General features: G+C 49.1%; 3 protein-coding genes across 4 annotated transcripts; all 3 read left to right on the forward strand.

The window, feature by feature from the left end:
* The first annotated feature begins 11,488 nt into the window (after positions 1-11,488).
* Positions 11,489-13,831, forward strand: CCL24 (C-C motif chemokine ligand 24). Its single transcript, XM_045786272.2, has 3 exons — positions 11,489-11,648; positions 11,888-12,005; positions 12,744-13,831. Exons 1-3 carry the CDS (start codon positions 11,576-11,578, stop codon positions 12,910-12,912), a joined length of 360 nt encoding a protein of 119 aa, XP_045642228.1. The 5' UTR covers positions 11,489-11,575; the 3' UTR covers positions 12,913-13,831.
* A 12,900-nt stretch (positions 13,832-26,731) lies between these two features.
* CCL26 (C-C motif chemokine ligand 26) lies at positions 26,732-30,541 on the forward strand. The gene is made up of 3 exons (XM_045786271.2): positions 26,732-26,927; positions 27,018-27,132; positions 30,064-30,541. Exons 1-3 carry the CDS (start codon positions 26,855-26,857, stop codon positions 30,152-30,154), a joined length of 279 nt encoding a protein of 92 aa, XP_045642227.1. The 5' UTR covers positions 26,732-26,854; the 3' UTR covers positions 30,155-30,541.
* Positions 30,542-63,550: 33,009 nt separating this feature from the next.
* Positions 63,551-207,394, forward strand: HIP1 (huntingtin interacting protein 1). Of its 2 annotated transcripts, none has more exons than XM_045786219.2 (32): positions 63,551-63,743; positions 161,828-161,891; positions 165,051-165,193; positions 165,452-165,508; positions 172,175-172,255; positions 175,802-175,878; positions 176,297-176,358; positions 180,351-180,491; positions 182,658-182,715; positions 185,578-185,653; positions 185,766-185,906; positions 186,460-186,557; positions 186,921-186,993; positions 187,670-187,853; positions 188,384-188,472; positions 189,034-189,150; positions 190,546-190,647; positions 190,885-191,028; positions 191,473-191,608; positions 193,386-193,472; positions 193,665-193,772; positions 193,872-194,005; positions 198,650-198,760; positions 199,543-199,601; positions 199,992-200,085; positions 201,215-201,315; positions 201,582-201,687; positions 202,877-203,000; positions 203,432-203,493; positions 205,979-206,087; positions 206,800-206,881; positions 207,186-207,394. In XM_045786219.2, the coding sequence occupies exons 1-31, from the start codon at positions 63,624-63,626 to the stop codon at positions 206,850-206,852; spliced, it is 3,111 nt and encodes a 1,036-aa protein (XP_045642175.2). In that variant the 5' UTR covers positions 63,551-63,623; the 3' UTR covers positions 206,853-206,881; positions 207,186-207,394. The 2 variants fall into 2 exon arrangements, with proteins under 2 accessions (XP_045642175.2, XP_045642176.2); XM_045786220.2 differs by lacking the exon at positions 63,551-63,743 and adding an exon at positions 130,499-130,640.
* Positions 207,395-217,210: the final 9,816 nt, after the last annotated feature.

Raw genomic sequence — 217,210 nt, forward strand, 5'->3', positions numbered from 1 at the left:
CTACTGTTCCTGTTAAGTTGAGCTCTTTCAAGCCCTACCATGAGGAGACCAAAGGGCAAGTTGCTTCATAGCTGCCACCCATCTCCCCCTGCCCCGCTCAAGGGCCACACCCCTTCCAGCACCAGGCTTAGGGTGTGTAAGGGAGAAGTCCATCCTGGCAATGGACTCGCCATACTTTCCTGGTGGGGACGGCCCCCCACCTCCTGCATCTGCATGTGTTAAAGTCTGCCTCTTGCTATGAAGCCAACTTCTCAAAGGTCCTTGTGAACCGTGGGCTCCTGAATTTCCAAGACGATCAAAGGTAAGATGTGCAGTTTCCCTTCCTTGCCTGGGAAGCCCCTCTTCTCCTCCCGCTCTCCTTGCCAGTCCAGATCTGATAAATGAGGAAAAACACTTCTGCACTTGGTGCGGAGGCTGTCGCTTTGTTATCTCTAGGGAAGTGGCTCCTAGGACCATCCCCCTATTCCCAGTCCTCTGTGACTGTATGTGTGTTTGATGGTGAGGGGGAAGGTACCACAGGTAGCAGGGTCACCCCCAGCCTGCCTTCCTGATCCCCTGTGCTCCCCACCCCTGTGCTCATCTGTCCTTCCGTCATTTCTACTGCTTCAAACCCCAGGCACTCTGTCCGTCTTCAGCCACCTTTGGTTAGGAAGTTGGGGCAGGGATCCAGGAGGGAGTGATGGAGGCTGAGCAAATGGGGTGGCAGGGAGGGTCGACAGGAAGGTGTTTGAGAGCTACTAAGGAAAGGGACTCTGCCTATTGGAAACAGCACCACACAGCATCCTGGGCCCACCTGGTGCTGTGGCAAAGGTACAGGTTCTTTACCAGGAAGACGTAGGACCAGCCCTGCTGCATTATGGCTTTGGGGTCTTGAGAAAGTCATGTAGCCTCTCTGAGGCTCAGTTTCTTCCCTGTGAAATGGGGACCCTAAGAGGATCAGGTAAGAATTCAAAGGAGCCAAGTGGGTCTTCAAGGAAATAACTGAAGGGATTCAGGTCTGGTCTGGTGGCAACCTGTCATCAGAAGGAAGGCCTGGGATAGAGTCCCTCGTGGAGGCTCAAGAACGCCATCCTCCTGCTGCCATCCTGGGAGATGGGCTTTCACGTCTCCATTTTATAGCAAATGGGCTGTGCTTCTGAGAGGTTCAACACCTTGCCTGGGGCCACCAAGAAAGCAAGTAGCAGCAGGGAACCAACCCAGGAACGTCTGCCTCTAGGGTTGTGCCATTTTCAAGGCTCTACACTGTCTGTGCCTGGGGCTTGGGCCAGGCGGGGGCATTTGACCTGTGCGATCTCTCTGAGCGTGCCACATCCTCGAAGGCTCTACTAGAACCACTGGGACTCTGAATCCCACAGCCCCAAATAGCTTTCACCCAGACCTGCTCTCCCTGGTGGATTCTGCTCTTCCTCGAATGGCCCCATCCCCACCAGGCACCCAAGTTTGCAACCTGAGTGGTATCCTGACCACCTCCTTCTCCTTCCTCAACCACCTGGGCACCAAATTTTGTCGAATCCACTTTCTGAGTAGTTCTCAATACCGTCCCCTTCCTTCTAACCCCACTGGCTCCCCCTCTCCCCCCTGCATTCCTCCCATAGCTTTCACAACAGTCTCCCTACACTGGCTGCCTACAGCCAGAGTGATTTCTGCAAAACTCCAGACTTGACCAAGTCACCTCTCCTCTTTGACCTTATACCTGTGGCCTGCAGGGTCTGGAACACCCCTCTCTACCAGGTCTCCACTGCTACCCTCCTAGGCCTTCCCACCTCAATCAGCCTTACTCAGCTCAGGAGGCATCTTTTCCAGAATGTTCTTCTGCTGTCTAATGTGGCCAGGTATACCTGCTCCTTGTCAGTAGCTACCACCTATACCATAATTGCCTTTGTCTCTCACAGCCCAGGGTGAGTACCTCGAGGACAGCCCCTGTATATAATTCCCCTCATGTCCCTGGGGTGAGCAAGGCACTTGGCGTATAGTAGCATCCAATGAGTATGTGGGTGGGTGGATGACTGGTTTGATTACGTTTAATTAGTAGGTATATATGAGGGATTTCTTATCCCTGCCAAGAAATACGTTTGCCTCTCAACAAAGGGGCCATTATTTAGAAGGTAATTGTCTATGATCTGTATCAGACTAGCAGGGTGAGGAAGGAGACATTTTTTCAACCCCTTAAAACCCAGCCTGAGGGGCGCCTGGGTGGCTCAGTCAGTTAAGTGTTAAACTCTTGATTTCTCAGGATTGTGAGGTCGAGCCCTGCATCAGGCTCCATGTTCAACCCACAGTCTGCTTATCCTTCTCCCTCTCCCTCTGCTTCTCCCCCACTCCTCCTCCCTGCCACCACTCTCTCCCTCTCTCAAATAAATAACTAAACAAAATCTTAAAAAAAAAACAACCCATCCTGAAACAGCTATCTGTCACCCAGCCCCAGGTCTCAAGAAAAAGACAACCCCAATATTGCTGGATATATAGTCCAAGTCATTTTCCTTCTTCATTAAAGTCCATTCAAGAGCAAGCAGAGCCAGAGTGCCTTGAAAATCCAATTTTAGGGGTCCAGAAAGGCCCCACTGACCCCAAATATGTGCTCCTCTGCTGTCTAATGCCTGAAATGAGCCTAATTCCTCTACCTTATCTGATTCCCACTGGATGGTGAAGACTTGAAGGTTCACCATGCTTTGAAGTTTACTGAAATCTCTCACATCCATAATTTCTTTGGATTTTCACGACCCCATGAGCCTACACCCCACCCCATTTCATTTCAGAGATGAGGAAATCCAAGCTTGGGAGAAGTGAGTGATTTGCTCAAGTTCATCTAGCTGGTTTGTAGTACGTCTGGGACTAGAACATTCCAACATACCACAGCTGTTCCTTTCCTTGACCCTCAGTCCAGTTTCGAACCTTATTAGAAAACTCACATGAGGCTTTTTTAGTTTTGTTTTAATGTCCTCCAGGTTTCTTCACTATTGAGTTACTCATTTTCTGTTCATAATTAGCTAGAATTTGTGGGGAACACGTTGAGACAAAGGAAATACCCAGTTTCCCATCACACTTTCACCTTTGAGTTTTAGCGTCCTTGGATGATTTTCTAGCTCTACCACTTCTCGGTTTATTAGTTGGCATATTGCTACAAATGGACTTCCCCTGTGTTGCTCTGCTGGGGTTGCTGTAAGGAAGTAACACTGCCTGAGGCTGGGGGAAGGGGGAGCTTAAACAAAAGGAATGTACTATCTCAGTCTGGAGGCTAGAAGCCCAAGATCAAGGTGTGGCTCTTCCTCAGGGCTGTGAGGGAAGGCTCTGCTCCAGGCCTCTCTCCTTGGCTTGTGAATGGCCATCTTCTCCTCGTGGGTCTTCACAAAATCTTCCCTCCATGCGTGTCAGTAGCTATATCCAGATTTCTCCCTTTTTATTTGGGACACCATTGTGGATTAGGGCCCACCCTACTGACCCCATTGTAACTTGGTTATCTCTACAAAGACCCTGTCTCCAAACAGGATCACATTCTAGAATGTGGTTAGGACTCCCATGTACATTCTTCTTGGTGGGAGGTAGGGCAGGGGTGGGGGTCACAATTCAACCCAAAACATTTATTTGTGGATTCTTATTTTCTTCAATCCATCACTATCACTATTATTGGCCGAATTGTCCCAGATTTGGCCGGTGTGAGCCCTTGCAAGCTGCCTCATGTCCTTTTGACATATCCCCATGATTCGTTGAGCATTTTGTTACTGTCTGCCAAAAAGATGTTCCAGGCTCTATTTTCTCTGCCCCAGGATTAGAATCAGCTGCTTTTTCAAGAAGTAATGTTTTTGCTAGGTTTGCTCATTGCTACTGGTATGTCATTGTTTCTAAATGATTGTATATATATATATATATATATATATATATATATATATATATATATAATCACTGATACCTCTGTTTCCATTCCAACATCCTTGGGTTCATTCTCTCCTTCCCCCTTTCCATATTTTCAATGCCCTTCCCCAGTAGCAAGAAACCTAGCTCCCATTGTCCTTATTTGCAGAGACCTAGAATGCAAGAAGCCTGTTCTTTTTAAACCGTTGTCAGTCACTTATCTGTGGCGTGAATGCTTTTTTATTGCCTTTCTATAAAATACTAGGTTCACATAACAAGGGACAGAGGGAGTAAGGAGGTGCTGGGGACTGAGGAGGATCCTCAGGAAAGAGAAAAAGAGAGAGTGAGGGGGACCTAAAACTTCCATTCTATGAAGACAGCCATGGAACCCATGGAAGAAAGACTTCTCTTCTGCCTGCTTGCCAGGAAGTGTGTGCAGGGTAGGAGAAGGACTGGGGGAAAACCCACTGTCCCCACTTGCCTCTGCCCTCTCGGGTTCAATTTGGTAAGTCAGACTATTGGATCAAAGTCAGCCCACGGGAGGGAGGCAGTGAGGTCTCTGAGAGTGAGTGCGGCCTCAGGAAAGCCATGAGGCCCCCGCCATTTGAGCAAAAATTTGGAAGTTTCCTCAGCTTCTGCTATCTACTTTTTTCTTTAGTTCTTTATTGAGATAAAAATCTATATAACATAAAATTCATTGTTTTAATGCCTTTAACAATTTATTTGTTTGTTTATTTATTTATTTATTTATTTATTTATTTATTTATTTATTTATTTATGTGAGAGAGCAGGCAAGCAGGATGAGGAGAAGAGGGGGAGGGAGAGGAAGAAGGATTGAGAGAATCTCAAGCAGACTCCTAGCTGAGGGCGGAGCCCGATGCGGAGCTCGATCTTGCGACCCTGAGATCACGATGAAATCAAGAGTCGCACGCTTAACCGACTGAGCCACCCAGGTGCCCCAATGCCTTTAAAGTGTACAGTTGAGGGGCGCCTGGGTGGCGCAGTCGTTAAGCATCTGCCTTCGGCTCAGGGCGTGATCCCCACGTTCCAGGATCGAGTCCCACATCGGGCTCCTCCGCTGGGAGCCTGCCTATTCCTCTCCCACTCCCCCTGCTGTGTTCCCTCTCTCTCTGGCTGTCTGTCTGTCACATAAATAAATAAAATCTTTAAAAAAAAAGAGTGTACAGTTGAATGGCACAATTGATACAACCCTCTCCACTATTTAATTCTAGAACATTTCTATCACCCCAAAAAAGAAATCTCATCTCTCTCAACTCCCTCTTCCTAGCCCCCCAGCACCCACTAATCTCCTTTACATCTCTATGGAATTCTCACTCTAAGCACTTCTTGTAAATGGAACCCTACACTCTATGACCTTTTGAGTCTGACTTCTGTCACTTACAAAGAATGTAACCGTACACTTCATTCCTTTTTACAGCTGAATAAAATTCCACTGTATAGCTAGGCTGTTTTTGTTTATACGTTCATCATCTGATGAACATCAGACTGTTAACAGTTTTTTGGCTACTACAGAAATTGCTGCTGCGAACGTTCGTTGGCAAGTTTTGGCGTGAACATGTTTGCAGCTCTCCAGAGTCTGTACCTTGGAGTTGAATTGTTGCATCATTTTGTAACCCTATGTTTGACTTTTTGAGGAACTGTCACACTTTTCCACAGTGGTTACACAATCTTACATTCCCAGGAACAATGTATGAGAGTTCCTATTTCTCTACCAACACTTATTTTGCTTTTTTTTTTTTTTCCCATAGCCATCCGTGTGAAGTTCTATCTCACTGTGCTTGTGATTTGAATTTCCCTAAAGACTAATGTCGAGTTATCTTTTCATGTACTTATTGGTCATCCATATATTTTCTTTGGAGAAATATCTAGTCAAATTCTTTGCTTATTCTAAAATTGGATTATTTGTCTTTTCACAAGTGAAGTTCTAAGAATTTTCTGCAGCATCTGTCTGGATACTGGAATTATCAGATGACTTCCAAATATTTTCTCATGCTACGTGAGTTGACTTTTCACCTTCTTGATAGTATCTTTTGATTCACAAAGTTTTTTTTTTTGTTGGAGATTTTATTTATTTATTTGAGAGAGAGAGAGAAAGCAAGAGTGAGAGAGGGTACAAACAGGGGAAAGGGCAGTGGGGAGCGGGAGAAGCAGGCTCCCTGCTCAGCAGGGAACCCGATGCTATGGGATGTGGGGGCTGGATCCCAGGAACCCGAGATCATGGCCTGAGCTGAGGGTAGACGCTTAACTGACTGAGCCACCCAGGCGCCCCAATTCCGTTTTTAGTTTTAGTAAAGTCCAACTGATTTTTTGTGTTTGCTTGTGCTCTTGGTATCATATCAAAGAAACTGTTACTTAATCCAAGGTCATGAAGATTTATACTTATGTTTCCTTCTAAAAGTTCTATAGTTTTAACTCTTACGTTTATGTTAATTTTCATATATGATGTGAGGGAGGGGATCCAGCTTCATTCTTTTGCATGTGGATATCCAGTTGTCCCAGCACCATTTGTTGAAAAGATTATCCTTTCCCATCGAATGCTGTCTTAACATCCTTATCAAAAATCAAATCACTGTAAAGGTGAGGGTTTATTTCTGAGCTCTAAACTCCATTGATCTGTATGTCTATCCTTATGCCCGTACCGAAACCATCTTGATTTCTTTAGTTTGTAATAACCTGTGAAAGTGGGAAGTGTTAGCCCTATAACTTTATTCTTCTTTTTCAAAATTATTCTGACCATTCTGGGTTCCTCGAATTTCCGTATGAATTTTAGGATCAGCTTGCCCATCTTCCTTCTCTTTCTTAGCCTTTCACTCCCTCACTACTCTCATATTTTTTTTAAAGATTTTATTTATTTATTTGACAGAGATAGAGACAGCCAGCGAGAGAGGGAACACAAGCAGGGGGAGTGGGAGAGGAAGAAGCAGGCTCATAGCGGAAGAGCCTGATGTGGGGCTCGATCCCATAACGCCGGGATCACGCCCTGAGCTGAAGGCAGACGCTTAACCGCTGTGCCACCCAGGCACCCCACTACTCTCATATTTTTAACACCCTATATGGTAGCTCAGGTTTCACCTGCAAAGCAAAAGTGGAATCAACGGTTGTGTGACCATGAGCGAGTTCCTTCACCTCTCTGTACAATATTATAATACCTACAGTACAGGGTCATTAGTGTAAAGATTAGATTAAATGCAGTAATATATTAAAGCTCACGGAAGAGCCCGTGGATTATTTAGTCATCTCATTGGCTTGTGAACAAGTTGTTGTAATAAAAATAAGAATGGCCACCTTTTGGGGGGGGGCACTTGATCTATGCTGGACTGGGAGCTAAGCACTTGGCATGAATTATCATGTTCGGTCCTCATAAAAACCCATGAGATGAATATTGTTATTTCCCTTTTTATAGATAACGACATGAACAGTAAGGCACAGAGGAATTAAGTAACGCTCGCAATGCAGTTAAAGAGCTGAGCAAAGATTTCCATCCTGGCAGGTGACACTCAAATCCAGAGGGTGGTCCTCCTGGGCCATGGCTACTGGGTTTAGGGAGAGGCTTAAAAAGGTGGGTTCTGGGGGCGCCTGGGTGGCACAGCGGTTAAGCGTCTGCCTTCGGCTCAGGGCGTGATCCTGGCGTTATGGGATCGAGCCCCACATCAGGCTCCTCCACTATGAGCCTGCTTCTTCCTCTCCCACTCCCCCTGCTTGTGTTCCCTCTCTCGCTGGCTGTCTCTATCTCTGTCAGATAAATAAATAAAATCTTTAAAAAAAAAAGTGGGTTCTGGGCTGATGTCCAAGAAGTGGGTCTTAGGAAACCTGCAGGTGCTTGTCACCTACCACCTGGAATACAGCAGGGGCACCTCAGATTCTGCTACTTCCAGTAGATCTAACAGGTGGAGTGGAGCCAAATTAACCTCTCCTGGCTCCTGCCCCAGTCCCTCATCATCCCTCCCTTGGACAGCTTCAATAACCCCCAGCCAGCCTCGCTGCCCCAGTCCCTTCCTACCACACCCACCAGTGGATCCAATCATGTCACTAGACCACAGATCTGACCTCTCTTAACTCTGCATGTCCCAAAGCATGGGTGGCCCTGCTGCCGCCAGGATCAAGGCTGAGCTCCCAAGTGGGACACACTGCATGTTGAGTTCAGACAGACCACAGTTCAAAATGCCGGCCCTACCCTTATCTGACCACGAAGGCTCAGTTGCCTTGGGGATGAAGTGTGGATTTCCAAGAAGAGGGATCCGAAGCCCTTAGCAAGTTCATAGGCACACTGAGCTCTGCCCCTCTGCTGCCCTCCTGCCCGATCCAACCCACCCTACCCTCACAACCGTCTACTTTTGCACCATTTAGGGCCATCGGGGCCAACTGTGCCTTTCTGGGACATGTCTTCGAGTATTTGAAGTCATTTCTTGTCCAAGCTAACAGCCCACTTCTTCCAGTCGTTTCTCACTGGAATGTGTCTTGGAGTCCCCTCACCCCCTTGGCTACTGTCCATTGGCTGCTTTGGGTTTGGTGTGACATCATTGTCCTTGGGGCAACTCACCCAGGAGAGGCAACCAGGGCAGCCGCCCTTGCTGCCGTTCCGGGCAGGACCACTGCTCCCTGCTCACTGCCAGGCACGGCTCTGCTTTCCTCCCCTGTTCCACTCCTCCCAGCTGCCCACTTAGCCTCCAACCTCCTCCTCCCTCCTCAACTTATATCACTCAATCTTATATCACTACCATAAATGTAAAACCCCTTATCATAGAGGGTCACCATAATAAGACATATTTAAATTAAAGTAAAATATGCCCGTTTCTGTATCACATGGTAATGTGGCTGCCACACTAGCGGAAACGCAGATCCGGCCACATCCCACTTTTCAGATGGAGAAACCATGGTGGGCAAGGGGCAGAGTCTGAGCTGGAGCCCGGGGTTCAGAGCACTTCACAGGGCCCCCCTTCTTTCTCCTTTTTCCTCTTCACCTCCTTCCCCCAAGTCTGCTCTGTCTGTCCTGCTGCTGTCTGGCCCTCCTCTTCCCGTCTCCCTCTCCCTCCCCCTTCTCCTCTCCTTTCTCCCTTCCTCTCCTCCCCCACCTCTTCTTTCTATTTGAATCCCCCCTTTCTATTCTGCTTCTCTTTTGCTTTCACCCAAGACTTGGCTTTTTTTTTTAAAGGGCTTTGGGGGGAAAAATAGGGCATCTGGGTAGCTCAGTCAGTTAAGTGTCCAACTCTTGATTTCAGCTGAGGTCATGATTTCAGGGTCATGGGATAGAGCCCTGCGTGGGCTCCAAGCTCAGCAGGAAGTTGGCTTGAGGTTCTCTCCTTCTCCCTCTGCGCCTCCACCACCCAGCATGCTCGTGCTCTCTGTGAAAGAAAGAAGAAAGAAAGAAAGAAAGAAAGAAAGAAAGAAAGAAAGAAAGAAAGAAGAAAGAAAGAAGAAAAAAGAAAAGAAAAGAAAGAAGGGGCCTTGATCTCTAAAGGATGTTCCTAACCGGAGGGAAACACCCCACCCAAACCCTCCCACCCAATGACCTTCTGCCATGCCACTCACTTGGTTGCAACATGAGGACAGCACAGGCTTCCTCCCCTGTTCAGCCCTGTCCTTGTTCTTCTCCTGCATACTGCTTCTGCCTGATGTCTTCCTGCTCCTGCTGCACTCTGTCCCAGCACCCCCTGCGTCAAAAAGTCCCAACTGGATTGTTGAGAAGCACACCTTCAAACGGATGTCCTAAGATGGAATCACGGGAAGTCCCTGCGTGTAGAAAGGGCATCTCCTTTAATGTCCCCCATACTCTGCCAGGTGAGGGTGGTCACAGCTGGCTGCTGAGAGGAAGGTGCAAAGCTGGTGAAGAGTTGAGTGGGACACTTCAGTATTTTCCACTCCCTGAAGATGGGCAATGAAGAGAGCAGGTGCCGCTGGCCTCGCCCCCATCAGAGGACCTGCCTACTGCTCCCCCGTGTCCACGCCGATCCCAGTCATGCTGGGCAGAGATCACATGGGAGTCCTTGGTCCAGAGGAGAGCGACTCAGAGTTGGTCCATCATATATTCATTCTACAAATACTGGCCATGTGATAGGTGATCTGCTTGGGAACTGGTGGGCGTGGAAATGGGACATCGATCTGGGTGTTCACGGTCCCATGGGAGACACAGACACACAACTGGCTGTCATCTGGGTGACGTGTGACACTGTGCTCCTCCATGGGTGTGTTGCTGTGTGCCCTGGGTGGCCAGAGCAGGGAAGCCAGTGAAAGCCGAGGATTTATTTCCAAGAGAAGTGGAATGGAGAACATTGGAGGGAGGGGCTGGGAATGCAAGCAGCAATGACAAAGGTCCAAATATGGGGTCCCAGCCTGGGATCCTGGAACGGGGGGCAGAGTGAAGTGGGTGCCATATTCCTCTCTGTCTGTCAAGGTCACCTCAGTCCCTAAGAACAGCACTGCTCATTATGACCTACAAAGCCCTCCTGTGGCTACCAGTTTCCTGACTGTCCAAACCTCAGCACAGCCGTCAGCATCAAGTGCATCCCCCATTTTCCTGCCAGCAGAGCTGGCCAGTTCCTTCAATGTTCCCCCCTTCCCACCTACACCCCTTGTCTCGGGTTGGGAGCCTCAGAACTGACCCTGGAAGAAGGATTCACGGGCAAGTGCTTCATTAGGCAATGCTTCTAGGGGAAATCAACAGGGCAGAGAGGAAGCAGGATCCGAAGGGAAGGGGGTCAGTGGAGGGAAACTGGCTTGACCCGGTCGGGATCTCAGGAAGCAGTGTAGGTCATGCTGCATCTGGAGTCTGTGTCCCTCCAGCAGACCTATGCCAAGGGCTGCCCCGAGGATGTAGGTTTCTAGGTACTTCCCAACTTTCACAGAGCCTGCCGCGGCTAGGCGGCTCCGGCAGCTCGGGCCCTAGAAATGCAAGGCCACCAAAAGCGAGTGTGTGTGACCAAGGTGAAGGGGTGCAAGGGCATATGAACAAGGAGAGCATCTGTTCTGCTCCATGTCCACTCGGTCAGCACCTGTAATGGCTTATTACACACACTTGCTCGCCTATCTGTCTCCCCACCGGAAGCCTGGCACAGACCACAGAGCCTAATAAGAGCTGGTGAACGTCAACTCAGGGGAATGCACCTGGGGGGCTCGGTCCGCTGAGCATCCGGCTCTTGGTTTCGGCTCAGGTCATGATCTCAGCGTCTTGAGATCGAGCCCCGCATCGGGCTTCCCGCTGGGTGTGGAAGCTGTTTGAGATTCTCTCTTTCCCTCTCTCTCTGCCCACCCCCGAAAGACCTGGTGAATGAATGAATGAATGAATGAAAGAAAGAACATAGGGTGACTTTACCCATTTTCAGCTGAAGAAACTAGAGCTCAGGTAAGGGAGTGACTTATCCAGGATCACACAGGGAACGAACCGCACGCCAAGAATCCTCATCAGCCTTCTGACTACATCCAAAGCTTCTGCACTTCAGTTGGGTGGGGCAGCCCTCTCCTCCCCCAGCCTTTGTTAGAATACACCACATAACCCCTGACTCAGCTAGGCAACAACTTCCCCTTGGCAGAATTCATAGGCCTCGAGGAGCTCAAGGCAGGCTGGAGGGGGTGGGGGGAGGCCCTATCAGAGCGTGTCTCCTCCCAACTGCCCTTATAAGAGGCAGAGGGAGGTTGGGGTGGTCTGAAAGGAACCTGGCCCTCTCCTCCTGCAACCCCAGCTCTAGGTCCTGAACTCCATCTCCAGGATATGGCAGGCCTTGCGACCCTTGGGGCTAGCCTCCTGCTCCTGACCCTGTGTGCCCACCACCTTGACCCTGCAGGTAAGACCTCCAACCTCAGCCCAGCACTCTCAGGCGGGACAGTCATGCCAAGAGCACTGCGGGGACGGCACAGCGGAGCGGGGAGGACTAACCAGGCTGGGTCTGGAGGGGAATCCTGAGGAGCAGCTGTGCAGGGACTGGGCTGGACATGTTAGTGTAGGGGACGTGCTCCATCCCCAAAGCCCAGGGTCTCGGGCAGGCTGGGAAAGAACACGGTTCTCCTCTCTCCCGTCTTTTAGGCTCTGTGTCCATCCCCTCTTCCTGCTGCATGTCCTTCATTTCCAAGACAGTTCCCGAGAAGCGAGTGGCTAGCTACCAGCTGTCCAGTGCGAGCGTCTGCCCTATGGCAGGAGTGATGTGAGTATCTCCCTCTCCCTGGACGCCTGGCAGGAAGGGGCAAGGACAGATGAGCCTCCAGTCTCATTACATATGCTAGGCACTGTTTGGGGACGTATAACATGATCTTAACTAACCCCCCAGACCATTGTGTGAGCGATAGGATTATTCCCATTTGACAGAGAGCAACTGAGGCTCAAGGTCACTGGGACTCCAAATAACTTCATAGCTTCCTCTCCCACAAGGCAGCAAATGGGAGCTCACTCTGTAAGAGCGGCCTGCTGTAGAAATGTGACCTTGGTATCATGAGCTATTTTGCCTCCTGGCACTAGAGTCGGCTCCCTAGCCTGGCACCCCCTAGCTCAGAGCTGGCTTGGCAGAGGGCAGCCCACCGCCCCCTCCCTGCTGCGGCATCTATGTCACCTTTCCCTGCATGGCATGTCAACTGGAGGCATCTGCCTTTTTTCCTGGGGGGTTTCAGTGCATTTTCTCCTCTCCTCCCTGTGGGTAGAGATTGGGTCTCTCTGTTCAGATCCAGCATTACTAGAAGACAGGGCCGCCCCCCTCCCCCCAATCAGACAGGGAGGTTGCCGAGTATGCGCAGAGATGCAGACATGCGGGTGGAAGACCATGTGTCAGGACCTTGCTAGGAGGCCCCCAGGCAGCAGCTTGCAGGCCTCCACACCCACCTCCTCCTCTGGGGAAGTGGTCTGAGGTCCCTGCCACCTCTCAAGTGTGCCCTTGTCACCCTTCCCACAGCTTCACCACCAGGAAGGGCCAGAAGTTCTGTGGCGACCCCAAGCAGCCCTGGGTCCAGAAGATCACGAAGCTGGTGGATGCCAGGCGGAAGAAGGCATCCCCTACTGTCAGGGCAATGAGCACCAAAGCCCCTGTGCAGGGGAGCCCTGCCAACACCACCTCCATCTAACCACCGCCCAGCCCTCCACCTGGGGCCCGTGAACCAGCAGTGAGAGGGGGAGAGCGAATGTTCCCTGTTTCCTAACATCAGTCTATAAAACAAAACCCAAGGCAGGGGAGGCCTGCTCTGGGGGGCTGGGCAACTGCTCCAAGCGTCCTGGGTCCCTTACCTTCCCTGAGCTGGAGAAGAAGATTCTGGAAGAAAAGGGGTGGCAGCCATTTGTCCTCCTCCTGAACTGGCACTGGCCCTTCTCTGCTTCCCAGGCTCCATCAGAACCCAGGTGCATGAGGCCCAACCTCCAGACACACTCAGGTGGCACTGAAAAGCTTAGCCTATGGCTGGCTTCTGTGGGTCCTCTGGGCTTGCGGTGGGACCCTATGTGCTGTCTGCCTGTCTGTCTGGGTCTGGGCACCTGGCAAGAGCTGCAGCTCGTCATCACATTGCCGATGCCCCCAGCTTGTCCCACTTCCAGAATCCCGGATGAATAAAAATCCGAGAAAATTCAGGGCTCCGTTGCCGCATGCTGCCAGATCCCGCCCTTCCTTGCCCGAATCTCATGGGCTCTGCTTAATGAAGTTTTTAGGGACTCATTGTTTTTGGTAATGAAATGGAGCTGGAAGATCAGGATGAGGGGCCAGCCTGGATAGTTTCATTCCTTTGGGAAGATAGGGTTTGGAGGAGGCGGTCCGCTTTGTGGCCGGGCCTGCTCCGGGCTGCTTTGGGGACGAAGACCTGTGCCTTTAAGACTGGTCTTTCCCTACATTTGGGAGATGGGAAGACAGAGTGGGGGCTGGGGGGAGGAAGAGGGATTCCAGGGTTTGTTTGTTTTTTCCCTATGTATGAGATACCAGTGATGTAGATGTCATGAGCGTGGAAACACTCGCTCTTCTCAAATAACAATCCAAGTAAAATGTGATGTCCTTTTGAAGGTGATTGTGTCTTGCCTGTTCTCTTCCTGGAGAGACAGGGTTGGGGTGTGAGCAATGGAGTGTGTGGCCCAGAGAGCATCCCGAGTTACCCATCGAAGCGAATAAAGACAGCCTGAGCCCGGGGCAGCCTAGGAGAAGTCTTGGCCTGCTCTTGGGAGTCCTGTTGTGAACTTCGTAAAACATTCATGCACAGCTGGATTCAATCAAATTTTTAAAAAAATTTTCAACCAAGTGCATTATTGCACAAGGCCATGAAATGAAAAAGACGGCCTCTGGCTTCGAGAATTAGGGAGAAAAATAACACACACACACACACACACAAATCAAGAGCAGTTTAGTACCAATCCTAGCTTGTCAGCTGCATGACCTTGACATGTGTCACTTAAGTTCTCTGAGCCTCAGTTTCCCTCATCTGTAAAATGGGGACAATAAGCCCTTTCCACTTGGGGTTTTCCCTGGAAGCAGACCCCGAAACGAAGATTCGAGTGCCCAGATTATGTGCGGGAGGTACAGGGAGTAACCTCAAGAGAATGGGGAGGTGACGCAAGGCAAAGGAAGGTAGCCAGCAAGGGAGCATCATCAGTCAGAGAGCAATTAGAGCTGAACCCTCCGAAAGGTGATGTGAGACCCAGCTCTGTGGGTCACTGCCAGCTGTGGGGAGGGGGAGCAGAGCAGCTCTCCATGGCTCCAAACAAGCCTTCGGACTGCATGCAGAGCCCACCGAAGGCGTAGCCAGAGGCATTCACTGTATAGCTGCTCTCGAGGTTCTTATAACTCCACTTAGAAGCGGACCGGAGCAGCGCTCGCAGTTCAAAGGAGGGGACGTTCTGGTGTGTGTCGAGGGGCGCCTGCAGAAATCCTTAGCACAGAGTTGGCATCTGGAAGGTGACCAAGATTTCACTCTGGCGGGAAGAGCATATCTGTAGGGATGGAAGAGAGCTGGAGCATTCAGGGACGAGAGACCGAAATGCAGATAGACAATGGCCAGAACGTGGATGACAACAGAACTCTGACCCACGGTCCCGGCAGCAAGCAGCCCAGAACCATCAACACTTGGTTGGAGATGCCAGCTTCCTATTCCCCGCCCCCTTTTCCAACTCAGGACCAACCAGAGAGCCAACTATATTCCCAAATCAAACACACAAGATGTTTGTTTCTCCGTGCCAACCATCTCCAACTGAAACATGCCTGTGCTTCCCCTTTCGTCCACTCTGGGGCTCCCCCAATCCCTGGCCTGTCTGTGAGTCTCTGCCAAACACAAGCGAGAGTGGCTGCCTCTCCTGCTGTAGCAAGCTCTGAAAGAAAAACGTGTCTGTCTTCCTCTCGGTGGTCTTTGTTTATTTCCACAAGGAACTTGTATAGTCTGGCCTCACTTTGCACATCTGTAAAATGGACACAAGGGTTTTTCTCATGGTTGACTGTGAGGACTCAGTAAGGCATGGATACATGGGAACCACTTAGCTCAATGCCCGGCACATAGTAGAGGCTCAATAAATAAAGCCCAGCTGGGGGGCAGAGAGGATGACACTGGTCTTGCTGGGGTCAGGGCATCAGGCTGACACTTTTTATTTTTAACTGAAGTTTAAGTGACATTTAATACTCTGTTAGTTTCAGGTGTACATCAGAGTGATCTGATATGTTTATATATTATGGTATGGTCCCCACAGTAAGTCTAGTTACTGTCACCATACAAAGTCATTACAAGATTTTTGACTATATTCCCCCACGCTGTACGTTACATCCTCAGGACTCATTTACTCGATGGCTGGAAGTTTGTACCTCTTAGTCCCCTTCACCTCTGGCTGACACTTCCATGGCCATTCCAGCAGGCCCTATGGCCCTGCTTCCCCCCGTCTCATTTGTCTGGTGGCCTTCTTTTTTTTTTTTTTAAGATTTTATTTATTTATTTGTCAGAGAGAGAGAGAGAGCACAGGCAGGGGGAGTGGCAGACGGAGGGAGAAGCAGGCTCCCCACCAAGCAGGGAGCCCGATGTAGGACTCGATCCCAGGATCCTGGGATCATGACCTAAGCTGAAGGCAGATGCTTAACCAACTGAGCCACCCAGGTGTTCTTTGCTGGTGGCCTTTAAATGTGTCTGGAGAAAGAAGGCACTGGTCAAGATGACGGCCACTGGGCCACTTGAACTGCCCACCAGAAGTCTTGCCCTGCCTTTGTCTGGCCTTTCTCCAGAATGTGAACCATGAATGTGGATGGCCAGTTTTTGTTTTTGTTTCTGTTTTTTTTAGGATTTATTTATTTATTTGAGAGGGGGAGTGGCAGAAGAACAGAATCTTCAAGCAGACTCCCTGCTGAGCTCAGAGCCCCACGAGGGGCTTGATCCCACGACCATGAGATCATGACCTGAGCCGAAATCAAGACAGGGTCACTCAACCAGCTGAGCCCCCCATGCACTCCATTGATGGCCAGTCTTACGTGATGACATGATCCCCTCCTGCCCTGCTTCTGCACAGGCCACCAGCACAATGACACCGAGTCACCCACACTCTTTCTCAAGCTCTCTTGGGAAGGAGACATTCCAGAGCTGGAGAGTGTGCTAGGAGCTGGTCAGGGAGGACTTGGTTTCAGTTTGTGGCCATGTTAGGGCAAAGTTGACCTGCGTTTGGGAGAGCACCCCACCTCCAGCAAAACCTGTCGTATGATTCATTAAAAGTGAGTGCAGGGGCGCCTGGGTGGCTCAGTTGTTAAGCGTCTGCCTTCGGCTCAGGGTGTGATCCCAGGGTCCTGGGATCGAGCCCCACATTGGGCTCCCTGCTCTGCTGGGAGCCTGCTTCTTCCTCCCCCACTCCCCCTGCTTGTGTTCCCTCTCTCTCTGGCTGTCTCTCTCTCTGTCAAATAAATAAATAAAATCTTAAAAAAAATAGTGAGTGCTAAACTCTTTCCTCAGCACACAGCTGGTATGTCAAAAGGTTCTATCATAACCCAAGAGCGGAACAGGAAGGGAGCACTTGAGTCCTTGAGGCCAAGGGGTGGGAGAGAGAACGAGATACCTAACAGCCGTTCTCCATCCTGACTGGGCTTCGAATCAGCTGCGAACCTTTAAATACAGATTCCTGGGCCCCACCCCACACCCAGTGACTCAGACTCTTGCTGGAATGCGGCTGGGAAATCTGCAGTCTTTTAAAAAGTTGCCCACATCGGTGCACCCACTGTGGAACACAGTATGGCAGCCCCTCAAAGAATTAAAAATAGAACTTCCATATGGTCCAGCAATTTCACCTCTGGGTACTCGTCCAAAGGAAAGGAAAACACTAACTTGAAAAGATATGCACGTCCCCATGTCCACTGCAGCCCTAATCACAAGGGCCAAGATATGGACACCACTTAAGTGTCCACGGATGGATGGGTGGATAAAGAAAAGGTGATTCTATATATGCAATGGAACATACTACAGCCATAAAAAATCCCGCCGTTTGTGAAAATGTGAACGGACCTTGAGGGCCCTAGGCAAGGTGGAGCAAGTTAGGCAGGAAGAGACAAATACTGTATGATCTCCTTGATACGTGGAATCTTTTTATGTTCAATTAGGCAACACATAGTACATCATTAGATTTTGACGTAGTGTTCAACGACTCATTAGTTGTGTATAACACGCAGCGCCCATCACCACACAGGCACATGAAAAAATGTTCAGCATCACCAGCCATCAGGGAAATACAGATCAGAACCACAACGAGATACCACCTCACGCCAGTCAGAATGGCCAAAATTGACAAGACAGGAAACAAGTGTTGGTGAGGATGTGGAGAAAGGGGAGCCCTCCTACACTGCTGGTGGGAATGCAAGCTGGTGCAGCCGCTCTGCAAAACAGTCTGGAGGCTTCTCAAGACCTTAAAAATAGAGCTACCCTACGACCCAGCAATTGCGCTACCAGGTATTTACCCCAAAAATACAGACGTAGTGAAAAGAAGGGGCACCTGCACCCCAACGTTCACAGCAGCCATGTCCACAAGAGCCAAACTGTGGAATCTTTTGGGGGAAAAAATGAACTCACAGATACAAAGAATGGATGGGTGGCCACCAGAGGCAGGTGGGGCAGGCGCGGGAAATGAGTGTGGGTGATCAAAAGGTACAGACTTTCGGTTATAAGCCGAGTAAGTCCTGCGGATCCCATATACACCACGGGAACTGGAGTTAATGAGACCATATGGCATATTTGGAAGTCACTAAGGGAGTATAAAGTTCTTAGCACAAGGAAAGAATTGTAACTATGTGTCGGGACCGAGGTTAACTTATTAGCGTGATCATTTCACAATATATACATAAATGTATATACACCTAAGACTAATATGACTTTATATGGTTTCAGTTGCTTCTGCTTTTCAGGTGTCGGCTGCAGTGGAAAAATAAAGGTGGGGATGTCATTATGTCTTATATTTGTTCAAAGCCTTTGAACTTTCCGAGCTTCACCCCTGCCCTCCATCCCCTCCCCTCCTACCACTCTTTCCTCTCTACCCCGCTGAGTTTTCTTCTCTCCCAACCAGCCAGCCTTCCTACTGGGCTCAGCAAGTCTCCATGCATCTGCTGAGAGGACAGTGCTTCTCGACGGTGATGACGGCAGTCCCTGCCCGGCTGTCCCTGCCTCCAGCAGATTGGTTCCTCCGAAAAGGCAGCTTCTCCGTCTGTCTTCTGTCTTCTTCCCTAACCCCACTTCCTTCTTGGAAAGGGGAGACTGGTTTGGCAGAGGGAGATGTTTTGCCGTCGGAAGTGCTGGAATCTGCTATTCGATCTTGCGAAGCTATTTGTTCCACAGAATTCTACGGCTTTGTTTCTCTGGGTTGAACCTCTCTATTGAGAGTTATCTAACGTCCCAGAATGACAGGTCTGTCTGTTTCCAGGAAACACCTTTGTTCTGACTCCAAGATTTCCTTCTCCTGTGGGGTGGGTTCACGGGCTCAGCACACACAGGACAGCGAGAGGACCCCCTGAATGCTCAGCCTTGCGCCACCCCCCCCCCCGCCCTCCAGCTCCCCCTCCTCCTTAGCTCCCACCCAGTCCCATCTGCAGCTTTGCCGCTGCTGCTTTGCCATGGTCAGATCATGTCTTTTTGGCCTCTGTGTTTTCTGGTTCCAAGAAAAGATATCCTGTTACTGTTTTTCTCTAGAAATCACATCATTTTCCTGGCTTTCCAACTGCTGAGCAGTGAAAGCCCTACAGAATACACACGTCTGGGCAGACGCTGTGGTTATGGCCTGGTCACAAGAGCGCCCAGGAGAGGGTCACCAGGAGAAACTTCTCGTGGGCCTCAGAATGAGGAAGAGCTGCCTTCCCCAAGTAAAGCCACGTTTGCTTTGATGTTTTTAAGACACTGTGACTCATGGGACTGATTGCATTTCCCTTTTCATATCAGCTCTTTGAGAGCCGGCCGGCTCTGGCAGCCTGGACAGGTGTTGCACCTTACCTACCCAGCCATTATTTGCCCTTGGCTTTGATAGTTTCCCTTAATTGCAGGGTGGTTTTGGCTCCAGGACAGAGTCTGGAGCAAGCTAACCTTGAGTCCCTTTCTCGGGGGGGGGGGGGGGGGGCAGGGGCCAGGACCCTAAGACGCTCCAAGGCAGAAGAGGGAACAGGCGTGAGACAGACCTGCCTTTGAAACGTGGCTCTCCCCCTTGCTAGGTGTGTGACCTTGAACAAATTACCTGCCCTCTTGGAATCTCAAGTCCCCTGGATGAAGAGCGTTGGCATAATAAAACCTCCCTCACGGGACTGCTCTGGGGTTAAATGGAGTAACTGATAAGACACCAACGGAAACAGGTTTGTCTTTTCCGATTCCGGGGACCGTGTTTGTCTTTGCTTGACTTCACTCTGCGTCTATCAAACCCAAACTAGGATGGCGCCTACAGCTGCCCAGCTCTGGGAAACCCCTCCACTCACCCTGGGCCCCCTTCTGGCCTCTCTCTGATGTCCAGGACCATCAACAGAGGGTGCATTTCCGTTTCACTCAACTTTGGTCTCGTTTGTCCACCATGTATCTGCGGAGCTGCGGGCAGTACCTGGGTGCCTGGTGTAAACCCAGCAAACGCTTGTTACATAAATGGATTACAGACTCTGTGCCAAAAGCTTGTGAAGACAAGCAAGAATCCTTCCGGGCTCCTTGATGATGAGTTGCAGGGGTGAGGTAGGGGTGCAAATGGAGAGTAACCCGCACGTTGTCCTTCAAGGCTAAGTGCAAAGGTCACTTTCTTTAAAGGAAGACCCTTCTGACCCCTTGGCTGCATTCAGATTCCCTCAATGTACACTCCTGAAGCTCCGAGCTATGCTTCTCCTTCGAAGTACACGCCCCAGGTATAAATCATAATTTATTGGGTAATTGTTTTCTGCTTGAGGTCTACTCCCTCCACTAAAACATACACAGCAGGGACCACATCTGTCTCGTCTGCCTCTGGATCTCAGCATCTAGGACAGTGCGGAGAACAAAAAAAATCGCCTGTCGGGACGCCTGGGTGGCTCAGTTGGTGAACCGCCTGCCTCCAGCTCAGGTCATGATCCCAGGGGCCTGGGATCGAGTCCCCGTCGGGCTCCCTGCTCAGCAGGGAACCTGCCTCTCCCTCTGCCCCTCCCCCCTGCTGTGCGCTTTCTCTCTCTCTCTCACACACACACACTCTCTCTCTCTCGCTCATAAAAAAATAAAATCTTTTAAAAAAAATCTGTTGAATGAATGAGTCAGTGAAGAAATGAATGGAGAGAACGCACCATCCAAGAAGGGAGGCAGCCAGGTAAGCTGATGGGTGTGGGAAGTGCCATCTGCTATTCAACTCTGCGCAATGTGGAGCCAGAGGAAGGAAGGGTGGAGGAAGGCTTCCCCGAATAGGTGACACGGATCAGAGACGCGGAGGGTGAAGTCTATGCAGACACAGCATGGGGCGTTCCGCCCCCAGCAAAAGAATATTCCGTTGCAACCCTAAGTCCACATGTAGTGGGTACTGGCAGTGCCCAGCCCACATCCCCTCGGCACCCACCTTCTGTTCCCCCATTCCCTCCGTCCTCCATCCACATGTGCCTGGGGTCCTGCACCTGAGGTCCAAGTACCCAAGGTCAGTGCCCCTGGGCCGTGGAGGGTGCATGTGCCAGCTCCCAAGCTCGGCCGCGGTGACTCGGCTCGCATCTACACGTCTCCAGCGGGATCGAGCCCTGATGCCGGCAGCGGGAACCCGCTCTATAAGGCGCCCTTTCTTCACTGGCTGCTTTCCCTTCTCTGCCTGAGTCCTCTGCACCTCTGCTGGCATTTCTTGTGATCTCCAAAATACCATGTTTGCGCTCAAATCCTTGCTCAGGATCTGCTTCTGGGAGAACCCAGTCAGCTCAGGCTGCCATAACGGAATACCACAGATAGGCGTTTTTAAACAACAGACATCTATTTCTTACAGTTCTGGAGGCTGCAAGGGCCAAGATCAAGGTATCAGCGGGGCTGGTTTCTCCCAAGGCTTCTTTTCTTGGTGTGCAGGTGGCCACCTCTTCGCTGTGCCTCCAAATGGCCTTTTCTCTGTGTGCACACATCCCTGGCATCTCTCCCTCTTCTTATAAGGACCCCGATCCTATTGACTCAGGGCCCTACCCTTGACCTTAATTACCCCTTGAAAGGTCTTATCTCCAAATACAGTTACGTTGGGGATCAGGGGACACAATTCAGTCTATAATGAAGGGAACCAGGGAGAGCAACTCAGCTAAGGAAGATGGGCCTAGAGACACAAGCCAGAAGAGTGACAACAAAACAGCAGGCCTGATTCTGGAAGCGTGTCCAGAGTAGTTGGGAATGCAGATTACAGTCTACACCCTGGGAACCATGCGGAATTGACGGTTCTGAGAGAGCCATACACACATGGCCAGAGCCCAGCCACCAGGCTGGAGGGTAGGGGGCACGGGCTTCAACCATAGGGAAGAGGCTGGGGGGAACAGAGCAGGAACCAGGATTCACTAATTTATCCACCGTATCATTTCCTTCTCCTTCACTAATGTATTGAAATATCATATGCATAATCCAGAAAAGCACATAAATCCGTAGAGAACAGCTCAATGAACTGTCACGAGATGAAAAGGTACACCAGTGCCCTGACCAAGGAGCAGAGTGTATCAGCCCCCCACAGAGCTCCCCTTGGGCCTCTCTTCCCCTTGCTATTTCCCAAAGGTAACCACCATTCTGACTGCCATCATTACGGGTTTGCTCTGATGGTTGGGAACTTTATGCACATGGGATCCTGCAGTATTTTTCTTTCCTATCTGGCTTCTTCTTCTTCTTCTTTTTTTTTTTTAAAGATTTTATTTATTTATTTGACAGAGATAGAGACGGCCAGAGAGAGAGGGAACACAAGCAGGGGGAGTGGGAGAGGAAGAAGCAGGCTCATAGCGGAGGAGCCTGATGTGGGGCTCGATCCCAGAACGCCGGGATCACGCCCTGAGCCGAAGGCAGACGCTTAACCTCTGTGCCACCCAGGCGCCCCTTCCTATCTGGCTTCTTTTCCTCAACATAATACATGTAATTATAGCCCATTCTCATTGTTATACGGTGGATGATGTTAATATGCCACAATTCATTTCCATTCTACCGTTGACAGATATTTGCGTAACTTCCAGTTTGGGGTTATTATGAACAATGTCTTTTGGCAAACACACGTACACATTTCTGATCAGTATATTTATATTCCTAGGAGTGGAAGTGCCTGATCACAGAGAATATGTACATTCGACGTTAGTAAATACCGCCCATTGCTTGCCATTCCCACCGTGGTATGTTTCCGGGGGCCATGTCCTCACTGGCTCTTGGTATTTTCCATCTTCTTCACGTTAGCCATTCTGGTGGGTACGTGAGGACTACCATATTGTGGTTTAAATTTGCATTTCTCTAAGGTCTAATAGAATCAGGCCTCTCTCATTCATCATTTGGGTTTCCTCCTTCATAGAGTGTTCAAGTTTCAGGCTTTTTTTTGGAGGGGGGATGTATAGTTTCTTTTTATATTCTGAATTCTAGCCCCGGATACATGTTTTATTAGTTTCTTAGATCCTCCGTAACAAATTACCCCAAACTGGGTGGCTTAAAACAACGATGTTTGTCCTCTCGTGGTGCTGGAGGCTGGATGTCTGGAATCGAGGTGTCGGCAGGGCCGTGCTCCCTCCAAAGGCTCTAGGGAAGAATCCTTCCTCCCCTCTTCCTAGCGTGTGGTGGCTCCCGGCACTCCTTGGCGCTCCTGGCTAGTGTTTGTATCACACCAGTCTCTGCCTCTGTCCTTGCATGGCCTTCTCCCTCCCTGAGTGTCTCTGTGTCTCTTCACATGGCCTTCTTATAAGGACATCAGTCACTGGATTAAGAGCTGGAAGGGAAACAACTCTTCTGTTTTATGTCTACTCACTACAACACTCCACTCTCAAGGCTTCGCTTCCGACGCCCCATGTGGGTTTTCCTCACCCCCAGCAATTCTCGGACACCAGCTGGGCATCCTGCAATGTAACTCAATCCTGACGCTATCTACCGGGGGATTGCATCAGATCCCACAGGTGAGGGGCTCAGCCCTACCAGGCCGCCCCTCCCTGCTTCAGTGGCCAGTTCCAAGTCCAGGTCGGTCACCTGTGCTTCTGACCTGCCAGTGGTCGATTGGAGGTTCCCGTGATCCCCTCCTTAGGGTTGGTAATTTGCTGGAGCAGCTCACAGAACTCAGGAAAACTGGATTTATTCACTAGATTACCAATTTATCCTAAAGGATCAAACCCAGGAACAGCTTGATGGGAGAGATGCAGAGGGTAAGGTATGGGGAAGGGAGCTGAGCTTCCAAGCCCTCTGGGTGGGAGTGGGTGCCCCACTCTCCCAGCACCTCCCTGTGTTCACCAACCCAGAAGCCCTCTAAGCCCTGTCCTTTGGGGATTTTGGGGGGAGGCTTCATTATGTAGGCATAATTAATTAAGTCATTGGCCACTGGGGATTAATTCAACCTCCAGCCCCTCTCTCCTCCCCAGAGATTGGGGGGTGGGGCTGAAAGTTTCACTCCTCCAATCACCTGGCTGCTTCCCCTGGTAACGAGCTCCCTCCCTGTGGTTTTATCCTGGGGCTGTTCAAAAATGACCACGTTAACATCAACACAAGTGTGGTTGGAAGGGGCTGGTTATGTGTAAAAAGATGCTCCTTTCGTCTTTATTGCTCTGGAGCTATTTCAAGAACTGAGGACAAACGACCAAATATTAGAAACAAAAGATGCTCCCATTGCTCTCCCAGCTTAGAAAATTACACGGGTTTGGGGCACCTGGTGGCTCAATCGGCTGAGCAGCTGACTCTTGGTTTCAGCTTAGGTGGTGATCTCAGGGTGGTGGGATTGAATCCTGTGTCGGTCTCTGCACTCAGAGAGGAGTCTGCTTAAGACTCTCTCTCTCTCCCTCTGCCCCTCACTCTCTCTCTCTAAAATAATTTTTTAAAAAAGAAAGAAAATTACAAAGGTTTTAGGAGCTGTGTGCCAAGGGTTATAGACCAAATATGTATTTATTATAAACCACAATATCACAAGAGCCCATCCCTATCCAATATGACCTCCTCTTAACTAATTACACCTGCAAAGACCCTGTTTTCCAAAAAAGATCACATTCCAAAGTTCTGGGTTGACATGAATTTTGGGGACACACTCTTGAACCTAGTATAGACATATTGCAAAAATCTACCCAACCCCCCCCACCTTTTCACTCTCTTATTGGTGCCTTGTAATGAATAAAAGTTCCAAATTCTAACTACAGTCCAATTGATCAACCCTTTATCTGCCCCTTGTGGTTAGTGTTTATTGTGTCCCATTTATGAAACCTTTGTGTCCCCCCAGCACACTGCAGCTGCGGAAGCAGGAACTGATGTGTGAAGATGGTCAGTAGGATGGTGTGGGGCAAATTGAAGGCATGGGTGAGGAGGCTTATCCTGAAAGAGAGAAGGTTCAAGGACAAACATAATAATGGTAGCAGGTGCCATTGGGGCCCCACTCATATCCCCTTATCACTCACTTCTGTGAGTTAAAGGCTGTAATTGAGGACACCTGCCCTGCCTGAAGGCTATACCCTGATAGCAGAGCGCTCTCAACCTGCTCCTAGAACAAGACAGAGATGTGGGATGCAGCCCTCAGCCAACGACATGAAGGGAGGCGGAGGGTTAATACCCCCACTTCCTCACCCCACAATTGGGCCAACTCAGGTTAGTTCTGCACGGGTCCCCCGCGTCCCTCAGAGCTACCAAGCTTCAGCTGCCTGGGGCAGTAACCTGCTTGATCACCCACCCCCGTGTTGGTGCCCTCCCTTCCCCACCTCCTGCCCGCTCTCCCCAACTGGTGTCTTCTGGAATTAGCCCCTTCACAAATTGCTTATGCTGTGGTCCTTGTCTCAGCACCTGTTTTAGGGAAACCCAAACTAAAACAATGGTTTTCAAATCTGCCAAAACCTCCATTTGCTCACCTTCCAAAAGAAGAGAAGAGAAATCAGGCATTTTTGAACAGACTAGAAGCAATGGAAATATAGATTTCAGCTAAATTTTAAAAAGAACCTAGAAGAATTTTGTCAAAGTCAGAGCTGTCTTAGGTTGAGACAAGGTCAACAGTGAGTTCAGAACCATAGTCAGAATAGTCTGGATGACTGAGGCGTTGGGAGAGGGGGTCGGTAATGTTTTAAAGGGTCCCAGTTAGGGGCACCTGGGTGGCACAGCGGTTAAGCGTCTGCCTTCGGCTCAGGGCGTGATCCTGGCGTTCTGGGATCGAGCCCCACATCAGGCTCCTCCGCTAGGAGCCTGCTTCTTCCTCTCCTGCTCCCCCTGCTTGTGTTCCCTCTCTCGCTGGCTGTCTCTGTCAAATAAATAAATAAAATCTTTAAAAAAAATAAAATTAAAGATAAAGGGTCCCAGTTAGCTCTGAAAAATGCTATGGTTCTAGATGGCTAGTGGAATTTTTATTTTTGCCTTAAACTCAAATTTTTAAAGCCCTGGGGGCATTATCAGGGGTTAAATACAGATCTGAAAGTCCCTCTCTACCCTTCCCTAAGACTCGGCGAAATTCACTGCCCCCCTCTAGACTACGCTTTCCCCATTTTAGTCATATCTGGCTAAAATACAGATTCCTGGGTGTCTATCCCAAAAAGCCTCACCCAGGAGGTACAAAGCTGGAACAGGAAATATCCTTGTGGTTTCTTTTCTTTTCTTTTTTTTTTTTTCAGTCTCTAGGCAATTGTGATGTTCTGCCAGGTTTGGGACCCTCTAAACTAAGTGAGATAGCTCTAAGTGTCCCCAAACTGCTCTGGCACCAAGGGTCAAGTGATGTGTGGCACTGAGAAGATAGGATGGGTACATGCCACAGCATTGTTCTCGAACATTCATTGTCGAGACCAGGCTGCCCTATGCTCCTGTCCTGAAACTGCCCATGCCTCATCAAGAGATAAGCAGTGTTGGGGCACCTGGGTGGCTCGGTTGGTTGAGCATCTGACTTCAGCTCAGGTCACGATCCCAGAGTCCCAGGATTGAGCCCCAGGACTGAGCCCCTACTCACAGGGAGTCTGCTTCTCCCTCAAACCTCCCCCCCACCCTACCCCCTCTCGTGCTCTCTCTCTCACTCTCTCTCTCTCAAATAAATAAATAAAATCTTTAAAAGAGAGATAAGCAGTGTTTAAGAAGCAAAGAAAGCTTTGGTCAAGAGCCAGAAATAAATTGAGGACATCCATTGTGTTCTAAGGTATTTTAAGTCAGTTCTGGAGAACCATTATTCATTTCCTCTGCTATTGCTTTTCAAACAACAAAGCATTGGTTCGGACAAAAACACCCAGGCAGAAACTCCCAATGGTGTGCTGGCTCCTCCCCTTTCCTCAGATGACATTTCCTTTCTTTCCAATCTTCTTCCAAAGGTATCAGGTTGCGCCCCCACTATAGGGTCTAAAGAGCTGCCCTTGTTCTCAATCACAAATTTCTCTGGAATTCCCTCCAGGGACAACTTAGCCCTATTAAAGGGGGTCAGGTGGAGTCAGGAGGAATTTGGGAGAAAGCTGTGAAGGGCCCAGCTTGCAGCACCATGAAGAGCTTTCCTGTCGGCTTTCTTGTTCTCCTGATCTTCATCCTGAGTGTCCATCGTGGAATTGCCACACGTATGGAGGTGTCCCACTACCTTCCCCGGGGCAGGCTGGGAGTAGAAGCCAAGGGTCACCTCCCAGCTCCTTAATCTCCCTGTTTTTTAGGTGGCAGTGATGTGGCCAAGTTCTGCTGCTTCCAGTATAGCCGCAAGATCCTTCCCTGGAAGTGGGTGCGTTCCTATAAATTCACCAGGAACAGCTGCTCCCAGCAGGCCGTGATGTGAGTATTTCTTGTTTGGACTTTCAGGGTCCCCACCAGACATGTAAGTGCCTGGGCGCTGGCTAGACCCCCACAGCGCCAGGATGAGGCTCAGGATGGGACTCTGGTAATTTGGGTTGTCACCCTGCGTCTGCCACTAAGGAGTGTGACCCTGGAGCCTTCGTTTCCTAACTTTCATATACCATGTGCCAAACAATGTGCTAAGTGTTGGGTATAAAAGAGAGAACAGACAGCCCTTCTAGATCTTCTATCTTAGCATAAGAAAAGGCTGTTAAAGGCGTTTGCACAAAATCGATAATCACAACTGTAATGAAGAGAGAGAGGAGGAGGGAATCTGTCGTTGTGGGGGGGGGGCAGAACTTTATCTCTGCCCTCTTAGGGGCTCCAGCTGAGCCTGAGAAGGAAATGGACATAAGACAGATTAACAGGGAAAAAAAAAACAAAACAAAACAAGAAAAGGCACACAAATTTTTACACGTACATGGGAGCTCCCAGAGGAAAACGAAGACCAAAGAAGTGGCAAAACCCAAATGCTCTTATGCTAGCTTGAACAGAGAGAGTCGATTGTGGAAATGGGACTAAAATCTATGGGATAGGCTGTATGGGACAGTAAGACTCCCCTTAACAAGGTCTGTTGATAAAGAATTCTCTTGGCCTTGACTTCCTATCTCTGGCGACAGGAATATTTCTTTCCTCCTGGTACAGGAAGGATATCTTTCGCATGGGAAGTCTATCTCCTGCTTTCAGGAGAAAAAGAGGAGGTCAGAACCTTCTTGCACCTGCTGGTTTGTTTGTTTGTTTGTTTTAAGTGCTTTAGCTCAAAATAATCCTTTTGCCAAAGTGACATTTTGGGGTGGCATATTCTGCCTCCCTTCATCATAGTCACACAATGACCTAACTGGATGGGGGAGGGTCTCCCAGAGGACGAGACATGTACACTGAGACCCCCAAAGGATAAGTGGAATTGGCCTTGTTCCAAAGTGGTGAGCAGCAGGTGTGTGGGAGGAACATGTCGCTGACAGACAGGTAGACAGGAGCCAAGTCATGGCGGGCTCTTCGGTAGTGAGAGAGAGAACACAGGGCTCCTGGCAGGACTAAATGAGAGGATCACATGCGAAGTCTTTGGCAATGTGTCTGCACACCGTACAAGTTTGGCAAATGCAAATCTTTAATCTTTAAATGCAAATACACAGGGAAGGGCTGGTTGCTGCTCCCAAGGACACAGGGTTCCTGAACATCGGAGAATGGTGCAGAAGCGGGGAGAAGGGACTCCAGCGGCAGACCTGGATGTCATTGTTTTGAGACAGTTAGGAACAGGAAAGGGACACACAGGTGCCTAATTGTGGATGGGGCATACCCTGGGTCTTCTCCTTTGTGTCTTGATTTAAAGCTTTCTGGGGCTTCTAAGATGTCAACCTGTAGCACCTGGCAAAGAGCCCTGTGCTGGGCTCAAAGCGGAGGCTCTGTCACTTACAAGCTATGTGACCTTGGGCAAGTCAAGTTTCCTTATTTGTAAAGGGGAGGGGAGGGGCCAAATCAGTTATCAATCACTGCATGACAGACCACCCCAGAACTTAGTGGCTTAATACAACAACGATCACTTTCTGATCTCTGTGGGACGGGACTTTCAGCAGCGCTGGGCGGGGTGGTTCCGGCTTGGCGCCTCTCTTCGGGGCCTCTCTGTGTGGTGTCTCTGTTGGGCCAGTTTGGGCTTTTGTGCAGCGTGGTTACCTGGAGTGGTGGTCTCCCGTACAAGCTAATTCAAAGCTCCCGGATAAGTGGCCCGTGAACCAGGCCAAAGCTGCATAACCTCCTATGATCTAGCCTATGAGGTCACAGTGTCACCTCTGCCGCGATCTACTGGTCGACCAGTCCTTAAGGCTGGCCTTCATTCAAAGGGTGGGGACAGAAATCCCCATCTTTCAACGGGAGTGCTGTCAAAGAAATTTCAAAGGTTCACAGAACCCTGCCTCTCCCCCATTTTCCCATCCTTTTGGCTCTTCTCTCCAGCACGGGGCCAGCCTGAGAGCCCCGTGAATACTCTGTAGCCCTCCAGGCTAGAGCACCCCCCACCTAGGCTCTCATCACATCTGAGGCTGGAGGACACTCAGGATGTCAAACACGACCCCCCACTCCTCAGGAGTGCATAGTGTCATAAGGAATGCAAGAATCCTATATAACCAGCCGTGGCAAACAACCCATGATAATGTGGTTAAGAATCGAGCAGCGTGGGGCACCTGGGTGGTGCAGTCGTTAAGCGTCTGCCTTCGGCTCAGGGCATGATTCTGGTGTTCTGGGATCAAGCCCCACATCGGGCTCCTCCTCTGGGAGCCTGCTTCTTCCTCTCCTGCTCCCCCTGCTTGTGTTCCCTCTCTCGCTGGCTGTCTGTCACATAAATAAAATAAAATCTTTAAAAAAAAAAAAGAATCGAGCAGCATGACGGACTGCGATCTCGCGTTTTTGCTTGAAGACCTGATGTGCTATGATTCCATGAATTAAAAATACTGAAGACTTCTGGGAGTCAGGCTAATGTTCTAAAATGGATGGTGGTGGTGTTTTCATTATGTGCGGATCTACTAAAAGCCATTAAATTATAATGATATACTTTAAAAGAGTGAATTGCATGGTATGTGAATTGTATGTCCACAAAGCTTCTATGTTAAAACAAAAGAATTAAGAGGCATGGTACAGGTTACGTGCTTTGGACTAAAGGTGTTGGAAGTTATTTCCTGGGGGAGATGGGCCTGGCAGCATGGGCTCCAGTGGAAAACGGGGCAGAGGGGAAAGCAAGGACCAGAAGAGGGAGCAGAAACTGTAACAGGTGCAATAAGGCAAGGAGAGTGAGTCAAGGGGCTGACTCCCCGCCCCCCTTTCTATCTCTACAGGAGGCAAAAGTTCTCAGTATTGACTGTCAGCTCCTCTTTTCCACAGATTCACTACCAAAAAAGGCCATAAAGTCTGTGCACATCCAAAGGAAAAATGGGTGCAAAGATACATTTCTTTACTCACAGAACAGCAGTAATCGTTAACTGTTGAATTTTAAGCCCAAGGACACCTGGACCCTGCTCTTGACCCTGCTGTCCTTGGTGGAACCTGGAGACTTTCTTCAGCAGAAGGCTCGGTGGGACTGAGGAGGAAGAGAGCTTTTAAGAAAGACGTCTCCATTAAGATTTGATTTGCTCCTAAACATTCTTATTCAGTAAAACCTGAGTCTTCTTCAAAGCAAAGAAGTGGAGTCAATATTTTTGGCTGGTTCCCTGCACTAACACTGGTGTGGAATTCTTCCTTATGTTCTTGTGCCAAAAAAAAAAAAAAAAAAAAAAGCAAGGGAGAGTTTAATATATTTTGGCAAAATGTCCATCAAATGTTTTCACATTATTTAGAGAGGTAAGTTTATGTGACTTGGAAAATTAAATTCTGTGCAACCCCTCATGGCCTGTTGGTGTTGGGTGAATAAAATGCCTCTGTATCTGGAGGTGCGGTGTCTCTGTTTTCTCATAAGGTGTCAATCAATAAACATAAATACTGGGGCACCTGGGCGGCTCAGTCGGTTGAGCGTCTGACTCTTGATTTTGGCTCAGGTCATGGTCTCAGGGTCGTGAGATTGAGCCCCCCCTCCCCCGGGGCCAGGTTCCACGCTCAGTGGGGAGTCTGCTTGAGATTTTCTCTTTCCCTCTCCGTCTGCCCCGCCCCCCCAAAGATAAGATAAATAAAATCTTTGAAAAGTATATTATTTATCTACTGTCAAACTAAAAAATTAAACAACAAAGCTTAGGGAATAGCAATTGAAGTTATTTTGGAATAGCAGAGAAACTGCAAACTAGAGGGAACCATGGGCAGGTCGGGAGAACAAAGGAGAACATCCTTCTGCAGAACAAAGGAGGAAGTTGGGAAGGGTTGTTTGGAACAACCGTTCATTGGAGGAAAATGAGAGCTGGAAGTGGCTGTGGCTTCTCATTGGCTGTGATTGCCGGCGGAGAGGACATCCATCGCCCTTCTTCCCGCTGGTCTATGTGAGTGGTGGTGCATGAGCCCCCTCCCCTCATGGCTTCCCCACTCCATTATTTTAAATTTAAGTAGGCTCTCTGCCCAATGTGGGGCTTGAACTCACAACCCTGAGATTAAGACTCACTGAGCCAGCCCCGTGTCCCAGTCCCTGCTCCATATTTGATGAATGAGGTTTCCTTTATTCATTTTCACATTCCCCCCTTTTGATCAAGGTCTTTTCTTGAAATCATCGCTGTTCAAGAGTCAGACTTTCTGTATTTAGTGGGTTTGTCCCTCAGGGCCAGGAAGGACCTTTCCCAATCGTCAAGTTGCATGTCAAAGGGAAAGTGCATAGCGAAGGGAAGCCATTTAAGACCACGTTGAGCAAGGCCAGGTAAGAGAAAGAACTCTCTGGTATTTCCCATTTAAAGTCTCTTATCTTATCAAGGTTGTAAGTGCTAGAGGTCATCTTGAACCTTGAGCCAGCATCAGCCTTTGGGGTCGTCATTTCTACAAAGATTTGGTGGGCAGTGGGTACAAGGCTTAAAAATGATTGTACAAAAAAACAAAAAAAACAAGGAGCAGAAAAATAAACCCAGGGACAGCTGGGTGGCTCAGTCAGTTAAGCATCTGCCTTCTGCTCAGGTCATGATCTTGGGGTCCTGTGATTGAGCCCGGAGCTGGGCTCCCTGCTCAGCAGGGAGTCTGCTTCTTCCTCTCCCTCTGCGCCTCCCTCTGCTTGCACTCACTCTCTCTCTCTCTCTCTCTCTCCCTCCCCCAAAAAGAAATAAAACCTTTAAAAAATAATAATAAACCCAGTTTATATAATGGTCCTAAATCAGGACCCGCAAACCTGCAGGTAACCAGCTAAATAGATCAAAAGACCATCGGTTAGTTAGGCCAGGTTTTCTCCTAGCCCGAAATAAAACACTGTTCGAAATTCCAGAGATTGGGGCACCTGGGTAGCTCAGTCGGTTAAGCATCTCTTGATTTCAGCTCAGGTCATGATCTCAGGATCTGAGATCAAGCCCCCTGTCTGCTGGGTGTGGTGCATAGAGCCGGCTTGGAGGATATGTTCTCTCTCTCTCTCTCTCCCTCCCCGCCCCCCCCCCCCCCCGTGCCCTGCCTCTCCCTCCCCCATAAGCACACACACCTGCTCTCTTCCCCTCTTGCCCAGATAAATAAATAAATAAATAATTCCAGAGATATCCCCCTTAGCAATGGCCTGGGAGATACGGATGATGGTGTTATCTTTCCAGACCAACGCCAGAGTCAAAGAAAGAAAGGGAAGAAGAAAGGATTTCATGTTCAAAGTATCTTGGGCCGAAGTGTCCTACATCAATGTCAGCTGCTTCTCTTCCTAATCATTCGGTTCCAGCATTCATTCATGTAAGACCAGCTGTCAGGTGAGTTTTCTTTAGCTGTGAGATCTGTACCCAGGCTTCCGGTCCCTGCAGTGAGGAGGACCTCACATAGTCTTTTTCAAGGAAGTTTAAGGGCGGTCTTCGTTCCTAGGGATTCCAACTCAGAAGGGTGGAGTAAAATTGGAAATGTCATTTTGGACAGTCATGGCCAGATAGTTAAGGAAACTAGAAGAATTCAGGGTCCAGTCCAATTTACAGGCCTATCACAAAACCTCAGAGACCATTAACAGGATTCGAATCTAATATTGACAGAGGTACAAACATAATTTTTCTCTCTGCAATTATCCTCATGATTTTTCCCAGATAATCACAGTGAAATGGATTTGTTTGCACTCAGCTTGACCTGGTTATTTACATAAGTGTAGCAGGAATAACAATTGACCATATAAACGCTTACAAGACTGCTTTGCTGAAACTTTTAAAAAAAAGATTTTATTTATTTATGAGAGAGACAGAGAGACAACATGATCAGGGGGAGGGGTAGAGGGACAAGCAGACTCCCTGCTGAGCAGGAAGCCTGCTGCAAGGCTCAATCCCAGGACCCCGAGATCATGACCTGAGCCGAAGTCTGATGCTTAACCAACTGAGCCACCCAGGTCCCCCTGCTGAAACTTTTTTTTTTTAAAGATTTTATTTATTTATTTGACAGAGAGAGACAGCCAGCAAGAGAGGGAACACAAGCAGGAGGAGTGGGAGAGGAAGAAGCAGGCTCCCAGTGGAGAAGCCTGATGTGGGGCTCCATCCCAGAATGCCGGGATCACGCCCTGAGCCGAAGGCAGATGCCTAACGACTGCGCCACCCAGGCGCCCCTGAAACTTTTTTTTTTTAAAGATTTTATTTATTTATTTGACAGAGATAGAGACAGCCAGCAAGAGAGGGAACACAAGCAGGGGGAGTGGGAGAGGAAGAAGCAGGCTCATAGCAGAGGAGCCTGATGTGGGGCTTGATCCCATAACGCCGGGATCACGCCCTGAGCCGAAGGCAGACGCTTAACCGCTATGCCACCCAGGCACCCCCTGAAACTTTTTTATAAGGAATCTCAGATTGAACTTAAAAGCCTCAGAGGCCAGGAATTTATTGGCTCTATAGAAGTCCATTTTAATCCCTTAAAGCTGTCTGGTCATATTGGAATCTATGCACATCTCTCTTAAAAAAGACAATCCAGTTAAAGTCTTGGTAATAAAGCCAGTATTTTAAATTGTATTCTGTTTCAAGGAGAACAGATTATCATTGAACTTATGCAAATAACTAATTATATTGCCATGAGAAAACAAACTCAAGAGTTTCCAAATTCTGGGGGGATCAGGTAGGGAGAGAAAGACAAATGTTTCATCTCTGTTTACAAAGGCATATTTTAGGGGCGCCTGGGTGGCACAGCGGTTAAGCGTCTGCCTTCGGCTCAGGGCGTGATCCCGGCGTTATAGGATCGAGCCCCACATCAGGCTCTTCTGCTATGAGCCTGCTTCTTCCTCTCCCACTCCCCCTGCTTGTGTTCCCTCTCTCGCTGGCTGTCTCTCTCTCTGTCAAATAAATAAATAAAATCTTAAAAAAAAAAAACAAAGGCATATTTTACTAAATTGATATAAAACATAGCTAGCTTAAGAGGAAAGGTGTCCTTATATGTAGAAAACAAAGGTTAAAGAACCAGCAACATTTTAAAACAAAAAGACATAGAAATTCTAATCATTCTTGTCAGTTCATTTGGCCCCATGTTATTAATTTTTGCTGTTTGAATCCAGGTTTTCCATTAATTCTGGAAATTCTTACCCAATTTTATGACCTCAGTTATCAGAAATCTGTACTTTTGTTAGAGCTTTTTCCGAGAATCTCTTTGACAATGAATCACATTCGTGGGTATACTTTTGCAAAAAGCATCAGAGTAAAAACTGGAAATGACCAAAGACTTAGAAATGTCCATTATTTTTTATAATCTCTTTAAGTTTTATTTAAGTAATCTCCACACCCAACATGGGGCTCAAACTCACAACTCTGAGATCAAGAGTCTGATGCTCTTTTGACTGAGCCGGCCAGGTGCCCCTAGAAATGTCCATTATTAAAGATCTGATGAGAGTTCATTACAAGGGAATTGACAAGGAAACGTGGTTATTTCTATAACATACAACTTTTTAATATAATAACTGGAATTACGACTGGTAACATAATACCAAGACATACCAGATTTCCTGGAATTTCATGTAATTTCTAGAATATTTATATTAATAACATTCACCTATACAATTTAACCTGAGAAGGTTTATCATGACCTATTTGACAATGCTGCCCATGTAATTTAACATTATCAAGTAAGCCTGATTAGTTTAATATCTCCATTTTTAGGAGGAGTAAAACAAATCCTTTGAGATGTTCTGGAGGCACTCTAGAACATCTCAAAGTTAACTCAAGGTCGAAAAGACTATATTTAGGATTTGCTTTGGGACATTTGTCAAAAATCTCAAAAGGTTTTAAGACACTAGGTCAAATAGTGTCATAGGTCACTATAAAACAATACTTAGTTATCCATTTAACCACAGTGGCAATAGATGTTAAGGGCAAATACAGAAAGTCACACAGTTCAGGGTTCCTGGGTGGCTCAGTTGGTTAAGTGTCAGACTCTTGATTTCAGCTCAGGTCATGATATCAGGGTCTTGAGAACAAGCCCCGCATTGGGCTCTGCACTGGGCATTGAGCCTGCTTAAGATTCTCTCCCTCTGCCCCTCCCCCTGCTTATGCGTGTTCTTTTTCTCTCTCTCTCCCCCCTCTCTCAAATAAATCAATAAAATAAATCTCTCTTTTTAAAAGATTTTGTTTATTTATTTGTTTGAGAGAGAGAGCGAGCGAGCAAGCAGGGGGAGCAGCAGGCAGAGGGCGAAGCAGAAGCAGGCTCCCTGCTGAGCAAGGAGCCTGATGTGGGACTTGATCAGATCACGACCTGAGCCAAGGAGCCTGATGTGGGACTTGATCAGATCACGACCTGAGCGGAAGGCAGATGATTAACCAAACGATCCACCCACACATCCTAAAGAAAATAAATCTTAAAAAAAAAAAAAAGTCACGCAGTTCAGAGCAAAAACTTATCTTTGAATATCTAGAACACTCAGTTTACTTAAGTAATAAGAACCTGATAAAGACAGCAAACACAGGAAAATATTTTGATGAAACACAGTCTTTTTTTTTAAAGGCAGATTACTTCAAAAGGTAAAGAAAAGCTTTTTACAATATCTTATCAAAAGCAGACCAATAATCTGAGAAAAATTTGTCCTTTCTGATGATGAAAGAAAATTAAGGTTTACTTTTACATAAGTCCACTATTGATACTAAAACTTATTTTAGAAACCATTCTTATAAATGTATTTAATCTTATCTAGCTTGATCATACATCAAAGTCTTTTCCCAAGATTCCTTTTCCACAAACCTTCTACAACTTGCTATGTTTACTTTAGTTTGTCCCTTTTCTCCTTCTCTTAGAATAACCAGCTCTACTCTAAGACAGACTCACTTTTATTTCCCTCAACAAAAATGTATCTCCATACCTCATACCTCTTCTTTCTTGTTTTTAAAGATTTTATTTCTTTATATGAGAAAGAGAGAGAGAGCAGGAGTGGGGGGAGGAACAGAAGGAGCGGGACAAGCAGACTCCCTGCTGAGTAAGGAGCATGACTCAGGGCCCAATCCCAGGACCGGAGATCATGACCTGAGCCGAAACCAAGAGTTGGACACTTAACTGACTGAGCTACCCAGGCACCCCATACATTGTACCTTTTAAAGCAATAACAATAAAAATCCTGCTTTCCTGGCATACAGAGTCGTTTCCCTTATTATGTCTAGCAGTTTCATTACGTATGTTAATTAGTAACATAGTAGTTAATTCTTAACTCTTTGAAACCGAAATTTTTAGTGAAAACTAAATAAGTAATTGTGAACTATCCATTACACCGGTACTTTTTAGGTTGGCAATTTTATGAATACATTTCATAATATCTAGAGACATACATTTCTCATAGTACAAGTTTTCAATGTGGCATGAAACATATTTACCAATAGATCCAAATATCTTTAGTTTCTCTGTAATAAGCAAGAAATGGGTAAAGCTGTGTACAATTATTTGTGTTTTTCATCATTCCATCTTATTTGGAAATTATCTGGATATTCAATGAATTTAACTTAACTCATCATTTCACTTAACTTACCAAAACTTTAAGGTTTCAAGTTACCAAAAAGATTTGGGAAAAATATTTTAAAAGTTTACCTAAAAACATTTTATCCTGTGTACATCTTTTTAAAAAATTATTTAAGTATAATGGACTTACACTGTTATATTAATTTCAGGCATACAACATAATGATTCAATAATTGTATACATGAGTCAGTGCTCACCACAACAAGAGAAGCTACCATCTGTCACCATACATTATGACAATATTATTGACTATATTCCGTATGCTGTAATTTTTTTTTAAGATTTAATTTATTTATTTGACAGAGAGAGAGACAGCCAGCGAGAGAGAGAACACAAGCAGGGAGAGTGGGAGAGGAAGAAGCTGGCTCGCAGCGGAGCAGGGAGCCCAATGCGGGGCTTGACCCCAGGACCCTGGGATCACGCCCTGAGCCAAAGGCAGATGCTTAACGACTGAGCCACCCAGGCGCCCCTATGCTGTAATTTTCATCCCCATGACTTATTTATTTTATAACTGGAAGTTTGTACCTCTTACTCCCCTTTACCTGTTTTGCCCATCTCCCCTCCCGCTGTTTTGTTCTCTGTGTTTATGAGTCTGTTTCTGGTTTTGTTGGCTGGTTGGTTGGTTTTATTTTTTAGATTCTACGTATAAGTAAAGTCATATAGTATTTGTCTTTCTCTTTATCTGACTTATTTCACTTAGCATTATACCCTCCAGGTCCATTCGTGTTGTGCAAATGGCGAGATTTCATTCTTTTTTATGGCTCGGTATCGTTCCATCATGTATATACACCACATCATTATCCATTCATCTATCAATGAACACTGACATTGCTTCCATATCTTAGCTATTGTAGATAATGCTGCAATAACCATAGGGATGCATATATCTTTTCCAATTAGTGTTTTTGTTTTCCTTGGGTAAGTACCCAGAAGTGGAATTACTGAAGCATATGGTACTTCTATTTTTAGTTTTTGGAGGAAACTCCATACTGACTTTTATAGAAGCAGCAAGAATTCACATTCCACCAAGAGTGCACAAGAGTTTTCTTTCCTCCATATCCTTGCCAACATTTATTATTTCTTGTCTTTTTGATACTGGCCATTCCGATTGGCGTGAGATGATATCTCACTGTGGTTTTGATTTGTATTTCCCTGATTAGTGATGTTGAGCATCTTTTCACGTGTCTGTTGGCCATCTGTATGTCTTGTTTGGAAGAATGTTTATTCAGGTCCTCTGCCCGTTTTTAAATCAGATCATTTGTTTTTTTGTGTTGAGTTGAGTTGCAGAAGTTCTTCTTTTTTTTTTAAGGTAGGCTCCACATCCAGCGTGGGGCTCAGACTCATGACCCTGATATCAAGAGTTGTATGCTCCACTGACTGAGCCAGCCAGGTGCCCCAAGTTGTATAAATTCTCTATACATTTTGATATTAACCCCTTATAGGATATATCATTTGCAAATATCTTCTTCCACTCAGTAGATAGCCTTCTCTTTTGTTTTTTATAATTTTTTTATTTTTTTAAGGATTTTTATTTATTTATTCGACAGAGATAGAGACAGCCAGCGAGAGAGGGAACACAAGCAGGGGGAGTGGGAGAGGAAGAAGCAGGCTCATAGCAGAGGAACCTGATGTGGGGCTCGATCCCAGAACGCCGGGATCATGCCCTGAGCCGAAGGCAGACGCTTAACCGCTGTGCCACCCAGGCGCCCCAGCCTTCTCTTTTGTTGATGGTTTCTTTTGTTAATGCAAAAGCTTTTAGTTGGATGTAGCCCTGATTGTTTATTTTTGCCTTTGTTGCCTTTACTTTGATGTCAAATCCAGACACTCATCACCAAGACTGATGTCAAGGAGCTTATTGCCTATGTTTTCTTCTAGGAGTGTTATAGTTTCAGGTCTTATGTTCAAGTCTTTAATTCATCGAGTTTATTTTTGTGTCTGGTGGGAGACAGTGATCCAGATTCATCCTTTTCCATGTGTCTGTCCAGTGTTCCCAACACCATTATTTATGGAAGAGATTGTCCTTTCTCCATTGTACAGTCTTTGCTCCTTTGTCATAAATTAATTGCCCATATAAGTGTGGCTTTATTTCTTGGCCCTCTGTTCTGTTTCATTGATCTAGGTGTATGTTTTTATGCCATTATCATACTGTTTTGATTACTATAACTTTGTAATATGGTTTGAAATCAGGAAGCGTGATGCCTCCAGCTTTGTTCTTCTTTCTTAAGACTCTTTTGACTAGGGGTGCCCCGGGGCACTCAGTCGTTAAGTATCTGCCTTCAGCTCAGGTCATGGTCCCAGGGTCCTGGGATCAAACTCCACGTTGGGCTCCCTGCTCAGTGGGGAGCCTGTTTCTCCCTCTCCCTCTGCCTGCTGCCTTCCCCCTGCTTGTGCTCTCTCTCTCTGTGTCAAATAAATAAACAAAGTATTAAAAAAAAAAAGACTGCTTTGGCTGTTCAGGTCTTTTGCAATCCTATAGAAATTTTAGGATTGTTTGTTCTATTTCTGTGAAAAATGCCATTGAAATTTTGATAGGGATTGCATTGAACTATAGATTGCTTTGGGGAGTGTGGACATTTTAATGATATTAGTTCCTCCAGTTCATGAGCATAAGGTATCTTTCTATTTATTTATTTATTTATTTATTTATTTATTTATTTATTTATTTATATCTTCTTTAGTTTCTTTTGATAATGCCTTATAGTTTTCAGGATAAAGGTCTTTCACCTCCTTGGTAAATTTATTTCCAGGTATTTTATTCTTTTAGATGCAATGGTAAATGGGATTGTTTTCTTAATTTCTCTTTCTGATCATTCATTTTTAGTGTATAGAGATGCAACTCATGTTTTTATATTGATTTTGAATCCTGTACCTTTAGAATTCATGTGCTAGTTCCAACAGTTTTTTAGTGGAGACATTAGGGTTTTCCACATATAATATCACATCATTTGCAAATTATGACAGTTTTATGTCTTCCTTTTCAGTTTGGATGTATTTATTTCTTTTTCTTGCCTAATTGCTCTGGCTGGGACTTCCACTACTACGTTGAATAAAAGTGGCAAAAGCGGGTATCCTTATCTTGTTCCCAATCTTAGAGGAAAAGCTGAGTATGACGTTAGTTATGGGCTTGTCATATATGGCTTTTATTATGTTGAGGACATTCTCTTTATATTCACTTTGTTGAGATTTTTTTTTCTGCTTTTTTTTTATGCTAAGAGCTTAGATTATTGATTTGCAACTTTTTGTTTTTTTCTAATGTAAGCATTTAATGCTGTAAATTTCCCTCTTGGCACTGCGATCTCTGTCTCGCACATTTTAAAACATTGTAATTTCATTTTCACTCAGCTGAGTGAGTTTCTTTTATTTCCCTTGAGATTTCCTCTTTGACCCATGGATTGTTTTAATTCTATTATTTAGTTACCAAGTGTTTGTCCCAAGTGTCTTTATCTTTCTATTATTGATGTGTAGCTTTATTCCAGTGTGGTCAGAGAATGCAGTCTGGATGATTTCACTTCTTTCAATTTTAGGTTTGTTTTATGGCCCCAAAATATAGTGTACCTTGGCATATGCTCCTTGTGCACTTGAAAAGAATGTGTACTTGGCTATTGTTGGGTGAAATGTTCTATAAACATGAATTAGATCCTATTGGTTGATAATGTTGTTGGGTTCTGCTATATCTTTGCTGATATTCCTTTTTTTAAGATTTTATTTTTAAGTAATCTCTACACCCAATGTGGGGCTCGAACCTATAACCCTGAAATCAAGAGTCACACTCTACCAGCTGAGCCAGGCAGGGTTGTAGCAGTTGTTCTATCAGTTGTTGAAAGAGGGGTTTTGAGGTCTCTGAGTATAATTGTAGATTTGTCTATTTCTCCTTTCATTTCTTTCCATTTTTGCTTCACATATTTTGCAGCTCTGTTGCTTGGTACATGCATATTTAGGATTGCTATGTCTTCTTGGTGGATTGATTCCTTCATCATTATGTAATGTCTCTTTGTGTCCCTGGTAATTTTCTTTGCTCTGAAGTCTATTAGATATTAATATAGCCACTTATGCTTTCTTTTATTTTTAAGATTTTATTTATTTATTTGAGAGAGAAAGAGAACACAGGTAGGGAGGAGGGGCAGAGGGAGAGAGAGAAGCAGATCTCCCACTGAGCAGAGAGCCCAATGCTGGGCTTGATCCCAGGACCTTGATCACAACCCAAGCCCAAGGCAACACTTAATCAGCTGAGCCACCCAGGCATCCCTTTGCTTTCTTTTGATTAATATTTGCATGCTATATCTTTCTTCATCCTTCTACTTTTAACCTACTTATATTGTTATATTTGAAGTAAGCTTCCTTGGTCAACTAAATTTTGACAAAGCAGGAAAGAATATCCAATGGAAAAAAGACAGTCTCTTTACCAGATGCTGTTGGTTAAATTGGACAGCAACAGGCAGAAGAATGAAACTGGACCACTTTCTTATACCATACCCAAAAACAAATTCGAAGTGGATGAAAGACCTAAATATGAGACAGGAAACCATCAAAATTCTGGAGGAGAACACGGGCAACAACTTCTTTGACCTTGGCTGTAGCAACTATTTACTAGACATGTCCCCAGAAGCAACAGAAACTAAAGCAAAACTGAACAATTGAAACTTCATCAAGATAAAAACTTCTGCACAGCAAAGGAAACAATCAACAAAACTAAAAGGCAGCCTGTGGAATGGGAGAAGATACTTACAAGTGATATATATGATAGAGGGTTAGTATCTAAAATCTGTAAAGAACTTATCAAATTCAACAGCCAAAAAACAAGTAATCCAGTTAAGAAATGGGCAGAAGACATGAACAGACATCTTTCCAAAGAAGACATCCAGATGGCCAACAGACACATGAAAAGATGATCAACATCACTCAGCATCAGGGAAATGTAAATCAAAACCATAATGAGATACCACCTCACCTCTGTCAGAATACCTAAAATATACAACACAAGAAACAATAGGTGTTGGGGAAGATATGGAGAAAGGAGAACCCTCTTGCACTGTTGGTGGGAATGCAAACTGGTGCAGCCACTCTGGACAACGGTATGGAGACTCCTGAAGAAGTTAAAAATAGAACAACCCTATGGTCCAGCAATTGTACTACTAGGTATATACCCGAAGGATACAAAAATACAGATTCTAAGGAGTATATGCACCCCAATATTTATAGTAGCATTATCAACAACAGCCAAACTATGGAAGCAGCCCAAGTGTCCATCAACTGATGAATAAAGAAGATGTGGGGTGTGTGTGTGTGTGTGTGTATGTGTGTGTGTGTGTGTGTGTGTGTATATATATATATATATATAGAATATTACTCAGCCATCAGAAAGAATGAAATTTTGCCATTTGCAATGGCATGCTTAGAGCCAGAGTATACTATGCTAAGTGAAATTAGTCAGTCAGAGAAAGACAAATAGCATATGATTTCACTCATATGTGGTATTTAAAAAACAAAACAGGAGATGAACATAGGGGAAGGGGGAAAAACACAGAAACAAACCATAAGAGACTGAACAATAGAGAACAAATTGAGGGTTGATGGGGGGAGGTGGGGGGGATAGTTTAGATGGGTGAAGAGTTTTAAGGAAGGCACTGGTTATGATGAGCCCTGGGTGTCACATGTATGTGATGAATCACCAAATTCTCCTGGAACCAATATTACACTATATGTTAACTAACTAGAATTTAAAATTTTGAAGAAAAAAAAAATGAAGTGAGCTTTTTATAGATAGACAGCATATGGCTGGATCATTTTTAAAACTCTGTTCTGCCAAACTTTGTCTGGTATATTTAATCCATTTAATTAATAGTGGAGAGATGCCTTATTACTTCTGGGTAGGGGTGAAAGTCTTGGCTTCCTACATTAAAAGGATGGCTAAAGGAAGTCCTTGAAACACAAAGGAAATTATAAAAGAAGGAAGCTTGGAAATTTGTGACCCACAGTAGAAGCAAAAAATAACAGGATTGCACTAGGATGGGGTAGATCTTCAAGCGAGGGCAGAGATTGGGATATGCGCATTCTTGGGTTACTGCACTGCAATATGTCCCCAGAGATTAAGACCTTCTGGGAGTTCCCTTCCAGCCGCAAAAGAGCACATGGGGAGGGTGGAAGTTTATAAGACACTATCCGTGCATAATGCCTATTATGATTTGGCCTTAAGGAAGCCCTTATTGCTTGATGTCCAATCTTCTTAACTTCCATGATGTTTTAGATTGAGTTTCCCTAGAAACAGGACTTGAGATAAAAATGTTAGTGCATGTAATATATTTTGGTGGGGATGCCAGGAGACACCAGTAGGAAATAGGGAAGTGAGACAGGAAAGGGAAGGTGGCCAATAGGAGTGTGTTATCAGGCAAGTTGCCACTGTGGGCAACTGAGCTTCATCCTATCGGGGACCTCTGGGAAATGATGGTCAAACCCATGTCTCAGAGCTAACCTGACTCAAGGAGCAAGGGAGCAGGGGTATTGACACACCACCTCCAGTCAGTCATTGGCTGACGGTCCGGGGGAGTGATGCAGTGTCTACCGGCCGTGATTGAGGGCAGAGCAGCCACCAGAGAGAGCCTGCAAAGAGACCAGATGCTGGCAGGCTGGGATACGATGGTAAGGCCCAAGAGCATGAGTGGGGCACCAACAGCATCTGTTTCCCTGGTCGAGGCCCCAGCCTGCTTTTCCAGCTCATCACCCACCACTCACACAACCAAACACACTGGGCCACTCTGCTTTCCTGAATTGTATGAGACAACCCCTCACTCACTTCAGGCCCTCAAGTGGCCACTTCTTTCTATCTCCTAAATGTTCTTTCCTGCCCCGGAACATCCCCTCTCTATTCCCAGTCTCTCCCTGACAAAATTCTACTTGCCAAACGAGACCGCAAATGGCAAAATGCCTCTCCCATTTGATGAGAATGTTAAGGTCATATTTTCCGTGGGGTCTCGGTAATTTCCTCCATGCTCTCAACAGCAGCAGCCCTCTCCTGCCTCTGAAGGACTCCCACTGTGTTCCCCCGCGATGGTAGAGCTTGCATACAGTTATGATATAGTTGACAGTCTTGGCTCTACCAGATTGCAGGCTCCCAGAGGTCAGGGGTTAAGTCTAAATATCTTTGCACAAAGGAAGGACTCCGCAAATATGTGTGGGCTGTGTCGCCAAAGACAAAAGTTACTGGACACCCTTTGCGCAGGCTCACCTCTGAGTCAGAGTGGTGTAGGTAGAAGAAGAGCATGCAAGCCCCCAAGACCAAACCCAAGTTGATGGGTCGATCAGCAAGACAGGCCTTGATCTGTAGTTCCACGGGCTTACCAGCAGATGGCAACTGTCTCCCACCGTCTTTTAAAGACTACCTCTCCCTGAGCCCTGGCGGATTTATAGAGAAGTTCCTTCTACCTGGGAGTCTCTCTACTGAGGATGTGTCTGAGTCCAAGGTCATGTGCAAATACTCCAGGAGGAGGGCAGGGGAAAGATATGAGAAAAGGAAGACTTAGCTCAATCTTCAGAGGGTACAGTTTAAGGGCTGGGGGTGCTAGAAGGGAGGAGGGGAGCAGTGAAATCCACACAAAGCCATTAAGATCCCCTGCAAGATAAGAGACCTGCCTGAGTTTGACAGGACCCCCCCCCCCCCATGCTGGGGCCTCAGTTTCTTCGTTCATAAAACAAGGAAGTTGGAATAGACGTTCAAGTTTCCTTAAAACTCCCAAGTTCCGTCAAGGCACGAAAGCATGCTCAGAAGCAATCTGAAAGAGAGACCAGAGTACACAGATGAGGCTTCATGAGGGAGGCCAGGGGTGAGTCCAGAAAGATGGGCCGGGTTTGGGAAGGGATTACGGTGAGGTCTGTACAGTGCAACGGGACAACAGTTGTCAAAATGCCATTTATATATTGCCATCTCATTTGTCAAACACATCTAGAATATTCCTCAATCCTATGAGGTGAGTAAGACAGAATGATTCCCATTTTCAAGGAAACAGAAGTGGAGACATGAAGCAGTGGGTCGAAGGTCACGCTTCTGTGATTGGTGGACCGCGGGCTCTACCCGGTCTTTCCCGCCCCACATCCTGTGGTTTTGCCCACTTCCTTGTGTCCACTTGTACAGCAGCATGACCCCACTGGACGGCTATGAAATGGCAAATCTTGGACCTCAGACCAAAACATCGGAAAAAATGCTTTACTAATTAGGAAACAAACAGATCTCTTGGTCCCTTGAGGACAATCCTGAGCTACTTGGGAAGCATATGCTCCCAAAGTGACTTCCGGGGGCTGGTGTCCCTGCTCTGTCCCTTGGTTACTGGCTCCCAAGGGTCTCTCAGACTGGTCCCGGATGATGAGAGTCTCATGAGACACTTGCCCCTCCCCACTGACTCACTGACATCAGCAGTGAATCATCATTCTGTGGTTCCATTTGGGTAAAAAAGGAGCATATACACGTAGGTCCCTGGAGATGCATGTGGTTGATTGCCCCCAAGGAAACTTCTGGAAGGGCCTCTCGGGGCCCCTTCAGCTCTGGACCTTCCAGTACCAAAATTTCAAGCTTTAGTCCTGGTTTGAGTTGAGGTGCTCCAACTTTGGGGGCCTTGGTTTCTTTCATTCCTAATAATCCCTCTCATTTTTACATACCCTTCAGTGACGAAGTGCTCCCACATCCCTTTGCTTTTTTTCATTCCTTACAAATCCATTAGGAATTTTTTGTCTCCGGGTTAGAGATTAAACAAATCTATGGCTCCAAAAATGTAAAACTTGCTCAAGTCACAGAGCTCGATTTCAATAAATACTTGACTTGTTTATTCAGTAAGCATTTGTTATGAACCATTGGGTGGCGAGATGCGATTTGAGGTCTCAAGCCTTGTGGCACTCATGTTCTAGCAAGAAATATAGACCCAAGAATATATTATTTTTTTAAAGATTTATTTGTTTATTTGAGAGCGAGAGAGTATGTGTGCACGAGCAGGGGGAGATGCAGAAAGAGAGGGAAGATCTCAAGCAGACTCTGCACTGAGTGGGGAGCCTGAGAAGAGGCTGAAATCAAGACCTGAGCTGAAATCAGGAGTCTGACACTTAACCGACTGAGCCACCCAGACGCCCCCCCCCCAGGAATACATTCTTATGATGCAAGGTAGTAAGTATTCCAGTGGAATGCTGGGAAAGGTAAAAACAGTGGTGGGGTGATATCTAAACATCAGACCCTGCATAATGAGCTTTTTGTCACAACTTCCTTTGCCATAAGTCAGGATAAGTTAAGTTATGCTGAGGGACAAACAAGCCCGAATCTCAGTTTATGTCCTACTCATTCTACACATCCAGCCTGGGTGGGGAGGAAGCTTTGCTCATGGGGTCACTCAGGGGTCCAGGCCAACAGAGATCCCATCCCAACCGTGCCCTCGGGATTGCAGCCCCAGGGAAAACAGAGCCCTAAACCAGCAGCAACATGCTTTGGGCCCCATAGTGACACCTGTCAATCCCACTCACAACTCATCGTACCACAAAGGGGACTGGAAGTTCAGTCTTTCTGAGGCGCAGAAAGAAAAGAAGAAATATATTGGTGGGGACTAAAGTCAAGCAGGGAAAGAGATGCATTATCTAATAGGCTAACATTCTGCTTCATCAGACCCTGATTCTATGGGAACTATTTTGCAAAGCTGTAAGGTGTAGGTAACCGGTAGACATACGGCTTCTGTTCCATTCAATAAAGGTTCAATTGAACGCACGCCCTTTCCTTGTGGAAAACCCAATTTGCCTCAATTTGCATATCATTTAAATATTTCTGATCTATAAAGATGTCTGCTTTCAGATTCTCTTTTGAACCAGTCATAACATCTGCCTGGTTCCCTCATTCTGAGTAGAATAAAATCTTTTTTTAAAGATTAACATTCTTTTTTTTAAAGATTTTATTTATTTATTAGAGAGAGAGAGAGCAAGCACAAGCAGGGGGAGTGGCAGGCAGAGGGAGAAGCAGGCTCCCCAAAAATCTTTAATGTATTCATTTTTACACCTGTATGAGAGCCATGATTTTGCCTTTTTCTGAAAAACGTCTTTCAATGACATACTTCAGAGACGAGGAAAGAGATTCAGAGAGGTTAAGAAGATTGCCCAAAGTCACCCAGCTCCTGAGTGGTGGAGGTGGGAATTCTGATTCCTTCTGTGTGACCTCAGAGCCCATGCTCCTTTCACCACCAAGTTTGCAAATCCTGGGACGTGGCAGAGGGTAGGGTTCGTTCACTTTCGGGGTCCAAGCAGGCTGGGTGTTTAAGCCGGGTCTCGGAAAATAAGCCCAGCGTCTGTGTGCAGAGAAGAGCACAGAAGGGGGCCAGGAAGGGCAGGGCTGTGCCTGGGGAACACACAGCACAACAGGGGCAAAGTCGGAAGGGAGGGAAGGTGGGCAGGAAGCATGAAGACGCAAATGCCTGCACCAGGGCGTCAGGACGCCACCATCTGAGCAACGGGGGCCCTTTGTGGATGGTAAGCAGGAAAGTAGGGGCACCTGGCTGGCTCAGTCAGTTAAGCGTCTGCCTTCAGCTCAGGTCATGATCCCGGGGTCCTGGGATGGAGCCCTGCAGTGGGCTCCCTGCTTGGCGGGGAGTCTGCTTCTCCCTCTCCTTCTGTGCTCTCTCCGTCTCTCTAATAAATAAAAATCTTAAAAAAAAAAGTCTAGTGAAAAATTTAAAAGGCAAGGAGACTGCTGCACCGTCCACGGGAGAAATGCCGAGAACCTCAAGCCGGAAGGACAGGAGAGATGGGGAGCCATGAACCCAGGGCTCAAATCCAGAGACTGCTGTGCCCACTGGGGTCCTCTCCGGGGCTCGTGTGCTTGGATTCTATTCTCAAATCCTCTGCTTTTATTATGCCCCCCCAATGAATAATCTAATATGCCTTTAATACAGCCCATGTCTGATGCATGGTGAATTCTTAACACCAATATATTGGATAAAGGAAGGAAAGGATAAAGCCAGAACTCACAGCAGCGGCGCTCAGCGGACATGGAGAGGGGGTCACATCTGAGAATGCCTCCTCCCCTTTTCCTAAATAAACTTGCTCCTGCCCTTTGCCGAATCCTCGCCAACCCCCATGCCCAAATTCCAATATGCTCTGAGGTGGGATGGAAGCCGGGGGGCGGGCTGTCAGAGAACCCAGGTGAGGTTGTTTCCCAGCAGGCAAGGAACCCAGGCATATAGATGGATTTGGGGCTCAGCAGACACAGGACCCTGGAACAGAGAAGACGCTGTGGTTGAGGAGACAGGAGCAAAGGATTGGCCAGAACGGGGATGGAGCCTTAGAAACCAATCCTGATTTTTCTGTTCTCTAGCTCCCTGCTCTGCTTGTTAATGACCTTGTCTCCTCCATTATTAATCCACTGTTTCAGCTGAAGCTGAGACTCTGTGGGTCCATTAAGGCTCTCCCGGGGGAGCCAGGCTTCTACCGATGCATTAGAGTCAAGTGCATTAGAGCACAAGCAGAGAGGCACGGGGAGCTGGCTGGGCTCACTGGGGAGGAGCTAGGTTGCCGCCTTGTCCCAATCCCCCTCCTTCCTCCCAACCACCAACCCCAGCAAGATTCAAGGGGCTTGATTGAGGGCACCTCTGTGCCAAGCCGTCTCCTGGGCCTCAGTGGCCCACGCAGGCATTTCTTCCATGTGCGAAGCAGTTTTCTCCTGCGGACACCTTCTGCACACGGGATCCGCACACCCAGGCAGTGGCTGAGAGCAGGGACTCGGGCTGCCAGGGGCTTAGATCCTACAGGCACCACTCATCAATTTGGAGATCTGAGATAAGTTCCTGAACACAAACCCTCCGTTAACCCATTCCCTTTCTAGTAAAATGGACATTGTAGCACTACTGAGCTCACAACGTCGCTCTGAGGATGAAATTAGATCACACATAGAAAGCTGAGGGCCTGACCTACCATAAGCGAGTAACAAAGTCAGCTGCTGCTGCTGTTTCTCTTGTTTTTATTACCTGGGGGAGCGAGGAGGGGCAGAGGGAGAGGGAGAGAGAGAATCCCAAGCAGGCTGCATGCCCAGCGTAGAGCCCAGTGCAGGGCTCAGTCTCACAACCTGAGCTGAAGTCGAGGGGGATGCTTAACCCACTGAACCCAGTGCCCCTCGGGTTTTTATTATTGCAAAAAGAAAGTTGGACAAGGTGCCTATATGTTGTTCATTCATTCAATAAATATTGAGCACTTATTATAGGCAAAGCGCTCTTCCAGATGCCAAGAATCCAGAGGTGAGTAAGAAAAATCCCTGTCCTCAGAGATCGAGTTTGAGCAGGAGAGATAGACGATAAGCAACAAACATAATAAATAACTAGATAGTGTGTTAGAAGGTAAGGACTCTGAAAGAAATAGAACAAGGTAAGGGGGCCAGGGGGTGGTTAGAGGTGATCAGGAGAAGCCTCATTGAGCAGGTGACATTCCAGCAAAGATTTGAAGGTGGTAAGGGGATGGGCCCTGCAGGTATCTGAGGGAAGAATGTTCCAGGCAACAGCAATAGCCAGTGCAAAGGGCCTGGGGTAGAAGTGTGGTTTTTGTTAGGGGAGACAGTGTAATGAAGGAAGGATGAGTGAGGTAAAGAGGGGTGGCGGGTGGCATCAGAGTTAATGAACTACAAAGCCTGGAGGACCTTGTGGCTTAGTGTCAGGACTTTGGCTCTGAGAGAGGAATGGGGGGGGGCTGTGTAGGGTGGGGGGGGCAACGAAAAGGTGGTAGACTCAAAAGATTGCAGGCCCCAGTGAGCCAGAGGCAGGGTTCCAGAGGAGGAAGACAGAAAGACAGGAAGTGGTGGCCAGTGAGAGGCCAGCACAAAACTGGGTGATTGGTACCTATGAGGTCAAGGGTATGAGTTTGGGAATGGGTGGCTGGGATTAAGTGGAGAAGAGGGAACTGAGCCTGGGGTGTCGGGGGATCATTGATATGCCTATGGAAATCATCAGGAATCAAGACAGGAGTAGTGTTGGCCACACTGGCAGTGAGCCAGGAAGCTAACGCCGTCAGTGTTGGGAAATGTAAATTTTACTATTATTTAGGTAGAGAACAGCCAACGGGTCAGGGAAGGACGACTACTGAAAAGTTGGTTATATTCACAGATCCCACGAGAATCTGGGCCACATGGGGAAGCACTGGGGCTAGTCAGGCGGTAGAGGGAGAGGAGGAAACATGGGCTGGAACCTTTACTCTGGTTTCTGTGTAGAGGAACAGGTGAGGCAGGGCAGGCAGGCTTAGTTAGAACAATTTCAGTGGGTTCTGGGTCCTGCGGCTGCCCTTGGCCCTGGGATGATTAGGGCAGGTGGGTGGTGGTCCCAAGTGTGAGAGCCCCACAGAGGAGGTGGTTGGTTTGTATGTGGGAAAGATACAATTGTAGGTGAGTTGTTTGCTATCCCCAGGAATTAGCTAACCCGGGAAGGGGTAATCTCGCAGGGTCAGTGAGTTCCCAAGATGGAAAAACATCGGAGTGTAACAGGTGTGATTAATCTAGTCCGGAAGTAAAGGACGAGTGACAGTTACAGAGGGGGGAGGAGTGGTGAGGAGCAGTGAGGAGTGCTGGACAGTATAGCCAAAGCTTTGAAGGAAGGGGGCAGGAAGATAGTGGGGAAGCAACCCCAAGCAGCTGGGAGGACACCAGCTACAGAAGAGTTTCTAGAGCTGGGGAGAGGTAGGGCATGGGGACAAGATGGGCATGGGCGGAACTGGGTAGTGATTAGAGCTTTGGCAGGGATAAGTGTGAGCCGGGAGTCTGGACTTCTTCTCGGGGCTACTGACATAACAGAGGTAAGAGGCCCAGTGACATCAGTACTGGTGTAGTCAAGGCAGATGGTGGAGCAAGGCCAGGGTCTTACCCAGAGCATAAGGGGACCTCTACTGACCCCTGGATGGTGGGTAAGAGCCCTGGAGGGGTGTGGGCTTGGTTCCTCTGAGTGAGTCTTACTCTTAACCTCTGCCAAGGGAGAGCGGATTTACTCCTCGTGGGCTCTTTTTGGGCCCCTCTTGATGAAAGCAGATCAGGGGAGTAGGGTTTACCCCTAGAGGGCAGGGCTCCCTCCTGGCTTCTGAGGGCACTGGGGAGGCCCCCCAGGGAAGCCAAGATGGACTCCAAGACCATGGGCTCCCTCTTGACCCCAGCTGATGGAGAGTAAGAAGCCTGGAGATGGAGGTCTCGCATTCCAGGATTGATCGAAGTTTGATTCAAACTGCAACAGGCGGGCTCCCAGGTGTGCTGGATCGGAGGTCCCCCAGGTGAGGGGCATTTGTGCCCTGTTTTTCAGGAGAGTTATCGAGCTGCTCTGAGGGATGCTGCTCCCTGCTCTCTGAAGGTCAGGGATGTTCCCCTTCGCATTGAAAAGCATGTGAAGCATTTTCAAAACCATTGTCTCGGTGGTTTTCAAATCTTTTTTTTTTTTTTTAGACACGTGAATGACCTTTAATGTGCTTTAAACAAATCACTTTACAAACAGCATTAACACTATTTTTAGAACATAATTTTGGACACAGTATACAAATTAAAACAACTACTATAAAAAAACCACTATGGCATGGTCTAATCTTCCAAAAATGGACATTAGGAATGTCTGAGCAATTTATTAAGATTCTAAATATTCCTAAAAGATGCCTAGTTACATTTCCACAGCTTTGAAATTTGCACTGAGAATAGCCACTCAAAGCTGAGTTCCCTCCGTCAGTCTCCCGAGTTTTCCAATTTTCAGTCACCCAAGAACCCATCTGCATATGCAGCCTCACTCCTTAAGCGTGTGCCAAGAAATAAACCAGCAGTAAGTACTGGGCCGAGACTTTTATTTCCAGGACATGTGTGGAGAAGTCATATTTTTTAAACATTCTATTTGAAGGAGAAAAAGAAGGAAGGAAGGAAGGAAGGAAGGAAGGAAGGAAGGAAGGAAGGAAGGAAGGAAGGAAAGAAGGGAGGAAGGAAAGAAGAGGTACCAATACACATTATTCAGAGTAGAAATTTCTAGAAAAAGCAAAATTTGCACAGCAGCTGTTATGACCTTTAATGGTATTTCCTTGCATTGGAAGATATGTCCTGCCATATATCTTTGCAGGGAAAACGTCATTCAAGAGGGGCCATGCTTCATCTATCCCATGTAGCTCAAAATGGCCAAATCTGAAACTCACCAAGTCTTTCTAGAAGTGTGGAAACAGGTCCACAGAAGCTAGGTGACCTCACTTATGGCGATCAGGAGTCAGCACTTTTCCTATCTAATTCCGGGGCTGAAATACTTTCCCCTATACTTCTCTACACTTTACCGCAGGAAAACCCCACGACATCAGATGTTCCCTTGTTTTAACCAAAAAGTTTCCTTGAGGCTAGGTTACACCCAGCCCGGATTTTAGCATAAGGACCTTTTCCAGTCTTGAAGTGGTGTATTAAGTCAATCAACCCTAAGCCAAGTTCTTTAACATTTTCTCTGTTGGGATTATTTCCCAGAGCTGGCTACTCTGCCCTGGACAGACACCTGTTCTGCCTGTCCTTCCGGCTGGGAAGCCCTGAGTGTGGTTAACTGTCCTCACAGAGGTGAGTTCACAGGCTGACCTGAGCTATTGCCCTTCCCCCCCACCCCGCCCGGAAGGTGATGTGATATTGAACAGGTCTGAAAACCAGCACAGGTATAGCAGTGCTACTTGAATCGTTTGAAGTTACAAGATTCAAGTTCAGAGTAACATTGACGGAAGAGGAAACGAGGGCGTAGTGCACCTGAGCGAGTCAATCCCATTTGGTAACTGGGTGAACCAGAGATGAAGAAGCGAGGCGAAGACTGATAAGGTAAAAGAGCAATTGAGAAAAGAAAAAAAAAAAAAAAAGTCAGGCTTAACCCAAAGCTGGGATGGACTGAAATGCCTCAATTTGTATTCCTGCAAAATAATTTACACAGTGACCTGTCCTGCTTGCTCTGCCGTGTGGCCTCTGGTGTCCTTATGAGAAGTAGTGAAGGGCCGACCAATTCAGCGTTTTCGGTGGTACTTTCAAGCTCTGAAGCTCCAGCGCGCGGACAGCAGCCCTGTGATTCCATTGTCTCGTCCTTCTTGTGAACTTTTTCCACTTTCCGCGGCTTTTAGGTGATTCTTTCTCCTTGTTTTCATCCGGCAGGGCTGGTGCGCGTCGCCGCCGCCTGCCCCCCGCAGCAGCAGCGCCCCACTCCCACCCCGGCCCGGCCATCGCGACCCCCGGGACACCGCCGCCGCCCCGGGACACCGAGTCGCGTGCCGGGACGGTCCCTTTTCCAGGTTCCCGGGGGCTGTGGCGGCGGCGCTCCACCCCTCTCCCCCGCCCCGCCCCCTCAAATCTTTTTGATTGTTTTCTTTGAAATCAATTTTCAAACTGAAAATCTTACACGGAACCAACCACCGTATAAAAAAAAACAAGTAAAACTGAGATTTATGTATTATCATTTTAAATGTGTCGGTGAATTTAGTATAAAATCAATGATCTCCTGTATGTCAAAATTCGGTAGATAGCACATTTTGGTCTTTGATTTTTAAAGGATTAAAAATATATCACTGAAATGAAATTCAAAGAAGATGTAAGTTCCTGGGGCTTTCAAGGGACCCTGAATTGAAAGGGGCTGTCTTTGGGAGAGGGGAGTCAGGGAAGGGAGTGAGGGAGCCAGGGAGGAGAGTGAGGGAGTCAGGGAAGAGAGGGAGGGAAGAGTCAGGAAGGGGAGGGAATGGGGGAATCAAGGAGGGGAGGGGGAGAGTTAGGGAGGGGAGGGAGGGGGAGAATCAGGGAAGGGAGGGAAGGGGAGAGTCAGGGAGGGGAGTGGGGGAGCCAGGGAAGGGAGGGAGGGGGAGAGTCAGGAAGGGGAGGGAATGGGGGTGTGAGGGGGAGAGTCAGGAGGGGAGGGAGGGGAGTGGGGGAGGGGAAGAGAAGAGAGAAAAGGGAAGGAGAGGAGGTGGAGAAGGACAGAGTTGGGTTTTTTGGTAATTAGCCTTAGAGAGCTATTTGATAGTTTAAAACTCTACATATTGCAACTTTGATAAAAATTAAAATATATAGGGAAAAAAGAAAACAAGAATTACAGTGTTGTTTCCTTGAATCCGACAGTTTACTGAGGTAGGTATTAGTTAACAGTGGAGGAAGTTGAGGGTCAAAGAGGTTAAGTGATTAGTACTCAGTGAGCAAGTGGGTCTGGCACTTGGCCGCCGGTCGGCTCCTTGCAAAGTCTGTGCTTTCCCCGGTTGTACAGCCTCTTTGTCCCAGGAAGAAATGGCCAGCTGCCTGGTGCACTGGGCTCTGGGAAGTTTCCAGACCCAACATCTCCTCCCTTGTTGGCTCCCGATGCCTGAACCGCCTTGAAGAGAGAGCAGAACCTTCCACTCCCCTGTCTGCCTAAAGCAAGTAGGTTCTCATTTGACGCTCACTGGTCACCTCTGTGAGTTCTGCTTTCGTGTGTTAAGAATCCGAGCTCCCCTGTGCAGAAGTAGCAAACACCTGTTGCACTGGGGCCCTTTTCTCTTCCCAAAAGACAGCACCCCCTCCCGATAGGAAGGCTTAATGTGGCTGCAGGACCTACTTCCCAGGTTACTCGGCACACACGTGGCTGTTGGCAGGAGTCCTTAGTTCTTTGCCTTGGGCACTGTCCCTAGGCTGTTTGAGTGTCCCCCTGACGTGGCAGCTAACTTTCCCCCAAGTGAGCTGCAGTGCCTTCTATGTGGTGGTCTCTGATGTCACAGATTGTCACTTCTGCTTTATTCTATTCCTTAGAAGCCACTGTCATTGTGTCCCACCCACATTCAAGGAGAGGGGAATTAGGCTCCACCCTTTGAAGGGAGGAGTAGTAAAGATTTTGTCAACACCTCTTAAAATCACTTCGGGTCTCCAGGATCTTAATACTGCACTGGGACTCACCTAGGAAAGGAGAATGGGGATTCCCTCTGCTCTAGATTCTCCAAAGCTCTCTGTGGCTTTATGTCAGGGTCCTCTCCATCCCCAGGACTCAGCCCAAGGAGCCAGGATTAAGGGCCCACTTGCAGGAACCAGACACCAGACGGGTTGTCTGAGCACTCTGCTCTCCTCCTGGCTCTCCCCAAACCCCCAGTCAGAGAACTTTCTCTGATCTGGGGATGGGATAGCCTGACCCATCCTCTCTTCTTCCCAACCTATCATTTATGGCATAATTGTGCCCTCCCAGGCTTTCGAAACTCAAACCCTAGGCTTCTGTAACCCCAAGGCATATCTTCTGTGGCATATCTCCTCCCCTGAGGCAGTAAATGCCACCAAGTAAGAGGCAAAGGGGAAAGGGAATGGGTGGGGGTGGGTGACATCTGTCAAAATGCTATCCTGCCACACCCCTATTCACAGATGTCTCCCTTTTGGAGAACCTTGCTTTCGGCTTTTGCGCTGGGCAATCTCACATCCACTTTGGATGTTCCGTCAGCTCCTGCCCGGACCCCCAGTACCTGGCTTCCTCCTCTCCAGAAAGAGACACCCCCCCCCCACTTTAGAATCTCACCACCAGATGGGGAGTCTCACCCTTGAGGCAGAAGCCCTCCCCCAAACTCATCCTGGTCTGGAGGCAACCTAGGATTCTGCCACCCCTCTCTCTCCCTCATGGCCCCAACTCCACTGTGCTCACCCAGCCACCTGCCGCCCTGAAGCACCTCTATCTTCCTGTGTATCTGTTCCTCCCAGATCTCCACAAGCCCTTTACCTTCATTTTCCTCCCATGTGTGTTTTGGAGCAGTGCCATAGTGTCATAGTGACAACATCCTGGCTCATATTTGTCACCTCTGTACTCACCGCAACTGGCCATCTGTGTAGCAAAGATCTGGCACCCAGGTGGCTCAGCTGGTTAAGCGTCTGACCCTTGATTTCAGCTCAGGTCTTGATCTCAGGGTCATGAGTTCTGGCCTTTGCCTGCAGTTCCTGAGGTGTGATCTGGAAGCCCTTGCAATGTCATGCCTGGTAAGAGTGTCTTCTTTTTCCTGGGAGCCTTGGTCACACCCGACACTCTAATAATGTGACTGATCATGAGGGCTTTGGGCCACTCGGTGTTGGCTTGACACTGGGCGGGCTGGAGACTGAAGGTCAGCGACACGGGTGACCGCCATGTCTATGTGATGGAACCCCTATAAAACTCTGAACACAAGGCTTGGGGGAGCTCCTCTGGTTGGCAATATACTGAACGTGTTGTCACCCTATGTCATTCATTGCTGGGAGCAGTTCGAGCTGTGCACGACTTTACTGGGAAGGGACAGCTGAAGGCTCTGAGTGTGGAACCCTTCTGGACTCTTCCCTTGGCAGATTTTCATCTGTATCCTGTCGCCATGATAAACTGTAACCATGAGTATAATGGCTCTCAGAGAATTCCATGAGTTCTTCTAGTGAATTATCCAACTTTGGGGACCCCTGCACTTTGCAGCATCCACTCATTGACTCAAGCTCCTGTCTCAGGGGCACATGTTTCCACCTTCCAGCTTTCTTCCTAGCCTTCCTTCTCCGACCTCTCTGTTGCCTTTGATACTTTTTAAAATAGATCTTATTTTTAAGTAATCTCAAAACCCAAATGTAGGGCTTGAACTTCCAACCCCGAGATCAAGAGTCACATGCTCCATGGATTGACCCAGTCAGGTGCCCCAGCCTTTCTCCTGCCTGGGCTCTGATGACATTGCAATCTGCCGGCCTTCCTTCTGCATCTGTCTCCACTTCATGTCCTTGACCATTTCTTGTGGCTGCTTCTTGTCACCTGCCAGAGTGACAACTAAACACACTGGAGCTAAAGCTCAGACCCAGATCCCTGTCATTGCAAATCCCTATCCTCTTGCTCCTTAGGCATCCCAACCTGTGTGACTATCTTATAGCCAGGTAAACTTTAAAAATATGTACTTGGTGTGTTCTAAATATATATCCTTTGTTGGGTAAATGTTTTGCAAGTATGTTGTCCTACCATGTGGCTTGCTCCAGGTTTCTGTCTGCAGTCCCTCCTTCCCTCTCATCCAGGCACACAGTTTCCCTGTCAGCTCTAAGAGTGGGACCCCCACTTACATCTACAACTGTGACTACATCTGCAGACATAGTCCTCCTGATGTTCCAGTAGCCCAATGGACGTCTCTGTGGGGCATTTGAACCTCAGCGTGTCCACAAATGAACTCATTATCCTTCCTTAGTATTCCTCATCTTGGTCCATGGCATTATTTTATTCTGCTAGTGCAGGATGAGATGGGCTTGCCCTGCACACACTTGACCCTGATCCATCCCTGTGGTCCATCCAGTGCTGACTCCCCAGTCTGGTCTGCAGGCTGCCTGTCTGGCTTTGGCTTGGTTCCTGACTCCCTGGCTCCCTGGCTCCTGATTTGATGCAGCCCCTGGTTCCCGTGTCAGGTGCTGCCTCAGCTCCTGACTCAAACGGGATAGGTGCCCAATTCCGGCTTACCTGCCCTGATGAGGTGTGGGGCCCCCCAGACCACTCCGGGCAGGTTCCTGCTACCCCCTATTGGTTACCACCCTTCTCGCCAATGATCCCCTCCACACACGCGCGTGCGTGCGCGCGCACACACACACACACACACACACACACACACACTTAATGCTTTACATACCAGCGTGAACGTTCTGGCAAAACGTTTAGGTAAAAAGTGTAAGTGATCCCTCCATAACTAAAGGTAACTCCTGCACACCAGCTAGTAATAAGCCCAGAGTCTGTCTTAACCAGCACAAAAGCACTTCTTGGGGTGTGTTCTTGTTTCTGTGTTTATCAACTATTCTGTTTAAATTTTCTTCATTTTATTTTTTTAATTGAATGATATATAAAAGCAATCTCTCTTTACATAGAAGCCTATCTCTACCCATAACAAGTATGAGTTGTCTGGGTTATACCCTTTCATAGCCTTTTCTGTGCTCGCTTACAGACAAGAGCATATACACGGTTCTGTGAGAAATTTGCTTATTTTGGCTGAAGGAGAATCGTTCTGTACACCATACTTTGCAGACTGCTTCTTTTCCGACTGACAATTTATCACAGACATCCCCGTAATTCAGTAAACGTAGATATAACCCTGTCCTTTTTTTATGGATTCACACACACACACATACACACACACACACACAATTTTGCACAATCAAGGGGCACCTGAGTGGCACAGTTGGTTGAGTGTCTGACCCTTGGTTTTGGCACAGGTCGGGTTATCAGGGTCGTGGGATCTAACCCCGGGGTGGGACACCCCGCTCAGCATGGAGTCTGCTTGGGATTCTCTCTCCCTCTCCCCCTGCCTCTCCCCCCACCCTCACACTCTGTCTCTGCACTTTCTCTCTGTCAAATAAATAAATAAAATCCTTTTAAAAATAATTTTGCATAAGCAGGATCCTATTCTTGTTTAATCCCCCAAATATCTGGAGAAACCCTCCTACCTCTTCTCTTCTAGTACTTGCCTCTTTGGGTAGAATATGCTTTTTTTTTTTTAAACATGTAAATCCATGATCAAACAGTAAACCTTTAACCTTATTGGTACTGGGCCTCCTTCAGAGTAGGAACTCAACAAATATCTGCTGGGTGACTGAAAGCTCATTTTATTACTCTTCCTGCTTTATATTTGGGGACATTAAGTCACTTGGCCAAGAAGCCACGATTTGAACGCAGTGGAACAGGGCTCAGACTCTGAACCCTGTCACTAAATCCCCTAGTGGTCCCCTACACCGTGCTCTTGTGCCCGAGTCATCATGATCTGTGTGAACAACTTAGAACCCGAGTCACGTTAAACTTTAAAAACCTATACCTGGCAAATTCTAGGTACGGCCCCTTGTTGAGTGGATGTTTTGGAAATATCTTTTCCCCTCCTGTGACTTCCTTTTCATTTTTGTAGTGGTCTTTTGAAGGACATGAGTTTTAAATTGGGATGAAGTTCTATTTATTAATTTTTTTTCCTTTCATACTTCATGCTTTTAAGTAACCTTTGCCAAACCTAAGTTCCCTAAGATTTTTCTCTTATTTTCTTTTATAGGTTGTATAGTCTTCGTTTTTACACTTAGGTTGGTGACCCATCTTGAGTTGATGTGAAGAAAGGATTAAGGTTTCTTTTCATATTTACACATATATTTTTAAAGATAGATAGATAGATAGATAGATAGATTTATTTATTTATTTATTTATTTATTTATTTATTTATTTATTTGTGGGGAGGGGCAGGGAAAGGGAGAATCTCAAGCAGACTCTGTGCTGAGTGGGGAGCCCGTCTCGGGGCTTGATCTTGCGACCCATGAGATCACGAGCTGAGCCAAAGTCAAGAGGCAGAAACCCAAATGACTAAGCCACCCAGGCACCACAGTTTCCTTTTTAAATATTATTTTATTAGTAGTATTTTTGCATATGGCTATCCCATTGTTTAAGCACCATTTATTAAAAAGATTCTCTTTCTTTCATTGAACTGCCTTGTGCCTCTGTGGAAAATCAACTGACCATATACGTGTGGGCCTATTTCTGGACTCTTTAATCTGTTCTATTGATTGACACAGCTGCCTTTTCACCAATAGCACCCTGTTTTGATTACTGTAGCCTCATAATAGGTCTTGATCATATAATGTAAGTACTTGATGTGTGTGGTTTTTTTTTTTTTTTTAGAGTTTTTTGGATGTTCTAGTTCCTTTACCTTTCTATACAAATGTTAGAATCATCATTTAACAGTTTTTACAAGAATCTTGCTGGAAACTTGATCAGAACCGTAGTGAGTCTACAAATTCAGTCCACAGAGGAACTAGCGTCTTAACAACAATGAGGTTCAGATCCGTGGACATGGTGTATCGCTCTGTTAGTTAAGTCTTTACTTTTCCTCAGCACTGTTTTATAGTTTTCAGTGTACATGTCCTTCGCATCTTTTGTCAAGGTTATCCTTAAGTATCTCCTATTTTTTTTTTTTGCAAGATTTTATTTTCAAGTGGACTCTACACTCAAGGTGGGGCTCAAACTCACAACCCAGAGATCAAGAGTCGCTCCCTCCACTGATTGAATCTGCCAGGCACACTTATTTTTGCTGTTATTATATCCAGTATTGTTTTAAAATTTCAATTGCTTTTTTTAGGGGGGGAGGGGCAGAGGGAGAGAAAGAATCTTAAGCAGGCTCCGCACCCAGCCCAGAGCCCAACGTAGGGCTCGATCTCACAGCCCTGAAATCATGACCTGAATGGAAATCAGGAGTCGGACGCTTAACTGACTGAGCCACCCAGGCACCCCGCCCCTGATTCTTAGAGGCAGAAAGCAGATCAGTACTTGCTTAGACATAGGGTTTCAGGAGGAGGTTAAGGATGAATTACGGAGGGACCTAAGGAACACTTTGGGGGTGATAAGTATGTTCACTATCTTGATAGTGGTGATAGTTTCATGTGTCAAAACTCATCAAATTGTATACTTTAAATATATGCAGTTCAATGTATATTAATTATATCTTATTAAAACTATTAAAATGTGTACTTGGGCTCCAGGAACCTGTAGGAATAATGTGACCAGATAATAAGTATATCCTCATACCAGATAAATTTTCAGATCCAAACTAGGTATGGGGAGGGACCAGTTTCACCCGCTCTGGAGAGATAGGTAATAAGACACTTATCCCCCTATGGGTTTCCCAGAGATTAGGCTTCCATGTCCAGAAACCAGGCATCTCCAAAAGGTAGAAGACAGTAGTCCCCCCTTATCCACAGAGGATAGGTTCCTAGATCCCCAGTGGATGCCAGAAACCACTGGTAGTCCTGAACCCTACAAATACTATGTTTTTCCTCTACATACATACCTATGACAAAGTTTAGTTGATAAATAAGGCACAGTAAGAGAGTAACAAAAGTAAGACTACCACTAGAATTTTTTTTTCCTTCTTCAGTTTCATGGATACAAGACGTGTTCTTACCACTGACCTTAGAAATTTCAGCATATAATTTTTTTTTCTTTCCTTATTAAGTAGAGAGCTTTCATCTTTATAGCTACTCTTTGGCATATCCGAATTGCCAGCATCACCGTTCTTGTGCTCTGGGGCCATTATTAAGTAAAATAAGGGTTATTTGGACACAGGCACTGTGATACGATGACTAACAGGAGGGTAGCGTATACGGTGTGGGTCTGCCGGACAAAGTGGTGATTCACATCCTGGGCAAGACCAAGCAGTGGGACATGCGAGATTCCATCATACCATTCAGAACGGTGCGCAGTTTCAATTGTATGGGTTGTTTATTTCTGGAATTTTCCATGTAACGTTTCAGATTGTGGGAACTGAAACCACAAAAAGTGAAACTGCGGATAAGGGGGAGACTATTGTACATGTGGTTCCTATATTGCTAGGAGAGACGGTAAAAGCTGAAGGGACTAGTAGAGTCCTATAGTTTATATCCTGGGGGAGGGCTTCCCTCAACCCTTGGCAAAGGGTTTTCTGGCTGCAGCAAGTGGGAAGTCCTTATTTTTAACTCACTCTAAGTTTCATGAGGAAGGTTAACTCGCCTGAGTGTTTCTCCACAGGGTGCCTCCAAACCACAAATTCCTGATTCCTACTCTGGTTTATCCTAATAAGAAGTAGGCTGATCCTTTAATCCCTGTTTAAAGGGCCCTTGTTTATTGAAGCTGTAAACTCTGGGCAAAGGGTCATAAATCACTCTAGCTGGATCCAGAGTGCGAGGCGGGTGCAGTCTAAGGATGGGCACACAGAGGTAACGTCAACGTCAATCTTGTCTGTTTTCCTTGTAGGCATACTCCTGTGAGCCCCTGTGCTGGGCCAGATCCAGCCTCTACGCTTCTCTACTCTGCTCTGTGCCTGGAAGGAGAGGTGGAGGTAGTACTGATGTATCATCCTTGCCCCCTACCCCCACTCTTCCCTCTAGACTTGGCCAATGGAAGGTGCGAGTAGGAAATCAGAGGGCAGGAGGGCTAGAGACTGGTGTCTTCCAGTGACTGGTTTTCTACCTAGGACCACAGCTCTGGTCAGATGCCTCCTTTCCCAAGACTAGAGCACCCAGGTGGTTGGGTCACAGCTCCCTCCCCTTGTCCCTTCAAGTCTAGGGCTGATGACAGCTTCCCACTGTTCTCATTGCTGGGTTCTTCACCCTCCCGGGTTGATCCTCTGCTTCTAGGTCACACCACTGTATATGTTCCTTCTTCAATTCAATTAGTCCTTCGAGTGGACAATCCCTTCCCTGTTGCCGCTCTGACCCATACACCTTCATAGCCCCCAAACACAGCCCTCATCTACTGTCTCTATCTCCCAAAAGCCCCCAGTTTGCTGATACACCCACCTTGGCCTTGGCTCTCCTGCCGTTTCTCTAATTCTTCCACCCTGGGCTCCTGTTTCCACCCATCAGTTGCCCTTTGGCCAAGTCTGTGCTGACATCCCTCTGTCCAGAATGGAAGTCATCTCCTCCTCTGGAGCCAGCACTCCTACTCATTACTGTCATCACCACCTTCCCAGACACAAAGCCTCAAAAACTAGGTGACAGCTCACGTCTTCCCCAGAGACACCCAAGGGGAGTCACTCACAAAGCCTCCCATGTAAACACACTTTAAGAAAAGGGGAAACCAGAGAGCTAGCTATGCAAATGTAGCCTCAAGGCAATCATCCCTCCAATCACATTGCCACCCTTAAATCCTTCCTCTATAGAGTTTCTGACGCCACTGCTGCCTCCTTCCAAACCCCATTCCCTACATCCAAGCGTATTCCCATAACCTCCCGGAGGACAAGAACGTTTTCTTCATTCCTTTGTAGGCCCTCAGTGTCTCTCACCTACTGGGGGAGTCTCCCGATTGGTTCCCTCCCTTCCTCCTCGCCCCCATAATCTGGTCCACACAATGCACAATGCCAGCCCCCAAAAGCGCAGGTCTGAGCAAAAGCCTTCAGTGGTTCGCTAGTGCCTGCAAAGGCCCACCCCCTCATTCGCTTCTCTATCGAATGTGTGAATTTTTTTCAAAAGCTCTTAGTTAAAAAAAAAAAAAAGCCTTCCTTGACTTCGAGTTTCAAAGCATTCATCTTCAAAACCCCAACACTGGCATTTAACGGGAAACTTCTAACTTTCTCCAGCGTCTCCGCTAAGGATCGCACTTCCTTCTGCCTGCCGGTACCTCGGCTGACATCGGAGCAGGGTGGAAGGGGTGGCCCAGAGTCGCGGATAAACAGAAACAGAAACGGGTTTCTACCAACCAATACGTCCTGGCTGGTTCCAGACCCGGAGAGGTTTGGATAGGTGTTGGGAGGCTCCCACTGACCCAGCCTGGCGCCCCCGGGTCGGCGATCAAAGGGGATGGGCAGGGCTGCAGGGCAGGGTCAGGACGCAGGAGGAAGCAGAGGGAGCTGGGTGCGGGACGCTGACCCTTCCGGCGGGAACCGGGCCTGGGGGCAGCGCTTCCCGGGGCTGCGGCCGCCGAGCCGGTCCATCCCGCGCTCCCCTGTCCCGGCGCTAGCCGCGTAAACAGGCTATTCCCAGGCGGCACGGATTCCCCGCGGGAGGCCCGGCGCTCCCGCCCGAGTGACCCCCACCCACCACGCCGGGAGCTAGCAGCGCCCGCCTCGGAGAAGCGCGCGGCTCGCGGGGAAGGGGCGGGGAGGGCGGCGCGACGGGCGTCGGGGGAGGGGCGGGCGAGGGCAGGTCAGGGCAGCCCCGGCCCCGCCCTTCGTCCCGCCCCCGCCGGAGGCGGTTGGACCCGGTGACTGGCAGGCGTCCGGGCCGGTCACGGCGCGCCTCGCGGTTCCGAGCGCCCAGCTAGGCGGGGCGCGCTGAGGGGCTCCGGAGGGGGCGGGGGCGGGCGGGGAAGCCTCTGGGTGGGGCGGGGCCTCGGGAGAGTAGCAGCGCCCCCAGCCAATGGGGGGCGGAAGCTGTCCAGTTAGCGCCGGATCCCAGCGGGTAGGGCGGGGCGGGCGGCGCTGAGGGGATCCCGGGGCGGCCGAGGGCCCCTGACTCGGCTCCGCGCGGCGACATGGACCGGATGGCCAGCTCCATGAAGCAGGTGCCCAACCCCCTGCCCAAGGTGCTGAGCCGGCGCGGGGTGGGCGCGGGAATCGAGGCGGCCGAGCGGGAGAGCTTCGAGCGGACTCAGGTGAGGACCGGGGGACCCCGGGGCATGCGTGGCTGGGGCATCCCGAGCGACGCAGAGTCCGGGAGGGGCTTTGAAGGGAGTAGAGGTCTTCAGGTCCAGGGGAGGACGGAGCAAGGGGGCCGCGAGAGGGAGCATCGGGCGCGCAGGTCGAGGCGATCCTGGGGAGGTCGGGGACCCGGGGGCATCCCAGCTGGCCTGGGGAGAAGGGCAGGGCGGCTCCGAGGAGCTGGCACGATCCGTGCGGCGGAGCAGGGCAGGGGTCACAGGGGCGGTGGGAGCGGAAGGAACGGAAGAGGGGCCGAATGGAAGGGGTGCCCATAGGCAGGGGAAGCGCATTGGGGGGGGCCACTCGGAGACGCAAGTGTGGCGGCGGACAGCGGAGCGCTGGACTGGGATGTGAAGCGCGGACCCCTTTCCTCCCCTCTCGATCCCTTCTGGGTTGCACTGACATTTCCTCCACCCCTAGCACCCCCTTCCTTGTGCCTCTTGCTTGGCTCACACCACCCCCAGCTGTCGGCCTCCGAGGGCCGGGCTGAAGGGGTCTGGGCGGCGAGAAGGAATGTAGGAAATGCGACGTGTGGCCGAGCTTGGAAAATGGGGGCTGGAGGAGGGGGCCGGCCAGGGTCAGGCCTTTGGCCCGACAGCCCGCTGCTGGTCAGGAGGGGCTGCCCAGTGGTGCCCAGAGCCCTGATTTGGGGTTTTGGTTTCATCCCCCAAGATGTGCCTGACAGCTAATAGGCAGACTGCCCTATTTGTCCAGCCTGACCAGGGCTGGGGGCCAAAATTCCCCAGTGGCATCAACAAAAAGCCACAATCCATTTTTACCTCAGAGTTTGAATGCCTGGTGTATTGATTTGACTGAATAAAGCTGACATGTTTCTGGTGTTCATCAGCTCGTTTGTATGCAAAATCCATTTCAAAGGGCACAGCACTTCTTTTAATCCCAGTGCCAAAGTTGTATGGGCAGATTTGTTCTTCGCTCTTGCGCTCAGGGTGGAACCTTTGAAGATCCAGCTGGGCCTCCACTGCCAGAGGCTGGTTCCCCTGCTGTGTTCTGCTTCCCCCCCGCCCCGCCCCTCCCCTGTTCCCCAAACCACAGTACAATGTGAAGGAATGGCTTTGGGGTTTTAGGTAGAAAAGATTGTGAGGACCTTACAGAATATTCTGTGTATGGAATCTTGCAAAGAATAAAGCTTTTCACCCTGGCAAGTTCATCCTCTTCTCTTTCCAGATGCCTCTGGCCCATTGCAGGTGTGTCTGGGTGATGGAAAGTAGGGAGTGTCCCCTCCCTGGGTCATGCTACCCCAGGGAGGGATGGGAGCGATAGGAAAGACAGCAGTTCACTTCTGCCTCCCAGGGACCAGCTGGGTTTGAGACTTCTTTTCTCTGGCTTTGTGGACTGGACCCCTGAAAAGAAAGCAGCTTTCCATCTGCTTGTCCACTGTGGATGTTAACTGCCTCAACTCACTGCCTGGTCCTGAGGCTTCTTGCTCCAGGAGGGAGTGTGAATAGCCTTCTTTTTTTTTTTAATGGAAAAGGATAACAAATAGATGTTATTTCATAAGCCAGTCCGTCTGGAGTCTCAAATAAGTAAAAACTGGAGCACTAGAGGAATACGCATAGAAACTTTGACCCATTAAAGCAATGGCAATTAGGTTTGTGTCCCCTTGCTATCCAGGGACAGCCCAACAAGGAGACCCTGGGGCACTGTTTGCTGGTGTAGGTGTATTTTACATGTGGAACACTTGGGATTGGCTGCATCTGACTGAGTGGCTTGTTGCGGGGTGGGGTGGGAGTGAGGAGGAGGCAGGCTGGAGCCGGAAAAGAGAGTTTTTCTATTATTCAAACTGTAAGGGGGGGTAGGAGAGTGAAGAAAAGAGAACAATCCTAAAACTTGGCATTGGTCAATCTGCAAAAGCTCATTTTGTTTGAGGACTTCAAATGTATCCAGTGTATTATGAGATATAAAAATGAGTTAGAAAAAAATTTTAATGAGTTGAGAGACCATGAGAATCAGCCAAGGTGTAGTGATAATTGTAGCTAATTATCACGTTTGGCACTCTTCTAAGTACTTTATTGTATTACCTTCTTTAATCTCTGCAAGGACCCATGAGGTGGGTATCAGCCCCATTTTCCATGAGGACTTTGAAGCACAGAGAGGTTAAGTCACCTGCCTAAGGTCACACAGCTGGAAGTGGACCCAACCTTTAACCACTGCCTTGTGTTGTCTTTGAATACTGGGCAGAGCCCTGGCATTGGAGCTGGAAGAGGTTTGAGTTTTATAGCCAGGCACTCGGATATGCTGTGTGACCTCGGGCAAACCTTTCTAAGGCTTCCTTATTGTAAAATAAAGATGATGCTTGCCTCGAAGTTTTAGTATGGGGATTAAATGAAATCATAGGCGTGAAGGTATTTTTGTAGACTTTGGAGGACAATTTCAGTGATTCTTGCTATAATCTGGGGAGACCTAAGGAAACACAAGATGAGTAATGGTGCAGGCTGTGATGAACTCTTCAGTAGGGGGACAGAAATGTTCCTAGGTAATGTGATAATGACCAGGACCACATGTGGAAGGTCCTGGCCGTGGGTGTGGGGAGGGTTTGGGAGCCCTCGCCAGGACCTAACCACCAATGGGCATGAGATGGCACTTGCAAGGTGGAGAGGAGGGGAGGGGTGATTCCAGAAAGGGGGACGCGCAAAGGAGACATCTGGAGGTGAGTGCAGATGAGGCTCAGTGGCCCAGGTGGAGGCAGGAACAGAAATTGGCTGCTCCCACCTCTCAGCCCCCAGCACCTGCTACCTTTTACCAGTCAACCGGTCCCCTGTATTGCCCTCAATAAACTAGGAGCTTCATGGGGGCAAGATTGCTCTTGCTCTCTCACCCGTGTCCTCAGATTCCTGAGGCTTGTGTTAGTGGTGATCCTGCTGTAGATGGGGGTAGATGATGACTAGTTACTTCCGGCCGGAAGCCCTCGCCTGGGTGGGTAACTCAGCTCCTGGGTTTCTGTAATTACTTGATGCTTTTTCCGAATTGCCCCAAGTTCCCTCCTGGTCCAGCTTTGTCTCCTGCGTTCAGTTAGGATTCCTGCCCCATGCCCATCAGAGGACTCTGTTTTCTCAGCCTTCCTTCTGGTCAGGCCAGTGTCCCTGCTTGAGGGGGGACCCTGGACCCACCTGCTGCAGCCCCCATCTCCAATCTGACCCTTGCTGTGTCCCTCACCCAGCCCATCACAAGCAATCTTCAGGCTCCAGGGGAATGAAAAGTGGTTCTTGCCCTCAAAAAAGCTGCTGTAAGAAAGTTACCTTGCTGGGAGCACTTTGTAGTTTTTACAGCGTGTTTTAACTATTATTGGGGCTACACTGTGGTGTTGGGTATCACTACCCCCATTTTATGGATGAGAGCTTTGTAACTTGCCTGGGGCCACCCGTTGATGCTTGAAAAGCAGGATTCAGATCCAGGACTCCAGGTTCCAGGCCCCTTCCACCACACTGTCCTCATGTTGGCCAGGAGGGCAATTCTGGAATGAACCAGGAGGGCTGACGCTTGTAGACACACCAAATACCCTATCTATATTTATTTAGCCGGAAAATGGTTTTCTCTTTGGTTTATTTTTTTGTTACCATCCATTTAGTGAGCACATGGCGTGGAGGGGGCACAGAGATGAGTAAGATAAAGAGACCAGCCTGGAGGAGCTCATGAGTCAGCAGGGAGGTGGACCAGCCACTGCGGGGCTCTTCTACACAGAGGACAGAGGACTTACAGTGCTGACATCTCGGGAGCTGTTAGCAGTGCAGGACCTATTGAATGAGAGCTTTCATTTCAGCCAAAGCCCTGGGTAGTCCTGTGCATGTTGAAATTTGCTCTCTGGCTGGTGATTGCTAAGATCAGAGGAGAGGATGGGGCTCTGGAAATACAGAGCCTTTAGTCCCAATCTCTTTGGGTGGAGCCCGCCACAGAGAACAGGATCCTAACCAGCCCTGAGTTGGGAAGAGCCAGGAAACTTGGATTCTAGAGAAAAAGAGACAGCAACAAGTATTTATGGAGGGCCTGGTGGGCACTAGAAACATGCTGGGTGATTTATAGCCATTATCCTATTTAATAGCCGAGGTTCAGAGAGGCCAAGTGACTTGCCCAAGGTCACTCAGTGAGTAACTAGAGAAGCCAGGGCTCCGAAAATCTGATGACCAAGCCCACATCCTCTTCTCTGTGCTGAAGTCAGGGGGTGTTTCTACCATTTCGCTCATGATCGTCAGCTCAGCATTTGATTCACCTGCTGAAAAAATTGTGGGGTTGGACCTGAGGATCAGTGTTTCTCAACCCTGGCTGCTCAGGAATGGCTTCTAACACGAAAGGCGCTGTCCTCCCACCTGACCCCTGCTGGCTCCCTTAGTTCGTATTGAAAAGGTAGAAAGGATGCTAAGAGCTTTCTTTGAGCTTGTGGTTTTGTAGCCTCTGGCTTCCTCCCATTGATAATGGTGGGAACAGTTGACATTCCCTGTGTTTACTCTGTGCACGTGGTAAAGGCCTTTAATGAGCCAGACCTCTCCGTTCTTGGAACGAATTTACAAATTACAGTCCCTGTTTTACAGATGAGGAAATAAAGACTTAGACGTGTTAATAGCCAGCTCGAGGTTCTGAAGGAAGCGTCCGAGCCGGGACCCAAACTCAAGAACACCGGCCCCAGAGCTTGGCTCTGTGTTCTTGCCATTCCTGCGTCACCACCCGGCCCCCTCAGCTTTCCTCCTCCTTCCTCTAGCTAACAGTTGGGTCCCCAAGGTGCTAACCTCACCCCACTTCTCTTTTACCTTCTGTCCACTTCCTCTGTGCTCCCCGCATCTGACAGTTTCTGTTCTTGTGTCCGTGACGCCACCTCCCCACGTCTATCTCCCGACTTCCTGGCCTGTGTGACCACTTCCCGTGGGTCATTTGCCCCCCCCCCCCAAAAACCCACACATGCCCCAGACTCTACTTCGGGCCTTCCCTGCCTCTGAGCGCCAGCGTCTGGTCTCCGTCGGTCCCCATCATCTCCTCGGCATCCGGTCAGAATCCTCCCTTTCCTCTGTCCTCGCAGCCACATTGTGCTCTGTGATGTTTCACTTGTCCGTTGCTCCTTTGCTCTGTGCCGTGCCTGCGCTTAACTGTGTCGGTTGAAATCCCATCCTCCCTGCCTCCCAAATAGCCGGGGGCCACATGGCCTGTCTCTAAAGCCTAACGCTGCTTCTGGAACTCCCTCTTTTCAAGAACCTTTTGCTGGCTCCCGAGAGACCCTGCATGACGTGGCACCCAAGGGTCCCTGGTCCATCTTTTCCAGACCTTAACTTACATTGCCTCCCTCCGCTAGACAGCACCTGCAGGCTGTTTCCAGCCCTATCAGGTATTCCAGCAAGCAGGGGCCTGTAGCCACTGTATGTCTGTCCCATTCATCCAGGTCGTACTGTGGCTTCTCTCCCAGACTGAAAGCTCTTGGGGCAGGGTCTGGCTCTCGGTGCCCAGTGAGCCCTCGCAGAAGGCAGGCACCGGGCCTGTTTGCCAAATGCGTGAATGTGAGACAGCCGGTGGATCTCCGGGGAGCCTGGGAGCTGCAGGCAGGCCTCTGCTTGCAGCGTCCTTTACTTTCCCTTTGCATATTTTGGAGATTCTCCCTCTGTCTCCTGTGATTTCACCAATGACTAATTCTTGCTGAGTGCTTGCCCTGGGTGCCGGGCCTGTGTGCCCAGGGTCCCCATTTAGAGGGAGCCTGCAGAGTCTCTACAGATAGAATCGGGGCTAGTGGTCGATGATTTTGAATTTCCGTGAAGTTCAGAACACTTTATTAACATTCCCGACACCTGCTTGGGGACTTCGCAGGGCTTCTCCTGCTTCTTTCTGCTTCAGGTGGGCCTTTGTGAGCTAGAAGGTATTACCAGGAGGGGGGAGAAAGTGGCCTGGCATCCCAGGCCCCTAGATATGACCTACGGCTGTGGCCCTGGGGGCTGCTGCTGGAGTTTGCTGCAGGGCAGGGCGTAGGGGATGCTGGGATGAGTGCAGAGTAACATGAGAGCGCTCCCTGGGGAGTGAGCAAATCTGGCTCGCTACTGGATTTCTCATTTCAAAATGGGGAGGCTGGACAAGATTTCCAGCTCTCAAACCCTCGAGCTCATAAAATTCCTGTAAGCGGGGTTTCACGCTGTGGAATAAGGACACGTGTTTCATCTCAACTGCTCTCTTAAAACACTTCCACGTGCCCCCCCCTCATATGTAGACCTGGGTTCATGGGAATGGCTGGTGCCATAACTTCGGGTGGGGTGAGGAGCGTCCACGTGGCCCAGGAGAGCAGAATCCCAGCCCCACTTGGGCGCTGAAAGGGTTCCTTGGCTGACATGTCTGCAAGGCACCAAGGAGAACTGTTTTACACTCCTGGTCCACTGGTCCACTTAGTGCACACCTCGGGACAAAGCGTGGAGCAGCCCCGGGCGGGGTGCAGTGGGCCAGCGGCCAGTGCTCCTGCATCCAGAGGGTTGATGGCCTGGAGAGATGCCCACCTAGGAAAGGCAGCTTGTCAGCCCCACCTCCTGGCAGGGTGGGGGCTGCTTCCTGTTTTCCTGCCTGGGCAGGCAGGGAGGAGCCCTGTTCCTGGCTTGTGGGCAGGACAGTCCCACATTGTGCGGGGAGAGGGACAGGGGTTGAAGGTGTCCTCTGGCTCAGACAGTGGAAGGGAGGATGGGGGTTTTCTCAGATCTGAAAGGTTATGACCGCTGCCTCTATTTGCGCTGTGAGGCCTCTCAGGAAGCTGGGCTGGGCCATTCAGGAAGCCAGTGTGGCCGATTGCTTCTGATTTTAACAGATTTGCAGTTTATGAAGCACATTTGCACATAACCTCTTTTCAGCCACAGAACAACCGTGCGATAATAGCGGTCTGTTCTCAAGGATGGACACTGAGGCTCAGAGAGCGTAGGCGACTTGCCCAAGAGCACTCAGGAAGTGGCCGGGCAGAGCCTTGAACCTGGTTCCTATCTGCCTGGTTCCTATCTCAAATTGTATACTTTCCTTTTCATATCTCTCTTTAAAGCTGAAGCCTGGTCTGGGGCTGGTAACTTAGAAAAATTACAGAAGTTTTCTTTCTAAGTCTTTTCCAGTTGATTTATTTGGACTTTTGAAATTCCTCCTGGAAGTTTTTTGCAACACATAACTACCAAAGGGCCTATATCCAGAATATGTTAAAAAAACATAAACATATGCAAAGTGAAACTTCATTAGTAATCAAGAAAATGCAAATTAAAATTATAATGAGATACTACTCAATGCCCGTCAGCATGGCTGAAATAAAGATGAAAAAAAGTGCTCCTGGGTGGCTCAGCTGGTTAAACATCCGGCTCTTGGTTTCAGCTCAGGTCACGATCTCAGGGTCCTGCTCTGTGCTCAGTGAGGAAGTCTGCTTGTCCCTCTCCCTCTGCTCCTCCCTCCACTTGCACATTCTCTCTCTCTCTCTGTCTCTAAAATAAATAAATAAAATCTTAAAGAAAAAAAAAATTAAATGAAAAAAGAAGAAAAACCAACTGTGCCAAGCATCGGCAAGGATTTTAAGCGACGGAAATGCCCATGCATTGCTGATGGGGCTTTTCACTGGTGCAGCCGCATCAGACGACAGTCCTCAAATTAAAGATGTACAGACTCAGTAGGCCAGCAGTTCCCCTGTTAGCTCTATACCCAACAGCAATGCACAAAAGGTAGTTGGAGGGATATTCATCATCATCTTTTGTAATAACTCCAAACTGGAGGCAATCCAGAAGTCCCTCAGCAGTGGGTGGATAACTGCATTGTGACGTGGTCCCTCATCAGGATACTGCACAACAAGGAGAGTAAATAAACCGTAGTCACATTCGACAGCACGGATGAACCTTCCACACATATCGGTGGGCGAAAAAGAAGGCAGACACCAAAGGACACCTTCTGTGTGCTTCCATTTATTTATTTACTTAAGACTTTATTGATCTATTTGAGAGAGAGCACAAGGGTGGGGGGAGCAGCAGAGGGAGAGGGAGAAGCAGGCTCCCAGCTGAGCAGGGAGCCTGACGTGGGATTTGATCCCAGGACCCTGGGATCATGACCTGAGCCGAACGCTTAACTGACTGAGCCGCCCAGGTGCCCCTGTTTGCTGCTGTTTATATCAGGTTCACAAAACAGGCAAAGTGAAACGGGTATTAAGTGTGCTGCTTGAATGGCAAATCTGTAAAGAAGAAATAAGGGACGAGGGGCACCTGGGTGACTCAGTTGGTTGGGTGTCCGACTCTTGGTTTTGGTTCAGGTCATGATTTTGGGGTCGTGAGATCAAGCCCTGCGTTGGGCTTTATGCTGGGTGTGGAGTCCACTTGGGATTCTTTCTCCCTCTCCCTCTGCCTACCACACCCCCTTCATGCTCTCTCTCTGGAAAGGAAAGGAAAGGAAAGGAAAGAAGAGAGAAGAAAAGAAAAGAAAAGAAAAGAAAAGAAAAGAAAAAAGAAGGGGATGCTTACCATAAAAGGCCATATATAAATATTGTCCTCGGATGCAGGGAGGTTAATTGGGAGGGTGTGCAAGGAGAGCTTCTGAGGTCCCGCTGTCAGTCTGTTTATTGGCCCGGGTAGTAGTTTATGATAATTTATTAAGCTGTACATTTTTGGTTTGTGTGGTTTTCTCTATTTATATTATATTTCAAAATACAAAAGGTTAAAAAAAAAAACAACTCCTCCCAGGGAGTAATAGTGTCTTGAGGAGGCTACGAACTTGCCACTTACATATCCACCCAGCTTCTGAGGTCTTTCCCAAATACAGCCGCCCTGGTGAAAACCCTTCTGATACTGCCCTTGAGAACTGGGAAGCCTTTGATTTATGAATCATGCCGGTCCAAGCAGCCTATTCTGAGCGCTGCCGTAACCCGTACTTGTGAAGTTGGGACTTCTCGTTAGCCCACGCTAAACGTGTTGCCCTCGGCTTCCTTCGGTTTGTGTCCTGTGTCTGCCTCCCTCGGCGGCAGACGGGCCCTCAGATGCTCGCTCATCTTTTAGCAAGTTGTCCCCAGCGTCTAGCGGAGGGAATTACACCAGCTCAGGCTCAGGAGGTCTGGGAAACAGAAAATAAATTAGGTGGTGAAAAGTTCTCAAAGGAGAAAACGAGAGGAGAGTGTGTTCTAGGCTCAAAAGAAGCACGTTTGAATAAAATCGCAGATCAGCGTGGTAGGCTTCCAGAACACATGACCCCGAGCTTGGCTGGTGTTGCAAAGATCTAGATCAAGCCTCGCTCGATGAGCTACTGTGGGAACATAGGAGCTTGGGGAATGTCACCTGGGAACATGGCAGAAACGGTGACCTTCTCACAGTGGTTCTGTGAGGTCCCTGGGGCTGGCCTACAATGCAGGTTTTTAGCTTAGACAGTTGTTGTGTGTGTGTGTGTGTGTGTGTGTGTGTGAGAGAGAGAGAGAGAGAGTATGTCTTACTGCCCGTCATGTGACCCCGCTCCCATATTGGGCTGGAAGCAAATCCTTCTCTGGTTTTTCTTGGATATGTCTTAACCAATGCTATATTCTTGCCTCCTCTTTTCCATAATCCTTCAGCAAGAGATTGACAGGCATGGGCTGTGTGGTTTCTTCTCTGAGCAAGATCCAGGGAACCTTCCCTTCAAGTAACAGGTCAGCCCAGGGCTCTACCTCTCTGGGCTTGGCACACGGTAGGCATTCCAAAACTGTATGTCGAGTACCTTATTCATCTTTACAGCCTCAGGCTCCTGACTCTGCATCTGGCGCCAAGTGACTCTCGATAAGGGTTTGTAGAATGAAGGAATGATGAGTGTCAGCTATATTTGGGCCCAGCTATATTTGCTGAACTGTGAATCCTTATAAGTACACCCCGAGTCTGGGTTCATGTGAGCCTGACTGGAGCCAGCAGGAGACGGGCCCCCCGAAGAGACCAGGTCTCTGACGTAACTGTGGGTGGTTCCCGGGGACTTCCTATCGAATGTCAGCTCCCTGACTCATGCTTGGAAGTGACTTGAGATCTCCTGCTTCCCTTGAGATGCTTATTCCAGGAAGGGACCTCCCTGTACAGTCTAAGGCCATTACTGCTGATAAAAAACAAAAACAAACCCCCCAAACCCCTCAAAACCTAACACACCTAATCCTGAACCCTGTCTCCTGCCACAAACTCGCTCATTGTCCTTTGTTCTCAGTTTTCGACAATCCCAGTTTAGAAACCCTCCCCGGACCTTGAAGCTGAAATTCTCCCAGTCGTCTTTGGCATAACCTCTATCCTGCACCTGCAAGCAAGCACGGAATTCAGTTCTTCTGTCTCCTCGATTCCTTGATCGCTCTCCATATTGCTTCTACTTCTCCAGCCGTGGCTTCTGCCTTCCTTCAGGCCTTCGTCTTGAGCCTGAACTATTTACCGCATGGTGCAGCTGGCCTTCCTGCTATCCGGTCCGCCCCTCATGAGATCCACCCTCCCCTTGGCTGTCTGGTTTATTTTTATTTTTATTTTTATTTTTTTTTTTTTTTTTAAGATTTTATTTATCTATTTGACAGAGAGAGACAGCCAGCAAGAGAGGGAACACAGGCAGGGGGAGTGGGAGAGGAAGAAGCAGGCTCCCAGTGGATGAGCCTGATGTGGGGCTTGATCCCAGGACTCTGGGATCATGCCCTGAGCCGAAGGCAGACGCTTAACGACTGAGCCACCCAGGCACCCCTATTTTTATTTTTTAAAAAAGATTTTATTTATTCATTTGAGAGAGGGTTGGGGGAGACAAGCAGAGGGCTAGAGGGAGAGGGAGAAGCAGACTCCCCAGCTGAGCAGGAAGTCCGACTCGGGACTCGATCCCAGGACCGGGAGATCCTGACCGGAGCCAAAGGCTACACCCAGGCACCCAAGAGTTCTGTTTTAAAACGTGCGACTGCTGGGGTGCCTGGGTGGCACAGCGGTTGGGCGCCTGCCTTCGGCTCAGGGCATGATCTCGGCATTATGGGATCGAGCCCCACATCGGGCTCCTCCGCTGTGAGCCTGCTTCTTCCTCTCCCACTCCCCTGCTTGTGTTCCCTCTCTCGCTGGCTATCTCTGTCAAATAAATAAATAAAATCTTTAAAAAAAAATAAAATGTGTGACTGCTTGTATCACTCCAGGTGTTAAAAGCCTGTTTGTTATGCATTCCTCCACGCTGAAACTCAGGCCCCCCCCCCAAAGCTGACCTTTGCAGAGAGCTGACCTTTGTGGGCTGTCATGTCCCACAGTCTCCCTTGCAGCCCCACCCGCCCAGCTTCTCTCTCTGCCTCAGGCAGCCCACTGCTTCAGGCTTCTGTGTGTCTCCAGGGGCGCACCGTTCTTTTTAGCCTAGAGTGCCCTTCCCACTTTTCCCACTTGCTAAACTCTTCTTCATCCTTGAAGTCCTCCCCCCCCCCCCGCCCCCGCTCCGGGCAGATTTATTTGTTGGTATTTCTGTGTTGATGTGTTGATCTGGATGTCTGTTCCATGCTGGGCTGTGAGCTTCCCTACAGCTTAGCCTTCTTTGTGGGCCTCACCCCAAGCATGATGCTCAGGATCCCGTAGGCCCTCAGTAATAATAAAGGACCTGATCGTATTTGATTGTTGCTGTAACAGAAAATGTAATAGGCCTATTTCCTGCTCCGAGGCAGGTGCCCAACGCCAAGGGAAACGTACTTCATCTCCGTCACATTGGACTGAAGCGGAAGTTTTGGCTGCATTGGTAGAAAGATGTAGGTGGGCTTTAGGAGTGGAGAATTCAGTAGGAGGGACACTGTACAGAAAGAGGACTCCTCTTGCAGTCACGGTGCCCCCAGAGCCAGTGGACTGGGAGCCAGTATTCCTGATTTATGACCCCCAGGTGGGATGATGGGATGGGGTAGGCAAAATAATGCACACACAACCCCCCACCCCACGTGTCCACCTGCAAGTGTGTTTTGTTACGTGGTAAAAGGGTCTTCTCAGATGTAATTAAGGGCCTTAACATAGGGAGAGTAGCCTGGATTTTTCCCAGAGCTTCCAGTCAGGAATGCAGCCCTGCCAACACCTCGATGTTAGCCCAGTGAGACTGAGTTAGCCTTGGGACCACAGAACCATGAGCTGATAAATGGGCGTTGTTTTTACGCTGCTAAATTGGTGGTAATTTGTTACGGCAGTGATAAAAGCTAATAGGGGGTGAAAACAGGTAACTCACGCTCTGGGGCAGGAAACCTAGTGGAGCCCTTGCCTTGAGGCACAGACAGGCCACCCTTTTAAACCTGGAGCAACACTTTGCTACATCACCCGTGCTTATTGTGGCCATAGATAAAACACTGCATTTCCACACTTGGCACTTGGTCATAGAAATCCTATCCTGGAAAAACAATTCAGCAGTCTGTTCAAAACATTCTTTCCTGCTGGGCCATGGAGTTCTTTGGTGCAATTCCAAGCGTGAGGATCACAGATAGAATTTACTTAACCTTATGGTTTTTTTTTTTTTTTTTCTCAGTTAAGCCCTGTGCTGTCTATTAAAAAAGGCGGGTAGGAAATCCCTTTTTTCCCTCTAGGATCATGACGGTGTCTCTTCTCCAGAGAGCTGATTTGCAGTCAGGAAACTGAGGTGGGAATAAGTGAACAGCTGCCCTCGGGGTGTGTGCCTGCTGTGTGCTGGTCCTTCCTCAGGCTCCCCAGGGTGCTGTGCAGTGTGCCCCTATTCCTGGGCTTAGCTGCAGCGCAGCCAGGAGTGCCCAGAGCACTGAATTAAGAATTGGGGTGCCTGGACAACTCAGTCGGTTGAGCATCTGCCTTCAGTTCAGGTCACGATCCCAGAGTCTGCTCAGCGGGGAGTCTGCTTGTCCCTCTACCTCTGCCCCTCCCCCTACTCATTCTCTCTCTTTCTCTCAAATAAATAAAATCTTAAAAAAAAAAAAAAAAGAATCAGGAAGCCTTGCTTCTCCTGGCTGTGGTTCCCCCTGTTCTGCCATGGTCCCTACCCTCTGTAGGTCTTCAGTCACAGTCTGTGAAATGAGGGGGTTGGCTGGGATCACCCCAAAGGTTTAGAGAGTTGCAGTTACTAAAGCAGCAGCCCTGGGAGAGTTGACTGCCTTTTGACAACACCTGGCCCTCCTTGTTACTCCAGTTTCGCTGTCGCATTTCTCAGCTCCAGATGCTAAATTCTGTCTCGATTTCCCTCTCTGTGAGACCCTTCCTCCTGGATAACCCTGGCTGCACTTAATTTCTATGGTTAACTTTTTCTATCTTGGTCAGAGGGTCTTATGCCCCCCGCCCTCAAAGAACTGGCCTTCCACAGTCACTTACTCAGGAAAATTACCTAGTGAGAAATCTTTTGCAGTTGATCACTGCACCGTCTTCTGCCTTCTACTTAGGACCGCTAGGTACATCTGCACAGGCAGAGCACTGCAAAACTCTGCCAGTGTCTTCCGATCCCGGCCTTTCCAGGGTTAGTCCATTAGGCCTAGGTTGTAGCACATAACAAAAATAATTTTCCAGGGGTACTTGGGTGGTTCAGTCGGTTAAGTGTCCAACTCTCGATTTTGGCTCAGGTCATGATCTCAGGGTCATGGGATTAGCCCCCAGTCGGGCTTTGTGCTCAGCGGGGAGTCTGCTTGAGATCCTCTCTTTCCCTCTCCCTCTGCCCCTCCCCCTGTTTTCTCTCTCTGTCTCTAAAATAAATAAATAAATCTTGAAAAAAAATTAATTTTCCAGAAAAACTCTTTGTCACTAAATCAGAGGCCACACAGGGTGCCCAAAATGATGCCATTTTATCTCCCACCAGCCTGCTTCACGCATTGACCTTATCTCCCAGAGGTGTGGCCTCTGACCCAGTCCAGTTTCCTGGAGGAAGGTGAGAGAATTAGAAGAGAAAAATTAACTTGCCTATGGTCCATTCTGCAAGTCCTTGCCTGGCTTTGAGGCCGACAGCCTTGTGTCTGGGCCCCGGTTGTGCTCCAGGACTCTGTAGAGGTTAAGAACATGGGCTTTCGGTCTGGACAGGTCACCTGCCATCGGTTCCAGGCAGGCTGCTTTACAGAGACGCTGGCTTGTCTAGGTTGATCTGACAACGTTAAGTAGAGAGCCATTGAAAGAGTATCTACGGTAAAAGCAAAAAACAAAAAACCCCAAAACCCTACCGGACAGGCTGTTGAAAGGATTCAATGACATAATGCAAGGACAGCGCTTAGCACGTTGCCAACCTGTTAGTGAGCAAGCAGCTCGTATTAGGAATCGCTTACTAGTACTTAATAACATTTGAGTCTGGGGGTAGTGTACTAGTTGGCACAGGATAGCCCCATGGCCGTGGGATAAGTAAACGAACCGGTCTTGGCTTCCTGATTGATGATGCCCGAGTTGAGGATCATCTGTATGAGGAAGTCCCTGTGTTTTGGGGTGTGCTGTTTCTGAGGCTGGGTGCAGAATCACGGGAAGAGTCACCGGGAGATCTCAGGAGGCATTTGCCTGGACCGCGACCCAAACACTTTGGCCTGCCTTTGCACTGGGCCTGGGCTGGACTGCGTGCCTGGTTTCTTGGTTTCTGTGTTTCTGGTTCTAAGGCCCCAAGAAAGACACCATGGCACAGGGCTGGCTCAGATGACAGCGAAGATGACAGAGGACATACAGAAAGAATTGTCTAGTCCGGAAAGACAAAGGCCAAAGTGAAGACACAGATGGGAGGGCAGACACTGGGGTTTGGGTCATGGCTCTGCCCGTGACTAGTTGTATGATTTTATTTCCATGTGTGTGGACACAGTTACAAGGGTTGGACGGCGACCCAGGCTTGTCACCACCACCCAGGAGTGACCTGTCGCAGCTCTCTGCCCCTCCCCAGTCATTTCCTGCTTCCCAGAAGCAACCACTTTTTAAAAAAGATATTATTTATTTATTTTAGAGAGAGGGAGAGCGCATAAGCAGGGCGAAGAGCAGAGGGAGAGGGACAAGCAGACTCCATGCTGAGCACAGAGCCTGATGCGGGGCTCAAGCCCACAATCCGGAGATCATGACCTGAGCCGAAATCACGCGTCAGACACTTAACTGACTGAGCCACCCGGGTGCTCCCAGAAGCAACCACTTTTAATTCTTGAAACTGCTTCCATGATAGCCATTATTGTGAGCCTGCCATTGTGGAAAATTAAAGATGTAGATTTCATTTACCCGTGTGCTTCCTTCCGCCATCCCCAGGACACTGTCCCTCCTCTGTGCCCCAGGGTCTTAACTCTCTATTCACTTTCAACTTTATCATGACCCTGGAAATGCCAGGAGCTGCTGAGCCCTTAGTGTACTTAGTCTTTTCCTTTGCTGCCTAAAGTTTTGTCTTTCCTGGAGTAATGAATTGTCTTTGTTCGCTTGCTTGGGATTCTGTGTACTCAATCACTGATTTACCCACAGCTCTCCGTTAATGTGCAAATCTCCACTTACTCAGTACAGGAGGGGTTGCCTCAGTTTCCCTATCCCAGGCCAAGCGAGAAGGCGAATGAGCAGGAGATTGGAGGGAAGTCAGGGATCACAAAGGTGATGTTGACTGGTGATGATGCTTGCTGTCTGGAACTTTCTTCCCAAACGGGCGAACTGGAAAGTAATTATAGGCCCATGAAGGGATGCTTCCCTGTGCACAGTGGGGAGAGAGGCACATCTAACGCAAGACGCCGAGTCGGCTAAATCTGTTTATAGGGCCGTAAGGAGTTTGGATCAACTCATAGATGACTTAGCTCATAGGTGACTTTTTATGAAGGAAAGTCTCAGCAATTAAGGGTGTCCTATGTCATAGGGAAAACCGTGAACCTCACACACCCCTTTTCGGGGCCTCACTGGAGGCCGAACTTGGGGCCGACTGGATGGGACTGATCCGATGGCACTAATGATATTTTTATGGAAAGAGAAAAAGTTTCCTCTAGTGCCTTAGGAAGACGGTAACTATCGTAGTGATGGTGGTCACGGTGTGGACATCTCCTTCATGCCCTGCTCTGGGGATGGCTGAAAGCCCAGGGGTTTGGGAAATGCATTTATTTCCACTTACTCTTAGGGCCAGTTGAACATACCCAGAATGTCTCTTGTTATGGGAAATGGGACACAAAACCCATTTGGTAGGAGAGAGCCCTAAATGCCTGGGGTGGGCTCCCAGCCACAGAGTGAGGGCCAGGCCTGGGTCACGACCGGCTCCGAGCCTCTGAGACCCTCCCAGCCTCTGCTTCCTCATTTGCAAATGGCTTTCCGTAACAGTGCAGGCCCACAGCTCCTCATCTGCAGTTCTGAGATCCTGGAACTCTGGAAACCTAAAAGTTCGGAGTGCGGTGCCTGACCCGCCCCTGTCTGCGCCTGTTCGTAGTCTTGGTTATGTGAATGGAGGGTCATACGATAGGCTGCAAAGATATTGATCGGAGGGCGTTACCCAAACCCCGAAGTTCTAAATTCCCGGGCACACCTGACCCTAAGAGTTTGGGGTAAGGGATCGTGCCCCTGCCGTACCTACTCCATTGTGGTGTTGGAAGGGGTTGAATGGGATACCTTATGTATGAAAGATGAAGCATTGTGCCAGGCACATAGTAGGCGCTTGGTCAACGATAGCTGTTAGTACCCGTTGGTTTTAGAATCCCACTTGTAAGACGAGGTATAGATTAACCATCTAAGTCCAATTTCCTCTGATCAGTCAAGGTCATATGAATGAGTTTAAACCAGAAAGCATGGAAGTAGCAGCTTGGCATGTGGTCGAAAGACTGAGAGACAGAACTGGGTACAGATCCTGCCTTTGCTGCTTACCACCCCAGTGACCTTGGGCAAGTGCCTTAATTTATTTGCCTCGGGGTCCCCATCTGTATAATGGGAATAGTAATACCTGTCCCATGGGGTGCCTGGGTGGCTCAGTTGGTCGAGCATCCCACTCTTGATTTTGGCTCAGATCATGCTCTCAGGGTCCTGGGATCAAGCCCTGTGTGGAGCTCCATGCTCAGTGGGGGGTCTGCTTGAGATTCTCTCTCTCCCTCTTTGCCCCTCACCCCTGCACTCTGTCTTTCTCTAAAATGAATAAATAAATCTTTAGAAATAATAATAATACTTACCTCATGGGGTTGCCCTGAGTATCCAGAGAAACCCAAGAAGCCAGTATATGGGAATGAATGGCTCCTGACAGATACACTGAACGGAGCACATCACCTACGTGATTTTCTTGCCACAAGTGCGTAACCTTGGTCTAACCATGAGAAACATCAGACAAAACCAACGAGGGAGGTTCTGCCAAACACCCAACCAGTATTCTTCAAAAATGTCAAGGTCTTAAAAGACCAGGAAACACTAAGGAGCTGTCACTGACTGGAGGAGACTAAGGAAATGCGACCGTCCCAGGTGGGATTCCGAGTGGATCCTGGAACAGAAAGATGACAATAGTGGGAAAATGAGAGAAATCCAAATTAATTCCGTAGTATAGTTAATCGTGTTGCACTGAGGTGAATTTCTTCGCTTTGATGATTTTCCTACGCTTATGTAAGATGTTAGTTAATATAAGGGGAAGCTGAGCAAAGATGTCCGGGAACTCTGTCCTATTTTTGCAATTCTTCTGAAAGTCTAAAATTATCTCTAAAATGTTAAAAAAAAAAAAAAAAAGAATGGCATGCTGCTTGGCAAACCTTAGTCAGGGCTAAGTAAATGTGCATTCCCTTGCTCCCTTGGGTCATTCTGGGGACACTGGAGCCCCACACACAGAGGGACGGGACAGTGGTTTCTGAGGAGGGAAAGTGTGACGAATCCAGGCTGCATCAGGGGAGGGAGACGTTCTGGTGGCCGAGCTGTAGCAGAGCCGACTGTTCCGGGTCTTCGACAGAACTGGAGTGGGACCTCTGTACGCAGTCTGGCAGACACGCTCTGCCAGCCTCCACCTGGCGCTCTGGGCGCAAAAAAGAGTAGTTAAGCACTCTGCAGTCAGACAATAGTTTCAGCTCCAGTTTTGTTACTTATTATCTCATGGGGACCTTGGGAAAGTTACTCATCGGTGATATCACCTGAGATAATGTCCTGGCATCTGGGCTCAGTGAGTGAGTTCAAGGAGAGGGTCCGGAGCAGGAAGCCAGTGCTGGCGCTGCTTTCCTCTCCCACCGAAGCCTTCCAGATGGCACCAGCGGAAGTGCCCCCCGCCCTCCAGGTTCCCCGCAGGACTCACTTTGGGCCCTGCGAAGGGCCCTTTCTGGGGATGGCCTTTAAAGGTCCACGGTTGGTGTGTCTTCTTTGCCCCATGACCTGGAGCTCCTGTAGGCCACCCGGCTTTGCACATAGGAAAATGTACAACTGGGGTGAGTGGGTGAATGAACAAGTGAATGAGTGAGTGAGTGAATGAATGAGCGAATGAGTGAACAAATGAGTGAGTGAATAAATGAATGAGTGAATGAACAAGCGAGTAAGTGAGAGAGTGCATGAATGAATGAGTGCATGAGTGAATGAATGAGTGAGTGAATGGACACCCTTCCTGCCTCTCTGAAGGAGGGCTGTGTACCACACATGATTACTGGCTCGCACAGCTGCCCCATGTCAGGTTGTTCTCCAGAATGACTTTAGAAGTGTTCAGATTAAACACACCCTTTTATTATTTTTCTGCCCCTCTTGGGTGCCAGTCACCTATCCAGAAGAAGCAGTTCGCTCCTTTTCTTCCACTGTTTGAACATCTCAAGCCTTAAAGCTGTTCCTTAGTACTTCGGAATTCTCCAGGCCTCTCTCCTTGCTGCTGAGAACTTTTTGCCACAGGAAATCAGGCTCATTTTAAGGGCCAAACAGTCACTAAATATAGCCTCCCGGCACAGATATTTAAAGAGCTGTGTTGATGATGTTATGTCTGAACGGAGAAGAAGGGGAAGAAAATAATTTTTTTTTTCTGGAAAGAACGAAGTTACACCAGTGTTTCTGTGGGTCTGCGGGGAGCAGAGCAATGGTACGGTGTCAGCATCTTCATCTTCATTATGGGATCACCAGCTTGGGCCTCAGGATTTAGGGTTCTGGGACCAGGCAGTCATTTTTCATAATACCTTCTTATCTCTATTTAAAAATACCTTCTGTCCTGGAGAGTGGCCTTGGACAAATGTGCCCTCCCTGCCAAGCCCAGGAGAGCTGCCGTCCCCCAGTCCCAGGACCAGAAGGGGGTAGAGAGAGGGCCCACCCTGCATTGTCCTCTCCCAGACGCTGGCTGACGAGCAGCAGGTGACAAAGGCAGAAGAAGGAGTGGGGTGGGGCCCAGGGATCTTTGCCATCATGGCTTGGAGGGGGTCACTTTCATGGGGGTGGATGGCTTCCCACCGACTCCCTCTTCCGGCTTCCCACCTTGGGCTCGTTGCATGGTCAGGCTAATGTCAAGAGAGTATAAAACTTTGGGGATGCTGTTTTGGTTACTCAAATATTCCTTCTAGAATATAAATAGGGCTATTTTAGGACTTCTTCAGAACTTTCTTCGGGGCTGCATTTATTATTTCTTTGGGAGAGAAACGTCATAGCTCTTTCTGTAAGGAACTGCGGTGAACTATCTTAGTCTTTGTCTGAAGATGTCTCCATGTCACCATCTCTTTTCCCCCTCTGTCACAACCATGATTTTATTGGTACTTGTTTGCTGATCGGTATGCAAACATCGTGAGTCAATGCAGGTATTAAAAAGTCTACGCAATGTAACTGCAATGCTTTGCTTAAGAGTTACTTAACCAGGGGTGCCTGGGTGGCTCAGTCAGTGAAGGGTTTGACTCTTGGTTGTGGTCATGATCTCAGGGTTGTGGGATCGAGTCCCGTGTCGGGCACTGCACTCAGTGGGGAGTCTGCTCGAGATTCTCTCTCCATCTCCCTCTGCCCTTCCCCCTCCCCCTCCCAAACTAAATAAATAAAATCTTAAAAAAGAAAAGTTACTTAACCAGTGTTCCAGCTTATAAGTTGGAGACATTTTATCCACAAGTAGAGGACACCAGAGCTCCGAATCTTCAAATCTTTCTAGCTCTCAAGCCTTTTATGAGGAATGTCCTGATTATACAGGATGTAATACCTTACACATTATATCCACAGGCCCTTAACAGGTTTGGAGAAGTTCTGGACCTTCCTTCCCTAGCAGGGTCTTGCCACAGATAGTGTGCAATTCTGATAAGGAGATAAAAGAACACAGAGACAACGCTAGTAGGGAAAAAACCCCACAAATATGAAAGAAGGGTCATTTAAAATGACTGTCATTTGGGCTATGTGTATTTTAGAGAACTTTTTTTAATGCTCTTCACAGTCTATGGAATGTTAAGTTTACATCAAACAAAGCCTTTCTTAATCCAACATTCCACTAATTTCTGGTTTTGGTAAAGTTAACTAGCACATGATTTTATCTCTTAAAAAGTCATTTGCACTTATTTAAAGATGTATTAAAATGTGGGCTATGGTGGGATTGCCATGTTTCATTAAAAATATGTTTCCGGGGGCGCCTGGGTGGCTCAGTTGTTAAGCGTCTGCCTTCGGCTCAGGTCATGATCCCAGGGGCCTGGGATCGAGCCCCACATTGGGCTCCCTGCTCAGCGGGAAGCCTGCTTCTCCCTCTCCTACTCCCCCTGCTTGTGTTCCCTCTCTTGCTGTGTCTCTGTCAAATAAATAAAGTCTTTAAAAAAAATGTTTCCGGAATTACAGAAAACTTGCATTTCCAAAATGGTTGATGAGGCTGCTTAGAATTGTAGGAGAAAGAGTATGTAAGAACTACCGCTGAGACTGGTCTAAGACTACTTTGTCTCCCACTGCATTTGGGCCTGAAATAGCCTCAATTTTAGATTCTGGTTCTGCTGTCTTTTAGTCTCTGCTCCATGATCCTCCTCTGCCCATTTTTCTTCTGCTTCCTCTCCCCCTTTTGTTGAGACTTTTTTGCTCCAAAGATTTATTCTTTCCTATTGCCTTTTTGGCCCAAGATTGATTGATTTCTCCCTTCCCTTCCCTTCCCTTCCCTTCCCTTCCCTTCCCTTCCCTTCCCTTCCCTTCCCTTCCCTTCCCTTTCTTCATGTCCAGTGTGGAGCCAACATGGGCCTTGAACTCACAACCCTGAGATCAAGACCTGAGCTGAGATCACAAGTTAGAGTTAGACGCTTAACCGACTGAGCCACCCATATGCCCCTAGATTTCATTTTTTTCAAGGCCAAATTAGATTAGATGACTATTTGCTGATCTTCTTGGGGGGGTTTTCTTTAGTGCCGTTCAGCAGAATTGATTTTCCTTCCAGTCATCTTGGCTGCAAGCAGTAACCATGGACACAGTGGGGCAGGGGCAGTGCCAGGTGCCGGTGGTACCACGATGAGAACCTTCCAGAAGCCAGCAACCTGGACACTCCCCCTCCTGCTACCTGAGCTGCTGGGATATGAGCTGGAGGGAGACTAGCAGATGCAACAGGATTAGGATCCTGCTTCCTTCCCACCACACTGTTGGCCCTTTTCCCCCCCCTCTTTTTTAAAAATATTTCATTTATTTATTTGAGAGAGGAGCAGAGGGAGAGGGACAAGCAGACTCCATGCTGAGCACTGAACCTGACGTGGGGCTTGATCCCATGACCCTGAGATCGTGACCAGAGTCGGATGCTTAAGTGCTTAACCGACTAAGCCACCCAGGTGCCCCTGGCTTTTTTTCTTCAGCACTTTTAAGCTATTCTGTTGTCTTTAGGCACTTAATTCATCTAATTGTCAATCCCTCATGGATAATCTACCTTTCTCTCTGATAGTTTTTTTTTCTTTTCTTTTCATGTGGTGTACCATGTGCACCAGGTGATTTACTTTATTGTCTTTGGAATTTGTTTTAGCTTTCACTCTAATTTTGGAAAATTCTCAGCCATTATACCTCTGATTATTGCTTTGATTTCTTTATTCTCTCTTTTGCAACTCCTATTAAGTGTACTGTGGAACTTTTCATTTTGCCCTCCATTTTATTTTAATGACTCATATTTCTTGTGTATTTTTCTTTCTGTTTTCACTCTGAGTGCTTTCCTCAGATTCATCTTCCTATTCACGAATTCTCTCTTTAGTTGTGTCTAATCTGCTCTTTGATTTCTAGAATATCTATTTGGTTCTTTTTAAAACTCACTTGCTCTTGGGGCACCTGGGTGGCACAGCGGTTAAGCGTCTGCCTCGGCTCAGGGTGTGATCCCGGCGTTATGGGATCGAGCCCCACATCAGGCTCCTCTGCTATGAGCCTGCTTCTTCCTCTCCCACTCCCCCTGCTTGTGTTCCCTCTCTCGCTGGCTGTCTCTCTCTCTGTCAAATAAATAAATAAATAAATCTTAAAAAAAAAAACGTCACTTGCTCTTTATCTGTAATGTCTTATTTTTGCTATATGGCTTCTATTCCATCTTGTTGAATATTTTTTATTTTATTTATTTTTTTAAGATTTTATTTTGAAGCGATCTCCACAGACATCATGGGGTTTGAACTCACGCCCTCAAGATTAAGAGTCACACACTATACCAACTGAGCCAGCCAGATGACCCTTGAACATTTTAAAGTCCCTTTCAGGAGACTATTGTTTATAGTTCTGGGGTACTTCATTCTCTGTTGAATCTGCTTTTTGTATAGCATTTGATTTTCCCTGTATCTTTCGTCATTTTTGTCTGTGAGATCATCTTTGGTGGAGATTATATTCTGTGGGGTTCTGCATGTGCCTTGTATTATGGAGGTGTCCCTTGGGACAGTTATATGGTTGTCTCTGCTAGGCCCTACAGGGCTCATTGGCTCCAGGTCAAGTTTTATGTGATTTTCCAGGGCAGGGCTTTCACACTGCATAAGTAGTAGGGGAACTTGTCACACACGTGTAGTGCTGGCAGACACTCTGGCTTCTTTCTGGTCTCCCCACCAAGGGTCTGGAGCTTACAGCTTTGTCCAGGAATTCAGTTCCAGATCCCTGGTACACAAGTCAGTGGTCTCAACTTTGGTCCCTTATGGCATATATCTGGTTTGTTTATCCTGTAGCATGTGTGTTCAGGTCCCATATGCTACAATAGCTTTTTGGTCCCTGGAGATGCTTTCATGTTCAGCAACATGTTAATAATAGTTTTAAATGTTTTCCCCCCCCTACGGGCACCTGGGTGGCTCAGTCCGTTAAGCATCCGACTTTTGATCTCAGCTCAGGTTTTGATCTCAGGGTTCTGAGTTCAAGCCCGGCATAGGGCTTCATGCTGGGCATGGAGCCTACTTTAAAAAATACTTTTTTTTCCTAGCATGTTTATGTATTATGTGGGAGAGATCTTATGTATGACAATTCAGGCTGCTCTCTTTACCCAAGTGTTAGTTCCCTACTATTCATCTTCTACAAAGCAGCCAGAGAGAACTTTTAAAAAACAAACAAACCAACCATAAATCAGAGGCACCTGGCTAACTCAGTCCTTAGAGCATGTGACTCTTGATCTCAGGGTTGTGAGTTCAAGCCCCACATTGCGTGTAGAGATTACTTACTTAAGAAAGAATACAATCTTAAAAAATAAATAAAATAGGGAGACCTGGGTGGTGCAGTCAGTTAAGTGTCTGACTCTTGGTTTCAGCTCAGGTCGTGATCTCAGGGTCATGAGATCAAGCCCCACGTGGGGCTCCATGCTCTGCATGGAGTCTGCTTAAGACTCAAATAAATAATCCTTAAAAATAAAATAAATTTTAAAAACATAAATCTGATTATGTCATCACCTTGCTTAAAGCCTTCCAGTGGCTTCCTGATTGCTTAGAATAAAACCTGCCTTCATTAAGTGAACTGGAACGTCTTCTATATGCTGCCCCCCGACACCCTCACCAGCCCCATTGTGATCACTGGCCTTCAGCCTTTTGGTCTTTCTGCCTGTCTTGCTCCTGTCTTGGAAACTGCATCTGTCATATGCTCTCTGCCCAACTGCTTCCTCTTTAAAGGGGCTTCTTCTGACACCCCCCCCAAAAAGCTAAGCTACACCCCAACTCTCTATTATATTGCTTCACTGTATTTTCTTCATAGCACTTATCACTGTGTGGGATCATCCTGTCATTTTTTGGAGGAGGGGGTTATATCATCCATCTCCCTCCCCTGCCAAGGCTGGAGTGGGCCTCCATGAGCAACAGATGAATCTTGTCTTATTTACTATTGATCCTCAGCCTCCCTCACAGTGCAGTGGGACAGAAATTAACCCAGCGCTTCTCCTCTGTAGGTTAGATCACTCAAACCCCTGCCACCTCTCCAGAATTCCTACCCAGAAGGTCAGGAAAGAACCTGCTGGAGGCAGAGTCAATGATCAGTGTTCTGGTTCTGGCCACAAAGCTAATTGCCTGTGTGATCTTGGGCAAGTCACGTCACTAGTCCCAGTCTCCGCTTCCTCACCCCTGATATGAGGGCAACCATGCGTGGTAGAGTTTCTGTGAGAACATAAGTGAGTGTTCTTATGGCCTTGGGAGAGGCAGGGCAGCAATCCCTCTCAGGAGTAAAAGTATTTACGTCTCCATGAGGGGCTGGATGGGTGCTCCCCACCAGTGTCATGGAGCCCTGTGAGACTTCGCTTCCTGTGTCCTAAGCTCCTCCTCGTTGGTTTTCTTCACATGTTCTTTTGTTTCTGTTGTAGCTGTATTTTGGGTGACTGTATGGATGGTAAGCTCTATGTCAGCCCACCAACAAATATATTTTGGGGGGCTTGCTCTAAGTGTCAGGTGTAAAAACCAGATCCGGCCCTGACAGAGGCTCTTCCACATCCCGTGAGGCCAGGGGTCCTGTTGTCCTCTTTGGCTTGTTCTCCAAAGTTCTGTCGGTGTTCTGAGTTCGTGGGTTAGTTGAAATGCCTACCTGGCGAAAGCTGTGTCCTGAAAGTGTTCATCATTCAGCCTGTGAAGTTCCCTCCATGCCTGCAGTACCAGGTGCCAGGAATCAGTGGCACATCAGACTTGATTGCTGAGTTCAAGTTCCTCTTAGACCCAAGGAGGAATGGGTGGGCTGAACAGTCACTGCAGTCCACTAACCACAGAAGCAGAAGATCCGATGTGGGTGGGAGGAGCCCGGGAAGGCAGGATGAATGGCCTCAAATTGCACATTCAGGAGCTCAGGGCCACACTGTGGCTTGCAGTGATCCTAACCCTGACAGCCATGGGGAAGGGGGAGAAAGTCAGCGCAGACTGGAGCAGCCAGGAACGCCTCAGAGGACCAAGGGGTGGAGCCAAGAGGAAGGGAAGGGAAAAGTGTGAGTGAACAGGGGGTACGGCACACACAGAGGCCGCAGACTGGCGTCCTGGAGGCTGGATTCTTTCCTGGGCTTGTTTTGTTTGGCTCACACAGTGTTTTTTAAAAATTGGAACTTAATGTCTTTATATGGAGAACATACTCTCCTGCCCCCACGGTCCTCACCACTCTGAATTTTCAGCCCCGACCTGCCGAAACACATGTATGGAACCAGCCCAGACCCCTATCCTTGCCACCGAGAACTCAGGAGAATCAATGGAAAAGAGAATTAACAGGCAAGGTCAGCATCAGGAATACAAGTGTTGGGAGCAAGAGATACAAATATCAGTTGTTTATTTTCCTACGTAACAGCAGCCCAGCTTGACAAGATCTTAGAAAACAGATCCTATTGACTGAAACAGCAAGATCATAAACACAATTTTATTCAAATCTGAGCTCTCCAGGCATTCACTCAAATCATATTTATTGAGTGCCTGCTCTGCATTTTATTTTAAATTAAAATTTTTATTTTATTTTATTTTATTTTTTTTAAAGATTTTATTTATTTATTCGATAGAGATAGAGACAGCCATCGAGAGAAGGAACACAAGCAGGGGGAATGGGAGAGGAAGAAGCAGGCTCATAGTGGAGGAGCCTGATGTGGGGCTCGATCCCATAACGCGGGATCATGCCCTGAGCCGAAGGCAGACGCTTAACCGCTGTGCCACCCAGGCGCCCCTAAATTAAAATTTTTAAAATGTATATACTTTTTTATGGGGTGCCTGGGTGGCGCAGTTGTTAAGCGTCTGCCTTCGGCTCAGGGCATGATCCCGCGTTATGGGATCGAGCCCCACATCAGGCTCCTCCACTATGAGCCTGCTTCTTCCTCTCCCACTCCCCCTGCTGTGTTCCCTCTCTCGCTGGCTGTCTCTGTCAAATAAATAAATAAAATCTTTAAAAAAAATGTATGTACTTTTTGAACAGGCAAAATAAAAAAAAATTCTAATTAAAAAAAATTTTTTAAAGGAAAAAGAAAGTGAAAAGATCCCTCCCACCCTTGTCCCCCTGCTGCCTCTTTCCTGTTCAACTCCAAGAGAGAACCACTCATTTACTAATTTCTTGTTGAGTCTCTCCAAATATTTCGTGTACAAGCAAACATGAACATCCTGAAATATGACCCTCTTCCCCACTTTTTCTACAAATGATAGTTCAGAATCTTTCTTTTTCACTTAACCAGCTATTTGGGCAGTCTTTTTATACCAGCATATAAAAGGCATCCTCATTCCTTTTTACGGCCGGGTAGTAAAAAAATATTTTTTCAGATAAAACCATGGGCTCCAGAGTAAAATTGCCTGTGTTGGAAACCTGCTGTGATTTTGAACTAATGATCTTTGTGTGCCTCAGTTTTTAAGGTGGAGATGGAGAGAATAGGCACCATTCATACCATTGCAAGAATTTAGTGAGATGGTGCTTATAAAAGTGCTTAGAACAGTTGCCGAAATGGGTGTCTTGGTGAGCTTTCTCAGCTGCTTTTCTCATTCTAACAATGAGGGGTAAGGAGTGGCTTGGGGGGAATTTTAGATAGAGGGGCCCTGTTGAAAATCATAAAGTTTACTGAGAGATATAAAGCAGATAAATGAATGGAGAGACACGCTTTGTTTCTGGGTGGGAACTATGGAATTTGTAGAAATGTCCGCTCTTCCCAGTGTAATTTATACTACTCCCACGTGCAGCCGAAACCCTGGTAGAGGATTTATATGGGGACTCAGGTTTTTCTAAATTTATCTGGAAGAATATATGAGAGTGACTTAAAAACTTTGGAAAAGATTGCATCAAGGAGAAACTTGCCCTGCTAAATACTGAAACACGTTTTAATGATTGATGCAATTAATGGCTTAAGCATAAACAGATCAGTAGAATAGAATTAATAGCCCAGAAACATACTTTTATGGACATGCAAATTAATTGTATGACAGAGGGGACCTTGCAAGTCAACGGGGATGGAAAGATTCTTTTGATAAATTAGGCAGGGTTAGGCATTTGGTTAGCTGTTCATAGGGAGAGTCTCACCCCAGGCTGCATGCCTAGATAAATTCTGGATGGATTAAAACGTTAAATTTGAGAGGGGTGAAATCAAACCATTAAAAAAAAAAGCCCTTGAAGAATATAGAAGGAAGCTTTTGGGGAAGAGGAGGGCCTCTGAGTTTTAAAGCAGTCAAAAATATCACAGTGAAAGAAACATTGATTTAGGTGATCACAAAAAGTTAAGGGCTCTGTATTAGTTTCCTAGGGCTGTGTAATAAAGTACCATAAACTGGGTGGTTTGAGACAACAGAAATTTATCATCTCAATTTTCTGGAGGCTAGAATGGCAAGCTCAAGCTGTTGGCAGGGCCAGGCTCCCCCTGAAACCTACAGGGAAGAATCCTTCGTTGCTTCTTCTACTTTCCGGTGTTTGCTGGGAGACCTTGGTGTTCGTTGGCTTGTAGGTACATTATTCCCATCTCTGTCCCCGTGTTCACCTGGGGTTCTCCCTGTGTGTCTTTCTCTCTCTCTCTCTCTCTCCTTTTTTTTTTTTTTAAGATTCGTTTATTTGAGAGAGAGCGCATGTACACACGTGTGGGAGGAGGGGCAGAGTGAGAGGGAGAGAAAGAATCTCAAGCAGACTCCCTGATGAGCGTGGAGCCCAATGAGGGGCTCGATCCCAGGACCCCGAGATCATGAGCTGAGCTGAAGTCAAGAGTTGGCCACTCAGCTGACTGAGTGGAGGAGCCCCATGTGTCTCTTCTTATAAGGATACTGGTCATATTGGATTAAGGGCCCACCCTACTCCAGGGGACCACATCTCAACTAATATCTACAACAACCCTGTTTCCAAGTAAGGTCACATACTGGGGGTTAGGACTTCAGCATATCTTTTGGAGGGGACATAATCCGACCCTTAACAGGCTTCATATGTCAAAGTACTACAAAGGACTTCATCTAACGTAGCACATTGGCTACATTCCTCCATCTTCCAAGATTGGCTATAATAGTAGTAAAGAAGAATGAGAAAGACCTACAAGGACGAAGAATGGGAGAGGGTTCATTATCAAATGAGATGTTTCAACACATTTTGGAAAGAATTAAAGAGAAACTAACAGGAGGGCAGATACGCTGTGATGGGCCCAGACGAGCTTGAGCTTGGAGGTGTCATGGTGGGGGTGGTGTAGGGGAGGACCGAAATCAGGTGGAGAGGGTATCAGTCGTAAGAACTCGTCTTCCCACCCCACTGCTGCATTCCAGCAGACAGACAATTATACTGCAGCTGTGGACCAGATTAGAGAAGCAGACCCGGATGTTCTCTTAACTCAGAGGCTGTATATGGCAGAGCATGGGGTACCCCGGTGCTGAAAACAAGGTGATTAGTTTGGAACTTGCACTCCATCCAGATGAGCCAAGGATATTCACCTCCCGGGCCAGTGATCAGATGTTTTCTGGAGAAACCCAAGGCCTCAGAACAAAGCCCTTCACAGCCAGATCTCGGGAAGGCACCAGTGTGGGGCTGGCACCCTGCCCACTCTCTCAAAAATGAAATTTGCCAGCTGATGAGCTCCACCATTGGAACTTCCACACGGAAGCTCATACCAACAGCTAAACCAGGGATCAGCTGACTTATAAGGAAAGGGAAGGCTGCGTGAACAAAAGAACTAAAATAAACCATCAGGAAGAAGCTATCTGTAAGAAACAAAGACAATGCAAGTTCAGAAGAAAACTTCAGAAACTTCCAGATAGTATTCACACAGAGTTCAAGAAGTCAGTGAACTCAGTCGAATTTCATTTGAAGGTAGAGAAGATAAAGTCAAGGAAATCTGTCACAAAGTAGCAAAGAAGGACAAGGAGTTGAAAAGTACACAGGGCAGATAAGGAACATGGAGCATCCATCCAGAAGGTTCAATATAAAAATAAGAGTTCCAGAAAGAGAAACAGAGACAACAGAGAAGAGGAAGCCAAAGAAGCTGTACCAGGAACACATCTGCAGACCACAGGTACCCACCACAATAAATGACAGAAGTCACGCCAAGGGGCAGCATTGTGAAATTTTCCTTCAGTGGGGTTCATGAGGGGATTTTACAGTTTCCCAGAGAGGAACGACAGCCACCAGGCACAGGAATGGGAATTGGTTGGCATTGAACTTTTCAAGAGTGACTCCCGGACGCTAGGTGTTGTATGCCCTCAGCATTCTGGAGGAAAATGATTTTCCCGTGTGTTATTTCAAACCCAAATGACTAATAAAGTGTGAAAGCAGAACACAGATATTTCCAGATAACCAAGGATGGAAGAAAAAGATATCTCTGTGATTCCTTTTTTTTTTTTAACTTATTTTTTATTTTAGAGAGAAAAGGAGAGAGGGAGAGAGAGCGAGCATGCATGAATAGGGGGAGGGGCAGAGAGAGAGGAGACGCAGACTCCCTGCTGAGCAGGCAGCCAACACGGGGCTCGATCTCAGGACCCTAAGATCACCCTGAGCTGAGACCCAAGAGCCAGATGCTTAACTGACTGAGCCAGCCAGGCACCCCTCTGTGATTCCTTTTTATGGGAGGTGCCCTTCAGCAGAAGAAAGGTAGAAGACAGCATGAGGTATAGAGCAGCGGACACAGTGCAAATGCGCAGCCCCAAGGGGCACCTCCTGGAAACAAGGTGCCCCACACGATATCTCCCACAGTAGAGTATTTGGGAGAAGTTCAGAACATGTATGTAGAAGGTTATGCAGATAAAATAAAGGAATTATTAACTTCAAGAAAAATAAAAAATGGACCAAGAATGAAAATGTAATCATTCCCCACCTGTCTATGTGCAGAATGACATTTATACAGTCATCATTTATTTTTTTTAAAGATTTTATTTATTTATTTGACAGAGAGAGACAGCCAGTGAGAGAGGGAACACAAGCAGGGGGAATGCAAGAGGAAGAAGCAGGCTCCCAGCGGAGCAGGGAGCCCAATGTAGGGCTCGATCCCAGGACTCCAGGATCACGCCCTGAGCCGAAGGGAGACGCTTAACACTGAGCCACCCACGCGCCCCCTACAGTCATCATTTAAACACTGATTATTTCACTGAAATATTTGTATATCTGTGTTGAGCAGATGAGGAAGTAGAGATGGTTGGATATCTAAGGGAACTATGTCTTAGCTATCATGATAGGAAGTCATTAGGTAACATTTCAAATTAATAAATGAAGAAATAGTGTACATATAATAATTGAAAATATCAAGTTTATTATTAACTACCAGAAGGGAAAATAGGTAAAAAGCAAGACTGCCTTTGGGAAGTAGAATTGGAAGGGTGGAGGGGGAAACAAGTAACTGCTGGTTGTTTATTGGAAGCTGTCCTCACGGGGTGCTGTTGAGCATCTGACGCTTCATCTTGGGTCCAGACTTGATTTCAGGGTTGTGAGTTCAAGCCCTGCATCGGGCTCCATGCTGGGCATGGAGCCTACTTAAAAAAAAAAAAAAAAAAAAGTGTCCTTAGCACTTGATTTTTTAAAAATTTTCACTTCAAAAACAATTAACTGTTAAACATTTTATTTAAAAAAAATTTTTAGGGGCACCTGGGTGGGTCAGTCAGTTAAGCGTCTGCTTTCGGCTCAGGTTCAGGGTCCTGGGATCGAGCCCCACATCGGGCTCTCCACTCAGCAGACAATCTGCTTCTCCTTCTCACTCTCCCTCTGTGCTCTCTCTCTCCCTCTCCCTATCTCGCAAATAAATAAATAAAAATCTTAAAAAAAAAAAGAAAAAAGTTTTAAAGACTTATTTTACAGAGAACACACATGCAAGTGGGGGGGAGGGGGAGAGAGTCTCCCATTGAGCATGGAGCCCAACACGGGGCTCGATCCCAGGACCCCAAGACCATGACCTGAACCACCCAGGAACCCTGTCCATGAATCATTTTAAAGTGTACATTTCAGTGGCATTAAGTACGTTCAAAGTATTGTGCAACCACTATCTGTCTCTAGTTCCAAGACATTTTCTTCCTCCCCCACAAAGGAAACCCATTAAGCAGTCACATTCCTGTCTCCTTGCCCTCATCCCCAGCTCCTGGCAACCACCAGTCCAGTTTCTGTCTCTACAAATTTATCTTTCCCTATTTTGGGAGGTTTATACAGCTGGAATCATACAGCGTGAAATCTTTTGTGTTGACTTCTTTCATCTAGCGTCATGTTTTTGAGGTACGTCCATGGTGTAGCATGTGTCAGTGTTTCTTCATTCCTTTTTATGGCTGAATCCTGTTCAATCGGGTGGTTAATACCACCTTGTTTACCCATTCATTAACCAAAGGACATCTGGGTTATTTCCACATTTTGGCCATTGTGAATAGTGATGCTATGAACATTCGTGTTCAGGTATTTGTTTGAATATCCGTTTTCAGTTATTTGGGTATATACCTAGGAGTACAATTGTTGGGTTGCATGGTAATTTTGTTTAAACCTTTGAGGAATTTCCAAACTGTTTTCCACGGCAGCTGCACCATCTTCCATTCCCACCAGCTTCCCCATATCCTTGCCAACACCTGTTATTTTGTTTCTTTTCCCTTCCCTTCCCTTCCCTTCCCTTCCCTTCCCTTCCCTTCCCTTCCTCCTTCCCTTCCCTTCCCTTCCCCCTTCCCTTCCCTTCCCTTCCCTTCCCTTATTCCTTCCCTCTCCTCCCCTCCCCTCCCCTCCCCTCCCCTCCCCTCCCCTCCCCTTCCCTTCCCTTCCCTTCCCTTCCCTTCCCATAAAGGATACCCAGCCTAGTGGATGTCAAGTAGTATCTCATTGTGGTTTTTGGTTGTCATTTCCCTAATGACTAATAATGTTGAGTATCTCTTCATATGCGTATTAGCAATTTGGGTGTTTTCTTTAGAGAAATGTTTATTTATGTCCTTTACCTATTTTTCAGTTGAATTGTTTTTGTTGCTGAGTTGTAAGAGTTTTTTATATACTCTGGATACTAGGTTCCGATCAGACATATGATTTGCTAATATTTCCTCCCACTCTGTGGATTGCCTTTTCACTTTCTTGATGGCTTGATTTTTGAAACTACATTCATGTATGGTTTTGATTATCTTTATTAAAAAATTAAAATTAGTAAAAGGATAACAATTACAGCTATTGTCAGAAAGGAAATGTTTTTAGAAGTGGTAGGGTAAATATTTTATATATAAAGAACTTCTTTTTTAAAGATTTTATTCACTGATTTGAGAGAGAGAGAGAGAGCAGCCATGAGCAGGGGGGAGGGCAGAGGGAGAAGCAGAGTCTGGTCCCTGCTAAGCAGGGAGCCCAACAGGGGCTCGATCCCAGGACCCTGAGACCATCACGTGAGCCAAAGGCAGACGCTTTACCAACTGAGCTACCCAAGTGCCCCACTATATAAAGAACTTACACAAACCTCTAAGTAAAATGCTCCAGTAGATGACTGGATATGAATAGATGACCCGCAAAGGAAGGAAACAATTCATAAACACAAGAAAAACTAGTAAGTAAGAAATACAAAATAATCAAAGAAGATACTCATACGTTTCTTTCTAGTGACAAAATTGAATAATGTCAGGATGTGCAAAATCGGGCGCTCTTCTGATAAAGTACAAATTGGCCTTTTTGGAAACAGTTGGGCACAACATGTTGAGAATGTTATTTATTACTCTTTGACCTACTAATTCAACTTCTAAGAATCTGTCCTAGGAAAAGAACTTGAAATATACAAAATCCTCTTATAAACATAGATGCTTATCACAATGTTATTTAATGGTGAAAAATTGTAAACAACCTCTGCATTCAGCAGGAGGAGGAGGAGTAATTTCTGATACACCCAGTGCTCGCTTAGCACACAGTGGGCATGAAATAAATAGTTGTTGAATGGCTGACTATAGCCATAGGATGGAGTAGTATACAGTCATATAAAATTATATTTATGTTATTTTTAACAAATGAAATTCGTAAAAAGGAGAAACATGACCTTTATTTAAATGTTTATCAGGATTATGGCCACACCACCTGTGTTTTGTTTTGTTAAGATTTAAAAATCTTTCTATTGGTAAGAATAAAAATCAGACAAAAGCACAAGAAAAAGAAGGAAATAAAATGTTACCTCTGGGGGTGGAATATTAAAAAATCAAAAATAAACCATCTCCTGGGGGCACCTGGGTGGCTCAGTCAGTTAAGCATCTGCCTTCAGCTCAGGTCGTGATCTCAGGGTCCTGGGATCGAGTTCTGCGTCGGTGTCCCTGCTTAGCGGGGATTCTGCTTCTCCCTCTCCCTCTGCCCCTCCCCCAGCTTGTGCGCACACTCTGTCTCTCAAATAAATGAAAAAAATGTCAGAAAAATAATATATATACCATTTCCTTAACTCCTGCACAATTATCCAGCCTATCTCAGCACGGACCGTTTTCCCAGGACCTCATCACCTGGGTGGCAGGGATGATCAGAAAGTGGGGGCCACGGCTTCGGCTGGACCCTCCCTTTCCCCATTGGATTATTTCAGTAAAGCTTTCTACCTGCATTAGGCCTGGGGCATCTGACTCTTTGCTGGGTATGCTGGGAAATGCAAAATGGACGAAATTGATTCTCAAGCACTTCCAGGCACCCGTTTTGCACGAGGGACCAAGGATGCAAAGTTCAAGGAGCCCCTCACTCCAGGGACTTCATGTTTAAGATCAAATAAAGCCAAATACCCATCAGGGCTCCACACCATCTTCCGTACATGCGTAGCAAAGGATGATGCTATTTTCAAGTTTCCTGATGGCGCTATTGGCGCACCTGACTCAACCCACTCAGCTGACATCTCTGTACCAGGCCTAGGACCCCTGAGTGCTCATTTTGTCACCAGTCCTCACTCTGTTCTTGAGGTTTGTGGCATGGGCTTCTCATGGAAACACAGACACAGTCGTTGAACGTACTCCAAGGAGACTGCCGCCAGGTGCCAGGGCACAGCCAAAATTATATTATACATTCATATATGTGTATGGATACCTATGTTTATACATGTATGCGTATATACCTGTGTAAGTAATTGTCTATGAGTTGATATTGCCTTTATACAAAATAAAATTAAAAATTAAAAAATAAAATTCTGCTTTGCGTTTCTCTTAAGGCATTCACTCTGCTTCCTTGCTTTATTGTCTTGCTGTCTGGGTTGCCTGCAGGCTGATCCAGGAGGCTCTGCAAAGGGAGGACAAGGGTCCTGGGCGTGGCCACAGTGTGGAGCTGAGCCAGGGGACCTCGGAGGAAATGAAGGGGGCCTTGAAGAGAGCCTCTGGTCGCCTGGAAGCACTTTTCCTTGACACTCAAGTTGGGGACACCCAGGTGCCATGGGGCTACTCTGCTGCTGGCTCCCGAGGAGGCTCCAGTGATTCGAAGGTTGCAATTAGAGCCCAGAGCGGAGAGGCCCGTGATGAGCCACCTCCCACCCGCTGGTGTGGTACAGCTGTCCCCGGGAGAGGACCAAAGGCTGCCCGTGGCAGGCGGGAGGGAGGCAGCTGCTGGCGGCGGGCACGGGCCCAGGCCTGGGAGCACCAGGCGGAAGAATCGCGTGGAGGGCCTGACAGGTGGAGCTTTGTGTCCCGGCTGTCCTCATCCGGAGGGGTGGCCAAGCAGATCTCTCCTTAACCCAGCTCTCTCTCATCCGGCTGCACTTGGCTGCCTTCCAGTGACTCAGTCCTCTAGGATCTCTCCGGAGAGCCCCTCTTCCCCCAGTCCTGGAGATGCAGCACCGTGGGCTCCCCTTTGGAGCCCGGACTCCCTGGGGGCCCCTCAGTCTTGGCCACTCATGGTGAGGCTGAGGGCCTTTGGTTTATATGGTGGAGGGGGTCTCACTTTCTGATCACAGAAAGTCCTGCAAGCTCTTGCCCTGCCCGAAAGAATGAAACCCTAGACAGCACCTCCCAGGATTGTGACACAGTGGTGCGCCAGCAGTGTGGGCGGGCACCATGGTGGGTCCAGGGTGCAGGAAAGACCCCAGTTTTGCCTGCAGTTTCGTGGAAGACCCAGCAAACAGCTAGAGTGAGTGTACTAGCTGAGGGGTGAAGGCATGCTCTAGGGGCACTTGGAAGGAAGTACCGAACTCTTTCGAGGTGGGGAAGATAAACTTACAGAAGAGGTAATGCATGAGCTCTGCCTTAAAGGAGTTTTACAGCAGAGGGCAGAAGAGAAAAATAGGGAAGAAAACATACAGAAAGCCCAGGGCATGAAAGAAAGGTGAGTTTTGGGAACAACGGGAGTCTGGGGATATGGGATGCAAAGGGAGGAAGGATAGGGGAAATGAAGCTGGGAGGGACAGTTGGGCCCAGACTGTGGCCCCACTGGACACAAGCTTGGACCCTCTCTGCACTGCCCCATTTCGTAGATCTCAAGTGAGTAATGCAGACTGATGTTTGTCTCTTGGAGCTAATTCAAATCCTTCAGCCTCACTCCCAAAGTCCTTGAATTAGAATGCCCCATCCCGTCCACCATGCCCTTGCCTGACCAGCAGAGCACGAATGGATTAGCAGCAAAATCCCTCTAGGCAGCAGGCTGGGGACACATTTAGCAAGGAGGAGGTGGGGGCGTGGTCAGAAGAGTTTGCTCCTATGTGTGAGTTTTGTAGCAGGTATGTTTTGGAGTGTGTGTGTGTGTGTGTGTGTGTGTAGTGTGTGTCTAGATAGCCATTATCTATCTGTCGCTCCTTAAGCATTCCAAGGTCAAGAGGTCTGCATAAACAACTAAACTCTTCATAAACTCAACTAAACCTCCTGGGAAATAGGAATATCAATTCTCTGTGGGCTACAGTTGACTTTGCTCCTTCCTTCCTTCCTTCCTTCCTTCCTTCCTTCCTTCCTTCCTTCCTTCCTTCCTTCCTTTTCTGTAAAATGAGGATATTGACCTAGATAGCTTTCAGACCTTTTAAATTTACTAATTTGACGAGCCTTTGTTAATCGCTTGCCATGAGCAGGCATTGTGCCAGCCCTAGTGGTTCATATGGTGAGTGGACAAGACAGGACCATGTGCCACCTTCATGCACCTGGTGGTGGACAGATGTTTAAGAGGACAGGCATAATGTGGCAAAAAGAACAGCAGGTGCTATGGGGTGAATGATAGAACCACTCTAATCTGGGGATGGCAAGCAGTGAGGTTCAAGTCAACATCTGAAGGAAGAGCAGGAATTCGCTGGAGAAAGGTTAAGAAGAGCATTCCAGGCAGAGGATGCAAAAGCCAGAAGGTGGAGAAATGCTTTCATTCCAGGAATGGGGTGGATTGCCTGCAGAATGGACAAGGAAGAGATAGAGGGCTTAAGATAGGGCTAAAGAGACAGGGCCAAGACACAAGGCCCTGAGAGTGTTATATTTTATCCTATGGATAACCTTCAAAGGGTTTGAGGCAGAGAAATTATTGTATCTGCACTTCGTAAAGATCTATCTGTACTGTTGCAACCGCATAAGTATTTGAATGAGGCAGCAGGACAGGTGAAAGGGAGGCCTCGTTGTGAAGAATGAGATGGTGGGGCAAGCCATCAGGTAGGAGGACAGTGTGGTGACCACAGGGATGGAAAGAAGTGGATGGGGACATTTAAAAAACCGAGTTGCCAGCACCTGGTCATTGCAGAGATGTGAGAAGAAGCGTAGTCAAGGATTTATCTCAGGATTCTGGCTTTGGCCACAACCCAAAGCATGACGGCGTCATCAGATTGCAGGGATGGTCCGGGATGGATTTGGGACATGTTGACTCTGAGGTCACCGTGGACATTGCTAAGCAGATCTGGAAGCCAGAGAGATGGAAATTATGTTGGCGTCTGGGTGGTAATGGGAGGCATGGGAGGTGGAGGGGACCGCCAAAGGAGAGAATGCAGAGGACCAAGGGGATATGTCTGTCCCTAGGACCCCATCGTTTAACACACAGGTCAAGAAGAAGCCAGCCAGGGAAAGAAAAATGGAGAGAGAAGGGAGGGAAACCAGGAAAGTCTGGTGCCACAGAGGCCAAGGGCAGAGAGTTTCGTGCAGCTCAGAGTGCCAAGCCATGGAAAACATGACTAAAAAATACCAGCTTTCGTTAGATGGGAACTGGAACAAAAATGTCTTCTTTGGATTTTGCAAATGGAGCTTATTGTTGATCTAGCAAGAGGTAGAAGAACATAAAATGAAGACAGTCAATGAAGGCAGGTCTTTCCAGAAGTTTGACTTGGAAAAGTGGGCTGTAGTTGGAGGGGTGTGTTAGGTTGGTGAGAGACTTTTTTTTTAAGTTGGGGAACTTTATTTAGAAGCAGATGGAGGTGCCTGGGTGGCTCAGTAGGTTAAGTGTCGGCTTTCAGCTCAGGTCATGATCTCAGGGTCCTGGGATCAAGCCCCCAGGTTCCCTGCTCAGCAGGGAGTCTGCTTCTCCCTCTCCCTCTACCCCCCTCCCACCCACTGCTCATGCACGCTGTCTCTCAAATAAATAAAGTCTTTAAAAAAAATAAAAAATAAAAGCAGATGGAGATAAACTGATACAGAATGATTGGGTTACAGGACACGGGGATGTATGAGCTGGGTTCAGTCAGAGAAGCAGAACCACTTGGATTATAAGGGATCTATTATAAAGATTTGATCTTGCATAGTTGTGGGAACCTGTTACCCTGTCTATGTGACGTTGTTGTCTCTGTACCTGGTGTTAGACCTTGAAGGCCATAGGGAGGCAATTGGGAAGGGAAGAAGCATGTGAATTGGGGGGAGCAAGAAAAAGCTGGAATCTTAGAGGTTGAGCTGGAACCCACAAGGATGGACTGGAACTGTGCTGGTTTCTCACTGACTCTCTTCTTCCAACTTTGATAATGAAGTTGTCATGCAAAGTATGGGTGTTCTTTGTCACAGAGCTAAATATGCCCCTGGCCCAGGAGTTGGAGAAGCTAGAGCTAGGGGAGATGCAGGCCTGGCTCCTGCTCCATGCCAACCAGTTGACCCAGCAGACAAGTGACAGTGTATATTTCTACAACAATGCCTGGTGCTTGCACCAACTTCCTGAGCGTAGAGGAACATGGCTGCTCCTTCATGGTTGCCTTCCAAATGTTGGGCCAAGTACCTCATGATAATTTGGAACTACACAAAGAAGGGAATTCTGGGAAGGGTAGTCCAGTTTAGTTAAGCTGATAGAATACAGATCCATCTTAATGCTTAAGCAAATACTTAAACAAGTATTTATGGGGCGCCTGGGTGGCTCGGTTGTTGAGCGTCTGCCTTCGGCTCAGGGCCCGCATCAGGCTCCCTGCTCCGCTGGGAGCCTGCTTCTTCCTCTCCCACTCCCCCTGCTTGTGTTTCCTCTCTCGATGGCTGTCTCTCTCTCTCTGTCAAATAAATAAAATATTTTTTAAAAAACACAAGTATTTATGAGCAGATCCAGCACTGTTTTAGGAGCTGGGGATACAATGTAATCAGAGTTCATCTTCACAGAACTTAGGTTCCAACAGGGAAATCAGGCAATAGCAAATACGTATATGATATCATGCAAGATTGTGGTAAGTACTACTGAAAAAAAAGAGAGAGAGAGAGAAGGCTAGTGTTGGCACTGGGGGTTGGGTGAGAAGGAGGTTTTATTAGAGAGGGTGGTTGGAAAACCTGTTTGATGAAGTACTCTTTAATCACAGATGGTAATGAAGTGATGAAGCCAGCCAAGCAGAGGTCATGGGAAAGAGCCTTTTAGGCAAAGGTAAACAGTATGTGCAAAGGCCCTGAGGCAGGAACAGCCTTGTTCAAGAAACTGCAAGAATGCCAGCTACCCTGGGATGGGAGGTGGGAGGTGAAGTTGGAGAGCTAGGCAGTAGCCAGATCACGTAGAATAGCCATCATCTAACCTAGCTAGTGGTTCCCTTCAAGACCTCACTTGGAAGGCTTGTCCTTTTTTGACCTTACTTAAGCCATCCCCAGTGCTTAGAAGCCTCTCCCCCAGGACATTTGTTGAATATTTTAACATCACAGCTGCATGAGGCAATGGATAACAGTTGGGGTGGACAATAGACTAACATAGAGCTTAAAAGGAAAGGCTGAGGAGTAAGATGTCCATCGGGGGCTTTTATTTCATTTTATTTTGTTTTGTTTTTTCCACTGGGAGTTTTAAAAGCTCTGATGTTCCTATAATCCATGTACCTGTGTTGGCTGTGTGCATGTTCAGAAACGACTTGAGAAGGCAATAATCTCTCACCTCTGACTGACCTTGAAGCTTCGTGCAAGCAGGACATGAAAGTCAGGCTGAGGTATGAACTGCCTGTCTGAGTGTTGAAGGCATGCCCCAACATGCAAACAGAACCCCTCGGCAAAGGGGGAGAGATTTATTGGTTCCAGGGGGTTAAGGAAATCTCTGTCTAATCATTAGCTGGCACTGAGTTAACTGAGCAAAGGCTTCACTGATCACTCATGACCTAGAATACAGACTTTGCAGAATTACTTCAGGAAAGTCACCAAACAACCACCACGTTAAACAGCAACAACGACAAACCCTATGAAGGAGCAGAATCTGATTTCCAGAGTTGCTACATTATATTGTTTGAAATGTGCAGTTTTCAACAAAAATTATGAAATATGCAAAGAAACCATAAGAAAATATAATCCTGTATACCTGGGGGGAAAAGCAACTGATAGAAACTGTCCCCAAAGAAGCCCAGACACCCGAATTACTAGACAAATACTTTAGGTCCACTCGTTTATTTTGTTTTTGTACTTTTAAATTTTTAAAAAGATCTTATTTATTTATTTGAGAGAGAGTGAGAGAGAGAGAGAGCATGAGCAGGGGGAGGGGCAGAGGAAGAGGGATAAGCAGACTCCCACTGAGCAGGGAGCCCGACGAGGGGCTCAATCCCAGGAACCCAGGATCACGACTTGATGAAGGCAGATGCTTAAGTGACTGAGCCACCCAGGCACCCATAGGCCCACTATTTTATTTTATTTTATTTTATTTATTCATTTATTTATTTATTTTTATTCTTTTTATTATTTCTTTATTTGAGAGAGAGATAGGGTGAGCAAGAGAGAATGAGAGAGACCGAGAGTGAGAGAGAGTACACTTGGGGTTGGGGAGAGAGAGAAACAGGCTCCCCGCCGAGCAAGGAGCCCAACGCAGGGCTTGAGCCCAGGATTCTGGGATCATGACCTGAGCCGACGGCAGAGTCTAAACCAACTGAGCCACCCAGGTGCCCAGTCCGCTATTTTAAATATAGACAAAGAACTAAAGGAAACCACATTTAAATGAAAGTATGAAAATGGAGTCTCACATAGAGGCAATCGGTAGAAATTATAAAAAGGAAACCAAAAAGAAAATCATAGAATTGAAAAGTATAACTCAAACCAAAAAAATTCACAGGCAGGGCTCAACAACCAATTTGTGCAGGCTGAAGAAGGAATCCGCAAGCTTGAAGACAGATCAGTTGAGATGTTTGAAGAAATAATGACCAAAAACATGCCAGATTTGATAAAAAAAAAAAAAATAATCCGTCTCCACATCCAAGAAAGGCAACAAACTCCAAGTAGGATAAATTCAGAGATGCTCACCTGGACACACCATAACCCAAGTATCAAAAGCCAAAGACAAGGAGAGAAAGTAGCAAGAGAAAAGTGACTCGTCATATACAGGGGATCCTCAATAAGATTAACAGCTGATTTCCCATTAAAAAACAAAACACAAAAAGACAACAAGGCCAGAAGACAGTGGGAGGACATATTTAAAGTGATGAAAGGAAGGAAAAAACCTGCCAATGAAGAATTCTATGTTTGGTAAAAGTGTCCTTTAAAAATGGAAGAGAAATTAAGATATTCCTCAGCCTGATAAGGGGCATCTACAAAAAACCCACAGCTGACATCATACTTAATCATGAAAAGATTGAAAGTTTTCTTCCCTAAGGTTAAGAACAAAACAAGGATGTCTGTTCCTACCACTTCTATTCAGGATTGTGCTGGGGGTTTTCATGCGAGCAATTAGGCAAGGAAAAGAAATAAAAGCCATCCAGATTGGCAAAGAAGTGAAACTATCTCCATTGGTTGATGACATGATTATATATTTATATATCTCTCTCTAAAAATCCACCACCAACTATTAAACTAAGAAGTGAGCCAAGCAAGGTTACAGAGTACGAGATGAACACTTTAGAAGTCAGTTGTAGTTCTATATGCTAGTTATGAAAAAATCCAAAAATGAAATTAAGAATACAATTCCATTTATAATAATAAAAATTAATAAAATGCTTAGGAATAGGTTTAACCAAAGATGTGCAAGACTCATACACTGAAAACTATAAAATATTGTTGAAAGAAACTCAAGAAGACCCAAATAAAGGAGAGACATCATATGTTCAGGGGTCAGAAGACCTAACTAATATTGTTAATAAGGCAATACTCCCCAAATTGATCTATGGATTCAGTGCAATCCCTCTTAAAATTTCAACTGCCTCTTTGCAGAAATAGATAAGCTGAGACTTAAATTTACATGAAAATTCAAAGAACCCCAAACACCCAAAACAGTTTTGAAAAAGAAGGATAAAGTGGGTGGAGTCATCCTTCCCAATTTCAAAACTTACTGCAAAGCTACAGTAATCAAGATAGTGTGGTCCTGTCATAAGGATAGACATACAGGTCAGTCAGATAGAAGTGAGCTTTCAGAAAGAAATCCATATATCCTTGGTCAGTTCATTTTTTTTTAAAGATTTTATTTATTTATTTATTTGACAGAGAGACAGCCAGCGAGAGATGGAACACAAGCAGGGGGAGTGGGAGAGAAAGAAGCAGGGTCCCAGCGGAGCAGGGAGCCCGATGTAGGGCTCGATCCCAGCTCCCTGGGATCAGGCCTTGAGCCAAAGGCAGACACTCAATGACTGAGCCACCCAGGCGCCCCTGGTCAGTTCATTTTTGACTAGGGTGCCAAGACCAGTCAATGGGGAAAGAAGAGTCTATTCATCAAACGGTGCTGTACAACTGGATATCCATATGCAAAAGATGAAGTTGAACTCCTACCTCACACCATATATAAAAATGAACTGCAAAAGGATCAAAGGCCTAAATGTCAGAACTAACCCTATAAAACTCTTAGGAGGAAACATGGATGTTTGAAAGCCATCATTCCCTTGGGCCTGATGTTCCCATCTAGGAAATTGGAACTCTCGTACTTTGCTGATGGGAATGTAAAATGCTGAATTCTATGGTATTGAATTATCTCTCTATTTAAAAAAAATTATTATTCTGGCTGTATATAGGGAAGGAGCATAGTTGCCCAAGAGTGGGGGTTGGGAGATTGTGGCAGTGATGAGTTGATGGCGTTCTAAGGCCCAAGGGGATGATGTCTTTAAAAGTGGGGAAGACCTGGGACAGAACTTGTTTGGAGAGGCTGGCCTCCGTGGGAAGAGGGATACCTCCCAACATTGAGCCAAGAGAGAAGGGATGTGGGCACAGGGCTGGGCATTTTATTTTATTTTATTTTATTTTATTTTATTTTATTTTTTTAAAGATTTTATTTTATTTTATTCGACAGAGATAGAGACAGCCAGCGAGAGAGGGAACACAAGCAGGGGGAGTGGGAGAGGAAGAAGCAGGCTCCTAGTGGAGGAGCCTGATGTGGGGCTCGATCCCATAATGCCGGGATCACGCCCTGAGCCGAAGGCAGACACTTAACCGCTGTGCCACCCAGGTGCCCCGATTGGCTGGGCATTTTAGAAGTTTGGGTCTGTCTCTGGGTTTGGTCCAGAAGGGATTATGAGCGATTGTGGACAGAGGATGCCTGGAAGCCTCAAGTAGCTGTGGGCAAGCAGGGAGCATGGCCTTGGCTTCTGGGAAGATCAGGGAGCCCCGTAACAGAGTATGCAGGGCTGCTTACTGGGAAGCAGTCCTCTTGAATTGTCCCCAACACTGAGTTTTGAGTTCGAATACGGGGAAATTTGAGAAATGCATCCCATTATTATGGCTCAGTAATACCGGCTACAGACTGATTTTAATGGAATGACTGTTTTATGACATCAAAGTGACTGATTAATCAAGAACCGGCATTGTATTTTATAATCAGGGTTTAATTTTGAACAGGATGTGTGCCGATGCATGGATAAAAGGTAGAATTAATAATTCTATGAAAAGAACATGCTTTACTTGATTGACAGAAATTTTTTCATCTGCAGGGTCTCACTTGGTGTCTGTAGCAACCACGTGAAGCAAGTTTTATTATTTTCACAATCATTTTATATAAAGCAGTGGGGGCTCAGGGAGTTACTTCTCCAAGCAGCCCGAACCCAGGCCTTGGTAATCTCACGTTCTTTCCACTATTACCCCATGAATCAAGCAGGATACTTTTTTGTTTATTCAAATGCTCAGGGTGTGTTGCCAAGGTGCCTTTTTCCAGAAAGTCTATTTTTATAGAATGTCTTTGGTACTTGCCCATTCCAGTGGTTATTTTGAATGACTTTTTTTCTGTTAATAATACTAATGTTAATTATAGAAAATCTAGAAAAACATTTTTTAAAATCACCACTCAGATAACTCCTGTTAACGTTTTAATGTGTTTCTTTCCAGTGTCTGCCTATAAATATACTGCCTATAAATACACACAAAACACTCACACACAGAGTTAACCCTTGAACAACACAGGTTTCAAATGAGCAGGTTTACTTATACGTGGCTTTTTTACAGTCCTGTACCGTAAATATATTTTCTCTTCCTTATGATTTTTTAAACATTTTATTTATTTATTTGAGAGACAGAGTGTGTGCAAGCCGGGCGAGGGACAGAGGGAGAGGGAGAGAATCCCGAGCAGACTCCATGCTGAGTGAAGAGCCCGACTCGGGGCTCGATCCCAGGACCCTGAGATCATGACCTGAGCCGAAACCAGGAGTCCCACGCTCAACCATCTGATCCACCCAGGCACACCCCTTATGAGTCTTTAATAACACTTGCTTTCCTCTAGCTTACTTTGTTGTAAGAATACAGTGTGTAATATACATAACATACAAAATATGTGATAATTGATTATTTTATTATCGGTAAGGCTTCTGGTCAACAGCAGGCCATCAGCAGTTAAGTTTTGGGGGAGTCAAAAGTTATATGCGGATTTTTGATGGTGCAGGGAGTCGGCATCCCTAACCCCCTTGTTGTTCAAGGGTCAGCTGGATTTATGATCTTTGTTTTACAGAATTGTGCTCCTACTGTAAACAGTTTTGTGTCCTGCTTTTTCACGTAGTATGATGCTGTGAAAGGTAGCATAGATTAAGTGGTGAAGGTTAGTTAGGCCCTGGAGCCAGAATGCAGTGCCATTAGCTATGCGCCCTTGTGAATGCTACTTAACCTTTTTGTACCTTAGCACAAACCTTAGCACAAAATATGGTCTCTCCTGCATACTCTCCTCTGATCGCAGGTGATCTCTGATCTTGGGGTCAGGAACTGCTATGTGTCTGAAACATATCCCCCTCTCTCCCATTGGCCAGTGAGGTCCCTGCCTTCAGCCCGTCTTCCCTGTATCCTCTGATCCCTTGCCCTTGACTTTCTGCAACATCCACTCCAACCACTCAACTCCCGGGAGGCAGCCCCCTCACCTCATGGTCTTCCTAAGACAGGCTGTGACTCTACAAGCCTATCTTCAATGGGAACTTGCTGTACTATTCCTCTTACTCTATTTTTCCCGGCTATTGTTTGTGGCAGCACATTTGGCCCCACCTTTTTTGTTTGGTTTGGTTTTGTTTCAAACTGCCATATGGGGGGAAGGCTTTTTAAAGCATGCCATGAAATCTAGAAGCCGTAAAGGACAAGTTGGTCAATTTGGCTACATACAAGTTAAAAGGATTAATCCAACAAAAGACACCCTCAGCAAAGTCAGAAGACAAGAATGGCGTCCGTGTTCAGCGAAGCCTCCAACGCTGCGCGGTGGTCCTTTTGTGGCCTCCCACCTTTCTCAACAGTGACTACGGTTGTCACTGTGGTGCCCCCTTTACTGTGGATTCACTTCCCGCGGTTGCAGGTCCCTCAGTCAACTGCAGTCAGGGAGCAGATGAGCCGCCCCCCTCCCCCGCCCCGCGTGGCATCAGAAGGGCACAATGCTTACGTCATTTCATCTCGCTTCATCCCATTACGTAGGCATCTTATCATCTCACATCATCACCAGAAGAAGGGTGACTGCTGTACAATCAGATATTTCGAGAGCGAGAGAGACCACAGTCACATAACTTTTATTACGTACAGCATACTGCTATAATTGTTCTGTTACTATTAGTCGTTGTTAATCTTACTGTGCCTAATTTATAAATTAAACTTCATCACAGGTATGTGTGTATAGGGAACGACAGTCTGTATGGGATTTGGTACTATCTGGGGTTCCAGGCAGCCACTGGCAGGGGTCTTGGAACATATTCCCTGTGAGTAAAGGGGAACCACTGTGTTTCAAACCTTCCTGTTCCTCAGAGCTCCACCTCCACCCCTCCTTACTTGCTTGTCTTCTTCCCCCAGAAAACAAAGTCATCAGGTGCAAGGGCTGGTCCCCCTGCCACTGGGCCCCTAAATATATTTGAACTCAAGCCCACCTGCCTCACTTCCTGTGGTTAAAATGGAAGGTATCGCTCCTCCTGTCTGAAGCTAACACCATGTCTGTGCTTGGATCCCATTCCATCTTGCCATAGTGGGACGGCTGCCCTATTAATTACCAAGTCAGAAAACTAGAAGCAGGGCCGCCTGGCTGGCTCAGTCGGTTAAGCACCCGACTCGATTTCGGCACAGGTCGTGAGATGGAGCCCTGCATCAGGCTCCACGCTGAGCATGGGGCCTGCTTAAGATTGTCTCTCTCTCCCTCTGCCCCTCCCCTTGCGTGTTCTCTCTCTCTCTAAAGAAAAAAAGAAAAGAAAAGAAAACTAGAAGTCAACCGCCCTGCCTCTGCTCTGCTCCTACCCCCTCCAGTCCATGTCCTGCTGGGTTTCACCCCCCTCAGGGTGCCCCCTGTGTTCTCTCTTCCTGCACACACTGCTCAGGGTCAGGGCTGATCATTCCATGCCTGGGCCACTGCGGTGCCCTCCTCCCTGGTGTCCGCCCTCACCCTGGCCATCCTTGGCACTGTCCTGCGCATAGCGGTCAGTGGTATGTCTACCACTTGGACCTGGGCGTGTCCCTGCCCCACACCCTGCACTGACCACCTGCCCCTCCATCCGGCAGTCTCAGCTGCTGTGGTTTAGGGGGTAAGAGCAGTGTGGGAGGAATCTCCTGGTCAGTGAAGGACAGTCTTGATCATGCAGGGCCCTCTCCTCTATGAACCCTGTTGTCCAGCTCTCCAGATTCACCTGCCAGCCTTCCTGCATTTGACCTTATGTCCTTGTGACACCAGCCTGCCACCTACCTACCCTACTTCTTCCAAGAATACATTTACTGCCCTGCTTCACCACACTTGCTACTTCTGAGTCTTTCAAAGCTCAGCTCAGGCGCCATTGCCCCTGTGCCGCCCGGTAAGTGATATCCCCTCTCTGGGCAGTCCTAGCATCCTGCACAACCCAAGTGGTTTGTTGAGCAGTCTGGTGGTCTGGCTGCCCCCTCCACCCCCCAGGAAGCTAGTTGGGGGTTATCTGACTCTGCAGAATGTGGAGTGCATATCACCACTTGGGCCCCAGCTTTGGGTCACAGCAGCTAATTCTGGGGCAATGGGAAAGGCCCCCTCCTTCCTTTTTTTCCCCTAAGTAGGCTCCATGCCCAGCATGAAGCCCAACACGGGGCTTGAACTCAGGACCCTGAGATCAAGACCTCAGCTGAGATCAAGAGTCGGACACACTCAGGGGTGCCTGGGTGGCTCAGTTGCTTAAGCGTCTGCCTTCGGCTCAGGTCATGAGCTCAGGGTCCTGGGATTGAGCCCCGCATCAGGCTCCCTGCTCAGTGGGGAGCCTGCTTCTCCCTCTCCCTCTCTCTCAAATAAATAAATAAAATCTTAAAAAAAAAAAAAAAAGATCCGTCTGTGGTTTACCTCCACACGGCACTGTAAGTGCTTTGAGAGCAAGGGCTGCATCTTGTTCTTCATGCGACCTGGCGCGTACCTGGCACAAGCCGAACTGAAAAGAAACTTGGCAGACCACGGACGGAGTTGGATGTTTTCTTGGTCATTGTACCAGAACAGATGGACATCAAGACAGCTTATGAAATGTCATTAGGAGAAGTGTAAATTCCTGGAGTGACAGCCAGGAGTAACGGGCATGCAGGTGTCAGTTGGACAGCCGTGGCTTCGCAGCACCTCATGTGGAAAGAGATGGGGGGGATGCTGTTTGCTGCAGAAGCCTCAGTGTGGAGTGGCCGGTGTGGTGGGGCTGCAGGACGCTGCTGGGGTCTTGGCCCTGCCGTGCTTATGTCCTGGAACCTGGCCCCATTGTCCCCATTCTCTCCTGTGTCTTCAGTAATTCCCCTTCCTGTCCTTTCAGCCTGTAGACAGGTCCTTGTGTCCCCCAGCCTTAAAACCCTCTTCCTCGGGGTGCACCCCTGTTCTTGCCTTTTATGCTATCTCTCTCTCTCTTTTTTTAAAGATTTTATTTATTTATTTATTTGAGAAAGAGAGAGAGAGAGCATGCAGGTGGTCAGGGTCAGAGGGAGAGGGAAGAGCATACTCCCCGCTGAGCAGGGAGCCCAGTGCAGGACTCGATCCCAGGACCCCAGGATCTTGACCTGAGCCAAAGGCAGACACCTAACCAACTGAGCCACCCAGGCACCCTTCCTCTTACGCTCTTGAAAGAAGAGTTGATACTCACCGCCTCCCCCTCCTTGCCATCTACTCCTCATCTTGCAAAAACCCTTTTCCCACCTTCCCTTCTGGGACACCACTCTGTTTCCGTTCTTCCTTCCTCTCCCGGGTTAACTGAGCCTTACTGAAAAGATGGAGACCCTCCAGCACAAGCCTCTTCTGCATTGCTGGTTTTCTCCGACTTCGTTGGATACACCCCTTTCTCTCCCCCCATCCCCGCTCCCCTGGCTGTGGCTCACCTCACCCGTGTTCCCTTGAGCCTCATGACCCTGCCCCTCCTCAGAGACCTCGCACAAACATTCCTGTCTCTCCTGCTAGGAGCACGTGTCAATCTTCCCTATCCTTAAACACCACACTGCCTTCTGGAGATGTTTCCATCCTCTTAGGAACTCCCTATGACTTCGCCACCAGCCTCTTCCAAAGAGAGGGCCACCTCCCTGCCTCCCCCTTGCCTCCTGTCACCTGTCACTCCGTGTCACACAGTCTGACTCAGGCCTGAGTTACCCTGCTGCAGCTGCTCCCCACAGGGCACCAGACACCCAGCTGAGCCTTTCCTGCCTTCCCTGCCTCTCTCCCATCCTCGGGCGCCTCCCGGCAGAATCTGGCCAACTCCTCCTCCTTGTAGGGGGTCCAGAGTCCCCATCTTCCCGCAATGAATTCTGTGCTTTCTTGGGTCCCTGCAGTGGCTGCTCCACCCCTTCTAGACTGAGGCTTTCCCCAGGCTCTGCCCTTGGTCTTCTCTCTTCACCATTATCTATAATAACCAAGGAGGTGGGGAGAAGATGCTGAGAAGACTTTGAAGATGGGGGAGTTCTTTGTGTTGGCTTTTGTTGTTGTTGTTTCGGTAAATGGCACGAGGGATTCCTCAGGGCACAACAGAAAAGGTTGGAAGGAAATCAACAAACCACATGTAGGTTTTGCTTTTCCTGGACTTGACGCAAACATTCTCTGTCTTCGTGGTCTTCTGCTTATCATCTCGACCTGTCGTGTTCTCTCCTTGCTCTTGACCTCTGTAATGCTTCTCTTACCTATTAAATATAGCACTGCAGTCATTTTGCCAGTACTGTAGCTTATGTACTTCTGCAGTCCACTCAGGCTGTCTTGAGATCAGGCCTTGGCTTCTTTTACATCCCTGGGAGCAAATAACAGAGATTCTTGCTTATAGTGGGTACCAGTACGAACTTCCCCAGGAATGTCAGCTAATGGGATGAGCATGACTTTTAGATCATTCTGATGTTGGCCTTGCCCTTGATCCTTGCTAGTTGCATGACCTTGGGCACATGGCTTACCTCTTTTTTCTTAATGTCCTGCATCGATTTTATTTATTTTTTAATTAAAAAATTTTTTTCTTACTAAGTTTTTAATTTTAATTCCAGTGTAGTTAACATACAGTGTTTTTTCATTTGTTTGTTTTTGTTTTGTTTTTTAGAGAGAGAGAGCTCACGTGTGCACAAGTTGGGGGCGGGCAGAGGGAGAGGGAGAAAGAGAATCTTAAGCAGGCTCCATGCCCAGAGTGGAGCCCAATGCAGGGCTCGATCCGACAACCCTGAGATCATGACCTGAGCTGAAATCAAGAGTCGGTTGCTTAACTGTCTGAGCCACCCAGGTGCCCCAACACAGTGTTATATTAATTTCAAATGTACAATATAGTGATTCAACAATTCTATACTTTATTCAGTGCTCATCCTGATAAGTGTACTATTTAATCCCCTTCACCTACTTCACCCATCCCCCACCACCTCCCCTCTGGTAACCATCAGTGTGTTCTCTATAGTTAAGAGTCTGCTTCTTGGTCTCTGTCTTTCTCCTTTTCTCCTTTGCTCATTTGTTTTGTTTCTTAAAGGCCACATGAGTGAAATCATATTTGTATTTGTCTTTCTCTGACTGACTTATTTCACTTAGCATTATACTCTCCAGCTCTATCCATGTCATTGCAAATGGCAAGATTTCATTCCTTTTTATGGTTGAATACTATTCCATTTATTAGTCTTCCTTAGCTGTTCATCTCTCGATAGACACTTGGGCTGCTTCCATAATTTGGCTATTGTAAATAATGCTGCTATAAACATGGTGCGTGTATCCTTTTGAATTAGTGCTTTTGTATTTTAGGGGGTAGATACCCAGTAGTGCGATTACTGGATCATATGGTAGCTCTATTTTTAAGTTTTTGAGGAACCGCCATACTGTCTTCCACAGCGGCTGCACCAGTTTGCATTCCCACCAACAGTGCAGGAGGGTTCCTTTTTCTCCACATCCTCGCCAATACCTGTCATTTCTTGTGTTGTTAATTGTAGACATTCTAACAGGTGTGAGATGATATCTCACTGTGGTTTTGCTTTGCTACTCTCTGATGGTGAGTGATGATGTTGAGCATCTTTTCATGCATCTGTTGGCCATCTGTATGTCTTCTTTGGAGAAATGTCTGTTCATGTCTTCTGCCCATTTTTTAATAGGATGACTTGTTTTTTGGGTGTTGACATCACTTATGTTTTTAAAACTTTTTTTCTTATTGATGTGTAGTTGACATATAATGTCACATTAGTTTCAGATGTACAGGATAGTGATTGGACAGTTCTGTGCGTTACTCTGTGCTCACCACAAATGCAGTCACCATCTGTTAGCATCCATTATGACAGTGTTATTGACTATATTCCCTATGCTGTACTTTTTATCTCCATGACTTATTTATTTTATAACTGGAAGTTTGTACCTCTTAATCCCCTTTGCTTATTTCTCCCATCCCTCTATCCACCTCCCCTCGGGCAACCCCCAGTTTGTTCTCTATTCAAGCGTCTGGTTTTGCTCATTTGTTTGTTTTGTTTTGTTTTGTTTTTTAGACGCTACATATAAGTGCAATCATATGGTATTTGTCTTTCTCTGTTTGACTTACTTCACTTAGCATTATACCTTCTAGGTCCATCCATGTTGTTGCAAATGGCAAGATTTCATTCTTTTTTTTTTTTTTATGGCTGAGTAACATTGCTTACCTTTCTAATCACAGTAATTTTGAGGATAAAATATGATAATAGATGCTCAAAAGATGTGGGTCCCCTCCCTTTCTCAGATGGGAAGGAGCTGGAAGAAGTGGAGTGGGGTGGGCATCAGCAGGTGAGGACACTAGGACACCCAGTGAGACCAAAGCCAAGCATTTTGCAGGCTCAGGATCTGGGGGGGAAGCCATTTGCAAGACTGCCATAGTTTGTCATAACACAGGATCCTCCATGAATGATGTACAGTTTCAGCCCTGGGACTGGCCAGAGTCAGGAGGAGCTAGAATGTCCTACAGCAGCCTGTGAGGATATGTGGGTAATGCTTGATGTGCCCCCACCTGTAAACAACTAGCCAGTCACTAGAATATTCCTGCCCTTGGTATGGCCCCCTTTGACCTTCACACTGGTCTGCCTTAGCTTACTTTCCTGCTCCTTTTTATAGGGTTTCTCCCTGCCTCCTGCCCCCCCTTGGCCCCCTCTCCATGCATGAATATCAGTACCCCAACCCCACTGTTCTGTTTCTGACTTTTCCTCCCTCAGAGTTAGCTGCTGGGGTGGGACATTCTAGGCCCTCATCCCAAGGCTGGCAGCTCTTCAGATGGCATCACACAAAGTCGTCCTGGAGCTGGGCAGGCTGGTCCACAGCAGAAGTCTTTGAAAAGGAAGCCAGTGAGCAAATCCATTTGAAGTTGTCAAGGGGGGGTGGGGTTCCTTCGTTTGTTCTCTCTTTCTCTCTCTCTCTCTCTCTCTCTCTCTCTTTTTTTATTCTTTTCAAGTAGGCTTCATGCCCGCACAGCATGGAGCCCAACATGGGGCTTGAACTCATGAACCTGAGATCGAGACCTGAACTGAAATCATGATTTGAACATTTAACCAACTGAGCCACCCAGGCACCTCAGGATTTTATTTTTAAGTAATCTCTACACCCAGCATGGGGCTTGAACTCATGACCCTGAGATCAAGAGTGGGATGCTCCCCAACTGAGCCAGCCAGGCACCACCTTCCTTTCCTTTCCTTTCCTTTCCTTTCCTTTCCTTTCCTTTCCTTTCCTTTCCTTTCCTTTCCTTTCCTTTCCTTCCCCTTTTCTTTTTTTTCTTTTTTCTTTTCCTTCCTTCCTTCCTTCCTTCCTTCCTTCCTTCCTTCCTTCCTTTCTCTGTTAACATTTTTAGATCAACATTGTTCTTTTTAACAACTGCATAGTATTCCTTACAATTCAAATACCCTAGTTTGTTTCCTTTCTGCTGCTGTGGGACCATTTGTGTTGGCTTTGCTTTCTCCTTAGGAATGATGTTTCCAGGAATGCCCTTGAACGTGGCTCATGGGAGCATTTCTCCAGGAGAGATGCCCAGTGGCTAAAGGATATGTGTATTTACGGATACTCGAAATTGTATTGGATCCTGCCAGATGGTCCAGTTCAAAGACTAGACCGCCACAGGGAAAATATTTTCCTTTATGGTGCCATCATTTTATATCTTGCAGGAGAAGGACTTCTCATCGCTAGTTAGAAACAAATTTTTCTGTATTTTTTTTTTCTAAGCTTGTCATTTTGCTTTTTTACTGTGGGCTCCCCCCACCCCCGCCCCTGCCTGGGTGAGACCTTTTTGCATTGTGTCAATACCACCTGAATAGTCCGCATGTTTTCAGACTTGCTGTTCTATTTCACTGACCTGTATGTATGTCTACTCCTGTGCTCCTGCTATCGTGTTTTCCGTGTTTGTGCTTTAAAAAAAAAACTGTGGTAAAATAGATATAAATAAACTCTGCTATTCAAGCCATTTTGAAGCGTGCAATTCAGGGGCATTGATCACACCTACAGTGTCGTGCAGGAATCACTGCTGTTTCCACAAGTTTCCATCAGCCCAAGCAGAAACTCTGTACCCATTACTCAGTGGCTCCTTCTCACCCTCTACGCCCCGCCCCCTGGTAACATATGTAGTCTACTTTCCGTCCTTGTGAATTTCCATATTCTAGATATTTCGTGTAAGTGGACCCATGCAACTGTGTCCTTTTGTGCCTGGCTTACTTCACTTAGCATAGTGTTTTCAGGATTCATCAACACTGAATCACGTATCAGAACGTCATTTCCTGGGAGCGCCTGGGTGGCGCAGTGGGTTAAGCATCTGCCTTCGGCTTGGGTCATGATCTCGGGGTCCTGGAATCAAGCCCCATGTCTGGCTCCCTGCTCAGCGGAGAGTCTGCTTCTCCCTCTCACTCTGCTGCTCCCCCCTGCTCGTGCTCTCTCTCCCCTCTCTCTCTCAAATAAATAAGTAAATAAATAATCTTAAAAAAAAAAAAAGAACGCCATTTCCTTGTATAGCTGAATAATAGTCTGTCGTACGTACCATGTTTGCTTATCCACTCGTCCGTTGATGGATACTTGGGGTGGTTCCAGCTTTTGGCCGTTGCGAATAATGCTGCTGTGAACATTGGGACACAAGTACCTGTCCGAGTCCCTGTTTTCAATCCTCTTGTGTAGAAAACGAGGGGTAGAACTCGGGCTCCTAGGGCGATTTATGTTTAGCTTTTTTTTTTTTTAAAGATTTTATTTATTTATTTGACAGAGAGAGACACAGCCAGCAAGAGAGGGAACATAAGCAGGGGAAGTGGGAGAGGAAGAAGCAGGCTCCCAGTGGAGCAGGGAGCCCGATGCGGGGCTTGATCCCAGAGCCCTGGGATCATGCCCTGGGCTGGAAGGCAGACGCTTAACGACTGAGCTACCCGGACGCCCCTATGGTTAACTTTTTGTGAGGCCACTAAACTCTTTTCCTCAGTGGCCCCAGAGGAGATATTCCATCTCCTTCACTGCTGTTAGAGCAGCCCCCAAGACCTGCTCTTACCCCAGTTTTGCATTCACCGTCCCCCCCCCCCGCATGTTGTCCGCTTCCTGGAGCTCAGCAGAACCTGCCACATGGGGAAGGTTGGCCTGGTTGGGTGGGTCGATGGTCAGATGAACAGTAGACTTGAAGATCGAGCTTTTCCCCAACTGGGTAACAGGACAGCGAGAAGCAGTGTGTTGCTATGGAAAGAGCCTGCAGCCATATTTGGTGAACGGCCCTGGCAAGAAACACGAGCTCTGTTTCTTAGATGAGCCCTTAGTTTCTCTCTGTCCCATTCAGCTCATCTGCAAAAGGCAATCACACTCCTATTCAGTGTTGACTGACACATGAAACACGGATGTGAAAGCCCTTTGGTTGAGCCAAAGGCACCCACCCGCATTAGAGATTACAGTCCCCTGGGAGCCCCAGGACTCAGATTAACGCCAGGCACGCGGGTGAAATGATTTCTTACACGCAGGCACGCCTCCGTTCAGCTGCTAGTACTTGAGTGTCTGCCCCGTGTCCAGCACTGTTCCGGAGGCGGGATTCCGCTGCGAACAACAGACAAAAAAGCCGTGGCCTCATCAATCATCGTGGTCCAAGAACGAGTCCCAAGAGCCCTAACTCCCCATTGTTTTTGGCACCTACTCTAGACTTTTAAAAAATGCAGCAAGAAATGCTGGTGGAGACCTTGTATTTGAAGACAGTGTCTCCAGCTTTGAGGAGAAAAATGGATTTTAAAGTGAAGAACAAAGAATGGGCCGGGTACTTGGCAAGTCAAACAGCTTGGAACTCCATGAGGGGAGCCGTTTTGGGGGTTTCTGTGTGAAGGGAGGAGACAGAAGATTCTAGATCTATCCGCCCCATACACTGGTGCCCCTGCCCCCAGGAAAAATGAGAGGGCCATGGCCTCCATGCCTCTTCTTGTAGGAGCTCACAGCAAGGGAGACTGTCACCAGGCTCTGTGCAACATCTGATCTAACTGGGAACGGTGCCGGGTGACACCTTTGCCCCACTTGGCCCCCACTGGGAAACAGAAGCCTACTTGTCCAGTGTGGTCACTGGGCCCTGCTCCCCAGGACCTCCAAGGTGGCCCTAGAAGTCACGGTCACTGAGCACACATCCCGTGCCCTGAATATCAGTCATCTCACTTAATCCTGTCCACAACCCTTGGTCATCTCCGGAAGACAGGCTCAGAGAGGGTAAGGTCCTCATCTAGTTTGCACAGCTATGCATGGTCAAGCCAGAATCCTTGCTTTTACCAGGATGCTAGTGGAACCAGGCAAGAGACTCTAAAATAAAACCTGTTTTACCCATAAGGATAGGTTTATTATTTATTAATAAACTTAGCCATAAAGGGAACTTTTTGCAGCCCAGAAAATTCCATGGGCATTCATAGCTTACTAAATATTGCCTCATGTTATTTTTCATTTGATCCTTAATAACAGTCTCTCATGAGAGGGATGTTTTTCGTACCCATTTTATGGAGAGAGAAACAGAGGCTCAGAGAGTGAGATGCCTCAGGTTGCACTATGAGTGTGTGTTGCCGGGGGGGGGGGGGGCTCGATGGTTGTGGGCAACAGCTTTATTAAGTGTTTCATTGCCAATAGGATTCTCAGAACAGAGGTGACCCCAGCCCAGGGGAGGGGCAGGAATTCCCCAGCTTCATGAGGTCACAGCTGGTTTTTCCTAAACCTTTATTACTCAAATCATGGATTCTAGCAAATACAAATGACACGTATATTATTTTACATGAAATAAGCTTTGCCTCCATACTGTCGCTGTTTATTAAAAGGGTGGTGGTCACCTCTAGTATTTAGCAATGGCAGAATTTTCCCCATGCATATGCTTCAAGAGCCTCATTTGAAGTTTAGAAGAGCTACTGGCCCTGAGCTGGGCTTGGAATGAGACCAGGTTCCTGCCCTCAAAGGGTTAGCCGGCCCAAGTAATCTGACCAGAGCTAGAGACGTGCATGAAATGCTGGGGGGAGCCTAACCCTTCATAGATGTGGTGGTAAGTGTGTATGTGTGCCTCTGCTAGGGAGAGAGAAACCGAAAGGGACAGAGGCAGCCATGTAGCAGGAGGAGCCAGCTTATGCAAAGGCCCTGTGGCAGGAGTGATGTGGGATGAGGCTGGAGTGGGTGGCAGGCCCTTGAGATCTGCCCCCCTGCCTTGAAAGCTGTGGGCGGGAAGCTGAGTCTTTGAGGGGGTGACCTGCCTGTGTTCCTGAATGATCCCTGAGGTGGCTGGTGGGGAGTGTGGAGGAGAGGAGACAGCTGCCCTTGGCATCTCACCACCTAAGACTGAGATACCATGACAGAAGTGGACCCTGGTCCTAGAGTCCCTGTCGGGCCTGCTGGGGGCTCAGCCTAGGAGGACTTCAGAGGAGAAGGAACAGCCCTGAAGGAGGCAAACAGGTGGGAAAGAGTGTGCTTCACACCACTGTGACTGGGGCCAAGTGCACAAGGGTGACAGGCAGTGAGGGCTGTGGGAATTCTGACTCCTATCCTGGTGCCCCACCGCCCACCCAGGTCCTGCTGAGTCTTCTTGTAACACCTTTGTCTGTCACTTCCTGCAGGAACGTGTCCCCAGCCTCCTACCACTTCCCCTACCTGCCCTGGCCCCTCCTTGGTGTTCCCTGGACACCTGCACCATCTTCTCATGTAGGTAACCCCTACATTATCTTGAAATGATGTGGGCTTCCCGTTACATCAGTCCTTAAGCCCGCCAAGAGTGCTTATTGCCCTGTTTGCAGAGGGAGAACCTAAGTCACAGCATCCACATCTAAGCAGAGGCAGTGCCCCTTGGACAGCCGTCCTTGGGAGGCATCAGGCTGTGAATCCAAGTTCCTCTGCCTCTTCCCTACCTCAGGCCTTCTGTGGCTTTTATATCCATGCTCTATCTACCCCCAGATGATTTTTTTTTTCCAGAGAGAGAATGACAGCGCGAGTGGGAAGGGGCAGAGGGAGAGGGAGAGAGAATCTTAAGCAGGCTCCTCCCAGGCCTTCGGAATCCTGGGTGTCCTTGAAGACCCTCCCATGCTCCCTCCCACCTGCTCACAGGTGCCCCCAGCCCTGTCCTCCTATGTGAGCAGCTGCCTCCTGCCACATGGTTTTTGTACAGAGCCCATGTCCTGGCTCTTACAGAGAAATGTGTGGGATGAATAAGCATCTAAAAATAACTCAGGATCAATTTGGGGGGTGGGGGTGGAGGGCTGTGTTTTCCTTTCTCTTCCCTCTTCTCCCTCCCTCTGCCCCCAAGGCCCATAAATTGCTGCTGGTTGACAGCTGAGCCAGGCTGCTTCCTGTAAGGCTGTAATAACATGGAATTAGCCTGGCTGCCACCCCCTCCAGCACGAAAGTGCCGGCCCATGGTCACTACGCGCATCTCTGGGTTGCTACCTCCTGCCCTGGTCTATGCCTCTGGGACAGGTCTTTGCTTATTAGATAACTGGGCAGAGACAGATTCCTGGACTTGTCCTTCCGGGGAGGGGCAAGTGAGAGAGGCTGACAGCTTCTGGGCTGGCCGGTTTGAGGGTGCCCAAAATTGCTGCCTCCAGGCGGAGCCGGGCAGGCAGGGGCAGAGCGCTCTGGCAGCCCCGGCCCCCTGAGTGGAGGTTTCCAGGCTGTGTGCTGACTCAGGGACTTGGCTGAGTGGCTCCCATCTGTCTCGGTGTCTTTAGTGGGCTCCCTCACCCCCGCTGGCCACCCACAGCCTGCCTGGAGACGCTTTAAAAATCTAGCAGATCTTCGCTGCCCGGGAACCCACCAGCTAAAAGCGGCATCCTAAGACCGGGCCATTTTTCTTGGAGAGTCTATTTTGCAGGATGGATGTCAGTTCCGGGCTGTGTGCTAGGCGTCTCTGCATTGCTCAGCCATGCCTGGAGTCCCTCTTTGCCCCGTGATGTCAAATGTGCAGAGAGAGCCCACAGACACTGCGTTTAATGGTGTGGGGGGTGTGGCAGCGCAAAGAGGGAAAAGAAATCCATCCGGGGCAAGGGGTTCAGAGGTTCTCGCTTACACTGAGCCTTTGGCCAAGGAATGGAAAATTCCAGGTGAAAGCTCGGAAATTCCCAGTGTAGAAGTGCTAGGGGAAGTGCCCCGCTTCCTCCTCTCCCGTAGCCTGTGGCTTCCGCCTGGAGTGGGATGGAGGTGCCTGAGCCCTAGCCGCTGCCCTGCAGTCGTTCCCAGTCTTGACTGCACATCAGTGTCTCCTGGGGGAAGCTTTCAAATGCTGATGCCCAGGCTGTTGGCAGGCCAGTTACCTCCCACATCCCTGGGGCTAGGAACATTCAGAAAGTGCTTTTCATGACTTCATTAAGCAGCAGCTCTTATAAATATTGAAAGGATCGGTTTGAAAATTGTACTTAAGGTCCAAAAGGAATTAAAAACAAAAGTTCTGCTCAGCCCACCACCGGCAAAATGGCCCATCCTCTGCGAGCCCCACTGCCTTCACCTGAGCCTGCCCTGAGCTGGGTTCTTAACCTTGAGAACCAGCCAGCCTCCCAAAGGGCCCTCCTCGCTGTCTGGACTCACACACAGGTGACTTCCAAATCGGTGCCTCTGGGCCCCAGCTGCTCACGCTGCAGTGTGTTCTTCGCCCTCCCTCCGCACATGGCCAATCAGCAGTGCAGACTGACAACCACAGGTGTCCCCCACCGCCCTAGAAAACAGGGTCCTTGTCCTGATTCCTCCTGATTCCTCTTAACAGCAGCTGTTCCCCCTGGTGTCCAGGGTCAGATCTTCCTCTGCCCCTCCGTCATCCCTACATCCCTCTTCTCTCTGCTGTCCCCTTCCTGAAGCCATGGCCACCATCTTGGCTTCTATCTGCCCTGCTCCCTGCTGTGGCCCCTGACCACCTGCAGCTTCCAGCCTGGCTCCTCTCCGGCTGGGCATGAGAAAATCCGCAGGGACTGTAGGAGCCATCACCCTGCCCGGCCTCTGCCGCTGGACTCCCCTGGACCCGCGCCGGGTCCTCACCCAGAGCTCGCTTAGTCCTGCTTTACCTCCTGAGTCCATGCTTGGCTCTAAGTACACGGTGGCTGTCTGCCTTTCTGCTGCCTGCACGTGAGCCTGTGTTCTAGCTGGAACTCCCTCTCCCTCCCCCCGTATCTGCTCAGGGAGATGGCTCCACTTCAGCTGGATCAGGAACACAGTTGCCTTAGTCCCCTAGCCACACTTGGTCACATTGCCACCTGCTGTCCTGTCTTCCTGCATGTGCCGTGCCTGATGATCCCCAGCCTCGAGGCTCCCTTCATGGCTCCGTCTACACACCGCTCTCCTGGGACACCCCCCTGGCCTGGGGGAAGTGCCTGTCGCCCAGGCAGCAGGGACCTATAGCAGCTTGGCACTGCTCGGCCCATCTCGTCCCCCTGAATTGTTTGAGAACTCTGGGCACCCTTCTGGTTTTGTCAGTTTGGAACTGCTGTCTGCCCACTGGCTCGCCCTTGACGTGTACCCATTCCTCTGGATAGAAGCACCTTTCTGGCATGGCTGAGGCCGTGTAGCAGCTGGAGCACTAAAGGGAGCCACTGGTAGGCAGGACTAGAAAGAAAATTCTAGATTTTGAGGTCTAGATAATAAAACCGGGACTAAGTGGGTGATAAAACAGGGAGTAAGCCACGTGGGTTCATGCACATTTTGTGTCAGAGTGAGAGGGGGCACCCTGGACCTCTGGCTCTTCCTCCTAGGAGAACCCTGGCCCCTTACCTGCCTGCCCAGGAGGGTGCATTTTCAGGCACCTTCTATGGTGGGTGGCACTCCCAAGCTCCTGAGTGTGTCCCTTGGTCCTGGAGGGGGTTTGATGATTGCAGAGCACGTGACCTCTCCCAGCACTAAGTGACAATTCATGCCTCATCTCATTACTCATTTATGCTGCAGGTCCCCAGGGGCAGTTCTGACATCCCCAGCTGGTGCCCAGAGAGTGCCCTGGGGGAGACACATCCCAGCCTATGGAGGGGCTCCTATGACCTTACTCCTAGAAGGCTGATGGACTGTCCTGACGGACAGTGGACTGTGAATGGAGTTTTTGCCATGTTCAAGTTTGCCCTGGGAAGATGGGCCGTAGATACGGAGGGTGGGGGGAGTGAAGAGTCAGCAGTAGACGACCTGTAGCAGTCACATCCATGGGACTTGGGAAGTCACCAGCCTCTTTGTAGCCCAGCATCCATGTCAGGGAGGACTAAAGAGTATCTGGTCTCATGCCAGGCACACTGCAGGTGAGTTCCCTGGTCCTGCGTCCCCTGTGATGGGCAGAGCACTACACAGATGTTTCTGAGGTTTAATGCAGGCTCAACAACACACTCACTGAGATCATACTTCAGTAACGAAGTCTTTATTGAGTGGCTGCTCAGAGGCCAGGCCCTTACAGGATACTTGGTGGAATTGTGCCTACTGAGAGCTCCTAATGGGGATTTATGGAGCTTTCCACCCATGCTCCCGTTTGGACCACCTTGTGAAAATCAACACAAGGGGTTCCTGGAAAATGCATGTTGCCCACTGATCGCAAAGAGTGAGGATTCTGTATGAAATTAGAGGTCTGTTCCAAGTGGTCAAGACTTAGCGGTGGTTCCACGTGAAAGCTTTGGGCAGGAAACTGTTTAAATGGAAGCTGAACCTGTCTGTAACCTTCAGCATCCCTGGAGGAGGTGGGGATTTGAGTCTCTGTATGGCAGTTCACTCTCTTTTCCAGCACTTTATTAACCCACGGGTCCCCAGCTGTATTCTCTCCTGGTCTTCGACTTCGCCTCATCCCCCTGTGGCTCTGGGATTTTCCCCAGTCATGCCCTCAAATTTCAGGCATTGCTCCCTGCCTAAGTTGCAGTCATGTCCCTTCTACCTGGAGCCTTACAGTCCAAATATTTTGAACTATGGTTTCAGAAATTGGTATATCTGGGACAATGCCAGGTGTCTCTAATATAGAGGTCTGTTCTGTGTGTTGATGAAAACCGTCCAGGGGAGATGTTGAAACGACTTTAAGGAGTCATTTCTGAGAGCCCCCCCCCCTCCCCCGGCATAGACCCACAGCGGAGACACCTGGAACACAGCAGCACACAGGTGCAGGGTGGGGGATGGGGATTAGGGACCAAGAGGCCACAGGCAGGCCCTGCATTTGAATGACAGGTGCCCAGTGCCCAGGTTTGGGAATTTATGCAAGTCACTTCGGGGAAGGCAGGGGAATTCAGAGTACTCACAACTGATTCACAAAGCTTTAGAATGAAGAAAAGCCTGAAAATAAATATATATACTGATAATTACATAGTTTAAACTGCCTGCCAACCCGGGTAAGGGCAGGTATCCCAGGGGCAGGGCAGTGCCAGGTGTCAGGGATGCCCAGGGGAGGGGCTACCTTTGGAATATGCTGCCCGCCTTCAACCCTGGCTCCCCTGCCTATTAGCTGTGGGACCCTGGGGAAGTCACCTGACCTCTCTGGGCCTCCTTCTCTTATCTGTAAAATAAGGACAATAATAGTAACGCTTAGTATCCAGGGTTATTTGGGGACTAAAGAAATAGTACTTACAAAGTACTGGTCGTCAGGCCTGGTATGTTAAGAACTCAGTAATGTTCTCAGCTGTTATTTTTATTCACGGCATGACACACAGCACCACCACCCGCCCCGCACCCCCAGCGCCCACCTGCCCACTTGCCACGTGATCGCTCTACCTTCGGATATGCAGATACACTCCAGGCCCAGGAACACTTGTGTTTCTTGAGGGTTTTTCTCTTTTTTGAGTTTTAAGTGTGGTCAGATCCCCCCAGAGAGAGGCAGTGGAAGGTTATCCCAACTGGAATCAGAGCAACACAGTGAAAAGGCCACATTCTGCCCAAGGAGAGCCGGGTGGGAGTGCTGGCCATGGAGCCACCAGGTTGGAAGGCCGGCTGGGTCACCTGATCTGACCAAGGCTCATTTGCTGCAGCTCCCCACGGGAAGAGTAGGCGTCACTCAGCAGCAGCTGAGACTCGTGTCCTCGTGTCCTCTCCTGTTCAGCTGGGGGAGCTCAGTGGCTATAGATACAGAGGGTGTAAACCTATTCATTTTTCTCCCTGTAAACCTATTTATTTACTGTCATTTTAATCAGGATAACTACTGATACCTTTGGCTTTTTATCCTTTTTTTCTTTTGACTTAAGCATTAAAAAAATAATCATCTAGAACTTTTTAGGAGCTAGCCACCAAGTTAGAGGAAATGACTGTTTGGGGATGAGCTGGGGCCGGCCTCCCACTGCCCGGTGGGCCTTCTATGCATCAGTTTGCTTAATCTCACACCAACCCTGAAAGATTTCTATAAGCCCTATGTTTCAGGTAAGAAAACTAACAGAGAGGTTAAGGAAATTGCCCATAGCCAGAAAATAATGGAGCCAGAATTCAGCCTGAGACTGTCTGTCTCCAGAGCCTACACTTCCTTCCGTAATATCCACTGTTCTGCAAATAATAGTATTTCAGGACATCCCCCTTATAAAATACCGTAGGCAAAGCTAACGAACCCTTGGACCCTCCCTCCCCATCTCATGCCTTCCTCGGGTATCAGTGGCACACTCTTTCTTCTGCAAGACCTCACCTGCAAAACAGGTGTTGGCGTAATATCTGCTCTATCTGCCTTACCTGATGGTCTTAAGGATCCAACGAGAGAATGGACAAAAAGGCATTCTCTGAACCTCACAGCCCTCTGCAGATGCTTATTGTTAGTGGTAGCACAGTAACATACATTCTGTAAGGCTCTTTTGGAGGGAAGATTGTTTGGATGAAACCTCATTCCTGGGAATGAACGTACTCTGTGAGGTCCAGCCCTGGGCTTGGCAGCCTGGCCCATCAGTGTGGTACAGATTTGTAGGGCTAGGCTGCAGAACCACAGTTTTCCTGTAGGTGTCACCCTCTACCAGGACTCATCCACTGCACCTTTCCATGGGCCTCCTGGGGCCATTCCCTAATTTTTAGTCGTTAAAGGTGAAGCAGTGATGTGGGTATGAAATTCTGGCTGAGAGGCAGGGCAGGATGTGCCCAAGGGAGTTCACAGGTGAGCAGGGAGAGCCCAGAGCACAGACCATCCCCTCCCAAGATGATTCAGGCTATACACGGGGGCTGTCCGTTGTAGGAAGGGACTCCAGTGACCAGCTATGTCTGGATGGGTCAGGGATGGCTTCACAGAGAAGGTGACACCTGAGATGGGTCCTGAAGGATGAGAAAGAATCTTCTAAGCTGAGAAAGTGGGAAGGGCATTCCAGGAGCATCCTGAGCACATGTGAGCAATTTGATGGGCCAGGACCTCATTGATGGTGTGGGGGGAAGATGGGACAATATGAACCAGAATGGAGATGGGGCCAGGTGAGTAGGCCAAATGACCCTTAATGCCAAATGACCTATGGAGAGGTTTGGATTGTTGGTGTTTTTGTTGTTGTTGTTTTTCCCCATTTGGGGTGGGTCAGTGAGGAGCTGTGATTAGATGTGTGGAAGATTAATTAGATGGAAAGAGACCGGAGGCAGGGAGGCCAGTCAGGAGGCTGTTGTTGAAAGTCTTGGCCAGCATAGGAGCAGTCAGAATGGGAAGGGAAGACAAAGATTGGAAGCTATTTGCAAGAAAGAACTACATGGATGTGGAATCTGATTAGATAGGGTAGGAGGAGAAGGTTGTCAATGGAAGAATAAGGCTGCCTTCAAAGTTTCTAGCTTACACAACTAAGTGGAGGCAGAACCATACAGGAGACAGAAAATGTGAAAACAGTGGGAGAAGAAGAATATATCTTTAGACTCCTTGAGTGTGAGATGCCTGGGAGACTGAGACCCCACCCCCAGCACGGCCCCCAGGGTAGAGATGCTGAGTAGGCAGCTGGCTGCAGTGGCCTGGGAGCTGGTGAAGAAAGGACAGAGTAGCAGCGGAGGGCCACAGCATTCTTACTTCTGAACCTGCTATTTCTCTTTCTGTCCAGTTTACTCAAAAGAGGCTCCCCCAGCCTGAGCCAGTGGCCCATAGCCTCACTGAATGCCTTGTGCCACAACCACTCTGCAAGGGGGATCCCCAGGCAGGCCCTTCCTTCTCCCTTCTTCTCCAAGTCTGAACCTGAGAGGAGTGGTAGGAAAGGCAGGCACCCAAAGGTGTTTGTGTGCTGGGTGGGCCTGGCAGGGTGGTGGGTTAGCCAAGGTAGAAAAGCTCAACTTGTTTAAAGACAGTGTTTGCTCCTACCCTCTGTGTGTGTGTGTGTGTGTGTGCATTCATGCATATACATGCTTGCGTGTGGGTACTTATTTATTTTCCAGCCCCCTGCTCCCCCACTGGAGCAGGAGAGCCCACCTGCTTCCTGGCTGGCCTCTGCTGTCACATGAGCCGCTCCCCAGTGAGGAAGTCCACAGAGAGGGTAGCCCCAAGGCAGCCATGACACCAGCCCTCAGTGACCTTTGGGCAGCATATTAGTTTCCTGTGTTTGCTGTAACAAACGATCATAAACTCGGTGGCTAAAACAACAGAAACTTATTTTCTCCCAGGCCTGGAGACCAGAAGTCTGATACTAGTGTTCCTTGGCCAAAATCAAAGTGTTGACAGGGCCATACTCCTTCTAGAGGCCCTAGGGGAAAATCTGTTCCTTGCCTGTGCAAGCTTCAGGTGGCAGCCAGCATTTCTTAGCTTGTGGCCATATCACTCCGACCTCTAGTACGCCGTCTTACCCCTTCTGTGTGTCAAATATCCCTGATGTTAGACGGATACACATGATTGCATCTGGGGTCCACCCAGATAATCCAGGATCATCTTCCTATCTCAGAATCCTAGACTTAATCATATGTGTGTAGTCTTTGCCGCATATGGTAGTATTTATAGGTTCTAGGGATTAGGACCTTTTATCTTTGGGGGCCATCATTCAGCCTACTACAGATAGTTGGAGAAATTTCTTTCATTTGATCCTACTGCCTGTATGCAGTACGAAGCAGGTGTCCTGTCTCCATTTTATTTTTTTTAAAGATTTTATTTATTGTCAGAGAGAGAGCATGTGCGCACAAGCAGGGGGAGTGGTGGCAGAGGAAGAAGCAGGCTCCCCGCTCAGCAAGGAGCCCGATGTAGGACTTGATCCCAGGACCCTGGGGTCATGACTTGACGCAAAGGCAGATGCTTACTGACTGAGCTACCCAGGCCATCCGGGGATCCCCATTTTAAGGAGAAAATGGGCTTTGCTGGCTAGGGTGCCAAGATCTACAGACCTTGATCTGTTGATCAACCCCAGGCCTAACAGTTCACAATATTTTTTAAACATAGGAAATCTTATTAGTTGTTTTTTTTTTTTTTTTTAAGAAAGTAAATCTTGGTACATTTAATCAGGCAGCAAATAACCCCAAACTCATTTCTGCACTGGGTGACCCCTGCTGATTCACCTGGCCCTTATTTACCTTGAGGGTCAGTGTTGGCTGATGAGGATGTGATGGCAAGCTTCCTTCCTGCCTCCTGGGGACATGAGTCAATAGAAGGGACTGTGGGAGCCCATCACACGGGAGCAGACCAGGGCTGCCTCCTGAGTTCCCCAGCTGGGGCACAGTGCTACAAGAGCTGGGATTGCCAGGGGCAGCACTGGGGCAGGGCAGGACAGACTCAGGGTTAGACAGACAGAGAGACCTGGGCCCAGAGATCCCTTAGCTGAAGCTGAGGGCCCCTTAACTGAGCTCCAGAGCCAGGAAATGAAAATAACCACCACATTGAAAGCCCCATACATTCCTGTCCTTCTATTTTTATGTCTTTTATATCATGCTGTTCTCACATCCCCCTAGGAGGCAGGCAGAGAAACATTCCCTATTTCATAGACTGAGAACTCGGATTTGAAGGGGAGGGGGCCCTCCTAGTCAGACCAGCAGGCCCTGGGGCCAGGATGGGGGACTTACTAGGCTAGCACCACCTTCCTGGCCCCTTGTTGTGGGGTGGGAGGACCAGGGTTGTGGATGGGTCCCATCACCTGTTCGCTGGAAAGGGTTTTAGAAGCGGGTGCTCCGTGGTACCCTGGGAAGCTCTTTTTGGCTTGGGTTGCACTTTCCTTATTAAGGATTCTCCTTCCCCATGGTCCCTGCCAGGTGTGTGACCTGGGGCAAATCACTCCCCTGCTCTGGGCCTCAGTTTCCTCACCTGAGTATAGCAGGGTTGGTGTTGGTGGCCTCAGGTCCCAGCTGACTTGGCTTGTGCCCCAAACCTCCCCGCTCATCAGAGGATTTGAGGCAGCTCGCGTTGAAACCATGGGCTTGGGTGTCCAGGCTTTCTCTGGAGACTGCCCCAAAAGAACATTTCCCCGGAGCCCCCTTCTGCCACCAGCTGTGTCTCCTGCAGAGAGGAGTGTCCGCCTCCCATTTCTCTAAGGGCAGACGAGGCATTGAGTAAGGAGTGCAAGGTTCGGGGATTCTGGCTGGAGAGAAAGCTCTGCGCTCAGGGCAGACAGCATTGAGGAGCCAATTTCCCTCGCTCCCGGAAGGGCTGGCTCTGGCTCACTTGTGCGGGGCACAGAGCCTTCCGGGGATACCTGTTCCACTTCCTTCTATGCGCCCATCTGTTTGCAGACCCCAGACTCATCTGGGCGTCCCCTCCGGATTAGCCGCAGGAGGCAAACAACTGGCTCTGAATTCCGCCTTTGTGCAGGGAAGCCAAGTGGGGAGGGGCCGAGCGGACCCCCTGCCCCCACTGGAATGTCGGCTCGCTGCGCCCCCATCTAGCTCCTTTCAGCTGCCTCCCCCGCTCACTTCCTGAGTCCCACCGATCCCACCACCAAAACGCGCACACGCGCGCGCGCGCACACCAAACCACACTCGCACTCAAACACACACTTCCTGGCGGGCCCGGCGCCTCGCTCCCAGCTCTGCGATCCCGGCCGCCGGGGCTCCGGGAGAAGCGACCTTTTGTTATTCAAATCACACCCTCGCCGCGCGCCCGGGCCGCAGACTCCCGCGGCCCCGGGGATCCGTCCGCTGCCCGCACAGCCCTCCCCCGGGCCCCCGTGGCCTGCGCCCCCTACCGCGGCGCCTCCAGCTGATCGCGGGACTCCCGGGCCCCCAGGGTGCTTGGCCGCGCGGTCAGCCCGCGGAGCCGCGCCTCCCCCGCCCCCGGTGCGCGCTGCGGCTCCGCGCTCGGCCCCCTCCCCCTCCTCGCCTCCCCTCCCCCTTCCCTTCCTTTCTCCGGTCCAGCCTCGGTCCTGCCGCCGCCGCCGCCGCCTTCCCCGGTCCGCGGGGGCCCTGCCGGCCGCCCTCCCCGCAGCATGGCACCACCGGGGCGGAATTAGCCGGGAGCAGCATTTGGGGGAAGCGGGATCTCAAGGGGTGGGGGGGTGCCCTGCAGCCTCGGTCATGGATGTGAGCAAGATGGTAAGTGAAGAGCGGGGGCTCTGCCCTGGAGTCTCCCCTGGTCTCCGTCCTCCCCCCACCCCTTCCCTCTCTCCCTCCCAGTCGGCTTGATCCATTGAAAGTTTCTGGATTGTTGATCCTGCTCGTTGGCCCCAACTCCAGGCGTGCTGGAGGAGGGAGCCCGGCCAGGATTGTGGAGGCGGCTGGCCGACAGGGATGGGGCTCCGGGTTTCCCGCCGCGCTGCCACCAGCGCTGCCCGGGAGAGCTCACTAGACCCCAGGCAGAGGGCTGCTGAGCTCTGCTCTCAAACTGGGAAAGCAGCCTGGTAGAGGGAGGGCCGGGCTGCGGGAAGGGGGCTTGTCCTATCCACTCTAGGGCCCCGTGCTTGCATACCTAATTAAGATTTGGGGGAAGATTTTTGGACTGAGCCAGCGGGGTTGGGGGGGGAGCACAGGTGGGTGACCTGGAAGGGCAGTGAGGAGGAGCTAGGACTTTAACCATCTTAGACGGTGAGGGGGCAGGAATGGAATCCTTGGCATAGATGGGGGACATTCTAGATTTACCACTTGTAAACCCCAGCTGCTTTGGCCTGAGGACCAGCAAACACCTTTGCCTCTTAAGCATTGGACTCCCTGGGGGAGCTGATCCCTCAGGCAGGCACCCCAGCACCCCCAGGAACACAGTAGGAGCTGAATACATTGCTCATTGATTGATTGGGGTACAGCCCTCAGAGGGGGTAACAAGGTGTGGTTTGGGGGTCCCTGAGCACTTGGGGCAGGTTTTCCCAGAGGTCCCAAGTGGCTCCCCCTCTGAATGGCGATTTAAGGGTGTCTGTGACGTCACTTGGTAGTCAGGTAGGCTGACCCTGGCTTTAGACCAGAGTGCCCCCCACCCCCCACAACCCCCAGACTTACAACATTTGAGGGCCTGTGTGTCAGGCTGGAGAGGTATCTTGTGATGGTCTGTGCCAGGTTGGGGTGTGTCTTTGTGTCTGGGGGAAAAAAGAGGTCTGGGTCTGCCTATTCCTTAGGGAAGAGAAGGTACTGGAATTTCAGTTCATCCTGTACAGAATTAGGCTAGTTTCCCCCAGAGAGTGCATTTTGAAGTTACTATCTCTATGGAGAAGGCAGGTGAGTTCCGGTCCTGCCAGGCCTTTGGCATTCTGTCTTGGGTAGGGGACAGTGGGATGGGGAGCAGAGGATAGGTGAGAGTCGTCCTTTCCATGGCAGGAAACCAGTCTCATTCTGAGTGCTGCCCTGGAGCTGGGAGCTGGATGCGGGATCTCGCCAGCTCCCATCTTCATATGAGGACACATACCCATCCATGGTTGGGCAGTGCTGAGAGGCTGGACCACCATTCCCTATGTGCGTATACCACGAAAGCCTACTTTCTTTGAGCGATTATTAGAACTACCTTTCATTAAAAAAATCCTAGTTGCGGCTGTGAGGGTGGGGAGGTGGAAAATTGAGTAGCAGCCAAGTTCTTTTCTAGATGTCTTAGCAGGACCAGAGTCACCTGTCTTGCATCGTGGGCTTGAAGCTCTAATTCAGTGGCCTCCAAACCACATCACCCCCAGCTTCCTTCTGGCCCTGAGCTAAGATTCCTTCCAAAGACTGGCTTATGAGGACCAGCTTACAGAGTTAAGGGACCTGTGTCTTCAGAGGTTTGGGTCCCCTCTAACTCTACCACCTCTCTCCATCCATCTGCTCATTAACTCAATAGCGTTTATTTAATACCTGTCATGCCTATGGCAAGTGCTGTGTGAGGGACACAGAAACATAACCTATGGCCTCCCTGCTCCTCAGGGCCCTTAGCATCTGGGTGGAAGAGTCCAGAGAGAGGCAGGCCAATGCAACAGTTAGCTATCAAGGCAGGCCCAGACCAGAAGGCCCACAGCTCCAAGGGTCACAGGTGTCTGAGGAGCTGGGTGGAGGACGAAGTCTGAGGCTGACTCTTCAAGGCTGGGTGGGGTTGGCTCTGCTGAGAGCAGTGAGGGGCATGGCCTGTTGGAAGAGGTGTTGGAAGAGGAATGGGGAAGGCCATCTGGTAAGACTGGGGACCTTTGGGGCAGGTTTAGATCAGGAAATGTTGAGATCTTTGGTTGGGGCCAGATCAGAAAGGCCTTGAATGCCAGCCAGGGTGTTCTGACCTTGGGCTATAGGCACTGGGTGACCTCTGGAGAACCTGGGGCACTGGAGAAGCACATGTATTGCCTCTTTCCTCTTTTAGCTTGGGGTCCCAACAGAAGTGATATTAGGTTCTCTTTTATCACCGAGCACTCAAATGTCCAGTCCAGAAACAATTGTCCTCAGCTCTCTGTAAAGAGCACAGATCCTGGACTGTGCAGAAGAATCTGACCCACCCCTGGGGACTTGGCACCTGCTTCCCATTCCTGCCAAAGGCCAAAGTTACTTTTCTGTTCTGACCACTAAAGCCTTCTGTCTGGTTTGAAGTCTTCACTCTGGGGGCCACTGGCTCCAGGGTCGACCTCAAACCCATTATTTCAGCCACATCCTTGGCAGAGTCTGACATCAGCCTGGGGCAGGGGTGGCACTTCCTCTTGCTTAACACTGAATGCAAAAAAGCAGATTAGAGTTCACCCAATTCCCTACATGCTTTTGAGTAAGTTGGTTTTTTTTTTTTTTTTAACCTCTTAGCCTTGTCTGTAAAATGAAAATAATAATACCTGCCTTGAGCATCCTAGTGAAGATTGGAAATAATTCTTTGAAGGCATGGGCTTAGTAAGTCCTCCTTACTTGGTGGCTCTTAGGGTAATGATGATTTCCAAAGTCTCATCTAAGATGACTCTGATTCCCACTCCTACACACCCTTTCTTTTATTGTTTGTTTATTTATTTATTTAAGTAATCTATACCCCCAGCATAGGGCTCATCAAACTCAGAACCCCAAGATCAACAGTCGCATGCTCCTCCAGCTGAGCCAGCCAGATGCCCTCCCTACCCCTTGATTTGGCCTGAAGAGTTGTTTTCTTGATTGGCCTGAAGAGTTGAGTGTAGGCTGTATTTCAGTTGACGGCTCTTGGGACCAATTCTTCCACATCTACTTCTCTTTCTGAACGAAGGAACAAATGACGGGGACATTGGGTCCACCAGCTGCTGCGAGTGATGAATTTTTGATGACCTCAGATTTCTGCCCAAGGGAGGGCTTGTTTAACATGGCACTTGGGTGAAGTGTAGATGCTTTCTGGGGATTGAAAATGGAGTCTGTGCCTTTACCCAACACAGAGGATGCAGGGCCGTAATTTGGGGAACAGAGCCAATGCCATCAATTCTTACAAAAGAACATATAGTTTATGTAACGATTTATATTTGCCTGGCGCTCTACAGTTTACAAAGCCTTTTCACACCTGTTCACCTTCAGTACCACCCTGTGAGGAGGGCCGAGCAGAAATAATTAGCCACATTTTACAGATAAGAAAACTGGAGTTTAGGAGGTGAAGTCTGGATCCTACACAAGTGGTAGAATCAGGCTTTGTAGCCGGTTCTCCTGATCACCAAAATGTACGCTGTGGTGACCAAGATAAAGGGTGAGGGAAAAGATTCGGTGACCAGATTCTAGGATGGACACAAGCCAATCTAAAAAGACAGGCTGGAGTGGTAGTGGCCTTTGGCCTCTGGGCCCCATGGGGGGTGGGTTCTGCCAGTCTAGTGCAGACTAGACACCTTGTCAGTTACCTACACCTTGTCAGTTACCTACCGCTGTTTTCAAAACACAGGTTTCTTCCTGAATCTCTGCTGCTCTCCTGAGATACCCCAGCTTACACAGCAGGAAAATGAGAGGGATGGAGAAAAGGTGTTTCAGGTGTTCAGAGTAAATGATAACGATGATGGGGCCGGGACAAGCTCCTGGTCCACGTGTTGTCGCTGCTGGTGTGTGTGCATGTGTGTTTGCTGGGCTGAGGAGCAGCGTGGGGAAAGGAAGTGCTGAGCTGGGGAGATCCCTGTGCCGAATGATGCCAAGGACTCTCCTTGCAGCCCCGATAGGCTAACGGCTCCGGGGGCAGGGATGTGCCCTCCCACCTGGGGTCTGAGCTAAGTAAGCAGTGAAGGCTCAGTGAAGCCAGAGCAGCCCTTTCAGTTTTGAGTTACAAACTCAGTGTGGTGGGTTGCAGAGCATTTCAGAGTGAAATAGGTTGGAAAGCATCCAGGTGTGTTACACATAAGAAGGTAAGCATTCATTCACGATGCTGGCTTTGGAGGTATACACACATGCACACAAGTAAAGATTGGCCTTGTAAAATGTATTTTTTACTGTGGTCAGAGGCAAAAAAAGCTTTGGAGTCTGTGGCCTAGAGAATGTCCAGAGCAGAGCGAGGAGGATGTCAGTCTCGAAAGATGTGTAGTTCAGTCTGTAAAAGAGAAAACCCCAGAAGGGCCGATGGTTGACTTCGACTCACTGAGGGCCTTTGAGACAAAGAGGTGGTTCATGTGCTCTATGTGGCTCTGGAAAGTGGGATTTGTTTCAGGAGGGGCTAGATTTTGGCTGGTCAGCACTTCCCCGTATCAGAGGCATTCTATGGCAGAATCAACTCCCTGGGGAGGGAGAGAGCCTGTCCATCCATTGGAGCTGCTCAGGGACCCTGGAGGGGTCTGGCCTCCGAGTCCTTGCCAGCCTTGGAGACTGGCTCAGCATTCAGGCTGTGGGAGCCTCAGAGTCCTGTGGGTGGATGACTGTGGTCTAGCGTTGGCTGGTATCACCGGAACACTGGGGAGCAGTTCCAGGGACATACGTCCACATATCCTAGCTTTGTGCGCTCCCCACCGTGGTTCCTAAGATTCAGCAGAGCATCGTGGCTCAGACAGTCCCCGGAAGAAGGTCAGGGACTGTGGATGACACTGGCCTCAGCCAAGTGCCAGCAAGGACGGAAATCTGTTATTTGCCTCCTTCAAAAATGCTTAGGGAAAAGAATTTTGATCTATCATCACGAAGATTGTATTCTACCAGGACGAGGTTGAGTCCAACCCACACCCATATTGGATTATTGGATACTCCCCATTATGTGCAGCGCCCTGGATGTGGACATTAAGATATTAAATCCAGGGCTGAGGCTGGCCAGGTCGTAGGGAGAGACAGAGACTCCCTTGAAATGCGTTGAGTGGAATGACACATAGACACTTGCAGGTGACAGAACACTCTCACCTGGATTCTTTTCTCCCTTAAAACAGCCTCACGAAGCAGAATTTAGTGTCCTCAGAGGCGCCTCCAAGCCTCCCTGCCAGGCAGGGGCTAAGTTCAGAAGCAAATGTAGGTTTTAGGACAGTTCAGCCCGCTGTGCTCTGCCGCCCAGAGACCTGCCCATCCCTGCCTCCCCCCACCCCCCCACCTCCCCCACAACTGGGTGATTTTCTCAAAGAGCATGTCCAGGGGCTGTTTCCGCTCCACCTTTGTCTCTTTTCTTGCTGAAGAGGTCCCAGTCCAAAGCCAGACAGGCACGTGGTCTGGCAGCTGCCCCTGAGCCAAAAGATTCCAGCAACCAGACAAAATGCATGCGCCCCCAGGGCCCCAAAGAAATTAAGCACAGGTCTCTTAGGGGGGAAAAAATCCCGGTGTCACTTTCAGATTCCCTGAAGTCTTAATGAATCTTTGATCTGGAGGTGGTTTCTCTGGGCAAGTAGAAAGGGATTAGAGGGTCGGAAGCTCATTTGTAACTGTGAGTGGGAGGCTGCTGGAGTCCGAGGCACCATCCCCTGCACGTGGAGCATCAGGGAGCCGCTTCTGGGCCCTGAGGCTGCACTAGAGGCTGGACGTGGGGCTTTGGAGTCACATAGGCCAGAGGCTAAATCTTGATGCTGCATTTGCCTCTCTAGGACCAGGGACAAGTTAGTTGACCTGTCTGGGCATCACCTCCCTTGTCTCTTGGATGAATTGGTGTCTGCAGACTTAAGAGGTATTGACATGGCCTGTTTAAAGTTCTTGGCACATGGGAAGGCGTAGTAAGCCCTGCTGTAATGATTAGTCTTTTGCTTATTCCTTTAGGCAACAAATAAAATCCTAAAGCTTTAGGCAAAGGGTAGAACATTCCTTCTTTCAGAATGACCCCTCTGTGAGTACGGCCATCAGGAATGTTATAAATAAGTCCAGTACCTGCAGTAAAACACATAGAATGCATTGGAGGAACGTGCTAGCCTGCGAAAGCAGGGGGATTCATGCCCTGGCACGAGAGGAGGGGCTTCACTGAGAAAGCTGGAGAAGGTGGGGAAGGAGTCCCCCAGGGGGGCAAGGCAAGCGCGGGCGTTTCAGGCAGTGAGAGCCACCCGCACAAAAGCCGGAGGTCACGGGATGCATTCAGGAAGCACCTGCAGTTTATGCTGAAAGAGTAGGTGCAGTCCCTGTCTCAGTGGGACCAGCAAAGTTCCCAGGACGTGGGATCCAAATCCTTTGATACGTCAGTGCTTCCTGGAGGAGGAGGTATTTGAGCTGTGCGGTGAAGAAGGGGGAGCAGCCGTTTCATTGATGGAAACACCCAGCGTGCTGTAGGTGGCAAGTGAATGGATGGTGACGTCAGGAAGGACAGTGGCAGCATGCTGAGTAGGTTTGCTAGGAGCAGGGCCAGAGGAAGGAGGAACGAGGGATGAGCAGTGCCAGGTGTGGGGCCCACATCGAAATAACCGGCATCCTCTGGCAAAACCAGCGCGGTCAGAGAGGCCGTCGCCACTTGACGATCCTATCGGGACGTGCGCTTCCGGTCCCAGTGCTGGGGATGGGCCCTCCCTGGGACCAGAATGAGCGTGGGAGCCGCAAGCCTGGGTTTTTTTGAAAATGAGCGTTTCATTAACTTTCTTTCTTGACTTCTCTTTGGAGCACTCAGTTCAGCCTCGTGCTCTGAGACCTAAAATAGCATTCTCCCGCTTGGATGGGTCTCAGGCTGGATTGTTCGGAAAGTAGTCTTACCAAATCACTGCCTCCCTAGCCCTGCTGGTGCAAAGATCCTTGTCAGCGGTCTCGGTGCCGGACAGTGTCAACCAGGTTCCTGGCCCTCGTCCTTTTTCTGCTATACGTATATCAAGATTGTCCCCTGAGTCGGCACAGCCTGAGGCCCTCTGCCAGGCACTGAGAATATAAAAGAGAATGGGATAGTTTGAAGTCTCCTGTCTTCAAGGAGGTGGAGGCAATTATAATAGAGTATGATGAGTGCGATGTTAGAGATAATGGGAAGTGCATAGAAACTCGGAGGTAGAGATAATTAATTCTGCCAAGTGGCACAGGAGGTGGGCTGAGGAAGGTGACATTTCAGTTAGGCATTCATTCATTCATTTATTCAGAAAATATTTATGGAGGGGCACCTGGGTGACGCAGTTGGTTAAGCATCGTGACTCTTGGTTTCTGCTCAGGTTTTGATCTCAGGGTCTTGAGATTGTGCCCCGAGTCGGGCTCCACACTCAGCGGGGAGTCTGCTTGAGATCCTCTCCCTCTGCCTCTGCCCCTCCTGCTCGTGTATTCTCTCTCTCTCTCAAATAAATAAATCTTAAAAAAAAAAAATACCTATGGAGTTCCCTCCATGTGCCAGGTGTTGTTCTAAGCACTTGAGACACTTCATCGAACCAGAGATCCTTGCCTTGTGCTGCTGACCTCCCAGTAAATGTAAACAAAGTAAAGTGTGTCGGATGTTGGAAGGTGGTAAGTGAGCCAGGGGCAGGGAGTGGGGAACACAGACGTAGCTACAGTTGCCCTAAGGATGCCAGGGTCAGAAGCATCCTGCTCAGAAGGGGTTCTCCTTGGCTCTCGGTGGACCCTGGGACCCCTAGTCACCTTGTCTGCTTTGGCTCACTGTCCTGCTGAAACTGCATCCCCGTATGGCCGCTGGCTGATTGCTCCTGAATCATTGCCTGAATCTGACCTCAGGGCCCTCCCCCCGCGTCCCCGCCCCTCTACCTGCAGTGCGTTCGCCTTGGCATCTAGGAGTCAGCCGTACTTTATTGAGAGCACCAGAGGCTCATTGATTCCTTCCAGATTTGGAGGAAGACATCACCTCCTATGTCCAAGAAACCTTCTTGAACAGAGCCAAGTGTCAAGTGAGCAGCTCTCTGGCCGTGGTGCTGGGGGTGGATTTGGTGCCATCAGTTGTGTAGGAGGCCCTCCCAGCTGTAGTAACATCAGCTAGAATGAGGATGGGGTGACAGAATGCTCTGAGTCCTGTGGCGGGACTCCTCCCTTTGAATTTTGGGCCATTTCTGTGGGGCGGCTTCTGTCCACGTGTTGGCTTCTCAGCTCCAGAGGGGACACAGCCATGGGTGCACTGGCTCTGATGCCGTGGTGCACTTTGCATACATTTTAATATCACATAGCGATCCCTGGTCTTCAGCAGCTACAGTGAGAAAACAGGGTCACCCGTTGAAGAATGTCTAACTTACTGTTACATTTTCAGAAAAATAGGAAAAGGTGTAAAGAAATAAAGACCATCCCAAACACTACTGCTAACAAGGCTCTTTGGTATAGATCCTTACAGACTCTGTGTGTGTGTGTGTGTGTGTGTGTGCGCGCGCGTGCACCCATGCACACACGCGTGCACACCCATGGTCGTATACACACATGCCAGGTTGAGCCATACCAGAGTGCTGCTTTTTGTAAGTCAAAAGAGGCCAAATTTTCACTTGATTCAACCAGATATAAACACATACATAACAGGTACACACATATTTAAACAAAATGGGACCATACAATAACATAGGTTTGTAAACTTATTTTAGCTGTCACTGTGTCTTGGATCTAGAAACAGTGTGTCAGAGTGGTCAAGGGCACGAGTCCTGCATTCAGATTCAGTCTCCACTACTTACTCACCTGGACAGGTTACCCCTGGGCAGGTTCCTGAGGCTCCCTGTGCCAGGATTTCCCCCCTTGTATAGTGGAGATAATCACAGTGTCTTCTATATAGGGTTATGGTGAGGGCAGACGACTTAGCGTGTATGTGTGACATCATTACCATGTTTCCAGGTAAGTAGAGAGGGCGTATTGTTGCACTGTAATTAGTACCCTATTAGTAGACATTACGCTATATCCATTACCCACCGTGAAGGTGACATCCTGTACACACATCGAAGAGAAAGTGATTGTTCACCCCTTTACACTTAAAATACTTGGGCTTTAAGGTTTTAGCTTTTTTATTCTCAAGAAATGTGATTGATATATAACATTGTATAAATTCAAGGCATACAACATGTTAATTTCTCCCATTTAAGTATTATAATATAATTGCCATTGTATTGATAAAAGTTTAAGCAGGTTTTTTTTTTTTTGAAGATTTTACTTATGTATTTGGGGGGGAGGGGCAGAGGGAGAGAGAGAATCTCCAGCAGACTCTGTGCTGAGCGTGGAGCCCGACGTGGGGCTTGATCTCATGACCCTGAAATCATGATCTGAGCGAAAATCAAGAGTCAGACATTTAACCAACTGAGCCACCCAGGAGCCCCAGTAAAGGTTTTAGGGTTTAAGAATCCTTATTAATGTGTTTCTAACTGAGTGGTGGGTATGGGGGACGGTGACTTGGACTGCTGTGTATAATTCTGCGAACAGGGCTCCCTGGGCCGGCCCCCACTTCATTTGCTTTTTCACGCTCCGGAAGCATGTCCCCACTTCTGTGCCTCGATGGCTGGCCTCTCCACCCCAGCATCCCTCAGGGGGACCCCAGGCCCCTCCTCAAGGCCAGTCATCTGGTTCTGTGGTTCTTCCTGCAAGCGAGGACGCCCACACCAGCCCTGCAGTCTTGGTCAGATACCCGCCTCGGGGCCCCCCACGCTCTGCGTGCATAAGGATCTCCTCTCTAACCGACTGTGCACACGGAGCACGTACATCTGACTCATCTGTGAATTAACTTAGTACAGCACTTGACGCATAGGTGCTCAATATATGTTTGGTGGGTGAATTTCGTGAGTGGATAAAGTCACGGATGACTAAATTAATGGGGGCCAGTGGGGGCAGATCCGGAAAGCCTTGAGTGGAGCATTTTCCCATGTGCAGCAGTGAGCCCCTGGACACGCCTGGCATGGTTGGAGCTGTGCTTCAGGAAGGGGGGTCTGGCCATTTGCAGCTTCCAGGAGCTGGTGACCCAGAGGCTGGGTGGGGGTTCACGCTGCCTGGGGCCATTTGGGTGACCCTCCCCCTCTTGAACCTGGAGGTTCCTATCCCCTACTTCCCTAAGGAGGGGCTCTCCTTTACTCGAGGAAGTGAGAGTTCTTGGCTACTGGGCTTTCGGAGGAAGTCCTATCAGAGCCTCACTGATGACGAAATCCACCTCCGGAATTAGCAACCACCACCTCTTCGCTTTTGCAGAGTGCTTAGCAGCTCCTCCCCAGCTTGTTATGATTCCCTGGGTTCTGGGCCAGAGGTATCCATCAGGGCTCCTGTCTGCCAGCCAGGACATTCCGTGGCCTCCCCAGGGTGACCAGATTCTGCACTGCCCCTCCACTGTCTTCTCTTTGGCTCTGACCCAAGATCTGTGTGGCTGGGCTTTGGTTGTGTGTTGCTAAGGACTTCAGTTCCTGGGGGCTAGAGCTTGACACAGACCCGTATGTCCTCTCAGTGGAAATGAGTCTGACTTGTCCTTCCCAGGCCTGGAAGGCTAGAGCTTGGGATCAGTGGGGTTGCACCTGGAGCAAGATGTTGGCTCCAATCCTGGCTCTGCTGCTTACCAACTGGGTCATCTAGCTAGCCAGGCATCCCAGCTAGCTGGGCAAGTCACTTAACTGTTCCAACACTCAGTTTCCCCATCTCATCAGTGGAGTTAGCAGCCCTGGTGTGACCGCAGGGTTAAATGACATAAGTGCATGCAAATGAGTCTGGGATCTGTTATAGGCCTTTGGAAAGGTTAATTGAATTAGAGAATCAGAGCTTGAACCACAATGAGGTGGAGACTATTCAGTCTGCATTTTAGGTAAGGAAATTCGAGATCCAAAGGTTGTGGGGCACCGGGGGAGTGGAAGGAAGTTGAAAAAAGAATTGAGAGGGAATCTGGACGTTCTGCCTTATGCTTCCCCTGCTTCTCGCAGACTGCAGCCCCTGCCCGGCTCCCCGCAACACACGCGCATCTGCCAAAGCAAGCCCTCGTCAATTTCATGTCTCCTTCCTGAAAGGCCTCATTGAAAAAGAAGCACACAGAAGTGACCAAGTGTATCAGTATCGATTCCATGGAGGTCCAAGCAGTTTCTAAAGCTGGAAGGCAGTGGGAAGGACGGGAAGAGTTAGCAGGAGAAGCGCGGAGGGGATGGGGTGAATTGGGGGGGGGGGGGAGAGGAGGCAGAGAGGACTGCCGTCATGTCTTTCTTCAAGCTGCTGTGGACTGGGCCTTCAGTGCTGCTCTCTGGCAGGCACCTGCGTATCCCTAGTCCATGCAGCACCCCCCCCCCCCACTTTCCTAGACAACACTTCTGCCTTCTCCTTCCCCGCCCTCACTCTCAGCCCCTGACCTTGTTTCCTGTTTCAACTGTTAAAAGAGATGCAATCCTGAGAAAGCTTGCACAAGCCCCTGCCAGCCATCTGTCGACACCTGTGTCCATACTCTGTGACCTGGGCTGGTGTTCGGCAGGGTGCCCTGCTCCTGCTGTGCACTAGCCCTCTTCCCCCTTCCAGTGACATTCCATTCCCTCCCCTCCCCTCAGATCCATACAAACATGTTGTAATTTCTCCCATTTAAAACAAAGCAACGTGGACCCCGCCTCTTTCTGTCTCAGCCCCTTGCTGGCCCTCGCTGCCTCCAGCTCCCTTTCTTCCTCTCTCCGAGTCCCCCGTCAGGCTCTGCCCCCTTCCGCTCTACCCAAAAGCCCTGCTGAAGGTCACCACGATGTTCAACCCAGTGAGTCAGTTTTCAGCTCTCATCTGCTTGATCTGTTGACAGCTTCCACAACTGATGGCTCCCTGTTGAAATACATCTCCTCGTCTGGCTTCCGGGGTGCCACACTTCTGGCTTTCCTTGTAGCTGTGGGCTGTTTCTTTTCTGTTTCCACTCCTCGCTCCCCCCAACTCTTGAATGTCAGGTGTCCTCAGGCTGTCCCCAGAGGTCTATCTGCACTCACTCCTTGGTGATCGTACCCATCCTTAAATCCCATCTATGTGTGGATTGCTACCAGATCACCTGATTTAGCTCATACGTCTTCCGAATTCCAGGATTGCACCCCGCAGCCCCTCCACTGCTCAGTTAGATATCCGTTTGGTATCTGATGGGCATCTCGTTGTAACATGCCCCCAGGTCAGCTCCCGTCTGCCCCAGACCTGCTTCTCCTTTGGTTCTCTATCTTGTTGATGACAACACGGTCCCAGACACTGCTCTGGCAATTAATCATGGTGCCACCCTTGACTCCTTCCTTCCTTCGTCACACCCCACGTCCAAGTCCTCTGCAAACCACATCAGCTCTGCCTTCACAATATATCCAAATCCATCCACATCTCAGCACTTCCACCACGACCAGCCTGGTCTGGGGCCCCATCATCCCTGTCCTGAATTAATTCAGCCACATCTCAGCTGTTCTCACTGCTTCCCTGCATGTCCCCACAGTGTCAGCACAGCAGCCAGAAGGGGGTCCCCTAAAAAAGGAGTCTGATCATGTCACCCTTCGTTCAAAAACTCCTAGGGCCTCCTGTCTCCCTCAGAACAAAGGCTGGTCCTTGCATTAGCCCACATGACCCCTTGTGATTGGTTTCTCCCACCTCCTAACTCTGACCTCCACCTGGGGGCTCCAGCCACAGTTAACGTCCCTCCTGCCAGGTGGACTCTGCCTGGAACTCCTCCTGTCTCTCAGCTTGCTTCCTCATCACCCTCTGTCACCTTCCACTGCAGCCTTCCCTGGTGATCCCCATGTAAGGTTATGACACCAGCCCCATTCTTGGCCCTAAAGCACCTATCACCATCACAAACACCGTAGATTCTATTTAGTGATTCACTGTCAGTCACTCTCATTCGAATGTAAGGTCCATGAGGCAGGGGCATCCAGGTGGCTCCATTGGTTGGGCGTCCAACTCTTGATTTTTGGCTCAGGTCATGGTTGCAGGATCATGGGATCAACCCCGTGTCCCTTGGGCTCCAAGCTCAGTGGGGAGTCTGCTTGTTGCTTTCCCTCTGCCCTTCCCCCTGCTCACGCACTCTCTCAAATAAATGAATAAATAAAATCTTAAAAAAAAAAAAGAAAGACCCATGGGGCAGAGATGTGTTGGTTTTGGTGCACAGTTGTATTCCTGGAGTAGTGCCCGGCACATGATAGACCTTCAGGAAATATGTGTCAAATGAATGGGTGAATGTGTAAAGATTTTGGAGCAGTTGCTCCCTGAGTTTAGGGAAGACTGGAGATTGGGATGGTCCCTAAGAATCAGGTGAAATACAGAAAGAGGTGCCAGAAAGCTGGGCTTGGGGATCTTTGCGAAGAAAATAGATGACCATCTGGATGGGGCCGGTTCTATAGTTGGCCAGACTACAAGGGAGGAGAGCTATTTTTCCGAGCCTTATGTAACAGATGTGGTTTTGTGTAAATCACACTTCTGTAAATGGAATCCTATTTTAAATGCACTAGCAGAGATTGCTATTTAAAGGAATCTGATGCCAAATTTTTTTGTAAAATGAATAATCTCCTAATTTGTTCTGAGTGTCAATTCATATTTTCCTTCCCCCCAAAAATGTATATAGACTTAAATCAAAGTATGCTTGTCTGGGGTGAGGAAACCTACGTGTCCCATTTTTCCCGCTGTCTGTGTTATTCCCTTTCTCTTTGCCCGCATTCTTCCCCTGCTTCATTTCTGCTTCTCCTTTGGCTGAGCTGTTTTTTTTTCCTTAGACTCTGACATAGAATGTTTTTCTGTAGCATGACCAGAATGAAAGAGCACATTGAACAGTGGCCCCCTCCCAGACCAATGGATGCAGTCTGGGGGTGGAGCAGAGGAGCCCATCAGGGGTGTGTGAATGTGTACTGGGGGTTCAGGGTTAAGTTCTGAGGTGAGAGTCATGCACAGCCGAGTTAGGGACCCATTGACCAAAGAGACAACCATGTGTTATTTGCCCTTCTTGTATCTGAACTTACCCTCTACAGGACTGAGGAGGCTGGGTGAACATCCCCTTTGGGGTTTTGCCACAGTTGGCCGGTGTGAATCTGGCTGTAGACTGTTATAGGGCTGGCTGGAGTTCGGGGCTCAGGAATATCCCCTCTTGGTGCATCACCCACCCTGCTGACATCTTAGATGAGAGCAAGGTCCTGTGGCCACCCTACTTGGTGGAGTTTTGTCCCAATGCTCTCCAGAGGGTCTCTTGGCAATGAACTTGGGCTTTGAAGGCCCACCACCCCAGTTTCTGTTTCCCTTCAAACCAAAACGTGGTCTCTGAGAGAATACAGCTGTGTGTTAAGGGTTTGGTGGAAGGTGTGGCAGCATCTAAGACCACAGCCTGCTTCCCGAAAACAGTGGAAGGTTGACTCGTTTAAAGGTTCTTTGGCCTCGGGTCAGATTTCCACTCTAGGTTTTCTGACACATTTCTGCTTTTGGTTCTCATTGGACCAAGAGATCGTAACACCTGCTTGTAGGGCAGGTTTGACTTTTTATAAGACAAGACGAATCTGCCTTTGAGATAACAAATGTGTCGAGGTCAGAGCAGACGCTTAGTAAAGCAGTTGGCTTTGGCGAACTGTTCAGTTATAGCCAGCTAACTAGCAGGATGTAGAGCGTGTGCCTGACTGAGAAGGACAGGTGCAAGCCCTGCTGTGTGGCTTGACCTCTCTGAGCCCACTGGTTTATAAAATGCGCCCTGCCTCCCTTCCCCGGGTTTTCTCGGCATCGGCATCGGCATCGCATCGGGGAGACAGTGGATATGAAAGCTGTTTGAGGCTGGGAGGGACTAAAGCAAAAACTGGAAACGCTCTTGCCATTATTATTCAAGCAAACCTGGTATTTACACATTTGAATGAGCCAAACAGGGAAATTGGGAGTGTTTAAAGTTACAGAACTATTTGCTAGACTCAAATAAGAAAGCTGTCTTCGCATAGCCACCCCCTTGCGTCAGGTGGGGTTCTGTTTGTTTATAAACCGCGTTCCTGAGGATCTGCTCTCGGTTGTGTGAAGATCTGGTTGGACCCCTGAGGATCCGCTTTCGGTTGCGTGAAGATCTGGTTGGACCCCTGAGGATCTGCTCTCGGTTGTGTGAAGATCTGGTTGGACCCCAGAAGATCAGGACCACACTAGATTCTAGATTCCTCAGCTGGGAGAACGCATGAGGAGATTTCTTCCTGTGGCTTTATTTGGGACCATTTGTGGTAGAGACTGGAGGTAGGGGGCCACTTATATAGTGAAGTGGGCATGAGATGGGGGTGTGTGTGGTAGAAATAGAACCAGAAATAGAGATCTGAGGGAGAAACGGCAGACCTCGGCACATCTGGATACAGTAAGTGCTTCCTGGCTTGTTCACTGGACAGACGGAACAGGGCTCTGGAAGGACACAGAGGCGGGGATGAGTGGGTGATTCCTATGCCCAGGGACCCCCCCATCAGCCAGGCACCACTTCCTTGGGTCTTGAGATAGTGGGAGAAACGTTGCTCTGTGTTACTGAAAGAGAAGAAACAAAACCGACCTCACAGAAAGCTGGGAAGAGGTGGGGAGGGGAGAGGCGGGGGGAGGGGAGGAGAGGAAGCTGGCAGTGCTGGTGGTTTGGGGAAAGACGCAGCAGCGCAGGGTTTCCGCTCTTGCCGAGCAGCTGTCTCTCTCTGGAAGGCGAGGGGCGTCGCGAAAGGCCACTCCAGCCTGGCCCGTGAGCAGTGAATGATCAGGATACGTCTGATGGGACAGCCCAGGGCTCCACTTTGTAGGCAGACGTGCCTAGAAAGTGACCGTGACGCGTTCTCTGCGGCAACGCCCGTGAGCAGAGGCCTTGCAGTTTGGATTGCTTGGGAGATTGAACAGATGCTTCCTCTGTGAGGAGAGAAGCAGAACTCTGGCAGAGGGGTTGTGGGCCCGAAGCCACAGCCCCCTGCAGGTGGGCAGAGAGGACATGGGCCTGGAGACCCAGGGTCTCAGTACCTAGCCCTCTTGCTCTGCCTCCTAGTGCCTTCCGCAGGCCGAAGTGCCCCCTCCACCCCGAGACGGCTGGGGTGTGGAGCAAAGGAGTGGCCCTCCTCAGAAACCGGGCTGCCCAAGTCTGGCAGTGTGGGCATGGGTTCCTAGGTCAGGGGATGAAAGTATGGGTCCTATGGCAATCTGTGCCTGAGGATATGACAGGATGGCCTGGCGGAAGGGGGCTCTTGGGAAGCAGTAATTATAAATCAGGGTAGTAAGACTAGAACCACGGAGGTGACAGTAGACAGAGCGTGTTGGTTTCTTCTCCAGGTCGGCAGGGACAAGGTGGGGTCCCTTCCCTTTCTGTCATCATCCCTGTGCTGAATGGTTTGATTTGGAGCCTGTAGGTGGAAATTCTGGGGATCTTTGGGGATGCTGAGCAGTGGGGGGCTCCCAGTGTGGTGGCAGAGGAAACAAGAGTAGGAGGGGACATGCATAACAGTGAGGGGATGGGATGACCTGGGAAGGCCTCTCAGAGGATTGCAAGTGTGGGGAGGGGCATTCTAAGAAGGAGGCTGGGCTCTCACTTTGTCCCTTGGAGTAAGAAGAGCCTTGGGACTAGTAGTGAGGGGCAGACAGGAGAGGGGTCTTGTGTAGAAAGGGAAAGTGACCGTGCCAGGATTCATGAGTGTCCTGGATCATTTTCAGAGAAGAAAGGATAGGTGCAGGCACACGTTGGAGATTCTGCACGCTTGTTCAGTCCCAGACCACTGCAGGAATGCGAATATCGCAATAAAGTGGGGTCAAATGAAGTTTTTGTTTCCCAGCACATGTAAAAGTTACGTTTACGCCGTGCTGCAGTCTGCTAAGTGGGCGATAGCATTATGTCTAAAAACAAAATGTGTATGCCTTAATTAAAAATACTTTATTGTTAAAAAATGCTAACCATCATCTGAGCTTTCAGCAAGTCGTAATCACGGATCACAGATCCCCCGTAACACATAAGATAATAATGAAAAAGCTTGAAATATTGCAAGAATCACCAGAATGTGACCAGAGACACCAAGTGAGCAGATGCTTTTGGGAAAACGATGCTGATAGACTTGCTTGATGCAGGGTCGCCACAGACCCATCAATTAATTAATAAATTAAATAATTTCTTTTTTAAACCCATCAATTTCTTTTAAAAAATTGCAGTAAAGCAGTAAAGCAAAGTGCAGTAAATCGAGGCATGCCTGTAGCTGTCTCTGGCAAAAGAGGTGTTTGTTGCAGCCCCTCCACCCTCATTCTGGAAAGATCCTGTGCCTTTGTGTTCTCCTCATCCATAGGACCCTGTCTGGGGAAGGAGAACCAGCCTCGGAGCTGCCATTCCAATGGGAACACGGTGGGAGGGCCTGGAGGGGAGGCTGGTGATGAGGAACGTGCGCCCAGCCCCCCGGGCCCTGGGAAGGAGGGGTGTTCGTTTTGTCCAGACTGCCTCCCACTCTGCCTCCCATCCCCTCCTCCCTGCACAGACATCTGCCTCCATCGCTCACCCGCAGTGACTCTGGCCCTGGTCCCCAGTGATGTCATATGCAGTGGCTCATTCTCGGTCCTCACCCACCTGCCCCTGCAGCACTGTCTGAACCCACTCTCTTCACCAAGAGGGGTGACCCCCACCCCTCGATCCCCCTCCTGCCTCACTGGCTGTTTCTCTCAGTCTCCTTCCCCCGTTCCTCCATTGCTCCGTTCCTCCCAGAATCACGGGCTCAGAAGGCGTAGGGGGCCTGGAAGTCCGTCTTGTGTCAACATTCTTCTATAACAGCTAGACACCTGCAGCCCAGGCCAAGCATCAGGGCCCACCTGCCAAAGTCTCCTTGTCCACCACTTGCCGAACTTGCTTTCTTTATCTTTAAAGCCGGGTCTGCTGAAATATTATTGTTGAGGTCCAGTTCTCTGGGTTTCAACAGTCACATGCAAAGAGGCAACTTCCACACAATTGAGACTGAGGGTAGGACCGTCTGTCCTCCCCCACATTCCCTCCTGCACCTCTGTAACCTACCTCTTCCTCCACCCTCAGCCCCTGGCAACCAGTGACCTGGATTTTTTTTTTTTTTTATTCCTCTAATTCTAACTTCTCCAGAATGTCCTATAAATGCAATCATGCAGTCTGTGGCCTTTTGAGTCTGGCTTCTGTCACTTGACATCATACTTTGAAGATTCACCCATGTTGTTGGCGTTCATCAGTCGCTTGTTCCTTTCTATCTCTGAGTAGCTTCTCGTGGTGTGGCTGTAGCGCCTTGTTCATTCGTCCCCAGGTTGAAGGACGCTGGAATCGTTTCCAGTTTGGAGGGTGATGGAAACGGAACACAGCTTCTCTTAATCCCCACTGCCGGGTTGCGCCGGAGCCCTGAGGCCCCTCTACTTCCAAGGTGCTGGGGGTTGAAATATTTAAAGACCTCTGTGACCTTTCTTGCCCAACCCTGCTTCCTGCCACCCCTTGCCCTGATTTCTGTTCTCTTATCGAATCTTGTGTGGTTCTCCACCCTCGTTGGTTTGCTTTGCACACCCCCCCCCCACCATTATCAGTATTCCTCTTGGATGGGGCGCCTGGAGCAGCAAGCCAGATCTGGTGCCCCGAGGCATGTCTGGCGCATGGGGGGATAAGTCCGTACTCCCAAGTGCAGCTGAAAGCCATAAAACCAAGGACTGGCTCTTGTTCTCGATCATATAATTCTGTTGATGTAGCTCAAAATGAAATTAGCTTCTTGAATTCTATGTTGTGCTAGAGGCCACACCATACCGTTAGCGCACTTACTGGGAACTCACTAGGGACTTAACCTACCATCTGACCACGTGCAGTTGAATCACCCACGGTCACACCCTTCCGCTGTCGCCCAGACGCATTGGCAGTTGCTCCAGACATTGTCTAGCTCCGTTGCTGTGCCTTCTGCATACCCTCGCTGGTAAACATGGGGGAGGACACAGGTCTGGGTCACTGTCGGCACCCCTTACCCCAAGGTGATGGTAGCCAGTAATCAGCACCTGCAAACAGGGACAGCTACCCTCATGGCTCTTCCTCTCTGGCCCCGGGACTGGCAAGCTTTTCCTGCAAAGGGTCAGATGGTAAACGTTTTTGGATTTGTGGCCACATGCTGTTGTTTCCTCCTCCCCCTCCCTTCCTCCACTTCCTTTTAAAAATGTAAAAACCAACCTTAGCTCACAGGCCGCGCCAGCACACACACAGCCTGCAGGCCGGATTCGACTGATGGTCAGTGATTTGCAACCCTGGTCCTCTAGTTTCTTGTCCTTGTTTATGAGATGTTATAAACAACTTTGTTAAATGCCTTGATGCTGGAAATTCAGACACACACCCCATCTACTTGATTTTTCTGAAACGTGGCCCTAGAGTCTAGAAGGCACATCACCTTTGCCCGCTCCCTTCATCCTTGTGTGTTACTCATTCAAGTCAAGCTCAAGCTCCCTCAGTACCGGGGTCTCTCTGACAGTCTACTAACTCGCTTTGGGTTTTCCCTTTTATTGCTCCTTTTTGCCTCTTTCAATTCAAAGATCCTTCTGGACAGAGAAGAGAGGCAAAATAGGAGTTTCTCATCCACAGTGCACCACTGTCCGAAAGCAGTGTGCCCCTCCCTTCTTCTTCTTTTTGCTTTTTGTGTGATAAGACAGCCATTTTGGGTATCCTACACATTTTCTGGAAGCTTCATCTCATTTTGGTTTTCGCTTTCTGATAGCCACTCATCAGGCTGTGCCATTGAGACGTAGGCATAAGTAGCTTGCACACCCGTACTGGTTTCTTTTTTCATAAAGCATTGCTGAAATTGCACAGTCAGAGGAGAGGGAAGGAAAGAACGGGAAGAGGAAGGACGATGGTCCTCATCTCCCTTCAAATGGTTAACTCTTGGATGCCAAGGTCCACTTTCTTTCAGCTTGTGTTGTCCAGCAGCACCTAGGTCAGCGCCCCACACCCAGGCAGGGTGGTCCTGCTGCACGGGTTGTCCGTCCCAGTCTGTGCAGAAGGCTGGGCTTGTGGAGCTCATGGTCTTGCAGCCTAGGCTGTGGCATTCAGTCAAAGTCATGATTCCTCAGTGTTTTCCAGTTTAAAAAAAAAAATTATCTCAGGGGATGCCTCGGTGGCTCAGTCGGCGAAGCATCTGACTCTTGATTTCAGCTCAGGTCATAATCTCAGGGTTGTGAGATCGAGCCCTGCGTTGGACTCTGCGCTCCGCTGGAGTCTGCTTGAGATTCTCTCTGTCTCTCTCCCTGTCCCTCTGCCCCTTCCCCTGCGTGCGTGCGCTCTCTCTCAAATAAATTAATTAATTAAATCTTTAAAAAAATTATCTTACACGAAACCTCAGATTCACCATCTTACCGATTTAAAGTGTATAATTGAGCAGCATTTCGTGCATTCATGGTGTCATGCAACCGTCGCTATCTAAGGTCAGAACGTTTTTGTCACCCCGAAAGGAAACCCCATCCCCATCAGCCACTCCCTACCCCTCCTCCTCCGGGTGCCTGGCACCCACCATTCTTCCTCTGTCTCTTCAAATTTGACTACTCTAGGTATCTCTGATACGTAGAGTCAAACAGTATCCATCCTTTGGTGTCTGCCTAACATCACCGAGCCTAATACCCTCCAGGTTGGTCCATGTTGTGGCGGGTGGCGGGATTTCCTTCCCTTAAAAAGGCTGAAGTGAAGAGACCTTGGCTAGTTTGTCCATTGCTCCACGGAGGAACACTTGGATCGCTTCCACCAGTGTTTTCCACTGTGAGCACTAGTTTCCTCAGCCGTATCCTGGTGCCCCACCATCCTGGCCAACCCCCTCCTCCCAACACAGGTTTGTACACCTTGCCAACTACAGAAGGGATTGACATTTTTTAAACTTCTCAACTTTCTTTTTTTTTAAGATTTTATTTAGAGAGAGAGAGGGCGGGGGGGGGGTGCGGCAGAGGGAAAGAGAGAGAATCTTAAGCAGGCTCCATGCTGAACATGGAGACAGATGTGGGCCTCAATCTCACGACCTTGAGATCGTGACCTGAGCCAAAATCAAGAGTGGGACAGTTAACCGACTGAGCTGCCCAGGTGCCCTGGCAAGATTTTTTTTTTTAAAGATTTTATTTATTTATTTGACAGAGAGAGACAACCAGTGAGAGAGGGAACACAGGCAGGGGGAGTGGGAGAGGAAGAAGCAGGCTCCCAGCGGAGAAGCCTGATGTGGGGCTCGATCCCAGAATGCTGGGATCACGCTCTGAGCCGAAGGCAGACGCTTAACGACTGCGCCACCCAGGCGCCCCTCCGGCAAGATTTTTAATTGGAGAACTGTGAGGGACTTGGAGGAAGGAGGAGATGGGAGCACTCACAGCATTGAGCACTGATAAGGAGGTCTGCTTGGAGAGGACTGGGCAGACAAGGCCTTCTCCATGAGCCCATCTGAGCGCCGGGCACAGTGTGTGCTCATTGAGGGGAACGGCAGGATAACACAGCCCCTGCCCTCATGGGGAAAGACACTGAGCAAATGAATAAACAAGAGAATTTCAGGTTGTGAGAAGAGCCTCTGCAGGAAGTAACCAGGGTGGTTGAGTTGTGGTAAAGAGATCCTGCAGGGCAGGGTGTGGGGAGATGCCGTAGATTAGACAGGCTGCCTAGGGGGTGGTATCTGAACAGCCTGGAGAAGGAGGGAAAGCTAGCCTCATAGATGGGAAGAGGACCCGTCCAGCCATAAGGAGCATGAGACAGAAAGAATTAGAAACATTTGAGGAATGGAGCGCCTGGGTGGCTCAGCTCATGATCCCAGGATCCTGGGATCGAGCCCTGGCTCCCTGCTCTGCTCCTCCCTCCCCGTCTGCCCCTCCCCCGGCTTGTGCTCTCTCCTCTCTCACTCGCTCTCAAATAAATAAAATCTTAAAAAAAAAAAAGTTTGAGGAACAAAAAGGGAGCAGCGTGGTTGGGGCGTAATGAGCAGTGGGGGAGAGCAAGAATGGATGCTTGACTGCATGGGAGCGGGGCGGCCGGCCCTGAGCAGGGGTGTGACCTCATACGAGGTACACAGATCACTCTGACTGCTGGGTGCAGAGCAGCTTGGGGAGGACCAGTCCATTTGGGATATTTCAGTGGCCCAGTGGGGACATCCTAGTGGTTTGGGCTTGAGTGGAGGCAGAAGAGTGGAGAGAAGCAGAGGGGTCGGGGTGGGAAGGACAGTATGACTGATGGCTGGATGGCAACACGGGGAGGCAAAGGCTCATTAAGAAGGACCTGGAGGGGGACTGGGAGAGAAATACATGGATGGGCATGCTGGAGGGGGACTAGGTGTCGGGGTGGAAAGTGAGGCAGGCAGGTGGACGGCACTGGCTGGTCATGGGGCTGAGGGTGGCACAGTGTGGGGAGTTGAACCGGGTTGCAATCCTGGCCTCACCTGCCCTTGCCTGGGCTACCTTGGGCAACTTGACTCAGAAAATAAGGGGTCAGATTCCATGTCTTCCAGGGCCGAAGCGGGGGTCGGAAGCAAATCCCCCGAGTGTAGGCCTGGCGGAGGCTCTGCTGCTGCCACTAATCTGACAGCAGTGCCGACCGTTCCACTCTTATTTCTGATCAAGAGAAGATTCCAGGGGCGCCTGGGTGGCTGTCGGTGAAGCGTCTGCATTCGGCTCCGGTCATGGTCTCAGGGTCCTGGGATCCAGCCCCGTGTCGGACTCCCTGCAGCAGAGCTGCCTCTCCCTTTCTCCCTCTCTCTGCCTCTCCCCCTCGTGCTCGTGCTCTCTCTCACTCCCTCTCGTTCTCTCTCTCAAATAAATAAAATCTTTAAAAAGGGGGGGGGAGATTTAAAAAGACTCATGGGACACCAGCTGCCAAAGACCATAGCCAGGACCACAGTGGTCTCCATGCTGAAGGCACCCTGTGTGGAAGGCCGCGTTTCCTCTTCCGTGCCTCAATTGTCCTTTCCCCAGGCTCTCGTAACCTCACCTTGGTTCTGAGCTCTGCTGTCCTCGCCTAGGCTCGATGTCCTGGCCATGAACTATGAATGAATGGAAGCGGTGCCCACCTTTCCCGGGACGTGCCGCAGCACCCTCCTGTGTTTCCGTCTGTCCTTCCCCGTCGCCGGCCTCAGCCCTCCCCAGACGGGGCTGACTGCCCAGACGGTCCCTTTCTGCGGCAGGCACTTGGGAAGAAGGTTCTCTCAGCCCTGTGTTGGCTGAGCTGGGCTTGTGGAGGCCATGGCAGGGACGCAGGCTGGCTGGGAGAAGGATGAGGCCCCTGAGACCAAGTTGTAGGTGTTAAAAGGCTCTGGTCTGTTTGCCTCAGCCTTCCCAACCTGATGAGGGGAAGCACACTGTAAGGTGTCCCCAGCCCTCCAAGTGGGCAGTCATCCCCCTGGCCATTGTGGTTGCCACCTGAGCCTTTGCTCGGCCACCTGCGCCCTGCGTACTGTACATTTACTTTCTCTGCCTCTGTTCCATCTCACTTTCTCCTTTCCCCTTCTGCCCCACCCGGTCTCACATTTCCCTCCACATGGCCCTGACCCCCCACACATCTTCTCCACCCGGCCCTGCCATGGAACCTTTGCGAGCCAGCCTAAGCGTGGAGCCCCTGCTGGGCGCTGTGTGCGTAACGGGCAGTGCCCAGCAGAAGCAAGGCCCCACAGTTTTCCATCGGCTACAGCCTGGCCGAGGCTGCCCTGAAGGAGTAGAGGATGGGGCAGGGGGGAGGAGGAGGAGGGGCTGGGAGAAAGTCACCCTTCCCGCGGTGCCTGCTGATAATTGGCTCTCCGGAACCAGCTTGGGACACAAGGGCCAGCTGGGCCAGGAAGCCGTGTACAATGGCGCTCTTTCAGGGGGCACTCTGCGTGGTCGTAGGTCCTGTGTGACTCCAGGGAAATCTGGAGCACAGCCTGTTCTCAGAGGATGTTCTCTCACCTAGACCGGAGGTGAGAAATTGAGCCCCGACTTCCCACCCGCGGCCCTGGGAGGGTCCCCGCAGGCATTGCCTGGGTCAGAACCTGATGATTTCCTTCAGGGAGAGTCTCTGGATGGGAGGGAATGGGAGCAGATTTTCTCAAGACACCATGAATCATCACATACCTGGTGCTTTTATTGGGGGGGGGGGGCACTGGGAAGCAATCAGTCCTTAGGAATCTAGTGATTTATTAAGACTCTGCACCTGCCTTAGCAGCTGTGGGCCCACAAGGGCAGAAGGCAGGTCCTGGCCCTTGGGATTAAATTAATCTCGCTGAGGCAGTAAGACAATATACCACATGTTAAACACTAAGAGAAATTGGAATTCAAAAAGTAGGAGGGTCGCCTAGGGTGGCTCAGTTGGTTGAGCGTCTGACTCTTGGTTTCAGCTCAGATCATGATCTTGGCGTCGTGGGATCGAGCCCTGTGTCTAACTCCCCGCTCAGTGTGGCGTCTGCTTAAGAGTCTTTCCTTCTGCGCCTCCCCCCCCCACTCACTCACTCGCTTGTGTTCTGTCTCATAAATAAATACCTCTAAAAAAGAAAGTGGGAACGTAGAAATTATTAGCCAGAGTGGCCTGGCCTGTCTACGGGATTGGGTAAAGTTTGGTCTGCCCTGGGAAGACGGTGGGATTTGGAATGTGGAAGGAAGTGAAGTGTGTGTGACGTGGGATGCCATCCTGGGCGTCAGGTTTTACAGAAGTACTGGAAACTTGTCATAGCCGGAAACTTCTGCCCTGGAAATGTCCCCGAGTCTGACGTTCCAAGGGCCCTGGAGGACCCACAGCCTGCCTTTACAAGCCCGAATGCTGAGGCTCAGGAACCCGCGGCCTGCCTATGGCCATGGGCTGGGCCCTCCTCTGGGGCACTTGTACGTGGGGAAGCGTTGGTCGGGGAACCTGGGGCATGTCCGCTGCGGTAAAGTGGGAGCTCCTACGACCTGCAAGAGGAGGGTCTGGGGCCATCCTTACAAGGGCCGGCAGGGCATGCGGGTATCTTATAGCTGTTGGTTTGGGCAGAAACTTCATTCCACAGCCCAGTGCCAGGCTAGGCCCTTTGTTGGTGTCGTGGACTCGTCCTGGGGGCTGTGACTGTGCCATGCTTTCCTTAGGGCACTGAAGAGGTTAACTCCTCACACCCAGGAGGATGGAAGGGCTTTTGAATCAGGTCCCTCCCCTGCTCAAGAGCTTTCTCTGGATCCCTAGTATCCATCAGGCCGTAATTTCTTGCCCTGATATTCAAAGCCCTCCATCATCTGCAGGGCCTTTACAGAGTCTAAAAAAGGGGAAGGAACCTAAAAATCATCAAATCCAGCCTGAGCCTCTCGGTCCTTTCCACAGTAACCCTGAGGAGAGGTTACCATGCCTCTGCCTATATACTTCTAATGGGGAATTCTCTCTTTCATGAGATGGCTTTAAATCCAAAAATGGCCACCCTATACTTCTACCCATTGGTCTAGTTATTGGAGTTATTCTTCCTTCCACATGACCACCCTTCAGAATGTTGATATTCCTCTAAATTTTCTTCAGTTCCTGGGTTCCTTCCAATCCAGGCCACTCTCTTCTAGAAGTGTTCTAGTTTGTCAGCTTTTCACATAATGTGTAAAGCCTCAAACTGAACAGTGTTTTACGTGTGAATTGATCCTGCATAGAGTTGGAACCATCCCCTCCCTCATTCTGAACACTATACTCCTTTTAATACATCCAGGTCTCAGATTTGCATTGTGATCAACCACATCATAGTGTTGCTTATCATAAGTTAGTAGCCAAATTAAAACACCTAACTCCTTTCACAAGTGCTGATTTGAGTCCTGTCTCCCCTATGCCAGAGAGTTAGATCTAAATATAGGAAATCTCCTTTATACCTACTGGGTTGCATCTTGGGAAGTTTAACCCATTTTTCCAGTCCGTGTAAATCATTTCAATTCTGATTCTGTGTCCCTGGCATGGAGGGCCATGTCTAGTGTGGGGATTGCAACTCAGAGCCTGAGCCGGGTCATGGAGTCTGAGTCTCAGCTCATCATTCGCTGGTGGAGGGGCCTTGGGCAAGTTTCTTAGCCTTTATAAGCTGTGGTTTCTTCATCTGTGAAATGGAGGTGATTAATACTAATACTCCCCTACTTGGAGGATGTAGAGTTAGAAGACTTTAGTGAGATCCTTCGTATGAAATGCTTATTATTAGCACAGTGCCTGCTAGCAAGCACCCCTTAGCTGCCATTCTCTTGGTGATCATAACCACTGCTCCTTCACATCCGCATTCTTTTTAAAATGGCTGTTTCTTGCCCAGAACCCTCCTGGCCTCCTCCTCATCTTATAGGGTCCCCTCAGCCTGAGACACGCTGCCTCTGCTCTCACCTGTCTACACTCAAAACCTCTGCATCTTCGATGCTCTCCCCTGCTGTGTCCCCTGTACCTGAGAGCTCCTGTTGGCCAGTCTCATTGAAATTCACTTCAGGGGGCGCCTGGGGGGCTCAGTCGGTTACGCATCCAACTCTTGATTTGGGCTCAGGTCATGATCTCAGGGTCGTGGGGTAGAACCCCACTTCGGGCTTCCACACTCAGCGTGGAGTCTGTGTTCCTCCTTCTGCTCCTCCCCCCCAAAAATAAATAAAAATCTTAAAAAGAAAAAGAAATTCACTCTAGGGCCCACCTTCTATTGGGCTCTTTGCATTTTAATTTCTGTCATTTTGGCTGAGGCTTTACTCCTTCATTTCTCTCATCACTACCTTCTTCCTGCAGCCTCTGTCGTCTTCTGCTCTGGCCTTCACAGCCCTGCTGGCCCCTCTCACCCGCTCAGAGCTCAGAAGCTCACTGGCCTTACGCACCCAGCACCACCCCCCTCTCTGGCTCCATTGCCGTCCCTCCCTTGCGTCCATGCTACCCTCTAGCCATGTAGCCAGCCTGCTCCAGGCGTTTCCTCCTTGTGCCTCCTTGTGCCCGGTGGCCTGTCCTCTGTGACCCTGACCTAGACTGCCAGCCCCTCCACAGCCCAGCACTGACACGGAGGTTCAGGGCCGGGCTCGAGGATCCAGCCGACCAAGGTTGGAACCCAATAGTATGACCTCGGGACAGTTGCTTGGCCTTATTGTGAAAAAATCACAGATGCCCCTGAGTTTGAATGAGGCATATGTGAGAGACGTAGGTGAATTGCAGGGATAATTACAGCACCTGGGACAGGTCACGGCCTTCCTCCTCTAAGAGGTCTTCCCAGAGCAGTATCGAAGTTTCCAGGGGCTTCCCCCTCCTATCAACATCTGGAGCACAGAACGTTTTCAGGTTTCAGCCAACACACAATCACATACAGGACCTATAGCTCCAGGCTCATGGGATATTATTTTGTGTTGTCGAAGGGAATTTTAAGGTGTTGGGTTTTCTTATTTTTGCGAGCAAGACTCATAATGACCACAAGCTTGGGCAAGGGGTCGTCAGTCAGTGTAAAGAAATATTTGTGGAATAAATCTAAACCCGGGCCATCATGAGCGCCCCCCTCGAGGCCCTGGCTGGTGTCTGGCATGTCTGGCTAACACGGGTTCTCCTCTTCCTAGCAGCCCATACATACTGACTGCCTCTACCCAGCCCCAGACCTTGACCGCATTCAGTTCGGCACCTTACCACATCTGGGTCTGTTGTCATTTTACATTTTTATGCCCCTTATAATTCCATACGGAGCACAGGTGGCCTCTTAGGGCCCAGTAAATGTGGTGGCTTTGGCCAGAGGTCTGTCTGCAGCCAGGATCCCATCACTGTCCTGGAGCCAGGAGAGAAACACAGTTTAAACCGCCGTAACCCATCTGAGGGAGTTAGGGGAAAAAAAGAGTGGCCTGGGATGGGCCTGTAAGCAGACGCTGGGAAAGGAGGTCCAAGCAAGGACTAGTTGAGAGGAAGCTGGTGCTGGGACACCCATACCGCTGTGCTGGGAAATTTGAGGGGAGTAAGCTTTTTACTTCTTTCTTGCAGAATCTCGAATATGAGATTCCTCCTTGACTGGCCTTACCTCTGATAGGAAAGGATCCTGTGTTCGCCTCTGGAGGCCGCCATGACCAATCAGCACAAATGGAGTAGCTTAAAAGAACAGAAATTTGTTCTACCCCTTCTAGAGGCTAGAAGTCCAACATCAAGGTGTCGGCAGGGCTGTCCTCCCTCTGAAGGCTCTAGGGAAGAATCCTTCTTTGCCTCTTCCTAAGCTTTTTTTTTTTTTTTAAACATTTTATTTATTTATTTGACAGAGATAGAGACAGCCAGAGAGAGAGGGAACACAAGCAGGGGGAGTGGGAGAGGAAGAAGCAGGCTCATAGTGGAGGAGCCTGATGTGGGGCTCAATCCCATAACGCCGGGATCACGCCCTGAGCCGAAGGCAGACGCTTAACCGCTATGCCACCCAGGCGCCCCTCTTCCTAAGCTTTTGATGGTCAGTGGCCACCCTTGGCGTTCCTTGGTTTATAGGTGATTCACTCTATCTCTGCCTCTGTCTTCACATGTCTGTCTTCTCCCCGTGTGCCTATGTGTCCCTGTGTCTTCACGTGGCCTTCCTCTAGGGACAGCGGTCATACTGGATTTAAGACCCACCCTAATCCGTTATGACCGCATCTTAACTAATTACATCTGCAGAGACCCTATTTCCGAATAAGATGACACTGGCAGAGGTACTGGGGGTTTGGACACAGACACGTCTTTTTTGGGGAGACACAATTCAACCCTCAACGGAGCTTAGTGCTGTTGAAGAGTTGAGTCTGTAGGGAGAAAAAAATTACATGGAAAAGGGGACTTCAAGAATACAGCCCAAAGTTACATAAACCAGATGTGGAAGAACATGTCCTAGTAAAGCCTAAAAATAACTTGTTTTGTACAATACGTACGTATACATGTACATAGGTATGTATTTTTTCCAGATAAAGACTCAAATGTAAAAGAACTAACAAGGAAACACTTAGAAGACAATGTAGGAGTCTACCAGCGTAATCCAGGGGCGGGAAAAGGCAGGTGAGCGTACTTCACTACATAAGGCAGTCGACAACCGTGAGAGCATGTAAGGAAATGCTCAGAACTCACTAGCAATCTGGGAATAAAGTCACGGTGAAACATCACCATACCCGTAAGACCAGCAAAAATGGTGGTGGCTGGGATGCTTTGGTACATTGTCAGTGGAAACGTGAACCGTTAGGGCCTTTTCAGAAAGCAAGATGGCGACCTTTTTGGTGGGATCCTGATTAGAACAAGGGCAAGAAAGTTTTTCTGTTTGACACAAGAGGGAAATGTGTTCATTAACTAACCATTTGAGGATATTAGGGAAGTATCCTTAAAATTTTAGGTGTGATAATGGTATTATGGTTAATTTGTAAAGAGTCCTTTTTTTTTTTGCCTCAAGAGGTTCATCCTGAACTTTTTACTAGTAAAATGATATAGTGCCTGGGATTTTACTTCAGATAATCCAGGGAGCAAAGAGGTCAAGTGGCTGATGGTAGAAAGCAAGGGTCAGCACGCTTACAGGCATGGGCCAAATCCAGACTGCTGCCTGGTTTTGTAAATAAAGTTTTATTGGAACACAGACATGCTCACGCTCATTCTGTTACACATTTGTTTAGTATGTGTGAGGCTTCTTTTGTCCTCCAGTTTCTGCAGAATGGAGGACTTGCAGTGGAGAACCATGTAGCCTGCAAAACCTAAAATATCTACCTACTGGCCCTTCACAGAAAATGTTTGTGAACCCTTATCCATAGGGAAGCCAGTTTGGCTGCATGTTCATAAAGTTGACGCTGGGGGCTGTGTGAGCACTGATTAGATGAGTCTTCTTGTGTGTCTGTGTTTGGATCTCTCCATAATGAGAAGTTTAAAACACACACACACACACACACACACACACACATGCGCGCGCACAGTGCTTTGACCCAGTGTATCTCACTCCTAGGAATCTACCTGTTGGAAATGAAGGCATCGATTAGTAAGGATACATGTATAAGCATGTTGACTAAAACGGTTTACAGTGGTTAAAAAAAAAAAACAAAATGCAAAACTGATTGCCTACCAGTATGGGAATGCTTGTATAAATCACACCGACCTGCACCATGGGATAGTATGCTGTCTCTTTGAAGAATGGGCTAGAATTTTGCCATCCCACTTGGAGAATTTTTCATGAGGTATTTTCAAGTGAGAAAGGCAGGATGTAGAAAAGTGTGTACTTCTGGGGCGCCTGGGTGGCACAACGGTTAAGTGTCTGCCTTCGGCTCAGGGCGTGATCCCGGCGTTATGGGATCGAGCCCCACATCAGGCTCTTCCGCTATGAGCCTGCTTCTTCCTCTCCCACTCCCCCTGCTTGTGTTCCCTCTCTCACTGGCTGTCTCTATCTCTATCGAATAAATAAATAAATAAAATAAAATAAAATAAAATAAAATAAAATAAAATAAAATAAAATAAAAAAAAGAAAAGTGTGTACTTGGCCATCCCATTTCTATAGACCTCTTCGGTAGGTAGAGGTGTGTGTGTGTGTGAGAGAGAGAGAGAGAGAGAGATGCATAACTCATTAACGACGCTCAGGGTGGCATACCATCTATGGGAGAGGAGCACAGCAAAACAGGAAAAGGAAAATACCTATATTTAAACAGCCTGCGTAATACGATCGCATTTATGTGTTTGTGTTAAGTTGTATTCCTATGTACACATGATTTGCTACATTCCAAAGACAGTTATGATTTTTAGCACAACTGGAAAGGAGTAAGTATTTTTAATGCACTATAAGTAAGGGAATAAAAGAGAATTTGGTTAGGGTCGGAGGATACCCAGGAGTGGGGAAAACGAGGGACGAGAGTGACCCCCGCAGACCTGGGCCGGCTAGGAAAGTCTCCATGGAAGGTTCTAGCAGTGAGAGAGAGGGGCGGCTGGATGGCCTTTGGGCCACAGCCGCTCCCTGATCTCAGTGCCTCTTCCTCCTGCTCCCGGAGAAATAATGTTTCCCTGGGGGATGAAAAGCATCCCTTTGTGCAGGCTTTAATTGCCATGTTGTTGTGCCAAGTGAATGAGTGGCAGGCAGGCATAGCAGCTGGGCACAGCCAATGCCAGGCAGCAAAGCCCGCTGCCTTAGGACAGCCTGGGCCAGCTGGCCTGGGAGTGCTGCCCACCTCTGTCCCCCATTGGGGGCCCTGTACAGGAACCTTGGGGCAGAGGGGTCCACAGGGAGCTGGGGAGGAGTCATTGCAGGGAGAGAGAGGGGTGGGGTGCCTGGGAGGGTCTCAGACACTCTAGAAGCTTATTCATCTCAGCCTCCTTTCCCCTCCCCCTCCCTCTTGTTTTTCAGACTGTCAGCATCAATAAGGCCATTAATACGCAGGAAGTGGCTGTAAAGGAAAAACACGCCAGAAATATCCTTTTCGATGTTGCTTGGAAGACCAACCCTGAGGCGGGTCAAATTGTGGGGACTGAGGTCAGGGCGAGGTGTCCTTGCTCAGCTGCAGGAAGGGGAACCCCCACATTGCCCAGGCCTCCTGCAGGGTTCGAGCAGCCTCAGTGGGCAGCAGCTGGCCTCTGAGACCACAGCTCATCAGGGTGAAGGGACCAACGCCACCTCCCAGCTTATTCTTTACAGCTTACCAAGGACCCCGCCCCTCTTAGGACTTCCCTTTGAGAGATTTCCTGGGGGCACAGGAGGGATTGTCATAGCACTCCAGACCCTGCACTTGCCCCGTAGGGGCCACACAGACCACCCCCTTGGGAACATGATCATCTCCCCTTCTCTGAGCTCGAAAGCCAAACAAAGGGCTCGGCTGCCTTATGCTGGCACAGGAGCTCAGCCATGGACATAAGATCCACCTGCGTGAGCTGGTTCACCCACAGTCAGCAGGGGAGAAGACAGGAACCTCAAGGCAGCTTAGGGAACTGGTGGCCTGAACGTTTTCACCAACCACCCCTGCCCCCGCCCCCACGCCACATTAGGCCCTGGGCAGCCACCCTTGTGGGGCGTGGCTTTGGAAGGTAGCGCTGGCTGTTGGATCCCTTGGGATCTGCCCTTGATGTGTAGTGTCCAAGAGCTGGAGGGCTGGTCCCCAGAGTTCCAAAGGCGAGGCTGCCAGTGGGGCGAAGCCATTATCTGTGTGTGTGCCGGGCAGAAGCAGGGCAAGCGGAGGCTGGGCTTCTGTCTGCGACGAGCAGCTGCTGCGTGCCTGGGCTCGTCGTGGTGGTGGTAACACAGCCAGGTCAGAACAGCTCATGTGGAAGCCATCCCACCTCAGCCCCTGGAGGAGACCCTCCCCGCCAGCGGGTTGCCTAGCCTATGGCAGGCCATTGGGAAGTGTTGCTAACAGCCCGTACTGCTCTTCACTGGTGGGAAAGCAGCTTGTCTTTGGTGGGAAGATACTTTGGTTGGACTCTAGGGCTTTGCTGCAGGATGGGGGCTCTAGGACGTCTCCCAGGTACCCCAAAGACCTGGCCCAACAGTGAGCCTAGCTAGACCTTGCCCTTTTATCCCCAGAAAGGCACAGTCCCCTTGCTTTACCGAGTCGAAAGCCCAGTTAACTTTCTCGGGGGGAATGACCTTGTCCTGACCCCCATCTGCTAAGAGTACTGATCCATCTGATTGAGACATGAAATAAGAGAGATGGTTGTCAGAGGCCAGTGTGCTCGGGGCAGGGACCTGGCAGGGCCACATCACACCCTTCCGGGGAGGCTACCTGCGGTGATGGAAGGGACACCACAAGGAGATTCTGGAATCCCACCTCCGCAGCAGTCTGGTTTGTTCTGAAGTCTTGAGTGGGTCCAGCGGGGCCTCGGTGAGCCTTCGTCCCCTCGTCTGCCAAATGAAAGTCTTGGCCAAAGAAGATTTCAAAGGTCTAACGTTCCAGCTCTCACCTTCTGCGAGTTTCTCTGCTTCACCATTTCTAAGAGGTGGATAAATGTTTAAAGGCTCAACTCCAAAGAGTGGGGTTTTAAAGCCTAAAGATATCACAAAACATTTATTCTTTATTGATTTTTTTGGAGACTGTCAGTCCCCGTCAATCCCAGCTGAGTAAGCATTTGGAAGTCTGACATCAGAAGTGCTATTCAGACAACCATTTATCCTGGGTGTCTAACTGCCCCACCCCCGCACCTCCACCATGTATCTACTCCCAGACGGTTAGGGATTGAGTCTTATTTTTTTGTTTTTTTATATCCCAGAGTGCCTGTTATAGTTCCTGACGTGGAATGGGTGCGTTAAAATGCTTATGAAATCAAAGGACAGAAAGGTCTCCTCGCCTCTTTCAAAGTCAGGGTGCCTGGCTAGCTCCTCACCTGCTCTGGCTTCTAGTAGAGTAACCACAGTTGGCCACGAGAAGTCAGCCCACAAGAGGGGTGGGAGCTGTCCATCTCTCCTCTTGTCTTCCATCTAGCCCGAGAGGGCTGTGCTTTAGGGGAAACTGTGTAGTTATTTCAGAAATCCCTCTAAGACCAAAAGCTGACGTCAGTTTCCAGACCCAGAAGTCTGCGTTCAAGCTCGCCCCCCTCAAAATGCAAATTTCACCATGGGGAAGGAACTTGATGATACCTTGCTCAGAAGTGAAACAACATGGGTTCGGGATGAGTCATAGAGTTTCTGACCCGAGGCAAGTCTTTCTGTCCTGCGTGGCACCCACTTCTTACCTGAGTCTTGACAAAGAAGCCTGTAGTTCTGGGGAAAGACCTACCCTTGGAGTTGATGGTGCCCAGTTACTGGGTGTGCGGGGCCCATGTAAGTGAGCAGTTACAAAGGAAATGTGGACGTCCTGTACGCAGCACAGAGGAGTGGGGTTCTAACTTAAAATCACGCGAGACCAGGTGGACATTTATTACACGCAGATCACGGCGGGGAGTCCGTGGGTGTGTTTGGAATTGGATCTCGGGTGAATGTGACCCCAGGATTCCACATACAGCAAGTTCAAGGTGTAGGGAGATGCACGCACTGCTGAACGAGACCAAGAAAGTTGATGGAAGGGGTGGGGTATAAGAGTCATTTCAAGTTTTAGGAAAATGTTTCCAGTTACGGAATGACTGAGTCAGGCGGATGCAAGGTACAGCCTTGGGAATAGTCAGTGGTATTGTAATGGTGTCATCCGGTGACAGACCATAGCTGTATGAAGCTGTCTGATCGCTGTTGGATACCTGACATGAATGTACACTGGGTGCCGACTATACTTCAATAAAAAAAAATAAATCACAGAAAAGAGCAAAGTGCCCACATGGAGAGGAATCAGGTGCTGCTTGAAGAGGAGCTGAGGAGGCCCTGACGAAGAGCTGAAGTGTGCCCTCGCTTCTGAAGACTGGATAGGAGAGAACTTTGAGACGCTGTAATGTGTTGCTAAAATGTGAGCTGTCATTATTCCCCGAAAGGCCCCATCTCACCCTCTGCCAAACCCAGGGGAAGGGCAGAGTCTGCCTCCCACAGCAAAGCCCTGATTCCAACCAAGGTGTCTTCCTGCTAAAGGCAAACCAGACCGCCGCTGACCCAGAGCACACTTGTACAAATTGGAAAAGGCCCATCTATGCCTTTGTTTTCCATGACCCTCCCTCACCGTGCATACTGGGCACCCACCATGAGAAAGGGGCACAGACCTTTTGGTCTGTTGTCAACCGGCTGCCCCTCTCTAGCAACGCTGTCCTCTGCTGGAAGTTCTGCCATGTGTTTCACAAACTCCTCCGAGATGGACATCCAAACGTGAGTTCCTGGGGCTGCAGGGGATGGCCAGGGAGCCAGGGACCCATGTGGGGAAGGTGGGATCGCCTGGGGCAAAGGGAGTGCTATCCACTCCTGCACAGAGGGGGGCAGCTGCCCCCTTCTCCTGGCCTTTTGGTTACTGGTTAGGGGTGGGTTTATCTGTTTGGTCAGCCTCTCTGCCCACCCCAGCCCCACCTTACACCATCCTCTGTCTCCTTGCCTTCTCTTCTCTGATCACCTGTTCTCTTCCCTTTCCAGGTCCTGAAGGACTCCCTGAGATACAAAAATGAATTGAGTGACATGAGCAGAATGTGGGTGAGTTTGGAGATGAACCTGGGGCCACCTGCACCTGCTCTCCTTCCCAGGAGGCCACAGAATAAGGACTGTGGAACAGAATGAATTCATCTCTTTCAGCTTGCTTAGGACTTCTCTCATGAGCATCGTGGAGGGGTCAATAATGGCCCCAACTAGTACCATGATATCCACAGTCCTACCTGGGGGCCCTGAAGTTATAGGGAAGTTCTAGGCCCTGGGAGTTTCTCCTGCCAGTGGAACCTCATATCGTAATGCTCTCCAGGCATTGGGATCCCTCAGCAGTGACTCTGCCACAATTCCTGTATCTTTCCTTCTGCTGGTCCAATGCGGGTCACAGTACATTGAGAGCTAGCATTCCCAATTCCTAACGCCAATGCCTTTTCTTTTCCTTCTTTCCTGAGAATCTAGGGATTTTCAGTGCCTTTGGATGGGGGAGGAGGTAGGTGGTGGTATCGGAATCAATTGGAAAAGGTTTTTATACACATGCCAGGATGCCTCTAGAGTCTTTTGTCCGAGGAGTATGTGTATTGACAGTGCATAACCTGCATTTTGAAGACTCTTCTGGGTTGATTCTGATATGTCTCTTTGCCTCCATTGGTTGAGAGCTCCGGCCCTTTGCTTCAGATTCTTACCTGTATCTGTCTGCACTCACAGCATGTTAGCAATTATGTCCTCCAGTCCACCCATTGCTGATGAGAATACAAGCCCAGAGAAGGAAGCAGTTTTCCTACATCACAGTCTAGTTGGTCTGAGCAAAGCTAAGAGTTGTCCCCCAACCCCCTAGGTGCATGTTGGGGAGTTTTTGATTATATCTCTAAACATAGAAAGCTTGGGTCTTCTTTTTTGTTAGAATTTGCCTGGTGTATCTTTTTCTACCCTTTTACTTTTGACTTTTCTGTATTCTATATCTTAGAAAAGTCCCTTATGAATAGCATTTAGTTATATTTTATTGTTGCTTTTCTTTACAATGACAGTCTTTGTCTTTTAGTTGTACATTTATCCCACTTATATTTATTGTAATACAAGATATTTTTAGATTTATATCTTCCATTTTAGTTTGTGCTGTTTTCCCCTTCTGTCCTGTTTCTGTTTCTCTTCATTTCTTGTCTTCTTTCGATTGATTGGGTATTTTTTTCTCATTCCATTCTCCCCTTAATACTAGTTAGGAGATTCTTTTTTTTTTTTTTTTAAGATTTTATTTATTTGACAAAGAGAGAGACAGCCAGTGAGAGAGGGAACACAAGCAGGGGGAGTGGGAGAGGAAGAAGCAGGCTCCCAGTGGAAGAGCCCGACGTGGGGCTCGATCCCAGAACTTTGGGATCACGCCCTGAGCCGAAGGCAGATGCTTAACGACTGAGCCACTCAGGTGCCCCTAGTTAGGAGATTCTTTTTTTTTTTTAACTCTGCTTTTATTTTTTACTCTTTGGTATGTTATCCAATAATTACAAAATGCATGTTTAGTTTATCAAGAGGTAAAATTCATATCTTTAGCTGTTCCTTCTATAATACAAAGACCTTAGAATATTTTCACTGCATGCCCTCCCCCTAAACTTGTATGTTATTGTTGTCATGTATTTTAATTTTGGTTTTGTTTTTCTTTTTAGACTCTATAAGATATTTTATTTTAATTGTTTTATTCTGTGCTCTTTCTTTCTTTTCATCTGCATTCTAACATCTGTGATTACTTTTTTACTGCCTGAATTACTTCCTTTAGGGTGACTCTCATGGTGGCAAATAACCTGTTTTACTTGTTTGGGAATGTCTTTGTTTCACCCACCTCTGTGGAAGGTACTCTCCCTGGGTTTAGGATTCTGGGGTCACGGTTATTTTCTCAGCACATAGATGATATTATTCAAGATATCCTTCTACTGACTTCTGGGTTCCATCATTTCCATGAAGTCGGCTGTCAGACTCATTGTCCCTTCTTTGAAGCAAATCTGGTTTTCCTCTGGCCATTTTAAAGATCTTACTAAGAGTAGGCACAAATTTATTTGGGATTCCTTAGGCTTCTTAAATTTGTGGGTTAATATCTTTTATCAGGTATGAAAAATTCTCTTTGTCTCTTCAACTATCGCCTTTGCTTCATTCTATATTTACCCTTGAGACTTCAGTTATGTCAGTCTTTCCCACTCTATACACCAGTGCCTTTTTTTTTTTTAAGATTTAATTTATTTATTTGACCGAGAAACAGAGAGAGAGAGAGAGCACAAGCAGGGGGAGAGGCAGAGGGACAAGGAGAAGCAGGTTCCCTGCTGAACAGGGAGCCTGACACGGGGCTTGATCCCAGGACCCTGGGATCATAACCTGAGCCGAAGGCAGATGCTTAACCAACTGAACCACCCAGGCCCCAGGCACGCCACCCCCCCCGGGTTTTTTTTTTTTTAAGTAAGCTCTATTCCCAACATGGGGCTTGAACTCACAATCCTAAGATCAAGAGTCTCATGGTCCACCAACAGAGCCAGTCAGGTGCCCCCCTTACCCCAATTTTTTAAACCCCTGTTTCATTGTTTTCTACTGGTTTGCCTCTTTACTACATTCTGGATAATTTCAGTAAATCTAAATTTCAGTTCATTTGTTCCTTCTTCAGCTGGGTGTAATCTATTGTTAAACCTCTCCGTAAGATTTATAATTTTAGTCTAGCTTTTATTTCTTGGAGTTCTTTTTTGTTGCCCCGAAATCTGCTTGTCATTTTTTATGATTTCTTGTGTCCTGCTTGTACTTTGAAACAGCCTCTTATTTACTTAGACAAATTAGGCAGTGTTCTCCTATTTCATTTCTTATACTTCCATTATCTAAAGCCCTTTGAGATCTGTTCCTGCCATCCATTGTTTTTGATGAATGTTGTTCATACTATGGAGTTTCTTTTTGTGCTTAGTTATTTTTTGCTGTGTGTTGCTCATTTTCCTAGGAATCTTATTTGTGGGAACTCTTTCAAGTCAGTTTCCTCCAGAGAGAATGGGCATTTGCTTCCATTGAGATCACTCTAAATTAAATTCTTAACTTAAGGTTTTGTGAATTCCAGGCACATCCCCTTGAGTTCTGGCTCCTGGGTCCAGTTCCCAGGAGTTGTTTTTCCCTCCCTCTGATCACAACAGTGGTTTGAGGTCCTCAGGGAGGACTCCTTTGGTGCAGGAGTGCTGGGATCTGTGTTATTTCCAGTTCACCCTTAGTTCCCCTACACCAGGGAAGCAGTCTTTGCCTCTTGCACCAGACTCTTCAACATGGGCAGGCCAGAGCCCTGACTCCTATTCACTACCTGGCTCCTGAGGCCCAGAAAACCAAAGTTCGGTCTACCTGGTATGGCAAAACCCCCGTCCCCACCAACTCCATCACCCCAGCATTCCACTTATTCTCCTAGTACCTGTATGGACTCAGGCTGTGGCCTGAGGATTCCTTTCCCTCTCATTAGTTCATTAATGCCTTCAAAAAGAAGTTTTAAATGTTTTACCCAATATTTTAGTAGTTTGCAGTGGGAAGGTCAACCCAGATACCTAGCCTGACTTGCTATCCAAACCAGAATTCCTTTAGGCCTTGCTTCCTATGTAGTTGTCTCTTCCATTTGGCCGAGAGTTTCTGGATATTAGAAACCTTTTTACTTTTTTTTTTTTTAATTAAGACCTTATTATTTTTTAAAAATTTATTTATTTATTTGAGAGTGAGAAAGAGAGTGCACCCCAGTGTGGGGAGGGGCAGAGAGAGAAGGAGAGAAAGAATCCCCAGCAGGCTCCACCCCCAGTACAAGCCCGACCTGGGGCTCGATCCCACAACCCTGAGATCATGACCTGAGCTAAAATCAAGAGTCAGCCACGAAACTGAGCCACCCAGGTACCCCCTTATTATTATTATTTTTTTTTTTTGAGTAAGTTTTAGGTTCACAGCAAAATTGAGCAGGAACTATGGAGATTTCCCATAGACCCCCTGTCCCCAAACACGTGTAGTATCCCCCTTTATGAACATCCCCTGCCAGCATAGTACATTTGTTACAAGTGATGCACCTTCACTGAGAACGTCATAATCACCTGAAGTCCATAGTTGGCATTATGGTTCGCTGGTGTTGTGGCATCGTGTATTCTGTGGCTTTGGACAAACGTATCAGGACATGTACCCGTCACTGTGGTATCACACAGAACAGTTTCACTGACTTCAAAAATCCTCCGTGCTCCAATTATTCATCCCTCCCCACCTCCACCAGCCCTTGGCAACCACTGGTCTAATTTTACTGTCTGTACAGTTTTGCCTTTTCCAGAATGTCATGGAATTGGAATCCTGCAGTATGTAGCCTTTTCAGATTGGCTGCTTTCCCTTAATAACATGCAGTTAAAGTTCCTCTGTGTCTTTTCAGAGCTTGACAGTTCATTTCACTTTTAGTGCTCAGTACTACCCCATTGAAGGAGTATACCAGTTTATTTATCCATTCCCCAGCCACGGAGTGTCTTGGTTGCGTCCACGTTTTGGCAGTTATAAATAAGGCTGCCATAAACACCCATGAGCAGGTTTTGTTTGGACATAAGTTTTCAACTCCTTTGGGTAAAAACCAAGGAGCGCCATTGCTGAATTGTGTGGTTAAGGGTAAGTTTAATTTTATAAGAAACTGCCAAACCGTCTTCAAAAGTGGCTGCACCATCCTGCATTCCCACCTAGCAACGAGGGAGGGCTCCTGTTGCCCACATCCCCCCTGGAATTTGGTGTTACCAGTATTCTGGATTTTGGCCGTTCTGATAAGTGTGTACTGGTAGCTCAGTGTTGTTTTAATTTGTGTCTCCAGGTGACGTACGATGTGGGGCATCTCTTCGTACATTCATTTACTATCTTCTTTGTGTATCTTCTTTGGGGAGGTGTCTGTTTAGGTCTTTGGCCCATTTTTTTAATCCGGTTGTTTGTGTTCTTACTGTTGAGTTTTAAGCTTACTTTGTATGTTTCGGGTAACAGTCCTTTATCAGATGTATCCCAGTCTGTGGGTTCTCATTCTCTCAACAGTGACTTTTCTAGATGTTTTTTTTTTTAATTTTAATGAAGTCCAGTTTGATGATCAATTATTTCTTTCATGGATCCTGACTCTGGTGTTCTATCTAAAAAGTCATTGCCATACCCAAGGTCATCTGTTACCTCCTGTGACTTTTATAGTTTTACGCTTTACGTTGAAGTCTAAGATCAATTCATCTTTTGCTTTTTTGATCCTGGTGCATTTTCATGTGGAATATAGTTGTCTTCGATGTTGAGCATCGTTTCGCTTTGTCTGCTGTCCTCTACTTTCTAATTTTTCTAATTTTTCCATGGTGAACAAGTATAATGTACAATTCATAAAATACGATTTTCCATAGAAAACTAATACATTAGGAAATAGTCTGATCTCTGGCATTGATATTTTTAACATCCTCTGATGACCCCACTCCTTTTGGTGCCCTTCAAGGCATGTTTCAGTGGGGTTCCTGTACCCTAGAGGATGTAGGTACACCCAGAAGAAGATATAGGAGTTAGCGCTCATGTGGGAACCCCAGCTGTTCAGCTCATGAGGATTCCATTTTATATTTTAAAATAAAGGTGGTGGAACACAGGATCTTTAAGGCAGTGAAACTATTGTGCGTGATAGCATAATGTAGGTACAGGACATTATCCATATGTCGAAACCCATAGAATGTACCATACTGAGAGTGATTCCTAATGTAAACTTCACTTTGAACAATGATGATGTACCAGCGAAGTTTCATCAGTTGGAACAAATGTCCCACTCTGGTGCTGATGCTGACAGTGGGGGCGGTTTTGTACACATGGGAGCAGGGGGTATATAGGAGATCCCTGTACTTTCTGCTCAGTTTTGCTGAGAACCTAAAACAGCTCGAAAAAATAATGTCTACATTATTTTAGGGGCACCTGGCTGGCTCAGTCAGAAGAGCATGTGACTTTTTTTTTAAAGATTTTATTTATTTATTTTTTATTTGCTTATTTTTTTTTAAGATCTTATTTATTTGAGAGAGAGTGAGCGAGAGAGAGAGAGAGAACACGAGCAGGGAGGAGTAGAGGGAGAGGTAGAAGCAGACTCCCCACCGAGCGGGAAGCCTGATGCGGGCCTCGATCCTGGAACCCCAGGATCCTGACCTGAGCGGAGGGCAGAGGCTTAACCTGCTGAGTCACCTAGGTGCCCCTATTTATTTATTTATTTATTTAGTGCGAACAGGAGGAGGGGCAGAGGGAGAGGGAGAGAATCTCTAGCAGACTCTGCACCGAGCAACCAGCGATCGCTGATCCCACGACCCCAAGATTATGACCTGAGCCAAAATCAAGAGTCGGACTCTCAACCGACTGAGCCACCCAGGGCACCCCAAGCATGCGACTCTTACTCTCAGGATCATGAGTTCGAGCCCCATGCTGGGTATAGAGATTATTTAAATTAAAAAAAAAAAAACTTTAAAAAAGTATCTATTTAAATTAAAAAAAAAAAACTAAATAACATTTTGTTCTCCAGGATGTTCACCATGTTTCTGTCTGGTGTTTAGATTAAGGGTGATTTGTTTGTACCTGTGCTTGTCTATATTTTCCAAAATTTTCCACCATGTTATTTTCAGAACCAGAAAAAAAAATATATATGTTGTTGAAAACAGAAGTCCTGGCTGTCAGTCTCCCCCAAATGTTAGTATTGATGCCCTACTTTCTTTTCTTTCCCAAAAGGGCCACCTGAGTGAGGGGTACGGACAGCTCTGCAGCGTCTACCTCAGACTGCTAAGAACGAAGATGGAATATCACACCAAAGTGAGTGCTGGCGGTTCTGCCCCGTAGCCCCCCCCCCCCCGCACGTCTGTGGGCCGAACTCTCAGGTCTTCCCGGGAATAAGGCGGCCCGGGCCCCTCAGGGGGTGTTTATACCATATCCTGCAAGAGGAAGCTATTTTACGGCTGCAGTGGGACTCAGGACTGGGATTCGGGCCCACATCTTCCGGACCTTTTATTCCCCATTTTACAGAGAGGAGCCCTATCCACTAGGCTGCCTTAGGAAAATGTTTCAGAAGCACTGCCTTGACTATTAATAAAAACATCCCTTTTATGTAGTGAGTTCCCACACAGAACCTTCTTTGCGTCTGCCTGTGGCCTTAGACAGTATTTCTAATGCGCCCAATGCAGGTAAAACCGTCGTGCTGGGTAACCAGGTGGCAGGGGAGGACAGGTAGAAAGGGTCTGCTGGTCAGGAGTGTCTGGATCCATCAGGGGAGGAGGCTTACGTACCTTCGGCACCATGTCACAGTTCAGAGCAGTCCCGCGAGCCTGTAGCAGGAGCCAGAGGCCTTCCGAAATGATGCAGGGCTGTGGCATCGAAGCAGGCCGAGGTAGACGATGGAGGGAGGGTGTGAGTGGAGCAGGGGTCGGGAGGAATGGCCTGACAGCAGGTGGGGAGCTGGCATTGGAAATGGGGAAGGAAGGAGATTTACCTCTTATGGACTCGGCCGGGGCAGCGGGGGGGAGGGTGGCGTGGCTCCGATTCACGGAACCCACCCTGCTCTGCTAGCCAGTCCTGTGTATTGTTTAATCCCTGCTGCGACCAGAGGAAGGAGGTATTCTTATAGCCGAGGAAGATGAAACTGGGAGGACACTTGAGTGTCTTGCCTTGTCACGCAGCTGCTCGGTGGTGAGGTGGGACTTGAACCCAGGCCTGATGGCACAAAAGCCCCTTCTGCTCAGTGGCCACCCTTCCCTCTGCTTGTGTAGAGTCGGGTGCTTGCCGCAGCCCAGGGTTAGGTTCTGAAGAGAGAAAGGTGAAGGGACTTTGGGCCAGCCTCCAGGAGTCGTATTTGCTTGGGAGACGAGCCAGGCAAGTCCAGTGAGGACCAGAACTGAGAGATGCAGGGATGGTACCAGAGCTTGTAATGGGGTGCCATGCCCAGATGCCGGCCACCCAGGTAGGCTTCTCACGGGCAGGACACCTGAGCTCACCCCCAGCTCAGTGGCTGAAACACCAGCAACCCTTTATCATCTCTCATACCTTCTGTGGGGCAGGAGTTCCAGAAGGGCTGGGCCAGGCAGGTGCAGGCTGCAAGTCCCCCTTGTGGTCCCAGTCCGGTGCTGACTGGAGCTGGGACAGTGTGGAGCTGGCCTGGCATCTCCCTCCTCGTCAAGTCTCAGTGCTAGTAAGGCCTTCCTTGCAGCCCGGCCAGTTTCCCAAGAGAACAAGGGAGAAGTGGGTGGCGTTTATATGACCCAGACTCGAAGTTACAGAACATCCTTTCTACTGTCCTATATGGGTTGAGGCAGTCACAGGGGTCCCTGGATTCAAGGGGATGGGACAGGGACCACACCAGCCAAGGTGGAATATTGGAGTCACGTAAAGGCAGCAGGTCGAACCGGAGGGGCAGCCAGTGCTGGACATACAGTCTGCCGGTCTGCCCTCTGGCCCCACAGTTCGTTCCCCTCCCTCCCTCCCTCCCTCCCTCCCTCCCAAGGAGTACACTCCCGCCTCCCCCAGACCCCCAGATCCTTGGATGCCACCTTGCAGGTAGAGAGGAGGGGCTGCTGAAGAAGGGCAGGGCGGCCGTTCCAGTCAGAGGGTCAGCTGTAGACAGAACAGCTTGAGGCCCAGCACAGTTTGGGGTTCCTGAGGAATGCACCGCAGATCCACGTCAGTGTGAGGAACAGGCAGGTGGAGAGGGAGGGTGACCGGGCAGCTGTGTGAGACCGTCCCACTCAGAATGGAAGACAGTGAGAGCCAGCTGAGGATGGTGGTCCCCAGGACAGTCAAGAGTGGTGGGGACTCTCTGAAGACGGGCAGGAGGGGTGGGGGGGTCAACACCTAGGGAGATGTGGGGCCCGTGGGAAGGACCTGGGCAATCAGAAGAAGTGTAGGAGCCCAGGGAGGCAGAGTGAGGCCATGTGCGCTCTGGACTGCAGGCTCCAGGAGGAGGACAGATGTGTGTGTCTCCTCGTGTCCTGCGTCCTGCCCAGCATCTAGCCCAGAACAGGTGCTCAATCAGGACCCCTTGCGTGAGGGACAGAATGAACCAGAACCTAGATCAGGTGGAGTAGCGTACAAGGAGGGCTGATCCTGAGTCAGGAGAGAGGCTGGCCCTTGCTCTTTTGAAGCTGGAGGAACAGAAGGACCACCGGCACATTCAAAACGGGGAAGGGAGTGGGGGCAGGGTGCTGAGGGAGTTCCGGTGATGTAAGGGGGAAGGCACGCACCAGGGTGGTGGCGTGGGAGCCGGGCACCCAGTTTGGGAGCGAAACAGTCGTTGATGGAAAGGGGAGCCCGTCGGGGCCAGTAGCAAGGACTGGGAAGGGGCACTAAGGCTGGAGAACATGATTAAAGGGAACTCCAGCTGTGAGTCCTTCTCCCGGGATGTTGACAGCTCGTCCCCTCAAAGACCCAGGCTCACCAGGTTTTGACAGCAGTGTGGTGGAAAGACAGGCAGCAAGAAGGGCGAGGGACACCGGAGCAGGTCTCCGTAAGGTCCAGACTGAGCGAGGAGGTTAAATGCGGCCAGAAGGGGGCGCTCGAGGAACTGGCTGGCTCTGAGACAGAGGAGCGGGGGTGCTGAGCCGAGGGTGGGAGGGGGCGGCCAGGGCAGAAGGGAGAGCCAGGAGATGTGCAGTGGAGGATTTCTGTCTTCAGAGCCTAAAATATTCTCCGTGGAATTGAGATCCCCTTGATTGGCCACCCACGTATGCCCGTCTGCACCTTCCCCTTTGCCCCGCATTCCATCCACTCCTGGCGGGTCACACTGGGGAAAAGATGATACGGATATTTGACAAGATTAATGATGCATAATAATGTCTCCTGGCTTTGGGGGCAGGGCGCGTGATGGAATGTTTTCCTACCTTCAGGTTTGTTTCATTATGTTTCCCTAAAGCCAGTATGAAAATGGGTTTGCCTCCCCGAGCTCACAATGGCAGCTTCGGGAAGTGGCCGAAGGACAGAGGGAAGCATGGGTGGGGATCAGAATGTACTGGGGATATGCAGATGCAGGACTGTCTGCGCCTCGTGGATGGTTGAGGGCCAGCTGCTGTCACACTGTGTCTCACTGCAGTGCCAGAGAGCATCTTTAGAAGAATGTCCCGGGACGTGAATTGTTAGGGCGGAGACCTGTCCTGACTCCCAGGGGTGGGATGCAGCCTTCACCTCTGATGATGGGTAGTAGATGTTCTCTGCTGTGAGCTGGTCAGGGGTCTGGGTGCACTGGCACATCCTCCCGCAAAGGGTGCGGGTGCTACCCGAGCAGAATCAAGCCTGCTGCTGCCCAAGCCGGCTTGCCTGATGTCAGCTTAGTTGAGGTGCTCTGTCCTGACTTCATTCCTCTGCCTCCCTTTCCAGAATCCCAGGTTCCCGGGCAACCTTCAGATGAGCGACCGGCAGCTGGATGAGGCTGGAGAGAGCGACGTTAACAACTTGTGAGTGGCCATCCTCATGCTGTGGACCCAACGGGGAAGAAAGCTCGATGTTGCCACTCTGGCTGGGGTCACACAGGGCCTGATGATGGCAAGGGCAGTAGCTGGGGTGGGGCCACTTAGTGCTGGTGCCTCATCCAGACCGGGTTCTGGGCATCACCCTCTGCCCTCCCCACCCAGCATGGCACCTGTCCTCCCCTCTGCCTCTGTCACTGTGGAATTCACCCTGCTTAATCTTCAAATGACCTTAAGGTCCACGTAGGTGGGGGCTAAGGCTTGAGTGTGTGTGGGTGGACGTGTTTCTGTGTGTGCACGCACATATGCACTGGGGACAGAGACAGCAACACAGCAGCGGGGGGAGGCGACAGGTAAAGCACTGGCCTCAGGCTCTGGAATATAAGCTCTCTCCTCTCGTGTCCAGTTTCCAGTTAACAGTGGAGATGTTTGACTACCTGGAGTGTGAACTTAACCTCTTCCAAACTGGTGAGTCTCTCCCTCCCATCTGGCCCAGGCTCTCATGGGAATTGCCTAATTCCAAGCTTTGTTCCTGGCTTGGACCAGCCGTCCTAGCCCCCTTCTCCCTACAAGGTTGTGTAGCACAGGCCAGGAAATGGGACTATCCGCACCCTATCTCTGCTCTCCTCGTCTCTGGTGCAGGGAGGGGCTGGAGCTCATGGGTATTTTCAGAGTCGGTGATTTCATTCTGAGCAGAACGACCGTGCTCCCCAGCCTGCTGGCCTCTCTCTGGAAGCCCAGGCCTCCCAGAGCCCAAAGGCAGGTCTGACCTCTTTGATAACCTTCAGACTGTGGCCCCAGTGCTGGCTGGTGCTTTGTCTGCCACTCAGCTGGGCTGGCACTCAGGACGGATTCCTGCTCAGGAGGAGGGGCTGCCGTGTGCTGTTTGGTCGGCAGACAGGGTCGACCAGCTGGTCGAGTTGAGTTGTTGGCCAAGTCCATGTGAGAGGCCCACGGAGCCCCTTTCCACTGGCAAGGGGAGTTGGCCGCCCTTCCAGGCTCCCTTCGCTGAGCATTCTGGCGCCTCCCGGCTGTCAGCCCCTGACACTTCCCTGACAGGAGTCAGGAAGGGAAGAGTCCGTTCCTTCTCTTGTGGTCCACTCTTCCCCACATCTGCCAGCATGGCTCCCCCTTCTCTCCCGGGGAACAGAAGAGCCCGTTTTCTAAGATCCGGGATGTTCCATGACAAGTGTCCAGCTCCGTGAAAGAGTGGATTCCGAGCTGGGAGTATTTGTGCACAGGCTTGGCGACCTTCTCAGTGCTTGGACACGTGGGACTCGCTCCTGGGGCTCTGATTTTCTCAGGAAAAACAGCCTCTCTGTCCCCCTGAATTGCACCTTCCTTTGGTATGTTGGTGTGTGCAGCAGCTACTTAGAACTGGCCTATTAGTGGCCAGCGCTAGGCCAGGCCTGGGCCAGGGCGGCAAATGCCTTCGTACTTTGGCCAGTCAGTTCAGGCTGGATGTGTGAGAGGATCACCACAAACTGTTGGGAACCGTGGTTTGTAGGAGAAAAAAGAAGGTACTTAGCCTGCTAGCAACCTTCTTCTGCAAAAGTCAATAGAGAAGTAAAAATGAAACACAGACTAGAATCCCTGCCCTAAGGTGTTCCCAGCCAGGTAGGAGAAATGGTACAGATGCATTTTATTTTATTTTTTCATTTTTTTAAAGATTTATTTATTTATTGTAGAGTGAGAGTGAGCACAAGTGGGAGGGGCAGAGGAAGAGAGAGAATCTCAAGCAGACTCTTCACTCAGTGTGGAGCCCAACTTGGGGCTTGATCCTACAACCCATGAGATCACGACCTGAGCCGAAACCAAGAGGCGGATGCTTAACCGACTGAGCCACCCGGGCGCCCTTGCCTGGCAGTTTTCATATGGGTTGATCATTTCTATCATTACCACTGGATGCTGAGCTCCTCCCTGGAATCAGGAATCATGTCCTACTCGTCTTTGAGTTACTTCCCTCTGTTCTAGCCCAGTGCCTGGAATACAGCAAGAGCTCCCCAAAATTCAAGAATGCATGCTTCAGATAAACAGCAATGAGGAAAGGACAGGGGAACAGTGCTCATAAAACAGGGTCAATATCCAGCCCAACGCTGTGGGATTGTCGGAAGTGAATCAGCCACTTCGAGTTTTCTAGAGTGGAGATACCCCAAGTCTTGGCACAAACCCCAACATGGTTAAATGGTGGTGGCTTCCTTGCCCCTGAGTGAGCAATGATTTGAAATCCAGAGCCCTCTACCACTCATCTCCCCCGCTCCCTTTCCCGTCCCCAGTTCCCTACTGCGTGCTGCAAAAACCAAGGGAACTGGCATTGGAAGAAGTCTCTCCAGCTTCTGAGTCCTAGTCTGTGACCCTGCAAGGTGCCAGCCAGTATCCTCAGGTGTCCCTGGATTTCAACTGTGGGAAATGTGAGCCAGTTACAGTTAACATTGATTTCCAGCACTTGCAACAGTTCTCCAGTTGTGGTCCCTGGGCCAGCAGCATCAGCATCTCCTGAGAACTTGTTAGAAATGCAAAGCCCCAGGTGCCCCCCTAGACCTCCTGAATTTGAATCTCTGAAGGTGGGACCCAGCCATCTGTGTTTTAGCAGCGCCCCACCCCTCTCCCCCGCCAGGTCTACACTGTCCAATATGGTGGCCACTGTCCAATATGGTAGTGCCTATTTAAATTAATTTAAATTAATTATATCATAATTTTTTAAAAATTTTATTTATTTATTTGACACAGAGAGAGAGCACAAGCAGGGGGAGCAGCAGGCAGAGGGAGAGGGAGAAGCAGGCTCCCCGATGAGCAGGGAGCCCAATGCGGGGCTCGATCCCAGGACCCTGAGATCATGACCTGAGCCGAAGGCAAGCGCTTAACCGACTGAGCCACCCACGCAACCCGAAATAAATCATAACTAAATAACATTAAAAAGTCAGGTCCTCAGTTGCACTAGCCATATTTCAGGCACCTGTAGCCCCATGTGGCCACCATATTGAACGGTTCAGGGACACTTACGACATCACAGAATTCGGTTGCACAGTGCTACCGGCTGATTCCGCTTCATGAGAACCACTCAGCTAGAAAATAGAGCTTTCAACCCTAGCTGCCTGTTAGAATCACCTGGGGGGCTTTTGAAACGCACCTACGCCCCAACCCTACCCCAGACCAATTAAAACAGAATGGGAGGTAGGGGAGTTGCAGGCAAACATTAGATTTTAAATTTCCCCAGGGGATTCTAATGACTCTCAAAGCCAGCACCAAGATGCGCTGCAGTGCCCTGCACTTTACTCAACACTGTCCTCGAATACATGCAAGACCTTTGTGAGGTACGTGCTATTAGAACCCCCTGCGTTTTACAGAAACGCATCAGGAGGCACAGAGAGGTTGAGTAACTTGTCCACAGTCACACTGCTCTAGATATTACCGGATGCCAAGGGGCATTCCTGGAAAGCGGCGGGCGGGCTGGAGGGTGGAGCAGTCTGTGATTTCTTGCCAGAGGGGAGCCCAAGGAAGCGAGTAGCCTTGAGGATGGCCGCCTTGCTGTGACAGCTGCTTTTAATTTGTGTCAAAAAGAAAAGCTGCCTTTTAATTAGAACTGTTTGGGTTTTTTTTTTTTTTCCTTTTTTTTTCAGCTGCCAGAGTAAGCCAGTTAACAGGGATTAGTGCAGTCAGGGAAGGATGAACACAGCCACTCTGGGCTTTCCTCCGGGGCAGCCCCGCTCACAGATTTTTCTCGATGCTGGCCGTGGTGGAGTCTCCCAGGTGGTGGGTAGCCTCTGCAGGACGGAGTTCGGCTCTGGCCAGTGGTGTGCACACTGAGGGTCCACGGCCAGGCGTCTGGTTGCTTAGTTTAAGAACGAGGGGTACGGGGCGCCTGGGTGGCGCAGTCAGCTGAGCATCCAACTCTTGATTTCAAGTCCGGTTGTGATCTCAGGGTCATGGGATCGAGTCCCGTGTTGGGCTCAGCACTTTGCGTGGAGTCTACTTCAGATTCTCTCTCCCTTTCCCTCTGCCCCTCCTGCTTGGGTTCTCTCTCTCTCCCTAAAATTAAAAAAAACAAAAACAAAAACCAAGGGGTTGGGGGGGCAGAGGGTAATGTGGAGGGGTCCAGGGGTCCGTGGAGCAAGACACAGGGAGCAACATGCCCTGGGGCTCCTGCACATGTCCGCTTCTGGTGTCCCAAGACCCTGTGGCAAGCCCCCTAGGAAGCCAGGACTGCATTACTCCCTCCTTTGTGTTCTGATCGATGTGTGCTATTTTCCCCCATGTGATTGCCTTCAGGGGACTCACCCTGTTTGCTCCTGTGAGTACCTGCCCCGCGGGAGTGCTGTAAGGGCTAACTGCATCTGATGACGTAGCGTGTGCACAGAGCTTGGGTCCTAGGTGTGTGTCAGACCTCTGCTTTCTGCCCCTCTGAGAAGGTTGCCTGTAGTTTTCTATCCCCTACGGCCTGTGTCCCCTTAATTCCCTAGTGTTCAATTCCCTGGACATGTCCCGCTCGGTGTCCGTGACGACAGCCGGCCAGTGCCGCCTCGCGCCGCTGATCCAGGTCATATTGGACTGCAGCCATCTGTACGACTACACCGTCAAGCTCCTCTTCAAACTCCACTCCTGTGAGTACGATGGGCCGGATCTTCTCTGTGCGCTTCTGGCCTGAAGGAGGATTACAGCGAGAGGCTGTCCCTTCCGTGCCCTTTCTGCTCCTGCTCCCAAAGGCCCTAGAGCTCCTGACCCTCTTGAGAGTGAAAAGCAGGGCACAAGCCTTGGTCAAGGAAGCACCTGGCTCTCCATAGCGGTGTCCTGGGACAGCTCCCTCCCTCCACTTCTGGCTTCACCACGTCTCCGTCCACACACGTCATGTTTCCTAGGACCCACACGAATGATCCCAGACGCGGCCTGGACCCACAGGTGCAAGGACAGTGGTTTCCAAAGTGTTCATCCACGCAGTTTCTCTGTACACGTAGAATTTGGTGGGGAAATAGAAAACGTAAAACAGAACTGCTCGTACAGTGGTGGGCCAGCCCCTACCCAGCCATGGATCCTGGCATGCCTTTGCAGATTCTATTTTGGAAACGACTGGTCTTGTGGAGTTCTTATACTTTTGTGTGCTCCTTGTTTAAGACAATGCGTGTGGGTCCTGCTCCTGTAGGTCTGGTAGGTTCGGGGTGTGCATGGTGAAACCATACCCCAGGTGAGGCTGACGTGGGTGGTTTCTGGGCCACACGAAGAGGCGTCCCCATGAGGGATATACACGTGCAGAATATGTGGATGATGGAGAACCAACAAAAATCAAGTCCTGAGTGGATACTAGCAAGGTGTTACAGCCCTGGCAAAGGGCAAAGTGCCAGGATGTGTTTTGGAAGACGGGACAAGGGATACTCTAGTACTGTGGTCTCTGACAAGAAGTGGGTCTAGTTATTTCAGGGGGACGGGAAGCAGCATCACTCAAGTTAATCCAGGAGCATCTCATGGAAGGGAGGTCGGAATCGGAGTTTAGACGTTCAGAGGGCTTTGGAGCAAGTGAGCACACCCAGAGGGGCAGAGGGTGGACTGAATCCCGAGGCAAGAAAGGCAGTTGCCCTACACAATATGTATGTCTCTAAAAATAAAGATTTCATTTTAGAATAGTTTTAGATCTACAGAAAAGTTGTAAAGATGGTTCAGAAAGTGCCCCGTACCCTGAACCCAGTTTCTTTTATTGTTAATATCTTACGTTAATATGGTACATTTGTCACAGTGAATGGACCAATGTTGATATGTTATTATCAACTGAAGTCCATACTTGATTCAGATTTCCATGGTTTTTATCTAACATCCCATCTAGGCCACCATATTACATTGAGTCATTGTGTCTCCTTAGCCTCCTCTTGGCTGTCCCAGTTTCTCGGACTTTCTCTGTGTTGACAACTTTGACAGTTTTGAGATTTGGTCGCACGCTTGTAGAATGTCCCCAGATTTAAGTCTGCCTGATGTTTTTCTCATGACTGGACTGCGGTTAAGGGTTCTGGGGAGAGAGGCCACTGAGGTAAAGTGCCATTGTCATCCACTGTATACTGGGTGTTTTGAATTATCGTATAATATACACATACTCTCTCTTTGTACCAAGTATAAACTTCAAAAATTCCTAAAATGTGCATTAAGGAGTAAACCAAGAAATAAGGGGATCACTGAGTTGTGATTTATAGTTGAAGTACGCAGTGTCACACATTCTGGGAGGAGAAGGGACCTCAGAGAACCCGCCCTATAGGGGGAGGAGGCTGGTCTAAGAGGCTGCTGCTTGTCCAGCATCTTGCCGTTGGCTGTGACCAAGTGAGCACCGGACCGGGAGCCTGAGTGTTGTTCTATAATCTTTGCCTTCTGGCAGGGATTCTCTCAGGCAGGTTCTATGGATCCCTCGCAGGCTAACGTCTGCACTGGACCTACCCATTGCACGTACCTCTGGGAGACCCACACCTCCGCCAGCTGCTGGGGGTCCGTCCTCATGCTTGGTCAGGTCACCACGGCGTCTTCCGTGGTCAGGGACACAACTTCCAGCCCACTGCGCCCAGAATGGCTCACGCTGCAGGAACAAACAGAAGGACAGATGTGGAGGATAAGCGCCCTTAGACTCATTGCTGGCCCTTCTGGGCCCCCTTGGTTACCAGACCCCGTCCCTGGGGCGGCTCTAGGCCACAAGCCCGAGGGTGGTTGGTCCTCTTCCTCCCAGAGCCCCACTGTGGCTCGCCTGGTCCTCCTGTGGTCCTCCTCTTCCCTCTCACCCTTTTCCCAATTTCTTCCAGGTCTCCCAGCCGACACCCTGCAAGGCCACCGGGACCGTTTCATGGAGCAGTTCACGAAGTAAGTGGCTTAAGGGAGAGAAACAAATGCTATAAACTCAATTAGTCCACGCAAGAGCACCTGCTTTGAAATGATTGAGGAATGAGGGTATCAGCTTGGTAAAGCAGTGCGGTGAAGGAAAGTGACGAGGACGGCAGCAAACCTACCCCTGGTTGGCGAAGCTGTTAGTTCTCTAACAAAACCCACATGAGCGTGTCGAAGAAGGCGATACCATGCATTCATTTATCACCTGCTGTATATGCCCAGGGCTTCATCCTCTCTTTCTGCTCCCTGTGTTTTCAGACCACATAAGGTCTTATACCATGTGCATGAAAAGCAACACCCAAATTTGTATCTCTAGCTGACTGAGACTTGCCTCTGAATTCCAGTCTCAGGCACCCACCTGTCTGTCTTCCATCTCAAACCGAGCTCTAGGTTTTCCTCCCCAAACTTTTTCTCCCCAGGTGCCTGAGTGGCACAGTTGACTGAGCGTCTGACTCTTGGTTTCAGCTTGGGTTGTGATAGCAGGGTCATGGGATCAAGCCCCACGCTGGGCTCCGTGCTTGGCATGCAATCTATTTGAGATTCTCTGTCCCTCTCCCCATTCTGCTTGTGCTCTCTCTCTCTCTCTCCCTCTCTCTAAAAATAAATAAACAAAAAGCCCCAAATTTTTCCTCCCCAGCCCTTTTTATCTCAGTAAACACTACCACATCTGTTTAGGCCAGAGGTCTGGAACTCACCATTGTCCTCATCCCCCATGTCCAGTCCACTGGCAGATGCTCTGCATGTATACCTTGGCACCAATCATAGCTCCAATCTTTTGGGGCACCATTGTTGTGTGCCTGGACCCTCCAGTATGGCAGGTGCCCTGGGCTTCCACTCCTACCCCCTGAAATCCTGTCGCCCTACCCCAGCAGTTAGAACAACCTCGTAAAGACATCATTCCCTTGCTCAGGGCCTTTTTAGCGGCTTCTGATTACACTGAGAATAAAATCCAATCTCTTCTCCATGGTCTACGAGGCCCTGCTTGCCATCTCTGACCTCATCTTTAAGGCTTATGGTGTTTCCACCGCATGGGGTTCTTTTCCAGTTCCCAGAACGCTCCTGGCTCATTTCTCCATCAGGGCCTTCATGCTTGCTGTTCCCTCTCCTTGGGAGGCTCTTCTCCCAGCCTGGCCGGCTCTGGGACATCTTTGGTCACCTCCTCACAAAGACATCTCTGGCCTTAAATCTTAAATCTCTTATTTGAGTCAGGTCTTCTTCCTCTCCTGTTCCTCCAACCCCAGCCCCGCCCCCATACTCTCCAGCCCAGCACCTAATTTATTTCTTTCGTGGTTCTTAGCACAGCTTTATTTCTGCTTGACTCTCCATTATTACGTCCCTAGCCCCTGATATGTAGTAGCCAATTACGCATAAATATTTGGATAAATTAGTAAGGTAGTAAGCCAGCTGTCTTGTCTAGAAGAGGAAGAGCTTGTCTGACTGAAGGGTAAATTATTCTGTGCATTTGGGAAAGAGAATCGCTGGCGAGGGGAGAAGTACAATTTATTGTTCGTTACGTGTGCCCAAGGAAGAGGGGAAGGAATGGCGTGAAAGAGAAAACCCAGGTGATGAGAAGGGCACTGGGGCTCAGCACGCTATCTTTGACCCTCTTGTTTTGCCTGTTAATTTCTTCGGCCTTGACAACAGAGAAGAATCATAGCTGCCAAATCCCGAGCTCAGGCTTCTCTTGCTAGTTCCCGGGCAGCAGTCAGAGGCCAAGTTCAGGGTTGTGCTAACCTCCCGGTTTCTCTTTTCCATTTGAAAAGCCTTATATGTTTATTCTATAATAAATGACTTATTAAATCCTAGGAGACAGGCCCTGGGGCTGATTTCCTGGAATGGTAAATTCCAGTAGCTTATGAAAGCAATGCAGCCTATTACTGTTGGCTCCAGCCCAGAAGGAGGGGGATGTGTGGTCAGGTGATCTTATTTCCTTTCATTTTTTCCTAGCCTATAAAAGCCTCGTCTGTGCAGACCTGGCGGCTCCCTGAGGCCTCCGTGTCCCCGAATTCAGGGAAAGCACCAAGGGCCTCACTGAGGCAGTCCCAACCTTGGGGTCAGAAGGGCTGGCATGAGACCGCAGGGGTTTAGTTTATTGGGCTGAGCTGGGGGAGATCGTGTGCTGCAGGGAGAGGGCACAGAGACCCACGACCCTCTTTCCTCTCAGGAAATCCGTCTGGTGCTCTCTGCTTCCTCAGCCTTCCATGTTCCGATTCAAAATGGACATCTGAAGATGAGGAAAGAATCTGGTCTCTTCATTCCCATACCCATCCAAGATTGGGACACAGTATAAATAGATTGCTTTTCTGCAATGAGGTCTTGATGAGTTAATTCCTCTGTGCGTGGTACTGTGGTGAACCCAGCTCAGCAGGGCCCAGTCTCTGCCCTCTAGAAGCTTCTAGTCTAACTGGGGAGATAACACAGAGCCCCACAACAAAGGGATCTCCCTTAGTAATGTTCCCTTCTCCATTCCTATGGTTAGGTGGTGTATCCTCAGAGAGAGTAAATTTATTTTCATGTTATTCTGAGCCAGATGGTCCTGGGAAGACAGCCACCAGAATAGATTCCACAGTGATGCAGAAATTTGTTCTAGGGTGATCCACTCTTCCAGAGGATTCTGTCCTTTGAATCCCTCTTTCCTCACCACAGCCTAAGTGGGGACAGGCTACAGATAACCTCCCCTGCAGCGTCACAATTGAAACCCAGTGTCATGAAGGTCGTCTCCTTGACAGCCCACACCTTTGGGCTGGGTGGACAGCAGGACAGCTGGGGGGTCTGCGCTGTCCCCGACCCGGGGCCGGGAAGGCACCCAGCACCCCTCAGGCCCTTCTCCACCCCCAGGTTGAAAGATCTATTCTACCGCTCCAGCAACCTCCAGTATTTCAAGCGGCTCATTCAGATCCCTCAGCTGCCAGAGGTAAGCACTCCCAGCCCCACCATAGGAGCTGCGGGTCCTGGGCGCTCTCAGATCTCAGAGACGGGCAGGCCTGGTGGGTGACACGGTTTGGGGGTGTGTCTTCCGTCTTCAGAACCCACCCAACTTCCTGCGAGCCTCTGCGCTGTCGGAACACATCAGCCCTGTGGTGGTCATCCCAGCCGAAGCCTCGTCCCCGGACAGCGAGCCCGTCTTGGAGAAGGATGACCTTGTGGACATGGATGCCTCCCAGCAGGTGAGGAGCACCCGACTGGAACCCGAGGGTTAGGCTTAGGGTGACAGTAGGTGGCGAGCCCCACATGCAGCCCTTCACGCTGCCCCATACGCACAGGGGAAAGGACGGGAGGCAATCTGACCAAGTCCCTTTGGCTGTCACCAAGCTCGACCACGTTGTAACACAAGCGCTAACCTAGACCGAGGCCCCTGCCCTGCGGTCCCTAGGAGCGGCCACAGATGGACTTGAACCCAGTTGAAAAGGGTCCCTTTTCTTACGTCTCAGTCCTCTGACCCCCGCACAGAAGTCTCTGGATCTCTGGGGCGCCTGGGTGGCACAGCGGTTAAGCGTCTGCCTTCGGCTCAGGGCATGATCCTGGCGTTATGGGATCGAGCCCCACATCAGGCTCCTCTGCTATGAGCCTGCTTCTTCCTCTCTCACTCCCCCTGCTTGTGTTCCCTCTCTCGCTGGCTGTCTCTCTCTCTGTCAAATAAATAAATAAAATCTTTAAAAAAAAAAAAAAAGAAGTCTCTGGATCTCTAACTTTGTCCTCACTCCTTTTTGGTCACCGCAGAATTTATTCGACAACAAGTTTGATGACATCTTTGGCAGCTCGTTCAGCAGCGACCCTTTCAATTTCAACAGTCAGAACGGCGTGAACAAGGATGAGAAGTGAGTCCACGCTGGGCGCAGGCAGGTGGTACAGAAACTCCGTGAGGCCGGGGTCCGGCTGGCCACCCCCAACCAGGGCGGGTTGCTTAGTGACACTTGGGCCCCGCAGAGAAGTGTCTCGACCCTCAGATATCGGCCCCTGGAATCCCAGAGGGAGATCAGATGAGGCTAAAATACCCCATGGGTGTTAGATTCAGATCCCATAACATGGAGAGGGTCTTAGCGTATAATTCGTGAAATTTCAAAGAACTTTCCCCAAATTAACACCAGCTTTTAACTTCCTCCCCTGATCTCCCAGCTCGCATTTAGAAGGAAAGGGATGGAAGCCCAGTGGAAGCAAACTTGTTCTCCTTCTGTTCCCAGGGATCACCTAATTGGTCAACTGTACAGAGACGTCAGTGAGCTAAAGGCACAACTGGAGAACATGAAGACTGAGGTATGAGTCAGGCTCTGATCTGGTTCTGGGCTTGGCCGTGACATGACATGTTCATATTAAATTTGCTTCGCAGAGACACTTGTCAGACCACATTTGGGGGGTGCAGGGCGCTCATTAGTAGAAATGTGAAAGCCAGAAGGACCTGGTCCTCCCGTGGTCTTGGTGGCACTGCATTTCCATCATTCCTGCCTTGAGAACGGCTTCTAAGCCAAGACCCGTGTCCCTGTGGTTCTTAGAGAGAACCGTGATCGCCAGCTGGCTACGAAGCCAATGGTGAGAAGACCTGTTCTCCTCCCATGGCGATCGGAAGGTTTGATTTGTAACTCTCATGGCTGTGTGCAGTGTCTGGGGTGGCAAATAGGCCTGCCCCTCAGGCCCACCCCTGGCTGGAGGCTTCACTCCGGAGACAGGCGAACATCGCCTCCTCCCTCGTGCCAGCTCGTCCAGGACTGCTCCCAGGCCACTCTAAGAGGACTAGAGTCCCCCTGCCATCACCCTGTTGTTGGCCGGGTGGCCTCTGATGACCAGAAGCCTCAACTCTCACGAGGCATCAGGAGTGGGCTTGTTAGACAAACACGGAAACCCAGAGGGACCCGCTTCTCCTGCCCAGCCCAGCCCAGCCCAGCCCAGCCCGGTGGCACGGCGCTGGGGCTCACTGGCTGAGTCCGTCCCACAGAGCCAGCGGGCCGTGCTGCAGCTGAAGGGCCGGGTCAGCGAGCTGGAGGCCGAGCTGGCGGAGCAGCGGCATCTGCGGCAGCAGGCGGCTGATGACAGCGAGTTCCTCCGCGCCGAGCTGGACGAACTCAAGAAGAAGCGAGAAGACACGGAGAAGGCCCAGCGGAGCCTGACAGAGATCGAAAGTGAGTCCGTCGGGCTGGGGCTGACGGTGGGGGCTGAAGAGTCAGGCGAGGCTCGGGGGAAGGATGGGGCTGAGCGGCAGAGCCCCAGCCGTGCTTCTTTCCCAAGAGCCACCAGCAAGGACCTTCGTGTCGCCAGTCCGAGGGGCGGGTGGGAACCCAGCCGGTGGAGAGCCCCATGGGCCCAGAATGTGGGGACAGGAATCAGGAGGTGACAGTGGGGTGCCTGCCCGGGGGGCGGGGTGTCCGAAGGAGAGATGATAGCCTAAAGCCAAAACACCGATGAAGCTAATGCCACGTGCTCAGGAGACATGAATCAGTGCGGCGATCTGAATCCAGTGGATTCTTTTTTTTTTTTTTTTTTTTAAAGACAACTGCCCAGAGGAGTTTATTTCAGTAGGATTTTCAAGGGCGAAGAAGGTGTCTGTGTTTGTGAAAAGAAAGAAGGCTGTTCTAGGGACTCTGGCTTATGGGAAGGAAGGCAAAGGGTCCCAGCAGGGGTAGACTGCTCACCTTGGCTCTTGACAATACAGGGAGAGCCCAAGCCAATGAACAGCGGTACAGCAAGCTAAAGGAAAAGTACAGTGAGCTGGTGCAGAACCACGCTGACCTGCTGCGGAAGGTAGGACCCTGCACCGTCCGCCGTCCCCACACCACAGGGGGCACTGCCGCTCTCTGCCCCCACCAGTTCTGAGTGGGTCACCATCATTTCATGGAAACCACGGCTTTTCAGGCTCACTGGCCTTCCATATCTTGACTTTCGATGCCAGCCCCGATTAGATTATCCCCCATCTTTATTATTCTTTTATTTATTCATTTATTTTTAGGGAGAGATCGAGCAGGGAAGGGGGGAGGATCAGAGGGAGAGAGAATCCCAAGCAGACTCCATGCCCAGCGCAGAGCCTGACGTAGGGCTCGATCTCACGATGCCGAGATCATGACCCAAGCCAAAATCAAGACTCGGATGCTTAACTGACTGAGCCACCCAGTTGCCCCTATTCTTTTAAATACTTGAACGCTGAGTATCTGAAGATGACAGCTCTATTCTGGCTTCTGTCTGGGTAGAAATGTGATTTCTGTGTCCAGCTGTGTGAATGCTGTCATTTGTTCTAGAAGGGAGATGTTGTCCCTGAGCTGTTAAGCCTGAGATAAGCCCGTTCAAGACACCGTTTTTCCCCTACAGAATGCAGAGGTGACCAAACAGGTGTCCGTGGCCAGGCAAGCCCAGGCGGATTTGGAACGAGAGAAGAAAGAGCTAGAGGACTCTTTCCAGCGCATAAGTGACCAGGCGCAGCGGAAGGTGAGGGGAAGGAGAAGTGCATGGGGAGTGAGGGAGGGGTTCTGCCCAAGCTGGAGGCGGGCCTGGGGCACTGCCCAGGTGGAAAGACCTTGTCTTTTGCTGCATGGGCAGCCCCGTGGGTTAGAGCCCCGCGAACGCACTACAAGAGGCTTGGGCACGGGACAGGGTGACCGACGCACAAGGGGTTAGAGGCATGTCATGATAACGGGGCTCCAGTTGGGCAGGTCTGTCAGCAGATGCTTGCCAAGGGAGAGTCTGGGATGGTTGAGAGAAGTAAAAGTACTCTCTCCAGATATCGGAGAGAGACACGAGCATTTACAAGGACTTGTGGCCAAGAGAACACCCATGAGTTGGGGTAGGGTTGCCAGGCAGGTCCCATTGCAGTAAGATGTGTCGGATGGAGAAAACCCAATGCCTTACACTTAAAGAGTAGTGGCTTTCACACTTTTCTATGACTCAGGATAGGAAATACAGTCTATTTAATGGAAGTAAAAGTTTCATAAAGCGGTACTCATCCTTACTGTGTGGATGCATTTGAATGTTTTGTGTGTGCATGTTTATTTCATTTTTTAATTTTTCATTTTTTTTAAAGATTTATTTATGTTACACAGAGAGAGGTGGGGAGGGGCAAAGGGAGAGAGAGTGTTAGGCAGACTCCACACTGAGCGCAGAGCCTGATGAGGGTTCGGTCTCACGACCCTGAGATCACAACCTTAGCCAAAACCAGGAGTCGAACACCCAACTGACTGAGCCATGCAGGCACCCTTGTTTATTTCATTTTTTTTTAATGTTAGCTGTGAATTCTAATGGGTTGCAACCTGCTCTTTGAAAAATAGCACTTATGAAAGAATCAAGAAAAGAGAGTTGTTATAAGATGGTCAGATTCAGCATCATACCAGGCTTTGGGATGTCTGAATGAAAGATCCAGTTCTGTATCAATTATACTTCAATTTAAAAAATTAAAAAACACTTTCTACCTATAAGAAAAAAGATCTAGTTCTACTGTAATCAGTATTATAAGCTGAAGTGCAACATTTAGGAAATGTCTCTAAAATTCTCCCTTCGATCTTACTGCGCCAGAAAAAAACTTTCTGGAACACTCTGGGCTCTCGCCTCCTCCCACCCACTTTTTGTTGGGTACATCCAACCTTGCATACAAGAGAGTACACAAATCTCCCATTGATAGTGTGGGGACCTTTTTTTTTTTTTAAGATTTTATTTTTAAGTAATCTCTATAGCCAACGTAGGGCTTGAACTCACAACCCCGAGATCAAGAGTTGCATGCTCTACTGACTGAGCCAGCCAGGCTCTCTGACAGCTTGGGGATTTTTCTATGTGTTTATCCCTGGCAACCACCACCCAGATCAGAGTGCTCCTATTTTTCTTCTCTTTCAGACTCAAGAACAGACGGAAGTACTAGAGAGCTTGAAGCAAGAACTTGCCACCAGCAAACAGGAACTCCAGATTGTCCGAGGCAGCCTGGAAACTTCTGCCCAGGTGAGCATCACCTCCCTTCCACATTTTCCCCTCTGGCTTGGGGACTGCTGTCATCCGGCGTCCAGCCCCACGCAGCAGCTGGCCAAGCTGGTCCTATCTGTGCTCAGTGTGTGCTTGGGGGAATAAAGGTGGTGGCTTAGGGATACCGCCTCCTGTTCCGTATGGTCTGCTGGTGGGTCTGGACTCCCGAGAAGTGGACTGTTCAATTCTCCCTCTTTAACCCGGTCGACACTGCAGTCAGAGGCGAAGTGGGCTGCCCAGATCGCTGAGCTGGAGAAGGAGCGGAGCAGCTTGGCGCATGCCGTGGCTCGTCGAGAGGAGGAATTATCGGCTCTTCAGGAACAGCTGGAACACACCCAGCAGGAACTGTCCAGCGCAAAGGCAAGTTACGGATGCCCGCTCTGGCTGACCATGTCCGAGCTCACAGCCATGGGCCTCAGTGATGTCTTCATGGAGGTGGGTGGGGGTGGGGGGCCAGGGATGGTCTGAAAGCAGCTTGGGGCCCCTGGCCCAATGGTGAACACACTCTGCAGCCATAGCTCCACACACCAGCACGTTCTGTGTCGCCCACAGAGCAGATGAGGGCCAGCAGAGCTGCCTCTTCTTCACACGAGAAGAGCGTGCATGGAGAATGGGTTGCAGCACGGCCATCCCCACAGCTTCCTGGGCCGCCCCCCTGCACACGCCTGCAGGCGAAGTGGAAGGGTTGTTTTCTGTGTCGGGCGAACTGGCTTGGGCCTCACTAGCAGTAGCTTGAGTTCAGATGCCGGGAATGGCTCACGAAGGGGTCTGTGTCCAACTCTCACCTCCCTGGACCATTTCTAGGAGTCAGCGTGCCAGCTCGCCAAGGACCAATGGAGAATGCTGCTGGCGGAGTCAAGGAAGGCCGCAGAGCACGTGGTCCAGGAGGCCCTGCGGCAGCTGGAGGAGCCCACTCTGATCAGCTGTGCCGGCTCTGCAGGTACCCTCCCCCTTGCCTGCCCATGCGTGTGAATTCAGCGTTCCATGTTGACCTTGAATCCCATGTGACACTGAGCTCAGGAGTCCTCCCCCTGCTGCACATCAGAGGCTCCTGGCGATGCCCAGGCCCCACTCTGAGATCAGTTCAGCCGGAAGCTCTGCAGCCCAGCTCCCAGGTGCTAGAACTTTCTAAAGCCCCCAGGTGTGCTGTCACTGCTCTATGCAGCGGGTCACGCTGATGAAAGTCTCACTGGGAGCAGAGCCCTGAGAGCGACTCCAAGCACCAGGGGGAGGAGCAGCAGCCGTCCCTGTGTCTCTCTGAATGGAAGAACGGGGTCTGAGTGAAGAGATGGTTGGTCAGGAGCCTCAGGCCAATGCGGGGAGCATCATGAAACACGGCAGGGCAGAAACACTGAGAATACCCTTGCGGGCCCAGGCATGAACAGGGCCTACTCTGCGTGTTCCAGAGTCCCAAGGGCGTGCGGGTGGGGCAGCGGTCGGAACCAGAGAAGCCCCGTGGATGAGAGAAGGGGCCTCAGAGGTGGCAGAGTGTCCGGGCCCAGGACACTGGGGAAGTCCTGGGTGTAGCTCCGAGAGGGCCCACTAAGGACAAGGCAGATGGAAGGAGACAGCTAAGAGCCGACTTTCATTATCAAATGGAAGTGTTTACGGGGCGCCTGGGTGGCTCAATCCGTTGAGCGTCTGACTCTTGATTTCGGCACAGGTCATGATCCTCAGGGTCATGGGCTCGAGCCCCGCGTCAGTCTCCCACTCAGCGGGGTGTCTGCTTGAGGTTTTCTCTCTCCCCACTTCCTCTGCCCTGCCCCCCCCCCCCCCCCCGCTTCAGGGAGAGCACTGTCTCTGTCAAATAATCTTTGGGGGGAAAAAAAAAGAAATGTCTCCATTTGGTGACGTCTACAGCAAGGACTGTTCTCTTACTCGGCAGGGACCCCATCTGTAAGGAAGGAACACACTGAGTACCCAGCTTACTGAGGGAACACCAGGACATGGGGCAGCCGTGGGCGGATTCTGAGGAGAGACTTTATGAGCTGGGCTTTGAAGGAAGAGGACAGACATGAGCCAGTGGAGGGGAAGAACCGGGGGGGTAAGGGGGGTGGCGATAACACAAGCAGCTGACGTTACTGAGCGCTTGGCATGGCCCAACCGCCGTTCTAAGCGCTCCATACACCTCGGCTCAGCGAGTCCTCACGATGGCGCTGTGAGGTGGTCCTGTTACTCTGTTTTCACGTGAGGAAGCAGGTGTGAATGGCCTGAGATCGGAGCCACCGGTGATGGAGCCAGGAGCCACACCTGTGCAGTGTGACATGAGTCCCCATACTGTAGCTCCTGTGCGACAGCCCAGAGGCACAGAGTGGGAACGGTTGTGTTGTGTGCACAGCATGAGCACGGATTAGCCTGACGGAGCCAAGGGTCTGGGCTCAAGACTAATGAGAGTCTGAGGTCGTAACGGGAAGGCCTGGATTTGATCAGGCAGGCAGTCCTGAGAAGGGAGGGGCTGACTCCAGGCTGCTGGTGTGGTTGCCCTGGTTCTTGGCTAAGGGACCAGATGGGCTCAGAAGCACAGCTTTTGAAGCTACAGTGAGAGGGTCCTGTACGGGCGCAGTCAGCCCTCTTTCCTCCACCCCCCCATCTTAGGGCGGCTCCTGCAGGGCTGAGGCCACGCACGAGGTAGGCTCATCCGGCACGTGCTTACCCTCATGGGGAGAAAGCGAGCTGACCGCTCCGGCTCTGACTTTGCCCTGTCTCCCCCCTCACAGATCACCTTCTCTCCAAGGTCAAGTCTGTTTCCAGCTGCCTCGAGCAATTGGAAAAAAGCTGGAGCCACTATCTGGTCTGCCCAGAAGGTAAGAAAGGCGGAGGATAGGGTCTGGCGCTTAGTGACAGCTGGGCCACACTCGGAAACGCTGGCATGTGGAAGTAGCGACAGGTTCCTCTGCGCCAAGAGCGGGGTGTATATAACTCGTAGAGCACAGAAGGAGGTAGAGAGGTAACACTCCCTCAGCAGCCCTCAGCAACCCCCTTTAAACTCCTGGCAGATATCAGTGGGCTCCTCCACGCGGTCACCCTCCTTGCCCACCTGACCAGTGACACCATGGCTTACGTGAGCACCACCTGCCTTCGAGCGCCGCCGGAACCTGCCGACGGTGAGTCCTGGGGCCGGGGCGGTGGCGGGGGGGGGGGGGGCGCTGGAAAGCAGGGGGAGCAGAGCGCCTTCAAAAGTCTGGGTTGTCTTGCATCTCCAGCGCTGACTGAGGCCTGCAAGCAGTTTGGCAAGGAAACCCTCCTCTATCTGGCTTCCCTGGAGGAGGAAGGAACACGCGAGAATGACGGTACCGCCGTGAAGAGCTACCTCAGCAAGATCTCTGCCATTGCCGAGGTAGGAGCCGTGTTAGTACCACGGACAGTTACAGAGCTGCTGGCGGGTGAGCGCTGGTGATCTACCAGAGACTCAGTGATGTCCCAAGCCAGTTCTTCCTGCGCTTTCCACTTGGCTCAATTAGGAGAGCTGGCGCCGAAAAATCTGACCCCCTGAACGACTTTCCGGTTCTATCTCACACATTGGCTGCATTGAGGACCTACTGTGTGTTCGTCACTGTGCTGAGCATATCATAAAAGAATAAGCATAGTTTCTCTGTTTTCCAGGGTTTGTATCTGGTTGAACAGGCTAACACCTAATGGGGAGATGACGGTATATTTGTTGAGTTAATAAAGATGCAGTGAGTACGTCATGCATAGTGGGAAATGTATTAGATGTAGTTGTACAGGGACGAACAAGACATGGTCTGTGTGGGAAAGGAAAATAAGGAGATCACCCATTTCTATACAGTGGGATGAGAGCGGTAATCAGCTATCGTTTAAGAGTTCAGTACAAGGCATTTACTTAATTTCAAAAATGGGTCATTATATTAAGTCCAGGGAATAAAGAGATCAGGGCCAGAGTTCAGATTTTCGTCATCCCTCATCTGAACTCTTAGAATAACAGCCTTCTGATTAGTTTTTCTGCCTCTGGCCTCTTTTTCCTCTGATCTCTTCCAAAAACAGAGATCTGATTATGATTCCTCGTTTGATAACAAAAATCAAATTATGTCTCGTGATACCCGAGGACTGTCACGGTCTGGCCCTTATTCACCTTCGTGAGTCCCTCCCACCCACTACCTTCACCTTGCGGTGTTGGTGGCTAGCTCTGCAGTGTACCCGCCTGCCTGTCTCTTTCCCCTCGAGTTCTCAAAGACAGAGCCCATACCTTCTTCACATTGTCCTCTTGGTCCCTGGTGTGATATCTGGCAGGCGGTTAAAACCCAGTACATGTTTATTTAGTGGAATATGCTCGTGAAAAGAGCAAAGCAGATAAAAAGATTGGATGGGGAGCAAGGTTCATACTGGGTAGAAGTGGGCAACGAGGTAGGGAATCGTGAATGTCTGGATAATGGTGAATGGCTAACCTTCCTTTCAATAGAATGGCATGATCCTGGTGGTGTTTTAGTGTTATTGAATTGTTGATGGCGGCCTAGGCAGCGTTACCGCGGTCTGCCTTTTGCAGAAGATAGAGCATCTTCTCCAGGGCCGTGCAGAACTGAGTCTTGGTATGCACACGCAAAGTGTGTAGGACGCCATGAGATGAGGAAATAAGAATCAAATTAATTTTAAAAAACAAAGTGTGAGAGTGAGATTCTGGGCGGGTTTCCTTTTTGGCAGTAGGACTGACCAGATGTTTAGAGGCTCTTCCGAGGACAGGACAAGGAATATGCTAAATAAGATTTGGGTGAAAGAATGTCAGTTGAATCTGAATTGGCTGAAAACTAAGGAAATTCTCAGAATCAGAAACCAAAAAGATGTAGGAGCCAACGTTTGTTCATCTCTTGGCCTAGAGCTTGGATTTTAGTGGGCCACACATGCAGAGGAGAGTAAGAAACAAAACCTAGGCCCAAGCAGGGTCAAAGTTTGGAATGCAGAGACTTCCTCCCCAAAACAGAACTCTAAAAGGTCACACCCTGAGTGAATGGAGGAAAAGCCTACTCTGCTGGAGAGATCTTGTCTCAGCCTTGGTTGTGGGGGGGGGGGGGAGGGAGGCAACACGGCTGTCTAGGGAATTTCTAACTGCAAGCCACTTATCCATGGTTTCAGGGTCCAAATCTACTACCTGTGTGGCCTGAAAAAACCCAAACAGAAAATTAAAGAAGTCAGGTTGTTAGGGGCCCAGGTACCTGGCAGAGGCAGATCCAAATGGTCTCTGAAGGGGTATACTTTGACCCTGAACCCCAAAGAACTTTCACAGATAATGTCCCAAGGCACATAAGTTCTCCATAAATGTGTCCGATATGTTTTAAAAGGCACATAAGTTCTTATGTGTCCCAAGGCACATAAGTTCTCCATAAATGTGTCCAATATGTTTTAAAAGGTATTAAAAAGTGTGGCAAAGGAATAAGATATTTTCAGAAGTAACCAGATATAATTGAAAAACAACCATCGAATTTCTAGAAGTGAAAAATATAATCATTGAAAGTCATAACTTAGTATACAGATTCAACAGCAGGTTAAAACAAAGCCGAAGATAGAATTAGTGAACCGGATAATAGAACTGAAGGAATTACCATAGAATGTGGCACAGATTTTAGAAGTTGGAGTGTCGAGGTTATATATGTAGAATTTTTTTTTTTTTTTTACAGATTTTATTTATTTGAGAGAGAGAGCACGAGCAGGGGGAGGGGCAGAGGGAGAGGGAGAAGCAGACTCCCCACCGAGCAGAGAGCCTGACAGCGGGGCTCCACTCCATCCCAGGACCCTGAGATCACGACCTGAGCCGAAGGCAGACACTTAACTGACTGAGCCATGCAGGTGCCCCTATATGTAGAATGTTTAATCAGGGTTCCAGGTGAAGATAATAGAAAAACTATGTTCTTTTTCCCCCTAAGTAACATTTTTAGTTCTGTGTGTTACAGACTTTTCTTCTACACCTTGCTTTGTCCAGCATTCTGTAAGTGAGGTTCATGCACATAGATATGTTCATTTTCACCGCTCTGTAGTATTCCGTCATGAGACTATAGCTCAAGTTACACATCTATTATGTATATACATCTATTATGTATCTGTTTACCTTCATTTACATATCTATTATATAGATACATATCTGTTGTTGATGGACGTTTGGGTTCTTTGGGCTATCACGAATGTGCTATGTGGTCACTCTGGTACATATCTCCTGATGTAAGAGTTTCTCTAGGTGTTTGCCTAGGGATAGAATTACCACGTTACAGGACGATTCTCACACGGACTGCTGAGTGAACAAGCAAGTCATAGGAAAATGCACACAGTAGGATTCGTTTTAAATAAAAATCAAAACAGGGGTGCCTGGGTGGCTCAATGGGTTAAGCGTCCGATTCTTGGCTTCAGCTCAGGTCATGGTCTCAGGGTCATGAGATTGAGCCCCAAGTCAGGTCTACACTCAGTGTGGAGTCTGCTTAAGACTCTCTATTTTAAATAAATAAAGTCTTTAAATAAATAAATAAACATCAAAACAAATGTACTTAACATTATACTGTTTAAGGATATATTCATACAGAGTTAAAAAAAAAAAAAGGCATAGTAAACATTCTCCTGAATTCTGTGTTTATCTTGAGGTGGAGAGCAGGGAGGGTGAAGGCAGAATTAGGGCAGAATCCAAAGGAGATTTCAAAGGTACTGATAATGTTTCTTTTTTTTTTTTTTAATAATTTTTTATTATATTATGTTAGTCACCATACAGTACATCCCCGGTTTCTGATGTAAAGTTCGATGATTCATTAGTTGTGTATAACACCCAGTGCACCATGCAATATGTGCCCTCCTTACTACCCATCACCGGTCTATCCCATTCCCCCACGCCCCTCCCCTCTGTAGCCCTCAGTTTGTTTCTCATAGTCCATAGTCCCTCATGTTTCATTCCCCCTTCTGATTACCCCCCCCTTTCTTTATCCCTTTCTTCCCCTACCGATCTTCCTAGTTCTTATGTTCCATAGATCAGAGAAATCATATGATAATTGTCTTTCTCTGCTTGACTTATTTCACTTAGCATTATCTCCTCCAGTGCCGTCCATGTTGCAGCAAATGTTGAGAATTCGTTTTTTCTGATAGCTGAGTAATATTCCATTGTATATATGGACCACAACTTCTTAATCCAGTCATCTGTTGAAGGGCATCTTGGTAATGTTTCTTAAGCTATTACTTAAGTCGGGTGGTAGATAGATGGGCCATTGTTTTTCTTCTTTAAACCATTCATATCTGTTTTATACTCTGGTAGGTATAACACATAATGTTTTCAGAATTCACAGGTTGTGCCATCAGCCCCAGGTTCAAATCCCTGTTCTCTGCCATTCATTAGCAGTGTGACTGGGGTCAAGACATTTGACCTCTCTGAGCCTTGGCTTCCTGTCTGTACAACGGGACAAGTAACTCCCTCATATGATTGCTGTGGACGCAAAGTTAGATAAGAGGCAGAGTGTCTGGTTGGAAGGCATCACCAATATTGGAAGATGTTCTTAAAATACCTCCCAACAGGCGCCTGGGTGGCACAGTGGGTTGAGCGTCCGACTCTTGGTTTAGGCTCAGGTCGTGATCTCAGGGTCGTGAGATCGAGCCCCACATCAGGCTTGTGCTCAGCGCGGAGTCTGCTTGAGATTCTCTCTCCCTCTCCCCTCCCCCTCTTGCTCTCTGCCTCTCTCAAATAAATAAATAAATCTTAAAATAAAATATCTCCCAAGCCACAAATACAAATACATTGTGCAACTGTGGGGTCAGGGTCCAAGCAGCTGCAACTGAATGGCCTTGTGGGCTTAGGCGGGGATGGCTTTCTAGAATGAGGGGGGGTGGAGTGTGAGGCTCTGGGTTCACGCAGTAGTGAGTTCCAGACAAGGCCTGCACAGGAGGCCCCTCCCTGGGTTCCAGAAATGTGTTCCATGGCAGGGCCCTCTTCTCCTGCCTTGTGCCACGGGAGAATAGAGAGGAAATCAAAAGGTCATTGCAGCCTTTGTGATGCTGTTCTCAGGAGCTCCTGCCCAGAGGTCTGGACATCAAACAGGAGGAGCTGGGGGACCTGGTGGACAAGGAGATGGCTGCCACTTCAGCTGCCATCGAAACTGCTACGGCCAGAATCGAGGTAGGGAAACATCTGCCACGTCTCCTAAAGCGAGGCTCTTGCAGCTTCCCCGTGGTGACATTGGCCACTGGATGTCTCTAAATGGTTCTTGAAGGCTACACAGGCCCCCGTGAGCCCAGCCAGAATCCAGACTCCCCAGGATCCCTGAGGGATAGAAAATGAGGAGCCCCCCACCTACTTTGGTTTTGGTTCATCCTGCATCACAGTTCCAGGCCGACCACTTGCTAGTCGTGTGACTTGGGATAGGTTGTTCCATTAACCTCGCTAAGGTCCCGTTTCTACATGATGGGACAGTAGGAATAGTACTTGCCTCGGAGGGGTGTTGTAAGGGTTAAAGGAGATAATGCACACTTATCTTAGGGCCAGGCACCCGTGAAATCAGCAGACGTGATTGTCCCAGGGAAAAGCTGAGTGGGCGGCATTGGAAAGGTCCCATAGCACCCCTTTGGTAGAAGACTCAGGCTGCCCACCTTGGCGCTAGTACCCGCCGCTGGGACCTGGGAACAGCTGCCCCCCATTGGTAGGGTGCCATAGCTCTCAGAATTCTGTGCACACGTCAGCCTGGGACAGCCACTCATGGATGGAAGAGCCAGCCTGCTGGGGCTGCTTCCCACCGAAGAGATCAGAAGTCTGGATTCTTTTCCCAACTCGCCAGGACGTGGATGGGCCCTTCTGGATTTGGGTTTCTCAGCTACCACAGGCTGTTGGACACAAGGTGTCTCAGGTGCCAGTGAGCTCTCAGTACCCACCATGTACTGGGGAACCCTGCTTCTTTCTAACAGGAGATGCTCAGCAAATCCCGAGCTGGAGACACAGGAGTCAAATTGGAGGTGAACGAAAGGTCAGTCCGAGCCGTGTGGGGGCACTTAGGTGGTCAGGATGAGTGTCTCCTGCAGTGGATTATCCTAACTAGATTATCCTAACTAGTGGATTATCCTAACCAGAAGAGTACGATAGCAGCCACGGGCAAGGGCTGAGTCTATATGGTTGTTGATAATGGTGTTTTTGATGATAATACTGCTGTTGCATTTTAAGCGAAGAGAAACCCCAAGAATCATCACATAACTGTCCGCAGTCAGGTCTCCCTACTCACATGACTTTCCATGAAGGTGTATTCCCCGCCGCCTTTCCCCATCCCAAGTTTGCCTGTGTTTAGGCCTGAAAAAGAGAACAGATTCCCTTCATTGTTCTTGGTCTCTCTTCTGTGTCCCTAAATTTTTTTTCCCCCTAGGATCCTTGGTTCCTGTACAAGCCTAATGCAAGCTATCCAGGTCCTGATCGTGGCCTCGAAGGACCTCCAGAGGGAGATAGTGGAGAGTGGCCGGGTAAGCGTGGGTGAGGGCCCTGGACAGGGGGAGCAGACGTCATTCACAGATTCTTGGTTCACGGAGAGGCTATGTCTATCAATACGCTCGTCCACATTCAGCAAAATCCACGGGTGCTGCCATCCGTGTGACCCGAGGGCGCAGCTGCCTCTCACGGCCAAGCCCACATGCCCATGGGAAGAAGCTGGAGTGCTGCCAGGTCCCCAGGGGCAGTCAGCCTCAGCCTCCAGCTGCAGGGTCATTAACCCAGGCGACATCGAGAACCTGCTCTTTAAACACCGTGTACATTGCAAGCCTGGGCCCTCAGAGGTGGAAGGGAGCACTCTGGAAAACTGGGCAAATCAGAAGGGCCAGCCTGGTTGCTGACCTTTCATAGTGGGTGCGGCCATGTCTCCTTCCCTCGGCAGAGTCAGCTGATGGTTATTCACAGACAGACTCTGCCCCAGTCTCTGGGCGATGTGCTCACTGGGCTTTCTCCCTCCTCTGCTGGAGTGTTTCCTTCTCACACCCTGTGTGCAGCTACAGCTCAGGAGACGGGCCCAGGGAGGGATTCCAGAGCCTGAACACTATCCTTCAAAGAAGGAAGCCCTATCTGCTTTGGTGGTGGTGCTCTTTATCAGTCCGAGGGGGGCTGTTTTCTATCCCCAAAATAGAGAGAGGGACCGAGCAAGGAGCACCTGTGGCTTCCAAGACTATCAGACACTTCCAAAGCACGAAAGCATTTTAAAATTCCAAGGAGAAATAATTTGTTCAGTTATTCACTGGGTACTCTCCTCTTTTGCCAAATCGTGGCAAGGGGTTGGACTCCTCTTGGATCACGTAGTTCCTATGTGTACGTGAATAGATATAGATTCTTACATATGCAACACGGGAAGTGTGATGTAATAGAAATGCTACGGGCTTTGGAGTCAGAAAACCCTAGGATTTACTTCCACTTATTTCCTGCATGAACTTGGGAAAAGTATCTTTGCTTTTCTGAATCTTCGTTTGCTCATCTGTAAAATGGGATGATAATGCTCACGTCTTGGGGTTAGTGTGAGGTCTGTCTGGGAGTAATAGACATAAAAGCACCTGGGGCGTAGGAGGCACTCGAGAAAAATCTAGTCATTATTACCTTTCACTTCCTCAGGGCACGGCATCACCTAAAGAGTTTTATGCCAAGAATTCTCGATGGACGGAAGGACTCATCTCAGCCTCCAAAGCCGTGGGCTGGGGAGCCACTGTCATGGTGTAAGTGTCTGTCACTCCCAGGGCTCCTCCTCCTCACCCCCAATTCCATCACCCCATCCCAGACAACAGCCAAGGGGAAAAAATCTGCCCCTTAGAAGTGAACTGTTGGTAGAGAAATCAACAGGACTGAAAGTTTAAAAGGGAGCCTGGATCTCCTGGGGCTGCACAGGGGCGGGGCGGGCAGGTTGTGCTCTCTGAATAGGCAGGGTGATAAGGGGTTGCAGCTGTCCGTGACATAATTTGTCTTGTCCCTTCCTGACTACCAGGGATGCAGCCGATCTCGTGGTGCAAGGCAGAGGGAAGTTTGAGGAACTACTGGTGTGTTCGCATGAAATCGCGGCTAGCACAGCCCAGCTCGTGGCGGCCTCTAAGGTAGGGCCCACGCAGGACTCCCTAGGGCACTGTAAGGTCCGGCTAGGTTGGAGAATGCTTAGACCATGGAGCCTGCCCGAAGAACAGATGATTTATCCAGGGTCCGGGTCGATGAGGTCCCAACTTAAAATTCTGCCTCTCAAAGGTCCCATCCTACTCTCCTCTATTAGCCTTTCCTCTGTCAGCAAGGAGCCCCTCCGCCCAGCTCACCGCATGGGTTCTTCTTGGTTCCCATGGCTTTTGTGACAAGTGGTCTTTGAGGGTCCCAGCCATTCTGACCTCTGATTAGCAATCGGGGCATTCAAGGAGCACTCAAGGAGTAGGTTGGCGCCATGAGCTGGTTCCCTGGCTCGGCTCCAAGGTTCCACAGCCATTGTCTGCCTCTCCTGAAAAGTCTCCAGATTTGAACCATTGCCCCGACTAATCGTAATACAAAGCCTGTTACCAAAATCTGTCTGTGAGTTTTATAGTACCCTGGGGAGCATTCCTATCATCCTTGTGTATTGTTGTCCCAAATTAGCTTCTGCAACTGGAACAGTTTATCATAAGAACTGATAAAGCTAGAGTTGGAGGCTACCAAGCAAATAAGCCAGGAGTAATTTGTCATGTTAGAGATAGGCCAGGAGCTGACCCTATAGGAGCAATATTTTTTAAAAGATTTATTTATTTAGGGACGCCTGGGTGGCTCAGCCGGTTAAGCATCTGTCTTCGGCTCAGGTCATGATCCCACGGTCCTGGGATCGAGTTCCGCATAAGGCTCCTTGCTCAGCAGGGAGCCTGCTTCTCCCTTTGCCTGCCACTCTCCCTGCTTGTGCTTTCTCTCTCTCTGACAAATAAATAAAATCTTTTTTAAAAATTTTATGTATTAGATCGTGCATGCACATGCCCAAGTGGGAAACGGGCAGAGGGACAGGGAGAGAGAGAATCTCCAGCACACTCCCCACTGGGCACAGAGCCCGACGGAGGGCTCGATCTCACGATCCTGAGATCATGACTTGAGCCAAAAGCAAGAGTCGGACACTCAACTGACTGAGCCACAACAGGCGCCCCTGTGGGCAGCAACGTCTAAGAAGTCCGTTAGTGACCACAGCGGATCCCATATATTTGTCAAGGCCCATTGGACCAACTTATTTGACTCCGTCCTTGCCGCCGTATGCTGTGTGAACCTAACTCTGCTTGGTCGTGGCAGGTGAAAGCTGATAAGGACAGCCCAAACCTGGCCCGGCTGCAGCAGGCCTCCCGGGGGGTGAACCAGGCCACCGCCACCGTTGTGGCCTCCACCATTTCGGGCAAATCACAGATTGAGGAGACAGGTAACCTCCTGAGGCGGTGCTTTGCATATCCATCCTGTTCAGCTCTTCTTCACGGTCTTCTCCACGGTCCCAGTGTCCCACAGTTCCATTTCCACATTGTCTCTCGTTTATCTTTTCTACATGCGTACTTCCTTTCTCACAAGGTGGGACTCCACGTACGCTGCTATTCGTGTCACCATAGCAACAGGCCTTAAGCGTAGATTTTTCATTTAGCGATTGCTCTGGATTCAAAGACGTGACTCTCCAGGCCTGGTTGTCTCTGGGTGGGGGGCGGGATAGGGGAGTGGTGGTCCAATCCTCGTTGACCTTCACACGTGTTTTGGAAACTACCAAACCAAGCATTTCAGCAGAGCGTTGACATTGGCTGCCTCTCAGGCGAGAGAGTCGGCCAAGGATGTCACCTGACAAGACCTTCCCTCCTGCCCTTGCAGACAATATGGACTTCTCCAGCATGACACTGACTCAGATCAAACGCCAGGAGATGGATTCCCAGGTAGGATCCCCGATTCTGAGTCTGCTCCATCGATTGCCGGTGACATCAACCCCAAATATTATCCCCACGGAGAGAAGCCAGTAGGGGAGAGACTTGGGGAGGAAACACACACAGGAGAGACCCAGTAGCCCAGGGATGAATATAAATGACGCTTGGAAGGGACAGTGGAGGTGGAGACAGATGGTGGGTTAAGGTCAGAATCTTAGCTCTTGCTCCCTGGTCTCGGACAGGTGTCTCCCTCACCGTCACCATCAGGTATCTCCTAGCAGACATCAACTAGCATTTAATGTCTTACGATGGACGTTTTTTTTTTTTAAGTAGAGTTGACATACAATGTTACATTACTTTCAGGCGTATATGTAGTGATTTGACAATTCTGTATATTAACTCGGTGCTCGCCACGGTAAGTGTAGTCACCATCCGTCACCATCAACGTCATGACAATATTGCTGACCGTATTCCCTGTGTTGTACTTTTCATCCCCGTGACTTATCTGGTAATGTACGTCTTCATCCCCTTCATCTGTTTCACCCATTCCTCCACCCTTCGCCTCTGGCCACCACCAAGTCTCTGTATTTATGAATCTGTTTCTGCTTTGGCTTTGGTTTTGGTTTTTGGCAATTTTTTAAAAATTCTGATATGAATTATTTGTGTATGACCTTGGTTTAAAAAAGAATCGATTCACTGAGAACCCATTGAAGGCAATGCCATTTCTCCCAGTCGTTCGTAGAGTCATAGCATGCAGAGAAATAGGAAAAAAAAAAAATGACATCTTTGTTCTAGAATTACTGGTCCCAGTCTTGTGGTAAAGTCCAGATTGAGACTGTTAAAGTCTCTATATGGGTCACTTGGCATTTTTAGGAAAAGTCACATCAGGCACGCGTCCCCACCATCTGCACTGTCGTGCTTACTGGTCTTATCCAGTCCCTCTTGACTGAAGATTCCATCTCTCTGCTGATAAGTACCAGATTCTTCTCCCCGGCCTCAATCTTCTCCTTGAGCTCTGTGCTTGTCCAACTGCCCACTTGATCTCCCCACTTGATGCCAAATATGTCTCCAACTTAATGGGTCCAAACCAGGGCTCCTAGTTTCCCTCCCACCCCGATCTGCCCCTCTCCTTGTTTTCTCCACCTCAGTAACTGGAACCCTCCACACCTGGGTGCTAAGACCCAGAGTCATCCTTGGGTCCTCCCTCCCCCCTCTCCCTTCTACATCTAGTCCCCCAGTGGGTCCTGTCAACTCTGACTCGCCGAGCCTGCATCTTCCCCCTTTTTTCCATCTCCCTAACCCAGCCTAAGCCACCATCGTTTGTCCCCTGAACTACTACAAAAGCAGCTTAACTGCAGGTGCAAGGATTTGTTCCCAAGTAGTCCCGTGGCAGGGCTGAGTGGCAGGGCATTTGGGGGCAGAGACTAGGAAAGGGCATTGCTGAGACAGGTCCAGCCTCGGGTTGACAGTTGGTGGAACTCGGTGTAAGGCACATGATGGGGTTCGCCAGATTGTCTCCATCTTTCCACATGCTTTACATTTTCCACAATAAAAAATTTGAAAAGAAAAAAAGGAACCGCCTAACTGGGTCTAGTTGCTTCCACTCTCGCCCCCCACCCCTACAGTTTGTTCAGGTTCTATGTATTTTTAAAAGCATAATGACAGCACGTCTCCTCTCTGCTTTAAATCTTCCAGTGGCTTCCCTTTCACACTTAGAATTAATATCCAAACTCCTGCCCCCAGCCCATGACCCTCTCCCTCTCTCATGCGTCCACCACACAGGGCTCCTTTCTGTTCTCCCGATATCTCAAGCTCCTGCCTGCCTGAGCAGCGTTTGCTGATCACCCTCGGCCTGTATCACATGACCCTATGTCATGTTCATTTCGGTCTGATCTGTTCTTGTTCATGAGTTTGTCTTCCCCCTGCAAGGTAAGCAGGGACCTTGTCTGTCTGTGTACCTACCATGTCTCCAGCCCCTGCAGTAGAGCGCAGGATACATGATGGGTGCTCAGCAAACATTTCTTGAATTAATAAATAAATTAATCCGTAAAATAACTAGAATTAATAAGGAGTAGGGGTAGCCAGGAGCCAGCCTCTTCCTTGGTAAGATTATGCTTTCTCCTGTATGATGATAACCCCAAGTTGTACCAGCCCCTCAGAGATACCAGAACCATCTGAACTGGCTCTTGCCTGGATTTCTAGGAGAGCAGGATTGAAGCAGAAGAGGAACTGGGTTGGAACACACCACACAGATAGGCTAGATGTCCGAGTTGATTTCAGGTAGAGATCTCAGAGGAGCATGAGATGAGCCCTACATCCCCTGGGGCTATAAAGCATCACCTCCAGGAGAGGGTCTCAGTGAGGAAACGCAAGAGCCACTGGGATAGGTGGGTGAACGGGAGAGGATAGAGGAAATGAGCGGAGGGGGGGAGGGATGAAGTCAAAGTGAGACCATTGTCAGATCGTCGCTCGAAAGAAAATTCCACTCTTCCAACAGGTCCGGGTGCTGGAGCTGGAGAATGACCTGCAGAAGGAGCGTCAAAAACTGGGAGAGCTTCGGAAAAAGCACTACGAGCTCGCTGGTGTTGCCGAGGGCTGGGAAGAAGGTGGGCCTGAGGGCCAGTGTGGGTGCCATGAGGGTGGGCTCTTATAGGAGGGCCTTCCCCTCAGACGTAACAGAATGAAGCGCCCTTTGGGTCACCGACATCCCCCTCTCGACTCACAGAGCATGTTTCCTTTTCAGTTGTAAACAAACTTCAGGCCCCAAAACTGGCATAATTTGGGGTGAATTGAAAGCTTTTATTGACCTTAATGTTGACCAGTGGGCTCGTCACTCACCGCCATTCCCTTCCAGGCCCAGTTAGCCTGGCGCGCGTAGAGTAGTGAATGAACGAATGGCGGTCAGTGAAGAGCCAGCAGATGGAGCAAAGGGATTACAAGCCTCTGACTGACTAGAGCCAGCAGTGGGCAGCAATGGCCGCATGAGAGAAAGGGTCAGGGGCTCAAAATGGGGTACGGTGGGGGGACGTTGGTAGGCCCACCAGCCCAGAGAGGCGTTATCACCCAGAGTCTGATGGTTTCCCGTGTGCCCAAAGCAGCCAGCTTGCTCACGACCAGGACTGCAAACTCTCGTTGTCTTGACTGACTCTGGGAACCAGCCACAGATGCAAACCGGTCGTTCCTGGATGTGTAACTCAGGGAGTAGATGGTTCTGAGCGTGAGGTATTGGAGAGCCCAACACGGTGGCCGTTTTGGTTGGTGAAAAGAATGCGTGCACATGTGTAGTGCTAGGAAACAAAAGTTATCGTTGTCTTTCAGGAACAGAAGCATCTCCACCTGCACTGCATGGAGCGGTCACTGGAAAAGAATAGAGCCACGCCGACACCCCACACGTCCGAGTGTAAATCTTGTGGCCCATCTGTGTGTGTGTGTGTGTGTGTGTGTGTGTGTGTGTGTGTGATTCCCCGGGGGGGAGGTTCCTGGTGGCAGCCATACCACTCCCGTTGTCCAGTGCCAGGGACCTAAGTGGCCTTCCACAGAGGAGGGGGGCAGCCAGGGCCACCCCTCGCGGAGAGGACCTCCCTCCCCATCCTGCCTGCCATTGGACCCCCAGATGCTCAGCGTCCTTGTCCGAGGGGCTCGCTGGTTCCGGGAGCCCTGGCGAGGGGCCGCCTCACGCCTTTTCTTCTCTGTTTTCTCCTCAGCCTTTTCTGTTTCACCATCTGCACCACCTCGTGAGCGTCCGAGGGCTGGCGGGGCTCCAAGCCAGGACGCCGCCCTGAATGTGTGCGGGGAGAAGAGCAGGGGCGTCCTGGCCGAGCGCGCCAGGGCACCTCCCCCCTCTCTTGGCAGCCCCATGGATTTCCCACTACTTCTTACGGTGGCTGGTTGGGTTTGTTGTCTTTTTTTTTTTGGTTTTCTTCTTTCAGTGTTCCCTCCTAGAGCCAACTCTCCCAGAGGGAGCACCCCTGGAGCTCTAGCCATCGGGAGCCCCCTAACTACAGCAGTTAACAGCAATGGTGCTGCTCAGGCTTCACCTTGGTGCTCCACGCCAGCCTCCGTGCGGTGTCCCGCTGAGTGAGTCTGGGTCAGCCGAGGCCACTCCCCAGGGGCGGGCACCGCTGCTGGGCCACACGCTCCTCCAAAGGCAGAAGCAGAGCGAGTGCCTTTCCTTCCTAAAGCGAGAACCCGGCTGAAAGCCTCTGCCCACCTTCCTGGGTGACAGGGGTAAAGAAAGCGGGAAAGGAGGGGTGCACATGGCCCAGGTCTCAGGAGACCCCTTTCTTGGGAACTTCTGGTAACCAGGCTGAAAAACCTTATCACGTGCTTGAGTGTGCTGGTGAGAGTAGCCACACTTCTTCCCCCGGAATGAATTTTCCGTGCCACCTCCCTTCAGAGCCGGGGGGGACCCTGAGAGGGAGCACGTGAGGGCTTTTCCAGTTCCTCTCTCCAGATGGCCTCCTGGGCATCCTCTTGAACCTGAAGAAGATAATTCCATGTTCTACCTAAGAGACAGACCCAGAAGATCAGGCAAACTTGCTCCCAGCAGGGAGGAACCCTGTGCTTGGTTTGGTACCTTTAATGTTTATTCCTAACCTCCGCTCGGCAGCGGTGGCAGCCTCCAGAAAGATGCTTTGAGCAATCAGGATTTGAGGTGTGGTGATGGCGGGGCTGCATGGCTGCCCCAGGTCATGAGTCTTCAAGAGTCAGACACCAGGCCAACATGCTTCCTAATCTGTTACCGGCCTAGACCCCGAGGCGAGCAGGTTCCTTAGAGCAACTGGGTCAGGGAAACCAAGAAAGGGGGACCCCTGGCTCTGAGCCCTTCCAGCCACACGTCCCGGGCCCTTGTTGCCCGGACAGGATGAGGACAGAGGGCGCATTAACAGCTTCCGAGAGGCGGGCAGCCTGACAGCATTTGTCCACCTCCCGAGGGACAGACCCCAGCATTTAAGTGACCTTCCGATCTTGGACAGTGTCTTTCTTCCTCATGTAGCAACGCCTAGGTAGAAGCCAACAAGCGCTTCCCAGGACCTGTCCCAAAGGAATACTGCGGAGCGTTGCTACGTGACAGGTGGCGAGGTTCCTGTTTGATCACTGTGAATCCATTCCCTCCTTCCCCACCACCCTCCCCCTCCCTCTCTGTGCATTTTCTAAGTAGGGCACTCAAAAAACGCAATCTCCACAGTGGGCTAAAGAGGGGTCCGCAGCAGCAGATGCGCGGTCTTATGCTGAACACTTCTGTGCTCAGAAGGAGTGGTGTGTGGCGCCCCTGGCCCAGTTATGCCAATTAAGCCATTCGGTGTGTTCTTAGAATTGGTCAGCGTTTCCACCGCGGACTAGTCCTCACTTCCAGAATCTCGGCCGAACTGTTGTGCTCCAAATTCCCAGTGGTGAAAAAAATCGAGATTATTGGACCACACTGGGATTCTCTGAGTAACATTCCCTCTAAAAAGAAGCCACAGTAATTTTTAAAACCTTTGTGGACTTAGCCTGAGTAATAAAACCGTGAAGAAAGCGATTGAACAGGAACACAGGCTAATCCCGTCTCGCGCGAGAAGTATCCGTCGGATGTAGCGTGATTCTGTCTGTCCTCGCTCGCCTTGGGAGCTGGCCCATCCTCTAGCCAAAATCAAATTGTCCTACCTTGGCTTTTCTAAAAATGAGGGTGTTTATACTTGGTGTGAAATACTCGACTCAAACAGGAAAGACATCCTCAGGCTAAAAATGAACCTCACAGCCTTTTAAAGTAGTCACTGAGCCTCACGAGTGACTGAAGTCCCATGGGTCAGTGTCACTGGGTCACAGCAAGGCAGAACAACAAAAGAATGGCTCAGGACTGAAATTATTTAATTTTTGTAATACAGTTGCTCTAATATCTCTAGAGTAAGGGTATGTGTGTACATAGTAAGGGAAAAAAATAGAAAAGACCTGCTTTATGTGGGGTTCTTTTATATCTGAGTCAGGAGTTTAAATTAGACTGGAATTTAGATTGCTGGCTGGTTCTGCCGCTGACAGCAGGATCCCTAGGGTCCCACCTGCATTAGAGTCCCTAATCCAGTGGCTGGAAGAGCCAAACATGTCCAGAACGTCCTTAACGTTGGAAGTGTTTGAGCTGCCAAGTCAACACCAGGGTTAACCAGGTACCACGGGGGTCACCGTACATGTCGTTCATCCTCAGACTGGTTTGCTTCGGCCTCTCACCGAGGAGGAGCTGGTCCGGAGCTTGCACACTCCTTGGCCAGCTCCTTCGTCTGGAGGGGTCTCCTGGCTCCACTTACCCTGGTCTTTAGCCACCGGTCAAGTTCTCGATACCTTCTACCACCTTTGCAAGTCTCTGAAAATCCTTCCTGCCAGTGAAAGCCTTCGATCCTGGCATTGGCCTTTCAACCAGACCGGCTCTGCCCCGTCTCCGCGCCGTCCTCGGTCCCCCGGAGACCATGCTGTCTGTAGCCTAGACCACCGCAGGCCTGCCAGCCTTCACCGCAGCAAACCGGGCCAGCTGTCTGCTGCTCACGTCCCCTTCGTCTCCCAGGGTCAGACCAAATGCAGGATCAGCACCCCACCGTGGTGGCACGGTCTCTCGCCCCCAGGAGCCAAAGCAACGGGAAATCATGGGTTAGATGCCGTTGGGTCCGATTCTGAGAGTAGCTCATTTCCAGACATGTCTTTCAGGTGACCCTCAACTACCTCAGTTTGAAGGCCCTAAATGAAGCTGATTACTACTCCTAGGGACAAACCAAGGGGGTTCCGATAAATCTTGCTGATAACTTATAACAAACTCTCACATTTAGGTTCGCAGGGATAGGTTGGGTTTGTTTTTCTTCTGTTTTTAACCTCTTCCCCCAATTTTCCATTAGAATAGTTTCTAGAAATGAATTTCATTTTTCACCGAGTGCCTACCTTCCCAGGACAGGTAGCTACTGGCTTATTGTTCCCTTCCAACAATACTTTTATTATGGTATTAAGACCTTTCTTTGTATAATACGTTGCATCTGTGTTTTCAATTTTTGAAATAAATATTTCAACCTGGCAATGGAGAGTGGCGGTGCTAACTGACCATCCAATGTGGTTTTGGGGTCAGGGTTCCAGTGAAAAGCCTACACTTCTGTCCCGGGGTTCACTGCATCCCATCTAACCTCTGTACCTCTGGGAGTAGGTCTTAAAGACAGGAATACTTATGAGGAATACAGTTGCTGCAGAGAACCTGGTTTGCACTCCTCAGTCACGTTTCGTCCCCTGTACACTCTCCTGTCCTTGGGAATGATCAAACAGAACATGCCAGAGTGGTCATTTATCTTGACGCCCAGGTCTGTGCATAAAATCTGGCCTCTCGGGCTACGGATACATCATCTTTCTCCACCCAGGAGACGCAAAAGTAACCTGTCACCTTAAAATTGGATGGGACAATTGCTGCTCAGGGACAGAAGCTGCCGGTTAAGGGAATTCAGGAGCAAGCCAGAGTCCCGCCACCAGAGGATCTACAGGGGGGAGCCGACGAATGGGTGGGGCTGGTTGCATAGAGACTTTTCACCAGCAGCATTATCTGCATTACAAACTCAGGACAACCACGGTGGGCAAGATGAACTCACTTCAGACAACATTTCAGCTGTGTGCCCTCAGCTTTGATTTCTGCTATGCCTCCACCCCCTGCCCATTCCAACCCTTAGTTCTTTTTTACTTTGGCAGGGCCACCCAAGCAGATTTGGTCCATCTGTATAAACCCTAACTCCCGCCCCTCAATGCCCTTTGTATGGCATGTTGGTATCAGTCTAGTGGCCTAATCTTGCGATTCCTTCCAATGCTCTGCTGGCCAGAGTGACCAGCCAGCCAAGCTGCCTTTCTAGAACTGGGGCCTGGCCACAGGATGCTCGGAAGACCCTTCGGGCATGAGTGCCAGAGCCTCTGGGGAATCCGGTCGAGGCCATGTGCAGGTGGGGGAGTGTTGAGGGCTGGAGTACACCTGGAAAGGGAGAGACGCCCTGCCTGGGTGGCACAGCTGGCCCAGGCCAGACCTGGGCCCTGGAAGGCACTACAAAGTTCAAGGCAGCCCTCTGCCTGGTTTTCTGGACCCCTCCGCTCCACACTTGAGCCCTGGAGTGATCCGTAAGGGCGCCCAGTGGCTCAGTCCGTTAAGCACATTCCCTCATTTATTTACTTATTTTTAAGTCCTCTCTACACCCAATGGGAGCCCGAAACCCACAACCCCAAGATCAAGAGTCACATGCTTGTCTGACTGAGCCAGCCAGGCGCCACCCCCCTCCATGCACGCCCGTAAGTCCCCTTTCTGCTCTGCCTTGCACCTCTCACAATTTTGTGAGCCTGCACCAGGCAATCACTTGGGCACACAGGCTCCGCATTCCGTGTGCACTGAGCTCCCTCTCTGAGCCAGAACTGAGCCTAGCTATGACTGCCAGCGCAGCAGCACTGTTCCTGGAGAATGTGTAAGTTTCTACGAAAGTTTCTAGTAAAGACCTTGGAAGCATCCGGACTGTCCTTCAGAATTTCTCCTGAAATCTCTACATCTCTTCTAATTACACTTTTTCCCTACAAGACCAACATTTGAAATAAAATTTGAAAACTAAATTGTATTTAATTCCCATATGGTTGAAAATGATTGACTAATACTACAACAGGCGTGTCCTCTCGAATTCTGTCAACCCAGCGAGCATTGTGGAGTTCCTATCATACACAAGAGACTGTAGGAGGAAGAAAAATAAGCAAGAGCTGGTCACTTCTTGAAGGACCTTCCAAGCTTGGAAGGAAGATAGACACGTACATTAGAAACTGGAGTATACACGTGAAAGAGATGAAACGCTCAAAAAATCCAGCAGTATTCAAAGGAAGGGGAGGGGTGGGCCCATAACTTTAGGAGGTAATGGCATCAAGAGAAGAATTTTTAAGACGAAGGATGGAAGCATACTTCAAAGCTAAAACACAGAGGAGGTAGAGATTGAAGTATGGCAGAAAGAGGAGGAAGGCTGTAGCACATTGCTTGAGATGCAGATTCATTCATTCCTCCCACAAGTTCTTATTCAACTTCCACCACGTTGAAAGGCACGAGGGATACAGTGCCAGGGACATACGTGCCCTCCGGGAGCTTGCAGTCCTGTGGGGCAGCTGGCACGGAACCAGTGTGATGCAGGACCCAAAAGGTGCTTGAAAAGGAGGACACAGCAAGGGAGCTATTATATTCAAGGTCAGGGGCAGCTCCCATGAGCAAATGACATTTAAGCTGAAACCTGAAGAATAAGTGAAAGTTGGCATTGGCCGGCGGGGGGCACCTGGGTGGCTCAGTCAGTTAAACACCTGACTTCGGCTCAGGTCCTGATCCCTGGGTCCTGAGATCGAGTCCCACGTCAGGCTCTGCACTCAGTGCAGAGTTTGCTTGTTCTTCTACCTCTGCTCCTCCCCCTGCTTGCTCTTAAAAAGAGAGAGAGAGAGAGTCTTAAAAATGTCAGTGGGAGAGGGAGAGGGGAAAAATAAATATTCCAGGCAAAGCTAACGACAGTGAGAGAGACTTTGGAACACTGATCATGACAGATGCCTGTGCTGACAGTGTGGCCAGAATGCCAAATCATAGAAGATCTTGAGTGCCATTGGAAGGATTGGAAGCTTTATGGTGGGGATCGTAAGCAAGAGTGTGATGTGACACCAGCTATTCTAAATAGCCTTGATAGACTTCTCGATCTCCCACCTACCCAGCTCTGTCCCCCTGTCAAACCATTCTCATTCTGCAGTTAGAGTAACCATCATTCCTAAAGTTACATCTGCTGAGCACTCTCCCTTCTTAAAACCTTTCAACGGCTTCCTATTGCTTTTGCTAAATTGAGATGAAATTCACGTAAAATTAACCATTTAGTGCATTTTGGACATTCACGCTGTCATGCAACCACCCCTTATGGTTCCCAAACATTTTCATCTCCCCAGAAGAAAACCTCTTATTAGCAGTCACTCCCTACTCACTCCTCTCCCCAGCCCCCAGATCTTTTTCTGTCTCTCTGCAACAGGGTATGACAGATGGCGTTATAAGCCAGTGACGAAATTATGGGATATCCAAACACTCAAAATGTTAAGTTTTATGGATACATATATATTTAGGTGTATACAGAAACAAAATTTATGGTAGTAGTTGCTTCTAGGGAAAGCGGGAGGGCATGCCACGGGGACGGGGAACAAAGGAAATTTCATTTTTATCTGGACTGTTTTCTTTTGACAGGGTTTGGGACATGCTGATATTCAATATGGCACTTTGGCATATTGAATATTTGAAGCTGAGGGAAACAGAAATGACATGTACAGGAAGGACTTCCTGACCATCCTCTGAAGCAGGTCATGTGAGAGGTACTCTCTTTATCCTGAAGGAAAGGAACAGCCTTATCTCCATGTGAGGGATGCCGAGAAAAATCTGAACAGGCCATCCCCACTGTTTCCCCAAGTTTACTGCACTCAGCTCACACTTTCCTTTATCTGATCACATTTTTCCATGACTCTCCACTTGTCATCAAACCTTGCATAAAAACATTCAGGTTTGGGGCACCTGGGTGGCTCAGTCAGTTAAGCATCTGACTCTTGGTTCCAGCTCAGGTCGTGATCTCAGGGTCATGGGATCCAGCCCTGAGTCAGGCTCTGTGTCAGGCTCTGTGCTCAGCAGAAAGTCTGCTTGTCTTTCTCCCTCTGCTCTGCCCCCCACTTGTGCTCTCCCTCTCTCAAATAAAAAATAATAAAACCATTCGGGTTCAACTGCTTCTTTAGATCTTCATTCACTAAGAACATAGAAGGGTAGAAGGAAAAAGACCTTTTCCTCCCCTGCAGTTTCTGGCAACCACAAAGGGACAGCTGGGATACCTCACTTGCTCCAGAGCAAGTAGATGTAGGTGAAATCATTTACTAAAAGTAGCATGGGATTGAGTGGCAAGTTAGTGGCAGACTTTAGAAAGTTTGGGGGGAAATGCTGTAGTTAATATGACAGCAAGGTCACAGAATGGATAAAAGAACTTCCAGTCTGCAGTAGGAGCATGCATTTGTGGAGGAGTGATGGCACAGTTCTTCGTTTTTCACCAGTGATATTTAGAATCTCTGCAGCCAGACTGGAGAAAAGACACAGCCTGGTTTCGCAAGGGATGGAGATTGGCCAAAAGGGCAAAGAGAAAACTCACTGAAGTGAGAACTGAAATGATGGGTTGTGATATCCAAGCTATTTGAGAAAGGAAGAGAAGCCAGAGAGCTGCTGGTTAGAGCCACAAAGACCACACGCTGGAATGAGGATGAAAAGTGTATTTTTGGAAGAACTGGAGGAATGTGAACTATTTCCAGTAAAATGAAGGAGCAAGAGAGGTGACAAAATCAGTAAGAGAGAGGAATTTCAGTTTGACACCCCACGCCCCCGCAAAGGGCTTTTCTTTAATGCTGAGACTGGTAGAACAGCTGCTCAGTTTTAGCCAGACCTTGGGAGAGAATGATTGGGGGGTGGGGGAGAACGCCCTTTAGGAAGTGTTAAAAAAAAAAAAAAAAAAAAAAAGGGCCCGTCGGGTCTGGCTTCAATCTAAATGTGCCATTTTCCAGGCAGTCTTTACAAACGTCTGGGGAACTTACAAGAGAACAAAACAAAAACCCAACGACTAACCATAAGAAAGCTCCAGCTACGGACAGGTGTTCAGTTTCTTGGGGGTCCCAGAAAAACCCTGCACCTGGAAAGGGCAGAGCCATAAGGGGATTTGGGCTCTCACAGAGCCACAGCCTTGGAGGCAACCACCGTCCTAGAGGACGTGGATTCCTGGAACTGAGTAGATTCCCCCGTCCTGTAGAAAAGTGTCCTCGAATTGGATTCCACAGGTCTGCAAGGCCAGGAGGACCAAGGGCGGGAACCTCATCACGCGCTCTCCCCGCCCAGACCCAACACCCCGAGACCCGCCGGAGGGAGGGAGGGGCCTAGCCCGGTTGCCTGGCAACCGGCTTCCTCGCCTGCTCTCGCGGGAGGCGTCCACAGTGACGCGAGCCGCGCGTGGTGCATGGCGGGACCACGCGGCGTCCCCCTGTTAGGGGTCAGGCCAGACTGGGAGGCTGGGGACGAGCTCTCGCGGCCCAGGCTGGAGTACGACGGGGCCTCCTGGGCCAGAGCCGCCTGGGCTGGCCGCTTGCTGGGGCCACGGCCGGTCCACTGCCTGGAGGTGCGCCATCAGGTAAGCCCCTCCCACGAGCTCCGGCTGGCTGGGCCTCGCGCGGCCCCGAGGCTCGCTTCGCGGCCGGCCACCAGCGCTTCCCACCCCGTTGAAGTGGTGGACGCACAGCGCTGTGTGCCTGGGTCCGCCGGGCACGTCATAATGCAAAAGCAGTTCGGCGCATAGTAGGTCCGCAGCGTTTGCTGCTTAGCAATCACTCCAGCAGTTGATTCCTATGCCCCCCGTGGGTTCCACGAGACCACGCCTTCGTTGACACTGGGTCTTCTCTGCCTGCTGCTCCTTCCCCGGTTTCTGCTCAACTCAGCACTATGTCTCTCTTCGGGGCTCTGTTCTTGGTCCTCTTTTAACAGATGGTGGTCAGCTGGCCCATCTCCCCAGTTACCAAGATTGTTTACATGGCTCCTAAATGCTCTCGTCAAACAGGACTCCTCTTGGAAGCTCTGGGGCTGCATTTGATCCCTTTTAGGGCGGCTTTATGTGCCTTTATCTGTATCTCAGACTCTGCCTAAATCTGAACTCGCGATATTCGCCTCCTCTCCCAATCTCCCACTTCCTGTGTGTTCACCCACAAAATTCACAAGTCACGAAGGCAGGACACTGTCAGATTTGACTCTTCACCACCCCTTCAGCCCCATCGTCCTGTGAGGTGAAAGGCCCTCTACCGCTGTCCCCGTCATTCCCCTCTTTGCGTTCTTACTGCTCTCCCACGGGGCTTTCCGGCTTGTTCCGTGTCTTCATTTAGTTTTCTTCTCTTCAAACTAGATAATTTCAAAGGACCTATCTTCGAGTTTGCTGATCTTTTCTTTTGCTTCTCAAATCTGCTACTGAACCCCTCTAGTGAACTTTTCATTTAATGGACTTTTCAGTCCAGAATTTCTTTCTGGTTCCTTTTCAGAATTCTTTCTTTCCATAGATATTCTCATTTTCTTCATCCGTTGTTTTCCGGATTTCCTTTAGTTCTTTGTCCGTGGTTTCCTGAGCTCACTGAGCACATTTACGGTGGTTGGCTTCAAGTTTGCATTTAGTAAGTGCGATGTCTGGGCTTCCTTGGGGATGGTTTCTGTCGAATTCTTTTTTTGCTGGTCCATACTTTACTGTTTCTTTGTGTGTTTTAGAAATGTTTGTTGAGAATTGTACATTCTAAATGTCTCCAAATGTGATTTTCTTAGTCATCGGGAATTGCTAATTTTTTGCTTGTTGAGGGCTGGGATCGTGTGTTACCTTTCCAACCTATTTTTGCAAAATGTATATGCTTTGTTTTGTATAACCAGACGTTTCTGTTTCATTTTCTCTGCAGTCTATTAAGTAACCTGACAGATTTCCTTAAGTGCCTGACTCTGAGTCGGGAAGCAGGGGAAGAGGATTTTGTCTCTTCAAATCCAGTAGATGCCCCCAGGGGAAGCTGTTGCTGCTGAGGGGGTCAAATCCACCACGAGCATCTGTGCGGGTCCTCAGGGGTCCATCAGATTGTCCTAAATGCATAACCGCAAATTTATGGAGGACGAGGTTTCCACTGCCTGCCCTGGCATCAGCCATCTTCTTCAGGA

This window comes from Ursus americanus, chromosome 2 (assembly GCF_024610735.1).
Source record: "Ursus americanus isolate L20-20 chromosome 2, mUrsAme1.1.p, whole genome shotgun sequence".
NCBI lineage: Eukaryota > Metazoa > Chordata > Mammalia > Carnivora > Ursidae > Ursus > Ursus americanus.

Bases quoted from the DNA above. Each gene is read 5' to 3' on its own strand.
- CCL26 (XM_045786271.2), top strand. From the start codon at position 26,855: ATGAAGAGCTTTCCTGTCGGCTTTCTTGTTCTCCTGATCTTCATCCTG. The intron at 26,928-27,017 runs GTATGGAGGTGT...CCTGTTTTTTAG, and splicing joins CCATCGTGGAATTGCCACAC to GTGGCAGTGATGTGGCCAAG. The intron at 27,133-30,063 runs GTGAGTATTTCT...TCTTTTCCACAG, and splicing joins TGCTCCCAGCAGGCCGTGAT to ATTCACTACCAAAAAAGGCC.
- HIP1 (XM_045786219.2), top strand. From the start codon at position 63,624: ATGGACCGGATGGCCAGCTCCATGAAGCAGGTGCCCAACCCCCTGCCC. The intron at 63,744-161,827 runs GTGAGGACCGGG...CTTGTTTTTCAG, and splicing joins AGAGCTTCGAGCGGACTCAG to ACTGTCAGCATCAATAAGGC. The intron at 161,892-165,050 runs ATATCCTTTTCG...ACCCTCCCTCAC, and splicing joins AAAGGAAAAACACGCCAGAA to CGTGCATACTGGGCACCCAC.
- CCL24 (XM_045786272.2), top strand. From the start codon at position 11,576: ATGGCAGGCCTTGCGACCCTTGGGGCTAGCCTCCTGCTCCTGACCCTG. The intron at 11,649-11,887 runs GTAAGACCTCCA...CCCGTCTTTTAG, and splicing joins CCACCACCTTGACCCTGCAG to GCTCTGTGTCCATCCCCTCT. The intron at 12,006-12,743 runs GTGAGTATCTCC...CCCTTCCCACAG, and splicing joins TGCCCTATGGCAGGAGTGAT to CTTCACCACCAGGAAGGGCC.